Consider the following 288,358-nt stretch of genomic DNA (forward strand, 5'->3'; position numbering starts at 1 on the left):
CGGGGGCAAATCGTTCCAAAGGGCAGGTGCTGCCACAGAGAAGGCCCTCCCCCTGGGGGTTGCCAGCCGACATTGCCTGGCTGATGGCACCCTGAGGAGTCCCTCTCTGTGGGAGCGTACTGGTCAGTGGGAGGCTATCGGCGGCAGAAGGCGGTCTCGCAAATACCCAGGTCTGATGCCATGGAGCGCTTTAAAGGTGACCAACACCTTGAAGTGCACCCGGAAGACCACTGGAAGCCATTGCAGCTCACACAGGAGAGGCATCACATGGGAGCTCCCTCTTGCTCCCATAATCCCCCGCGCGGCCGCATTCTGTTAAATGTTATTAATTTAATGTTATTAATGTTATTAATGATTCACTTAACAACTGGCAAGAAACGTCATAAGATGGGACAAAATTCACTTCACAAATGTCTCACAACAGAAATGTTGGGATCAATAGTGGTCATAAGTCAAGGGCTACCTGTACTCCTCTTAAATTGAAGCTTATAGCATGTCGACACTCACATCAAATTATGGCAGAAGCATGCATTAATTACTATCCTTACTACTTGCCATAATTTAGTGAAGTAAAGTGGAGGAAAGGGAAAATTAAGGCCCATGAGTGACTACACAGTTTTACATAGCATAATTATGGAAACGTTTAGCTAAAACCATAATAACCACTCACAAAGCACGTTTTCTTTAATCAAATCCCTGGCCTGGTTTTTCATCTAACACTGGAAATATAATCGTTCCCAGATCTAAGCTTTTAAGAAATCAGTTCATCCCCAGTGTTTACATTCGAAATAGGAAGGCCTTTCTTTGCTGATCTCTGTAGGAAGGACAAAAGTATAATTAGCCTTAGACTGGAGGCAATGGCTATAGCTTTTCCCATCAAGTCCTATTTTGTCTACCACAAACAAAATTGTCCGTGAATTCCAAAGCTGTTGGCTGCGTCCTTATCTGTATTAATTGCTGAGAAGGGCAGACTTTTATTAACTAAAAATTAAAGCTTAAACTTGCCAATAGTGACTTCATCTTTTGAGATCACTCTGAATCACTGGCTTTGGTGCATGTTCAGTACAATTACCGTGCTTTGAGCAGTTCTTTTCCCTGGTTACTTGACAATGACTTGAACATTAAAGAATCCAGTTTCCCATTGGTATATTGTCATGTAGTCTTTGGCCTTAGAAGATTTCTCTTCCTTCCCCTCTCCCATTTAACATGCAAATATAATTTGCCTCCTATTTATGCTTTCATAGCTCATTTCATTTTCAGCCAAGATGTCTGAAATCAACAATTAAACTTTAATGGCCTACAAAAGATTCAGACACTACAAACCAGCGTGTATCAATTTGAGCTCCGTAGCTGTTTAATTAGGAAAGTCTGGGCTAAAATCTGATATAAAATCTACTGAATTGTCACAGAAAATAACTGAAGGACAGTTGGGCCATAAGTTTTAACCTTTTTTTTATCCTCCGTTATTTACTTATATTTTACTATATAAAACTCTATCTTTAGAAAGAAATAGAATACAAAATTGATATTTTTTCACAAGTTTCTTCTACAACAATTAAAAAAAATATCAGTAGCTCAAGCTGCATGCTTTTTATGCAGATTAGCTTTTGCACAGGGAAGGTGGGAATTAACATTTCTGCCCTTCCCCCCCCCAAACTGAAATCCTAGGAAAAAAAATGGAGAAAAAACTTAATTTGTGGCTACTGACAAGGAGATGAAATTATAACTGAGCAGATGAAATGCCTGCCAGCCAGCAGTACTACTCTATGACTCTTCTCTCCTAAAGTGCAGACCATCTGAGTATCAAGGGAATTCTTTACAACAGGAGTGTCAAACTCAAGGCCCGTGGGCAAGATCTGGTCTGCAGGGTACTTAGATCTTACTTGCAGGGCCACCCTGGAAATGGTGAAGGACCGGCTCATAGTGCCTCTGCCAGAAAAAATGGGGCTCCAGAGGGCTGCATGTGGCCTTCCTGAGCTCCATTTTTGCTGACAGGGTTATAGGAGGCCATCACGGCTAAAAATGGAGCTCAGGAGCCTGTTTTCACTGGCAGAATGCTCGGGCCACCACAGGCACCCCCGACACGAGTGACGTTCAGCAGGCCACATCCACCTACCTCATCCACACAATCCTGATGCGGCCCTCAATGAAATCAAATTTGACACCTCTGCTTTAGAGGCTGATACAGCATATTGTGAAGTCCGCTAGTCCACTTTTTAATTTTTCTATTTAGTTTACAAAATTTGTGTGTGGCTTCTAGATACAAACTTATCATTAATTGGCATTGCAAGTTTTTCTTCTTTAGCTATGATTAAGGGGCAGGATTAGGAAAGGCAAGCACGCCCAATGTTTTACTTCTCCATTGTTTCTCACTGGCAAGATAGTCAGATGTATGGTGGGCCAACTGTTGTGGCCCCGCCCTCTGAGCCTGTCCCATCGGAGGAAGAAAGCTCCGAGCATGAGGAAGAGGAGTCAGCCAGGCCTCCCTCTCCAGGCCCCTCCCCTCTGGCATTGTCTCAAGTGCCGGCCGAGGGAGAGGAGACAGCTGATTCGAGTCAAAGTGATAATGACACATCATTCCTGGACGCACGCCTCCGAAGGCGTGATAAACGTTTGCAGCAGCTTGGGAGGCGTGCTAGGGATTAGAACTGAGTCACTGGACCACACCCCAGAGACCACACCCCAGAGACTATATAATAGAGAGTGGTAGTCAAGGATCTTTTGTGACGAACAAAGCAAAACCTTGGACAGTCACTAAAGCCTCGTCCGGAACTGCTGGGAGGAATATTATTTCTGTTTGGACTTTCTTGAACGTTCGTATCTTATCTGTCTGTTTGTGAAAATAAAGTAACTTGGCAGACGGTGTGTCTATCGCTGCCAAGTCGGAGATAAGAACTGGGTGCGTTCCAAAGTGTTTCCTTAACCCTCGACTGGCTGTGTGTGTGTGTGTGGGGACGGGGACAGATCACCAACATGCAAGGCACCCAAGAAGTGGGAAGGAGAGCATAGGGTATCTTGGGGTGGGGAGGCCTGAGGAAAGTGGGCTTGTACCTGCACTAGGCCTCTCAGGATCTCCCCCTACCCTTGAACTTCACTTAATGACCTGGGCATTTGTTTAATAAATGCACTGAGGAGAACAGGGATGATTGGTCATTACTTGAGTCAGTTCCAATGCTAATGGGCAGGCTCTATTAACAGTCATAACTTGAGGGCTAACAATAATCACACTGCACTACAGGTTAATATTGCTTACACTTCAGTTCCTCCCCCTCCCCCCTTTTCAAGAGGTTTCTTCCTCTTGCCTTTAATTTTTGTAATACTAAAACAAAATTGTATATATATTTCAAATTTCATGTTGGTTCAATGTTTGAGCCTTTTAAGACCTGGTTTTGTTTTCCATGATGTTAGCTATTACCTCTGGTTTTGTGTCATCTATTAATTTCATAAGCATCTCTTCTGTGCCCACTCTGATGTCATGTATGAAATATTAAACTGCACAGGGTTTAACACAGAGTCTTCTAGCATTCTTCTCTTTCTTGTTTGATGCAGACATTAATACAATTTTACTGATCTAACTACCAATACTATTTGTTAGTATTGTAACTAAAATGTATCTAGTCCATTTTAACATGGATATAATCAAATACATTGTGAAAACATTTCACCAGAAACAAGAGATACCATGTCTGTGATACTCCCAAGATCTACCAAACTACATTTTATGAAGCCAGAAGTTGGGTTTAGTTTCCTGTCTCATTTGATTGCCATTGTAGTTGCTGAATTTGAGAGAGGAGTAAAAAGTGCCACCTTCTCAGCCTTTAGTGAGTATCTACAATATAATTAGTACACAAACAATCCCTAATGTGGAATATGCCAGAGTAGTATTAGGGAGGAGAAAGAAAAGCAGATGGCCTCCTTGCTCAGAATAAACAGTTATCTGTACAAAGCTTAATTCCATTATTTCTGTGTTCAGTACACAAAACAATGCATGCAGTAATACACGAAGAATCACTTTTATATTACTAAAAATCTCCAGGAAAAAAAAATCCATTAACTATAACCCATTCAGAGTAAAAGATAGGAAGAATGAAGATAGTAGTAAGGGTTAGACTGTTTTCAGAAAGAGAGAAAGGGGGAAAAAAAAACACCCAGCATTAATTTTCCAGACAGCTAACTGTCTAATAAGAAAGATCATGCAGAGTCTAATAAAAGATCCTGCTTGGCATGGTACCATTGCTTAAATTTATGTTATGGTTAACAAGCTTACTACCACACAAGGCAAATCAGCCTATCATCATTCACCGAATTCATAGTAGGGGTTCCAACTGATTAATGAGTGCCAAACAAATACAAGCATTAATTGGGCCAGAAAAAAAAGCAGGAAGTGCATTGAGAATGAAAGGAAGAGTGGGAACCCCTATGAGGTCTCTTTTCTCAGTCCCCTTGGTAAAGTAATTCTATTAATGAACCAAGGGTCAGAAGAAAGCATCACGTAAGATGTTGTGGCTGCATTCACACAGAATTGCAAATCCCAGCTTAGCAGAAATAAGAGAACTTGACTCGCTGGCAAAATCATTGATTATCATTAGCATAATGCTAATACAAAAAAAAAAATCAAACATAAGTGCTAAGCTAATCAGAAATGCAAAGTTTATCATGTTCCCGACTTATTTCCAAACAAGTCTGGAACTGTAAATCCAGTTGTAAACTGGATGTAAACAGATGTAAACGGATGGGTACAGATGTAAACTGTAAATGGCAACTTGGACTTGTGAAGGATTCAACAAACTAGGAGTCATTCTCCAATTTGTTGTGTTTTACAATATAATCCTGTTTAGCCATCCGTGCTATAAAAAGAAAGGAGAAGATGTTTAGAAGCACATTTCAAGGAAATAATGAACTCAGCAACTTTGGTTTATGAAGCCACTAATAGGGGGTAAAATATAAGATACACGTGTGTACAATTCAGCTTAAATATTTGTCTCTGGATTTTATTGAGAAAAATCGGGACTGCATTTTAATACTCTACTTAAATCCAAGGATAAGTCAATATTTTGGAACATGCTCATGTGCAAAAGAAGAGGAAGAAGAGAAAGTAACTCTTCTTTCCCTCTTTTATGAGGCGGTAATGAAAACTTGTTAACAATTCACCATTGTAGGCTACACCACTAACCAGTCTCTAATGAACACCATATCAATTGTAGTTTGCTAAAGAAGAGATATAAACCATAATAATTACTATAGAATTAAAATAAATGTGATAGGTGATAGGAATGGATTCTGTACAGGAATACGCCAAGACAATATGCATAAGCTTGTGGTCTCATGATATCTAAAACAGATTACCATCTGTGGGATATCAGCTTATTCAGCTATACATTCCACAAACAAAAGAAATTCCAGAGTGTGAAGGAGGACTGGTTATATTTGACAGAGGTAAGGTTTTGTAACAGGATTTTTTTTTTTTTTTTTACAATTCTTGATACTGCAGCTGGTCTCCAAGTTAATTCCATTCTATGCAACCTCTCCAGGCTCCCTCTCCCTATTGTGCACGGGATCTGCTCCAACTCCAAAACTTTTGCAACTTTATGTTGAGTCCCAAATTTCATTTATCCTATTCTCTCTCTATGCACACTTCCTCCTGCGGCTCCCTATGCACTGCAGAGAAGTAGATATGAAGATATTCCAGATGTTGTTGATCAACTTTTATAATTTCTCTGAATCCTCCACCAGAGGGAGCAAAGGAGCCTCCTAGCAAAGGAATAAAAAAAAATGCAAAGTTTTTCTTCTTTCTTACAGAGACCTTTGGGAGACAGAATAAGTAAATGAAAATGCTGGATTTTTCCGGATGGTACCAATGGTTTACTACCCACTTGCACAATTTCAGGCAGTTTATGTTTCTACAATAAAGGGAATCAATATCGCATATTTCCAATCTTTTTATTTTTGGATCCAATTCAAAAATCACAAAAATAATAATCATAAACCCATAAAGACACAGTGTCCAGATCACCTTCACAGAATCAGCACACAGTTACGGACTCGTAAAAGCTGGTTCTAATGCTGTATTTTCTTTACATTGCTGACAGGGCCAGACAAGTGGTGTGTTGTTGTTATTTTAAAAAAGTATGACCTGTTTCTATAGAGCTCTTAAAAAATTATGCTTCTTTTAATATCCACATACAGACAAGCCTTTGGGACATAAATACATATAGTTGCATGACAGTCCTGCCTATCAAAAATATCAATGCCTCTGTCAAACAGTCAGGTGGAATGCTTAGCAAAGACTCAGTTGTTGTCATAAATTAAATAGAAGCTTCTACCTGCACTACACCTAAAGGAGCATCTGACAACATGAATGTCAACACGTACACCGAGAGTCATTTCCATACTTGATGTGTACTGCTTGCAGAAACATTGATTTTAATCAGTCATACATTCTATAAAGATATGTAAACAATTCAGGTACGGCATATTACAAAAAGAAGAGGAGGAAAAGTAAAACACCACTACAGTCAATTAAGATCTGAAATGGCCCAATGCTGCTTCATTATTTCCTATTATCCCTGAGCATCTTAAAAATGACTCTCCCACATTAATTGGGGATGGGGGGGGTGGGGAGGGAGCGAGGGAGAGGGGGAGAAGAAGCATAATCTTTGCAAGTTGGCAAGAGGACATCCTAATCGTAACTAGACATGCTGTACGTTTGGCAAAATTGAACGTGGCTAGAAATGTCTCCATTGATGGCGGGAAATGTTATCCTCCTTCCCACAGACTCTAAATTGTATCAATCCTGCCATGGTGCCTTGTTCTTGCTGATGTCCCATCAACTACACAAAGTAAACACGGAGTCCCTGGACTGAAAGTGCCCTTTTGTCCCAAAATGGGTCCTGAAGTAAGTGCCAGGCACACATGCCCTGTAAAACTGCCCTTGAAGAACCTTTGGGCCATGGCCTCTGAGGGGACCAGCATGCTCTACTTCCTCTAATTGAACTTGCATCCGATGAATACTTTTGCATCTTCTTTTATTTCCCTCCCTCCCATTTTTAAAAGCCATTTTTCATAAAATCTCTTTCAAAATTAAAAAAAACAACAACACACACGCAAAGATTACTTTGTCGGAGGAAATCACTATCAAACCTACAGATTACAAAAAGATTGCATAGGAATATCAATGGGCATAGGTGCACCGAACAGCAAGAAAATGCTCTTCTTGTGTTCTTCTCCATAACAGAATATGGCAACAATGACGGTATTTTTCTTAAAAAAAAAAAAAGAGAGAGAGAATGATTTCAATTTATTTTCAAAGTTGTAGAAAATGGCAATGGCGGTCTATAAAAACAAAGTCTGTTCTTTAAAAGATGTATAATCTCAGGCATTGCACCAGTGACCCTGAGACCCTTCACAGTGCAGTGGAATTGTTTTTTTGTTTCTTTTTGAGGCAGAAATTACAATTCATCTTTCTTCTTCCCTATCTTCTCGTGATCTCGCTCTCGGAGTGTTCGCATGTAAACTGAAAATCCAGATTCCTAGAATGCCAGATAAAAACAAACAATTAGTTACATACTGAAACATACCGAAAGTGGCCATCGTTCTCCACCTCTGTTCTAGATGGAGGGGCTCAAATGAGAAAGGAAGTTATTTGTTATGAAAGGAATAGCCCAAGTTCTCTTCCCGTACTCACATACAGTATGTCACAGAAGTGAGTACTCCCCCTCACATTTTGTAAATATTTCAGTATATCTTTTCATGTGACAACACTGAAGAAATGACCCTTGGCTACAATGTAAAGTAGTGAATGTACAGCTTGTATAACAGTGTAAATGTGCTGTCCCCTCAAAATAACACAACACACAGCCATTAACGTCTAAACTGCTGGCAACAAAAGTGAGTACACCCCTAAGTGATAATGTCCAAATTATTATGTCATAATAATGTCATTATTATCATAATAATGTCCAAAGTATACTCACTACTTTACATTGTAGCCAAGTGTCATTTCTTCAGTGTTGTCACATGAAAAGATATACTTAAACATTTACAAAATATGAGGGGGTGTACTCATTTCTGCGACATACTATAACTCCCTCCATATTCTTTTATTTAAGATAACTGATAGTTTCCAACTCCCTATGTAAATTTTTTTCCTGTATTATTAGTTCAAACATTCCATATATAACATTTTATGTATTATAATACATGAAGACTTAATTATTAGAAAAAATAGGGAGAAACTACAAGTGCCTTTCTTTATATATAGGGATGTAAAGTTATTGGGACTGTGGTTTATGAACTTGATTTTAAAAAACCAACTTTTTACCCAAACAAGTCTCTCAATAAAGATCTAATTGTCTAGAAAGTCAAACTAGAAAGGATTATTATCAAGATAAGCTTCTGTCTCTAGTGTCAAACTGTCTTTATGAATGATCTTCTGTGTTATTAGCCTATTGATTAGCATGACACAAAACAAATGATTTCTAGAAAGAAACATGACATTTCCAAGATGTGTGATGCTGTGTTTAATTGAAAATCATCACAAACCTTTGGCAGTCAATAATATAAAAATGAATGAGTGAATGAATGAATAAATGTATGTATGTATGTATGTATGTATGTATGTATGTATGTATGTATGAATGAATGAATGAATTTTGCTTTTTCTATGGCAACTCAGCAGCAAGAATGATACTTACAATCAACAGGGTATTGGATCAGTATCCTTAGATCTTTTCCAACTAACAGTGAGGGTTAAAGCTAAGCCTTTGCAGATGTCTTTAAATATTTTTATTTAAATATTTCTGAGAGGTTTAGATTAGAGCTGACAACTTATCCAAAAGGCTTGGACACACAATGCAGTAGGAAGTGAGCTACTTTACTTTGTCTGCTGCATCTGTCAATCTTAACTGGGAATGTTACGCATCACTAGTTATAAAATCTGAGACTCTAGTAAACACCCTGAACAACTACTTTTTGATTAGAACTCTACCTGCTATTACAAATGTTATCCAAAATGTATTATCCAGCCCAGTGAAGCTGCTTATGATGCTTCCTTCGTCACTTTAACAAAACAGGCAACACTTTACCTATGTAACCACTGAAAATAACACTTCTACAAATTAAATGAGCTTTTAAATGCATGCTGCAGATCCTGTCAGTCAAATAATGTTGACTGGCAGGGACTAAAAGATGTGCCTCTGCTATAGCCCCTGCCTTGCGGCATATTCTCCCTTCAGAAATTAGAATAGCCTCAACCCTGGTGGCTTTTCAAAAGGCTTAAAAAACTTGGCTATGTCCTCGGGCCTGGAACTCAGAATGTGTTAAAGGTCCCATTTCTTGGTTTTACTGTTGGGTGGTTAACTATCTCGACTGCTCTATATATTTACTTTTTGAATGTTTTAATTGCTTTATTGTTTTAATTGTTTTATAGTTTTAGAATTGTAAGCTGCCTAGTCATTTGGCTGAGAAGGGCAGCTATAGATATTTGATGAATGAATGAATGAATGAATGAATGAATGAATGAATGAATGAATGAATGACTCTTTTAAGATGTTCAATCCTGTCTTTCTTCATAATAATTCATACTCTTTGCCTTTTTCCATACTCACTGCAGATAGCTAGAAATCAAGATCTAAAGAACTATACCTTACACAATGCACAAAAGATAGGGATGGTGCAATGTTTATGGTCTGAAACTGCCAATAACATCATCAATAACATCAACCATATTTTAAGCTCATGGGATTTCCCAAGTATTCTAAGATATAAATTAAATGATCCTTGGAGATGTCTAGAAGCAGAACACATATTTAGATGCTCCCCAGTTGGCTGTCAGATGCAATTCAAGATGCTAGTTATCTCTTGCAAAGCCCTTCATGACACAGAACTTGGTTCTCTGAGGGACTATCCATCTTCTGTAGCTTTTGCCACCCTATACAATGGGTCAGTTAATGTGTTTTGGGCTCCAGAGCTCAGACAACATTATTTGATGGGATCCAGGAACAAAATACTATTACAATACCTGCTCTCTAATACATCCCCTCAGAAATTTGCAATGTCCTTTACCTTATTTACAAGAGTCCTTAAATGTATTTATAACTTTAACTATAACAGTAACAGTATTGTAAAGCCTGAGGATTTCTTCAATAAAAATAAAAGTGTGATATAATGTTAAAAAGAGAATTCCAGAATTATGGTCAACAGACTAACATTGTTTAAAACAAGCTGCAAGGAAGAAGAGGTAAGTATGCATGTTACTTTAAGCAAAGGTACACAGGTGAGTCATTTAATAAGAGCTTGGCAATAATAGTTTTTTCTAGCACAAATATTTTAGTTGTTTATGAGAAAAGCCTGCATCGATCATTAAAGAAAAAAGAAGCAATGTAACAACTAATTAATTTTTCCCATGTACGTGGGAAAAATACGTTTTCCAAAAACGTTAAAGGAACATTAATTTGATAAATCATCATCTAAACATGACCTAAACAGAGCCCTGATGGGCCTAGTGACTAGAAGGTAGTATTGCAAGCAAACTCTGCCCACAGCCTGGAGCTCGATCCAGTTCAATGGAGTTGACTCAGCTTTCCATCTTTCCCAGGTCAGTAAAATAAGGACCCAGATTGTTGGGGGAAATGTGCAAATAATGCTTACATTGTAATCCACCCAGAGAATGTTGTAAATGCTATGGGGTAGTATATAAACTATTGCTATTTGTCATTTTCACAAGCCATTTAATTTTTGTAACTGAATTGATAAAATCAGTAATACTATGGCTTAAAAACAAATTAATGCGCCTTATAGTTAATGTGAGGATAGCTCATACTTAACACTAACCAAAATGAGAAACAAAAGAAAAGCATATTCCTCTTTACACCCAAAAGTATCAGGAAATATTTCTGAGCCTTGCTGCCTTATATAGAGGTAGATTTTCTATTCCAAAATGCAGGTAGTCCTTACAAGAGTTTGTTTAGTGACCATTCAAAGTTACAACGACACTAAAAATGACTTAAGACCATTTTTCACACTTATGACCGTTGCAGCATTCACGTGGTCATATGACCAAAATTTGGGTGCTTGGCAACAGGTTCATATTTATGATGGTTGCAGCGTCTTGGGATTATATGAACAACTTTTGTGACCTTCTAACAAGCAAAGTCAATGGGAAAGCCAGATTCACTTAACAACCATGTTACTAACTTAACAACTGCAATGATTCACTTAACAACTGTGTCTATAAAGGTCATAATATGCGAGTCCCTTGGACTGCAAGGCGATCAAACTGGCCAATCTTAGAGGACATCAACCCTTACTGCTCTTTAGAAGGCCAGATACTGAAGATGAAACTCAAATACTTTGGCCACCTAATGAGAAGGAAGGACTCACTGGAGAAGAGACTAATGCTGGGAAAGATTGAGGGCAAAAGAAGAAGGGGACGGCAGAGAACGAGATGGCTGGATGGAATCACTGAAGCAGTAGGCGTGAGTTTAAATGGACTCCAGAGGATGGTAGAGGACAGGAAGGCCTGGAGGAAAGTTGTCCATGGGGTCGCGATGGGTCGGACACGACTTCGCAACTAACAACAACAAAAATGGAACAAAACTCACTTAACAAATGTCTCACTTAACAATATAAATTTTTGGCTCAATTGTGTTCGTAAGTTGAGGACTACCTGGAATTTTTCTGTTGCAACATTAATCTTCCATCTAATAAATATTCCAATCAGATCTTCTCTAGATTGTTTCAATTCTTAATTGTTAAGATGGAGGTGTCTGACTTTTTGGCTGATAAAATCTCATTCTAAAAGCAAACTATAACACATGAAAAATTTATAACACATTATTATTCACTGAATATTAAATTGTAAAGGCCCTATTTCTGTAGAATTCCCACACGATGTAACTGCAATAATGTTAAAGGAAGTCCTTTAGGATATTCTGGAATGCCCTCTCATAATTTCAGTGTACCCAAAGGACAACTGAAAACCTAATTTAAAATGAGTTTTCAAACATCCTCCGGATGAGTTTATCTGCTACATTGGCTAGGATTGGATACAAAAATTTGAGACTAATTTTCACTAGTGCCAAATACACTCAGATATTTAATAAGCAAGACTCACAATAAAAGGTTCCAAAATGACTTCGTGCCAAATATACACAAGGAGACAAGATGATAACCAAATGTGGCCTTCTTTCTGGAAGCATTAAATTTCCATTGCTAAATGCTGTCCCACCCCATATATACTTATTTATTGTTTAAATAGCTGACTTTTGTTTTCCAGCATATACTTACCCCTCTGTCTCCACTATATTTTTCTATAAATTTTCCATAATTATAATAGTTAAAGGTTGGATATCCATCCACTCCTTCCTGCTTACACAAGTCATGGTTTTGTTCTTTGGCACAATCCACTGCAGCATAGGCAATCTGGAGAGAGAAATAATAATAATAATAAAAAAAGACTGGATCAGTTAAATAGAGCTCAGATGCTTTAAATCCTGAATGGCTATATATATAAAAAAGATATGAGCTGAAAAGCATTTCTAGTATCTAAATATCATTTAGCTTTAAAATGTTAAGGTCCAAGTTTGAATAGAGTTGATCAAATTTATAACATTCTTGGACATAAGAACCAGTTTGATCGGTTGGCTAGGCTCCAAGCCAGAAAGCGGGAAACAATGTGTTCTATTCCCGCCTTAACTATGGATACCAGCTGGGCAACTTTGGGCCAGTGACTCTCTCTTAGCCCAACTCACCTCACAGGGTTGTTGCTGTGGGGAAAATAAGAGGAAGGTGTTCACAGCCTTGAGTTATTTATAGAAATAATAAAGGCAGGGTACAATTAAATAAATTCCAAATTCCAGTACGTACTTTGGGCAAAATCTAACACCTTTTCCCTCTCTCAAATACACTGATTCCTTGAAATTTTAGTTAGACTAACTGTATAAACACATGGAAAGCCATACTAGTACATTTGATAAAATAATTAGGTAATTATAGCTTCTTACAGTCTGTCTAATCAAAGTCTCTGGGAACAGGTTCTGCAAATTCTAAGTGGGGAAATATGTGGCTATCAGTCTCCTGTATCTCTCTGTTTTCTGTTTTATTCCTTTATGTATCATTATTGACAAACCCAAGGGTGTTCACTCACCTTCGCCCACAGCCAGAGAAAGAGCCAGGTCTTCAAGGCTCTTCTAAATAACAGTAGGGTGGAGGCCACCCAGATCTCAGAGGGAACCCCACTCCAGAAACCCAGAGTGCACTAATCCCACCAGACAATATAGCTGTGCAGATATTACGAGGGATAGGCAGTCCCTCAAGTAACCTGGCCCTATGCCATGAAGGAATTTATAGATCATGATCATCACCTTGATTTACACCTGGAAGTAAATAGGAAATCAGTGTAGCCTGGGAAGCAGAGGTTTTAAAGGACATACCAAGGCATACCCATCACTGTCCATACTGCGGCTGCATTCTGAATCAGTGTAAGCATCTGGGGAGTCTTCTACAGCAGCCCCAGGTATAGCATGTTGTAGCAATCAAGCCATGAAGTAACTAGCGTGTATGACTGATTGACTGAAGAGCTTTCTAATGAATACATATTATTATAATAGTGGAAGGCAGTAGCTAACAAAATACCATCTCAGCCATTAATGTAACCACTTGGTCTTGAACTAGTCACAGTTGTGTACACCTACAGCTTAGCCTCTAAAACAGGGACATAAATAACCTATTCTCCAGAGTTACTGTGAATATATTTACATATATCTGTATGCATACATTTTACATATTTATTTGAAACTAAATGTGTAATTTATAAAGACATATGCTTCCTCCACAAATCTCACAAAAGAGTTCCTTATTCAAAATGGGCTTGCAAGGTCGTTGTGTTACAAATTTGCTTACAAGTTATTTTCTCCAAGATTCCCTTGAACTTTTATCCTAACCGTTCAGAATTTCCCAATATTATTGATGCATAGTATACCTACAAAAACATCCAAAGAAAGCTCCTGTTCAGTTTTAAACTTGCTTAAATACAGACAATACTTTTAATTTTAATGTGATGGCTGGCTCGACTACTGAATGGAAAAGTTAATACAATCTGGTTATAATAAGCTCGTTTTGCCTTGTCGGATATCACAGATTTATGACGGTTAAATGCATTTTGGTACACCGTTAATTTCCTGATAATATATGGTCACTGTTAAATATACACCTGTTACACAATTCTAACCAATTATCATTAGCTATGGGCATGCCATTTCTTACAGTTCTATTGATTTATTCAGAACTCCCTATAATTATTTCCTTGCTCCAACTGATGCTGCCTCCTACAACCTCTTTTGAGAAATACAGGCCTCTTCTTACTTCAGAGTCTCCTTACGTGGACAGTTAGAAAGTGCTGGCTGCTTACCTGGCAATACAAATTGATTTGTCAGGTTAAGCAAGTGGACTTGTTGCTTTAGCAAATCTAAGTCTTCCAACTGGCACAGGACAGTTAAATTATTCCATGTGTACTCTGCATGGATGTCCAGTGGCATTGAGCATTTTAACGATTAGATCCTGCATGCTTAACTAACACAACTCCTTCTCCATGATGAAACTGTGCAACCCTTGAATTGGCGAGCAACTGCAGAATTCATAAAATCCAATCGAGCAACACTTCAATGCTAGGTTCCTTCTTTAAACCCTCCGGAACAAATCTGTAATCTTCCTGACACATTGGGCTTCCTCCTAACGTCTTTTCATCTATCTCTGACTTCATATTTTGTATCTTCTTCTCTAGGAAAATATATTTCTTTCTCCCTATTTTCAAAACACACAATTTGACCACTTATATTTGGATTTCACTTGTGCCACTGGGTCTCTGACTTTCCAACAATAATTGAGTAATTTCACTTATGGACTCACGTATAATTCTCTAAGATATTTCCAGTATTGATCTTTTCTGTAATTATCTCCTTGGGTAGTTTTTCTCCAGCCTTACTTTCTCTGGAGGAGTATCAGCAACACAAGAGGCTATGGAGACTCTCAAAGTCCAGTTTTCTCTGATATTGTCTTGTTCAATCTAATCTAATCTAATCTAATCTAATCTAATCTAATCTAATCTAATCTAATCTAATCATCTATCCATCATCTATGTATGGCCTTGCAGTATGCTGTGCCATACAAAATGCAATCAACTAACTCAGTAGAAAAACTAGCATCTCAAAGTTATGATTTCTAGCCTAACCATCTATCAGGGTGGTTTCTGAAATATTTTTGGAAGGGGTCTCCTAGAGGAGCATTTTCCAATGAAGATGAAAATAAGAATGCCCTGATTTATTTCAGAATCAATCTGAGGGGAATCACAAAGTGGCTGCCATAAGTACATCAAAGGGCAATAAAATGCCACCATTCAAAGCCTTTTAAGAAGTAAACTTCATTGTAGATTTAATCCACTAACTCATAGTATGTCCCAAAATTTAAGAAGAGTTATTTATACAAAAAAGATAAACTGCTATCATTCCAACCAAGTTTGAGAAATATGTGGTCCTGAGCTCAAAAATAACTAGCAATTACCATCTTTCTTGACTGCCTCGCTCACTGGAAATGCTACAGGGAAGGCAGCTGCAAATTTAATTAACACAGTAGGAATAAGGTATTGGGGGAATAGCTTGAAGTAACTAAGCACAACAAAAAATACTAAATTACATATCATATGTCTTCAAACCTGATCATAACTTGACTACTCAAAAGAAAATATTTTACAGATGTTTACCTCAGTGATTCAAAAAATCACTAAGGTAAGCATTTGATCCTGAAATGTTATAATGATATGCAATAGTTCAAAAATGTGCCCTCAATTCCGCTTGCTGGCATGACAATATAAATAACAAAAGCATTCGAAGTATCAAAGAGATAATTCCTAAAACCTGAATTTGCTGCACAGGGCTTCTACAAAATTAGCACTGATGATATTACCTAGTTTGGGTAATGAAACATCTATAAGAAAACAAGCAAGCTCAGAGAGCACCAAGGACCCCTCATTCTCCAAAATTATTTAGATCAAAGAATCTAACAGTGGACGTGATCTTACATATTATTATTTAGTGCTACCTTATGCAAAAATTTATATATTTGTGCCAGTGGTGGATTGCTACCGGTTCGCCCCGGTTCTCCTGAACCAGTAACGGTGGCGGCGGGAGGCTCCATCCACCCACCTGGACACTTCTGCGCATGTGTAGAAGTGTCGTGTGCAAGAACGAACCAATAGCAAACTAAATTGAAACCCACTACTGATTTGTGTCCCGATTTGAAAACCTCCAGCAAGGGGTGGTCATAGTCTTATAGGCAAATTGTTCCACCACTTAACAGCTCTCAACATCTAGAACAGGGATCCCCAACCCCCAGGCCATGGCCCACTACCGGGCCGTGGCCAATTTGAAACTAGGCTGCCTGAGCTGGCACACATACATAGCGGGTTGGCACACATACATAGCTTGACTTGCATGAGTGGTGGGCTGACGCCTGTGCACACATTCGCACAGCTCAACTTGTGAAAGTTGAGCTGCATGTTCATGTTCATGCACATGCACATACAGGCCTGCCACTTGTGCAAGTTGAGCTGCATGTGCATGCATGTGCGCGCTGGTCTGATGCTTGTGTGGCCTGGTTTCCCTCTCCCCCTTAGCTAGGCTGCCAATCTGTGAAGGTTGGGGACTGCTGAGGTAGAAAACCCTCTTAATATTTAGCTTAGGTTGCTTATCTTTTAAATTTAACCCACTGGTTGTTGTCTTCAATTTGGTTCTAACACAGGCCATGTTCATTTCTCTTATATGTAAGAGATTTTGACATATTTGTAGCCGCTCTTAATATTCTTTTTTGCAAATTAAACATGTCCAGCTCTACTAACTGAAGCTCATAGGGATAGGTTTCCAGCACCATTATCTTAGTAACTCTTTCTGAATCTCCTTTATGTGAGTGGACTTAAAAGTGGTGTACTTAAGAGCTGGTCTTGTTAGAACAGAATATGAAATATGAAAATGGCTTCTATTAATATTGTTCTAGACTGCACTGGCTGTTTTAGTTGCTTCATCACATACCTTAGTCATACAAAGCTGTGGGTCACCAGTACGCCTAGATCCTTCTGATAGCATTACTAAATTAGCTTTTCATATTCCATTCTAGGAGAAAATTTTAAGGCTCCAAGGCATATTTTTGAAATAAACAAAACACAAACCCAGCTAAAAAGCAACCCCATATTTGGAATTCTCAGTTGCACCAAAGGAATCAAATAGTAACAGGAAAAATAACTGACCAAAAAAGATTAGCAATTAACACAGGGAATTCAAGGTTTTTGAATAGTGGCTAACCTAAAATAATAACTTCAGGCCCCTAGTTTAATCCAAAATCCTTTGCTGTACAGGAGGGATATGATCCCAATTCTCTCCACTTCTTGTTATGAATTCAAATACACACATGAATTAATCCAAACCCAATTAACGTTATCAATCACACTGACTACCATGTCCTATCACATTCCAATGAGTATCTGTAATTGTAATCAATCAAATAAAAGGATGATTTGCATAAGTCTATAAAAAGTGCTTGTAAACCTACAAGTCTTTAGGCTACTTTTACTTCCGTTACAGCTCCTGTCAATAAGCCAATTTATACTTCAATGTAATTGTGGGGAAATTATTCTTCCGTATGCATGTGATTTTTCTTTCCTAAGATGCAGGATTTTATACTTGACATCCTGTTAGTTTAGTCTCAACATTCAAACCTGTGTTGGTTGTTTGAAATTATAATTTTGTTCCCTAATTAGCCAATCTCTCTGGTTTGATGCCATCTGCAATTTCAATAAGCATCCCTTACCTTCCATCCTCTGGATCACTTATAACAATTCTGACTAACACAGAGACAAGGACAGAGCCCTTGAGGCTAGGGTTCACTTGATATTTGCCTCCAGTGTGATGCATTATGTATGAGGACTCTTTAAGTGTGTTTATTCCACCAGCTACAAATTCACTGGATGCAGCACACAGCCCTCGTTTATTCCTCTTGTCAGCAAGCCTTTGAGCGTGTTCCTGTGTCCAGTGTTTTCCTTAGATACTTAGATAATATCTATGCCCCAAAGTGTTTTTTTTTACACAGATGTAGCACATGTACCAATTGTGCTCTTTCCTGGAAAAGATGGATCTGTTTGCTAGATATGGCTTAGTCACATCCATAAACTGTCTCTGAAATGTGTGTGGTAATCTCTTTTTGGGCTTGCTAGAAAAATATATATATATATATTTTTTCATGTACAGAGATCCCCTATAGTTTTGAAACTTCAGCAACTTCCAGTTTATTTCTAAACACAACTACCGTTTACTGTTGACCTCTATATCCCTAAATGACTATGATTTCCTGTAACATCAAGGGCCCTACTCTCCTAAAGCTTCTGGAAGTTCCCATTTTAGAAGCAAAATTTACCATGTCTTTTATTGGACTGTAGTATCTCTTTGTTTACTTTCTTGAGTTTGTCTGTCATCTTCTATAAAATTACACTGCCGAAATTAATTTTAACTTCTGTCTCTAGTTTTCAAATGCAAATAGAATTTGAGACATTGCATCAACTTTTGAATATACATGTAGAATTAGTTGATTCAGTCTATCCTACTTATTAAAATGATTTATTTCACAGGATTTATCAGATGCAACAAGTAAGTAAACTTACTTTAAGTAAGTTAAAATTATCACCTATACTCCAAAGACTTCAAGAGAGATAATTAGCTGGAAATAAATGCAGATTTGTTCAACTTGAAGGCAGCCAAATTTCAGTGCTTCTTGCACCCAAACAGGCTTACATTGGTTTGTCTTTTGGTCATGTAATACCAATGATTCCTTCCAAAATGCGTATGATTTTGCTGTAGCTTAAAAATTCTGATGAGTAATAAATTCAGCAAACACATACACACAAATTAGATGATTCTTTTAATGTACAAGGCCAAAGACTACATTAAGGCTTTCAGTTTATTTTACCAACTTCAACAATTAAAATGCTATATTTCTTTTATTCAAATTTGGACCTTTCTCACACAGTTGTCATGCCTTTCATCCTGAGTAGCAGCCTGGCCCCTGACTACTATGAAAAGCCAAACAAATCTATGGAACCCACAACATCAGGGAGAGAGATGCTTGAAACAAGTTTAAGGAATTGACAAACTAGGACCTCCAAAATCTTTTATCTTTCAAACTTCTGCCTATCTAGAAATTAAACATGCCATAGGAGGGATCTTAATGACTCAATGACAACTCAGTACAGACTTGTGGTGAAATGTAGTTTGGATTCCCAGAGGAAGTGACTGCATTCCAGGGGGCAAAGAGGCAGTGGAGCTTAGAAAGTTTGGTCTGCAGAAAGAGAATTAAAATGGTTCCTCCCTAGCTATTCCCAAATATAGGTACTTGTAGTTATGCAAATAGTTGCTTTAGTCTGGCAAGATTCTGTCTGTAGGTAAAGACAATTAAAGGAAACTACTCTTAAGTAACTACACATGCTGTTCTTAGTTCTTCGGCTTGAGAAAACTGTTTAATAACTTGTCCCTGGATTCCAATATAAAAGCCCTTCAAATCATTTCTCTCTACTAGTGTAAGATGGTCACTTTCCAGTTACAGCTCTTAGTGTGCCTTGCTCCATTATTCCCCACAAATTTCCTACAGTTTTGTCCTTCCTTCCATTGCCCCTGAAAAGAATGGACTTACATTTTTGTAAAGTGTCTTTATACAGTTCATTTTACTACAGCCTAATACCTTTTATCTTTTGTTTGTCTTGAGGGAATTATAACTCTTCACAAGGTTATTTTCAGAGAATATATGAAGGAGAAAGGGGGTGGGAAAACTGTTATTGGGAAAGATTTTGAAGGCTTGGGGAATGTTAATTTTATCTCTTTCACATACTTTTTTCTGTATATACTTAAAATAAGTAAGCTTATCTAAGATTAATTCTTTTTTTCTCAATTACTGTTAGACTGATAAACACAAAGTATTTTCAGTTCTTAAACTTCCCCTGCTCTTCTAAATGTACATATAAACTACTATGTCAATTAACTATCTGAAATGGAAATAATGGAAAATGGGAAGACAGATTTTTTTTTTTGCAAAGAAGCCTGAGAAATAAAAACAAAATACAGCAAAAAACCTCAGCTAAGTAGAAAAAGTTTCTTAAATAGCAAATATTTGCTATTTCACAGGTTCTTTTTTCAACTATAAATAAAATTGACCCACAATCAATAAAGACTGGAAGTGCTGGGAACTTGAGAGAGTTAGTTGTGTTTCTGTATCTCCCTTTTATTTTTACAAGGAAAGCTTACAATAAAAAAATAAATTGTAAATTATAAATGACTTTAATTAGTACAGAAATTAATATTCCACTAATAAAAATATATTCTACGGTATTTTAGCTATCCATTTTTCAGAGGCTCTATATCTACATTTCATTATTTAAAATCCAGCTTCACTATATTTTCATATCTTTCTATTCTACATCTCTAATATATTTATGCTGACCTCTAATTTTCTTTTGTCTTCAACCTTTTATATTTGTGTGCTCACCCTCTATTGCTTGATAATCCTTTTCCACACAGAGAGATCTCTTTTTTATCTCACTTTCTGCTTTCTATCTCTGTTGTGTCAAAACCTTGACTTTTTCTCTGCCTGTTCTGCTTTTTGGGGGATTTCTGACTCTTTCCCTCTTCCAAATCTTGACTCCAGCTGAGGGAAATGAAAGAACTTTCCCTCATACAGATCTGGAGGAAGAAAAAAAATGTTTTTCTCTCCCATTTTCTCAGGTGCTGCCTCCCTTCCCATTGCATATTTCTCAGCAGGGCTACCTAGACTTTAGTTTTACTCATTACTTTGACCCCTGGGCTTTGGCTCCATTTATTCAGCCTCTTCTTCATGAGCTCTATGTCTGTAGAGCTCCTAGGGGGCCATTCTGTCTTCCTCTTCCCTGCTTCCTCCCAATGCTGTTTGATTGGTAACTGGGTTGTCCTGCAATGGAGAAGGGACAGAAAAGAGGAGAATGAAATCTGTCTTTCCACCAATTACCAGCTAGAAGAATTCAGGATGATAGAACAATAAAAGGAAAGCACCAGAGAGTCATCCTTGGAAAACCTAAATAAGCTTTTACTAAGTAATTTCATAGAACAAAAACCCTAGAAGTAAATAATTGCCTGATAATGTGACTAGAAGTAGTTAGATCAACACATTGACACATTTGTCCAATAATTTGTTTAAAAACAGGACATGTAATTATTGGCTGACGAGCTGAAAACTATAGGTATCTAGATTGCAAACATAAATTTACTCTTATATACATGCAGATAAGCCAACAATTTTAGGTGCTAAAATATACCTCCAAAATATGTTCGGTTTATTCGTGAATCGGCTTATCCCCAAGTATATATATGGTAATACTTTTTAAAAGTACCCTATATACTTGGAGATAAGAACATCCACAGATAAACAAACCTTGAATTTTTAACCAAAGTACCATGAAAATATGCCATCCACAAGTAAGTCAACTGTGAAAATTAAAACGTACAAAAATGTCAAAGGTCTGCTTATCTGCAGGTGGCATATTTTTAATGGTATTTGGGTGAAAAAGTTGAGGGTTAGCTTATCTGTGAGTATGTATATGTGTGTGTGTGTGTGTGTGTGTGTGAATTTTTGGATGGAAAAGTCCATTCTCATTTGCTTCTTTACTTCAGGGCTCATCTGTACCTGAAGTTGCCTGGCTAACACTTTTAAGGGACTTGTTTTTATCATATCACCTCCACTTCATCCCCAACAAGCTAGGGAGGCAGCCTAACATCATCTGGCATTTTATCTCTTTCCTGACACAAATCTTGCAGTAAGGACAAAGTACAATGCCTCAGTGATATTGCTGGCATGATCAAAGGGTAGAATTTGCCCATCTCCTATTGGCTGCTTAAGTCTGCTGTAGGCATGTCTCTTTTCAGCTGGTCACTGACCATTTCGGCTTGGGCTGCAAGTAAGATCAGATACCAAGCTTGTGCAATGGGATCTGATGTAGGAGGAGAGGCAAAGCCTGGAGTCAAGAAGAAATCAGTCTGGAGTCTTTACGTTCCCACCAGCATCCAGTTCCTCTTGAATTTTGTTAACTCTTATATAGCACCAATTTAGTGCTGACCATTAATTGACTAGATTCTTGACTAGAATCTAAGAATTGACTAAAGGCATGAAGAATAAAACTTAACACATGATCCTGATTCTTCTTGCTTGACATTTGCTTACAGAATGTAAAGCGTAATCCTTTGGTTAGACGTGACATGAGTTCTGTTTTTAAGATAAAGGTAAAGGTTCCCCTTGCACATATGTGCTAGTCGCTCCCAACTCTAGGGGTGGTGCTCATCTCTGCTTTAAAACCGAAGAGCCAGCGCTGTATGAAGACGTCTCCGTGGTCATGTGGCCGGCATGACTAAACGCCAAAGGTGCACGGAACGCTGTTACCTTCCCACCAAAGGTGGTCCCTATTTTTCTACTTGCATTTTTTACATGCTTTCGAACTGCTAGGTTGGTAGAAGCTGGGAGCTCACCTTGTTACGCGGCACTAGGGATTCGAACTGCTGAACTGCCGACCTTTCGATTGACAAGCTCAGCGTCTTAGCTACTGAGCCACCACGTCTCTATGTCTTTTTTCTGGAATGTCTTGGACCTGCTTTTAAACATAGACTTCAAAAAACCAATGCATTTATGGCCTCTCCCAACCAGAAAAAGAGGATTACTGGATAATTTAAACTAGGGTAGTGATATTTCCCAACAAATGTATAACAGGATTTTCACAAATTATCGTTATTATTTATTACTTGGAGCAGAGTACTACCACTTGGGCAAGTCCAAAATTTATGTATGGGCTATGTAAAATTTGCATACTTTGTGGGTTCCTTCAAGGTGCCGCCAGCTCCATCTTTAAATATGATTGTCATACTTCTGAAAGAGCAATGCTTGTTTATTTATGGGGAAATGCTAATCTTCTAGAATGGACTTGTATGACAGTGTGATCATTTTTTAATATGTGGATATCAATCTTAATATAATGAAATCTGTCTTCCAGAAGACTGATACTTGTGGATAAAAATGACAACCTGACTGACTGGTTGTCAGGGTTCAGGGGAAGCACAGGATAATGTGGGATGCCCCTGATGATGTACCTGCAAGCTTTCTGCTATGGCACTATGTATATTCCCACTCCATACTGATCTAGCAGCTGGGATTTTTTTTAATTGACAGCAAAATAAATTGCCCTACACAAGGCCAATAAACACCCTTTCGCTTGTGCGAAAAATAACTTGAAAAATAACTAAACTCTGCACCTTGAGCACATGTATTGAGCCTGCCAACCCACCTGTCGCTTGTTATGGAGCGTAACTGGTTTTCCTGTCAGAGGATGATTTAGGGGGTGAGAGGAAAGGAAGCTGGGGAATCTTCCAATGGCTCCCCTGAAATTGTCCCATATTAGATCTGTAAGGAAAGAACCATCTGCTGGCCTTCTTGTTGCAAAACAATAGAGCTTGGCTATGGGGACAGCGCAATTTATGTTGACACAAGGATGGAAAGAATGCATATTAATCATGAAGTCATGAAGTGCCCTGAGATAGACTGGTGAACAGCTATCCTGATTTATTTGAAAATGAAATACTGTATCCCAAAGAGCGAAGTCTCAGGAAAATTTGACAGCATACTTCAAACATCCAGATGCTTTTACATTAAAGGGTTTCTCCTCCTATATATAGCTATACATCAAATTGTAACTATGTACAAATTGCCTTATGCAAATTCTGGAAAGAAAATATAAAATTTAATTTAATTGGTACAAAATAATAAAGTTAAAAATATGTAATTTTTAAATTCAAAATCTACTGAGTTTCTGAAGCATTGATCTGCCAGTTTCTTCGAGCCTATCTGAAAATGGTAGTTAGCGAATTCCTCAACCCAGCAAACAACAGCTAGTGGTAGAGTAAGCTTCAGTGACTCCATGGCTCACTTCTGCCTTTTTTCTGTACTTGTTATTTACTTATATAAAGTACCTTATAATAAAGACAAACAATAGTGTCAGCTCTGGTATTAACCCACAACATTCCTTTGCAATTCTATATTTTATAAATGTTTATAGAAACCTGACATGCCAATTCCTTGCCAGCTTTTGAGATTAACCCTTATCTGATAGTTTATCAGAGTACAGGCAAGTAGTACAGAAATTGATTTTTCTGGAAAAGAATTTCAGAAATAATCCAAAACGAAACCCAGATAAATGTTGAAAAAGTTAGCTTTGCTGGATGTCAGGAATTAAAAATGGCCTAGTTTTTCACCAGTTGTTTGTACTTTAACTTGAGATCCTTTCCAGATATTCAGTTGCATGTTTGTATATTTCTTTTAGAAGCTAGAAATATTCAAAAAGCCTTTTAAACCTTAACTTCATGAGATATATTTTCTCAGATTTTTAAAAAATTTTCTATTGATATAGCAGTATTTTTATTTATTTATCAATTTGCCACTGATCTCACAGTTCAAGGTGACTCTGAGTGAGCATCAGTATACTAACTTATTTTTTAAAACATTCATTTTTTCCAGGAAACAGTTGGATGTTCTTTTTAGTAAAAAGTTATCTAATGATTTATTGAAAAGATACAGAATGGATTATTTTCAGTGTTTTTAATTATCACATTTGAACGAGGTTCAAATGTGATACGAGGTATGTAGTTCTCATCACTGCTCCCTCTCAGAAATGATATTGAGATGAGAGCAAAAGGTTGGTACAGAAAAGGAAGATTAAAGTATGGAAAGACAAAATTGTTTAGGGTGTAGTTTGTTTGGTTTTTTTTATTTGATTTATATGCCGCCCTTCTCTGGAGACTCAGAACGGCTTACAGTGCGTTAAGCAATAGCCTTCATACTTTTGTATATTTTTACAAAGTCAGCTTATTGCCCCCACAAACTGGGTCCTCAATTTACCTACCTTAGAAAGGATGGAAGGCTGAGTCAACCTTGAGCCTGGCGAGATTCGAACTTACTAATTGCAGACAGCTGGAGTTAAATTACAATGCATTAGTCTGCTGAGCTATCCAGGCTCAGTGTTTTTCACAGTGTTAGGATTTGGGTTGGTTAATAAAGAACTTTCAATTCAGACAACAGCAACTACAGGTAGTCCTTGACTTACAACAGTTCATTTAGTGATCGTTTGACATTACAATGCCATTGAAAAAAAGTGACATATGACTACTTTTCACATGACCATTGTAGCATCCCCAAGGTCACCTGATCCCTTAGCAACAAATTCATATTTATGATGGTTGCAGTTTCTTGGGGTCATGTGATCACCTTCTGACAAGCAAAGTCAATGGGAAAGCCAAATTCACTTAACAATTGTGTTAACTAACTTAAGAACTGTGGTTATTCGCTTAACCACTGTGGCAAGAAAGATCGTAAAACGGGGCAAAATTCTTTTAACAAATGTCTCACTTAACAACAGAAATTTTTGGTGGTTGTAAGTTGAGGACTATCCATATCTCCTCATGCATTGCATACTTTCAGAAAATACTAACCAAAGGTCCCAGATATGGACTAGGTTGTCACTGAACTCAACATGGCAGCAGTTCACACAGGTTAGACAATTTTATTGAAAAGAAATCCTGGAGGAGATATCCTTCTGTCTATTCTACCAGAAAAAGCATCTTTACCTACACAGAGTGATAAGCTAGTAATAGCACACTCATAGTAAAAAAGAAGTAAAAATAGCTAAAGGGATGTTCTGAAAACTTAGTTGTCATTGTGATATTAAAATGGATAAAAGGGAACAAAATCTGGGGTTCCTATCCAGGAACAAATGATTATCTAAAGACGAGTGAATTCTGTCATGACATGGATTGTGATGACAGATTGTGTGACTTAATAAAAAACACTACAAACGCTTTCAGAGAATGTAGTAAAACAGATAAAAACTGAGTAAGGTACATCAATTTAGATTTATTGTCCTACAACTTAGCTTTTTTTCCCCTTTAAATGATCAGCAATTGAAGATATAACTGCTATTGTTTATTTGTGTTCAAACAAACGAAGAGCAAAGTATTAAATCCATGTTTGGTTTTGTTTGATTAAAATACAAGAAAAAGTCACTTTAAATGCTTGTGCTCTTCCCCTTTCTTTGCCTTTCCAAGGACTGTTCTTTAAGCTCTTACGGTTGCGATAATAAAAGCCTTCTGCAGGAACAGTCAGCTCTTTTTTTTTTCTGTTAAAATATGTACTGCCACTCATCAGTTTATTGATTCAAGGAAATAAATCTCCACAGCAGCAAATATTGACTTTTGTTATGAAAATGGAAGTGAATAGCTTACTGAACATTGATTTTAGAGAAGAATGAAAAAGGGCAAGTCTTCAATTCCCCCAATGTTCTTTCCTAGACTGAAATGTTATCTCTTTTAAAAATAACACTACTTTTGGAAAGTAGTGAACTAAAGTTGACAAACCAGTTTATGCAGAAAAGGATACCGATGCCAAGTGACTTCAGTTCTGATTCTGCACATTAATATTACAGAATGCTGGTTCCCTGTAAAGGGACTGTGAAAGATGCTTAGTTTTTATTAACTATTATGCCAATTAAATGTTGTGCTCCCTGATCATTTCAATGAAGTTACACGGGGATTCCCAGGAGATCAGCCTACTTTTGGATTCTGCACATATGCTGGGAATAATGTCTGTGATGAAGAAAGAAGGTTGGGAGTGGATCCCCAGAATATATAGTCCCAGTAGGGTCACCCGTGGTGTGAAGTTCAGCTCAGCAGTCCAGCTAAAGCAAGCTGGCCTCTACATAGGGTGGCAACAATATATGAAGTTGCTGGAGGTAGATGATTACTTTAGTTACAATGGCAAAGATGTAATTACATTCTGTGTGGGAGAAAGAAATGGCAAATTGCTCCAAGAAAACCACAGCCATAGATGAGATGACGTGACTGACTATATGGTGCTAGAATAGGAGCTCCTCAGGCTGGATGGTAACTTGTTATTGAAGAACAGCTGAGGATCTTTTGGAGTATTAATGGTGTTTCTGATGTGATTAGATTAAAGCTTTCATGATATATAGTTGCTGATGCTGGTTAATAGGAAAAGAAAATCCTAAATCTTTTATTTACTCTTTCATTCATCAAATTTAGGTACAGCCCATTTCCTGCTCAGAGTCACCCTGGCCGGCGTGTAGTTAAATGCATACAAACCATATAAAAATGCAGTGCGTGTATTTACAATCTCATATTCGCAACAGTTTATGAGAGAATACATTTGTTAGATGTTCAGATGTCACAAGACTGGGTGTGATACTGATTATACTGCATGAATGTAAATAGGATATACTTTGGTTTCAACGTTTAAGAATATGTTTTTATTTATTTGGTGTTAGTTCTGTAATATTCTTATGTTTTTACTACTGTATGAAGATTAGATAACTTATTTCTTGATAACTCTAAATATTAATCACTAACATTACCTTTATACAGACTGAGTACACAATAGGCAAGTGAGCAAGAACTATTCAAAATATACAATTCTAAAGGAATGTCAGAGGTAAAATGGAATCGGCAATAGATACTCTGTCTTTTCAAAGTTTCATAATTGTTCTCATGACGGCCAACTTTAATGGAAACAGTTCAAACCAAATATTTGCATTGGCTGAAGGTACTGGAATTATGGTCCTAAAAATATGTACTGCAGTTTCTCAAAGCAAAGACATATTTCAAGGATTTTCAATACGTAGCTAGCAAAAGACATAGAGATATAACTCTGTATCTTAATTCTCCTATCTGGGTTATACAATCTGTTCCTCCATTGTGGTATTATATTGACTGACTTAAGAAGAGGGAAAATTGAGAATCACAATGTTGGAGACAAATACAAGCTTGTAGAAAGCTGTGTGGCACATGCAAATATTTTCCTTTGAAAATTAAAAGCTCGCTGGATTTTCCAAGTCCAATTTGTTATACATATCTGCTTATCTGTTGTCTACTGAACTGTGCAGCAGCAGCCAGACCAAAAGAAAAATTCATAGAAATTTGAGAAAGGAATTGTTTAAAAAGAGCTTTACGATAATGCTGAAGTGCATCCCTGAGCAGCAGTACAGTCAGTATAGAATATCCATAAAGGTCATTAGCAAATCCAAGAACACTTCAGCAGAATTGAATTGTATACGATTGAAGAAATAGTATAGAATTATCAATCTCCACCACCTTGAAAAGTCAAGCAAAGTAGATAAAAACATAGCTGTTTTTCCTGTATGCCTGGCCTTCAGGAACTACTCTAAACTCAATATCCTCAATTGGAACTTAGGTTCCAGCTCATTAAACTTTATGCTTCTACATTTTAGTTGGCTGGCACATTTCTTATTTCTACTATTAGCTGAAATAAGGGCTGCACCCATCAATCACCATCTTGAGGTCTAAAAGGACCTCTCTCAATCTTTGTCAGGGTTTGAATAAATCTATTAATCAATGGAAGCAATGAAAATTTTGAGTTCACCCATAATTTGGACAAAGTTATTTAATACTATACAAAGTTCTCAGTATCAGGGAAATTACCGTAGTTGAGAAAGACCCATGGGCTATCCACCAAGTTGTGGTATTCGTGCATGCTATGGAGGGGGGAGGAGTATGTGTGGGATTGCATGTGTGCCTGGGATGGGTTGCCAGATAGAATAAAACCATATTGAGTTTTGAAAAGCAATAAATTTGCTTAGTATTGATGGTATGGCAAAGGAGGAACTGATGCTGAATAATCAAGATCTTAAAACACTCACATATGTGCAAAAGAATGCAATATACTTCTCCTTGAAGTGCTTGCCATAGCAGGAGGAATGTATTGCTGTCTCCATGCCTTTCCTAATTCAACTTCTAGCTCTTGTTCAGAATCAGGGTTTGAAAAGCCCATTCAGACCGTTAAGATTAACTCCCTGCTCAGTGAAGGAATCCTAATTAAAGTATTCTCAATAGTAGGGTCTCTAGACTTGATCCAAAGATACACAGTGAAGGCAAATCCTCTATTTCTCTGGCTAATTGGTTCCACTATCAAACAGCTGTTACTCTTAGGATGTTTAAATCTGCCTTCCTTTAATTTAAATTCATTCTTCTGTGACCTGAACTCCAGAACAACACAGAATAGTGCAATGCTCATTTGAAGTAATCTTGGGAGGAAGGTTTGTGGCAAAATTATATCTTTCACTTTAGTGAAAACTTATAGCACCAGCTCCCCCCCAAAAATGGTTAATACAAATACATATATACGGTAAGTTTGTCATTATGCATATATATTTATATATCTATGCAAAGATATACTCACTTACTAAACCTAGACCAGGAATTCCAGGGTTCACTTCCCCCAAAGTAACTTCCCTCAACATTTTCTCATTCCTAGACCTCACCAGTTGAACCCTACAACTAGATCTGTCATTTTGCAATAATCTTTCTGAACTTTGATTAGTGCACCGTGGGACTATTGAAGATGATCATGCTATCTATATTATGTGTTAGAAGATCATTCTCAGAAAATAATTGAGCCTTTTCCACAATTTGAATCTAGCCAAGCAATATTCTCAGTTTAATGACAAGTCTCATCTTAAAACTGAAAAACAGTAGGTCTCTTTTAGTAATAGAACCAGAACAAGCTGCTCTCGGGAATTTCTTACATGTTTACATTTCTTTTCCTTAAATCCTAGACAAAGAGATTAAACTGTACTTCACCTCAAGTTGAGATTGCCTCAAGACAAAATGCCCCCTTCTCCACTAACCCCATTTAACTGGAAGAAATCAAGAAGAGGGGCAAAGTGGGAAATTATTCACATGTTTCTGAAAGCAGAGAAAGTAAACAATAGACCAAATAAGTCTATGGTTTTGGAGTTGCTACCAAAAAATCCAAAATGACTGTAGAGTTACCTTACGATCTTCTTTAAAGAGTTCTGCTGCTGTTGTGAAATGTGGAATTGAGTTCTTACAATGTGGACACCCTGTGGGATAAAGAAAGATAGTGATAAGCCACATGCGAAGTGTTTGGCAATAAAAAGCACCATCAGATATTCACAGCAAGTTTGAAAGCCAAGAAATAGCATAACTATCTTCCTATGAATGAGTCAGATGTTTTTATTTATTATTTTATTTATTAAATTTCACCACAAGGTGACTCTGTGCATAATTATCACACTATTTATATACCATGGTAATATCACTTGTCCCAGCAAACATATACAAACTCATATCATACAATTCTTAATATTCAGGCCTGTTTACCCAAAACAAGCCAAATAGTGATCCATTTTACAGATCCCAAAAACTGTGAGAAGATTTTAATTTGACTTCAGCAGCAGCCAACACCTACTTGTCCTATCTTGTATCAGCGCACAACAAAGCAGACTGGAACATGAACACTGTTTTATTTACTTCACATAGTTATTCTGAGATTAGTTCTGTCTATTTTAAGTAAGAAAGATGGGAAAATAGCACGAAGAGAAAGGAAGTAGTAGATAAAGGGAAGAACAACCAGGATGGAAGTCAGGCAAAAAGATAAACAACTGGACAGGGGAATCTTGCTCCTAAGCATATTTAACCTGAATGTTTTTAGTATTTTTATTGTATTTCATTGTAGTATATTTTTTCAATTGTAAGCCACCCAGAATCACTGAATGAGATGGGTGGCTCTAGAAAATGAATGAATGAATGGATGAATGAATGAAAAGAAGTATGAGAAGCTCTGTTTGATAAGTTCATCAGATAAGCATTCCTACCCTTTGCCCCCAAAATATAATCTTAAAGCTGATCTTCAATACACCCATTGTCTGCAGTAAGATCTTCTATTTTCATTTTATGAGATTTTCTTTCTTTTCAATAACTTCTGAATGCAAAGATAGTTATCTTCAATACCGTAACCATGCTTTTATAGTCAAATAAAATTCTGCCTGTGCCTTGATATACTGAGAACTAGAAAGCTGTACCTAAATTTTTGGACAGTAGGCAAAGAAGAGTTCTCTTAACAAAATGGATAGAATTCACATTTAGCTAGGGAATAATTAATTCCCTTTCGCACAGAAGATTTATGTGAGCAAAATATAGATGCAAAAAGAACAGGGCTGTTTTAGCAACTACCGTATTTTTCAGAGTATAAGACGCACCTTTTTACCCCCCAAAAGGGGGTGAAAATGTAGGTGCGTCTTATACACCGAATGTAGCCCCGCCCACCCACTGGCCCCCACCTTTGGCCTGTGCCTCGCAGCAGTTACCTGCTTGCAAGCAAACAGCAAGAAAAAACAGCTCCTTTCAGCTTCAACATAGGTTAATTAGCACAAGTTGATTAGATCAGCCTCCTGACTCTCAGCTGATTTGCTCTCAGCTGTTTTGCGCAGGGCTCTGCTGCTTGCTGCAAAGAGTGCTGGAGCAGATTTTTTTCCCTAGCTATGCTGAAAAACAAAACTGAAAGTAAAGCAGGCTGTTTGCTGCAACTTGGAAATATGAGGCAGAGAGAGATTTCTTTTTCTTTTTCCTCACCAAAAATGGTAGGTGCAAACAATGGGAAATTTAGGGCAACAGAGGAAGTTCATGATTTTAAAACACAAAAGAAAAAAGGCAAAAATAAAAATGGGAAGGGAGAAAAAGAAATGAAAGAGAAAGATGTTATACATATTTAGAATTGAAATATGAATAGTAGTAAGAAATAAATGGGAAATCATGATTGTAAAAATAAAATGAATAATAATTGGAATATTTTTCTATATGGGCAAAACTTTGGGTTATTGGGAGAGTTTAAGATGTGAAAATGAGTTAACATAAGGAGAAAGCTCTATTTAACTAGGGAATTGTAATAATTGAGATACTATTAATTATATATTGTGTTGAAAGCAGAAATGGTTAAGTTGTGGGTTGGAGGAATATATGGGGAAAATTATTTGGTTTATCATTATTGGTAAATATAATTAATTGATTTGTAAGAAATTGGATTGCATGGAAATAATTGGAATATTCATGTTCATATTGATTAATATACAAAAAAGATAGTTATATAACTAATTGATTTATATAAAAATGTTGAATTTGTATTAAACAATTGTAATATTACATAATTAACCAATGTGTGGATGGATATAAAAATAGATGACAATGGGAAGGGGTATTATATAGAATAGAAGGGAAAAATTGAATTTGATTAAGATTAGAGATGAGAATGAAGGGTAATATTGGTTTTTTTAAAAAAATAGATGAGGAATAAATATGGCAAAAAGGAAATTGTAAATTTAATTGAAATGACTAAACACTGTTTAAATTTGTTAACCAGCCAAATACTCTGTTCAAAGAAAATACATTGTATGTTTGTATGTGTGTTTGTCTAAAAAATAAAAAAAACTTTTAAAAAAAAACAACCAAAAAAGGCAGGTGCGTCTTATACTCCGGTGCGTCTTATACTCCGAAAAATACAGTATGTAAACTGATGTTGGAGAAATGGAGCTCAGCATCTTTTCACAGGTGAGTATCTTTTTACAATAAGCCAACTTGCAGCAAATTTAGTATTAAGGCACTAGAATGAAGTAAATCGTAGTGATTAGCTATCCTTGGTTCCATAAAACAAAAGTTTAAATTAGATTTGAGTTCAATTAACACTTCACATTTTTCATTCATACATGCATATTAGAGAACCATTGCAGTGTAGTGTAGTGGTTAAGTTCTAGGAGCCAGATTCTAGTTTCACCTTTGACCCCAGAAGTTTACCATTGTAGGTGATTTACCTCACAAGATTGTTATGGGAAAAATAGGCACAATGTATGCTGCCTGAAGCTCCCGCACAAAAGACAGAATATAAATTTCTCTCTCTTGCACATGCCTACATACACACCTATCATTCTTTTCCTTTTCAGGATATATTTGTTAACATATTCTTGGAAAATACATATTGCACAGTACTATTATTTGGAGGACATGTGAGCTTTCAAGTAGGAATCTGATTAATGACCTTAAGAAATCCCACAGGGCTCCAGAAACAGGCTTCCTGCCCTACCATCAGCAGCAAACAATCAGAGAATGAAACTTAGGAGATTGTTTGCAGCATAGTCTGAGTCTCTGAAATGTGGATAAAAGTACTTTTCAAGAACAGAGTTTTCCCTCCATTCACCCACTGCTTAACTGAATTTCATGATTCAGTCAACAACGTATTCTTGAAAGAAATTAGTGGAAAACTGGCTTTGCAGATCAGGTGTAACTGATCCATAAATAAATTTATAATGAAACCATTGGAGAGATGGAAGAAAATCAATTAGAAGGCAGGAGATTTTAGGAGTATCAGCAGATTAAAAAGCAAATGCACTGCAACACAGAACATAGTCTTTACATTTTTCTTTCCACTGTCTAATTTCCTAAATTATCATCTTCTCCCTTTTGTTATTTTATTTTACTTAACGAAACCAGGCTTTATTATTCTAATTGTTAAATATTTTTCTCATTTTTCTACTGCCAAGACCTTAATAAACCTTTTAAATAGTCCTTTCCAACATTCAGTCCAGAGCTTAAAAGCCTATCCCTCAGATTTCAGGTCTAAACTGAACTAAAGAGATACGAGGCTTTTTAAAATTATTCTTTTAGGCTACATTACAACTGGAGTCAATGAAGAATTGCTTTTTATTATTTCATTAACTGAACTGGTAGAATTTTAAAGTGGATCCAGAATAAAGTATTAGTGAAAAATCAAATTATTGTTAACTTTGCTTTGAATTTAGGTGCCTAAATCTAATAAATAAACCATCGACCATGGTATCATGCTGCAGCGGTTGAGGGGGTTAGGAATAGGGGGCACCGTTTTGCGGTGGTTCTCCTCCTTCCTCTCCGACCGCTCGCAGTTTGTGTTGGCAGGGGGACAGAGGTCGACCTCGAGGCATCTCGCATGGGGAGTGCCGCAAGGGTCGGTCCTCTCGCCTCTCCTGTTCAACATTTATGTGAAGCCGCTGGGTGAGATCATCCGTGGTTTCGGGGTGAAGTGTCATCTGTACGCTGACGATACTCAGCTGTACATCTCCACCCCAGACCACCCCAACGATGCCCTTGATGTGATGTCCCGCTGCCTGGAGGCCGTGCGGGCCTGGATGGGGAGGAACAGGCTCAGACTCAACCCCTCCAAGACCGAGTGGCTGTGGCTTCCGGCGCCCCGATATAGTCAGCAGGTGCCATCGCTGACTATTGGGGGTGAATCTTTGCCCCCCACAGAGAGGGCTCGCAATCTGGGTGTCCTCCTGGACGCACGGCTGTCTTTAGAAGAGCACATGACGGCCGTGGCCAGGGGGGCCTTTTATCAGGTTCGCCTGATTCGCCAGTTGCAGCCCTTTCTGGATCGGGATGCCTTGCGCACGGTCACTCACGCCCTTGTCACCTCCCGGTTGGACTATTGTAATGCTCTCTACATGGGGCTCCCCTTGAAGAGCACTCGGAGGCTCCAACTGGTCCAGAATGCGGCCGCGCGGGTGGTTATGGGTGCAACCCGTTGCGCCCACGTGACACCCCTCCTGCGCGAGCTGCACTGGCTCCCAGTGGTCTTCCGGGTGCGATTCAAGGTGTTGGTTACCACCTTTAAAGCGCTCCATGGCATAGGACCCGGGTACCTTCGAGACCGACTTCTGCCACCAATAGCCTCCCACCGACCAGTCCGCTCCCACAGAGAGGGTCTCCTCCAGGTGCCATCAGCCAAGTTATGTCGGCTGGCGACACCCAGGGGGAGGGCCTTCTCTGTGGGACCCCCAGCCCTGTGGAATGAACTGCCCCCCGAAATACGAAAGATTTCCGACCTCCGGGTGTTTCGCTGCGCTCTGAAGACCCTGTTGTTCCGCCAGGCAGGGCTATTAACATAACGTTTTAAATTGGGGTATTTTAAATTTCTGGGATTTTAATTGGAGCCTAATTATTTAATGATTTTAAATTTTAAATTGTTGTCGTGTTTTTTGTGTTTTTACATAGGCTGTACACCGCCCTGAGTCCTTTGGGAGAAGGGCGGTATAGAAATAAAATTATTTATTTATTTTATTTATTTAAATCCAATAAATAGATATGGATATACTATCTAGTACTTTACCTGATAATTCACATTATACTGTTCTTTTAAGACTTGTATTACAGTTCACTTTTCAAATTGTACTCTAGGCTTGCTAGCAATTGATATGTACCTTTCATTTATAGACTGTCTCTATCATCAGGAATTGAGAGAGGAGGGTTACACACCTTCCATAATCCACCCAAACTACTCAACTGATTAGCAAGGAACCAAATGAAGGAAAATGGATTGATGCAATTCTCCTTTTCCCCCATGGTTTTATGAGTGGAAAAAAAGCCATTGGATGAAAAAACAATTAGAAAGACTTCATGGAACATCCTAATAGTATCCTAATAGTACCTCTGAGCCACAGATAACCCAAATTGTATATTGCCTGGAATATATACCTACCAATTGGATAATTTATATAATGCTCAGGAAATGTACAAAATGCAAGCGACAGAAGCACCTCTTCCAAGATCTTTTAAAGAAAACATGTTTTTTTATTGTTCAAATGCTCAGCTGTTTCTGAATCTTTATGACCCAATAAACATCATTTCATCAAGACCGTCTGTTAGTAATAGCTTCTTTGAGTTCTTGTAAGCTGATGCTCATAGCACCAGTGACTGCTTCTAGTCAGCTGTTAGCAGCTTTAACATTGGTTGCCTTTGATCATTCCAATAATTGTAATCTTGCCTTCACATTATGGCCACAATATCTAAGCTTTAACTTCAGTAAGTATCATGCACAATTGTCTCATGTACAGGATATGTGAGGAACATTCCTGATGACAGGCTGCCATCTATATTATATTATTTCTGTAAACTTTACTTATCCTACAGATGTAAGAAACAAGGAAGATTTTTTGAAATGGAGCCTTATTTAACTACAGTAGGAACAGAGCCAGTGTGTACCTCTATCATGATTCTACCTTCAATTTTCAGAAGAAAGAAAAATTGGCTGGAATTGAAAAATTGCTTCTCTCTCTCTCTCTCTCTCTCTCTCTCTCTCTCTCTCTCTCTCTCTCTCACACACACACACACACACACACACACACACACACCTGCTGTTCTTTTGTGGTCTTTCGACTACACATTTTCTTTCTTCCTCTTCACTTAACTCATTGATTCAAGAGCAACAGTATTAACTCTTTAAAGCACATATTTAATCCAGAAATTTTCTTCAATTTTTCAGGTGAAAAATAAACATTTTATCATTCAAGATCTCCTAGCCACAGCTTTAAAAGCTAGTAAGCATTAATTGAACTTTGGATATCCTTCTAAACAGGAAGATGTGACTCCTGTGCTGAACTCCCAAGGAGCAAGAAGTTCTCAGAAAATAACTAAGAAGAATCACATCATTGGACTAGTTGAACTTCATCTATTACAATTACCAAATGCAACAAATGGGAAGAAACTCAATTTAATCATTTACTTTTTTAAAAGTTCAGGCAAGCTCAGAATCCATTACAGATCTGATTTCCATTCCTTCAACAGCAGCTTCCATTTTCACAAGCCTTCATCCAATATCAAATTTTAAACAATGCTTTTACTTTCCCACTCCAAAAATAAAAAAAGCCCTTCAAAGTAATATTCTTAAATGTCTTTATCAATTTGATATGTAGACCATTTCAATATTTTTAAGAGCGCAAAATCTGACAGTATAGTAGAAGAATGAATCTCCTGCTCAAAGAAAACTAACTTCAGAGTGTTTGGTGCTGTTTATGAGGCTGATTTCTGATCTTCTATGACTAAATCCTCATGCAAGCAAATTGTTTGTACAAAGTACTTAAACATGTACAAGCATTGAGCAAGGCAATACATATAATTCAGTTCTTACATAATCAGACACACCATTTTAATTCTATGGTTGCATGAAATTACAGTGACTTTACAACTATGTAAAATATAAACAGCAAACACATACACAGAGGGGACTATATATGCAACATTTCAGCACAAAGGGCTGTGATCAATAATAAATATAAGTGACTCTTATGTCTGGAGATAAAAACTGGTACAATGGGAGACTGGATATTATGAAGATTACTATAATAGTTTCAGTTCTCCATGTGAAATGCACTAGTACTATATTTTTATGGGTGATTTGCAAAGAAAAATTGAATTTCATATAGCTAGGAGATAATCCTCTTTGAACCAATGAGTCTTAAACTTGCAGGTTTAATCATAGTCTAAACAACAAATAAGTTTTTAAGAATTAAAATTTGAATGAGGGACTGTTTAGGATCTAGGCACAGCAAATATATTAATGTTAGAAGTACTAGAGTTAAAGGGAGACAAGTAAGCCTTTTAAATCCAAGATTAATTTTTGAACGGAAAACAGATGGGAAGGGGGAAAAAAGCCCCATCCATTCCCTATCTGATGTGACTTTGAGTCTGATTTTTTGCACTCTTTTCTTGAATCTTGATTAAAACTCATGGTTCTAGAGCTTTAATCTTTTAGGTACAGTTGTCCAAGATGTCACCTACATTTTTATAGGTTTTTTTTCATTGTTTAGCTCACAGGCCTTTTGGTTTTGTCTGAAAAGATATGATGTGTTTATTTTATTTTATTTTATTTATTTATATCCTGCCTTTATTGGAATATCATCTTGGAGGGTTGAGAGGGTAGCCTGTCACATAGCATCTAATTTCTGAGAATTTTTTGATAGAACATTCAGGATCTTACTGTATATTAAGACCATATTTACCAAAAACAAAACAGAACAAAACAAATCTAACCTTAGGAATTATAACACATGCGACATTTGGTGCAATGAATACATATTTTTCACGTTCCAATTTTTCCTTATTGGTGACAAACGACCAAAATATGAAGACTTGTAATTCTGTTTTCTCTATTTACCCACTCTTAATAAGTGTAAAACTAATTGTTGAACTATCCAACTTTGATAATGCCATACTGTCTTTCCCCTCCATGTTTGGTAAACATCGTATCTCCTTTTTTTTTCAACTTTTACATTTTAAAATCAATATGGTAGTCCTTGTGCATATTAAGCTATAGTAAATTTTATTTATCATGGGGTGGGGTAGGTTTACAATTATATAAAATAAATGTCTAAAGTTCTTAGAACTCCAATGGTTTTCAAAATTCATCATTCACCACTGCTTAATACGGGCTACCAACTTCATGTCATTTCTGAATTGGAATAAAAGGTTTGGGTTAATAAATAATAAATCCTCAAGTTTACAACTAAGAAATTTCTGCAGTTGTGCAACATATTTATTGTTGTAAGTCCTGACTAATTGAAATCCAGCGTTACCCAGTAATTTATAAGGTCAGTCTGATTATTTGAACAAGGAAGGTTGTACTTTATATTTTAAAAAATACTGCCAATATTTTAATCTGAAATATGCTTCCTGGAAAACAAACAAAACATGAGAAAACATAAAGCCCATCCCAAGTAATTATCAGACAATAAATCAATAAATGCCTTCAACAGTATGTGCATGTATGTGTGAGGCCTGTATGTGCATGAACAATAGATATATTTATTCAGAATACCTTAGGCTGTTCTGCTCTCCAAGCCACTCGCTCTCTATTATAAAAAACAGTAATTCACAAAGATGCAATTTTCTAAATCCCATCTAAGTCATGCACTTCCTTTCCACAAATCCCTTTCGTGCTGTCTGCTATGGAAGAAAAGCTATTAAATTGTTATCTACTGTGAAAGGAACAAACATGGTACGGCAACTGCCAAGATATTTTCCATCTTCTTACTTTGTTTAGAAACAAGACTCCGTTACAGGAGCTATCAAAACCTGAAGTATACTTGTTCTAAGTGCTCCTGGAGCTCAGAAAGGGCACAGTGGGAACTATATTAACAGCTCTGCCGCACACTTGCTATTTGAAAATGTTTTATTTTCATACTTTGTTAAATGGCAAAACCAAGATCCTATATCTAGATTATGCTCCATAGTGGCCACACTGAAGACAGTTACTGCTATGAAAAGGATATATTTGTGAACAGGACAAGTTTTACATAATTGAAGAGTGAAGACAACTAGGTCTAAGGACAGAGCCACCAAGTTTCAGAATCAATAATCTGAATAACCTTATGCCTGAAAGAAGAATAGTGTAAACATGGAATAGGTGCATTCCAGTCTCAATGCAGACAAAAACCTGGCCAAGAGTCCATTGACCTGAAAGAGTAAGACCTAAAAAGACTTAAAATGAGATCCCAAATCAGACAAATAAGACTACCTCTATATATTTGATTTTTCTTCTTCTCCGCAATAAAGAACTTCTCTAACAATATTCTTGAAAGTTCTTAAAAGTATCTACTGTTAATTAGCTTCTGAATGCAGAGAACTTCTGGAAACATAAAGATTTAGAGTTATGGCTGGCCTGAGGCCATATTTAAAGCAATATGTTAAAACTCAGTGGCATTAAACTTGGTGGCCTTATAATTAGGCAGAATATGCTAATGTAGAAGCATATTATTCAATGGAAAATGATATCCCTCCATGGCAAATTGTTAAAGCGACTGCCAAAGAGAGACATGTGACGACATACGAAAGGCAATCTTTTTAGCAATTAAAGCCAATTCAAAATTTTAGTAAAGATTTATAAAAGAAATCTTGTTATACAGAAGTTAGAACCTTTGGCCAATGTCCCTTTAGATTTTACCATCGCAGTTCAAAAGCACACTTTTCTATATACATTACCTGATTGCTACTTCTGAAGCTCATTCAGCTGATACATAACTTGGAGTAAGAATAATATTTAAGAAAAGTTATATTTAAGAAAAGTAGCTCCCATAGGATAAATAAATATGTTTGAACAAAAAGAATGAGAAATGAATAGGGACAAATGAGAAGAAAATCACTTCACAGATTCCTTGATGTCTCTTTCTCCCAACAGTAATTACAGTGCTCAATGGAAATGTGGGTTTTGCTCCAGAATCAGAAGAAATTAGCCAAAGGCAGACCATTGTATATTTAAGGATTATTAAAGTTTCAGGGATTGCATGAGATAATTAGATTTGGGCCCCATGAAAAAATCCATTCACATCAGCCAAGTGAATTATCTGAAGGTAAAGGCTCCTCTGGGAAATATAATTTGTTGTGAAGCCTTATTTATTTTAGCCTGCTTGATAATTAATGAGATCTTAGGTAGCCATCTTGCTTTCAAATTAAATTGAATCATACTCTGCTACCAAAATTTGACCATATATACTATTGGACTATTTAAATGCAAGGCAATATAAGTCACTTCTCTTTAGAACAAAAAAGCAAAAGCATTAGACTTATATTTTTCATTATTTATTGTAATACACTTGAATTAAAAAATCAGTATGTCCTCCATTTTCAATTCACTGATTCTTTGATTAATGGTGTAAAGAGTAAGAAAGATGACCTTGATGAAAAAATACATCTTCTGTTGCCAAGGAAACAAGGACTAAAACATTTTTTAAGTTCAGAACATTCAGATAATGCTTGGAAGCATTCTTACATAACCTTTCATGGATTGGCACAGTCCATCATATATTTTGCCATCTTTTCATGAAAGACTTTGACTAATAGGCTTTGCTGAACTCAAGGTACAGTATGCCTGAGGCATTCCTATGATATGGTAGTCAACCTGATCTTTTTAATCAAAAAGAATCAGATTTGTTTGGCATGACTTGTTTTTCATAAATTCATACTGGGTTTCAATATGCATGTAATTGTTTTTTCTAAGAGTTTGTGAACCAGCAGCCTACCGTATTTTCCGGCGTATAAGACGACTTTTTAACACATGAAAATCTTCTCAAAAGTCGGGGGTCGTCTTATACGCCGGGTGTCGTTCTTCTGTAACCAGGCAGACCAGCCCGAAAGGCTCTGACGAGCCTTAAATGGCTCTGGTGATCCAAGCTCTGACGATCTGCTAATCAGGCAGGATCGCCAGAGCCATGGAGAAGGGAAAAACTTTCCCCCCTCCAGCTTGCTTACCTTAGCTCAGTGGTTGGGGGTCAAACAACCCTTCACAGGGGTTTTGCAGGTGGTGCAATACAGAAAAACGAGTGCAGCCCTCGCCATCCGGAATGAATGGTGCTGTTGTGGTGGTGGGGGAGGGGGTGGCAGAAGCGGGAAGAAGCGGCTTTTGCGATGGCTGGAAGCTGTGGGAGTGAAGCACTACTTTCATTTGTACGGCAACAGCATTCCGCCTTGGTATATTTGTGCCAGCCAGTGGCGCAAGGCAGCCCTCCTCTCCTGCTGCCTGGGACTCAGAGTGGTAAATGGCGTCTGATCCAGAGAGCAGCTGGATTTTGCTCTCTAATCCGGATGCCAGATCGGCCCTCTGCAAACTCTCGTCTCTCGAGGAGCGCTCCCTGAAGCGGGGTTGGAAACTTTGGTTGGGCTGCTTGAGAGAGGAGAGCTTTCAGGGGGGCGATCTGGTGTCTGCAATGGAGAGCAAAATCCGGCTTTTTCTCTCCGCTGTAAGAGCGGCATCAGGATTCTGCCTTGGTATATTTGCGGCACAAGGCAGCCCTCCTCTCCTGATGCTTGGGACTCGGAGCGGTAAATGGTGACTGGTCCGGGGAGCAGCTGGATTTTGCTCTCCATTGCGGACGCCAGATCAGCCCCCTGCAAGATCTCATCTTTCGAGGAGCACTCCCTGAAGCGGGGCTGGAAACTTTGGTTGGGCTGCTTGAGAGAGGAGAGCTTGCAGGGGGGCGATCTGGTGTCCGCAATGGAGAGCAAAATCCAGCTGCTCCCCGGACCAGTCACCATTTACCGCTCTGAGTCTCAAGCATCAGGAAATGAGGGCTGCCTTGTGCCGCAAATATACCAAGGCGGAATCCTGATGCTGCTCTTATAGCGGAGAGAAAAAGCCGGATTTTGCTTTGATTGAGAACCACTGCCTTAGCTGCCTGCCTTGCTTCGCTTGCCTGAATCCATTCCATCAGCAAGCAACTCCCTGCCTGCAATCAAGCAGGCAGGGAGTTGTGGACTTCAATTCCCAGAATTCCTCAGCCAGCAAAACAAAGCTGGCTGAGGAATTCTGGGAGTTGAAGTCTACAAGTCTTAAAGTCGCCAACGTTGGAGACCCTGTTCTATTGGGTAAGTTTTTTTCCCCTTTGGGATGTTTAAAAAAAAATAGTTAATTGGGGTTTTTTTTAGTTGTTCTTTTTTAGACCTAGCCATTTAAAGTTTAGGAAGTTTTAAATTTAGCTTTCATATAAAAATAAAAATAAAATAAAATAAAATAATATTTGTGCAGCTTTCTGAGATTTAGTATGTTTCTGTAGTGTTTCACTCTAACTACACAAACACACAAAATCTCACAAAGCTGTATGTGGAATTTTGTGTGTGTAAAGTGTGAAAGTTGAGTTTTTAGGTTTTTTGTGGCTGTGTGAGGTTCCTGCTTGTTTCAGGGGCCATTTTGGGTCTAGCACAGCTGCTTTTACATTGTGGGTGAGCCAGTTGATGTTTTTTTAATTTTTATTTGGTGTGCGTTGGAAGAGGGGTACTCTTATATGGCGAATATAGCCCAAACCCTATATTTTAACAGGAAAATTCGGGGGTCATCTTATACGCCCAGTCATCTTATATGCCGGAAAATACGGTAATAATCCGTTTTGATTTTGTTTGGCATCAACATGAAATAAAGACCAATTTTCTTGGTAAAACAACCGATTAGACTTCATTAGAAGACTTAACATTGTTTAGCGTGGATTAAAACAAGACAGAGAACTAAGATTTCTTATTACTTATTATGAAGGAATGTCTCATCATATCCAACTAATTGCCTTATTTATCAGTACTATAGGTAATTCTCCCTGTCTCTTTATTTCTCCTTTTACAATTTGAAATCCTCTTTCTCCCCTCCCCCTGATTGTGTGTTTATAAAATACTTCTTTCTCAAAGTGATAATCAACAGAACCACAGTGTCAAGATTAAGAGACATAATCATTCCTCTATATTCTTCTTGGTTAGACCAATAAAAATATTCTGTACAGTTCTGTACACTGTATTTTAGGAAGAATATTGACAAATTGATCCATGCCTAGAGGACAGCAACAGAGATTAAAGGGTGCCTGAAGAAAAAAAAATGGATATGATTCGCCTAGAATATAGAAAACCATGGGAAAATTATTAGTTACTTCTATTAGCTAAAGGGCTATTAAATAGAAGATAGGGGAGACTTGTTTAATGTTACTCCAGATTGCATGATAAAAAAACAATGGATTTAAATTGTAGTGAAAGAGATGTCAAATGAACATCAGGATGAAATTCATAATTGTAATAGGTTTCAACAATGTAAATATTGCCTCTGGAATTGGAAAATTCATCTTCACTTCAAGTTTTGAAACAGTGGTTAGTAGTTCATCCCAAGGAGCTATTTTTAAATGTTCCTAGAAAGCAATGAGAGAGCACAAGATTCTAATATATCCACATCAGTGTATCTTATCCGATCTCCTACTCTCTCAAAATCAGACCAAAACAGACTCACCATCTCCCAACTCAGGAGCAAAATTTATCATGCAATCTAAGAATTTGGTCAGCAAATAGAATACAGCAATCAACTCCAGAAGAGCGGATATATTCTCAAGCTATTGGGGCAAGGTTAGAGAAGAAATTGAATCAGCTAAAATCCTGAATTCTATGAAGCAACATTTGGTTGCAAAGTCTCAGAAGAGAAGTTTGCAGGCACTACTTCTGCAATCTGAAAAATGAAAGGCAAAGAAAACTATTTATGAAATAGTTTTCTACAGGTTTTCTTGCCTTCCCAATAGTGATTTATGAAGATGTAGCAGATAACATAATATCTGCAAAGATGCTTTGCTTAACCAAATGCAATCTTTAAAAAGTACTGAGTTGAACTGAACTGTTCCAATCCACAAACAAACCTAATCACATAAGATGTTTCTATGTCTCTGGTGAACACAGTAAGAAAGTTTCAGCTAACAAGCTTCACTAATGTGGGACGTGGTTCAGAGCGGAGAAAGAAAATTATTTAAACCACAGTAGCATGGCAATGTTAGTGGTTTTTATTTATTAAAACAAAGCAAGCTAGTAATACATGGTAGGAATAAACACTCCAAGAGCTCCCATGATTGAACAAGTGATAAATAAAGATAACCATATTTTAACAGAAGGCGTATTATTGGTATACAAAGAGAGCAAATTTCCCAATGTACAATGATTTGCACTTCTGCTTTTCTTTATAATTATCTCACTGCAAGCTGAGATGTGATTCCCTACAGTGTTTGATTAAGAAAAAACTACTGTATACGAGTGCATTATATATATCAAAGATACAACACACATGTACCCACTCATCTAAAATAAAGCTGAAGAAACAGTGCCTTTTGAATGTAAGAAATTATTAAAGAAACTTGTTTAAATATTTTGTGGCTGTAATTAAAAGTATAGATGTTACTAAATGTGATTCAGAAGTCTAATCTTTTATCTCACATGCATTTAGTAACGTGCTCAGCTAATAATAATTCCTTTTTGGTAGTAATTGTAACCTATCCCTATATATAGGGCAAGACTATTAATATACATTTTTTCTTAAAACAGTCCAACTATAATTAAGGAGATGCAGAATATGCTTATTTCAGATATATGTATCAGAGTGAAAACCATAAACCTGAGTCTGTAGAGTACCCATTCTAACCTTTAGAAACTAATGAAATGATAGAAGTTAAATAAGTATTTACCTTTCACTAGAGTGAGGATTAAGCTATTCATTATTTCAAGGAGGTAGCATTATACACCACAAGAGTATGGAAATTAAGTGGGGTTCTCTATCAAAATCATTGTTACACCTATTCTAAAATACCCCAGAAGTCCTATTCTTGAAATATGAGTCCTTTCTTGTAGAGAACATACATTTAATCTTCAGTTTATATCAAAAATAAATACATTCATTAATTACTAGTCATATTCCTGCTGCTATCTATCAGCTTAGTCTGGGTGAGGTGTTCTGAGATGGTCTTGGAATTAAACAGCAGGCATTTAGACAGCCACTCTGGGGAGCCATTTCAGTCATCCGGTTGCTGCTTGTGGGAGGTAGTCTAAGCAGGATGAGGACTGTGGCTTATTGCTACTATTGTTTTTATTATTGCTGGTGCTGATAAGCAATCCCACGTTCCATTTGAGTTTAATTGTGTTTTGTTTTCTTTCTTTTTTTTTAGTTTCAGTATATCCATATTGTTTAATTCACTGCTTCTTGATCTCTGAGATCATCTTCAGGACATCCTGCAGAACCCACTGTTCTGTGGGGAGGGAGCTATCTATATTAGTTTGGTTAACTGGTTAGTACTCACATTGACAAAAGATTGAGTTCAAGTGCTAATTTTGTTGCTAATAATGCAGCATCCTTTCTCCAAAGCCATGACGCTGCTCCTTTCGCTGCTGACATTGTCAGAAAGTGAAAGAGTAACCCAAGATACTCTAACGTAAGAGATGTGCTCTGCCACCCAGCTGTGGTTCCGACCGAACAAAATAAATGAACTGCGCTTAGCTAATTCAAAAGCACTAGAAAGCCATTTCTCTTTCTGCTGATATTCAGTATACATGAATATTCAATATTTTATGGTACAACATCCACTTACATGGAGCATAAAACATTACGAGAGTGTGCTTCTTTTTCTTCAAAAATTCTCGGAAGTCTTCACCTGCAAGATGGACAACACTTGTTTGCTTTTCTTCCCAAGTTGGTTCAGGTGGAGGAGGTGCCTGAGGACTGAGGAGAAAAAAAAAGAACACATTACAACATTTTTTTGTAAGCAGGGGCATACGGTATATATTTGTTCCAAACGTGCATCCATAATATATTTTTATCATATATTCTATTTCAGGGTACACAATTAGTTCAGATATCAAGGCAAAATAGGAGTTATTACCAGGAAACAAGATTGTACATCTCATATTCCTCCAACATGGGCATAAGAGCCTGGAAGCTTGCTTTTCTTTTCTTTTCTTTCTTTTTTTTTTTGGAGACTGACCACAGTTAATCTAACAAATCAAACTCAACCATAAGTATGTCCTGGCCTTGGGCTAGGACTCTTGAGTCAGGGCAAGGGTGGGTTCTACTTACCTTTACTACCAGTTTGCAACGGGATCGCATGTGCATGCACAGATTGCTGATGATGACATCCGGGGCAGTGAGTGGGGCCTCCCGCCAGTTTTACTACTGCTTCTTGTGAACCGGTCTGAACCGGTCCGAACCACTGAGTCAGGGTCATTTCAAGTAACTCAAAAATAGGAGTAATTGCACTCTTTTGGGTACAAATACATCAAAATGAGAATTTGCTAAGCTAGCTCTCATTATGGAGAGCTCTGGTTTATCTTGATACCCTAACTGTAGTGGAACTACAATGTTAAACTGGCAGATAATTAATTTTATTAATTATTAAAATTAAAATTAATTCATTAATAATTAATTTAAAAGTGCCTCTTGCCCTGTATCAGTGGGGATGGAAAGATTCCTCTTGTTGCGATTGTGGCGCTGATGTGCAAACTATTAAATATATTGTGCAAGATTGCCTACACCGAGCATTCTTTGGTTCCCTAGAAGATCTGCATGAAGCAACACCAGAAGTGATTGTCGCCTGGAATTGGACATCCATTTATGAGGCTACTGCCATACCCCCATAGAAGTTTTAGTTATAATTACGGTACGTGGACTGTGTATATATATTTACTTCTCTTTTGTCATGGTATCCTCATACTCTAAATAAATAATAACAAGTGAAATTGCAGTGCCTAAAAAGCTATTTCAAAAGCAAAGATTAACTTAGTTAAGTTATGATAATATTATCACTTTGTGGAAGTGATAACCAGGAAGTTTACTGAAAAAAAGTATTTTATTATTCCAATATCTTCTTCTTTAGGCTTCTATCTTTGTTACAGTGGGAAGGACAATAAGTTTATATAAGCAGGTTGAGATACAAAGATAATTAGAATACTACCAGTATGTTAATAGTCCAAAATAATAAAGTTTCCATCCCATTCACAGCTCAGTCCTGGGAGCAATCCAGCAACAGTTCTGTTAGGATATGGTGTAAGCCTAACAAGTTGTCCAGGCAATATATGTGTTCTATCACTTTAAATGAGTTCTGTAACTTTAAGATGTAATGCTGAGTAATTGTACTGATGAATCATTGTAACTGACTGCTGACTGACTGCTGACTGCAATTATCCTAATTGTACTGTTGAGTCATTGCACTGCTGACTTCACTTATCTTAAGTGGATAATTACTAGTGTAAACTGTATATAAGGAGAGAGCCGAGCTATAGTCATTGTTGGTCAGAATTGGTTGACTTGTTGGTTGGAACTGTTACCATCATGTGTGAAAAAGTGGATGGATCTGCTACCATCGTGATTTGTTACCAGCATTGAATTGCTGTTTATTACCTACTGCTGTTTGTATGGTAAGAAGATATCTGTAACTTCGGACTGATTTGAATGGCTAAAGACTTGGATTGATATAAAGACTATGCAATTGTTTTTCACTACAAAATAAAAGCTTTGTTAAACCAGTTTGTATGTATTGTATTCATTGCTCTCAGTACCGTTTCTCTGTGCACTTGCTCTGCTGGTTGGTTAACACACCAATATCCTTAACAAGTTCTTTGAGTACCTGTTCTATGACAAACAGGCTTTTCATGGAAACCAAACCTAGCTGAACTAATACATTCAAGGTATTAGCATAGAGATTTTATGCTCTAAATTCTTGCATAAAGCTACTATGATGCCAAATTAATTAAACTGGCTTTCAAGGGGCACAACTAATAAAACAGCCAAATATTATATATATATATATATATGTATATATGTATGTATATGTATGTATATGTATGTATATGTGTGTGTGTGTGTGTGTGTGTATGTATATATGTATATATACACATACACACATATAATTATTTAATATACATATATCTATATATCTGTATCTATATCTATAGTATATCTATACTATACCTATCTATCTATCTATCTATCTATCTATCTATCTATCTATCTATCTATCTAGAGGGAATATATCTTAAGGCATGCATTCCAATTAAATAGCTAACATTTTAGCCCTGCAAAATAGTTTCTGAAACACAAAAAAGGATCTTTTTGTCAATCTGACAAAAATTAAACTTTTTGAGATGAAGAATAACTACTTCTAAAATGGCACTTGTATATTCTTATATATAAGTGACTCAGTTATATAACATACACAGTTTTAATTCATAAATTTACCATTTGTTTAAAAGGGTACAATTTGCTCCTGGTTGATTAGCAACTTTAATTATGAATAAATTCAACTAGGATGCTACTACAGTGCCAAATATGCACAAAAATGCTACTATAAATACCTTATTCTTGAATTGCATCTTTCTACATATATTGAGCCTCAGCTCAGAATATTTGTCTACAATTCCTCAAATTATGGGCTTGGGTTAAAGATGATATTTAAATGACACTTTAGCAAAGTGTTTTTTAACCTAATTCAAAGCAAAATAGTTGATAGCGCATTAATCCAATCTAGAGGTATATGGCTGTTATGATCAAAGACATTGGTGGGCAACTTTTTTGAAGTCATAAACATATCTTCGATTCTGAGAAAATATCATGAGCAATAATGTACAGGAGTTGCCTTAGAGCAGGGCTGTCAAACTCCTGGTCCACGGTCCAGATACGTCACACGATGCCCACGCCCACTTTAGGAAAGGGGAAAAAGTCCCAATACGTCACATGACGCCACTGTGACAATGTGAGTTTGACACTCCTGCCTTTGAGGTATGGCCATTCACAAAACAGGCATCTTGCTGATAACAACACTATAGACTTCTAGTATCATCTAGTAAGAGTACTATTCAGGGATATATTGTAGTTTTTATGTTTCCTGGACAATAGTTTCAGTTCCTCTTCTAGGCAAATCCCTCATCCCTGACAAAGTACATTTTTAATATGTGTCTTTTTGGGAACATATGCAGATGAAATTATTTGCTTCACACATGAATTTTCCAGGTGAATCTGGAGCATCATAAATACATGTTGGAGTTGAGTGGTCACTCCTTCCCTGCTTATTTGCACCATCCATATTTACATCCAAACCACCACCAGATCAATACTGTATTCTGAAGTGAGAAATGATTTCAAAATTCAGAGCAATACACTCTGTGATCTGTGCAAACTACAGAAATTAGAGTGGAAGAACAAGCAAGCCTATGCTATGTTCCCAGCCTTCCCAAGTAGGAACTAGGAACAACTTGATTATTTCTAAATATTTTATTGTTGAGATCACTTACTTTAAGAGCCATTCCATAATTTTACTCTTTGTGCGGAGATGAGGCAAGGTGTATTTCTCTTCTCCATCCTGAAAGAACTTGACGGTTGGAAATCCTGATATGTGAAATTTTTCTGCCACAGCTTTATTGACAGTTGCATCTACTGCTGCCAAAACACCTGGTTTCTGCAATATAAAGCAATGCCTGTAATGGTATATCCTAAGTTGTGAACAATGCACATAAATGGAGACTCTGAATTTACAGAGTAGCTTATCTACAATTTACAATAACTTTAGAAAGGCAATACAAATGCTTTGGAAACTTTCAACTCTGGAGAGTTTTACAAGTTTTGTTATGACAAACATGTTATTCATTCAAGGATAATCCTTTTGTAAAATGTCCACTCAATTAACCAAACATTTGTTTAATTACAGTATTTAATTTAATGCTGTAAAGGGAAGGGGGGAAAATAGCACCAAGAAATAAACATTAAGCCGGTGAATAGCTTCACAGCTAATAGTAGTGATCAAGCCTGAAGAACTTGTGTAATGATAGGCTCTTGTGCTTTGGTTAAAGTAATTTTACAAACACACTCTTATGTAAGTGCCATTTGAAGAGATCTTTCCTGATGGCCTTTTCTAAAATTGCAAAATTTATCACAAATCTTATGATGCACCAAAAACAATTGATCAAGTCAAGAGAAGCTTTATGAAATAATAAAATAATCCAGTTTAATCTTAATAAAAATGTAGCTAAAATACAATAAACAGAACTCAGTAAGAAACAATACATCAGTAAGAAACAATGCATCATGTAAAATGTGGAATAAATTCCATACATGCTTGGATAGACAAATGCACATAGGTGCTGTCTCAAATATTGAAATCCCAAAATTTATCCACTTGCTGTCTCAAATTCTTGAACCATTAGAGAAAGAGAGGTTTAAGATAACAAGGAAAAGGTATTAAGTGCCTAAGTGAAGATCTGTTCCTATTTATGGTATGACGAATCTGCATAATTGATCTTCTAGGTATACATAGATTCAAATGAAAACCTATGACAATTGCTTAAAGTGAGAAGGTTCTCATTAGCATATCTGTAAATGGCAAAAATCCAAGCCACTGTTTTCTTAATTTTTTACATTAAACATTAAATTTGTAATTAATAGAGAAAACAAAGCAGTTTGATGCATAATTTGAGCTTTATCGTATTATGCACAATACAAGGTTCAATGGCTGAATATAACATATTTTTTTCTGTTTGTGTTTAAACACACAATGTTCTTCCTAATAATTTGGCATAACTCATGCATTACCAATGAGATTATATTTTGAAACTATCTTTTTTGCAAACCCTTGGGAAGATGAAATAATTGCAACAAGAACATTTTTATTATTTCAGTTACTTACTATGGATCATTTGAAAATGGAAAAGAAAGGAAATGAGCTTACATCACTGTCTGCATGGAGCATCTCTGCGGCTTTCTCATATTCTGGCTTCATTTTCTTACAATGTCCACACCCTAACAAAGAAAAGTTTAGAAGGTTATTTTTAGCAAAAACTATTGACCTGCTACATTTCACCAAAATTTAAAGCAAGCTACTTGCTCATCTATGGGGTTAAAAAATTTCATCATATTTTAAGAAATATGTGTCAGGTCCTGTATAAATATACTATATCATGGATTTGTTTTATTTGTCCTTGATATTGAAACATTTAGAATAATATGATGCCACATAAACCTTTCTATTTAACTGGAAGGCTTGTGCTTTGCTTAAAAATGAAATTTACCATGTCCTCTGAGAATGGATATCTGACTAGCAGCACCATAATTCTCCAATTTGCAAGTATCTGAAAATTGTGTTTCAAATAAAGGCAGATAATAAAATACTATAATGTTACTTATTTCTATTATTGGTTGAAAATTAGTAATGGACTTTTGCATTCTGTGTATAAGGCATTCTCTCCATAATAGTTTGTATCATTTGAAGACAGGACAGTAGAAGTTAAAACAAAAAGAATACCATTCTTAGGACAAATCATGACTGTCATGAAATTTGTAACAGGAGTTCCTACTTGAAGCTATTAAACCATACATTAAACTAGGTTTGAGAGTTAGAACTCAAGGACATATGCTGGAGCAGGCATCCTAAGATACATTTTTACATTAGAGAGTTTATTCCTTTGAGATTCACTTGGATGCACATGAAATGGCTACCTTTCAGCACAGGGAACTGTACATCAACATTGTGATTCAGTGAAAAGTAGTTGTTTGTTTGTTCTATTTAATGCGCTTTGTTTTTTACACACTCTTTGTTAGCTCCCATTAACTTCTTTGTCCTATCAGGGTAAATTCACTACACAAGAATTTCCTCTCACTTCATAAATAAATAGTCCACAACATTTTTGGTCCTGATAAATTCTACAGAAAATTTTTTTTATACACATATATTCACCCATCAGATGTATTTCAAGAGCCTTGAAAAATATGTGAAAAGAGAGTAGAAAGGGAACTGTATTATTTATTTATTTATTTAATTTTAATTAAATTTGTATACCGCCCTACTCCCGAAGGACTCAGGGCGGTGAACAGCCATAAAATAAAACATATAGATACAAAATTTAAAATAGAGATAAAACAGATTAAATAAATTTGGCTGAACCATTTTAAAACCCCAATAATTTACCCCAATAATTTAAAACCAAATTTAAAATTCCCATTTAAAAGAGGAAAATTTAGGTCAGGCCAGCTTGATGAAATAGGAACGTCTTAAGTATTATCCTAAGTCATTCTTCTCAGTTCACTTCAGTAACATCAGAAGACAAGTTGGTCTGTCTTCCTGTTTTTCAATCAACTGCATAGGGAATGTCCCATGTTTTGCCTTATCACATCCTGCTTCTTTTAAAGATTGTTTGTTTGTTTAAAACATTTATATGACTACCCATCTTGAACCAAATTTTGGGTGGTTTACAACCCCAAAATAAAAGAAATATATGTCAACACTAAAATAAAACATTAAAAAAAAACAAAAAAGACTTGCACTGCAGATAAATTTTCCCATGTAGCCCACAATTCCATTTATCTCAGTATATACACAGATCTTCAGAACTGGAGACACATTCCCCTCCCTAAAATTACAACCCCAGAGGTGGAGAAAAAATAAACCTGCTCAGTCATAAAACTGAGAAGAACAAGGATTGTTGACAGAGGTAGAAGAAGACACCAAGAAATGAACAAAGGCTCTGAGAAGCAAGGCCACTTTAAGATAAATTCAGAAAAGTAACTCCCTAGCAAAACCAATATTCATGAAATCTTCTGTTCTTTCAAATATATCAAAGTCTTTGAAATACTGTCTTTATTACTTCATAGTATTGCTGACCTCACTACACATTTGATTTCCTATATCCAACCATATGTATATTTTAATTTATGGGACTCTGACTCCACCCCATTTTAGGTTTGCTGTGGTTGCTTTGCATAGCATAGGAAACAATATCTTTATTGTTTCTATATAATTGTGCGTAGGTCTCCGGTTTAGACAAATTAGGGGAAATTTGTGAGGGAGATTTCTCCTACAAGTGCACATTGAGTATTTTTTAAAGAAATAGTTTAATATAACATTTGGTTTGAAAAAGACCTTTGAAATGGGTAATTATTTTGTAGATTTGTAGTTGATGATTCTTGTCTGGAGACTAATAGTTGCCAGAAAACATTTGTTCTACGTTACTTTGTGAAATGAGGAAATGTCCCAGCAGTTGATTTGAGAATAGTCAGAATATTTGAGAATACTTTCTCAAATCAACTGCCTGGGGCATTTCCTCATACTTTCTCTAAGTGGCTGATCCAGCCTTATGGAACAGCTTACCTCCCAATGTCAAGTCGGCTTCCTCTCTCCTTTAATCTTCAAAAAAGCAGTAAATATACTGATTTATGAAAGGGAGTGCTACACTGGGGCTGCTAACTTTCTAGTTTATGCCTTTGTGAATGTTCTGTTTTATTGTAGAATTGTTCTTACTGATAGTTGATCTTGGAATTTATGTAACTATGAGATATCCAGAGCCCTTGATTGGGAAAACATACAAATTTCAGTAAATAAATAAATTGTGCTGAACCCATCGGCTCCTTGAAATATACTTCAGATGAGGGCAGTGAAGCACGTCAGAAGATGATTAGAAAACAGGTGGAGAAAAACTCCTCTTGAATCTGATTATATCTTAGTAATGATTTCTACAGAATATCAAGCTTATTCTATAGCAGTTACGGAAGCGAAGAAATATTTTTTATCCTCCACCACTTCAGCCCCGTAGCTCCTTCCAACAGTTTTCCAAAGTAATAGACTTTTAGTAAATAACTAAAAAAAGAAATTTAAAAGAGTCAAATGTAGAACAATGTAAAACTCTCCATATATCCTACCTTCTTTCTCCACACAATTGGACAATTTCATCTTTTCCCCAGAATAATTTTTAACTATTTCAGTTTAATAACATCTTCAAAAATATATTTTGATCAATCATTATATGGATGTATTGTCCTTATTGGTGTCTCTTCCTACTTGTTCTATCTATTTATTTGTTCATTTTATTCCCTTTATTCCCTGTTAGTTTTATTCTCCTTTTACCAGTTACCCAGATTGTTTACATAAGCTAAGGTTGGACATGAACCTGTGTCTCCCCAGTCACACTTCAACACCTTATCCACTATACCACTGCTGTCTTCAATACATAGAAAAGTGCAGCTACAGTATCTTTGGCAGCACACATTTTATAAAATACTCTGAAATTTAATTTAGCCACACAGCCAAAGGAAAAACACAACAAAAATAGTCTTTTCACATTGCAACTGATTTCCATGCTACCTGTAACAGGTCTGTACTTCTTTAGACTGCACTTGTACAACTTACTTCTGAGTTTGTTAGTGGGGGAGTAAACAAACATATTTCATTAAAGTTAGGGAAGTGTTATATCAGTATTTTCAGCTCCATTTTTCTCTTTCACCCCTTGTAACTGGAGTTATATCTGAGCATCTATCAAGATTTGAGAGAACTTGTTTCATAAAGCCAATCTTTCAAGGAAGTCATTTTTCAAATCTTTACTCTTTCCAGACACCTTGTGGATTAAAAAGAAAAATCTGTTTTTACTTGTAATTATTGTTAGGGCTTTTTGAAATGAGAATACATTCATGTGTGTCACCATCTTTCTTGGAACCATAAGCAGGCCATCAGACAACAGAATGAAACAAGCATCTGTTTCATAATTTTAGGGAACATGTAGCTAGCCATTACTCTAGTGTTTGTATGTCAGAGTAGACGAAAGAACAAAGCAAAGCAGAACAGATTGCACCATCAAGTACTCACCAGATTTATTTATTCGTTTATTTATTACATTTGCAGACTGCCTGCTTCTGTTTCATTTCTGGATGCTATACAATATGAAACAACAATAAAATAATGCAGAAGCCATATGAAACAAACAATTGGAAGTGGAGTACAATTACTGCCAAAACAAATATCCTTCATGGGGTCCACCAATAATACTACTCTAAGATATTAGGGGGAGCCAGGTTTTATTTATTTAGTTATCAAATTTAGACAAGTGATTCTGGGTGGTTTACAGATTTAAGGGCTCCTTTAAATAGGGCTAGTATGAGGGCCATATGTTTTCCTTTGAGATTTATAATTCTACTTACATCAATACATCTATTATTCTGTTTACAGCCTATGGAAATACACAAACACAAACATGATCTAGCTCCCCTATCACTTTGATGGGAGGGGAGTGTCTTGCTCCCTCGGAAAGGGTTCGTAATCTTGGCGTCCTCCTTGATTCATGGCTGTCTTTAGTGGACCATCTAACGACCGTGACAAGGGGGGCATTCGCACAGGTTCGCCTGGTGTACCAGTTACGACCCTTTCTAGAGAGGGATGCCCTCCATACGGTCACTCATGCTCTCATCATCTCTCGGTTGGATTACTGCAATGCTCTCTACATGGGGCTGCCCTTGGGGTGTACGCGGAGGCTCCAACTGGTCCAGAATACGGCCGCACGAGTAGTTACGGGTGTGTCCCGCTACTTTCACATAACACCGTTATTGCGCGAGCTGCACTGGTTGCCGGTGGTCCTCCGGATCCGCTTCAAGGTGCTGGTACTCACCTATAAAGCCCTTCGTGGCATGGGCCCGGGGTATCTGGAGGATCACCTCCTACTGGCCTCCCACCGCCCAGTGCGCTCACATAGGGCTGCCCTCCTCCAGGTCCCCTCAGCTAGACAGTGTCGGCTAGCGGTCCCCAGGATGAGGGCGTTCTCTGTGGTCGCGCCGACCCTCTGGAATTTGTTGCCCACCGAGCTCCAGACGGCCCCCAACCTCCGCACCTTCCACGCCGACCTAAAGACATGGCTTTTTCACCAACTTCCCTGATCTGTTGTGGATTTTAACTTGGGGATTGGGGATTTTAAATTGGTTTTAATATTATTTAATTCTTATTTATTGTCGGGTTGTTTTATTGTTGTGAGCCGCCCCGAGTCCTGCGGGAGAAGGGCGGCATATAAATTTGACAAAATAAATAAATAAAATAAATAAAATAAACACACACACACACACACACACACACACACACACTGTTCTGGATAGACATGATTAGATCATGAAATGTAAGAGCTTTTCTTTTCTTTTTCAACTGAGATGGTATAAACAAAAGTGGCCCTGGTGATAAAATGTAATAAATGAATATGAACTAGATTATTTTCATTAACTCTTTTCTTCCCATTGCAATAGTGGACAGGGGGAAAAACAACTTTGAAACAAAGCTGTTTCTATTTGGATACTTTGTGCATATTTCCTAGAATCTTTCATTCCTTTATTGCTGCATATTAATTTAATTCCCAGAGCAACACCAATGCAAACCAATCCACCTTTCTTTGCTAGTTTATTCCTATTAAGGGTTTTGTTCTCTCAAATATGCTAGGAGGATTTAACAGTTAACTATACAAGACAAATCTCAGAGCTGTTTACATCCCTGCCAATTGCTGCATTATGACTCCCTAAACAGTTTTAGATTCCTTGCTGCTAAACTCTTGGTTTTCAAAGAAAACTCTCCAAGAGCATGTTTAACCCAAATACTTCCCAATATGCTTGAATAACCAGAAAGGTTTACAGGTTGACTGTAATTTTTTTTTCTGTGAATGATATGCATTTTTCAGAAATGTCTTTTTGCACTGGTGAGAATTGACATAGATTGAAGACTGGACACTTATCACCACAAAAAAAGTCAGAATTTTTGGTTTGGTTAGATGGGGTGCCTTGACTTATGACCATCATGACTTTTGACAAAAACTTCTGGCTTCGTTATAATCATAAGTTGAAATCTATCTGTAGCAGCAAGGTATGGGAATGATCGAGGCTCAAAAGGGAACATGGAAATGGGACTTCCTCTCTGAGTTATGGTAGACTAAAGAGGTCTCTGCAAATGAGCAGAGATGACGACCACAGTGTAGAATGAAAGAGTGGGCAAGAAGACTGGTCCTTTGAAGCTCTCTGGAAAGAGAATGGGAGATTACACAGGGGTGCTCTGAATGGCAGTTCCTCATGAGGAGACTATAAAACAGCAATCTCCCAAGGGTTTGAGTACCAGAGGATATCTTTGTTTTCAGCAGCAGTGGAGCCATTAATAAGGACACCAAGCCAACTGAAATCAGTTTTCTTATCACATTTGAAAATTCTTAATTTAACCATTTTATGAGTATTAAGAGGCCTTCAAAATGGACAGCTTCATTTGACACCTGGTGGGCTTTACCTTCTTTAGATTTAAGAAATTTAAACAGAGACTTAAAATTTTAAAATAATATACAATTGGCAAAAAGCAAAAAAAAAAAAAAAAAAGGAGGGGGAAAGGGTGATTTAGGAGAGTTTTAAGCAGATTGGGAGAGCACAGAGATTGGAATATTGGGTGGTGGTTATTATTTTGCTGTAAAGTCTGAAAAACAAGGCTATCATTAAAAATATTCTTGTGAGAAATGACTGAAATGAACTAAACCCATATTAGGAACTTAGTCTTAATGAAGTTGGTAAATGGACACTAGAGGGAATTAAAGGACCAGGTAGAAAAGAGTTAAAGTAGCTAAACGGCTTACAATCTTACCTTAAATTTTTTTTGGGTAATTGGATTGAGATATTAATAGCAAAAATTTCAGAAAGAGTACAGATTTCAATGAATACATTTTAGAAGATAAGAATTTTTTTTTAAAAAAACCCTTTTTCCTAACATAGACAACAAAATTGAGATCACCAAAATGGGAATACAAAAGATAAACCAAAGAAAGGATCTGGAAATGCAACAGTTGCAACAAGAGAGCCTGGATGATGGCTCCTTATGGGATCTACAAAATAGACATATGAAAGCTTTGAAGATTCCTTTTGAATGCCAAAGACTGATGAACAATTAAATCCTGATTCCATTAGAATGATTTAAAGATCAAGTTTGTGAAGAACAAAAAGAAGGAATATATAGTTGGATTATTTAATCAGGGATAAGTTATTTGTTTGATATTTCTGGCAACTCCTAATATACTTTTTGCTGAAACAAGAATGAAAAGGGGTTAATTTCTTGTGTATAGATAAAATGGGGGGAGGATACATTAGTTTAGTTCATTTTAGCTTTTTACTGGGCTGAAACAGTTCAGCAAAATTGTATTTTTGAAAAAGCAACATGGAAACCAGGGCTAAACTGAGAAAAAGGAAAGGGGAAGAAATGTAAGTATAGACAGCTCTAGAAACTCATTTATAACTGACATATTTAGATGGGGAAATGCTGACAAGGTATGTGCTGCTGTTAAAACACAGCTCACTTCTGCTTAAATTGAGAAAAAAGAAATGTCAGTATTGTATAAATAAGGCATCAAAGAAAATGAATCAAAGAATCCTCTAGGGACTAAATTGGATTGAGATGGATAGCTATAGAAATTGAATAAATAAATTCAGCATTAAAGTTGTCTGCAAGTAACATTGTTATTAAAATCTGAAACAATAACAATTATTTGTATATAGGAATCCTGGATTAGATTAGTTTGGGCAAAAGACATGACCATCTGATTAAATAGGATCCCTCAAAATTCAATCATTAGTTCATGTCCCTCTACTGAGTAACATAGAACTTAGAAAAATACTTTGCCTATTCAAGCATTCTATAAATTTTCTAAATAAAATTAAATTCTGAAAAACAAGTCTGATCACAACAGCAAAATTTATGGGAATGCATACATTAGGTTGTATGATTTATTGTTCTCATATTGTTTTCAGTGTTGTTTGTCACCCAGAGTTGTTGTGGAGTTGTGCAGTGTTATAAATTTGAGAAGTAAATAAAATAAAATACTTCAGGGGAAAAACGTCATTTCAGCTAAATCATTGGTAGGAGGGAAGTCAGCAGGCTTAATCAGATTGTTCATATTTTCAGAACATGGTTAAATTGGGAACAGGAACAGCTATACAAACCAACAATGTACAACTTATGAGATTTGCAGCAAACCCTGTGACAAATCAGTCAGTTGCTGTACAAGTGCAGATCCTTATAAAGGTATTATTGTTGACCGATACTTATTTTATAGCCTGTAGTAAACACCAATATATTCTTATGACCCTATTTCACTGCACTTAGAAGACATTTAAGGTATAATAATCTAATACTAGGAAAGTAAATCAAAATATTCAATATTAATTTGTTATTGTATTACCATCCTATTCAATTTACCAAATTCCGTGGATTACAAGGCATTGATTTTCATTATTACTATTAAAATATTTTTATTGCTTTCCATTTCCAGAAAAATGGAATAATTTTACTATCTCTTTTGACTGGTGCTACAAGTCATTTAATCTGAAAGCACTCTGATCAACTTTTAAATTATAGTGTTGTTTCTATTCTATGATATCAATTTTTAACACCAATTTTAGCACATTATCCATATGAACAAGTAGAAATAGATGAGTCTGCTATTTTTAGGCATTGTTCCCAACTAGCTAGCATTTTCTTCCCAACTTTAATATTTTCAACTTGGTCTCAAGATTGCAAATTGAAATAAAATATTTCATTTCACACATCATCCTTTTCTATTTGAGTTTATTTACAAAAGTTTTATAAGGCTGAAGGTTTTGCTGATGGATTCATTTTTATGTCAAAAACACTTCCTAACTTTCTGGTCTTCTGGTATGCTCACTATATTCTATGAGTGGATCTGTTTAAAATATAATTTGCTCCGTAATAATGAATAGCTGGGGTAAAGGATCATTTTTTTTTCATACTTGCTTATGATCATCTATCATAGCAAGTATGCTTCTGTTGCATTTAACCTTCTATATTTCAGATAAAGTGCCTAGACATAATTATACAATATGCTCCACTGGGAAGAAAACAAAGTATTCTGAAACCATTAGAAACATTAAGAATTTGAATAAAGAAACCATCCACAAGTTAAGAAATGATGTGTTTTTCTTTCTATAAAGCTTTTTCAGAAGCACTTTGAAATTATTTCAAGATAATGTGTACTGTTCTAAGAACGTCATTTTGCATACTGCATGATGTTACAGAATCTACCCTAAGCAATTCTGGCACAAGTTTGGGTGAGGAAAGAACCATCAACATCATGTATAATAAGGGACTATACAATACAGGATTTTTTTTTACAGGGAAGTAACTGCAGCCATATTTCAAATTAATTGGTATTATGTACTAGGCAACAGAGAAAATTCATTTTTAAAAGGCATGAGCATATAGCTATTTTAATGACATAAAATAGTTTTATTGTGACATCAATCATTAGAAACCCCAGAGTACAGGCAAGTCTGTTCTAGATTTGCAATGTATATAAGTTAGTTCCACAAATGAGTCCCTAATTCCAGTTTCCAAAACCAAGATTATATTTGTGATTAATTATGCTTTGCTTTTTTTCTTCCTTTCTACAATAGTTGTCTAAGAGCATCAAAGACAATCTTCTCTAATCTGATACCCACTCAATCATCTTAGACAGCAAAGAGCCAAATGCTCCAATTGATTGAAATCCGGAATGTTTGGAAAACACTACATTGGATAAGGCTTCAAAATCTCTTATGATAAGTGAGATTAAAGACCTTGCTACATTAGTATATAATGTAAGTAAATAAGGCAAGACACTACGTTACTTTAACAAACTTTTCCCAGACCACGTCTAAAGGAAAAGAGAGCATTCAGCTGATCCAGATATTTAAGAAATGAATTTTACAATATTTCTTGAATGTCACTGCCATGCAAAAATAGGAGAAAGATGTTATGGAATGTGTAGAAGATAAGGGAAGATACCATCACTGGCAGGAGGGAACCACCTATCTAATTTTTCCCCAGAAATAAAACAAAACATTCTTTTTAAATATGTGTGACTAGCAGTTTATTCCCAATAATAATAATAAAACAATAAAATAAATAAATACATTAAAATAAATAAGTGGAACACAAAAAACCATGAATGGCACTTAGAAAATTTGCGCATTGACAAAATTTCACCTGTCAATTGCAAAAGACCACATTGCCTGGATTTGCACATATACTACACAAATACATTACAACATCCACTATTCCAGCAGTGTATGGAATTGCCCAGCTGCTAATTACTTTGAGGATATTTCCTCCACTAACCTTGGACACTTTGAAATCTTCGTCACTTTCATGATGTATTCACTTCTGTTTGATGTTGTCTTTATTGTTATCTCTTCACAACAATATGAAGTCACAGGTGCCAGTCCTTTAGCTGGTGCTGGCTTCATACGCATGCAGTTTCTTACCAAGAACTGAAGATATTGTAACTGCATCCTTCTTTCCATCCTTTTTGTATACATACATATCAATGGAAGATTAGATTCAGAAAAGAATTTTGTATGTGTATCTTCAAGCCAGTTTTTGACTTCTGGCAACTATCTAGAAAAATCCCTGCAGTTTTCTTGACAAGATTTCAGAAGTGGGTTGCCCTTACCTTCTTCCTAGTGTTGAGAAAGAGTGACTGGCCCAAGGTCATTCAGAAACGGGTGGAAATTTACTAGTGGAGCTTATTTTTTTCCTTACAGGAGCATTACTGCAAGTCCCTGACATTTTTTTCTTCTTTTTCCTCCCTTCCTCAGAAATATAAATCAGAGATTCCTCCGTGCTGTCCCTTCAGGACTCTGACCCAGCTCACTGTGGTGAAAGTTGCTTGGCCTCAAATTACACTGCTTACACTGCTTTCTACATTGGCCTTCTGATATCACTGTGCTTTTAGCTCTTTTTTTCCTTCCTTCCTTCCTTCCTTCCTTCCTTCCTTCCTTCCTTCCTTCCTTCCTTCCTTCCTTCCTTCCTTCCCTGCTGCTCATTTCTAGGGGCTGTATTCTTTTAATCTGATCCATCCTCTCAGTTGAGGCTTCCTTTTATTTCCCCGCCCCCCCCAAACTAGTTCTTAGCTTGTTGATGGCACAACTTTTACAGATTCAATTATTCCAACTTTGGAAGAATTGGAGAAGATCAGAAAGTATCAGGATTTCAAAATCAAAATTGAAAAATATGTCTTCCTGAAAGGAGTTACCTAGTATTTTCAGAGAAACTTATACATGGAAATGCCAGAGACTGAGCGTTGGAACTTGGCATTTTTGGTGATTCCATATCTCTGTCAACACCAAATGAGCACCAAAAATATACTGATCGAAAAATGTTTAATTCGCAGACAGGTTTGACAGACTCAAATCATAACCACAGCTCTATTATCCTAAATGTAGCTACAAGTATGTACACTAGAGACTCTCAGCAGTGAGATGCAAATTCTGAATTTACATAAAGTCTCTTCAAAAACTTTTAGCATAGGAAATGTGGCAGATTGCCCAAAGGAAAAATTAAGTATCCATAATATTTCACACAAAACTCTAAATCACATAGTCAGTTACGGTGTAGGGACAGATATAGAAATATAGAATATGTTACGACATTACCACTGCTCAGAATTAAATCTTTATAAGCCTATAATTAATAAAACCAGTAGCAGTGATGATGTCTTTCTGCAACCTTATAATAATCCAGACTTTGGAGTCTCTCTCTATCCAAATGTGTTTGATTACATGACCCTTATAAGTTATGGATTAAGAGAGATAATAAACTATTTTTATTGCCAACATCCATCTGATTAGGTAACCCATCAAATTTTACTACCTAATTCAGTTGTTCAGATTTTTTTTTTATTATAGCCATCTCTTTACTTGATAATCATAAATATGTAAAGATTTCCCCACCCCAACAGCAATTCTCATATAAATTTCTTAGGACACATTATTTATTTTTCAAGTTAATACTGCTAAATTTGAAGATTGTGCCTCCAACTACTGAAAAGTCTGGACAAAAAAACTAATTAGAAGAGGCATCTTCCAGGGTGACTCTTGTTATGATCTCTTGTTTCACCCTTGTTATGATCCCACTTTCAGTGATTTTGAAGAAAACACATCTTGACTATCAAATGGCTAAACATTGTAATAAAGTCTCACATTTGCTTTAGATGGATGATCTGAAGCTTTATGGAAAATGAGCAATTGAAATCGAATCACTGGCAAATATTGTCAGAAACCATCAGGATGTATTAGGATGAAGCTTGCAAAACTGGGCATTTTGCAGTTGGATAATAGGTATAGATTAGGAGTATCAAACTGGTGGCCTGCAAGCCGGATACATCACATGCAGGTCATGCTCATCCCAGCTTCGCAAAGGCAAAAAATGTCACGATACGTCACATGAAGTCACATGACACAATCGAGTTTGACATCCATGTTATAGACAAATTGGATGTATCCTTTACTAATCACATTTTTAAAGAGTGAGAACATTACTAAAGACAAAGTTCAACAGTGGAAACATCATAAAACTATGGGCCATACACAATAAACTGCTGGAATTATTAACTGGACACAGCTGAATTGGGCAGTTTGAACCGAAAAACAAGAAAACTGATATCTATTCATTATACATTATATCTCTGTAGTGAAATCGATAGATTATTATATATCTGCCCTACAGAAATGAAGCAGAAGTTTACTTCAAGTCAAACAAACTGTCGAAGAAGGAATGATTATGTAAAAGATAATAAAGAACAAGCATTGAAGTTGGAACTTATTGAATGTGTAGGAAACAAAACATGAATATTAAAATAATTGTAATAAAAACACTACAAGGAGCTGGCAAGGAAAAGCATTACACGATCAATTTCTATAAAAGATCAAAAGGAAAGTGGATAAAGATAAAACCTAGCAATGGCTTACGACTAGAACATTAAAAAAAGAAACTGAAGGTTTGATTTTTTTTGCTCATGAGGAAACTACTCAGAATTGACAAATGTTCAAATGGTTCAAAGTGCAAACTGTGCAAAGAAGCAATAGATCATATACTCAGTGTGTGAAAGAGACTGATTATAAGCAATTATATAAGACAATTGCCAAAATGATTCAGTGGAATAACTGTTAACCAGAGGTGGGTTTCAGCAGGTTCTGACCAGTTCTGGAGAACCGGTAGCAGAAATTTTGAGTAGTTTGGAGAACTGGTAGCAAAAATTCTGACTGGCCCTGCCTCCATCTATTCTCTGCCTCCCAAGTCCCAGCTGATCAGGATGAAATGGGGATTTTGAAGTAACCTTCCCCTGGATTGGGGAGGGAATGGAGATTTTACAATATCCTTCCCCGCCACACCCACCAAGACATGCCACGCCCACCAAGCCACACCTACAGAACTGTAAAAAAATTTGAACCCCACCACTGCTGTAAACATGATCATTTGCCAGTAATGAAAGTTGGTGGGAATTTATACTTGAAAAAGTGCTGAAAATGAGCAGTTTAAAATATTGTGGAATTTCTGAATAAAAACTGATAAAAGTCTTGGTTTATAACACAGATTTAGTTGTGGTTGAAAAGAAGAAAGTGTGGATTATTAATGTGGCAATATGATAGTAGAACAAAGAATTGGAGGAGATCAGAAAGTATCAGGATTTCAAAATCAAAACTGAAAAATTATAATCTAAAGTGGCAGTGGTGATCCAGTGGTTATCAGTACACTGGGTGCCATATCAACAAATCTTGGATGGCACAGAACAGATTATTTGATTTTTTTTCTTGCTTGATGTTTCTTTTAGTTAACTGCTTTTGTCATGCAACTTGTAGAAATGTTGGAATCCAGAAGCTTAGGTCACATCACATATCACTGGGATATGTACGATGAGGTTTCCAGTTTCTATTAATGAATACATCTACTATAAATATTTTTAAAATCTATATCTGAACACATTAAAACTGCAACAAATATTATTTCCTGCCCATTTACTAAGAATAACGTATCTCTGGTCACCAAGATTGTAGCTTTGTTTCCTCCGCATCCAAAAAAATTACTTACAATAATTAATTTGGTGCAAACCAATGTCTTCAATTTTCTTGCCTTTATTTTCTCTCTCAAGCTCCAGCTGAGGTAAGAAACTTCTGTTCAAAGAGGGTTTGCTTTAAAAAATAGTCAACTTACATTCTCATCATTATTTCTTAAAAAGACAAAAATGTCCATACCTCATACCCCACTCTAATCTACCTTGGGCACAAAGCAAAGCAAGTCAGCCCTAGGAAGGAGGCAACGCAAACCATTTCCTAAAAACTTGATAAGAAAACTTGCAGGAACAGTTCAAGTCAACAGAGATTCAAAGGAAGAAAAAAGAAGAAAAGTTACACATTCCAAAACACATTTTGTTATGGGAAGGCCTGGAAAAAAACCAGAAACATTGGGGAAAAACCCATTTGTTTTTTTCCAAATGGCTTTGGGGGAAAAAATGGGAAAAACCCTGTTTTTTCCCCAATTTTTCCAGTTTTTTTTTCAAACCTTCCCATCTAGCTCAGACAAGCCAACTTTGGGACAGGTTCATATTTGGAATTTTGAGAGCATGTAATTAGCACACTCACAGAATGATGGTATTGGACATCTGCCTATTCACAAAATGGCTATCATGAAAGGCATCATCAGTCATAGAGCATCCGTTAATGAGCTCTCCAGGATATTCTCTACCATCTCAATAAGACCTTTATGGACCCAAAGACATTCTTCCATGCAAGCATGATACTAAAGCCTGGTGTTTTGCAGCAGGTCTGCTTAATTTGCTTTCATTAAAAGAATAGTTAAACAGTCAGGTGGACTCCGGCGAAACCACTGGTTTTTTTTTGAGGACATGCTGGTGCCCACAGTGTTGTTTATCCCTAATGCATGTTTCATTTCAAGTTTGAAACATTCCACTGGAACAAAACTCAAAATAATTTGAATTTCTCAGCCAAGGGACATCATGGAAAATCAGGACCAGCTACTGCTCCCTTGTTTTTCAACCAGGTCCACAAGACTAGATAAGTTGGTAATTCTATGTCGAGGAAACTATCATCCAAATGGCAAGTAACTGGCTAAGGATGTTTATTATTTAAAATATAAAAACATATACAGGATTGTCACCTCACTCTCATCAATTGGAAAATCTGTTCAGACTAAAATACTTCTCAATAGGAAAAACCCAGACAGGAGTCTCTTTAATTACTTTAAATAAACACATCATGGGGGTAATTATACACCCACATGAATTTGAACTGCCCCATAGCAATATTTTTTTTAAAACAAGTGTATTAATTTCCCAGAACAACTGGCAGACTTAATACTACAAACATCCTGACAATTATTAAATAATGGCATGGACTTTCAAAAAGCATGAACTCTTTGCTACCATCTAGGGATTGTCCAGAGTTTCCAGCCTAGCCATAGTGCTCTAGGCATGGTAGGAATGGTGAATAGTCTTCTGACTAGCTATTGTACTTCTTTTCTCTCAATAGTCCTTGCCCACATCATAGTCTACATTAATATGTCAGTTGCTGCAAGCTGTTTATTTTGCTGCTTTTAACTTTAAAAATGATGAAAAAAGGAATCAACTTAAGAGTCACTAGACAACAACTCAACTATGTCATTTGGAACACTTGAAATACTCAGCTTAATGCCTCTTGAAAAAATTATTTTATTTATTCAATTTATATAGCTACTTATCTCCAACATTTGACATTGAGCAGCTAACAGAAAATAAAACAAGATAAAAACATCCCCCACAAAAAAACAATAAATGACAAATATAGGAGCCAAGATAAAATCAATTAACACCATCAATATAACCAGAATACGGGCTCAACCACACAAATTGGTTCCCAAGATCAGCTATAAGGTCAGCTGTTTTAAGGCCTTATAGAAAGGCTTGGAACAGACAGCTCCAACATCAGAAAGATTGTCCTGTAAGTGACCTGATCTCATTCCATGTTTGGTATCATATATGGAACAAAACTGTCTTCTTTCAGTTTTTTGAATACTCAAAACTGCCTTGTTGATATTGGAACACATTCCTATTTTCTGGACACCAGAATCCTTCCTACATCTAATGTGATAACTACATGTATCCAGGACTTAACATCCTCCTTTCAAAGAAAAGATTCTTTGTGAGTCACCTATCCTCTGTGTGCTACTTAGGGCAGGGGTCAGTGGTAGGTTGCCTCCGGTTCGGACCGGTTTGCAAGAACTGGTAGTAAAATTGGCGGGAGGCCCCGCCCGCCGCCCCAAATGTCATCATTGGTGATCTGTGCATGCGCAGAAGCCTCTGTGCAGGTGCAGAAGCAAGGCACGCACACGGTCCCTTTGCGAACTGGTAGTAAAGCTAAGTAGAACCCACTCCAGGCAGGGGTAGTGGGCCGCAACCTGTTTGGAACTAGGCCATACGAGTGCAGGCCGGCATGCAGCTTGACTTGTGTGAGTGGCAGGCTGGTGTGCACATGTGCACATTCTTTGGATGACTGGCTATGCTAATAATGGCAAGCATTATTTTGTTCTCAGAAATTTGATTGTTTCTCTGAACACCTTTGTCATCAGGAGAAAAAGTCCACCAATTCCCTTCATATTTATCTATCAATTTTATTTATTAAATTTATATGCTGCTCATCTAGAGATGCTAAGTGACATTGAATGTTTCATCTCCTTCCAGATATTGCATGTTATTTCTCTATCTTTGAATGGTTTTGCAGTTGTAGGTGTATATATTACAGAAATACATTTTCTACTGGGTTGGTATCATATATTTCAAATAAGACTATGCCCCATGGCTGAAAGCTTATTAGACTATCTATCCCTATCACTTACCAAACTAAAATACATGAAATTCCACTGTGACATGCTAAAACTCCATGATCTACCTCTAAAGAAGTCAAAACTTTAGTTCCACTTACTGTTCCAGTTATTGTCTAGTTCCAGTTCAAGAATTACATTAGCAATCTTAGCAAGGAAAAATTACAGTTCTATCCAATTTATGATGGAAACTTTTGTAATCTAGAATCCATACATTTGTATGCGCTCCATCCATGCACTTGATTTAGTGAACTGCAATCCATTAAATCTTATGCCATCATAAATGTTTTTATGGATGATTTTGTTTTAATGTAGATTTACAGGCTACTCTTTTGAAATTCCAGCAAGGCTTACTTAAAAGGATATAAGGAGGCTGAAAATAGGGATCTATGACAAATGATATTGCCCCAAATCAATGAACTAAATGAAATAATTAAATTCAATCAAATTTAGTTCTTCCATGGTCCCCAAAACCTCTTTGACTTGGCCTGTCCTTTCATGTTGGTATCATACTGTAGTAGCATTGTTGGGGGGGGCGGGATAAAAAAGTTCCATGCTGCTATTGTAAATAGAATATACCCCTTAATGTTACCCAAAGATTACCCCTCCTCAAGAAGCCTTCCCTGGACCCAGCAGAATTAAAAAACTTTCGTCCAGTCTCCAACCTACCCTTTGTGGGAAAGGTTGTAGAGAAAGTGGTGGCACTTCAGCTCCTGTGGTCACTGGATGAAATGGATTATCTGGACCCTTTTCAGTCCAGCTTCAGACATCGCTACAGCACAGAAACTGCCTTGGCCACGCTGATGGATGATTTCTGGCGAGCCTGAGACAGGGGTCATTCCTCTATCCTGGTGCTACTTGACCTCTCAGAGGCTTTCAATACCATTGACCATGGTATCCTTCTGGGGCGACTGAGAGAGCTGGGAGTGGGAGGCACCGTGTTACAGTGGTTCACTTCCTATCTCTCTGGTCGATCACAGTCAGTGCTGGTAAGAGGACAGAGGTCGTCCCCTAGGCCCCTCATCTGTGGGGTGCCTCAGGGCTCGGTCCTCTCTCCCCTCCTATTTAACATCTACATGAAACCACTGGGTGAAATCATCCGAAGATGATTTCGGGGTGGGATATCAGCAATATGCTGATGATACCCAGCTGTATATCTCCACCCCTTATCAGTTCAGTGAGGCAGTAGATGTGATATGCCAGAGTCTGGAGGCTGTGAGGATCTGGATGGGAGTCAACAGGCTCAGACTTAACCCAGACAAGACCGAATGTCTCTGGGTATTGCCCCCTAAAGACTATGTTGATTGTCCATCCTTGGTTCTGGGGGGAGAGAAAGTGACCCCCTCAGAATGGGCTCGCAATTTGGGTGTCCTTCTAGACTTGCAGCTGAGATTGGAACAACACCTGACAGCTGTAGCTAGGGGGACCTTTGCACAGGTTCGTCTGGTGCACCAATTGCGACCCTACTTGGATCTGGAGGCTCTCCTCACAGTCACTCATGCCCTTGTCACCTCAGGGTTGGACTATTACAACGTGCTCTACATGGGGCTACCCTTGAAAAGTGTTCGGAGACTACAGTTGGTCCAGAATGCAGCTGCGCGAGTTATAGTGGGTGCACCTACATTACACCAATTCTCCACGAACTGCACTGGCTCCCTATCCGTCTCCGGGCGCAATTCAAGGTGTTGGTTATTACCTTTAAAGCCCTACATGGCTCAGGACCAGGCTATCTTCGAGACCGCCTTCTACCACATAGCTCCCAGCGACCGGTAAGATCTCACAGAGTTGGTCTCCTCCGGGTCCCATCAACTAAACAATGTCGGCTGGTGGGCCCGCGGGGGAGGGCCTTCTCTGTGGCTGCCCTGGCTCTCTGGAAACAATTACCTCCTGAAGTCCAGACCACCCCCACCCTATTGGCCTTCCGGAAAGCGGTGAAGACCTGGCTCTTCCGGCAGGCCTGGGGCCGTTGATCTCGTTATAGTGATCTTGCGAAACCTGGCCACAAATTGGAGTGTATGTGTTTTAATGTTTTAATGTCTTCTTTTAACTTTTGTACGGGATATTGTTGCATTGTTTTATTCTCTGTTGTAAGCCGTCCAGAGTTGTAAGCCTTGGGAGTAGGGCAGCATAGAAATGCAACAAAATAAATAAATAAATAAATAAATAAATAAATAAATAAATAAATAAATATGAAACTTATAAGGACTGAAGCGTCCCACTGGGTTGCTTGAAAGATGGAGTGCATTTTTATCTAAACAGATCTAGCCCCCCACCCCAAATGATTTGCATAAACATAAATATACTGTGGGGAAAGCTAGTTGACAAGTGTTAATAGCTGCATATTTTCATCTATAGTTTATTCTCCTGGCATAAATTTCCATCTTTTTTTTCCCTTTCAGATACCATGATATATTTTAGGTGTTCCCTATCAAAGACTAACTGTCAGGCCCGGAAGCCATCTTTTGTATTGGATCTAACATACCCAGGTTGTACAGTATTATATAAGATTGGATGTGTGCAATGTTATATTTGAACAAGTTAATGCTATTTCAAGACCCACAAAAACAATTCAAATCACATGTGCTTTCCTGCATAGAAAAGTGATCGCAAGCACTTTTTAGAAAGCAGTTTATGTCATATACATATAAGAAAAGAGTGAACAAATTTTCTGGTTTTAAGGTTTTATGCTTCATTTTCACCAAACAAGGTTTGGATTACTGCAGTTTTATGCAGAGTAAGTTGGGTAGAATTAGGGTTGCTGGAAGAGCACAAAGTATCTTCCTTTTTAATAGGTTTTTTTTTTTTTTTTTTTTACAAAATGGAGCAGCTTGAGATCTATTTGAGCAGTTCCTATTATTGATTATATGAACCATAAACCAGCTTTGATTTCCAGCACACAGAGGACTCATAACATAGCTGTTAGTCACAGTACAACAAATTTTACTGGCCGATAAGCAGTGACTTTAGCGTGCTAGGAGAGAGCAGCACTTGGATAGCTCTGCTCTTTTACTATATGTCAGAAGAGAATTAACTACCAGGAGATAGCTATCTGCCAGAGTAGGGCACGCTTATCATGTAATCTCACCATCCTCATCAATCTGTTTCACTTCAATCAGCCCTATTGACCGCTCCGTAATAGAAAGCAATGGATCCAGAAGTACAATTCCCTTAGCCTCCACAGTTTAGGATAATAACGATAAATAAGAAGAGGACAGAAGTGCTAGTTTTAGTAAACTAACCACTTTTTAAAAAAAAAAAAAATTGCAAGCTTTGGAATTTATTATTAGCTTTTTGTCAGATTAATTAACTGAAAATGGGGGGGGGGGGGAGGAAAGAGAAAGGTCTGTGACTAGTGTTATTAGCCATTGCTACTCCAATTGTGTGCTTGGTGAATTGCAATGTTTCTCTCCCCTTATCCATTGCCTTAAGAATGAAGGACAGCTGAAGAATTTGCAATCATTTATATTTTTTGCGTACATAGAGTTTGCAATCATGTACTGCCACAATCGAAATCCCCCCGCCCCTCCCAAATGTCTACATGCACATACTCAGCTAAACATGTTGTCATTTCCGAAGCAAGATTCCAAGTTCTTCTGTCTCTGAAATGCTTTGGGGAGAAACAGAATGAGCTTCAGGGAAGATATACAGATGCACTTCCTCCCATTGCCCCAAATCAATAATCAGCAGGAAAAGGAAAATGGTTTGTCTTCTTTAAATTGTCTCTTCTGCTTCAAATCACTTTTTATCAGCGATACAAGATTCCATATTTAGGAACTCATGCAAATATATGGTTTCTCCCACAGGATTGTTAAAGAAAAAAAAATCATTTCTTTCCAGATACTGCTTCACTAAAGAGGTCTGTCTCATTTTTCACCAATTTTCAGCTTACTTTATCAAACTCCCACCAGTCTAATGCATCATTTTCTATCTTCAACTGCATCATCCAGTTCTCCTTTAATAATTTACTATCTATAAGAAATGCTTTACAATGTACAGGCTCACAGGTGATGTCAGGTTCCCTGGACCAAGACTCAGCAATAAATCTCCCACCCCCTCTTTACATGGCTTAAATCGGCTATTAGGTTGAAACTCAGCAGAAGTCTCTCAGATTCTTAATATGACACGGCCCGATAAGATTTCTATTGTAAGATAGCAGGAATATGAAACAACCAGCTGCCCATCTCTGACTATATGAGAGGGCAATTCACTATGAACCCTACAGCAATTTAACCTGTTGCTGCTTCTTCCTATCTTAGAAAATCCTTTTCCTTAGAAAATCCACATTATCCACTCAGATACACATATGCTGTCAATCATGTGCATTAAATAATTCAACTTTATTTTGGCTATAAAGAAAACCCCAGAGAAGGGGACCAGCCAAGACTGACTGCTCCATCCTAGTTTTTCAAGAGCATGCCTAAAAATATCTCTAGAGAACTAGGGGCTCTGCTGTATGGAGTGGGACTTGAGAGAACTGGGGAATCCATGATAATGAAGCAGAAACATCTTCAGAAACAGTCCTTCTGTGGAACCTGCCTTGGCTCTATTTTCATTCATATTATCAATGCTAAAGTACACCTAATTCAGGAGCATGAGCTCTACTGTTGGACAATGTGAAATAAGGAAGTCACGTGATCTGGGGTTTTTAGGAATGGCAGCATGTAGCAAAATTGTTTGTATTACCCTACTTTTATTACTGATGTAGCTGTTTCAAATTCAAATATGTCTGAAATGCATCCCATTTATTAATATTCAATAGCACTGTAGTTGGAAGACTTTCCCATATCAATCTTCTCTCCAAAAATAAACAATTGATTTGTAGGATGTTAACCACCCTATGGCATATTAGTAAATGAATCAGGGCTGCAAATCTCATGCACAAAAAATTACATTTTAAAAGAAATTAATTTCATATCTTAGTTGACATCACTTGTGGTCTTTGTTTTCTGTCTGTTGTTTTTGTACTAATGCATTTATAACCTTTAATTTGCATCAAGGTTGAAATAATAAATCAAATCCTTGGATTTAATGCATTACTTTGATGGAATAATTTTGTAACATTTGTAATGTGACTCCATTAGCCAATACAACATATCTGGAGGAGATTTTTTTTTTTTAATCATAAAGAAAATGGTTTATGATATTCAGCTTCTGTTAATTATCTTGTAATATATTTACTGTCACTTAATGTCATCTAAAGGGAATTCCAGTAGAAAGATGCTATTCATTACTATTCATTAACTTTCATCTTCCTTACCAGCAAAAGAGTTCTAAATGTGCTTTTTAGAAAGACTTCATAATCTTGAGTGGGACCTTAAACTATTCTACACCGATCTTGAATGTGTGTGAGTGCACATACTTGGTGGGGTGTGGGCAACAATATGTTGGCTTGCAAGGTGCAATGGTATGCCCGGATAAAAAATGTTGTTGCACTTGTGACGTACTGACTAAGATGTGCCAAAATTGACTTGGTACTGTCCTTAGTGTTGGCTGCATCTCGCAGGGGTATAACTAAAACTGGTGAACTAGTCTACACCTTATCTATATTATCAAAAATATTAATTAACCATATCTATAATGGGTGCATCATGGCATATCAAAGACTGTGACTTGAAATATATAAAAGGATAAAATGACAAAGAGCATGAATTAACAAATGACATAAAATAAATTATGTTGTGTGCTTGGGAAACTAAGAGAAAGGGGAAGGTGTGATAGACAATATAAATGAGGATCAATTGCAAGATAAATAAATGAAGGGAAAATAGGTGCGACAAGAGGAAGAGGAAAATTGAGAAAGTATTTTTTTAGATGGAGAGGAGATCCTGAAAAAGAGAAGGTGACAAATTTAAAGAAGAAACAGCAGAATTGAAAAAAAGAAGCAAGTATAATTTTCAAGGGCAGCACGTAGAGGGAGGTACATGAAAGGTAATGTAAATTAGTGTTAGCCATGCTCCTTTTCTTATTTCATGTCTTTAACTTTTTGGCTCAGTACGCAGCATAATGTTGCATACCCCTAAAATGTGATATATATTTGAAGCATCATAAAATGTATATACATTGCATGTGTGCATGTATGCATACTCATAAATTGAAGTGACAAGCTTGGAAGCAGGCAACCTGAATTGAATTCATCCAAAAAATAGTAAACAGCTTTGGCGAGGTGACAGTATGTGAAATCCCTAGTCATCAGCTACACAATGAGTTGTATATTAAATATCATCTCTAATATGAATACTCATAAGGATGATGCCAAGGCTTTTGAAATGTCCCATGAACAGTAAGACAATAAATATCTTTTTATTCCAAAAAAAGAGTATTATCAATATAGCTCAGAGGGAATGAAGTGATTAAACTGGGATTAGGAAACATATGGGCCTGCAGATACTGGACAACATCTCTAATTCTGTTCTACCAGAGCAGCAATCAACAAAAGAAAAACAAAGGAAAAATAATACTATATGAAACCTAACTTTAGACCCTCTGTGAACTGTAAGATGGTGAGAAAATTTTAAAGGACAAATTACACATAACATCAAATAATTATTCTTAGTCACAATTATCTCTTCAGATTGATAATATATGGCAATTTAGAATCTTCCCAAAACTAAAGATACTGTATAGCAGTTTTATCTGATTTGATATTCTCTAAGTGCACAAGATCAACTCCCATAAACATTACTGCAATTGTTATCCTGGTTTATGGCCATAATGAAAATTTGATTTTATTTGCTACAATTGAAGAAGGCTGCCTAGCCTTGTTTATTAGACTTATTATAATGTCATCTATTGATAAGCTCTATTGAGATATCTCAGTAGCTTATGACAAAATATATCAAAATTAAATCAGAGACATTAAGAACAATTAAAAACAGATAAATGTGTATTGAAATGGACATATTTTAGGTAGCATTGTACAAAAGAAAGTAAAAGACTGGGTCCCTAAACACAGAAAAGAAAAGAGCCATGGTGACTACAGGGAAAGTACAATTCAAAGTTAATGCAAGAGGAGCCAACACCTTTACACAAATTGATATAGATAATATCAATAATTTGTGAAGGAACCATACTGTGTTGAAACTAGCTAGTCCTTTGGGCTAAGCCAAATTGGCCTTTCAATGTACTAAGTACATTATAGTTCAGTGGGAAGAAACTACAATGCTTTTAGTACAAATAAAAATGGGGACTTCTTTAAAAACTTCCAGAGGCTATCTTAGCTTCCGAATTTTGCAGCATTTGGACTAAACAAATATCTTGATACAGAAGTTATCAAGAGTGGAGGTCACCAGTGCATGTACCAGAAAATTAATCATTTCTTTCCCCAGTAAGGGACCCAGTTGATACAAAATTTATTATTTATTTATATATCAAACTTTTTGACCACCCATCTCCCTCACAGAAGGGCTCTTGAGCGTTTCTAGCTGAGAAAGCAGAGAGAAATTGATCCAGAAGCATCTCCCCTCAATCAAATAACTGCTTCTTCTGAGACAGTGTGGCTCTATGCAGAGGTCTACCCTCTTTCTGGAATTGTAACTCATTACAGTAAGTAATTCATTCTTGTCTGGTTTCATTTTCAACTTATCAAGGGCAGGCAACATTTGGTAGGACACACCATTACTTGAAGATGATACAGAAAAACAGAAAAACAGATTTGCATGTCATCAACATAATGACAACACCCAGCTCCACATCTTCTGCTGCTCTCTTAAGACTTTCAAGAAAATATTGAAAACATCGGAAACAAAATAGAGCCCCAGAGGACAATATGGGTAGTGTCTATTTCAGAGAGCAACTATTTCCAAGTAACATTGCCAGACATCTACTAGGAAAGAAAAAGTGTCTTCTATTCCCAAAAGGATATCATGATCAATTGTTTCAAAAGTAGCAGAGAGGTTGAGCACAATCATCAGAGTAACTCCCCATGTCAGTCCCCAAAGATCATTCATCAGACTGAGCAAGTCAGACTCAACCTCATTACCTGCTCTGAAGCCTATTTGAAATACAGTAGCTCAAGATGATTTGCTGCATCCAGGACTACCTGTGCTTAAACCACCACTCTCTTATTCAACTATAATTGCCCATCTCCAAAAGATCCAGTGTAGGCTTCTTTGGAAGTGATCTAATAATGGTCTCCTGTCAACCCCACAGGGAAGCTATGACTACTTTTATTGAGATTGGTTTGTTTTGGACTTAAACCATGTTTTTCCCCCTCGTTGCTATGGTAATGGAGCTGGTCTATCTCTGTCAAGATCATCTTCCTGATTCTCTATACTTCTACTTCATATTGTAAGTTTCTCTGCTAAGGCTTCTTCTAGTAACTTTCAAGCTATGCATTCCAAGCCAAATAGAGCCAGGATCCATAAGACAAGTGATGGAATGTACTACTCTAAACAGCCTGCCATGTCATCCAGTGCCATAAATTGACATTGATCCAGTTATCAGACAATCCCATAATTGATTCTGCATCAATAGCAGTATCTGGTTAAGACTGAATACAAGAGATTTTATTCTCAAAATATCATTACAGGTTGTGCATCACAATAAACTCTTGAAGGTTCTGCAATTCAACTCCTGGGGGAGGAGAAGGAAGCATCATTACATTACAAAACAATTCAGCAGCCCATGGAAAAAAAAAAAACCCTTTCAGTTGTGGAATCCAGCTGTACCCAATAGGCTTTTTAGGCACGTTGGAATAAAAAAATAAAATGTCAGTGAATAGTAATGATTTAATTCTGCCTCTAAATCTGCATGAGCAACGCTCTGGGAAAGTCTGTTCAATATTTACTCTGTTTAACAAAATGATCTTGAGTTTTTAAACAGGGCCTAAGGGAATTTATACTTCTATTTCAAAAGGTTCAGTATTTGGGAGAAAATTTGTGGGGGATTGAGTAGAGACTCAATCAGGCAAAAAATACTTTATTAGCATTTTCATATCATAGAGATTTTCATATCTGTAAGGTAGTTCCTGGTTCTGCTGGATACTGCTGTATCATTTAAGAACATTCCAAATTATAAAGTGTACACATAATCCTTGGCTTACAACCATTAGTTTAGCACTGAAAAAAGTGATGCGTGACCAGTTTTTATACTTACGATTGTTGCGGCATCCCCATAGTCTTGTGATCAAAATTCGGGTGATGGGCAACTGCCATGTATTTATGACTCAGGGTCATGTGATCGCCATTTGTTACCTTTCCAGCTGGCTTCCAACAAGCAAAGTCAGTGAGGGAAGCCTGATTCACTTAACAATAGCATGATTCGCTTAACAACTGTAGCAAAAAAGGTTTTAAAATGAGGCACAACTCAACAACTGCCTTGCTTAGCAACAGAAATTTGAGGCTCAACTGTGGTAATAAGTCAAGGACTACCTGTATGTTCCAAACCAGTGGCCCCAACATTTTTGATACGACGGACCAGTTTCAGGGAAAACAATTTTTCCACAGACCAGCAGTGGTGGGAAGGGATGATAGTTTTGTGCACCCATGCATGCGCAGATGAAGTTTCACTCACTTATGCAGCCCAGTTCCCAACAGGCTACAGACCAGTACTGGTCCACAGACCAGGAGTCCTGTTCTAAACAGCTTCCAGTACCATTACCTGAAAGTAAAATCTAGATTCTCCACTATAACAGAAACCTAAGTTCTCTCCACAGCTTTGTCCATGTTAGTATAATTTCTACCCTCAACTTTTTACTTTTTCATAATAATATAAACTAGCCATTTCTATAACAACAAATCTATCTAATTGGTAAAACCCAAAATCAAAGTTTCATTTTTTTTCTACCTCAAGCACAAAGTCTAGAAGTGGTTTCCAAATACTTGGAAACCAGTTCTGGACCACATTCGTGTAAGTTCAAGAAAAAGAAAGAAAGGTCTGGAGAAGAAATAAGTAAAATAAATTTCAAGACAATTAATAATCCCATATTAAGGTCCTATATAATTTCTTGTCTGATACAATTATTTTTAATACATTCTCTATCTTTTCTATTTTTAATGCAAAAGGAAGTGTTTAACATAGTATCTGATCGTTCTATTATTTTTTTTCCAAAAGAGATTCCCCATAAAAGATAATATCACGGAGAAGAAGAGAATATGGAAAGAGTTTAGATTTCTTTCAAACAAATATGATTCAAATTGACAGTGATTCTTCGTTCAGATAACTTTTCCAGGAGGAGATGAAGATTAATCAAAGAATTACATAAGATATCATGAAACCATGGTACAGTCCAGATGAGACCCTCAGAATACAACCTTCTCTATAATTCTTCACTGAGTGTATATGTGTCGGGGGGTGGGGAATAGGTCTTGAATTCCTCAAAAACACATTATTTATAAGAGGGATGTGAAACAAAGATAAAATTCTCCTAACCCCATCTCTCTGTCATGCGGAGCCTGAATCTGGGGGGGGAAGATAAGCTGGAACAGGAGCAGACAGAGATCAAGGGGGCAGCTTCATTGGCTTTGGAGAAACCTGGGGAAGGGCAGAGCCAGTCAGGCCATGGCATTTCAGGATTAGAACATCTTGTAGACAGGGAGGAACAGGGGCAAGATGAACATAAGAGACAGAGCTCAGGCGATGAGCAAGGACCAGCCCCTCCTGTTCCTAGAGCATGAAGAGAAAAGGCAAAAACAATGCAGACTGAGTCAGCTACGAGGGAGGAGAGTGCCTCACCCCCCTTCGCAAGGCACACCTGGGGACTGAGATGTAAGGAGATGCCAGTGGGAGGGGCATTTGTTGGGAAAAATGTGTTGAACCTGTGGAGCCTCGTGAGCACTTGCCGATGTCTGGAGATTACTGTGCTCTGTCTTGTGGGGCTTGCCTCGTTTTCCTGCTTCGCTGAACTTCTGGCTCTGGTTATTGTTTTGCTAAGCTTGCTAACTGGACTTCTTGCCTTGGTTACTGCTTTGCAAACCTTGCTTACTGGACTACTCACAGCTAGAGGCTGTAGAAGGTGTGTGTGCGAGCTTTGCTCCAGGACTTGTAGTAAACATGGGGACATTTGGGGGCAAAGTTGGAGCAATAAAGGGGAGTTAGACCTGTTCTCTGGCTGTGTTGCTTTCGTGCCAAGCCCCGGGTCATCACACTCTAAGAACTCTATGTCTATTGATATCAGTAGTTTCTCAATTTTAGGGACTTGCGTTCAGTGGATTGTGCACATAACTGACAATATTTGACCTTGGACTTTATTTCCAAATATTTCCAATTCAGTTTGACCAATAGCTGCTTTGAAAGGCGCTCATTCTATGTATTTGTAAAGATTATGGTGTGAACTAAGAAACCATGTCAGATATTTATAAAACAAAAGAGACTCTGAAGACATATGCGTTGTTGTACAATATAAATGCTACCACTAAAACAATGGCATCTGAGGCAAAAAAGGATGAATGTACATGGAGTGAAACTCAGATCAGCAGCTAATACAATAATAAGATGCATGAATTTACATTTCAGAGTCAATTATGGACAGCTGCGGTGATTCCTAAACAGCATAGAATTATTAATAGACAGCATTTGGATATGTTTTGAGTATGCCTACAGAAGGGATTCATTCCCTTCTTGAAGATAGCATTAAGTTCTTAGGTGAGACAACAATTTCTACATAACAAGTGATTCCAAGTAAATGTTCTTTCTGAGCAATTATTTAATATTAATTTTAAATCTGTTTGTCACATCTGAATCACTACAAACCAATTACCTTTCCAAGATGTTCTAGACAACTTGTCTTCTCTGTCGTTCCATGTTTCAACATACAAGCTGTACTGTATAAATAAAGGTTGCTATATATAATGTGCCCATTTCATTCTACAGATGGTTTGAATCTGGGTATGAATTAAAACATACTCACATGGTGCATAGAACATCACTAATACAGAAGAATGTTCCTTGATAAACTTGTCAAAATCATCATCTGTTAGGTGAAAAACAGCATTTTCCTCTTCTGACCAAGGAGTCTCAGGAGCTTGTGGCTTAGGTGGCTGAGGACTATAAAAAACAGAGTTGCCCATATTCAGAAGGTACTACCAATACTAATAGCACTTAGACATATATATATATACACACACACACACATATATATATATATATATATATACATATATACACACACACACACACACATACATACATACATACACCTCTCCACAGTGTTTTACAGCATTCTCTGAGCAGTTCACAATGTCAGTATATTGCCCCCAAAAATTTTGAGTCCTCATTTTACTGACCTTGGAAGGATGCAAGGCTGAATCAAGCTTGAGCCAGTCAGGATTAAACTCCCAGCTGTGGGCAGAGTTAGCCTGCAATACTGGATTTTAAACCACTGCACTACCAGAGCTCTTATGTGGTAAAGAGCAGCTGTCTGGATCATAATTCAACTGATTATGTAAATGCTAACATGCAATGCAGCAATTTGATACAAGTAAGTCTCTGTTCAAGGAGGATAATCATTAAATACAAATTAAAAAAAAGGATGAGAGGGGTGGAGAGGCACCTGGCACCGAAATTTTGTAACAATGGTAATTATGGGCTACATACAAAAAGCTTTAAGATGGAACAAGAGACATGCCTTATTAATTTCCTCCTTAACTTCTATAAATAATCTGTTGTGATCTGACAATGAAGCATAATGTAAAAATACCATCCAATAAAAAGTTGCTAATGAATGCAAACCATAAAGTGTGTTAACACTATAAACTGCATCATTCTTTTAGAGACAACACTGCTGAAAATAGACATTTTTTTTTTTTTACAGAAGACAAATAACAACAGACACTTAGCAAGTTGGAAGGTGAGAGGTGGGGAAGTATACAGGCTTATATCCAGAAATGAAAAGAAAGAATTGAGCAAGCTCTGCAGGCAATCAATATATTAACAGTTTATACAGTACCACAATGCAAAACTGGTTGTCTAGTGGAATGAAGCATTTCTCATCTATGTCTTTATTTTACTTAGCAGCTTTTCATTTGTCACAGATGAAGTTTATAAAGAAAGTTAACTGTTCATAAAATTGTCTTTAAGAACAAGGTCAAATTCTGTATCAGAGTTTTCAAATATAGAACAAAGTGACTTAGAATATATTGTTAAGTCTTTCTAGTCAACTCCTTAAATCACGGGTGTCAAACTTGTGGCATCATGTTGCTGTCACGTGATGTTTCACAATGTTTTTCCCTTCATGGAGCTGGGCTGGATGTGGCCTGCGCGTGACGTATCTGGCCTGCGGGCCACCAGTGTGACACCCTGCCTTAAATCGATATCCATATTTGGGAAATTATTTAAGACAAGAATCTGTCCTTTTCCATCAGTTGTTTTGAAGACTATCTGATCTCATGCCAAGTATCCAGTTACTTTTCCAGATAAGAGAGGAATTATGACATTGAGAAGCAAGGAGCAAGACACACCAACAACTCTTTCACCTCTACAGCTTCTGGTGCAGTGTATCTCACCCCTCTATCTTCCCAGGACTTTCTATTCCTCTCTTAGCTCCTGCTGCCAATATTCCAGCACGGGATATCCCACCTGCTTGTCTATCCATCTTTCCAGCACTTTTCCCCAGCTCCCTCTGTGGCCACAGTCACAGCAAAGCATATCCCACCAACCTGCTGACCCCTGAACCTGTATAGGTGATTTTATGCTGCCTTCTACTCTTATTCTTTTACTCTTATTCTTATTAGTGGCCATAAAAGCTCCTTGCAAGTGCTTATGTGCTCAATCTGAAACAGGGCACTAAGTAACAGGAGTTATTTATTCTTGTTACTCTATTTAATGTGGTTCATTATTTCCATATATGGCAAACATACATCAAAATGTTCAATTATACTTTTCCAGCATTTTTGAATGACTGTTGCAAGACACCGGACCATTCATTCTAAAACATCTTTCTAAAAACATCTTTGAGTTATTACTTATTATTACTGCACATAAGTGCCAGGCTTACTTACAATAATTATGTAATTATTGTTAGGTCTCAACTAAAGCATGCTTTCTCAATATGACTCCCCCCCACCCCCCACTATTGATTTCTTTCGGAGAGAGGGGAAAAAGCTGCAGCATCATTTTTTCTTATGGGAAACTATTAAACATGCATCGAAAATTAATTGAGAACAAACAGCTGCCTTTAACTCTAGGTGGCTGAAATGTCAGCTAAAGCCCAGAGTGGCTTGTTAGCAGACATTATCATTGGAAACAGTCTGCAGCTGTTTTTGCTTTGCATTCAGTAACTGCATCCAGTAGCTGTCACAGCACTGATATAAAAGTATTGAATATTACCTGGATTAGGAAATTATAACGTGGGCAAACTGAAATGACGGGGAAAAAATAACTCTAGATGTTTCTTCAAATGGTTCACATGTGGTCGCCAAGAGATAAGGACCTCCTTGCTCAGGCAAAAGGAGGTGTTGAAGGTGATGAAGGCATGCATCATTATTCAGGAAAGGGAAAGAAAACCTCTCTGCATTCATTGGTCATGCTTCCTTAAAAGACCAAAGGAGCTTTAACACTAAGGACATTTCCCCCTCTTTGATCTGCACAGCAGGTGCTGAATGTACTTAATGTTTGACACTGTAAGGAGCTGCAGCCTAAATATGCTTTGATGCCTCTTCTGACACAAACACCCCACTCTCCGACACATAATCAGAAAGTAGTGAGAACAAACTAGGGACCTGGGAACACACAATTCCCAAAGAAGCATATTTGAAATAGCTTCAAGATCTGCCATTATTAGTGCTTCCTTTTAATTGCATGATGTGGAATTAAGAGAAACACAGCTGTGCTCCTTATTAGCTATGCCTAAGAAAGGTATAAGACATCAGACATAAAGGCAATTGTTTGATAGCTAACAAAGAACAGTACTCTCTGTACAGGGGAGCCCGCCAGCCAGATGTGTCACACGCAGGCCATGCCTACCCCAGCTCCATGAAGGGGGGAAATGTTGCAAAACATCATGTGATGGCAACGTGATGCCGCAAGTTTGATGCCCATGCTGGCAACCTGAAAACTTCACATGTACTCTAGAATAAAGATACTTGTCCTCATTTAGTGACCAAAATATGGGCCAGCAACTTGACTGTTAAGCAATGTGAAAGTGCAACTATGCTTAAGATTTTATTTCAACTTTCTTTTGCTTTACAGGACTGCGATGGCTGTAAGTGCAAGGATTGACTGTAAGATTACTTTTTCATCATTAGCATAACTGTGAATGGTCACTATATGAGGACTATTTGATTTACCTTGTCCAGAATAACCTGAGCATGTTTGTTGTAAAGCTACATATAGGTTCCATTTGTTGTAAAGCTACATATAGGTTCCATGCTAATGAAAATGAACAAATACTGACTAATGTTGACCTTAAGTTAGTTGAGTTGCATGTGATAAAGGTACAAGTAGTACTCGACTTACAACCATCCCCAAATTTCTTTGTTAAGTGAACTTTGCCCCACTTTATGACCTTTCTTGCCACAGTTATTACGTGAATAACTGCAGTTGTTAAATTAGTAACCCGTTTATTCCCCGTTGACTTTGCTTGTCAGTCATAAAAGGGGCAAATCAAATAGTCCTCATGTAGTGACACTGCAGCTGTCATAAATATGAGTCAGTTGCCAAGCGTCTGGATTTTGATCCCTTGGCCATGAGGATGCTTCAATGGTTACAAGTGTGAAAAACAGTCATAAGTCCCTTTTTCCCATTGCCACTTTAACTTTGAACAGATACTAAATGAATTGTTGTTAAGTCAAGGACTAACTGCACAACTAAAATAGGTAGGCTTAGCATACACATCTCCATCTTACTTGAAAAATGTAATGTGAAAGTCTGGATTCATGAGAGCCATGATTCATAGTCAAAGGTCTGCAGAGGGGAAAGGGGATGAAAAAAAAAGTCAATGTGGCAGCCATGTCCATGTGATCAAGTCCCGCCTTCTGTACAAAGGAATAGGACTTCAAGCATGTGGTCAATTTATTTACACCCTGCAGCCACTGTGGACATGGAGATGAATATGAGCCTATCTAATAACAAGTATGGCACATGAAAGGTTGTGTTTTGGAAGCCAAGATAGGAAAAAGAACAAAAAGCATGAATTAACAAGTGAAATGAAACTGAAGAAAAATATACAAGTCTTGTATAAACTAAGAAAAAGGAGGAACGGTGTAAACAAATCTGGACCAAAATCATCAGATCTTGTAGAATGGAATTGAGTTGATGGAATGTCTGCCCAGAAATGAAAGTGTACAGGTAGTTTTGGACAAATACAGGTATACATAAGTGACGGTTACAAGAGTGACGAGTGGTTCTGAATGGGACAAAACGTTTGTGGATAGAATTAACAGTAAAATTTGAGAAAAATGGATGTGAAACAAAAAGAAAAAAGTTAAAGGAATGGGAGTTCTGAAAGAAGTAGGGGTTAAAGTAGATTGACTGAACAAAAAAAAAAGAAAATATGAGCTATGTATAAAAAAAAGATAAAATTCACAACAGAATGCATGGAAAGAGGACTTAAGGAAGAAAGAAATAGAGCTGCTTGAAAGAGGGTAAAAAGAATTATATTGCATAGTACATTACATTTAATAGGAAATGGGAAATAGGATAGTTGGTGGATTGATATAAAGCAAGAGGCTGTAGATGAAGAAAAATGCATACAAGAATGCAATAAAAATGAATCTGAAAGATATTGTACAAAATAAAAAGATAGTTATAAAAATATAGCTAAAGAGAGCAATAGATCGTTAAAATTAAAGTGGCAGGGATGTAAAAAGCAGTTTTGATAGATTTTTTTTTTAATGTTTTGGAAGTGCGTGAGCAGCTCTCAACAGGGAGCCTTGCTGAACAGCAAAAGAAATTAACAGTAACAGTGATGAGATAATTTGGGCTGACACTAAGGTAAGGAAATGCTGGAGTATTTTATTGATCTAAATGTGAACGATAGCAGTATGAACAGTGGTATTGACATTAATGCTACTAAAATTAGTTTCCTAGAAAAAATGATGAAAAAGACACCATAAATGCATTTGAAATGTTGAAAGGCTCTTGGCATAAAGTGTGATTGCAAAATAGAAATAGCACATAGATTTATATATTGCTTCATAGTGCTTTACAGCCCTCTCTAAGCGGTTTACAGAGTCAGCATATTGCCCCCAACAATCTGGGTCCTCATTTTACTGACCTTGGAAGGATGGAAGGCTGAGTCAACTTTAAGCCTGGTGAGAACTGAACTGCCAAACTGCTGGCAGTCAGAAGAAGTAGCCTGCAGTACTGTATTCTAACCACTGTGCCACAGATGTGACTCATTCATGGAGTGGGTGTGTGACTTGGTTAACATGTATGTGAAAACTGCACATGTGTCTGACAACTGGAAGGATGTCATTATTGTTACTATTTTCAAAAAGAAAGGTAACAAGGTAGAATTGATTAAACATGAATAGGAAGCTGTGGTAGGACCAAATTACTGCTCTTTGGCAGATTACCAAGATATATATAAATGTGAGAAAGAATTTTTGTTTGTGTATGATAAACACAAATGAACAAACTTGAATTATGGAATACTTTGGGTTAATACGGAATTGAATGTTGATTGTGAATGTGATAAGAATGAGGCTTTTTAAATTTTGTGTGATTTATCTGTTGCATCAATTCTAGCATACATAAGAATTAATGGGATAACTGAAGATAAACAGGGAATAAAGGAAAGGTTCTTAATTTGTGGCCAGGTTAGATGGGTGTTTGTTAAGGAAATGAATGAATAGGTATTTTTGTATGCAGATGGTGTCATGTTGTTTGCTGAGAATCCAAATGATTTGCAGAGAGGTCAGTTGGAAGAGGCCATGAGGATTATATATCTGAAGTTTCCGAGAACAATTGTTACACAGAAAGCAAAAAAGCAGAAAAAGTTGATGAATTTCTATTTCTTGATAGTATGTATAACAAAGATGGGGAAAATGGATGAAAAAAATATTCAGGTGCGCAAATGAGAGAAAATGAACAAGGATCAAACTGCAAAACAAATGATGGAAAAGTGAAGTAAAAAAGAAAAAGACTGAAAGAGTCATGTTTAGATGGAATTGATGAGATTTTGAAAAAGAGAGAGAAGTGAGAAGTGTAAAGAATAAAGGGCAATGTATGGAGTGATGGACAGATATGGTAGAAGCAAGGGCAGAATGCAGGGACAGAAAGATATGAAGAAGTATAACAAATGGTGTTTATGTAAACTGATTTTATTGATGCTGCCTTTCCTTTTTCTTATTTCACACCTTCAGTGTCTTTGACTTTGTATTTCTTACTCCTTTTCTGTCTCTGCATAATGTTGTATAATCCAAAAGGGAATAGCTGATATGTATGATCCAATATGGGAAGAATAAAAAGCAATGCAAACTACCAATCCATCATGACATTATTGTCCAATTTGAATTGGACGTGTCCAAGCATGTTTCAGTCCAGCTGTGAATTAGCGGAGATACAGGACTTAAGATGAGACTTACTGTCTTTTCCAATTCAGCCCATACTGCCAAATGTCTAATTTTGGTGTGACATTTATCATCTTTTGACAGCTATTATTAGGGTAACTCAGATAACAGACGCTAAAAAAAATCCTTTATTCTCAAAGAAACTTTAAGCACTCACTTTAAAAAAAAAACCACTTTCCCGCAGTGGTAAATCATCACTGACTCATGTTCTCCTAACACAATATATCAATCTAAATCTTTAAAACAGAACACTGTCTCAATTTGCTTTCAGAACAAATAATGGTCAGAAGATGGTCAAATACATGAATACAGTATATTTGAATCATTTCTGGATTCCACATGGGTCAAATATCATACAGAAAAAAAAAAAAATTTTCTAGCAGTATCATAGCATAGAGATATCAGCACTATTAACTGGTAAATAATTGGTATATAACTTTCCATGAGACCCTTGCATATTTTTCTGTATCTCCACTTTGTAATGTTTCAACCTATGCTGTGCTTCCTCTAAGACACTTTGGGCAATGAATATATACTGCTCAAAAAAATAAAGGGAACACAAGCAGAAGACATCCGAGATCTGAATGAATGAAATAGCCTTATTAAATACTTTGTTCTTTACATACAGTAGTTTATACACTGCTCAAACAACTAAAGGGAACACAAAACTACTGTATGTAATGAAAAAAGTATTTAATAAGGCTATTTCATTCATTCAGATCTCGGATGTCTTCTGCTTGTGTTCCCTTTATTTTTTTGAGCAGTGTACTTAATATATATTCCTGATTGCATCATTTTGTTCCTTGTCAAATGCCTAAAATACATTATTGGCCCTGAAAAAAAGGAATATATTACAAGAATTCAAGACTGATCTAACAAATCTGAGGATAGAAATGTCACTGTTTCTCTGTGTTGATTATTGCATGTACATTGTTAAGTTTGTCCACTGCTGCCCCCACTAGCCAAAGAGAAAAGAAACATGCAGAGGTGGTCAGAAGTGTTGGACAATATATCCTAATTGAGATACAAAGGAGAGACTGACAAAAAAGTATTTTTTTTCACAAGTAAAGCTTAAGTGAAATCAATTCTCAGTAAAAGATAATGAAGAGCTGTAATTAACACATGCAAAATAGAAAGCATGACGAATGAAAGTAAGTGAGAGTTCAGGTTTACCTTTAACTCATTAACTCATAATTACATTGTTATATATTCTTTGGATTTTTCCCCTAATGCTCATCAAAAAATGTCATTCTCAAAGATGGAGTTGTCAACTAAAAACTCACTTTTGCAGCCATTCTCCAATGTCCTTTGCTGTAGCACCATAGTTTTCAAAATTAAACAGGAATTTCCCCTTTCTGTAAAAGCAGTGAAACAGAGGAGTTGGGATACAAGGATAAATATAGATATGCAATTGTATGCAATACTTATGTGCAGATAAAGTAGAGACTGACTCAAAGTAGCATATTGTTGGATATCCCCGGACATTGTATTCTTCTTTTATTTTTTCGAATTCAGATGAGTAGACATTCATCCCTGCAAGTACCTGCAATGACAGAATCAAAAGATCCTTACTCCAACCAGCTCTTCCAAAACTTGAAAACCCAACATTAATTGCAGGAAAATAATATTTGAAAAGAACCTGTAGTTGCTAGCAACTCCCACCTAAAAACTAAGGGAATCATCCCACTTACATATCTTCTGATTCATTCCTTTATGGGCTTATAGATGTTCAATAAAATTTTAGCTGTTTTTACATGCTGTGACTTGCTGCTGTATTTATGAAGAAAAATGAATTGTGGTCTCACGGAACATAATTGTAGAATCTGTGGTCCCCAAAAGTTACAATTCTCAGCATCCCCAAACAGAGTTTTTGTGATAAAGGCAGCTGGGAGTTGTAGTTGAGCAACATCTAGAGATTATCCCCTATTCCACCACTTAATATGGTAGCAAACATATGCAATGATGTGGGAAAACTGCCTAAACAATAAAGTATGCTACTGCATGCATAACTTGGAGATCAATTTAAAACAGACATCACACAATTAGTATTTCAGCTCTCCTCTTTTATTCTTGCCACAGTGTCAGTGCTAGCAATTAATCAATAATTCCTGGGCAAATTATTATTTTAAAAGTCTGTTAAATGTCATTCTGTTAATATATTCCTTTCTATCAATCATTGTCATGTAAGTAAATCTTAAGTTTACTGTGGTGTTAAAGACATAACAGAAGAAGTTTAATAAGTCCTACTGGTGATTCTGCAAATTATACAGTAAAAGCCTTCTTTGATAGCAATTTCCTTATGATGTAAGTACGTTGCTCACATCTGCCATGATATTCAGATTCTATAACTGCGTGAAAGGCTTCTGAGAACATATATGATTTCATAACGATTGATGGTTGGAGATGACCAGGGAGAATTGAAATCATATCATAAAGCTTTGTGATAAATTTGTACAACAAATCACAATCACTTAGCCTAAGTTATTTTACAAGGTTGCTACAAACACAGTCGGGGGAAAATTCCATGCATATCATCCTGGATTAAATTAGTAGCATGAATAATAAAATATATATTGTTATAATCTTGACCACATGTGGATTGTGAAGATCGCTTAATCTTCTGAATATTTCTCTAAATATATGAGATGACTATGACCATGGGGAAAAAAACTTTTGCAGAAAGTTACATTTGCAATTTCTCTCTTACAGAAATATTTTTTTTTCTCTATTAGGCTTCTAAAGAGGCCCTTGGTTGTTGTGTTCCCTATGGCAAGTAAAGCTTTTGGGCTAGGTAAATCGGTTACAAACAATTTAGAACAGGATAGTGTGTTCAGCCTATGTAATACATTTGCATATTAATTTGCAAAAGCTAGATAAACCAAAGGGAATGGAAACAATCTATTTTATTTTTAACTTCATAAATGAAGAGAAACAGCTCCTACCAAATCCCAGAAAAGCACATTACTTGCGCACAATTCTACTAATTTTGTAGATATGACAAATGTTCAGGAAATATAGATGAAATCTCAATGTAGACTGTATGAATATGTTACATTTCCAGATTAAGGATGCCTTAAAAACATTTCAAGCAAGTGAAAATAACTTAGCATTCATATTTGTTGAAAATTGTATTACTAGGATATCTTTGGAACTTCAATAACAGCCATACTAGTAGTAGCTGTTCAGGTACAAGGCATTTTTTAATTAAAAAAAAAAAAAAGGGAGTAGATTCAGAATTTTGTCTTCACTCCTTGGCACAAGCAAAACTAAAAAGAGGCTCTTAGATCCCGAATTTGTAACTTGAGATCCTCTGTGTGAAATAATATATCTTTCTACTCCTCCAAAGCCCCAAGCACTTTTAAATGAAACTATAATGAGGACAGGACTGCTTCTCTCTGATCCAAGTAGTCTTGCTGCTTTATCCCACAGTGGCTAGTTGCTGAAGATACAACTGAAAGATTAACTTCTGATTAATACCAGTGAAGGCTTAAATCCCTTTAGCAGCATGGAATTAATCTATCTTCCCTACTTGTCCCTCATCCAAGAACAGGATTTTCTTTTTCCACATAAAATGCTGCAGCAGAATTTAATGCCGGTTTCCCAAATGAAGGAACTGCTGAGGCCAAATGTGCTCAGAGCTGGTATGAAATGTTAAAGTAGATCATCCAAAGAAGAAGGTCAGCTGTTACCCAGGAACCTTGAAAAATGTTTAAGAGCATACATAAGTCTTTTCTTATCGACTATTCTGGATGCTCAACACCTACTTTAAACAATGTCAACTAGATTAATAGGAAAACTTCTGCATTCACCATTTCCATCTTGGTATTATAAGACCTGGAAAGTTGTTTTCATGGTCTTTCTTTCTTTCTTTCTTTCTTTCTTTCTTTCTTTCTTTCTTTCTTTCTTTCTTTCTTTCTTTCTTTCTTCCTTCCTTCCTTCCTTCCTTCCTTCCTTCCTTCCTTCCTTCCTTCCTTCCTTCCTTCCTTCTCTCCCTCCTCCCCCCTCTCTCCTTTCTCTTTTTTCATCCATCATGGCTGCAGAGCTATCTCTTGAGGACTTCATTTAATTTTTCAATTCAGAAACAGCAATGTATCAAGTTACTATGGGGGCAAAAGCAACCCCCCCAGCCCTTTAGACTAAATTCTATAGGCCTCAAAACCAGTTATAATCCCACAATTATTATTATTAGTCTAACCTACCAGAAGAGTAGGTTTGTTTATTTACAGACCTGTTGCTGTTGCTGTTTTAAAAGCAACACCTTGTCAACCTGTCTCTGTTTCTCTGAGGTATTCTTCCATACCTCAGAATGCAGTTTCCACCAGAAATAGCCTGGATTATGGTTTAAGGACAAGGAAAATCATGGTGTAGCAAATCACTGGGCAATTTTATGTTTGACGTAGCTAATTCCACTCTTAGGAATAGCCAAAAGAATGCTTCAGAAATCTCTGTTTTCTGAAGCAGTTCTGTTTTTATGAACTTTCCTCAGTGGGGAGTTTATACTTTTATGAGGAAGTGATAAATTTTCAACTGGACATTTATATGCCAATCACTAGAAAAAACTGTATTTTGCAAATCCTTGCCCTTTATAACATTACTACTGCCTCTAGTCTGCTGCTGAGCAGTCCAGTTATCCGTGTTTAATGAAATGTTACACATCAAAAAGGCTTCCTCGGAAAACTAATTTGAAGAAACCTGACTCAATTTCTTCCCAGGTGCTAATTATCTTTTGGTAAAGTGCTGTGGCAAGACAAAAATAGGAAAAAGGAGAAGCTGAACAAAGCAAAATTTATTACAGACTGTGACTTTGTGCAAATAAAAAGAAAAAAAAAACAGCAAAATATCCATGTTCTTATAGGTAAATGATAAATTTAAGATAGGACAACAATTATAGGCTTAAAACCTATAAAACCCATTGGCTTGATTTATAAAACTTATTATCTATAAAAGCAACAAAATATCCAGTTGGTATCAAGGCTGTAATTGTAAGCACATACCCTATGAAAGAATTCTGACTGAGAAGAATAAAAGCAGAGATATAATTATCAGTACTATACTCAGATATGCCAATATATTCATTATCTACACGTTTTCTAGTTGTCTCATCTTAAAGCAGAACGGAATCAGTTAATATATGAGAGGGCTGTTGAATCCTTGAATCTTTATATTTAAAACAAAAATTAAATATCCACAAATATATCTGAATTTGCTCCACTTGCCTGGTTTTACCTCATGCTTCAGTCTTTCAAAATTTGAATGTTACTACTTTCTTCAGAAAAGGCAAGTCTTTTTTTCTTTAGCAAACTATCTGATTCACTTTTCTTTTTCAGACAATTCTGCTTCAAGTACTCGTTTCAATTATGTAGCACAGGGTAGTTCCCAATTTATGACTATTTGTTTAGCAATGGTTCGGAAATTAAGGCAACCTCCAAAAGAGTTATCTTATGACTTAAATTTACACTTACAACTATTGCTAACCATCACAACACCCTCCATGGTCACGTGATTGCAATTCGGGCATTTGGCAACCAGCTAGCATTAACATGCCAGATGTGGCATCCTGTGGGTCACATGATCACAATTTGCAAAATGCTGAATTCACTTAATGACCTCTGTGACTTGACTTACAACCACTATAAAAATGAATGTAAGATCAGTCACATGATGACTCAACTTATGACCGCAAAAACTTAGAATTGCGACTCCGGCCATAATTGTAGTTGTACATTGAGAAGTATCTACAATACAACTGAAGCAATACTATTATTTTACAATAGATTAGGAACTATTGTGTTAGCCACACAAATACAGAATAATCTGAATACAATTTCACAGAGGAAGGTGATGATTTTTCTTCTCCTGATCTATACTTCCTGTTTTACTTGTTTTTTTTTAATTTGATTGGTTGGTTTATATACGGTCTTTCCTTGAGGAGCTCCAATTTACATACATAGCAATTTCTCCTCCTAATTAAACTCCTGAGTTCAGGGACAGTTTTTTCCCCTCATGCCATCACTCACTCTGCTGAACACCTAATCCTCACAGTATTGTTTTATGTCTAAGTATATTTACCTATGTTTTATGGCTGTAGTGTTATTATCCTTCTCATCTTCTCTACTACCCCCTCTTATTGGTATCATATTATGATTATTATTACTCTGTTGCTTTGCATATACATTGAGTGTTTCTGTACCGAAGACAAATTCCTTGTGTCTAATCACACTTGGCCAAAATAAAAGTATTGAGTATTTTTCCTCACAATAACAACATGGTGAAGTAGGTTAGTCTGAGAAGAAATGACTTGCTCAAAGTTATCCACTAAACTTCCACAGCTGAGGATGGACTTGAGAGAGGCTCGCCCTAGACTTTGTCTAACACCTTAACCACCACACTTTTCAGAAAAAGCTTCTGATGATTCTGCAAACAACTAAAAATTGTGATAGTCACAGCAGCTTCTTACAACCTGGGGCTCTGAAGGGGTTAGACTTCAACTCTACCATGGCTAAAAAATAATGGGATGCTGATGTCCAGTGCATCTGAAGAGTAACATATTACAGATTTAAACACTGCTTCTCAAAACAAGATCAGATTAAAGAAAACTATCCTGTACCAGAGACCTTTTAAATAGAGAGGGGTGGAGATGACTAGGGTATAACCGATCTTCTAAAGTTGAAGAGAACTTGAATTTTCTATTCCTTGAGGACTAGGGGACAAGGTTTGAAAGCAAAAAACAAGACTCTTTGGAGCCACAACAGTCAAAAAATGAGACCTCAAGTTAATGTTTTTTTTGGGGGGAAAGCCTATCCAATAGATAAATTGCTCCAGCAGCAGCAATTTGAGACTTGATCTCCAACTCTCTCACCAACAATGGGCTCACCAGCCTCAGATATGGATGCATCAGCAGCTCCTTTCTTGTGTAGTCCCCACACTTTCCCCCTTCTCTTTAGGTATCCAGCTCAAAAAATCAGCTCTTTCTCTACCTGGGCTTAAGTTGATTAAAGTCTAGTCAATGTTGAAGGGTGGGGGAGTTTGTATAGGCCTCCTAGGGATAATCCAGCAGTTTTCTTCTCTAGTTTTCTTTTTGCCAATCATTGAGCTTTTTGCCAATCATCTTTTTTCTCTATCTTCTTCCCCTTCTTTTTCAGAATAGTCTTGATACTCAGCAGGCACTGAGTCGGCAAATATTCTCACAAAGAAGCTGGGGTTTTCCCTTCACCACATATCCAGAACCTCTACAAATGCTGAAGTTTCGAAAGTGCAATGGAGTGATATACAGATATTAATAGGTTTAATTATAATTGAAGACAATGATCAATGGCTGCAATAATCAGTACTAACAATGCAGCTACCAAAGCAGACATCAAGAGGAATAAAAATTGGCTTTCCAAATATTATTGGGCTCCTATTGTACTTCCTAATAGACTATACTGGTTAGAGATGGTTGGAACTGAAGTTCAATAATACATGGAGGGCTCTGACCCGTGCAGTCAATTGATTTCTCCAATTATTAACACTATTTCACTACATTCAAGATCACATCCTTTGTTTCTGACATCAGACAGCCAGGACATCAGAAAGGACTTTAAAGATTTTTGGATTATCTCTTAGAAATGCCCTTTGGAAGACATCTCTGAAACTCCACCGATGGCTGACAAAGGGTTATTTTCTTCCTGTCAAGAGATGTTTAGGTGTGTTATGATTGGTCTTGCTATCTTTTGCTCCCAAAGGATTATTCCAGGTTCTGCTAGCATCTTCTATCGTTTGCTCCTTGTATTTTTCTAAACACTGTTTTTCAATATTTGTTTTAAAAACTGTTTTTCAAAATTATCTCTAGCCCCTCAGAAAAAGAAGCGGGATACTTAATGAGGCTACAGAATTACTTATAAATCTTCTTTAATTAACCTGAACCACTTCATATTGTGTGTCACATGAAGAGCAAATGTTGCCATGCTGAACATATTAAAAGCAACCAAAATCCATATTAATTCAATATCTTTAAGCTAATTAGAAAAGCCTCTGAAGTCTCCAGAATTATTCATCAGGGGAAATCCTTTTGTAAATGAAAATCCAAAACAGGACACTAGAAAGGATTTTGGATTGGTATTTTTAATTAAGAAAGCTAAAGGTAATTTCCAATGGTTTTTTTTTTTTAAATCAATGTGGGTGGCATTAGCTGGTCAATGAAACATCATAGAATGAAACTCCAGATGAAGGATATACATGGCATTCAGAAAGTACCATATTTTTCGGACTATAAGACGCACCTAGCTTTTGAGGAGGAAAACAAGAAAAAAAAATCTGCCTCTGCCTCCCAGCAAACAGCCTGGTCAGCTTCAGCACAGCCTGATTTAGCACGAGTAGCTGATTGGTGGTTGGATCTGCCTCCCGGGATACCACCTATCAGCTGTTCCAGGCTGCGGGAATCGCCACTGCCCTTTGTCACCGTTGCTGCTGTTGCCTATCGCCACCTCCACAAGCCTCATTTTTGGCCCCCGTATGTCCCATTTTCGGCCTCCGCACGCCCCATTTTCAGCCTGTTCCAGACAGGAGGGATAGGTAGCAGCAACGATCCCCACTGCCTGGAACAGGCTGAAAATGGGATGTGCGGAGGCTGAAAATGGGGTGTGCAGATAGGCGCCAGCGGCGATAGGCAGCGATGGCAGTAATGGGCAGTGGCGATCCCCACAGGCTGGAACAGCTGATAGGTGGTATTCCGGGAGGCAGATCCAACCGCCAATTAGCTGCTCATGCTAAATCAGACTTTGCTGAAGCTGACTAGGCTGTTTGCTGTTTGTTACAAAGAGGCAAATTGCTGGGAGGCAGAGGCCAAAGGGTGGGGGATGGCAGGTGGGCAGAGCTTTGGCAACATTTGCTGTATAAGACGCACAGACATTTACACCCACTTTTGTGGGGGAAGTGCTTCTTATACACCAAAAAATACAGTATTCAGAACCCCTTCACTTTTGTCAATTTTGTTATGCTGCAGCCTGATTCTACAGTTATTGAAATTAATTTTTTTCCTCATTAATCTACACTTGGCACCCCATAATGCCAAACTGTAAATTTTTAATAAATTTACAGACATTTCTAAAATTCTGTTTTCACTTTGTCATTATGGGGTACTGAGTGCAGATTAATAAGAAAAAAATTAATTTCAACAACTGTAGAATCAGGCTGCAGCAGATATAGCACTCTGACACAAGAAAAATAAATGTATGCAAATTCCCATGAAAGGTCATGGACAGACTCAACCAGAGTTACAGATGCAATCGTCTAACAACACAGGCAACTGAGATGGACTGGCCAAACCAAGACTTTCACTGAAACTATCAATCTGACACTAATTCCCCAAACAATGGTCTTGGAGCCAGTCACTCCCATTCAGCCTAAATTTTCCCAGTGTGAAGAACTGCCTACCTCCCAGAAGAAAGGGGGAATGTAAACGTGATCAAATACAACAGAAGGGAGAATTGGAAACACTTGATTTCATGGTACTGCATCACTTTCAATTCAAAGTAACCTTCCCTGGTATATAAAATAGCCAGATGGGAAATCTAATTTTGACTTTATGTTCAAGTATAATGAGGACCCATGGAATCCTGTTCTAAATTGATACTTTCAAGTAAATGTTCCCAGCGGATTAATATAAATAAGGTAATATTTCTGTTCGCTTTTTAATTTAAACATGTTTTATTTCAGTAACTATTACATATTAAAAACATACCAATAAAGAAGGTTTACTTTTATTAATGAAGTAATTAAAAACCCAAAAACGTCTTACAAGACTTTTCACTTACATACATGCCCTTCAGTTCACTGGATGCTTGTTGGAAAGCTGGCATCATTCTTTTGCAAACTCCACACCCTAAGACAAGATATAAGGGAAGAAATAATTACTCTTAAATTTATCTACAAAGTAAACTCCATGCAACATGCATGCATGTGATTGTAGAATGAAGGGCTCTTCATTAACTGTCATGGATCATAATTACAGTGACCATATGTCCTTTATTATAAAGGACATTCTTTCACAAAGACGTCCTTTAGATTTACTTTTCAAAAACTCACTTTTGTCTTTTATTCTGGACATTTACATTTTATTGTACAAATAGTACGACTTAATGCACAGCCTTTTACTTTGTGTTAAAATTATGGAAATTGAGTTGCTTTAAAAAAATGTCCATATATTATTTAATAATATATTTTTATTAAAATATGCATTTTTTAAAAGTTTATCTTAATTTTTGATTCCTCAATCTCTTTATTTTCCTTTGTAAACAAAGTTACAAACATTAAAAAATATTTTATTCTTATGAACCGTTTCAGATTTGCCCCTTTTTCAGGTTTATCCTTTATTTTTGTCCATGAAAATATGATCACCATAATCATACTCTACCATGGCAGCCTAGTGCACATTCATAGATATTTTGCAACTTTCCTGTTCAATGGGAGACCTAGAACCTAATTCTTTCTGCTCCTAGTCTTGCACCTTAACCAGTACACCACACTGGCTCTCATACTTCGTGTGTGCATATGTTTTAAAATGCATAAAATTATTCCTGACTTGCCAAAATTATTCCCGAGTTAAGCATTTCTCCTGACCTTTATATACCCAAGTGTTCAGCAATCAAAAACCTATTTCATAATATTACCTTTCTTAGTTTAATTCCAAATGTGAAGTGAAAAGATGGATTAGAAACTTGGGCATGAATCTATGTGTATCAACGCTATGCTATACATTGAATGAAATTGTTTTTAGAAAAATCAATTTAGAGTGCATGGGGGTATTAATGTAGCACCTATCTGCAACTTTTTGAAGTAGCTGTATCTTTTCTGCGGCTTGCATGACAGGCCTCTTCAGCTGCTGCAGTAACTTTAAAGAATTGCAAACCAAATGTTTAATTTGTATCCTGGACATTTTGAGGAAATGTTTTAGAAGGAAATCCAAGGTCTTGCACAGCCCCAACACACACATAGATGGTTAAATGAACATGTGATCTTTCAGAGAAATACAAGCACCAGCCATGTTCAGTATTTCTATCCAAAATAACATTTGCACAGCTGAAAATAACCAGTACAAGGAAAACATTTGTAAGGCGGCTAGTAATTGGTAGCCATATTTGAATACATTTATCCTTAATTGTAGCAATTTTCAAAGCTTTTAACTATTGCACTAGTTTTTCCGCCAGAACTATTCCCAAAATTTTAATTACTACTGTTTCAATTAGCTTCTTGGAATATTACAATAGTAAATTTAGCAGCTAGAAACAGGAGCCGATTCAATGTCACTGTTGCATCGATGTATAGAAATAATGATCAATAAACCAACAGCAGGACTACTTGAGAAAAACTGTTGGGTTCTCTTCCTATTTTCTTTAAGAAAATTAGACCTTTTGATTTGAGTAGTTGGGGTTGCCACCAAAAATAGGGCAATCTGAGTTCAATTCTGCTAACACTAACGCTAGAAAGCTGCAGATCTATATAGTATAATTTACTGGAATATAGTGCCACTGAATATATTCATGGTCAGTTTTAATTGTATTTAAAAATATGTTTATAGAAATCCCTTGTAGCATTCTATTTTTCCTTCCAGTTTGGAATTAGAAGATTAGAGGAGTTTTGCAGAGGTTCTTCAGCTACAGAAATGTCTTATGATTAGTTTACTAAGTGAATATTTGAAGTTGCAATAAAGTCAGTCCCAGAGGAGATGTAACCTTTAGAAAGCAAAAGTCAGACTTCCTCCCAGATATAATTTTAAATATAAGATAAGGTTAAAGTCATTTAGACAAGCAAACTAGACAAGGCTCTGGCATGGGATCTACCTTTTACTGATAAAGAGTTTCAAGATGTTTAGCCTGGAAACGGTCCAATACTGATATGGGTATTTTCATACTAACCCAGGTCAGAAAACGCTAGCTATGGGAGAGGATTCTCAATCTGCTATGATAGTTTTATATACTGGAGGAGGAACTACTGAAGCAGAAGAGTTAGACCAGAGAGGCTGTTTATTTCACCTGCACCCATTGGTACAAAAACACGGTGAACTTCATGTACCCTGTGATATACAATTGGTTCATAAAAGCAGAATTCCTAAACTAATAGCAAATATATACAGGACCTTAAAAAAAAAGAAACCATGTAGCTCAAAATCAATTAAGTAGTTGGAGTCATGGATGCATAGAATTTTATTTTCAGAACCATTATTTGTATTAGCGATATTTATGCTGTTTTTAATATACTATTGATCTGTTTGCTCCAGTCTATTCATCTTGTTAATGTTTGCTGTATAATTGCAATTTCCTTTCTCTGTATATATTTGTGGGTTTGCGCACACACATATCCTCTTGTTCCTATTTCAATCTGCTGACTCCATGCCTAAACAACTTAGGGTCTACTCATGAGTTCTCAAAGCTTATTTGATTAAAAAGGAATTTAGCTGCAGCATTTTTCATCATATTAAGCACAAAGTCCCAGTGTTACTTTGATTACTAAGGAGCAGCAACCTTCAAAGAAGACCCTCCATTAGTCTCTAAAAGCTTTTAATAGCAGAGTCTGAAGACAGATTTTTCATTAAAAGAAGGGGCAAAGCCAAGTCATCTGGCTGCACTTGTTAGAAACTGGCTAGTTATATATAGTTAAATAGCCTGAAGGACAAGACAATGCTTCTAAAATCTAGGAATATCAAATTAAGTGTTCTGTTTTTTTAATGTTAGGTGACTTAAATTCAACTTTTGAAGATGAAGATTGGCGATGAAGATCAAACTGGCCCATGTTAAATAAATAAAGCCAGTAGAATTTCGCCAGCATTTCATGTAAAACACTTCATTGAGTTGGATCCAATCCAGATTTCCTATTTTGTGAGTGAAAAAACATTGCGTATGAAGAAGTCAACTTAGTGAAATTGTTATACTACAAGCTGGAAGCTAATGCAGGCAAAAGGGAGAGATAATTCCCCCCCCCATTTCCCACACCTCCAGCACTTGGCATCTCTTCCAGTTTTGCTTCTTAGTACTATGATTCCAGTACTGTAAGGGGAGAAGGTAAAATCCACCTCCCCATCCTGCCCACAGAAGCATCTGTTTCATGGAGATCTATTTCACTTAGTCTTAGAACATAGAATAATAGGGTTCGAAGGAACCTTGGAGATCTTCTAGTCCAACCTCCTGCTCAAGCAGGGGACCCTATACCATTCTGGACAAAGCCTGTCTAATCTTTTCTTAAAAACCTCCAATGATGGAGCACCCACAACTTCTGGAAGTAAGTAGTTCCACTGATTGGTCTCACTGTCAGGAAATTTCCCTAGGCTGGATCTCTCTTAAACAACCTTCCACCAGTTACTTCTTGTCCTGCCCTCAGGTGTTTTAGAGAATAGGTTGACCCCTTCTTCTCTGTGACAGAAGTACTGGAAGACTGCCATCATATCACTCCTCGTCCTTCTTTTAGTTAGATTAGACATACCCAGTTTCTTAAATTGTTCATCTTATGACTTAGCCTCCAGAATTTTATCTTTGTTGCTCTTCTCTGAACTCTTTCTAAGATCTCAACATCTGTTTTATATATTGGTGACCAGAACTGGACGCAGTATTCCATTTAACAGTGGATCCAACAGTATTCTATTTAATACTATTACAGAATCAGAAACACCAGAATCTAAAAATACTTGGGAGGAGAGATTCTCCTTCCCCCCCAAAAATGTACTTTTTGAACGTACATTTGAATGTACCTTTTGAATGTATCCATAAAAACAACATAGAGTTATAAAATCATGCTGCGGAAACCTGCTTAGGGGAATGCCCAAACTGAATGACTCAGATATACTATGTAAGAAAGTAATTCATACTAGAAAATAAGTTTATTTGCTAGTGAGTAAAAAAGAGGAAGAAGGCTTTTCAATATCATAGCCTGAAGGAATTATTTATAAGACTAAAGCAAACATTATAACTTCAACCAACATAAAAACAGCGGTCAATTGCCATACATGCTGTGAACCAGGAAACAGCCAGGCTTTTCTGAGATAAATCTAAAATTTACAAAGAGCCTGCAGAAGTTTCAGAGAACAGTATTGAAGAGTAAATATGCATGAAAGACAAATATGCTAGGTCCTAGAAATAAACAGTATACCGAGAGGATTATTTTAAGAGCTTATCACCTTAAGGAAAAATTGTGGCTTTTTCCCTTTTTACATGGCATTGCAAAACAACACCATTCCACACATATACAACACAATTCCCCATATATCCAACAACATGAATTAATTTTAATTCTGCTAGTTCCTGGCTCTCTTGATAAATGGCTAGAATGCCACTGTATTCAGCTATGACAAGATAAAATCAACCCTTGCAGGTAAATAGCATCTTGAGGCGCAATGTAAATATATTATGTAGCATCTTCATAACAATGCAAAGTATTTTTTCTGAGGAACACCACATATATATTTAATACAGTTATGCATTCACTTTCAGATTTATTACAACCTGATTCCATACTTCTTTTTTTCCCTTTGCTACAAATTCATTTCTGGAACTTAACAAAGTTACCTGTTTAGTAACATGGGGTAATTCAAGACTTGCTAGCAGAATATAAATGATATGCACTGATAAAATGGAGAGATCTCATTGACAGTGTTTTATATTACTGAAATGTAAAGCAGCTTTTGCCAAGCTGGTATCTTCCAGATGTGTGTAGACTGCAACTCCTATCATTCTTAGTCCAGAAGCTGGACATAATGACTGTCCTTGTTAAGAAATTTGATGTAAAATTGATACGTTTCCTAAACATGCAACAGAACTATACAACAAGATCGGAGCCAGAAATCTGGTGTGTATTAAGTAGCACCAATGTAGTCAGGGAAAACACAACCATTATTTGTTGTGACTTTGCCAATTTCATGTATGGCTACAAAAGAAATTCAAATGAGATTATCATTTCAATACATCCTGAAACCCCAGACTTCCTGTCAATACCATATAACTTTTCAAAAAGGAGATGTAGAAAGAATTAACTTCTCTGATTATTTGCAATTCAAGAATGTGAGTTACTTTGATTAAAGAATATTATGAAACACACTCTCAGTTTTTCTAAAAATAATAATAGGCTGATAGAACCATGAAACATATGTTCAATCATTTTCCTAGGGAAGATGAAGCTGAGGCTTTAATCTTCAGGCCTATGTCAAATAAAAAAAATTGGAGATTACCATCTTTTTCGAAATATAAGACGCACCGGAGTATAAGACACACCTTAATTTTTGGGGAGGAAAACAAGAAAAAAAGAATTCTGCCTCTGCCTACCAGCATCAGGATCAACTGCGTCCTCACTTTCACTCGATTTTGAAAATGAGCAGCACAGATCTTTTTATCCGTTTAAAACAAACCCTATCACTCTACACACATTTAACTGGAATGAGTGGGGTGGGGGATGATTTTCATGGAAGAGAAAAGGAACTTGGCACTAAAGGCTCCGCTCCCGAGATGCCATCTTCCTACCTATAGCCATAGGCATTGAAAGCCTGGCTTTCTTCCTTCTTTGGCCTGGATTACGGTACCTTTCTATTTTATAGGGAGCACGGCTTTCTTTCCCAGTTACTCAGAGGCTTTGGTTTAAGGTGGTGCTGCTTTACACCGCCCTCCTCCTCTTCCTGCAAGTGAAAGGCTGGAAAAGAGGGCGTCGATTACTGAGATGTTCTTTTCTGGAAAACTTATCAGGGTGCTCCTGCAATCCGCAGGGACTACTCACTTTCCCTGAAGAGACCCCTCGCATGCTCTGGGGGGGGACGTTGGGGCACAGCCTGAGGAACGAACCTCTTCGGGATGGTCGGGGGGGGCGGAATCTGCCTGGCGGCTTTGGCGAACAAGACGGGCTCCACAGTTCATGGCTGGTCCCCCCTCTGGCCGCCCAGCGGGCAGCTCAGGGCAGACAATGGCTGCAATGACTTCACTCCCCAGCAATGTGAGGAGTCACTACCGCTGCCGCCGCCTAAGCCCTCTCCGCACCTGGGAGCTGAGCGGGATCCCCTAGAGTGAAACGTCCCTCCTTTCCAGCCACCGCTGGCCCAATTCCCCGATGCAATTTGCAGAGCTGTGTTTCAGGCGGCAGCCAGTTCCCCTGCAATGTGTATCGGGGAACCGGGAACCATTTTTGGATTCAGTAAGGAAAGCTTCTTTGGGTGGCAGATCCGTGATCCCCTTCCCGATTTCAAAAACGGGGCGAGGCAAAAAAAAGTGCATTGCGTTTCAGGTGGTGGATCTGGCCATGAGGAAAGAGAAGGTGAGTCTGCTGAGGAGGAGGAGGAGGGTGTGCGGCTCTGCAATGTACAACGGGGAAGAAAGCATTTTCAGGCGGCAGTGCTGCGATCCCCTCCCCAAATCCAAAAATGGTTCTCGGTTCCCCAGTGCACATTGCAGGAGAACTGGCCGCCACCTGAAACACAGCTCTGTGAATTGCATCAGGGAATCGGGCCAATGGGCAGGGGTGGCTGGAAAGGAGGGATGTTTTGCTTTAGGGGCTCCCGTTCGGCTCAGCTCCTAGGCATAGAGAGGGCTTAGGCAATGGCGGTGGAGGGTCCTCACATTGCTGGGGAGTGAAGTCATCGCAGCCATTGGGGAGTGAAGTCATCTCAGCCATTGTCTGCCCTGAGCTGCCCACTGGGCAGCCAGAGGTTTGTTCCTCAGGCTGTGCCCCAACCAGATCCCTGCCTCCTGGAACTGCCCAAAAATGTCCAAAGGGCGGGGGCCTGTGGGTTGGCAGGGCTACATTCGGACTATAAGACGCACCCAGATTTTCACCCTCTTTTGGGGGCTAAAAAGGTGCATCTTATACTCCGAAAGATACGGTAGTTTGGCTTCCATTTATTCATCTTGATTATAATTGGGAATGAAGATTCATAAGGGCTTTTTTCCCCTTCTGATAAAAGACCCCTTGTTACACCATGAGTACTACAACAAAGACAGGCAGGATGTTTGGTATCATTAGGATCAGAGTTAAGGAAATGAATTCTGTGATATATTTTTGACATGCCTGCAGTCCTAGATCCTAATCACAATGAAAAGCCTTTATTTCTCATGGAGGCTATCAGCTAACTGAAGAAAAAGATCTCCATCTGGCCAGCAATAGTAAAGTAGGTTATTCAACACACCATCAGGCACAAATGTACCTAGATTAAAAAGACAAATATGTCCACCAATTGAGTTTGCCTGCTGGTGACAGGATCCATGCAGCATTTTTGTCAGCCTTACAGCTGTAGCTCATCACTGGGGGGTTTTTTCTATATTTTTTCCAACTTCCTAATTTAACCCAAAACACTGAAATTTCCAGATGGTCTCTAATTCACATAGGCATCTTAGATTACATAATCTAATTCATGTAGGCGGCTGAGATAATCTTAGGTTGGCTGTTACCTGATAAATTGGCAGGAACAATTTTTGTGTATTTTTACTGGAGGAACAGGGGTGTGGCAGGCATTACTTCAAATTTGAGAAGGCAGAGATTAGGAAAAAAAATCTATTGAATAGCTACTGCTGTTGCAGGGAGCTCTCCAAGGTATCATAGTATTTATTTTTGATGTGTTCTCTTTTAAAATGATTGCTGGTTGGGACAGGATATTATTCTCTTGACATGACCAAGCCATTTTAAGAATGATGGCAGGACAACATAACTGCAGATCCTTAAATTACAGCAGGAGCAAATGGATATTCGAAGAAAGTTTACTATATCTAAGAATAGTCTAAACACATTGAAAACTTGAAATAAATGTGCAAGATCCACCTGAAATTGAGTGTTCATTTTTTTGGTATAATTTTAACAGAGAAAAAGAGTAAAAGAACATCATTTGAAATATTTTTATGCTACACTGCTATGTTTGTGGTGAATTCTGGAATAAAAACAGGAATGAAGAATATCAAATGCAGAGTAATGAGCAGATAGTGAAGGCGTGCTGTCAGTTCTCTATGAACAAATGGAATAATTTAACAGAGGTACACAAATATCAGTAAGGGGGCTGCCAAATTTTTTAAAATATTGTATTACTCACAAGGGGCATAGAACATCAGCAGAACAGGTTTATCTTCTTTCTTCAGAAGTCTTTTCAGTTCCTTAAAACCAAAAGAGAAAATAAAAAAGATGAGATTTAAGAGTTTTTACTCCACACATTTTAGCTAAGATTCCAACAACTATTGGAGTCATTTGATAGTATTGCCAAATAGTTTATGATCTGATTGTTACCATTAAATCGTCAATTAAAAATCTACAAACAAATGGTTGTTTTTTTTTTTTTAATATCAGCTAGGGCTCAAACATTTACTGAAGCTTTCCACACTTAAAATTTCTTACATTTAAAAGTACAACCAAAATATGCAACCAATTCCAAGATTAGAAACTTCATTGTAACCACTGCTAATGTTTGCTTTCAAAGTACTGTTAATAAGAGTGTCCTAAAACCATTCTTGAGGTCTCCATATAATCAGACTAGCTGGATAAATCAACTAAGCTTACTATTACCTCAATATGATCTCAATGTGCTAGTACTACCTGTAAAGATTTTTATATTGATGCTGAAAAGATGTGGATTTGAATTATGGATTACTATGCCAATTTAGCAGTCTAGAAATGTAAGGACGGAATGCATTGGCCATATCCAAGTAAGCATGTAAGACTTATGGACATAGTTTACAAAACTCAGTAAACCATTTCTATCTAAGGGTTATATTTCATTTGAAACTTATAGTTTAACTCCTTAAACTTAAGAGTTTAACTCTCTCTCAGCTATACACATCAATAGGATCTGATGTTGATTGCAATGCAGCTCTGCCTCTTATACACATTATGAGATATCTGAATTCATATACACAAGGTGTAGACCATGCCTCAAGACAGGGTGATGCTATATAATCTCACTCATATAGCTGTCTTGTTATATTCTAATATTTTATTGATGGATAAATCCAAAACATATCGAAGAGTTGACTTTGCACTTGTATTTAAGACACTTAGATGATTGATAAGTTTAGAATTAGCTCTTAAAAACACAACAATGAAATTTAAAACCATGATATATCAAATAACCAACTGTGATAAAGTTAAAAATAATTCAGTCTTTAAATTGGCTACCTAGGTAGCACCTCCACAATTGAGACTTAATTTAATTAAAGATCATAAAAAAGTCCTTAGGTCTTGTCAGTGGACCAATACTATATACTTCTTGGATTAGAAGCCTTGACAGGCCCATTAGTCACTGCATTTATTATCTGAATATTTGTCTTTTGCAAATTTTATTAATATTGTATTAATTGTGAGATTTATTGTTTATTGTAAAATTTATTTGCCATAGAAGTACTCTTTGCTTAACAACCATTTGTTTAGCAGCTATTCAAAGATACAACAACACTGAAAAAAGGGACTCACGACTGGTTCTCATACTTATGGCCATTGCTGCATCCCTGCGTCACATGATTGTGATTTGAGTGTTTGGCAACCCTCATGCATTTACGATGGTCACAGCATCCCATGATCATGTGATCACCCACTGCAAATTTCCCAGTCAGCTTCCCACAAGCAAAGTCAATGGGGAAGCCGGTGGGAAGTTGCAAACTGTGATTACATAGTGTCTTGCTTGACAACCACAGTAATTTGATTAACAACTACAACCAAGACTGCTGAAACTGCTGTTGTAAGTTGGTGTGGTCATAAATTTTGCTTAATGACTGCTTCACATAGTGATGGAATTGCCAGTTCCAATTAAGTGTAGGGTTAACTGAGGACTACCTGTAAATTGACAACTTCCTAGCATATTTTTAAGACTACATTTCTTCCCTCTGTGATTTTGTTTTGATTCTTTGTTTCCTCAGCTATACAGAGAAGACTTTATGGGACTATAATTTTATTGAAATACGTACCGTTTCTACTTTCTCTTGCTTTTCATCTTATTGTTCAACAAAAATCAGAACTGATAATTTAAATTGCTAATGTGCAATTCACACGTAGTGGGAAACCATCATGCCCTATATAAATAAATTAAAATAATTTGGAAGCTTCTACGCAGTGGATCCTTAACTACACAGAAAACTGTCATCAGAAAAAAAAATACTTCTGATTGTAAACTAATCTGTTTTTCCTGTGACATTATATTTTAGCAAATAATGTGTTCAGACATACAATAGGTAACTGTCTAATGTTGCCTCATTTTTTGCTACCATTGTTGAAATATTATACAGTTCAGAATTCAAACATATTCAAGAATCATGGTTTGTTCAATGCTGAAAGCAGAAAGTTCTAGTCCTACCCATGGACCCAAGAAGGAAGAGTATAGGATCCAAAGAAACTCTGCTAAGATAAAAGTGTTGATATTATACAGACCATAAATATATATTATTCAGGGGCTGCCATACAGCAGACTACAACAAACATTATTTTAAAATAAGATTAAGAATCTCTGGTTGATGATTGTATATTCAGGATGTTTCTCAAATTCTTTTTAACAATGCAATTGAATAGAAAAAATACCGTATTTTTTGGAGTATAAAACGCACCTTTTTCCCCCTTAAAAGGGGGTGAAAATTTAGGTGCGTCTTATATACCGAATGTAGCCCTGCCCACCCACTGGCCCCCATCCTTTGGCCTGTGCCTTGCAGCAGTTACCTCCTTGCAAGTAAACAGCAAGAAAAAACAGCTTCAGCATAGGCTAATTAGCACAAGTTGATTAGATTGCCCACCCAACTCTCAGCTGATTTGCTCTCAGCTGTTTTGCGCAGGGCTCTGCTGCTTGCTGCAAAGAGTGCAGGAGCAGTTTTTTTTTTCATTGTGCTAATCAAGCTAGGCTGAAAACGAAACTGAAAGTAAAGCAGGCTGTTTGCTGCAAGGAAAAATTAGGCAGAGGGAGATTTCTTTTTCTTCTTTTTCCTCACTAAAAAGATAGGTGCAAACATTGGGAAATTTAGGGCAAAAGAGGAGAGTTCAAGATTTTAAAACACAAAAGAAAAAAAGGAGAAAGAAAAAGGCAAAAATAAAAATGGGATGGGAGAAAAAGAAATGAAAGAGAAAGATGTTATACATATTTAGAATTGAAATATGAATAGTAGTAAGAAATAAATGGGAAATCATGATTGTAAAAATGAAATGAATAATAATTGGAATATTTCTCTTTGTATTTTTGAAATTTAGACAATGATAAGTTTTTCTTTTTTTTTTAGAAATATGAATAAGTATAAACTGTAACAATTGAAATACCTTTAATGGTATATGGTGGTGAAAGTAAAAAGGATTAAGTTGTAGCTTGGATAACAGCTAGAACATTTTTAAATTTAATTAGGGAAATTGTAATGATTGAAATATTTTTAATTATATATTGTGATGAAAGTAGAAATGATTAAGTTGTGATTTGGAGGATTATATGGGCAAAACTATTTGGGTTATTGGGAGAGTTTAAGATGTGAAAATGAGTAACATAAGGGGAAAGCTCTATTTAACTAGGGAATTGTAATAATTGAGATACTATTAATTGTATATTGTGTTGAAAGCAGAAATGGTTAAGTTGTGGTTTGGAGGAATATATGGGGGAAATTATTTGGTTTATTATTATTGGTAAATATAATTAATTGATTTGTAAGAAATTGGATTGCATGGAAATAATTGGAATATTCATGTTCATATTGATTAATATACAAAAAAGATAGTTATATAACTAATTGATTTATATTAAAATGTTGAATTTGTATTAAACAACTGTATTACATAATTACATAATTAACCAATGTGAGGATGGATATAAAAATAGATGACAATGGGAAGGGGTATAATATAGAATAGAAGGGAAAAATTGAATTTGATTAAGATTAGAGATGAGGATGAAGGGTAATATTGGTTTTTTAAAAAAATAGATGAGGAATAAATATGGCAAAAAGGAAATATAGAAATTATAAATTTAATTGAAATGATTAAACACTGTTTAAATTTGTGAACCAGCCAAATACTCTGTTCAAAGAAAATACATTGTATGTTTGTATGTGTGTTTGTCTAAAAAATAAAAAAAACTTTTTATAAAAAAAACAAAACAAAAAAGGTAGGTGCGTCTTATACTCCGGTGCGTCTTATACTCCGAAAAATATGGTAACTTGTTTCCTTTAACCAGAAACCAATCCAAGGTAATAGGAAGACATCATAAGGGGTTTTTTTAAAGCTACCACAATGAGAAAGGCAACATTTTAAATTGAAAATAAGCCCTAGAGAACCTGCAACTGAGAACAGAAAGGTGAACATTAAAAATTAATCTTCTGACAAATGTGAATGCCAAAGTAACTGTTGCTAGTACTGGAATGAAAGCTAAGAAACTGAAATGACTATGAATACTAGCAAGAGAGTAATCAATTAAAATTTAAAATTGATTAGAATGGAAAGAAAAATAGACACTAGGGAAGGATCAGCAAATACAGCAATGTTAGGTTTCATAATAGAGTATAGAACATAATAGAATATAGAACAAAATTAAGATTGCATGAGTTCATCTAAAAATATTCAGTGCCCTTGCCAAATTTGTCCATATTAAATACCAAAAACTGTTTCCTTTAAAGTCAAAGAACTTTCTAATGACCCTTAAGTAGATCACTAGTCCTTCAAACCTAGAGGTGAGGGATGCTTCTCTACTTCTATATATTGGCTGTGGTTAACACCAGAGTTTTGAAAAACAATACAATTTCAGCATTCTGAGAACCAAACACAGAATACGTATATTAGTGCTTAGTTATTTAAGAGCAATTGAGACACATAGTAAACTTTTGGGGACTATCTGGACAAATGGGTTACACTTTTAATTAATTTTGCTTCATGCATGACTTATTTCAAGCATCTACAGCAAGTCATTTATTTTACAATCTATATAAAAGTATTCAGAGTATCCCTGGGTTCCCAATCAGTTAACAGTTTGATTGATCATTTCTAGGAGAAAGAGATTTAGTGTCTGCACAACAGTGTAATACTTTGTATCAATACAGGAAACTGTCTTATGCTATCAGATGGTTAGTTGATTGAACAATGGTGTTGCCTTCGCTGAACATCAACAGCTCTCCAAGGTTTCGGAGGTATGGTAGCCTCACCCAACCCTATATAGAGATGCCCCACGTTGACTGTGAAACATTTTTCATGTAGTTTTGCACACTTTTATGCATTCTCCAAATCTTTCCTTTCATCTCAGTCAGAACCTACCAATCATTTGGTTAGGCTTTGTCCATGCAGTATCATTAGCTAGCAAGCTATTAAACTCCATAATCCCATGCTAAAGGCGTTAGTGCATTTTATACCAAGACAATTAGAAGCTGCAGTTTTCAAGGACCATTCAAGTCAAAGAAGCCAACATAAATTTAGTCACTCGTAGTGGCAGCTCAAGATGAAATATGCTTTGGGGTAAGATTCATGCATTATCTTAGCAGATTCTGAAATAAATCCATAGCTAGCATGAGATGGTGCCCAATCAGGGTCTCCTTTCCTATTCTACTGAACAAATAATTGTAATTTAGCTTGCAGTGCATTCAGTTTGCTAAACTAGCTCTCTAAATATGACAGAATAAAAATGTCCATTCCTGATATTTATTTATGTTTCTTTAAAATGTCCTCTAATGTTAATTACAATTCAAGGGAGCTTACCTTTTCACTGTCAATATGGGCAACATCTTTGGCTTCAGGATCTTCCTCCCACAATGGAGCTCCTTCAGGATCCTTTAGAAAGGCAACCAGTGACTAGAAAAAAAAGACAGCTCTTTAATCAGAACTAAATAGATCTGTCAAATGCTGTCTTGGTCTTTCAGACACTAGAAATAGAAATATTTGGCTTGCTTTTCCAGTGAAGATTTTTTTAAGAAACGCTGTCCCCTGATATGTTTCTTTTTAAAAACAGATTCAGAGTATTGGATCCAATCATGGCATTTTCAGTAAATTTTTTAGAAGAATAGATTAGAATTGGGAGAAGGCCATGCTGAATACTTGTCTGCCTGCCTGCCTGCCTGCCTGCCTGCCTGCCTGCCTATTACACCACCAAACTCATGTGACTCTGGACAGTTTACAATAAAAAGAAAGAAAAAGAAAGAAAAGCTACTAGTCACTATAGGTCATCATCTTGTGAGACTGTTTTGAGGGAAAGGACAAAGGAACGTAAACCTCTACAGTTCCATGGTGGAAAACTAAGATAAAAATTGAATGTTGTACAACAGAAATATCTGGTTACTGAAAGACTACAAATTGTCCAATGTATTAGAATAAAACTTGACTATTTCTTATAAACTGAGCATTAAGTAGGACTTCAGTCTCACTAACCTATATCTCAAGATCAATGTATACATTTTATTACAGACTTAGCATATACATCTTTCTCTATATACGATATAGTTGTGTGTCCATTTTTTAAATTAAATGTTCCATCATTTATTTATTAGATTTATGTTCCAACTTTCGTTTAGGAGCTCAATATGATGTACAGAGCACTCTCTCCTTTTTTTCTCCCCACAACACTATGTGATAGGGCTATTAACAAGAGTATCTCTAGGACATAAGAGAGTCACAAAAGCTTTTTTTAAAAACAAACATAGATGCCATGGCCAAGTATTCTCCGTATATCTATTCAGTGGACCCTAAAATCATGAAAACAGATGGGAATTAGCAATTGTAGAAAATGGTAGAATAGGAAGGCTATGTTTTGCTTCAAAATAAGATGTGGTTTGGCTCCTTTACCAATCTTGTTTGAATGTATGATATTTTTGGTCTGTACTTTTGGCTTGAATTTAGGGTGTGATGTTTGATTTATCTGTACTTTATAACCAGCATGCCTATTCTTTGGATAATGTGTGCAATCTATGTTGCTCATTTTAATTTTTTAGCAACGGATGAAAATAGTGGATAGTGGATGGAAAGTTTTATTTGTGTATTCTCACTGGTCTGCCTTGGTGGAAATGCATGTTTTGTAACTGATTGCACCATTTTGTAAGCCTGTCCACAATACACGTGCAAGGTTCCAAGTGTTACTCAGTCCCCCAAAACAGTGTGGGGTGGGAAGGCATGGTGCTGTTTCAATCCAATGTATACAAAGTATGACAAGTTACAATGGCTTCCTTTTGTCAAGGTTCCGAGTAATGAATCCAACCAATTCAGCAACTCTTGACTTTCAGCTTTCTCAAATTTTGACACAAATGAAAATACTCAATAAAACTGTTCTCTGAGAAAGCTGAAAGACTCAGAGTTGCTGAATTGGTTGGGTTAATTACTTGGAACTTTGACACCCTTCCTTCCTTCCCTTCCCTTTCTTTTCCTTTCGAACAAAAACTATATTCTGAGTATCATTCATGTGAATGCAGGGAGTCCCATCCAGTTATTTAGATGCACTGCACACACCCTTTGCCGTTCTCTGCTTATCCTCAGCTTTATCAGTATAAATTTTCCTTGGGGCAGTCCTGAGGGACAGGGAGGAACTAATCTTTCAAGTGTTAAAGAAACTGGCTGCATTATTTAGCTTCAGAAATGCCTGCATACGAAATCCATTTGCTAGATTTGGGATCTTTAACATAGAGGCCACAAACATTTCTCTTGGGATTCCAGCCTTCTTGATTATTTTAAATAAATCCCCCTTTAATGTAAAAAATAACTAGAAACCTAGCATGTTAGAAAATTCCCTGTATTCAATATAAACAGAATTGAAAAAGATTTCATTCCTGGAGTTACAGCAGAAGAGACAGCATGTTGCTGTTTTCTCAGTTTACTATTATTCCCTGATACTTAAACTTATTTTAAAAACAATGGGAGATCTAAAGCCAAGGTAGTTTCTACAATCCAAGGTTTATAAAGCAAGCTAAAAGCTGAGGAATTAAGAAAAAACCGCTGTACGATTCCTTTCTGATCCAACTAAGAGGTATGATTAGGATGGGACAACTATTTAAAACATTTAGATTTTGTGATTTCCTTCCTTTATTAGCAAGTCTGCACATGTTAATATCATAGCCTTATGGATATTTACTCTCACAATCACATCCACTTCAACAGTGTTTCCTCAAATATGAAAAGAAACTCAGACTACATATGTTTTTTTCCATAAGGTTCCACTGAACCTCATTAGCATGCATTCTGTTTCAGCCAAACTATTACATTCAGAAAATTTAAATTCTCTATCAGATTGCCAATGTAAAATGGGCTAGTTTCTATATGTGGAAAACAATAAAGACTCAACCCAGATTCATATAACTATGATTGTGGGCAAGTTCCTCCCAGCCCTGACCTTACTAATGGGAGTCAAAGCATTGAGTATCTATCTTCTGAGTTTAATGAGGCAAGGGTAACATCTCTTTCACCTTTCATCAAATTGGTTCTGCAGTCTAATAATCTAGGTTTATCACAACTTCTAGATCTTGTTTTGGGTAACTTAAGAAAAGGGGACACTGCTTAAGAAATCATTTTCAAAAATTTAGAAGAAAGCTTATGCATTCATTCAGAGGAAACTGCTGAATGTTTGAGAGGAATCTCCACTACTCTTAGGCATAATCTTAACATGTGTATAAAACACCACCCTGGGCTGCAGCAGAAGAAAGAAAACATGTTTGAAATACAAAAGAGCATATGTGGAGAGCTTTGTTTGTTCTTGCTGATTTGACACAAAATGAAGTGTTGAATCTATTAACAGTTTAAAAACAGCATACACAAATTAAAAGCAGGATGGCTGGAGAGGATTCTCTTCAGAGGGAGAGAGATTTCAAAGTAAAATAAAAGTTTGATCCTAGAGTAAATCATATAAAACAAATCACATTTTCTAAGCAATCTCTGCTGAGTTATTGAAATAACTGTTTTTGTCTCTCCGTTACTGATAAATATACAAATTGTGAGCCTGAAGGCAAGGAATTATTGCTTTAAAATTGGTAATAACAAACGTAACTGAAGATTCTAATGTGAGTTTTAGTGTCTTTTATCAATAACATGGACAATATTTTCTCTGGAGCCTAAATTTTAGTGTCTTCAAAATTTTATTTATGAATTAGAACCTGTTATCACTGAATAGCTTTCCTTAATGTCCAGATATATATGGATTGCAATGTTCAGAATTCCAGTAATCTCAAAGAACAGCAGGTTGCAGAGAGCTGACATAAAAGGTTGTAAAAAAAACAGAATGCATTGAAATCAGAAAAGGTGACTGCTGAGCTATTTTTGTTTTTATCCACATGTACAGAATAAAAAAGGGAGGAACTTTAGCATACTGCCCACCTGCATCATACAGGACAAGATTAAACCTTTTTTTTTTCAAAATCAAACAAATTTTCGGACTAGAATATTATGTAAATTGAATAAGCTTGACTTAATCTGCAGAATCTCTTTCTCTCCGTGAATAAAATCTGAAATTCAAAAGTTAACAATATAGATATTGGTTGCTTAGCATTAGCAGGACAAGACAGCTTTAAGGTTCAAAGAATTCTTCTACTCATACAGCAGTGGCAAGATTTCACCATGGGTGAAATATAAAAAGAAATGCCTCCTGGTAGGCATAACTGTCATATAATTTTGCAGATGTGCTCATCGACACAATTTAACAGTTGTTATGGAGTCTAGATAATTATTTCAGGAAGGTTCATTCTTATTTCTGTTGAACAATCATTAGAAACATTCTGGATGCTACTTATAGCAGAAGAAATGTTGGAAGCTTGTTTCAAGTGCCAGATAAGTAGTCCCTGTATTTTTTTTTCAGCTGTATATTTTCATGACCTTGATTTAGGCAAAACACTTCTGTAGCAGCTTCCATTAGTTCCAGTAAGGGACAAGTTTTGGATTGCTTTTATTTTTAAGGACCTGTGAACAAAACTTGTGGACTTTGTTTTGGACCTGGAGGATGGCTGTATTAGTTGAGGAGAATGCTATATCTAAGCACTACGTAGTCCCTACTTGGCTTTTGCCTAGGTAGTAAGTGTTTGCTAAAAAAATAGTTCTCTTCTCTTTCCGAAAAGAAGTTCTTTTTGATTACTGCTGGGTTGGGTATTTCTCCTCTAGAGTTGCATGGTTAAGCCTTAGCATACATTCTGTTTTAGAATATACGTAAGTAGTCCTTGCTTAATGAATGAACATTCAGCATTCAGCTTCCATTCAAAGTTATGGTTACATCAAATGAATGGTACTTAAGTCCAGTTCCCAAGATCACATGATCAAATTTCGAGTGCTTGGCAGCCCACCCGCACACTGCAGGGGTACTTCAATTCTTCACACTTACCTATCTCATCTCTGACCTTTTGGCTCCCCTGCCCAGGCCCTGCCACACACAACTGATTGTCACCATCTTCTGGCTCACTAGGCTTTCTTTTCAAGGCTGCTTGTGCTTTTCTCCAAATAGCACATGTAGTTCTTGCAATGCTTCAGAAAGCCTTCAAGAAAGCTTCTGAGGCTTCACAAAGCCCTGCAAGAAGGCTACTCCTACATTCTCCAAACTGCATGCATCATTTGTAATGGTATGTGGGAATGGTATGCCTCTTTGGAGATGGGGTGGAGATGCTGCCTAGGGAGCAGTCAGATATAAAGAGAGCTTAGCCCGCAGCTGTACAGTGGGCAGAACAAATGGTTCAAGAGGGACAATCCCTAAGTTCTTGGGTTGTAAAGGAGATGGAGGAGAATTGTATTTTCAGACTTGCAAGATTCTATTAATGTACCTTTACAGTAAAGTAGAATTGGCTTATTTGGTCAGGTTTTATGTCAGATCTATCTGGTAAAGCTGACATCGTTCTTGTGATGCTTTGGAAAGTCTTCAGAAAGCAGCAGGAAGAAGTTGGCTCTTCCTCCTGTCTCCCAAGGTCATTTCCACATACATTACAGCCTATCTGAATAGAAGCATAAGATCATTCAACAAGCAAGTCTACTGCCAGACAGGAAGTTTAGAACTGTTGCCTGGTCTAAATGAGCAGCATGAAAACGATTCTCTTCTCCCTATAGGAACCACTGGGATAGATCCATGTCGCTCATGCTGGCATAGGAAGCATGCTGTGGTCCCCAAAAGCCTGAGTAGTTTGGCTGGAAGGATCCAGGAGAAGGGCCTTCTCTCCCATTGCACCTGCTCTCTGGAATATCAGAGTGGGGTTGGCCCCAACCCTCCTGATCTTCCGTAAGAACCTAAAGACCTGGCTCTGCCAGTTGGCTTGGGGCTCCAATGGGGAAGCATCACAGTGGAGGGGGTTGATTGATTAACAACAGATCCCACCTCCCTCCCATCCTGGTCTTGCCTTCCCCATCTTTTAATTGGGCTGTTATATTTGGCTGTGCATAGTGTTTTATTAATGCTTTTATTTTTTATGATTGTAAGCCTTCCAGAGTAAGGTAAGATGGGCAGCCACTAAATTTTATAAATAAATACATAAATACATAAATAAAGTGCAGGAAAGAAAGTGGTGTGGCAAATAGGCTAATAGGAGGGCACTTCAAAATATGCATGTAAGAATATGTAACGTAAATGCCCCAAAATATAACTGAATATGGTGACCATATTGTGAATTCTTACCTGTTTTCATATACACAAAAAACTATGCTGAAAAACCATAACTTGTTATGTTTTTAGATCCATACATCATTTTTACTAAACATATTCAATGATACAATCAGAGTGCTAAAAATATTAATGCATAAAAATATTAATGCATTAATGCAGAGTGCTAAAAATATTAATGCTTTTTAACTATTTAAAAAATAGTTTAAAAGTTCAAAGAGTAACAGCTTTAGTTCTTGCTGGAGAGAATAAAATAGAACCCATAGAGATTTGAGCCATTCCATGACAATCTGTTTCATTGTTCTACACCTCTTACTCTTAGGAAACCTCTCCTGATGCCAATTAAAAACTACTTTATTGTAATTTTTTGTCCCATTTTCTGGAACAACTCTGAATAATTCTGCTCCATTTGCTAGTCCTTCAGATATTTGAAGGTAGCTATCATGCTCCCCATAGTCTTTACTTCTGCAGATTAAGAACATACTACATCTCTAAATATTCCTGACAAGTTTTTCCTTCCAGGCCCCTTTTAATCTTGTTCAGTTTCCCTCAGATGTGCTCCAGTTTATCAGTGTCCTTTTTAAAATGCAATACCCCAAATGGGATGCAGTATTCTAGGTATCGTCTGACAAGTACAGAATAGAGTAGAACAGTGGCTTTTCTTGATCCTGAGGCTATTCCTCTGTATATGCAGCCTAGGTAGCATTGACTTTTCTGCAACTGCATAAAACTGTCGCCTCATGTTCAGACTATGATCCACTGAGACAGGGGTCCCCAACCCTTGGTCCATGGCTAGTTGGGAACTGGTCCGCGCAATCGGTGGGCAAGCTCACAAAGCTCCTTTTGTGCAAGCAGCAGGCAAGCACACAAAACCATTCCCCTGCCCCCCGCCTCCCCGCTGCCGGTCCACAGAGCCAGAAAGGTTGAGGACCCCTGCACCAAAACACCCAGATTTTTTTCTGCATATGCTGCTGCTCACGGTGAAATAGGATTCCATTACTATAATTACCTACTGATATCTCTCTCCTTCCAGGAATTAATCAATTCCCCTTTCAAAGCTATCTGAAGTTTACGCGTATGAAGTAATTTATTCTGTCTGCTCTGAATCCAACAAATGTTTGCAAAAGCAAACACCCGCTCTGTTCTCTTTATGCACTTTGCAATTTTATAAGCTGCTTTAATGTTCCCCCTTGGTTAACCTTATTTTTTCAATATAAAGGAGAGTAAATACTTGAGTTGCCCATCACAAAGCTGCTTCTGTAGCCTCTGTATGCTCTTTTCTGCACTTTTTCTACCTTTTAAATGTTTGAAAGATTAAAACATAGGTAGAACATTTCATAAAAACATAGAAAACTGAAGGCAGAAGAAGACCTAATGGTTCGTCCATCAAGTCTGCCGTTTTGAGTTATTATTTTAAAAAAAAGTCAGATGATGGACATGTGTTTTATCCTAAGCATGTTTAAACTCCATTACTGACAAGTAACCAGTACCTCCCCTAGAAATTGATTCCAAACTTCCACTACTCTTTCTGTGAAGTAATACTTTCTAACATTACTTTTGAACTTCCCTCCTGCCAGTTTGGAGTTATGCCCCTGAGTTCTTAATTTTTGCTTTCTGGAACCTTATTCACACCCTTAATATATTTAATGGTTTCAATCATTAAATTGAATTCTGTCCTCCAGGTTGTATATACTCAGTTCCTCCAATCTCTCCTGATATGATTCGTCCCTCAGACCTTGTACCATTTGTATTGCCCATCTCTGGACTTGCTCAATCTTGTCAATATTTTTTTTTTAAAGTGAGGTCTCCAGAACTGGACACAGTATTCCAAATGACTTACATGAGCGAATAGAAGGGGAACTTAACAAATTTGCAGATGATACTAAGCTGGCAGGAATAGCTAACACCCTAGAAGACAGGCTCATGATCCAGATGGATCTTGACAGACTTGAACACTAGGCCCTATCTAACAACATGAAATTCAATGTAGAGAAAAGTAAAGTCCTACACTTAGGTAAGAAAAACCAAAAGTACATATATAGACTGGGTGAAACTAGGCTTAATAGCAGTGATTGTAAGAGGGATCTTGGAGTCTTTTAATGGACAACCAGCTAAATATGAGTCAGCAGTGTGCAGTGGCAGCAAAAAAGCCAATGCAATCCTGAATTGCATTAACAAAAGGATACAATCAAGACCAAGTGGGGTACTAATACCACTCTATAACGCCCTAGTACACCTAAAGTACCGCATCCAGTTTTGGTCACCACACTGTAAAAAAGATGTTGAGACTCTAGAAAAAGTGCAGAGGAGAGCAACCAGGATGATTAAGGGACTGGAGACTAAAACATATGAAGAATGGTTACAGGAACTGGGCTAGTCTAGTGAAGAGAAGGACCAGGGGAGACATGATAGCAGTGTTCCAATATTTGAGGGGCTGCCACAGAGAGGAGGGGGTCAAGCTGTTTTCCAAAGCACCTGAAGGCCAGACAAGAAATAATGGATGGAAACTGAACAAGGAGAAATTTAACCTAGGAATGAGGAGGAACTTTCTGACAGTGAGAACAATCAAACAATGGAACAGCTTGCCTTCGGAAATTGTGAGAGCTTCATTACTTGAGACTTTCAAGAAAAGATTGGACTGCCATTTGTCAGAAATGGTGTAGGGTCTCCTGCTTGAGCGGGGGGTTGGACTAAATGACCTGTAAAGTCCCTTCCAACTCTGCTAATCTGTAATCTGTAAAATGGCATTTAACTAAAGTCCTATATAGTGGTATTAGGACCTCCTTTTTCCTACTGGTTATCCCTTTAGTGATGCATCTCAGAATTTCCCCCCCAGAATTTCTAGGATAGCTACATTACAGAGGCTTAACTTATTCAAACATGGAACCTTTGATAATCTGATATTCCAGATTATAATTCTGATAATCTGGGCTCCCATGCTAAATAAAATGGATTCATATAAATTCATAGCATAAAGTTGCCCTGGGACATTTGGAGAACTTCTGGAGGTCATGGTAAAAATCTGGGTTTACATTTTTACAAGATAAATTCAACTGAGATGAGAAGTGGACCCAAGCAGCAGAATTCTTTAAAGATATCCTGGAGCTCAATATGGTTAATTCTCATTTAGCGATCAGAATTTGGACCAGCAACTCTGTCCTTAAGCAAAGCAGTCAATAAGTGAAAATGTAACTGTTTTTAGGATCTTACTTCAGCTTTCCTTTGCTGTACATACCTGCAAAGGTAATAAATGCAAGGAATGGTCACAAAGTTACTTTTTTTATCACTGTTGTAACTGAGAATGATCGCTAACCAAAGACTATCTGTACGTCTCTTGAAATAATTGCAGAGGCAGAGCCAACTGAAATTCATATGCCTCCTGAGTTTCCTTTGAATTATTTTATTTCTTAAAGCTACTACTGTGCTAGGTCCAAATTTAGAAGTCGCAACACTGGAGGCACTCAACCTTTTTCTGTAGAGAAAGAGGACAACCTGTGCTAAGTTACTATTCCATCTTGATCCTCACTATTTGCCTACTTGGAATTGGGAACCGTAAGCACAACTAAAAGCCAAAAGTCTCCAAATTTTGGCAATGGAGTCACCTCCTAGGCAAAAGCCTCAGCAAATGGGCCAACACACTTGCCTCTGACAATGGCTCTAACCCCAGAGATGGAGCTTCTTTAACCTGGTCTATTTTCTGGTGTCCTCTAGAGGCCATTTTTCTCTGAAGTTCTTGCTTTGTGTAAATCCTATTAAGGCCAGGCAGGAAAGAGAAGGAAAACAATGGTTAGGGAGGAAGGCTACTTCACCAATTCTCGACTGAAGGCTTCATCTCTGTGAGTTTAATCTATGTCTCTAGTGAGATCTTGAAAAAGGCCATTTCATCTCTCTTTTAATCTTGTTTCACAGCAGATGAAAAAAATAAAATAAAAAGATGAGTATTTTCCCAATCACTCTTCGTTTCATGCTATTAGATATAGTCTGGCATAAAAGGGAACTAACAGCAAAGCCAAGATCATCTCATTAAAAACAATCACAATAACTATCCTCTCTCTTTGTTAGCAGATTGCAACGAAGCTGCAATTTAGCATTAACTCAATCTAGTTAATCACACATAGATTCACAGGATGTTTGGCATGCATATGTACAGGAGACTTGAGACCTTTAGGTCACTCAAGCAGCTGTTTACAAAATGTACCACCTCTCTCCCATCCAAAAATAAAGCTGCATGTATTAACATCTGTTCTACATCCAAACACAGCCTTTCTTTTCCAAAAGGTTTGGAACAACTGTAAATTTACCTTCAGTGTAAAAGCTCTGTTATATTCAGTGTGAAATGCACCATCTCTGTAAAGAATAAAAACAGTAATTAATTTTAGCAACGCCATTAGAAAATCACGCAGCTCTTTATTCTGGCCAGACTAAATGAACTTTTTGTCATTTTGCAAGCCTGTGCAAAACAGAACAATGAAAAACAAGTTTTTGAAGCCAACAGGTCTCTAATGGGCAATCTCTTCCATAAGCCTTAATGAGACCATTTACCATAGACCAGGTTTAGGGAGTGGCAGATACCCAGGGGAACTTCCATTAACAGTGCACTGCTCTGTTTAGGCAGCTTAATCCCCACCGAACAAAAGCAGACATGTGCTCAAGTCCTCTGAAATCAATGAACTGATAAAATACTTTTAGCTTATTCAGGAAATATTGGTAGAGACCACCTTACTGAAATGAATCAGAGCATATAGGCAACTGAAAGTAACTCAAATGTGTTGGTATTAGAGTCTGAATTGTTTTTCAAACATAACTGTTTTTTAAAACACTAGTCAGTTCAAGATCATATTGACATGTTTTTCCCTATTTCTTTCACATCGGATTTGAAAAAAGATAATTTCCAGAAATCATTTTGACCCTCTATTACTGCTGCTCATACTGGAATAAAAAAGATTATGTTATTGATCTGTAACACATTTTTATTGAGGCAGTTCCCCAAAGGTGCAACAAAACTTTTGTTATCGCAACAAAAATCTCTATCATAATAAATATACATACACATGGAGCCAGCTGTTTATAATTCTACTTATCATCTCACTATAGAAAAGAGATGACAGCCAGAATGATGAGGCCCTGCCTACTTATGATGCCTGAATTTTTAGAGTGAAAGAATTGGTCTTGTGCTAGCTGATCAGCGCCAAATTTTGAATGAAGCCTGGCCATCTGCTTATTCTTGTTCTTGCTGAGCATTTTGTCCTGAACATGGAAGTGAGTCCATGAGCATGAGGTTGATGAGCAGATATATCAAAATTGCCAGGCTGCAACTTGCTCCACGGAATATGACAACCATTGGGTCCTACTTCTTGTAAAGGAAGACTGAATCAGACTCAAGAAGACTATCTCTTGGAGTTCCTGTTCAAGGAAGTGTAACTTATGAAAACCACAGTTGTCACTCTTCTGTGCTAAGGACCTCGGCTCAAAAGCAATGACATCTGGAGCTTGAAAAACAATGCAAAGCAAGCTAACGTTATCATTCTTCTGAAATATGAATGGGGAGGTACACAAACTATGAATGTATAGTTTAGCTTGGCAAGTTGACTGAAAGACATTGAAACAAAGTTTTCCCCATACCCACCTGCAGTGGGAAATTGCAGCCTGTATTTGATAGGACTCCAACTTTTAGCAAATGCACAGATTAATCAAGCTTCCATTCCAGCATCCGAGTTCCCCCATAGGCATACACAGTACACATACACAGGGGGTCGAACTCAACCTTGGGAACAATTCAGGCAGATCTGGGACTAACCAGGATGTTTAAAAATTATAAAGCATTCAATGTAGAAATCAGATTTGTATCTATTATATACAGCAATCTAGATTAAGCATTTTAAAATCATATTAATATGCACGAGGCAGTTAAATAAAGTTTTTGAACTCTTATGGAAATCAATAAGAGAAACTGATTCAACTTCAATGAGAATTTAACTAGGGACTACCAGTTTATTGCAAGCAATCTTGGACATCTTGCCAGCATGGGTTTTAACCCACACAATGGAATGCATTGGCATTCAAAATGTGGAGGAAGAAGAAACTAAAATACAAATATTCAATGAAATAACCACTGCATTAATGAGCAAGATTATTCATACATGGTACAGGCTACTAGCTGATTCTGGTTTAGACTTAAAGGGATTTTTGTAAGCCACCCAAAATCATTGAGAGTGAATTGGGTGGCCATACAAATTTCCTTAAATAAATAAATGAATAAATGTATATTACCCTGTGTAGGATTGTATTGTGCAATAATGTCATTCTCAAAGCCATATACCATCCTAGCAATTTCAACGTAATAGCCACTAACCCACTCATGTACATACTTGTAGTGTAGTAATTCTATCCCTTTCTCTTTCAAACCAGGATCAACCTTCATCTTCTTGCATAGTTTTCGGCTTTCTGAATCACTACAAGAAATAAATGAACATATTTTATTTTTTAATAAAGTGTTAGTATCATATTACAATCAACATTAACTGTAAGCATATTATTCTACTTTAGCAGCTTTATTTAAAGTGTCTAATTCTTTAGATCACATAAAAATCCACATTAAAGATCAAAGTTTCAGTTGTATATTGAGGTAGATAATAGAAACTGGGCTTTTGGGGCATTTGGATTATAATATTTCCTTCATAGAGAAGTTAAAGCCATTCTATTTCTATCTACTTTAACGGTAGCCATTGTGATTGTTTCAACATGGTTTAATGTTTTCTGATTCTAATTTTATGATGTAAAAGCTTTAAATTAATTTTTCATTGTTGTTTGCTTGTACATCAACTTGGCTTCCTGACAGGCAGGAATCTGAAATCACATTAGAGCCTGAAGAAAATACAGCATCTAGCAGAACCTACTTTATTTGAGATAAACAACCTTTAAAAAAAATAAGCAAGTTTATTCTTACAATATTTTTCTGAACCTGCTTTTTCCACTACGCCACTTCCCAATGGAAACAATAACAATTAACAATACAATGATGAAATACAAACATAAAATCATTAATGTCCCATGCTTCAGATAGATACTTCTGACTACAGGTAGTCCTCGACTTACAACAGTTTGTTTAGTGACGGTTCGAAGTTACAACGGCACAGAAAAAAGTGACTTATGACCATTTTTCACACTTATGACCACTGCGTCATCCCCATGGTCACGTGATCAAAATTCGGATGCTTGGCAATTGACCATTGCAGTGTCCTGGGGTCATATGATCCCCTTTTGCAAACTTCCAATAAGCAAAGTCAATGAAGAAGCCAGATTCACTTAACAACAGTTACTATCTTAACAACTGCAGTGACTCACTTAACAAATGTGCAAGAAAGTTGTAAAATGGGGCAAAACTTACTTAACAAATGTTTCATTTAATAACAGAAATGTTGGACTCAATTGTGGTTGTAAGTCAAGGACTACCTGTATAAGATTATGTATATGTATGTTGTATGTAAATGTACAGCATATGTAATCAGTTCAATAAGGAATAAATATTTTTCTTGCCTGTTTCTTTACCGCATCATTATTTAGTTTCATGTCTCAATATTACTACACTATCTCTTTCCTTCACCCCAGCTTTGCCTTTATTTTTATTTTCTCTCTGTAGCTTTGCTAGAAGGGAGAGAGGTACCTGTAATACGTGTATGGGTATTTAATGAAAGTGACGTGTATGAGACAGAACAGTTAGTATATGCAGTGAGAATTAATCAATTTTATAAATGGCGGACCTCCTTGTACTGAGACTTAATTCTAAATAGTGATTGTTTCAATTAATACATATGTTTGGGATGGAATTTCTGACAAATATACCTACAAACATGCGCACACACAAGCACACAAATATTTCTGACAATTACTCATGTTCGAAAGGGGAAATTCTAGAATTATTTTTAGCTGAAGTTGGCAAAATGAAGAAAGCTGGACGTTGCTCAGAATATTTATCTTTCTTTTTCTGTGATTTACTCCCAGATAAGCTTTCCAAGAAGTGTTACAGAATGAAAATACCACTATTGAGAAAGCCCTACCACAGACACATTTGGACAAATGCAAGTAAGAGCATATGCAAATACATAAGGATATATATGGAAATCAGATGCAACTAGACCTATTTTAACTAGATTTTCCAAATCTAAGACAGAGGATTTCTACATTTTTATACAGTAATTTTACTAAAGATTATAATTATAACAATCAAAACTAATACAAAGTGAAAAAAACAAAAAAGGGTGCAGAAATAAAAAGAAATAGAAAAGGAAAAATAAACAAAAATACATATGTGTGTATTGTGTGATTTCTCATCTTCATCACAAGTATAAACAATTTTAGTAACTTCTCACTTTATCTTAAAATACAAGAAATGATCTCTTCTTCCCATATCCTATTTCTTACCTATAAACAAATACATAATGCCTCATTGTTTCACTCCTGATGTCAGCAAAAGTCCATTAAGGGTTACCAGAAACAATAATATCTCTATTTTAACTCAGATCAAATAAACCCACTTTATATTCATTCCCTTTACTTCTAATAATCTTTAGTCCTTCCAAATAATGTCGTAGAACTGGATATATTTTTTACTTTCTTCCTTTTCACAAAATTTTTCAAACTTTAACAAGCCTCTTTTGTAAATCCAGTGTAGGAAAATTATTCAGCTCAATCTCTTGATCTGTTTATTTCCCTTTTAATTATTAAAACATCAATCATTTTTGTATGTCCAGTATTGCATCTTCTTCCATATCATTTTTGTAGGCATCCACTTTCAACTGAATCTTGATCTTGTCAGGTAGAAACTGCTCCTATTCTGTAACAACTTTTACACACTTTGTATGTATAGAGACAGACTTTTAAAATGGACCTCTGGGTCCATTGTTCAAAAATATTTATGATAAAATATTTTGTTTCATTCTGTAACTGTAAGTTGTGATTAAGTGTTCTTTTTCTTTAATTGAAATATTTAATTCCTTCTAGATTCCTCCAGTGTCCAATTTTTAAAATCTTATTTTTGTTTAATTCAAAACAAAATCATTTCCAAATGGGAAAGATTCTTTATAATTAATTCCAAAATCCTATTTCAAATTTATCTGGACCATTAGTTAATTTATAACTTCTAAAATCCAGGTTTTAATCACTCTTTAGTTGTTTATTTCTCCCCATTTTTTTAAAAAAATAAGTTCTTAAACTTAAGTTAAAACTTCTTTCGCTGAAGATTGAAGGAAACTCACCTGGTGCTTTATAGCTTGTTGATCCAAATGTTCCTAATGGCTTAAAAGCAATTTCTGAAAGTGATTAGAAAAGGAAATATGCGAATTGAATGTCCTTTCAAAGGCACTGATTGAAGTTTGAGCAAGATGATTATTTTCTTGTTTCTTAACCAGCTGGAGACCACTGCCTGGAACACTTGCGGGCAGTCTCAAGTCCTCTCCTTGTCAAGAGAGGAATTATTGAAGAGCTGGTCTACTTCTCGCCATTTCTTCAATCCACTTTTTCTAGTTCTATAGATATTTTAAACCAGTGGTGAAATCTAAAATTTGTTACTACCGGTTCTGTAGGCATGGCTTGGGGGGGGGTAATGTGACTAGGTGGGCGTGGCCAATTTTTTTTTACTTTTAAAACCATTTTTTACATGTAAAACCATGTAAAAAATGCTTTCAAAAGGCTCTGACGATCCCAGCTGAGTTGCCTGATCGTCAGAGGGTTTTTAAAAAACCCTCTGCCAATCAGGCAACTCAGCTGGGATCATCAGACTTGGCTCATCAGAGGCATTTAAAAGAAAAAAAGCCTCTGATGATCACGTGGCTCAGCTGGGCATGGGGGGCGGGGGCAGGGATTTTTGCTACCGGTTCTCTGAACTGCCCGCCGCCATCGCTACCTACTCGCCCGAGCCAGTCAGAACTGGGAGCATTTCACCCCTGTTTTAAACTAAAATGACCCTAAATTTCAATAACTCTGAAGCAAACCTATAAATAAACATTCACATTTGTCAGAAAGTAAATAGGAAAGTTCTGTCATAATCATTTCTACACATTTTATTTATCAAACACATGTGTTAAAGAGAATAGTCTCTTATTTTTTAATCTGGAATAGAGGTTCCAGTACATGCAATTTGCATGTTAAAAAGATTGCTTCCTCCCAAATACCTAAAAGGGTATAACAAAAATGTTCAAGATTGGGTCCAACCAAAGTTAGTTCTGAGTAAGAAATAGGCAACTATAATAGATTTTAACACTCAGTTTGACCCTTTGAAAACTAGCTGACAAATGAGTACTTAGCAGTTCAATTGCTGAGGGTTCAGTCAACCGCAATTTTAAACAAGAGAAATAAGAACTAATCAGCAAAAACTGATTTTAAAGGGGTTTCTATTTCAGTAAAATAGCGAAAATAAATACTATGTATGTTTGTATATGTGTGTGTGTATACACACACACACACACACACACACACACACACACACACTTTAAATGGGTGCATATGTGTGTGTGTGTATTATACACTCAAATATCTAAATAGCTCACACTACAAATATATTGAGTGCATTAACTATATAAAAATGGTTACAAAGGAAAATTGCTGTCAGAGGCCTACATCACAAATTTATTGTGAGGCTCCCTATACTTGTTATTTTTGAAAAGTTACATAATCCTGTTTGCATAAGAAAATCTGTCTTGAGAATAAAAATTAAAGCAGCATGATATCTAGCACTTAAATACAGAGAAGTGGGAAAAATAGGGAGAGGCAAGCAAAATATTAAAAGAAATTAAAGATCCCCTTGAGCTGAGCTCAACTCCTGGGGATTACGGTACTTGAACACATTTGTGTAGTTTTCAAAGCAACATATAGTAGGGGTCTTTTGAGCTTCCCTGCTTAACCTACAGCCCTACTATTCTTTGGTGGGACCAAGTACTATTTAAACCAGAGCTGGGCATTCTATGACCCACACGGATCACATCTGGCCCTTTGGCTGTCCGGCCTGTGGTGGCAGTGGCGGCAGCCGCAGCCCTGTTGGTTCAGTCTCTCATAACAGTTCCTGTTTCTCATGTGGCCCCTTGGGAAAATGAATTGCCCACTCCTGATCTAGGCCCAGTCCCACTAAGCTTCCCAGCCCAGCCCAGATTGGCTTCTTCTGTAGTGCATGTTAAAAATTTGTAAGCTTTTATTCAATAAAGATGTAGCAACTATCTTAGTGGGTTTTTTCCCCTTTCATACACAATAATACATGATTCTTAGCAGCAGAAATTGAAAGTTTATGTTCTTGAAGTGTCAATGTTCAGATGAGTATGATTAAAATAAATATTTTAAAGATAAAGTTTTCCTTTCACTTACCAATTAATGAGCTAACATAATGTGGAAAATATATGTGTTAATTTGATATACTGTATATGTATCTAAATAACTGAAATAAGATCATTAGAATAATGGGTTTTACCAGAAAATTTTGACTTATGGAATGTGTTTTCAAATAAACATTCAAGACACAAATGAAAAAAAATGGAGCTTTGGTATCACTTAGCCTAATAAAAAACATTAACGGATAAGATATGATCCCAAATGTATGGGATGTACTAAATTAATGCTAACAGTTGGAGCATCATTTTAAAGTGGATGCAAATAAGATACAATTCCAGAAATTAGAACATCTTTTTTAGAAGCTGAGATATGTCTTCATTGACTTGTTAGATAAAGATTATGCTTGTTATTCCAATAAGAAAAGGGAAATAAAAAAAATAGCACTACTACAAAATATAACTAAATTCTATTTTGATGTCATTTAATTAAGAGACGCTACCTTTATTTTTGACATTGAAAAACTGATCTTATGGATTCTTGTCCTACTATTTGCATTACTAATATACTTGAATTGCAACCCTTCAAAGAATCTGAAATAGATTAGCAACACAATCAATAGTTGTAGCTACAAGGAAGAAAAATATGTAATGAAAATGTGTTATTTTACATATAGATAAGATTAAAAATTATCCTCACCATACCTTAGACAGGTATGTTTTATGCCAAAAATGTTTATATATACTGAGTTTTTATAGATAAATACTACTTAAGGATAAATCCTGGTCACTATCAAATTCTTGTTAAGAATGGTGACCACATAAACCACTAAGAAAAATCTGAGCTATTTCAACCAGAGACAGATGTACAGGTAGTCCTCTACTTACAACCATTCATTTACTGACTTTTTGAAGTTCCAACTGCACTGAAAGAAGTGACTTATAACTAACACTGATGATGTTATCCAGTTTGGGTAATAAAACATCTGCAAGAAAACAACCAAGCTCAGAGAGCATCAAGACCCCTCATTTCAACCCTGAGCTAAAATATTCTCCTTTATTGGTGATTTATGACGATTTTTCACACATACAACTATTGCAGTATCCCCATGGTCAAATGATCAAAATTCGGATGCTTGGCAACTGGCTCATATTTATGATAATTGCAATGTCCTGGAGTCGTGTGATCACCTTTTCTGACCTTCTGATAACTGTTCTGTCCCCGTACCATGCACACACCCACACAGACAGCCCGGAGTTAATAAGCCACACGACAAAACTCTTTGATGATAAAGCTGGCAGCAACCCAGTGGCTAGCTGCCAATTCAGACTTTACTGATACAAAACAAAGATTAATCCAAATGCAGTCCGATAAAGCAGGCAAAGTCCAGTAAAACAGAGATCATGGAGTATTTCCAGTTTTTGCTCGTCACAAACTAAACCGGCCACCACACCCACATTTATACCCTGTGGGGTGTGGTCCAGTGACTCAGCTAATCTCTGGCACGCCTTCCCCTCTGCTGTGCACGCTTCTTCCTGCGCCTCTGTCGAGGGTCCAGCCAGCACTTATCTTCCTCGTCGCTGTCCACCTGTGGCTGCGGGGATGTGCTTGGCTCTGAGCCTATCTTTTGGCCTTCGGTGTCCTCCGGAGGCATTGCCAGAGAGGAGGGTCCTGGAGAGGGAGGCCTTGCCAACTCCTCCCCCTCACTCTCAGAGTCTGCATCTGTCAATAGCCCAGGCTCAGGCAACGGAGCCACAACAATAACCAGATTCTATGGGGAAGTCTGATTCACTTAACAACTGTGTTACTAACTTAACAACTGCATGATTCACTTAATAACGGTGACAAGAAAAGTCATAAAATGGGGGGGGAACCCACTTAACAACTGTCTCACTTAGCAATGGAAATTTTGGTTAAACTGTGGTTGAAAGTGGAGCACTACATGTAACTGGACTACATTGCCCAGACTGAAAACAATACAAGGAGACAAGAGAAAGAGGATTAATAGCAGGTTTAAGACTATTTCAGCAACTTGTCTCCAAACATTTTTGGACAGAGTCTGGTTTCAAGAGCCCCAGGGAACATGTAACTGCCCAGCAAAAAGAATAAAAGGGGAAAAAATATGTTGAAAGTGCTGAGCATGCATCCACACTTGAAAAATGTGAAATTGATTGGATCCCTTTTTTAAAAAAAATGCTGGGTGACTTTCCTAATCAGCTTTTGCTGCTGCTGGCATTCCTGTTAATTCTCTTGACATTTTCAAGCTGTCTCCTTGCAAATGTGAAGAATGAACAACAATAAATTAACACTATGCAACTGATAAGATAGGAGAGCTAGGGTAAGAAAAAAGCTCAGTATATACCCTGCAGATGGTAGTTACTCTGATTGGGAAAAATGTAACATGCAGCAATGCATAATAATCAGCTCTCTAGCATGCAAAGACATTAGTATTTTGCTAACGAGCAAAATGCTAAGACTCATTTCTTTACTTAAAGATAAATGCTTTTACCAATTAAACTTAAACTTTCCAACTTGCCAATGCTTTGCCTAACAGATCGTATGGTTGTCAGAAGAGCAAGCATACATTGGGAAATCTGCCCAAAGTCTGGATTCTGCAAAGTTGCACACAACATTGTTAATCCATATAGTTTTTAAGCATAAGGTCAGACTCACTTACAAAATCATAATGCACCATACAAAACAACCATATTGATTTCCTGGAAAATCTTAGGAATTTTACGGCAAAACAATGGAAGTTGCAAAACAATGGAAACCATTTACCGTATTTTTCGGACTATAAGACTCACCGGAGTATAAGATGCACCAAGATTTCGAAGAGGAAAACAAGAAAAAAAAAGTTCTTGCCCTCCCCGGCCCCCAGGAGCACTCTGCAGGCCTTCCAAACCCTCTGTGTGTCCTGTTTTTGGCCTCCCAAAGCTCCCATGCATTGCTTTTTTGCCCTCCCCAGCCCCCAGGAGCACTCTGCAGGCCTCCCAAACCCTCTACGCATGCAGTTTTTGTGAAAAATGGGCCTGTTTTTGGCAAAAATGGGACATGCGGGGTGGGGTTCGGGAGGCCAAAAATGGCTGTATTCAGTGAAAAAGACGCATTAATATTTCCACCCTTTTTTAGGGAGGGGGGAATGCATCTTATACTCTGAAAAGCACGGTATTTAGTCTGTAAGGTCACTTCTTGAAGAGGATCTGCAGCCACCACTAATATAATATCAGTAAGATATGGAATTTCCAGTATTCAGGGCCTACTCTCCACCTAACCAAGATTTGCAAATAATGTGCCTTGCTAATTGAAAGACACACAGGTAGTCTTTGACTTATGACTACAATTGAGTCCAAAATTTCCATTGCTAAGTGAGCCAGGAAGCCAAGGCTCTCGCTGCTTCTTGGAGGACAAGAAGGCTCTTGGAGGACAAAAGGATTAGAGTAAGCCTGTGATCATTTAAGTGTAACTTAAAGTGTGTAAGATGAGAACTATATTCTGTATGCTTTTTAAAACTTGGAGTTATATATAAAAACACTTATAAACAGCTTGGAACGTAACCTGTTCATAAGTAAGGGACTAACTACAGTATATGAAAACATTTCCTCCTTTGGCTACTTTTTATGAACAAAAGCATCCCTATCCAAAATTAGATTTTTGCTCTCAGGGCAGAATATAGGTCTTGTCTATTTTCACCCAATTATGACTATTGTTTTAAAAAAGTGAAAGGAGGAAAAAAATCATACATAATAGCACATACCATCTAAGTTCAAACAATGTGTGTTCCCAGGTCCACTAGGATACTATTTCATTAAAGCAAGAGGTAGAGAGTTGGAAGAGTCATTTTATCCTGCATCTCAAATAAAAATATAAAGAGTCTAACATTCTGAACATGCAGTGAAAAATCAAGACATTTTACAATATTACATACAAGCTAATTGGCCGAAAACCAAATTCTGTTTTAGTTATAGATAGAAATGGAAAAAATATGCCCATTTACTGGATCAGTTCCAAAATATATCCTTTTATATTTTGTATTCAAAAGAATCTTTTCAACCATAGAATTATTCCTTTGGCACTTGCACAAGTATTTATAACACCCCAGTAGTTCTTGTCCTACTGTTCATGGATGCTTGGATCGTACTATTTTCTGCAAACATTGTATTGAAAGTTGGTTGCCAAATGTAATATGTTATTACATTTGGCAACCAATATAAGCAATATATGAGAGTAAAGCATGTGTGAGAATAAATGTTAGTGAATGGTTAGATATTAAGATAGAATGTGTGAAGTTTGATATATTTACAGATATAAGATATACATCCTCAACTTATGATCAATCAGCGACCATTTTAAATTACAACAGTTCTGAACAAATGACAGTTACAATCAGTCCTTGGAGTTCTGTTTATCCCAGCACATGATCACAATCTGGACTTTTGGGACCCAATTTGTAATTATGTCCAGTTGCAATGTCCTGGGGTCACATGATTGCCATTTACAACTTCTGTGCCAATTTTCCAAGAAAATCAACAGAGAAGCCAGGGGAAGGGAAAGTGGCAGGTCACTGAGGGTACACAGGTAGGGCTAATTGGTCCCACCTGTGTACCCTTGTACACCTCTGTGTACCCTCCCTAAGCCTCCCCAAACTTGAACCCTTCACTCACTCACTCTTCCACCTGGAAGCAATCACCCCAAGCCAAGCTGCACACCCACGCATACCCTCTCTCATCCAGGAACAGCCCACTTACCTGCTTGCCAGCCTGCTTGCTAACCACCTGAGACATGCAAATTTCTGTTGGCTTTTCTACTGACTTTGGATGTGGAAGCCAGTGGGTACTAACAAGGAGGCCCTTGCCTAACAATTGTTATGATTCAGTTAATTATGGCAAATGGGACAGTAGAGATTGCCATTGCTTAAGCGATATGACCACACTTCATGACCCTTTCTATCATTGTTGGTCCCAATTTCTGCCATCATAACTTGAGGACTATCTGTATGAGAAATGTTCATGTGATGTTAGAGGTGTTTGAGAGACATGAATGTTCATGTACTTTTGTGTTCAGACAATGATGTGCTGTTGGTTTAGATTTTGAATGAACTGCAGCAGATGTACTGCAATAGATAAAGCTTTAAAAACCCAATATATCAAGGACTAGGAGAGCTGTATTTGATAGAGAGAAAAGAAGAAACTACGCACTATGGCATTTATCATCTAATTTCATAACTGTTCTGTCCCCAGGTCCACTGGGGGATTATTTTAGCTGGACAAAGACGTGAGGCTGAAATGAAAGGGAAGAAAGAAATATCATAAATAACAATAATTCTTTTGGTATTCTTTTGTTATTTTTACTGCAACGCTAGAAAAAGAAGCTATCTTACCAAGCTTCTCTTCCAGGGAATATTTGGTGAATGCCCCTCTTTATTTTGAATCATGATGAAATTCAAGCCGACATTCTGTTTTCTGCTCTGAGAATGCTTTTGGATTTCAGCCAGCTTCAGCCTCACAACAAGCTCCACTCTCTCGTACTATGAAGAGGATAAGGAAGACTATGAAAGCTCTTTGGCTATCAGAAAACATCCATTCAGGTGAGAGGAGGTAGCCCTTGACAGACTCTATAAAAACCTCTTTCCTTTCAAATAATGCTTTTCTGCTTAGTTTCACTAGAAAAATGCAGGTAGCTTTTAGAAAGGGTTAACAAAGACATCAAAGCAGTACAGGTCTGAAAATGAGGTCAAGTAACTGACTGAAATGATGTGGGTTCTACTTCTTTCTTCCTTTCTTTCTCAGGTAGACTTCAGCGTGTATAAAGAAAACTGGGACGTAATCTCCGTTCATTCTTAGGGCTATAAATAATAATAGTTTTAAAAGAATAAGACAGGGTAAATGAAAGCATAGACATATACCTTTGATGCCTGTCAGATTCTATGTCCTTTTTAAGGAAAAAAATATTATTTAACTTAAAAATAGCAGTTGACATGCTTTAAAAGCAAATCACCAGACTCAACTTCATCTTTATTTATACAAATGTCTTGGGATCCATGTACATCTTACAGAGGTTCTTCAAAAATAGCAATAGGGAGTGAAAGAAATCCTCAAGGGGTTTCTGGTCCCAAGAATTCAGTATAAGGAAGAAAAATTATACAAGTGCTCCAGCTAGGTAAACTAAAAGGATTTCATCACTGCTCTTAATGCCACACCAGTTAAGTGGGAAAGGACCCAGTTCTCAGAGCCTCCCCATCACTAATATTGCAAAAAATATCACAAGATTTTTTTAAAAAAAAATTTTTTCAAGCCAAGGCCACAGGTAGAAGGAAAATGCCAAAGACGCTTGATGTGAGAGAGTGTGGGAGACTGGAAAAATAATGGAAGGAAGAGAAGACATAATCACACAGTTTCTTGCAGACATTTCATTACCCAACTAGGTAACCTCATCAGAAGCAGACTCTGTTACAGCTCCTCTTATAAAAGGCAACTCAGCCCAGTAAGATGGAAGAAAATCCAAAAAGAATCATTCGGAGACTCGGAGACTACAAATGAATGGTAGTGGGGTGGCCATCATACTTCAAATCCAGGCCATAAGTCCCTTTTTTGATGTTGATTGCTAAGTGACTAATTATAAGTCGAGGACTACCTGTATATACATTAAAGTCATTAAACATCCCTTACTGAAGTTAGTACAGTTCTTGTTTCTTTGGTCGTGCCCAATTGAGTGGGGCCTAATACTCTCATTCTGTACTCTTGAGGCCATAACTATGACATTATGCACATTATCTGACAGAGCCCTTTCTTACCATTTGAAGCCATGAAGCAGCTACAATAAGATTCAACATACTGTAGCTACTCTGAGGACTTCTCAAGCTCTTCACATATCTGGAAGTGCTTTGCCTCTTATCCTGGAAGAAGGCACCTCTGAGCATGTCCAGAAAGCCTTAGGAAGTCCTTGAAGCAGCACCACACCAAGCCTTTCTTGCAGTTATTTTGCGGAGAATGAGGAGGAGGAGGAGGGGGGGGGGAGGAGGTGGTGGAGGAGGAGATGATCAACAGCAGTTAACTCAACATTCATTATTCCATATCCAGTAAACTGGCAATTTCACCAGGAATTTAAGTAGCAGTTTTTGTTGATTAAACCCATTTATTTGGCTCTGCAAAAGAGAGTACAAGCACACCATATAGCTCATTCAAGCACAACCCTTTCCTGCAGTTCAATACCTGTTTAATAAGCAAGCAGAGGCTGGTTCTTTGATGCTTGGAAGAACATTTAGAGACTATTGCCTTAAATAAGAGACCATTGTAATTTTTCTCATAAACTTAAAATAATCTGCCAGAACAAGTTCTTTGAAAAGACTGACATTATCTTCTATGTTCTTACAACCGCTCTAGTTGCAGGACATGTATTAAACAGAAGCTACAGAATTGTGCTAGCAACATTAAAAATATATCAGTTCCTGCTCTAGCTGCAGAGACGCCTTTGGTGTGCTTATGATTGCTTCCTAATTGTGCAATGGCAGCTGCCACTAATGGAAGTGGTAATAAATCATATTTATATTGAGCCTTATAGGCAAATTATTTCAGGACTGTTGCAATCCCCTGAGACAACCTTAATTTGAAGGAGGAGGGGTGAGAGAGGGAATGACACTCAGGAACTGCCAGGACAGCTTGCAAGCCTTTTCCTCGCCAAAGAGCAATGAGCATTCTCAATATAACAATGGTCTCTTGCTTCCATGTTGTCAAACTTCACCAAGCTTGGCAATAAAGTATTTAGAAACTCAAATTCACATTCAGAAGCAACAGTAACCATGCACCTTGATACTGCTAGGTCGGATGCTTTACTGTAGACAAAAAATAAGTCAGATATATTATCTGTCTTCTATAGAACACCAAAATACTCCATTTCTCTCTCCCTCTCCCCCCCCCCCTCTGTATGCATGCATACAGAAAGAAAACCCCAGACTTTAGATCTTTTCCTCCCAGTCTTTTGAGTCAATGGACCTCTCACTGTTCTTTTCTCAGCCTTGAAAGCTGGAGACATTGACCTGAAAATTGTGGATTCTCATCTCACCAGCTTCTGCTTTTAACACATCGATAAAATCTAGACCTGATTTTTAACCCAAGACCCAACCAGTAAATAGAAAGAGTCTATGAGGAATAGGAAGAAAAAGCTGTCTGAAACCTATGAGTCATCCCCATGCTGTCAAACTTTGGATTTCAATGTGGTGATATGAAACACATATAAAAATGATTTGAAGGAGAAATGTTGATATGGAGATGTGACTTTTTCTTTCTTTGCTTAATCTATAGTAAAGTCTAAATACACAAAAAAGAAATAACTACATTTGGTTTTGCAACATTCCTTATCTTTCCCAGTTTCATATATTTATGAAATTGTATTCTCTTGCATTCCTGTATTTCAGAAACAGGAACAAGAGGGGAGCAGGTGTGGTGAAATTTCTCACTGAACTCAAGTAACAGTTTGGTCTAGTGGTTAAGGCACCAGGCTTGAAACCAGGAGACTGAGTTCTAGTTCTGCCTTAAACACGAACACCAACTGGGTAACTTTGGATAGTTACTCTCTCTCAGCCCAACCCATCTCACAGGGTTGTTGTTGTGGGAGACATTGGAGGAGAAGGAAAGAGTACTAGATATGTTCGCCATCTTGAGTTATTTATAAAAATAATAAAGGTGGAATAAAAAAACCTAACTTGAAATACCTCAGTATATTGAACACTACTTATTTTAATAAGAGATATTTGTACTTTGTTTTAAGACAGATAAATGAATGGAGGCAGGGTAGGAAAAAACAATTGGAATACTTTTTTTAAAGTAAAATTAAACTCAAGCAGGCCCCTCAGATAAATCAGCTTCACTTATGAAAATAATAATAAATGCCTTCTCTGAAACACTTTATGCTCCTACCATTAGAGTGACACATCTTTCAGTGTAAACCACTGAATTATTTATTTTTTTTAAAAAAATCCTACTTTTCTCATCTATAAATTCAGCATTAAAACCATCATTATGAACTCTCGTAAATTCCAACACTGAACTCTGGCATAACTAAAAAGGTAATAAATTATGAAGTGACATGTCAAGCAAGTGTACTTCAGTGAGCATAGTAAGCAATTGAGAGTACATTGCAGAAACTCAAAAGGCTATGCATGGCAAGTAAAGAATGTTTACTGTACTCCAGGACTGAAACCATTTCAAATAGTCGGTTCTTTTTTGAGAGTTAAGGTTCTCCAATTTTCAAGGCTGAAAAACAGAACAGGAAGCTACAATGGAAGAGTAGACAGCTAATCCAGTATTACAGAGCTAATGTCAGGAAAGCAAAAGGTCAGAATAAGCCAAAGTTAATGAGGGATGCTATTAACAGGGCTTTACTGTCTGAACCCTTATACGTTTGACAGACCTTGAAGAGATGATGAAATACCACATGATTGAAAAACAGAAAAAGAGAAACAGAAGTTTCATTTAACAACAGACCTTTTAATCTGACAGTAATACTTTGGAATTTTCTAGAGCAGATCATAAAGATCATTCTCTAAGCATCTTGGGAAAAAATGAGGTAATTACTAGATATCAGAATGGATTTGTCAAGAACAGACCTTGCCACACTAATTATGTCTCATTTTTTAATAGATTGTGAAATGCAATAGCCATGATCTAACTTGATTTCAGCGAAGTCTTTGCACCTCATCACACACTGCTTAACAACCTAGCTAACTGTGGGCTGAACAGCATGATAATTAGATCCATAAGTGGCTGGAAAACTATTCTTAAAGTGCTCATCAATGGCTCCCCAACAAATTGGACAAAGGTGTCAAACGGGAGTAGGATCAGCCTTGGGATTTCTATTGTAATATTTTCATTGATGCTTTGAATGAAGAGGTGGTGGGATGTTTACCAAATTTGCAGATGACATAAAAGATTGGCCAACACGCTACAAGAAATAAAATTCAAAATGATTTTGACAGTTCCAATATAAGATAATATATGTAACTAAGGCTTGAACTATGGCGTATTTGGTGTTCTCTGAGTATGGTTGTTTGCTTGCAAATATTTTATTATCCAACTAGGTAACATCATTAGTGTGAGTGACTGTAAGATTTGCTGCCTATTTATATGCAGTAGATTTCCCTGCCAGTTTTGGTGGGGTGATCTTGATAAATTAAATAGACTGAAAGTCACAAAGCAGAATTTAACAGAGACAGGTATAAAATCCTTTAGAAAGAAAAGAACAACAAAAATGAAAAATATAAAATGGATGATATCTGACTAGGTACTCGTATTGGCTGGTAATCATACTGGTGAAAAAGATATTGGAATAGTATTGATTATGAACTGAATATAAGTCTACTGGAATCTTTAACTTAAAAATATAATAGGGTATGCCCGGAATACAGAATACAAAATTGGAAGGGACCTTGGAGGTCTTCTAGTCTAACCCATCTGACTTATGTGTCCTATGGCGGAGAGGGCTTATTTTCAGGGGGGCTTATTTTAGCGCAGGCACTCAAAAGCCCGATTGGGCTTATTATCTGGGGAGGTCTTATTTTAGAGGAAACAGGGTATTTTAGTTAATTTTAGACTAATTGTCAGGTGTAAGGAATCAATCATACATGAAATTCTAGTTCAGAAGATTTATTGTTCAAGACTACACACAAGAATCTAGTCAACTAACAATCTGTAGTAAATTGGTGCTAGATAAGAGAGAACGGAATTCAAAGAGGACTGGCCTTGGATTGCTTGTGGGAATGGAATGACTCCAGACTGAATACTCTCTTAACTCCACTTCCAGGCTCTGCCTCTTCTCCTCCTACAATAATGTAAGGAAATCTCAACTTTCCTACTGCAGATTTTAGCATATTAAGATTTAAGAAAACATACTTATGATGGAGAAATTATATCATCACTTTCAGTGTTTAAGGTAAAGGGATCGACAATCTGGATATTTAAAAAATAAAGAGGTACAACTTTACATCCATATAAAAACAAATTGCAGGGAGAAAAACTGAATCTTTAATAAAGCTCTAAATATTAACACACAAAATATTGTAAGACATTCTGTATACCTAGTACAATTTATGAAACAAAGCAAAAAGATATTTTCCCCTCTTCTTATTTTCTTCTGTATAATATCTCAGTAACTAGTTAAATATTGCAACTCGTAACTGTACATTTACAGAATCTATGGTTTCTGAATATTTTAGATTGCAACTCCCATAATCTCTAACTATTAGCAAGTTTGCTGGAAGCCTAAACATAATAGAAAAAGCCCCATGTGTATAACAACAGAGATAATAGAATTCAAATACATTTTAATAATAATTTTAATAAAAATTACATTGTATAGATAAAAAGCAGAATATAATAAAGAAAAAGTGCAAAAAGAAAAGAAAAATTTTAAAAAGAAAGAAGTAACTTACTCCTTCATTCCAGCAAACAACTTTAACAGTTTATCACTATCTCTTAAAATACAACCAATAATCTCTTCCTGCAGTATCTTACCTCATTCTCTATAAACGTATCTTTAAAACCTCATCATCCATCCTAATTAGCAAAAGTCCATTAGGGGTTACCAGAAATAACAACCTATCTATTATAAATGTGATTTAATAAAACCATGAATTCTTTCCTTTTATATTTATATATCATATCTATCATTACATAAGTCCTTCAAACCTCATCATTTAAATCTAGTCAATAAAAGTCAAATAAAGATTATATAACTGTTTTAACCTTAATCAAATAAATTAAAATACAGCAAATAAACTTTTTCCATTATAATTCTTAGGTATAAACAAAACCTTAATACATCATTATTCAATTCTTGTCAGAAAAATTCTTTAAAAATTTCTTTAAAGAATCTTTAAAACTTAGCTATTTTAACCTTGGTCAAATAAACCAACCTTATATTCCTTGCCCTTACTCCAAACAAATGGTCTTTAATCCCTTCAAATAGTGTCCCAACAGTTGGTTTCTTTTCATTTTCTCTTTATCTCCTCTCACAAAATTTCTGATAATATCTAATATAGAAATGTTATCCAAGACACTCCTCTGGTCTATTATTTTTATGTCCTTTTTAGTTATCAAAACATCAGTCAATTTAATCTGAAAATTCAATATTTTATCTTTTTCCATATCATTCTCCTAGTCTGTCATTTTTAAGTGCATATTTGAATCAACTTCAGTCTTGTCCAGCAAAACCTGTTTCTCTTCCGTAACATCACTTAGTCTATCAATTATAGAAGGGATCTTTACAACTAACTTCTGAGTCTGTAGTTCACAAATATCTCTCAATGCATTCATTATTAAAAGATTATAAGATTTTGTTCCATTCTATATTATCAGATTGAGTTTTAAGTATTCTTCCTCAATGAATTATCTTTTTAAAAAACCATTACTAAGTGAACATTTTCTTAACTAAGCAATGCTTTTGGGAAGAACTTTTTTTTCTGCAAACAGAACCTTAATTAAAAAAAAAATTGATTTCTTCATTGGTCCTAAACCATGTCTTCCAGAGTTTCAAATAAGTAGTACAAAGAGGAGCAAATACTTTTTCACTTTTTAAAATCAGTCCTATCCATAACTAGCACAAGTTACAACTTACCATTCAATTGTGTATGAATCTGAAAGTGGGTTAATTATAATTCACAGAGAGCAGCATCTGGCTGAAATTTTTAGGGCTTTGAAGCTCAGAATGGCTGGGCCTCATTAGTATTTATATGTAAGACATGCAGGAAATCCAAGGGTTGGAGTTAGACTGCCATAAAAAATAATAATAATGGAGATATCATCGTACGGCCTTCTCTGTCACTAGGTTCAAATGCTTTACCATCTCTGTCCTGGTTGGGGAAATCAAATCAGTTACATTTTATTGTGCTGTGTGTTTTACCTGGTTTGGTTAAGCAATTTAATGTTTTTTGCTATCTAATTGTGCTGGTGGAGCTAAAAAGAATGTACTATTTCTGTCAGCAAACTTATCCCTAGAAACTTCCAGGAGGACAGGTAAATGTTCTGTAGAAAATGCAAAGAAAAACAGACTTCAGAAGCCAGATGTGTTTCTATAGAGAGTAGCTTGGTAGTTCTTTTAAAAGACACTTGCCTTTTAATAAACTTTGTTAGTCAGAAAAGCTACTACCATTCTTTCTGATAGTTTACCACCATAGACTAATATGGCTCTTCTCCTGTAAGGAATTTTTTATAAAAAAAATAAGACAATATTTTATTAATTCAACTTAAACAAGTAGTACTAGATTAGCAACCATTCAAAGTTACGATGGACCTCCCCAAAGCTACTTACCGTATATGTCAAGCGGAAGAAGTCAGGAACCAGAGTTGTCCAAATGGCTACAAGTTTATTTTGTGCTACCTCTAAACAAGAATCTGAACTATTAACACTCTAGGCAAACTGGCAGTAAATAACAGTCAATAGGCTGGACTTAGATCTTTTGTGGGCACAAAGGGACTTGAGACTGATGATTCACTTGACCCCTCCCTCAGGCTCAGCCCGGTCATCTCCTACATCATGATCCATTTTCAAAGTTCCAAAAGCCACACCCACCTCTGTACTTGAATGATTGTATTTTGGGCACATGGCAACTGACTCTAATTGATGACTGTTAGCAGCGTCCTACAATTATGTCACTTCAATTTTTGGTGTTTTTTGCCTGTTTTTGGCATTTACCTGGTGAAAACAGGTTCACTTAAAGATCATGGTGTTCATTTAATGTTCACTGCAAAAACAGATCATAAAATTGGGTGTGGTCATGTGGTGACCTGCTTAATGGCTGCCATGATTTGCAACAGAACTCCAGGCTCAATTATGGTTTTAACTCGAGGACTACTTGTACAATGAACAAACAACTCAAGCTTCAGATTAATCAGAAAAAAAATGATTCATTTAGATAAAATGATCTTTACCATCTTCAATGGCTGGAAAGCAAACATGCATTGTAATAGCATGGTTTAGAAACCTTTCAGATGTTTGTAGAATATTTTTTCTTTACAACCTTCATTATGGAGGTCTCACTAAAACAAGTTTCCAAAAAACAAAAGCATTACAATAATGCCAAAACATAAGAAATAAAAAACTTTTGGGACTTCCGGGTTGGCTCCGCAGCGCCATTGACGGTCTTTTTAGACCGCCGCCCCCGTGATTCCGTTGAGCCGTTCTGACAGCGTTAATCAGCTGTCAAACGGCTTGACAATCTCCCCTTCGGGAAAAGAAGGGGAGGAGAGCAGGTGGGTGAGGGTAGAGCTCCCTGAAAACCCCTGGATTAATTCCAGGGGTTAGGAGGGTGAGAGCTCCCCGTTCAGCCCACTGAAGCTCCGGATCCGGGGGGACTCTGTTTTTTTTTACAGAGCTAGGCGTTGCGTCCAATTTCTGCTGTCAAACAGAAGATTAAATGATTTCAAAAAAGCAGGCGGAACAGAAGCAGGAGGACAAGCTTTTTGCAAGTATAACACTTAACTCCGGGGATACAATGTTTCTAATTGGTTTCTGAGCTGGAAGTTAAGATGGCGTTTCTTTGTTGCGATTTTAAAAGGGAAAGTTAGAAAAAGTTTTTGCTAATAGACTCGTGCTCAGAGACTGGCTTTAAGTTGCTGGAATAGATTTTGAAGAGCTGTTTGGGAAAAGATTGTTTATAAAGAAATTGCTGAATGCTGCTCAAAAGGATGGCTCTGACTTTATGATTTTATGGTTGTGGGAAGAAAGAAAATTTCTTTAAAATAAAATGGCTTCTAAGAAAGGAGATCTTGAAAGTGCTGGATGCTATTTGGAGGTGTCAGAAACGAAACAGTTGCCTGATTTACAGAGTTGTAAGGATTTTGATGCAGAACTTACAGAATTTATAAAAGAAGCCATGAATAATCATACTGCAGCTATAAGTAACCAAATAGCAATTCTTAAAGGGATAACAACAGAAATGACTGAGGAAACCAAAACAACTACGGAGCATGATGACAACTTAGGAGATATTGCAGCAGAGAGGGTGGAAGAATTTTCTCAAGAATTTTCGAGCTTACTCTCTGCTCTTTTCGGAAAAATTGATAGAATCTTTCAAAATTATGACTTGGTTTGGAAAAAAGTAGTAAATGATCAGACTTTCGAAGTTTCAGAAGATGAAGGAGACTTGTCAGTGGCATCTATACATTTAATAGAAAAGAAACAATTGAACTTTTCTTCACAAACTCTTGACAAACTTTGGTTTTACAGACGAAGGAATGAACTGATTTATATAAGCATGAAGAGGCGATTTGGGGGCTCTAAATCAGAGGAAACTTTCTTAAAAAGGGGACAATCTTTGCAGTTATATCAACCTCAAATTAAAATGAAAAACCTCCTCAAAATAGAAGTAGGAGGGATGCAGAAAGATTGGAAAAAATATAAAAAGAAAGCAAGAATGGAAGATTAACCTTTTCTTTTGGCTTTGTAGTTGTTCTACTCATGGTTAAAAATGATTATGTTGTAGGTATTATAACTACTGAGGGGGGAAAAAGTATAAAGTTAAATATTGATTTTTAAATATGATGTACTAATGGTTGATTAATCCTTTATGTTGTTGATTATCTTTCAAATTTTAAAAGTTGGAGGGAGGAATAATGAAGGGGGGAAATTTAGAAACTTAAAAAATGTAGAAATTTAATTAGTGAATATCTAAGGTTTATTTTTTGTTATGAGATTTCAAAATAAGAAATCAAGAATGGAAGATTAATTTTTTTTTTTTTTTTGGCTTTGCAGTTGTTCTACTCATGGTATAAATTGATTATGTTTTAGGTGTTATAACTACTGAGGGGGAAAAAGTATAAAGTTGAATATTGATTTTTAAATATGATGTATTAATGGTTGATTAATCTTTTTTGGTTTTCTAGTTAATGTACTAATGGTTAATTATAAAAATGTAGAAATTTAATTAGTGAATATCTAAGGTTTATTTTTTGTTATGAGATTTCAAAATATCTGAACTTTGAGAAAAGTAGGAGGGGGAAAAATGTTTTTAGGTTTGAATGTTTAAGATTTGTTAATGGTTTTAAAATTCTTAGAGTTATTGGATTACATGTTACTTTGTGTTTATATAAAGGGAGGTTGATGAAATTGTAAAAGGGGAGTTAAGGGGTCTTGGGAGTTATTAAATCTTGCAGTTAGCTAGTTTATTTTAGCGAATGTTTGGTGAAATCTATGCCCTGTTTTTGTTCTGGGAAGTCGGGGGTGGGGGGTGGTGAGGAGGGGTTGAAGATTGAGTTTACCAAATTGATTTTTTTTCTTTTTTTCTGATGATAGTTTGAATGATTGTTTATATTGTATACTTGTTTGATCAGAAAATAAAAACTTTTTTATTAAAAAAAAAAAGAAATAAAAAACTTTTCATAAATTGGAAAGAAGTCCAAATGAAGACAGGAACAGATTGATCTGAATGGATTTAACAGATTTTCTTGTTTGGTTTTATGGATTTTTACTAACTGTTTGCTAACGGGCTTGTATAAAAGAAAAGCTTTCAATAATTACAACACAACATCTGGGTCATTTTGGTCCTTTATTACATACATATACGTAGAGAGCGTAAAGTGCATAAAAATTTATGGAATTGCAATTATTACAGTAATTATATTGCCAGCCCTAATATTTAGCCTTTGGCTCATAATATTAATTTGATGCATAAGATCTTGTCAATTTTGAGCAAAATATACCCATCTTTCTCAAAATTGATGAACTACAAACAGTAGATATCTTGAATCTCATCAGAAGTTATTAAAATGCCAACATCTGTTCTGCTAATCATTCTACATCAGATCCCTGGACAAGAGTTCTCTAATTAAAATATGAGGAAACCGCAATAAAATGAAATCATATCTGTCACATCAGTTGTGGGTCTTTCTTTTTTAAATGAAACCAACTTTGTCTTAATTATGCAAAATTCTCCCTCTGGCATTGTGGAGAAGGGAAAAGAGGGAACTGGCCACGTTTAAACATGTGTTTCTTTGACATTTCTCTGTGGGTGAGGGAAGGTACTTTTACCTCAAATGAACTTAATAATGCCATGCTATTTCAGTATCATCAACTAAAATCCCCAAATCTCAAATTTGGGAAGGGATGAAAAGGCAGATCACCGTCCAGTAACACTGGTTACACTTTATGAGGCTTATATTTTATTGCTTTTTCTAGAAGCGCCAACAACCACTTGCTATGAAACAAAACAGAAATCAGAAAAAGAGAGATCAAGTTCGTTATCGAGCATAAAAGCCTGCTTGAAATCAAAAAGATGGCAAAAGCTAGAGGAAGCAACAGCCCCTTTTAATCTCTCCCTAGTGGAAGGGAGGAAGGGCACCACTGTTGGAAAAAAGCCCCACTTTGCTGCTCTGCAGTGACTTCACTTTCATGCATGAGAGCATATTGCTCAACCAACACTAAGTGCCCTTGGGCACTTGACATTAAAAGTCTTGCACGCATGGGGGTTTTGTAACCTGGACAGTCTGCCATCCATAACATTGAAAACATTTCTCTAGGCAGTACAAACAAGCTCATGAATGGTTAGTTTGGATTTTATTTTTATTTATTTTTTATTTATTTATTGTAAATGTCTTCACCTTCCTTAGGGATAGAAAGATAGTTTCCCAAATAGGCCATAACTTTAGCTGAAGGATCTCCAAACTTGGCAACTTTAAGATTTGTGGACTTAAACTCCTCAGCTGGCCATGCTGGCTGGAGAATTCTGGGAGTTGAAGTCTACAGGTCATAAAGTTGCCATGTTTCGAGACCCCTGCTCTAGCCTATTGGCACCATAGTTCTCTTTCAAAAAACTATAAAGGAGGCATTTGGCCCAACTTCCCATTTCTCAAAGTCGCTAATCAACTTTCAGTTTATTAAAATTTCAAAAAGAGAACACAAGCATTGTAATTTTTTTAAAGTTCAGAAGCCTTTTCTTTTGACAGCTGGCAATCAAAGGCATACTGTTACCAAGAGTAGTTTGCAATTGAGCAGCTGAGTGCTGGGCCATCCACTGGACTCCAAAGAAATGCCTCCAACCCCACCCCACCCCCAATTAAAATGAAATATCGCAAACTTATTTATTTTACCCAGAATGTTTAGCATTACTTTTCCCATTGGCAGTCAGGTTGAGTGATGATAATGAGTCAGAAAATATCTCCATCGGTATAGATTAGGGTTAGCAATCAGAAGGCAGTGATAACTTTATCTTCTATGAAGTGGTCTATGCCCCTTTAACCTGACCACAATTTCATCTTTTAGGAGCATATGCCATGATTCAGGTTAGATCCTATCTATATCTATATCTATATCTATATCTATATCTATATCTATATCTATATCTATATCTATATCTATATCTATATCTATATCTATATTACGGTAATTTATTTATTTGAATTTATAAGCTGCCTAACCCTAATGGACTTTGTAGAACAGTTCCTTTTGTCTGTTGCACAATTGTATTAGCTGGTTGAGTGTGGCTTATTTTATTTAAAATATCTGTCCATCCTAAAATCAATTCTGAATAGCTTACAACCAAAAAAACAGTATAAAACCACCAATGTTAAATTAAAAACAGAAAAACCTGGTGCCACAACCATACTTTTCTGATTCAACATCCTCATCTCACTCTACCCCAGTGTTGAGGGAACAGCCAGGTCCTGAGTAATGTCTGAAAGGACAGAAGGATGGGGGGGGGGCTGGTTGGATCTCGGGGGAGAGTGTTTCATAGGCAAGGAAGAGGTATGCATGTAAGGACTTGCAAGACGGCATGTTTAAGGGAAGAGACCTGGTGCATGCCTACCCATCGTTGAATTTACCAGTTTGAAAAAAAAAATTCATGCCCACTTTCTCCACATTATGCATAGTTTCAGAAGCTTCTACACACTTACTGACTTTTTCTTAAAATAAAACAATCCCACATATAGGAGAGTTATTCTAGCCCATAATTTTGATTGCTCTTCTCTTTAATTCTTCCAGCATTATAGTATTTTTGAGATATGTAATCCAAAAATGGCAATGGTATTTCCTGTGACTTTATAGAAGTGAAAAGGGGCGTTGGTCCTACCTGATACGCTCCTTCTCGTTGAGTGGAGACAGCAGCCAGTGTGGGTACCACTCATCCAATCAGATTGCAGGACTGAGCCAGCCAATAATTTCAAGTCCCGCCCCTGTTGCCGGGCAGGCCCAGCTTTGGCGAAGACTCGTAAGACTGACTCGGCGTGTGGGCACAGAAGGCAACAAAGCCACCAGGTAAGTAAGGAGAGGAGAAGACAGACAGAAGACACAGCCGGAAAAGGGGAGGGTCTGGCTGCTGTCTCCACTCAACGAGAAGGAGCGTATCAGGTAGGACCAACGCCCCTTCTCCATTGAGAGTGGAGACAGCAGCCAGTGTGGGACATACCCCAGTTCACTGTCCCGAGTTCAGGGTGGGAACCGGCTGGTCGACAACAACAGTCTCCCCGGCAACGACACGCTGAAGCACCCGTCGTCCGAACGCCGCCTCTGCCGATGCAAATTGGTCCAAGCGATAATGACGTATGAAGGGAACCGGCGAAGTCCATGTGGCAGCCCTGCAGATCTCGAACAAGGGTGCCTGGGTCGCCCATGCGGCGGTCGTAGCTGCGCTACGGGTGGAATGGGCGGTCAAACGAGCTGGTCGCGGAAGAGAGCGGAGGTCGTAGGCCGAAGCAATTGTGTGACGAATCCAACGACCGACAACCGACGAGGAGACCTTGCACCCCTGGGAAACGGGCAAAAAGGAGACAAACAGTGACTCCGTACGACAGAAAACGGATGTCCTCTTAATGTAGATCCGCAAAGCCCGTCGTACGTCGAGTGAGTGCCATCTGCGCTCCCGTGGATGACCAGGTCGCGGGCAGAAATTAGGCAGGATGAGTTCCTGCGAGCGGTGGAAAACCGAATTGATTTTTGGAACGAAAGTGGGGTCCAAACGGAGTACTACCCGGTCCGAATGAAAGACGCAGAGGTCAGAACGGATGGACAACGCTGCTATCTCCGATATACGACGAGCCGACGTTATCGCCACAAGAAAAGCGACTTTGCAGGAAAGAAGCCGGAGACTAGTAGTCCGCAGTGGCTCGTACGGAGGGCCCATAAGCGACTCCAACACTAAAGGGAGATCCCAGGTCGGGTATCTGTGTAATACAGGAGGACACAAATTCGTGGCCCCTCGAAGGAAACGCCGGATTAGAGGATGTTGCGACAATGATGGCAGGGATCCGCAGACCAGGACCGAAGACAACGCGGCCACATGCCTACGTAACGTATTGGACGAGAGGCCCTGAGTCAGGCCCCGCTGCAGAAAACATAAAATGTCCACAATGGATGGCTGAAGAGCGGAAACTCCAAACTCGGAACACCAGGAACAGAAGGCACGCCAGGTGGCAGAGTAAATCCGATCCGTAGAAGCGCGGCGCGAGGCTTGCAATGTCTGAATAACATCCGGCGGGATATGCACTGCTGTCAAAGTGCTCCGCTCAACCGCCAAACGGTCAGGTTGAGCCAGGCGGGGTCCGGGTGTAATAGAGCGCCCTGGGACAGAACGTCGTCCTCGAGGGGGATGGGCCACGATGGGGTCACCGAGAGGGACACAAGGTCCGCATACCAGGGTCTCCTGGGCCAATGAGGTGTTACAAGGACCACTTCCGCCCGCTCGTACAAGATCTTGCGAACCACCCTGGGCAGGAGTGAGGTCGGGGGAAAGGCGTAGAGAAGACCCTCTGGCCATGGAATTCGAAGAGCGTCGACGCCCGCTGCCCGAGGATCTGGGAACCGGGCGAAGAACTGCGGCAATTGAGCATTCGTGCTTGTTGCAAAGAGGTCGATGATCGGCGTGCCGAACCGACGAGACAGCTCCTGGAAGATCCGGGGATGGAGGCGCCACTCCGCGTTGTCCACTTGACGACGACTCAGCCAGTCCGCTTGGGAGTTGTCCACTCCGGAAATATGCTGTGCCCGGAGCGAGCAAAGGTGCCTCTCCGCCCAGAATCCCAGTCGCAGGGACAACAGAAGAAGCGACCTCGACCTGGTACCTCCCAGCTTGTTCAGGTGTGCTTTTGCAGCAACATTGTCCGTCAGGACGAGGACGTGGGAGTTGGAGATCAGATTTCGGAAGGCCCTGAGAGCCAGGAAGATCGCCTGTAGTTCTAGCCAGTTGATCGGGCGACGGGACTCTGCCGGGCTCCAAGTGCCCTGAGCCAACTGACCTTGACAATGGGCCCCCCAGCCGAGGAGACTGGCATCTGTAGTTACTACCACCCTCTGAGGTTCCAGGAAGAAGGACCCCGCAGCTAGGGCCGGGGAGCGCCACCACCGCAGGGATCGGCGAACAGCAGGAGGGACCGGAACCGGCCTGGATGACGTGCCTCTGCCCGCCTTCTGCAACGGCAAGAGAAACCATTGGAGTTCCCGTGCGTGCAGTTGCGCCCAAGGAACTATGGAGATGGCCGAGATCATCTTGCCTAACAGTTGGGAGAGGACAAGAGGGGAAACGGCCCTACAAGCTTCCACCTTGGAAATTAACTGACGAATACCCGCCTGTCTATCGGGGGACAGGAACACCTTACCCTGAACAGAGTCGATAAGGGCCCCCAAATGGACCAAACTGGTGGACGGGGAGAGGTGACTTTTATCTAAATTAACCGAGAAACCATGGGCCGCCAAAGTCTCTACAGTGAGGCGAACATCCGAAACTGCCTGAGAGACAGAAGGGGACAACAGGAGAATATCATCGAGGTAACATAAAAGCCTAACAGAACGGATACGAAGAGAGGCCGCTAGGGCGGCCAGTACCTTCGTAAAAGTACGGGGAGCAGAGGAGAGACCAAAGGGTAATGCCCTATATTGATAATGGACCCCACCGTAACAAAACCTTAAAAAACGCCTATGGGAAGGAAGGATAGGGATGTGCAAATAAGCCTCCGTAAGGTCTATGGAAGAGAGGAGGTCGCCCCTCCGAACACCGGCTAAAATAGTTTGCAATGATTGCATTTTAAATTTACGGTACACCACATACCTATTCAAACGTTTCAGGTCCAAAATAGGGCGCCACCCCCCCGAAGATTTGGGAACCAGGAAAACCCGGGAATAGAAACCCTGACGCTCCTGACCCGCAGGGACGGGTTGAATAGCCCTAATGGTCAGGAGATGCTGAACTGCTGCGTCCATAAGGGACTTTCTGTCCGAATTATGAGAAATCGGACAGCAGACAAAGGAGTCAGGAGGGGTGGAGACAAATTCGATAGCTAGACCAGAACGAAGAGTGGCTAGGACCCACTGATCAGAGGTGGACCGCTCCCAGGCAGCACCGAAGATGGCCAATCTGCCGCCAATGGGAGGATCAATAATACAATCAGCGCCGGCGACGGATGGAACGACCTCCTCCCCCTCGAAAGGGCCGTTTGGACCCAGACGATCTGCCCCGAAATGCCCTATCTTGTGAGCCCCGATGCCTGCCAATGTTTGTGAATGGCCGGGGCGAGGGAAGGGAAGAGTAGGAGGAGGGCCCCCCAAAATCATTACCTCGAAACTGGGGACGGGAGGGATAAGGGGAGAAGCGAGAATCCCCCCTGCGGAAAGCCGCCGCCAAAACCTTTCGTTTGTCCCTCGTCTCGGTCAAAAAGGGATCTAAGGCTGCCCCAAACAAAAGGGACCCCCCAAATGGGACCGAAGCGAGCTTCCACTTATGTCTGGCGTCCGCCTGCCAATGCCAGAGCCAGGTCAAACGGCGAGCCGTAACAGCCGAAGCTAACGATTTGGCAGCGAACCGTGCAGCACCGAGTGTCGAATCCGCTGAAAACTGAACCGCAGCCACAATCTTGTTAAGGTCATGTTTGATACGAGCATCCTCTGGTGATAACTTCTCTTGTAACTGGCGGAGCCACAACAACGTGGTGCGGTTAAAAAAAGATGCTGTTGAGGCTGCCTTGATGGCCCATGCGGCCCCTAGATGTGCCCGTTGGAGGACCTGATCAGTACAGCGTTCATCAGGGCGTAAGTTTTCAGCGGGATCGCCCGGAATGGCGGCAGAAGACAGGAGAGCAGCGATGGGAGCATCTATTGACGGGAGCTGCAGAAGGGTGTCCAGTTCAGCTGCGACGTGGAAATTCGTACGGTCAGACGAAGACGGGATAGGAGCAGACCCCGGCGAAGACCACTGCCGCTTCACGACATCCAGGAAAAGCGGAGGCGTGGGGATAGCCGTAATCGGTTTGGCCGGCTCGGCGAACATCGGGTCCAAAGCCCCAGGCGGCACTGAAACGGAAGATTGGGAAGTTGGGGAGGAAAGTTGGGCCGTATTGACGGCTTTAAACAGAAGAGACCTGAACAAGGCCTGCGGAAAGAGGGCAGTAGACGCCGGCTGATCAGGTGGAAGATTCTCGTCGTCCGACAACCCAGAGTCACTGTCGTCCACATCCGACAGGGAGGAGAGATGACCAGCTTGGGAGCACGAAGGAGAATGAAGCGCTCTAGAGGATTCGAGCCCCGAGGAACGAGGCTGCTCTGGCGAGACAGATCGAACAGAGCCAGCCACACTGGAGGTACGACGGCCCTCCGCCAAGGTCTTTTGTACCGCAGCCTCGATCATCTTTTGCAGTTGGTCAGTAGGGAGAGGACAAGTCACCACCTCCTGAGACAGAGCCGGATCCACGGGAACCGTAGAGGAGTCCTGAGGAGATGGTATATCAGGAACATCCTCGACAGTGGGCGGAACAGTAAGAAGGTCCACAGGAGCAGATCCCCACAAATTCGAAGTGGAGATAGTGACAGGACAGTCCCTGAGAGACAGCTGGTCAGGAGTAGCCGGCCGGGAACCCTGTAGCGGAGCAGAAGCCGTCGATGTCTGAAGTCCAGTGCTCGCTTTTGCACAAAGTTGAGTGAGGACTTTATCCCTGCGTTTTTCTACTTTGTCCAGCGCACTGCTATGCTTCCTACTCTTGTGATGCCCATGAGAAGATGGGGCAACATGTGACTGTGCAGGGTCTTGATGCGAGGTAGATGCATCCTCCGACTGCCTCTGAGTAGAAGAACTGTTTTTACGACCATATTTGGATTTGGCCAATGACTTCGGCATAATGGCAGATCACAAGGCAGAAGCAACAGTCACTAAACGAAGACAAGGTGGGGAGCGCGGCAACTCCACTAAATTCAAGTCCTGTGCCCAAATTCCAGAAGCAAAGGAAGGGGAGCGCAGGCACTCCACAAAATGGCCGCTGTAATTAGGGAGACAGCAAATAGTGGCTGGCAAGGGCAGCGGAAATACAAGCAGCTCCAACAGTCAAAGGGAGGGGGCGCGAAGCTCCACGAACACACTCACAGCCAGCCAAATTAAATATAGTCCAGAGAGATGCCCTTTGGGGTTGCCAACAGCAGGGAAGACCAGCAGTTCAGATGCAATCGCTGGGGTGGGGGGGGGGGCGCGAAGCTCCACACACACACGCTCTTGATGGGCAACTAACAGGAAGCAGTCCAGGCGCTGTAGCAGGGAGACGTGGTAACAAGGGAACCCTTCAGGCCCGGCTCAGCTGATCGTCGGCTGTTAGAGCTGCAGAGAAAGGGCGGGAGCCTAAAAAAACTCCACTAATTAGCTCAGCTGTTCGTCGGAGATAAGAAGCGGCGATTCCAGCGCTTTTAGCAATGACGGAGCTTAGACAGCAGAGGAGGCAACCGGAACAGCAAAGGCAGCAAATTCGGCTCCCAGGAGGCTTAGACAAGCAAGCCCAGCAATCCCAAAGTCCAAAGAAACAGCCAGAAAAAATTTTTAAATAAAAATTGTACACGGAGCGAGGGGCAACAAAATGGCCGCCGCCACAGAAACGGCGCGAAAAAACGGCCTAGAAGAAAAAAGCGAGGCCCTGGGGAAGGCGTTTGGCAAGGGAGGGCCAGATCCTGAAGGAAGGGGAATGCCAAGCCAGGTAGGGGCGCCCAGGAAGCCCCCCCAGGGGTCCCCAAGGGAACAATTCAAACGCCCTCACACCAGAGTCTTAACAGCCCTTAAAAGGAAAAAAACTCACAAAGTCCAAAGGCAACCAAGTCCATAGGGATAAGCAGAAGAAACGTCAGAACAGATAATTTGAAGAAAGCAGACAGAGCTAGAGACCCACACGCCAGTCCAACTGAAGGACTGAGCCAAAAGCTGGGCCTGCCCGGCAACAGGGGCGGGACTTGAAATTATTGGCTGGCTCAGTCCTGCAATCTGATTGGATGAGTGGTACCCACACTGGCTGCTGTCTCCACTCTCAATGGAGAATTGGAGAAGCAGGACATAAGAAGTATTGACACACTTGAAATTAGGAATTCTTAGTGCTCTCTAAGCCTGTTGTTTTCTTGCAGACATTTCATTACCCTAATCGTAACCCAAACTAGATAACATCATTAGTGGTAACCTAGCACTGATGATGTTACCTAGTTTTGGTAATGAAAACAACCAAGCTCAGAGAGCATTAAGGACCCCTCATTTCAACCCTGAGCTACAAATATTTTCCTTTATTGGTACATTTGAAATCTGGTGGAGAAAACTCCTGAGAATACCGTGATCTGCCAAGAAAACAAACCACTTAATCATTGAACAAAACCCAGACTTTTCACTTGAATCACAAATGATTAGGCTCAAATTATCCTATGTTGGGCAGATTATGCAAAGACCCAGCACTCGAGAGAACAGTATGATGCTGGAAAGAAAGAGAAGAAGAGGAAAACTAAAAGCAAAATGGATGGACTCAGTAATAGTGGTGATGAATGCAACATTGGAAGAAGTGAAGGAGTAAGATAGGAATGGATCATCATGGAGAAAATCTATGTGACCACTAAGAGTAGCACCAACTTGATGGCACATAATTAATCAAATATAGATAACTTTTAAAGAATTTTTTTAATACAGGTAGTCCTCTTTTAACAACAGTAATTGGGACTGGAAATTTCACCACTAAGTAACATGCACATAAAGTACAATGTGCAGTTACAGCACTTTCCATTGAGGATAGTCCTCGATTTACAACAGTTCGTTTAGTGACCAAAGTTACAACGTCACTGAAAAAAGTGACTTACTACCATTTTTCACACTTATGACCATTGCAGTATCCCCATAGTCACGTGATCAAGATTTGGATGCTTGGCAACTGGTTCATATTTATGATGGGTGGGGGCTCAGGGCCATGAGAACCCCTTTTGCGATTATCTGACAAGCAAAATCAATGGGGAAACCAGATTCACTTAACAACCAGGTTATTAATTTAATAACTGCAATGATTCACTAAACAAATTGGAAAGAAAAGTAAAATGGGGCAAAACTCACTTAACAAATTTCTCACTTAACGACATAAATTTTGGGCTCAATGTTAAGTTGAGGACTACCTGTATATAAATTAAATGCTATTGTTAAGGTTGATGTCATGTGGTTGCCATTTGTGACCTGATGACTTCCCCACTAACTTTGCTCACTGGAGTCACAATGTGAAGGTCACAAATGGCGATCACATGACCATGGGAACTTATGACATTGTAACTGTGGGCTGGTTGCCTGGATTGTAATCATATGACTGTGAGGTTGCTGCAATCATCGTAAATATGAGGTCCAGTTATAAATACAATTCAAGTGCCATTATAACTCTGAAAAGTGGCCATTAAGTGAGGACCATCTGAATTGTTTTACAAATAGAGTCATTCCCTACTCCAGAAAAAATTGGTATCTTTTTCAGGGTTATCCTATGATGTCATAGGTGCAAAAAGTAAATAAATAAAATTAGCCACAATCTCAGTTTCTTATCTCCCAAATCTCATGCAATCTGGACAAATCTATTCACACAAAGTCAAGCAAAAGACATTTCGGAAAGCGCTTATTGTGTAATTTCCAAGAGGAGATAACCTCATTCTCTTTGTGACAGAAGACATTGATTATTGGTTCAGCAGTCACATTTACAGAGCTTTCTCATTGTCTGTGCTCCAAGTCAAGCATAACATGACAAGACTTTAACTTTCCAACTGTTTGTTCAGGAGAAAGGCTTTAACAGAAATAACGTAGTATTTGCCATAAAATATTTTTGTTGAAAATCAAAAGAAGGACAAATTTTTGCTTATACTGTAACTATTGCTTCTTGAACGTGTGTGTCAGGGGTGAAATCCACTTACCTTCGCTACCGGTTTGCAAATGTGAGCGCACACGCCTGTTCCATACATGCACAGAGGGTCAAAAATGGGACGTGATGACGTCCAGGTGTGTGGAGCCTGCTGCCGCCAGCTCTTCCGGTTCGCCAGAGCCGGATAGAACCAGCTGCATTTCAGCACTGGTGTGTGTATTGCAGCAAATATATAACTGGAGTAAAGATGAAGGTAAAGGTTTCCCCTTTCTAGTCGTTTCCGACTCAAACAGGGGGTGGTACTCATCTCTGTTTCCTAGCTGAGAGAGCCAACATTATCTGAAGACATTTCCGTGGTCATGTGGCCAGCATGGCTATACGTCGAGGTGCATGGAACACTGTTTCCTTTCCACCAAAGTGGCATATTGTATAACTGGAATACAGTTCATCAAATCTTTTTGTCCCAGTTCTTTTGTTGCTAGAACTGAAAACATTCTGAAGGAAGCAATGAAGGAAAAGTGGATAAAATTCAGGTAGCAGGTCATGCATTAAAGAGTCTGCAGAATTGAAGTAGGTTCCTAGACACTTCAAGGCCATCCCACTGTAAGCTTTTGGAAATATTGAAAATATTTATCACTGCCATCATTTGAGATTTTCTTTTTAACTTCCCAATAGAGTTTATAAACTGCTTTCTTAGTTTTCTCCCAGCTAGGCCTAACTTCACTTTTTTTTTTAGATTAATCTGTCCGTTAAGTGTTGTCACCTAGTTGATCAGCCCTGCACTGACCACACTTAAATAATTTAAGAAAGGAACGGCAGAGGAATTGTCCTACTCTGGGAAAGGGCAGAATGAGAAATTTGTAAAAACAAAACCCGAAAAATGCACCATGTAAGCAAAATTAATGACTGCTTACTGTTGTTTAGTAACAATAAGCGGTAGGAATATAACAATAGATTAATGAAGAATGCTAAGATCAAGTGTGAGGGAACGGAATAATGAAATCTGATAAGTAGCAGGCACAATATTGCTTTCCTCTCAAGACAGAATATTAACTGTAAGAAACAAAATATGGCCAATTCCTTAAAAGGCAAAGCTGTTAACACTGCAGGAAGAGCAGGAAGCAGAAGCCCCAGCACAGCACGCCTGACAGCTTTGCCAACACCCACATTCCAGAAGAGGCTTTTTCTTCCTTTCAGAAATCTTTTTCAATACCATAATATGAAAAGACCAAAAAAAAAAAAAAAAAATGAGCTGCAGAGAACACAGCTGCCAAACAAACTGCTTCTTGTCAATATTTGTCAAACAAGTCAAGCTTTCACAAAAACACCCTTCCCCCAAACTTCTGTGTAATCTACCGTGGAGTTACAGGGTGAGCTTGCAATGGAAGAAATCTCTCTGAAGCAATTTTGTAAGAATGGTGTGTGTGGGGGGAGGGGGGGACAATCCAGAAGTTTCTATAGTCTGCAACAGGCTTAATAAAGTTGGACAAAATGAAGAAATCCAACTTGTGGGAAATTATGCATGCACACACACAAACATAATGAACAAATCTGAGCACGGAGCTTTCCATCCAACAGTATTCTGGGAAATTGTTTCCAATAGGAAATCATCAATTCTAGCGCAAACAGAGAGGGAGGGAGAGAGGGAGGGAGGGAGAGAGAGGGGTGGGGAGAGAGACCCTCATTTAATTTGGATGTTGTTTTCATTTACTAGGAAGTATCCTGCAAAGCAGCAATAGCAGAAACAAACTCAATCCATTTAATTTCTTCGGGACGAATAGTAGTAGTTTCTGACATCCAGCTACATCTTCTCTGAAGGTTTTATTGTCAAGTTACAAGTAGAAATATAAGACAGTGATTTTGCTGAAGGGCATGCAATGACATTTGATTAGCGGCACAAAACATCAAATGCTGCAATGAGCACGGATCACAGAGAACCTGCCAAATAGTTCCCATTTAATGTCATTTGGACAAAGGTTAATTTTTATTTAATCTATTTAATGTCTCTTAAAATAAATTATTTTCTATAGTGCATAGCACAATTTTAACTAATAAAACATTTAAAAAACCTAACGTATCAACTCAAAAGAATACAAATATCAAGATTAAAAGCATCACCAGGCATAAAAGTTAAAAGGCCTTAGCAGAACTAAAACAACTATTAAATTAAATAAGTAATTAAATAAGTATTTAAAGTATTTAAAATGCACAACATTGTCTGGGAGACCAGAATAGTTATTAGGTGGCACTGAATAATTAGAAACATGGGAGAACATTCCAGGGAGAGAAAGCTTTTCAGAGATTGGAAACCCCCTCCCTCCCCAAAAATCTTGATTGCTACACTACTAGATTCAGAAATTAGGGAAACAATTGATTCATGAAGAGTTTCCAAGGCGGAATTTAAGGGATTGAAAGACACATAGACAGACACAATCTTAATCCCCAGGTAAAAAAAAATAGGAGTTCTCGAGGATATTACTCTGCTGGTGTTTGCCAACTCTAGGGGGCAGCACTCATCTGTTTCAAAGCCATTTAGCCAGCACTGTCCAAAGACATTTCTGCGGTCATGTGGCCAGCATGATGTCACAGAGTGCTGTTACCTTCCTACCAAAGTGGTACCTATTTATCTACCTGCATTTGCATGCTTTTGAACTGCTAGGATGGCAGGAAGTAGGGCTCTTCTTTAATCTCCTGGATCCTCTTATGATTTTCATGCAACCAACAGTCACTCCCAAGTTACAATGAGTGACAAAGAAAGGACGTTGTCTCACCTGAACGTCCATTTTCGATGTGCTGCGACTCCAATCCATGGACAGGTAGCTTCTCCTTAGTTGCTGGGCAGAACTGAGTGCTGATCTCCTTCCTGTAAAGTGGCCACGCCCACGCTGTCCAATCAGCTCCAGTCTTTCCTCACGAAGGCGCCAGAACTCAAACTGGAAAAAACTCAAACTGGAATAACAACACAACTGTCACAAGTCCAAACTTAGCAGAAGCCCAAGGGTGGGTATGGATTGGAGTCGCAGCACATCGAAAATGGACGTTCAGGTGAGACAACGTCCTTTTTCCACTGTGCTGCTCCTCCAATCCATGGACGGGATGTACCCAAGTTCACTGCTCAGGGAGGGGGCTGTCTGCTCTCAGAGACCTGGGCTGTGGCCACCTGTTGTAAAACCCTGCGACCAAAGGAAGCTTCAGCTGAAGCATACGAATCAATTTTATAATGTCGAATAAACGACGAAGCGGAGGACCATGAAGCCGCACGGCAAATCTCCAGAACTGAAGCCTGTGTAGACCAAGCCGCCGTAGCGGCTGCACTCCTGGTAGAATGAGCAGAAATATGTGAAGGACGAGGCCGGCCTTGGATGTCGTAGGCCGTCGCTATGCAGTTTTTGATCCAGCGCGCAACTGTAGCTGTCGATACCTTCTTCCCCATTGATGAAGGATGAAAGGAAACGAACAATGCCTCAGTTTGTCTGAAAGATTCTGTACGCCTGATATAGCGACGAAGTGCGCGACGCACATCCAGAGTGTGCCATAGAGTCTCTGACGGATGGCGAGGGTTCGGACAAAAATCAGGTATTATCACCTCCTGGGTTCTGTGAAACAATGAATTAATCTTCGGTACAAACGTTGGGTCTAACCTCAGGACGACTCTGTCACTGTGAAAGATACAGAGCTCTTTGCGTATGGATAGAGCGGTGAGTTCTGACACCCGCCGGGCGGATGTAATCGCCAATAGAAAGGCGACTTTGATGGTAAGAAATTTTAGAGATGTAGATGCTAAAGGCTCAAACGGTGTTGAAGTTAGAGCTTTAAGAACCAATGGTAGATCCCATGACGGAAACCTATGTACCACTGGTGGTGAGATGTTGGTGGCACCGTGTAAAAAGGCCCGAATTCTGGGATTCGATGAGAGAGTATGGTGGCGCTCCCAGGTGATAACAGTGGATAAAGCTGCCACCTGGCGTCTCAATGTCGCTGGGGCGAGGCCTTTGGAGAGGCCGTCATGTAAAAAGTCCAAGATATCTGGGATATCCGGAGAAGTCGGATCCACGTGGTGCGATAGGCACCAAGAGGTAAAGGCACGCCACGAAGCCTCGTAAATTTGTGTCGTGGAGGGACGCCTGGCAGATTGAATCACAGAGATGACCCCAACAGACAGTCTGTCCTTCTGTAACTGGAGCCGCTCAAACGCCAGGCGGTTAATCGGAGCCATTGCGGGTCTGGGTGGACGACGACCCCTTGAGTTAGCAAGTCTGTCCGGGCCGGTAACGTCCAGGGTGGAACGATGGAGAGCTCCAGCAGATCTGCATACCATGGTCTCCGAGGCCATAGTGGGGCTATCAGCAACAGCTCTGCACCCTCCCGGATCAGTTTCCGAAGTAAGCGAGGGATTAAAGGAATCGGGGGGAAGGCATAAAGAAGTCCGGTGGGCCACGGGCAACGTAGCGCATCGCTGCCCTCTGATCTTGTGCTTGGATAGCGGGAGTAGAAGCGGGATAGCTGGGCGTTCTGAACAGTGGCAAACAAGTCCACCTGAGGTTGCCCGAATTTGTGTGTCAGCTGATCGAAGACGGCATGGTTCAGGCTCCACTCCGCAGGGTCGATGTGCTCCCTGCTGAGCCAGTCTGCCATCACATTGGACTGTCCCGAAATGTGGTCTGCCACCAGAGACGCTGTGTGGAGTTCCGCCCAGGCTAACAGTCTCTCGGACTCCATCATCAAGGCTTTGGAGCGGGTGCCCCCCTCCCGATTTATGTGTGCCTTGGTGGTGATGTTGTCCGTTCGGACCAGCACATGTTGGCCCTCGAGGATGTGATGGAAGTGGCGTAACGCGAGACGAACAGCTCTCAATTCCAGCCAATTGATGCTGTTCGCCCGCTCCGCCGGAGACCACTGACCTTGTACCACCGCGTCCTGTAGATGAGCCCCCCAACCGTGTAGACTTGCGTCGGATGTCAGGACCAGTCGGTTGGGTTCGAGAAACAGACACCCCTTCTGAATTGCGGAAGTCCTCCACCACCGAAGCGATAGATGAACCTGAGGAGGCAAGGCAATTGGATATCTGGAAGTGCCGCGGCCCTGCTTCTGGAAGGGAAGCAGCAGCCACTGTAGGGGACGGGCATGCCTGCGAGCCCACGGCACGATGGATATACAGGACACCATCTTCCCTAGCAGTTGAGATAGTAGCAGAAGTGGCACTTTCCTCTGACCTTGCACTTGGCTCACCATTGCCCTGAGGTCCTGAATGCGAGCCAGGGACAAGAATACCTGGCCCAGTTGCGAATCTATCACCGCTCCCAGATGATGTAAACGGGTTGTTGGGCAGAAGTGGCTCTTTTGACGGTTGATGGAAAAACCGTGGGCCTGGAAAATCTGTAAAACCAACTCCATGTCCCTCATAGCCTGAGCATGCGACGTCGACATGACGATAATATCGTCCAGATAACACATTAATCGGATTGTGTGCGCCCTGACAGCCGCTGCCACTACCTCCACCAGTTTGGTAAAAGTCCTGGGTGCCGATGACAACCCGAAGGGCATCGCACAATATTGATAGTGGTTGTTGTTGTAGGCGAACCTCAGGTAACGACGGTGGAGAGGATGCACTGGGACATGTAAGTAGGCTTCGCGCAGGTCCACAGATTGCAGAAGGTCGTTGGGTCTGACCGCCGCCAGAATCGACCGAAGGGAATGCATCTTGAACCTGCGATACCGAACGTATCGGTTGAGACTCTTCAGGTTCAAGATGGCCCTGTGACCGCCCGATGACTTGGGCACCAGAAACAAGGTAGCATAAAATCCGGTGCATTCCTGTCCCTGGGGCACTGGTTCTATCGCCTTGATCAAAAGAAGATGCGTTATTTCTGCATCCATGAGTTGTCTTTTCAGGGAACACAGAGGAACAGGACAGCTGCGAAATCTGTTGGGCGGTGTGGAGTGGAATTCGATGTGAAGGCCCTGTTGAATCGTATGACGGATCCAAGCGTCTGTTGTCGATAGGTCCCACTGGAGGTGGAAGTGCTGGAGTCGACCCCCAATAGGACCTGACTCGGGGGCGTCACTTGCCCCTGCGAGCTGGACGGTAACTGGAGCCTCGGAAGGGGCGTTTCGACTGGGACTGGCCCCGTGAGCGGTCCCGAAAGGGTTGTCTGTCCATGGTCCTGTCCGAAGACTGGGAATATGAACGAGGAAAGTAGGGTCCGCCTGACCCTGAGTAGGTCCGAAAGGGCGGCCGCTGAGAATAAGGTGTGTATCTCCTCTCAGATCGACGAAAGGAGGATGGGAGGACTTTGCACTTGTCCTTGTCCTCTATTAAAATCGGTTCCAGAGTGGCACCAAAGAGAGATGGAGCTGAATATGGAGCGGATGCTAACTTCCACTTGGCTCTGGCATCCGCCCTCCAATTACGGAGCCAAAACAAACGATGATTTGTTACAGACGCTGCCATAGATCTGGAAGCAAACTTGGCTGCCGTGAGAGATGCGTCGGCCGAATATTCAGTTGCGGCCACTAACTTATTAATGTCCTGATGTAGCCGTGTGTCATCAGGTGGTAATCTCTCCTGCAATTGTCTGAGCCAGATTAGAGCGGCGCGCTTGAAAAATGAAGTCGCTGTGGCCGCCTTTATTGCCCAAGCTGCCGCCTGGTGCGCTTTCCGAAACCCAAGTTCCATCTTTCGGTCCTCAGCTTTTAGGCCATCTGCCACGTCTGATGTCAGTAAAGAAGAAGTAGATAAACCAGCCACAGGAGGGTCAACAGAAGGTATGGCCAGTGCATTCTCCAGTTCTTTAGCTGAGGCGTAGAGACGTTTATCAATGCCACTTGGTGAAGACAAAGAGCCTGGTTGACCAAAGGCCGAATTGATGACATTTGAGAACAACGGGGGACAAGGAATGACGTCTTGTTCCGGTTTCGAGACCTGAAAAAGAGCATCGTGTGGTGCTTGAGAATTACTGTCCGATTGAACGTCCGAAACGCCAAACTTTGTGGTAAGTTTGGCTTTGTGTAGGAGTGATTTAAAAACAGACAGACGGAAAAGGCTAGTAAAAACAGGTCTGTCCGGTGGGAGGCCTTCGTCCTCCGAAAATTCTACGTCCTCAGGGCAAATCTCGCCGGATTCGAATTCATCCGACGATACTTCGTCAGTCTGGCGAGTGGCAGGTTGCGCTGGTCTAGGTTCAGCTCGAACTGGTACCGGTGGATCAATGGAAGGAGGAGCGGAACCCACCGCACCTTGCTGAATCCCCGCCGCCAGAATCTTAGCTAACGCATCTGACAAGGCAGCCTGAAAATTAACAGAATTATCCGGTAAATCAGGCCGAAGGCCAGCAGCAGTTGGTGTAAAAGTCGCTTCGGGTAAACGCCTCTGAGCAGAACATTCTGGAACAGATTGGCCCGACACATCTGGTAGTGACATAGAAACGCCTCTAGACTGGCGAAGATTAGAAGAGGCTTGCAAAACCTGTCCGCCCGAAGATGATCCCAATTGGAAGGCTCTGGACGGGCCTGCTCCATCATCCGCCACCGAGGACTGACCAGGAATTGATGACTGCTGACGGGCCTTCTCAAATTGTTTTTCTAAAACCTGGTGCCTACGTTGCTCTGCTTTATTAGACCTTGGTTGAGCATGATGCCGCCCCCCTTTGGTCTTGGTCTTTTTCGCCCGAGCTGGTTGTTGAATGCGCGGGGGAGAACAGTCCAGCTCAGAGTCCGAAGATAGTGGGATATCCGCCATCTTTGACTGGAAAGCAGAGAAGCGAAAAGTACACGTTGACAGGTGACTTATTGTTCAGCGGCTTTCAGATGGGGAATGTGCCCTTTAAGATAAAATTTAACAGGCTCAGAAGACGCTGAGCTCAAATGTCAGCCAAGGTGTTACACGGGGCACAGCCAATAGGATGATCCACCTTAAATCTGCCCCCTTAGAATGTGGGTCAAAGGCTCAGAAATCGCTGAGCTCAAGCCCTTCAACAATAGCCAGTCCGACAAAATAATCCTGGGGCCTTTGGTATGGTGCCACAAAATGGCCGCCTGCTTCTAAAATGGCGGCCGTCACTTCAAACACGGCTCTGGCGGGAAAGACAATAAGGGCAAATGCACTGCTAGCGCCTCACAGCCTCCTCCTCCTATATTGGCGGCCGTCAATTCAAACGCGGCTTCGGCGGGAGGTTAAAATGCCCACGGCGCTCCAGGCGCTTCCCAGCTGTTCTTACTTTCGCCGGCCAAAGAAACGGAGCCGTTAACGTCCCTGACGCTGCGGCGATGTCAGTCCTACCGTCTCGATGGCTCTGGTGATGGCGATCTACAGCTTCGCACGGATCCGCCCAGCCGGGTCGGATCCGGAAGGTTACTGGCTGAATCTAGCCGGTAGGGACTGCGGCTTGGATCCCCAAGCTCGCACGCGTCCACGCTGCCTCAGGCCGTCCGATCAGTTTCCAAGCGACGGCCAGCACCGATTATACACGGATCCGCCCGGCCGGGTCGGATCCGGAAGGCTGCTAGCCTATGCAGGCAGCAGAGACTGCGACTTGGAGCCCCAAGCTCGCGCGTGTCTCAGCAGCCCCGAAATTCACTTTAAAGAACCAAGTATTGAAACACAAAGGGAAGGAGACAAAAATAATAAACAAGGAAATATTAGAATTTATACTATAGAGCACTCAGAATTGCTAGTTCTCACAGCAACTGAGTGAGAAAGACTGGAGCTGATTGGACAGCGTGGGCGTGGCCACTTTACAGGAAGGAGATCAGCACTCAGTTCTGCCCAGCAACTAAGGAGAAGCTACCCGTCCATGGATTGGAGGAGCAGCACAGTGGAAAATTGTAAATTAAATCAATTTGAATTTGAATGAAAATTACATTTTCACTGTAACCCCCAGCATACCATTCCAAGGCTAAATGTGAGCTTTGACCTCCCAAAATTGCACTCCTGCTTTAAGAACATCCAAGCTATATAGCTGATTCTTCAGGGACAATTCAACTCTCTCTGGACATCTTGTCATGTGATATAAAGTACTGACCTCTCCTTTAACTGGATTGAACCTTAATTGAGCTGATCTAAGCATTTCACTGAAGTTGCCAAGCACTGGTCTTCCATCACCACAGTCTTACAAGATTTTAAGTAGAAATACGTTTTCACCTATTGATGATGGCCCAACTCCAAAATCTCAAAACTTCACAGTCAGCACTTACATGTAGGTATTTAATAACAAAAAGTAGTGAAGTTCCCCAGACAAGCATTCAAGTAGTAAATCCCAATCCCACACTTCATGTTCAGATTAGTTAAAGTGTCTCAGACATAGAACATGGATGATAATAATCTTTATTGCAACTTAAAGCTACACTGACTTTCTTCTCATAGATATCTGATTAGCCACTTGATCTGTTCCAAAGTGGCTCTTAAATTCTCCCATGTTAACAATCCACATGTAAATGTAATCTGGGGCAAGGGAGTGGGTTGGGTAGGGTTAGAGGTTATAACGGCAAGATGGTATATATGGCATTCTAATACAAGACTCTTTTGTACTGTGATGTCACCTTCATCATTTTTGGCAACCACAATACAGATTTTTTTGACATCTCTGCAGATGATGCTGAATACAATTGTCAAAGATTAGTGGGTAAGTCTGGGGAATTCACATAACAATATCAAAACTTTAGTTTAGACATAACTGTTTTCAGTAGATGGGAAAATGAAAGGCATTATATTACGTACCCGCAATCTATCCATGTTATAGTACCGCGGCCTTTCACAGCTTGGGCTACATCAGATAATAATCTGAGCGAACTGTCAGCAGCTACCGCTGGGAGAAAGAAAGGAATATATTTACTTTAAAAATCATAAGCATCTAAACACAACTTGGCAGAATTCTTCCATAAAACATTTTGTCTTTTAACTGGAATTTTTAGAGAGCACCAGAAACTAATAAATATTTTCAAATATAGTATGAACTTCACCCATAACCTTTTGCTGCAGCTGGGATCTGAAACAGCATTTGAACATGCTCAGCGAGACATTTTTCCTGCCTTTTTGAATAGAAGACTGTTTCATTTCACAAATTATTCCTGAAGTCATCTCAAAAGTACCTTGCCACTTGACAGAAAGTTTCTGTGGGTAAACTACAAACCAGAAGCATTTTTAGTGCACAGAATTAATTGCATGGTTCTTCCTATCTTTCCTGTATATTTTGACATATCCAAGTTGAATATATCTTTTTTATACTGAAGAACCATAAAGGTTTATTTATTGTCCATTCTTTTTCTCACTACTTATTCATTTTGTTGTTTTGTCTGTAAAGATGTAAAAATAGTTGCACTATATCATACCAAAATGTCCATGCCACCCAGCATTCTGTTCTACAATAGTTCAATGTGATATTTATGAAAACATCACCAGTTAGATATGCTCCATCATAGCTACTACTGGAACTTATTGTCTCTGATACTGGTGGCAATAGCCATAACAAATGTTAATCAATGATAGCTTTACTCTCCCAGATAAGGAGACTTCCCCTCTCAAAAATATGCCCTCCTGGTTTCATGTTTTACATCAGCTGATATTTTAGGGCAGGGGTGGGCAACTGTGGCCCTTTTACAACCAAGCTGTCTCAGGAATTCTGGGAGTTGAAGTCCACAGGTTGTAAAAGGGCCACAGTTGCCCATCCCTGTCTTAGGGGAAAGAGAGCTATTGTCACCTGTGAGTTCCTGAGGTCCCACTCCACAGATAAGCAAAAGTGAGACCCTCTTGCTGAAATTGGGCCTTTAGGAATAATTGGGATTGCTTTTGGGGTATTGCCCTCCTTGCTGTGTAGCCTCATCCCTACTTGAACTGTTGCGGAGTTGATGGTCCTTCGGGACTTTACCCTGCCCTCTCGTGGCATTGAGACTGGGAATATCTCAAAAATCCATTGCCTCCCTGGCAACATAGACTTGTCTCAAATAATTGAGGGCCCAACACATGCTGGAGATTGCACATTTGTTCTGGTTTTTGTCTCAGGGCAGTTGGAGTATGGTTTGGTATTGGAGGACATAAACATCCCTCTATTGCCATGGACAGATTACTCTTTGGCTGCCTTCCAGCTCACTCATGGTACCTGCCCTGACAAGGTGACAGGATTACCCATCCCATGTGACTGAAGGATCTTGCTGAGTTTTGGACAAAACTTTCATGTTTATCTGGGATTGCACTTCCTCATTCATAACTGATACACAACTTGGGGCTCCTCCTGGATTCACAGTTATTGCTCAAAGAATGGGTGGCAATTGTGGCTCTACAGGTTTTGCATAGGTCCATGTTGTATTGCAGTTGTACCTCTTTCTCAATTAGAAAGCTCTTCAGACAGACACTCATGCCCTGGTCACTTCATGATAAAACTATTGCAACAGACTATACATTAAGTTGCCCTTGAAGACCCTCTGGAACCTACAACTGATTCAAAATGCAGCAGTGCAGCCAGTAACACGCCTTTCTCATTATGCCCATGTATAGCTGCTGCTATGTAAGCTGCAATGGTTTGCTTCTGAGTACAATTCAAGGTGATGGCCATTATGTTTAAGACCTTCACAGCATAGAACCTGGTTATCTGGAGGACTACCTAACTCCAATTGTTTCTGCCTACCTAGTACATTCAGGCCAAATTTGTGTGCTCCAGGTCTCCTCAATTAAACATTGTCAAAAACTCCCTTTCCTGGAGTTCCAGAAAACCCTCAAGACCTAGCTCTTTTCCCAGGCCTGGGGTTAATCAGTTTGTGGGGCTTCATGTTGTATTTTTATTGTTATGGCTGTTTTTAGTCTGGGCTGTACGTAATTGTTTTAACAACGTATTTGGAATTTGTAAGCCACCCAGACATCATCATCAACCATTTCTATAATCCTTGTTACAGTAATCCAGTTATGACTACAAACTGTGGAAATACTTAAAATATGTGCTTTTTCACATATTTGTGAATATGGAAACATAACTCTGGGCTCATTGATTTCTTCTTTTATTTGTTTGGTTACTTACAGGTTTCAACCTTGACAAGTGATCTTTGGAAAATAAGGCTGAGTTGCTTTGTACTGCCCCAGTTCAAACAGAGTAGATTGAGCCAAAGCTAAGATTAGAAATCTCCATAATTTGTGGGGGCAAGATAGAATCTCTCTCCTCTGAACTGTCCTCGTGAGGAAAATGTGTCACCCAATACCTATTGTAGATGAGGGACCTGTATAACAGAAAACAGAATAGCAACAACACTAACTATGAAGCTACTTACTTAATGCTATACCTGGCTCTTCTCAGCTCCTCAGTTTACAACTCTTGAGCTGGACAGCTCTCATGCTATTCTAACCTTATGCCTGACCTGTTGGACAGCTCCCCAGACTTAGCAGTCCTGTAGAAATCTGAGTCCCATAGCATGGTGATGAGAAACAGAAACTAAGCCGTCAAAAACTTCAAATGTTAAATATTTCTATGGAAGAAAATTAGCCCTCCAAAAAGTTAAGTGTAATTACATGGTTTAAATTATCTTCTCCTACAATGTTTCCTAAAGTCGTATGCTATTGAATAATAACTACAGGCTAGCAAAGAAACACATGATATAGTTCACAGATACTAAAAATTCCTTATCTGAAATGAAAATTAAAATGTAGGGGGATGCAACAGAGTTTGCCTGACTCTGTCTACAATCCCTGCCAAGCCCACTTTATACACATATGACAACAGACCTGCTTAGCTCTAGAATCACAGCCCTATGAAGGGGGAAAATTCAGTGTATTTCCAAAGAACTGGGAGGAAACTTCAAGTGTTGTTACATAGACTAAAAGGTAAAGGTTCCCCTGCACATGTGTGCTAGTCGCTTCTGGCTCTAGGGGTGGTGCTCATCTCCGTTTCTAAGCCGAAGAGCCAAAGCTGTCTGAAGACATCACTGTGGTCATATGGCCGGCATGGCTAAAAGCCAAAGGCGCACGGAGCACTGTTACCTTCCCACCAAAGTGGTCCCTATTTTTCTACTTGCATTTTTTACGTGCTTTCAAACTGCTAGGTTGGCAGAAGCTGGGACAAGTAACAGGAACTCACACCGTTACATGGCGCTAGGGATTCGAACTGCTGAACTGCTGACCTTCTGATCAACAAGTTCATAGTCTCAGCCACTGAGACTACTCAGTGCAGGAAAACATGCAGGAAAAACTGAAGCTACATTTTCAAAGGGCACACTGGTTTGCCCACTGTTTTGGTAAAGAGCCAAAAAGAATGTAAATCACCACCTATTTGCTGCAGATTTTCCTCAGACAATGTATTTTCAAATTTCAGTGTTAGATAGCTTGGTTTTACACCACATAAAGAAAAAAGCAATGATCTCAGCTAAGGTAATTTCCCTTACACAAAGTGACAGGTTCACTGAAGTATACTTTGTGTAAAAGAATTTCCATTTTTTGTCCTCATTGGGAATAATATACTGTATTGGCTTTATAAGCATTCTTAACTAAAGTATCACTTATGACTCTTTTATCTTTTAAACTACCTGAATACATTAGTTTATTTTGAAGTCATTTTTATGACTTTCTAGTTCATAGCATCCAGGAATTTAAAATTTTATTCACAAATGAACGGATAAAAAATAAAGTTATCTACCCACACTACGGGGAAAACTGGAAGTTGTACATTATTCTGTTCCAACCAAAATATTAGAAAATAAACTTGATAGGACATAGTGAATTTAATGTCAGCATAAGCATTCCTACAACTGTATTATCACTTACTCTTTCTAAAAGAGTTTAATGCGATATATTTAAAAAGCAACCTCCAAAAAGTAGCATACATCAAAGATGCATAGAGCTTCTTCAGATACGTACAGAATAAAAGGAAAAGAAAAATTCTTATCCCTCTTCCTTGCAATTTGCAGCCTTTTTGGCTACTACCGAAGGACCATAAAAAAGAGATAGTATCCAGGATGACTTATGTAGATTTCTCAGAATATGTTTGAATGTGTTTTCTAGATATTGTAGATGACACTGGTTTTCTGTTGCCTTTTTCCTCTGCATTTATCTTGTAGCTGATTATTTCATAGCATCAATGTAATTGTTTATAGTTCCTTGTCGAAGCCTGGGTGTACCAGAAGCCATTTCTAAGCTTTTGTCTTTTCCTAATAAATATTTCAATAGTTTCTATTCATCAAATTTAGACACCTCCCATCTCACTATCTCAGCTTCTCTATTTGCACAAACAATTTTTTGTGTAATTTAGTACATTGTTTGACAAGCTTTTGCTTAAACATGCAAATGAAATAGAAAATGTATTTGTTTTACATGCAAAACAAGCAGGTTATAGCACTTCAGCTGAGCCATTCTGAACAGGTTACAGTTCAGCCAAACTGAATACCTGAACAACTTCATTGTTGTATGTTTTGGCTAAAATAAACTCCAAAGAGACTCTTGTGCAGCAAATAATGCAAGCTTGTCCCCTTTTTCCTCCTCCTCACTAACCACCCAACAACCTTACCAAAGCCTTCCTTCTTCCTGGCCACATCTGGATTAAAGCATTGCATTACCCAACCAGTCCATTTATCCCTTTCCCCAATCTTCCTAGCACCTTCCTTCCCTTAGCTGCTGACACTGCATTTCAAGCATGGCATCTCCATCAGCCAACTCACCAGCCCCACTGAACTTCCTAAAGTTATTTTCTCCTGCACTTTCTCTTAGCCATTGTTGCTGACAACAGCTTTCCTATTCCTCACTGGCTCCCACCTTGGAAGACGTGAGCCAGGAAAATGTGATATGGTCTATATCCCAACTAAATTCCCAGCATCTAGGAAGAGATCCATATCAGCTATTGCCCCCACACAATGGGATATCCTTTCCCAAAAGGTGAGGCAGGCCCCCACTCTCCTGGCCTTCTGAAATGTGGTTAAAGCCTTGCCTGGGAGGCACAAAGAATTATGCCACCGTGGGATTGTTTGATGCCATGAGAGCCCTCCCTCAGTCTTTATTAACCAATTTTACCAGGGTCAAATGGCCTTCTTGGAATTTTTTGGTTTTTTTGAAATTTGTATATTTTATAATTTTTAAAATTTTAACCCTAAATTAACTTCAATATTTTAGCTTTACTTTTATATATTATATTATATGCTGATATTGTACTGTACACCTCTGAGAATCCCTTTGAGAGAGATGGGTGGCCTGGAAATACAGAACATACATACATGCATAAGTACATCTCTATGTCCATACATACATACACACATCAGAACATGCATATTTAATCTGAGCAAGACCTCCTTAATTTGGAATGATATATTCATGGTACACTTATGCATATTTCTAATTTAACATTTTTTTAAAAAAAATAGTTCAAATCCAAACTTACTATATCTATTTGTTGGCCTATCTATCTACATATGTATGTACATCATCACAGAAATCCAACTTTGATTTGAGCTTGCAAGCTCAATGTAAATCATGTTTTATAGCTACTCATCACTTTCAGGTGAGGAAATAATAAGTTTCAGTTTCAGTTTATTTAGATTTATATACCGCCCTACTCCTGAAGGACTCAGGGCGGTGAACAGCCAAGATAAAACACATACAATATAAAATTTAAAAAACAATTTAAAAACGTATTAAATAAATTTGGCCCATACTAATTAAAATACCCCCGTTTTTAAAAACAAATTAAAATTAAACAATTAAAAAGAGTTAAGCCAGCCCAGCTTGTTGAAATAAAAAAGTCTTGAGGGCGCGGCGGAAAGTGCGTAAATCCGGGATCCTCCGTATCTCCAGGGGGAGTTCGTTCCAAAGGGCAGGTGCCCCCACAGAGAAGGCTCTCCCCCTGGGGGCCGCCAGTCGACACTGTTTGGCCAACGGCACCCTGAGAAGCCCCTCTCTGTGGGAGCGTACTGGCCGGTGTGAGGCTACCGGTGGCAGAAGGCGGTCTCGTAGGTATCCAGGTCCTGAGCCATGGAGCACCGTAAAGGCTGAACCTTGAAGCGCACCCAGAAGACCACCGGGAGCCAGTGCAGCTCGCACAGGAGAGGTGTTACATGGGAACGCCATGTCGCTCCCATAACCACCCGCGCGGCTGCATTCTGGACCAGCTGGAGCCTCTGGGTGCTCCTCAAGGGGAGCCCCATGTAGAGAGCATTGCAGTAGTCCAGGCGGGAAGAACGTTTTCCTATTCCAAAATTCAGCAACCTGCTATCTTGACTATGATTTGTCAGGTCAAATATCAGACCAACCATATCATAATTCATGACCATCAAATCTAGCACATACAATGGTTTTGGCAGTTACAATAATTATATTAGTGTAAGCCACAGTTCAAGTTCTGCAATTATAGTTTGGAAGGACATTTGAATCAAGCAATTGTCGTTTTCTATTTTTAATTAATAAAGACAAATTTGCAAAAAAAGGCCAAACTTGTCTTCACAAAAACAAGGAGAAACACTACTTTCAGTTACCAGGGATTCCACAAAATTCTGCTGTTGAATCAAATGCTGCTCACTAACTGATTTATTTTAATATCAGAAAAGTATGAAATTCAGAAAAGCTAAGTTGTCACAGGAAAATATCCTTAAATCAGTTACTCAGATATAATTGTCCCTTTCCTCCCTCCCTCCACCTCCTAGTTCAAAAGCAATTCCTTCAGAAATAGTGATTTGGACTTGGAAGCCTAAGTGCATAACACATTTGTTAAAAGCACACATAATTTGGCTAGTTTCTTATTCCTTAACTGAAAAAAAGAAGTGTGAAGGAGAAGGCATCCAGGCCATTAAATTTGGTCTAATTTTTGAGCTAACAGGTAGAAATGCATCTTCTTGCCAAGTATACATCATAACAACTATACATAAGTGTAATTAACCCGTGTTCTAAATGGGCCAGGTTCATGTAAACCATCTTGCCAAGAGCAGTTCACAATCTGTTATGGATGATTTTTAAAAAATGGAAGAAAAACTGCACTGCAGAAAAGGGGATGGAGGTGGAAGAAGAAAACAAACAGCAGCAGAAGCAATGCTGGTTTAAGCAAGTTCATAATAACAGAATGAGACAGCAGGTGGGTAGCTAGCAGTCAAGAGGTTAATAGGAATTGATGAAGCATCAGATAATGCAAAGTACATGACAATAAAAATGCATATATAGGCGTAAATAAACAACCTGACTGTGTAGGATTAAAACAAGTGTTACCGATTTGCCAAATAGGCACAGGGGCTAATTATTTTAAGGGACTTTGTGTCTTTTATGGTTTCTGACTGTCCTGTTAGAACTGAGAACTGGGTCTTCTTGGATTTGAAGATTAAGTAATTTCATCTACCAAGACACGGGAAACAGGCCTTGTCTGTTACCCCACCTGCTGCTTGAACAACATCCCCTCAAAAATTTGCACGACCCCCACCTTACCAGCTTTTAAAAGAGCCTTTAAATATGACTTTCTATCCCCTAGACCACTGGTTCTCAACCTTCCTAATGCCGCGACCCTTTAATACAGTTCCTCATGTTGTGGTGACCCCCAACCAGGGGTGGTTTCTAAATTTTTTTACTACCGGTTCTGTGGGCGTGGCTTATTTTGTGGGCGTGGCTTGGAGGTCATGTGACTGGGTGGACGTGGCTAGCTGGTCATGTGACCGGGTGGCCATGACTATGTGTATAGGGACTACTCAGAGGGCTGAAAAAAGTCATTTCTGACAGGTCCTCGCACTTTTGACAAGTCTTCGCACTTATGACTGGTCATCATTTATGCCCATTGTAGCATTCTTAACAACCGTTTCACAACTGCTTCTCTTCACCATGGTGACAAGATAGGGCAAAAACATAAAATGTGAGGACAGTCGTAAGTTCGAGGACTGGTCAAAAGTGCGAGGACCAGTCAGAAATAACTTTTTCATCCCTCTGAGTAGTCCATATGCATAAAAGGATACAGCAATAGAGAGGGATGAAGGAAGGGAAGGGAAATTAGAGTAGGAGGGAGGGTAAGAGAGGGAGGAAGAGAGGAGGAGAAGGAGAAAGGAAGAGGAAGTAGGGAGGAGAAGAAGAGGGGGAGGAAGAGAAAGTAAGAAGGAAAGAAAAGAGAGAGGTGGTAGGTTTGAGGAGAAAGATTGCTATACAATAAAAAAGATGAAAGGGAAGAAAGCCAACTCCAAGCAAATATAAAGATATTAAGATAAAGAATGAATTGTTAAACTTTAAAGAATAAAAGAGAACAAATATGAATAAATAACAATAATTAGAAACACACATACAAACATACAATGTATTTTCTTTGAACAGAGTATTTGGCCGGTCCACAAATTTAAACAGTGTTTAGTCATTTCAATTAAATTTACAATTTCTATATTTCCTTTTTGCCATATTTATTCCTCATCTATTTTTGTAAAAAACCAATATTACCCTTCATCCTCATCTCTAATCTTAATCAAATTCAATTTTTCCCTTCTATTCTATATTATACCCCTTCCCATTGTCATCTATTTTTATATCCATCCTCACATTGGTTAATTATGTAATATTAAAGTTGTTTAATATAAATTCAACATTTTAATATAAATCAATTAGTTATATAACTACCTTTTTTGTATATTAATCAATATGAACATGAATATTCCAATTATTTCCATGCAATCCAATTTCTTACAAATCAATTAATTATATTTACCAATAATAATAAACCAAATAATTTCCCCCATATATTCCTCCAAACCACAACTTAACCATTTCTACTCTCAACACAATATACAATTAATAGTATCTCAATTATTACAATTCCTAGTTAAATAGAGCTTTTTTTCTTTTGTGTTTTAAAATCTTGAACTCTTCTCTTTTGCCCTAAATTTCCCATTGTTTGCACCTACCTTTTTTGGTGAGGAAAAAGAAAAGAAATCTGCCTGCCTAATTTTCCAACGTTGTCGCAACAGCAAAGCCAACAGCCTGCTTTACTTTCAGTTTCGTTTTTCAGCATAGCTAGGGGAAAAAAAAATCTGCTCCAGCAAGCAGCAGAGCCCTGAGCAAAACAGCTGAGAGCAAATCAGCTGAGAGTCGGGAGCTGATCTAATCAAGGGCTAATTAGCCTATGCTGAAGCTCCGCGGGCCAATAAAATTACAAAAAAACACTGAACCATTTGTTAAATTGCTGGCTCGCCCGCCCCTCGCCCACCACTATTTATTGGCAATAAATAGTGGTGCAGAGGGGCGGGGCAAACCAGCAATTTAACAAACGGTTCGGCCGAACCCCCTAGAACTGGCAGAATCCCACCGCTGGCTATAAGGCGGCCCTTTGAAGCCCCACGGCAAGAATTTAAACAGTTTTTTTTCCTCTAGCCATCAGCTGGGACTCAGGAGGCAGCAATAGATTGGGAGTGGGCGGGGTAAGCGAACGGCCAGCGATCCAACAGAGCAGAGAGTGAGGGTGAGTGAAGGCGTGGGCGGGGGCGAGAGAGGGCTTTGGCGACCCCTGTGAAATGGCCGTTCGACCCCCAAAGGGGTCACGACCCCCAGGTTGAGAACTGCTGCCCTAGACCTTAGGTTAGAATGCTTGGGGTGGGTGTGAGTTTCTACTTCTGTTGGGGTTGTCAATATTTTTTGGGGTTGATTTTGATTTTATTGGTTTTTTATGCTAAACCATGCAGAATCACTGGAGTTAGATGACCTAGAAATTTGATTATAAATACATGATTAAAAACTAAGGAGAAAAGCAAGCAGATATCTTTTGTATGCACATAAGGCTGATACCATAAACCTAGTGGAAATGCAGGTTAAAATACAGCAAAATAAAAAATAAAAATAAAAGCAACTATCTCTTTCTGGAAAAACCAAGCAGAATGATAGGAAAAGTGCCTCAATATAAAATAGCTGCTAATACATTTAAAAAATACCTCTACAGTTATTGGTTGCATACTTTGTGCAGGTAGTTTTTTTAAAGAGAAGTGCTATAGATATAACAATAATAAAATAAGAAGTAATTTGACAACATTATGAGACAGATCAAGTAATCAGAGAAGAATTGATTGTTGATATAAACTCACTCTAAATTTTATCTGCAAGTTTCAGTTTCTAAAGCAGGTCCTATAGAAGTGTTGTACAAAATCTTGATTTTGAAACACTTTCCTGCTTTTCCTATTTTCTCATCTAGGCAATTGCTTAGCATGTTTGTTTAAATACTAATTACCTTTAAAATGTTTTTAAATTGAAGAACACTCACCAGATTTGGAATATAGCACCAACACATTATTTCGTGTTCTCAACAGCTTCTTGAAGTCCTTCTGATCACTAATTTTTTCTATCAGAGGCGATATCTTTGATGGTAACACACATGCTGGAAAGATAGCCTGCAGTGGCAAGATAAAAAGAAAAGTACAAGTAAATTTCAAAAGGAAGTTATTATTATTATGACACAAATTCTTTAACCTTAGCCTCAGAAAAGGGCACATGCATCTGCTTTGGATTCCTTTATAAATGAAGTCCTGAGGAAAATTGTATAGCGTAGCAAAAATCCAGTTCCTTCTGTTGGCTGAGTGCACAATAAACGAGAAATCCAGTTCAGCCAAATACAGTTGCAGTGTTCGCACAATATGCTATGCCCAAACAAATAAATGTTATTATGTCTTAATGTGAACCCAAGCACTAAGTTTTTGCCCTCTCATGCATACAGTAAAACTGAACTGCGAGTGCAAAAGAATGGAAAAATAAGAAGTGATAAACACTACAGAAACACATTAGAGCTACAAAAGACTCTTGAATTTCTATTCTCATGTCTCACTGCTGCAATTTCAATTCCTGATACTAGAGATACTAGATATCTACCAGTCTGCTTAAGAGACAAATAAACCAAGAACTACTAGTGTGCCATTCACTAGGGAATGGACTGATCAGAATTATTCTTCGCCATTTTCATGCCCACTGCTATTCTCAATGTATTCCAAATATTTGCAACACATAGCCCTCTGTAAGGTATCCATCATTTCTCTGCCATTACTCATTTTGACTAGGGCTGCTGGAAACAGGTTTATCAGCATCTGGAAGATCAACCATTGCCTATTCTTAGGTGCAAAGGTCTAAGATTCTTTTTACTCTCTCTCTCTCTCACACGGCTGTACTGTTAATGAAAGCATGAGTGTTAACTGGGCTGTTCAGCCTTTACATGTGTTAACAGCTGTTCTGTCACTACACTGAAACAAGTTTATGGTTGATCACAGAGCTCTCTCAGCTCAGCTGCCAAAGCAGCTACTAAAATACTTTTTCTCTGCTGTGAATGGTACGTTTTTAGAGATCTATAGCTGACTATGGAACCCCGCCCCCCGATGCACTAAGAGTCAAAGTTCTTTACCCTTACACCAAGACATATATGGGGGGGGGAGAGAGATTTTTTTAATAGCAACACACACACACACACACACACACACACACACACATTTATTGAATGCATGTGCCATCAACACCATACAGACAGTCATTCTCTCTCATGCTCACTGAGTAATTCTAGCAACAAGGATTGCTTGTTAAATTAAAGGTCCCCTCCCACCAGATTGAACATGCTTTCTTGGCTAAAAACATTGCCTACTTTTCTTTTACTTACTCAGTATAGTCTGGGCATCCTTTAGCTTAGTGTTTCTCAGTCTTGACAACATGCTGGCTGGGGAAGTCTCAGAGCTGAACTGCACTTATGTTAAAGTTGCCAAGGTTAAGAAACACTGAACTAGATTATAGATCTCAGCATCTAGAATTTTTAGGAATAGACATATTGGTTGGGCATTCCCTAAATGAAGTCCACACTTCTGGACAAGATGTCCTTACTGTGGAAGGCTGATTTGGAACAACGTGTTAAAGAAATGATTTTGCATTTCATATATGCTGTTTCTGTTTCCAGTATTAAATATTTGAATTATTACCAAAACATCCTCCACAGCTTTTTTCCTGACTTTCATAAAGATCAATAATAATCTCATGGATTACAACTGAACTACCGAACCCTAACCCTAACCTGCCAGAATGTGGATATCATGGCAAGATTATTCTTAACAGACAGCCCCTACAGCAAAATCAGGCCTAAAAACAACCCTAGCTATAAACTAATTTTTTTAGTGAGGTGATGATGATGATGATGATGATGATGATGATGATGATGATGATGATGATATCATCTATTCAATCATGTGTGACTCTCGAAGAATCTCTCCACACTTTCTGACCTTGCACTACTTTGGGTTTTCTATGCTTTTCAAATGGTGTCAGATTTGATGGTTTCTAGCCACCATGTTCTTTGATGGCCTGGTTTTCTTTTAACGCTAATTCTTCCAAACATAATTGCTTTCTCCAGTGAATTTCCCCACAAGACATGGCCAAAGTAAGTGATACGCAGTTTCATGATTTTGCCTTCTAGTGACATATCTTGTTTTTAGTGAGACTGTAGTGACATAAAACAAGTTCCACTTATTTATGTGATAAGATTCTGAGAGAGATCAGAGATGTTTGCGCTGAGTTTGTTTGTTAGACTTCAGATAGCTGCAAGCAGGCAGGAAGTATTCAAATGGTTCCTAATAAATACTGTATTCATTTATATTTGACAACTCATGAACAGCTGAGGTAACTCTTTTATTAACTGGAACCGACAACCTAACCAATTAACATATACATGCGAACGAACACCCGAGCCCTTCTTGACAGCTCTTATATACTCCCCTGTCAGCTAGGTCAACCAATCACAACACGTTCCCATATTTATTCGTTCCAACAGGGGGCCTAAACATTAGAGTATGCCCAGTACATAACACCCCTTTATCCCTAGAATGCACATGCGTAATCCCGCAGGTGCCCCGGCCAACGGCGGACTCGACTGGAGCGGCGTGGGACTACTGGTTCTGCTTGCTGACCCTGACCTTCGCTTATTTCCTGTGCCGTACCGCGACAGTTACTCCTCGAGTCAGGTAAGTTGTTATTTGGTTCAGAGACATAGCTAGGAGTTTGCCCGTTATTTGTCTCGGTGGCATAGCTAGGGGTCTGTCTCTCCGCAGATGGCCTTTCGTTTAACGAGGCTGTATCCTTCTGGCTGCTTGCCATTTGCTGGTCTTGTGGCAGCCGGTCCCCCGACAACTCTTGGAGCAAGGGCAGGTGAGCTTGGTTTAGGCGGCCATTGGCTTGCGTCGTAGGGGCCTCATCATCCTGATTAATGTCCGTCTCTACCTCGCGTGGCCCCGTCCCCCTGGCTCTAGGGTCGTGCCTAACCCGTATCTGGTCTAGATGCCGCCTCCACATCCGATTATCCCCCATGTCTATCTTATACGAACATGGGCCGGTAACCTCTGCTATAACCCCAGGAAGCCATAAGGGTTGGCCCGTATAGTTACGGGCATAAACCAAGTCCCCTTCCTCCAGCCTGCCAGTGGCCCGGCTGGAGAGTAACGGAGTACGGTGCGTGTATTCAGGATGTAATCTGTCCAGCACCGTACGCAAACGGCGGCCCATGAGAAGCTCCGCAGGGCTGCGATTGGTCAGGGGACACGGAGTGGAGTGCTGCGTAAGGAGATACTCAGATAATTTCGATTGCCAGTTGCTAGTTCCCATGCGCCCCAACGCCTCTTTCGTTGACCTCACTGCCCTTTCAGCCCGGCCATTACTGGCCGGATGGTAAGGAGAAATAAGGCAATGGCGAATCCCATACCCTGCAAGGAACACTTCAAACCCCGTGGAGGTCAATTGAGGGCCATTGTCGGACACGAGTTCGTCCGGCAATCCGTGAGTTGCGAATAGAGTGCGCAAAACACGGCAGAGTGCCTCTGTGGAGGTGGAGGCCATGGCCACCACCTCGACCCATTTGGAGAAAGCATCGACCAGGACCAAGAACATCTGACCGCGAATGGGCCCCGCAAAATCCACGTGCACACGGGACCAGGGTCCTCTCGGTTCTTCCCACTCCCTGGGCACCCCTCTAGGTGGCATTGGCCGGGACTCTTGACACACCCGGCACGTAGAAACCCACGTTGAAATGCAGTCATCCAATTTTGGCCACCAGAGATACGCGCGTGCAAGGGCCTTCATCCGGACAATCCCCGGATGGCCCATATGTAACGTTGACAGAACTGAGTCCCGCAGGGAGGCGGGGACTATTACCCTGTGTCCCCAGAGTAGACAGCCCTCTTGAGTAGAAAGCTCAGACTTCCTGAGAGTATACGGTCTCCATTCGGGGCCCAACTCACCACTAGGCCACCCCCTGAGAACCCATTTCAGAACCGTGGACAACTCTTTATCCCTAGCGGACGCCGAAGCAATGTCCGCTGCAGTGACAGGCAGGGGGGAGTCATCAATCAAGAGGACGGATGACACCGGGGCTGGGTCACAGAGGAGCAATTTAAGGGGGCAGCGACTCAGAGCGTCTGCATGTGCCAGATGTTTTCCAGGCACGTATGTAAGGGAATAGGAATAAGCAGATAGGAAAACAGACCAACGGGTAAGCCTAGGCGATAGGAACTGTGGAGATTGACGATCCCCGGCCAACAACCCTAACAGGGGTTTATGGTCCGTCAGAATGGAGAAATGTCGGCCATATAAGTAATCGTGAAACCTCTTAACCCCTGCGATAATGGCTAATGCCTCCTTGTCTAATTGCGAATAGTTCCTCTCCGCAGGGGCTAAGGTGCGGGAATAGAAGGCAATAGGAGCCTCACGGCCATCAGGGAAGGTATGACTTAACACTGCGCCCACCCCATAGGGAGAGGCGTCGCATGCAAGAACCAAGGGGAGGGTAGCAGAATATTGAACAAGAACAGCATTAGACACCAGTAAACGCTTAACAGCGGCAAAAGCAGTTTCAGCCCGGGTATCCCACACCCACTTAGCCCCACGGTCCAGCAACCGGTGTAGGGGCTCAGCCACAGAAGCCTTATGTGGCAGAAAAACGGCATAGAAGTTTAATAAGCCGAGGAAGGCTTGAAGTTCAGCTTTGGAAGTTGGAGGTGGAGCATCCAGGATGGCCTTAGTCTTCGCGGGGGTTGGGTGGATGCCGTGGCGGTCAATAAGGAATCCGAGGAATTCCACTTGTGACACAGCAACAAGACACTTGTCCTTCTTAACGGTGAGCCCCGCCTGCTTAAAAACTGTGAGGACGCGTCGGAGACGAGACAGTAGTTGAGGGACAGAGGCAGCTGAAACGATGATGTCATCAAAGTAAGGGGCGACCCCTGGGATTCCATAGAGTAAACGCTCCATAAGACTTTGAAAAATCCCAGGAGCAACCGAAACACCGAACTGTAGGCGGCGACAACGAAAAGCCCCACGATGTGTGATGATGGTCTGTGCGTCGGCGGTGAGATCATCCACAGGCAGTTGCTGGTATGCCTGGGATAGATCAAGCTTTGCGAAAACTGACCCCTGGCCCAGGGAATGCAGCAAATGCTGGACTACCGGGACAGGATAGGCATGATCCTGCAGGGCGTGATTAATCGTTGCCCGGTAGTCAGCGCAGATGCGGATGGAGCCGTTGGCTTTAATTGCGATGACAGTGGGGGTTTCCCAACGGGCGTAATCTACAGGTTCCAAAACGCCTTGATGAATAAGCTTGTCCAGTTCTTCGTCTACGCGCGGTCGTAATGCAAGAGGCACCCGGCGTGGCTTAAGGCGTTTTGGAGGAACCGCAGGATCAAGGCTGAATGATACGGGAGTGCCAGTGTATTTGCCCAACGAATCGGAAAAAACAGACGGGAATTCACGCGCCAAGAGGTCTAATTCAGATGATTGGATAGAGTGAATGCCCTGTATAGTAAGGCCCAGGGCGGCGAACCAATTCAGGCCGAGTAAGCTAGGTAATGGGCCATCAACGACTATTAAAGAGAGACGACCCTGAAATTCACGAAAAGTAACTCTGAAGGTACCGGTTCCCACAACCGGAATCAGGGTGCCCTGGTAGTCCTTCAGCAGCAGAGAACAAGGTTTGAGGTGTCGCTTGGCCAGCTTCGGCACTAGACGTTTGATTGTGCTCCACGATACGATGGTTGTGGAGGATCCCGTGTCCACTTCCATGTTGCACGGGCGCCCTTCTATCTGAACTGTCAGAGTAATCTTTGGATTTACCGCTCGCTGGCGTGACGTCACTCGATTGATGGCGGAAAATCCTTGTCGTTGGCGCGCATGCGCGGGTCTCGGGCCAGAACGGCGTGGCACGTTGTTTTCAGCAGGGGAACGCGAGTTGATCTGCGGCTGCGCCGAGCGACACACCCTGGCAATATGTCCTCGCCGCCCACAGAGCCTACAGACAGCGTCTCTCCAACGGCATGACGCACGAACGTGCTGTCCCCCGCAACTGTAACACCCGGGGAATCCATCAGTTTTGTTCCTCTCCCTCACTTGCCTAGCCTTAGTCCCTTTAACTTGGCAAACCTCGCCTTCCTCTTCTTCTGAGTCAGAATACCGTTCAGTCACAATTTCATTAGCTGAGTTCGCGCCAGTCTCAGAACTGGGAGCGGTCTGGCCACGGGGTAGTTCGGCAATGGATAGGGTAGCTAATTCCGCGGCACATGCCTCCCGTAAAGCCTCTTGAAATGTGAGGTCAGCATTGGCGATCAAACGCTGCTTCAAGTTCTTATCGCGCACGCCACTCACGAGGCGGTCTAACAAGTAGTCATCTAGGTTGTCAAATTGGCAGTGACGGGCAGCCCTTCGCAACGCCGCGACATATTGATTAATCGATTCACCTGGGGCTTGGTCACGGTGATAGAAATGTTGTCTGCGGGCGATTCGGGAGGGTGCAGGTGCATAGTGTCTTTTAAGTTTGGCCAGAAAATCCTCCCACGTACCGGCATGAATTGATTGAGGGGCCATAAGGGTCATAGCTGTGTCGAACATTTCAGGGCCACAAAAACTGAGGAAATATGCCCTCTTCCTCTCAGCCGAGAGATTAGTATAGTCATTGGCAATTAAAAAACATTCAAATCTGGCAATATAAGCATCCCATGTCTCTTTGCCTTGGTCAAATGGGGGAAACATCTGTTGTGCCGCCATGGCCTTATATCTGCTTCGTTTCACTGTTACCTCAGAGGTTACCTCAGGCTGCTGTCCTCGATTGCGTCTCTTCCGCTGGGTCCGCTATCCCACCTTCGTCGCCAGTAATAAATACTGTATTCATTTATATTTGACAACTCATGAACAGCTGAGGTAACTCTTTTATTAACTGGAACCGACAACCTAACCAATTAACATATACATGCGAACGAACACCCGAGCCCTTCTTGACAGCTCTTATATACTCCCCTGTCAGCTAGGTCAACCAATCACAACACGTTCCCATATTTATTCGTTCCAACAGGGGGCCTAAACATTAGAGTATGCCCAGTACATAACACCTCCTCTCCAGCAGTCATCCTGATTTTTAAAAAAAACAAAAAACAAAGCCTATTCCTGTGGAATTATTCAGAGAAAAGCCCTGTACTAGCAATCCAGGAGATGCTATTTCCTCTTTTATATTTGTGTTAACTACTGAATGTCACATCTCCTTTTACAATAGCTACAAAATGCAATCAAAAGTACAGTAGGGAGGTTGGACCACTCTATCTATAATGCAAGTACTGGGTGAGACTATACCTGTCTCTTTCTATCCCTTATCCTTCCATTTATCAAAATTATCTTTTGTCTGCTATTGTTACCAAACATCCTGAATCAGAGGCAAAGCAGGCATTATTGGCTGCTACCCCAAAAATATAGAGATCCTTTTTATAGGAGCCAAAGTGTCCGCTCTATTATTATTATATTCAGTGTGCTGTTCATCCCTTTTTATTTTGCAAAGACTTGTGTTTTCTGCTCAGTATGCCTTTTAAAGCAATTGCCTGATATATTGGTTATATGTTCTGTTCGTTATTATATAGGTTATATAGTTTGCATTATACCTTAATGCCATGTCATGATTAACATGCAGCCCCTATTTTTATAATACTCTCCCAACACATACATAAAGAGAAAATGCATATTCTGTACTATACAGAAAAATAAAAAAAATACTCCAATACTAAGCATATATTATTCAGTGAAGCCATATGCTTTGTTTTAGCCAATGGTTGATGTACACTAAAAAACATAAAAAGGTGTTTTTAGATTCTACATTGGTGTCAGTAAATGGCTTGGTACCTTGTCATATACATATTATAAAGTGCTTGTAAAATTAAACTATTACTTCCAATATATATTTGTAATTTAATTTCACTCAAGTGAAAACGAGAAAATCAATCCATGAATTGATGACTGGAATACAATGGATAATGTTTTCCTGCACAAATTCTGCCCAACATTCTTAATATTTATATAAAGGCACATATATTTAGCAACAAGAATATGAAACAATAATATAAAAAGAGAAAATCTGCAAAATTCTGAGAAAACACCTCAGTCCCACATGGAACCTCATAAGTATCCAACCCAAGAGATCCACTAAAGAACTGCTACTCAGGGTGCCCCATTTTTGAGAAATGAAAGAGGCTTGGCTTAAAAAATGTGGCTTTTCATCAATGGTGCCTATTTTTTGGAATAGCCTTCTTCTTGATGTTAGACTCCTGACCCCTTTGGTGATGGCCTTCTAGAAACCAGTAAAGGCTCAATTCTCTGAAGGGTGTTTAGGATGTGATTCTTCATCCTCATCATTTGTTCTTTAATCATCATCATCATCATCATCATCGGAAGTTTTTAAGAAGAAATTGGACCACCACTTATTATAACAATGTTCTGGATTATGGTACTTTGGAGGTTATGGCATTTTGAAAATTTTCAATAGCATACTAGCAATAATCATATCCAAAACATAATCAAGTAGAAGACCCACAAAGAGATTGTTAGAGAAGGACCAGGTGCCCAAACTGCAAATTACAATATTTATTGATTTCAACTGCAAGTTTGGGCAGCTAACAGAATCTAAAAACCAAACCATTATTAAAATAAGAAGAAAACTAAAGATAAAGACAAAAACATACTATGGCAACTAGGGAAACCAGTTAGGCTCAACTAACTTCTTGACCCTTGTTTATTCCTAGGCAAATACCTAGTTTTTAATGGCTTTTCAAAAGCAATAGCAATAGCACTTAGACTTATATACAGTTTCATAGAGCTTTACAGCCCTCTTTAAATGGTTTACAGAGTCAGCATATTGTCCCTAACAATCTGGGTCCTCATTTTACTGACCTCAGAAGGATGGAAGGCTGAGTCAACCTTGAGCCGGTGAGAATCAAACTGCTGAATTGCAGGAAGCCAGCAGAAGTATCCTGCAGTATTGCATTCTAACCACTACGCCACCATGGCCCACAAAGACCGACAAAAGCAAGGCTAACCTAATTTCAGATGGTGTTCCAGAAGGTGCTATAGAAAAGCTGTCCTCAACCTTTCTGGCACCAGAGTCTGATTTCAGAAGAAAAATTGTCTTTCACAGACGAAAGAGGGGGATGGTTTCTCACACAACCTAGGTCCCGCATACACACAGATTAAGCTTCGTTTGCTCTCCTGCTGCTTACACAGCCCAGTTCCTAACATGTTTGCGGCCTGGGGTTGAGTACCCCTACTATAGAAGATTATTCATAAATTACTTGTTACTAATAGGATTAATTAACAGATGAATTAAATAATTAATTAATGGGTTAATAAAATAAATAATAAATTAATGATTATTTGTTACTGCTAAGAAGATTGGGGGGGAGCTAGAAATAACTACAATAGTAGTACAATAAAGCCCAAAGAATTCTTAAGTAGTTACACTAGTTTTCATAAAAACACAAAAAGCAAGAATGTGATTTATATCTATACCTTGGATAAACAATGCCAAATGAAATTCCTACTAAGCACTAAGGACTGCAATAGAGAAACAAGGACCTGATAAATGTCTTAGTCTGACCAAAACCTAGTATTATTTCTTATTCCCATGATAAGCCTTTTTTCCTTGAGAAAATGAGATAGGTTGGCAAGAATGGGAAAGTGATGCCTGTGAAACTTTATGAATATTAAAAATCTATCTATTTTCAAGACAAATAATGTTCTGGCTAGAAGCTAGAGGGATATATAATTTATACACTGATTGTCTAGCAGGATAGGTGAGCATTATCTAATAGTAACATGAGACACACATTTTAGCTCCATAATATATTAGGTTTGACTTGTATCTCCTAGGACATTTTTATTTTCCTTATGAAAAACTATTATTTACTGAACGTTCATCCCAGAGATCTTGTATTAACAGTATGAAATGTATCAACTTACATCAGTTTGGAGCTATAAACTCCACTATAAGGTATGAAGACTATACCTTAATAAGATATTACAATAATATATTTTATTTCAGCCACCTACTCTATTATGTGTAAGATGGTCAATAATTATGTTTCATATTTGCATGATATAGGAAACAAATCATTATTGATTCGATCGTATGCATATATTTCATAAAGTTGAATCTGAGTTCACCTTAGTAACATGGTTTGACTTAACCAAAAATGGTAATGATTTATACATGCTAAACCCTAACCAAATTACATCATGGGTTAATGCATCTCATTTACCACCTGAGATCCGGACTAACCCCACCCTATTGGCCTTCCGGAAAGCGGTGAAGACCTGGCTTTTCCGGCAGGCCTGGGGCTGTTGATCTCGCTGTTCAATCTTGCGAGATCCGGCCATGGATGGTGTGCATGTGTTTTTAATGTTTTTAAAATGCTTTTATAATGTTTTTTTAAAAAAAAATTATGTCACTGTATTATTTCTGTTGTAAGCCGCCCAGGGTCCCTTGGGAGTTGGGCGGCATAGAAATATGATTAATTAAATTAAATTAAATTATGAAACTATGTAGCTGGGCACTTTTAAATTTTGCAGATGCAATTTTTTTCTCTGTCTGGATATCTGTGACCATCTTAGAAAGAATATATGAACCACAAGCCCTCCGTTATTTATGTCTTCTTGGACAAATGCCAATTCTTTGGTTACCTCAGTATCTCTTCAAAGACAAGAAATAACTGGACAGATTTTAAGTGCTTTGAACATTACCACGACATCCAAGCAATTAAACCTTATTCTCTTAGCTAGGATGAACAAATCAGCATACCATATGAAGTATATAAAGACTGGAGCTCAATTTATATAGACAAGTGATACTACATGATTTAAGATACAGTACAATGGTCATCCATATTAGTTCTCCTAATTTTTGCAACAGGCTATATTTTTTAAGAGCGATAGCCAGGCTGTGCTATTTTACCTTTAATACAAAAATATTTGAACTATGCCTCAATTACCAGATTATGTAACAAAATTCAGGTGGCTTTTTAAAAAAATTTTAAATAAGCACATCTCAAACTGCACATAGGATTTTTAAACTCATTTTTTTCATAAATTAATATTGGAAAATGCATCTTAAGGAAAATTTCCACCTTCCACACAGATACAATGATTTTTTGTCTTGTATCAAAAATCTACTTGGAAAGGAAGCTTAAAACTGGACCATTAGTTTGAATTTTATATGCTGTTGTATGTAGTATCACAAACACAGAAAGCAGTCATTTTGATCATGTGACCATGGAAAAGGCCATAAGTGTGAAAAACAGTCAACAGTGACTTATTTTTGTAACTTTGAATGGTCATTAAATGAATGGGTGTAAGTGAAGGCCAAGCTTTATTTCTTTTCAGTTACATTACAGTCAATCTCTCTTGATCAATATTGTATTGGAAAGCTAGTTAGATACTTTCAGTATGTAAATTCATATAAAAACTCTATAATAAAGGAGACATAAATACATTATTATGAGACTCAGATGTCTTTATGTATTTTTCACTTCCTTTAACATGCTGTGCCTCCAATGCATGTTTATTCAGTGTTCAAATATAGCTTATTCCCAAGTAAGAAAGGGTATGTTTCAAGCTCTAATTTGCTTTAAATGGGAAAATGAATAGAATAACATCTCAATATCACAGAAGTGCCAAGTGAATAAATTATAGTGTGAAAGGGTAATAAACTCATGGTAATAGATCAGTAACAGTCTTATGCATGACAAAGTTTGAGAAGTGCGTAACAGACCATAACTATCACATTGGAACCACAAAATGATCTGCACAAAAAGAAATTATGGAAGAGCTGCCTTTATTTTGTTAAAAACTAACAATGAATTCAAAATGTCAAAAATCAATTCTGTGAAGGTACAGTATGCCATTGGGACATGTTTAGGTTTACCAAATACTTGGGATTTTAAGATCAACTTATATTTGTATATATTTCCACATATAGCCATTATATGAATAGTATAAAAGGAATAATACTAACAACAGCAGCAGCAACAACATTCCTTTACCAAGGCACAAAACAAATAAAATTCATCAGTGTAAATAGTGCACAAATTAACAATCACACTTAACTATCCAGCCACTACAATCACACATATTAAACAATATCATCTGAGAATATCAAAATGTACATGCATTTGTAATTCATATAAAACAAATACTAACCTATAAACTATCCATATATACAAGAATAAAGTTGGGTAAAAATCCCCTGTACTAATCCATTAATCAAATATAAAAGCATTTTAATTTTCTTTAAAAAGCAATCAAACTTTCACAGGGAAATGGAAGAAGAGAATGGATTACAAAGCTGTAGATGGGACCAAGTCCCCCCAAAAATATGGGCCTTGCCAATAAAGAATATTTGTAGATCAGGGTTGAAATGAAGAGTCCTTGGTGCTTTTTGAGCTTGGTAGTTTTTTTGCAGACGTTTCATTATCCAAAGTAGGTAACATCATCAGTGTTAGGGTAGCATTGATGATGGGTAATGAACGTCTGCAAGAAAACAACCAAGCTCAGAGAGCACCAAGGACCCCTCACATGAGCCTTGGACCCATCACTCTGAAATAATTATCTTCTTTAAGTGTGTGTGTGTTTGGGGGGAGGGGGAGAGAAAGAGAAAGGGAGCGCAAACGTGACTGTCACTACAGGTAGTCCTCTACTTACAACCATTCATTTAGTGACCGACCAAAGTTACAACGTACTGGAAGAAGTGACTTATGACCGTTTTCACATTTACAGTAGTTACACCATCCTCATGATCACATAATCAAAATTCAGGACGTTTGGCAACTGGCTTGTATTTATGATGGCTTCGGTGTCCCTCCTGGAATCAAGCGATCACCTTTTGCAGCCTTCTGACCAGCAAAGGCAATGGGGAAGCCAGATTCACTTAACAACCATATTACTAACTTAACTTAGAGAGGGGCTTCTCAGGGTGCCGTCGGCCAAACAGTGTCGACTGGTGGGAGAGCCTTCTCTGTGGGGGCACCTACCATCTGGAACAAGCTTCCCCCGGAGATACGGAGGATCCCGGATCTGCACACGTTTCGTCGTGCTCTCAAAACATTTTTATTTCAGCAGGCTGGCCTGGCCTAACTCTCCCTTTTAAATTTTTAAATTGTTTAATCTGTTTTACAAATTGGGTGTTTTAAATTTGTTTTTGGACAAAATATTTAATAATTTTAATGGACTTTTAATGTTTGTATTATCTCAAGGTTCCATCCTTTCGAGGTAGGTAAAATGAGGACCCGGTTTGTGGGGGCAATAAGCTGACTTTGTATAAAAAAGAACACTGCTTAGGGGGGGGCAAAAAGCCCTACTAAGCAGGTATATACAAAAGTATGAAGGCTATTGCTTAAAAGCATTGTAAGCTGTCCTGAGTCTCCGGAGAAGGGTGGCATATAAATCAAACTAATAAATAAATAAATAAATAATAAATTATCTGTATTTTATCTTGGCTGTTCACCGCCCTGAGTCCCCCGGGAGTAGGGCGGTATAGAAATTTGATAAATAAATAAATAAATAAATAAATAAATAAATAAATAAATAAATAAACAAACAAACAAACAACTGCAGTGATTCACTTAACCAGTGTGGGAAGAAAGGTCGTAAAATGGGGCAAAATTCACTTAAGAAATGCTTCGCTTAGCAACAGAAATTTTGGGCTCAATTGTGGGCATCAGTCAAGGCCTAAGTGTAGAGTGGTCTAAATACAAGCAGCAGTAGTTACAATTTTGCTCTGGCTTTAATATTAAAAAAACAAAATAGAAAAAAAGAGGTCTAGTTTACAAACCAAGCCAATATTTCTTTTGAAAGGGATTTAGGGATGGTTTACCTGCCACATAGAAAGCCAGACTTGGCTACCCTTTCCCTTCACTTGTTTGCCAAATGGGCACAAAACCTACGTTGTTTGATTGATCAATTTAAGGCAGGTTAAGCCCAAAGTGATTTGATTCCAGCTAAATCAGTTAAGCTCAGCTTTTGAGTGGTGGATTCTAGACCTTGTGGTCTGCAGAAATCCAAATAAGCCAACTCAAACCACAAGGATTTATTGTCTATTTTAGATTTCAGAGGCTGCTTTCAGAGAAATATTTATATTCTTTCAGTTATTCTATGTACTAGTGAGTCTTCTCCAGAGCCCATTTCAATACTTTTTCCCTCAGTGGTTTCAGAGGGCAAGATAAATAATTTCTCACATGTAGCAGGTTAAAAAAATATCAAATCAGTAAATAAAGTCCCAGTCTCTCATAGTTTCTGTTTATGAGCATTGGGAGAGATCAAATCCTTTGAGACTGCCTTTCTATGATGTGAATTTATTTAAAGCTGTGTTCTAGGTTACTTTGACCTTTCTTTTAAAAATCTGTCCAATTACAGAGGTGAAATTTTCATAAATTACTTTTTAATAAAGTGATATTGTGAAACTTTATTAGAAACTTTTGTTATTTAGCAATAAGAGTGTGCATTATTGAGATTAGGTCTATTATATTGGAAACATTAAGTCCTGATAGTACTGATAATAAATGGTGTGGATATAAGTGATTTTTCCCCCCCTTTTCTCTGTTTCACCTCTATGACCATAATAAGGTTTTGAGGCTGTTTAGTTGAGCATAGGGCTAGGACTGCAATTATCTCTTTCAACATGGCTAACTGAGGTTATCATTACCTGCTACAACAGATTTGCAAAGCACTTTGAGGATAAAATTGTTCATATCTGTGAACTGCTCGTATTTAAACAGTGCTTTTGATCATGACTCTGTGTGTGTTTGTGTGTGTATTATTCAGTCTGGAGAGAAAAATCAGTCATGATCACTTTGATGTCCTGCAAGAAACTGTTTAAACTACTTAATTTATCAGCAGCTTTTGATACCATTGGTTACATAACATTCTTGGGATATCTCGGGGAACTTGAAGTTGGATGTTTTTTATTAAAGTGGTTCTGGTCTTACTTGTAAGGACAGTCTCAGAATATAGTATTGCATGGGTATGCTTCTGTATTCTGGCAATTAGATTATGGGACTCCATCAAGCACTACTGTTTCCTCAATGCTATTTCACATCAAGATAAAAACAGCTGAATCAGGTGGTTTGCATTAGGTGACACCATGTGCAGATAACACTCAAGCTTTACCTCTCCCTACCTTCTGAATTGAGGACAGTTGTGCACATTTTGAACTAGTGTCTGGATACAATGATGGAGTAGGTAAGACCAACAAATTGAGATTGAATCAAAATAAGACAGCAACATTTTGAATTGCTGGTTCCCAGGTATGGGAATTGAGCAGTTTATTTCAACTGGGGTTGGACTTTCTCAAAAAAAAAAACAAGAACAAAGTTAGTGGTGGGAAATTTAAATCATCATGTTACAAAGACCTAAAAAACTTGAGACTATGATATAGCCTTTTCCCTTGATAGACCTGGTTGATCCCTGAGATTATCAAGAAAGATCCTACTACTATACCAAGATCTACTGCATGCTATCTGGTAGACTTTTTCTATAGTAGAACCCATGCTCTGGTATGCTGGCCTTCCTGAAATTTGGGAAATGCCTATTCTAACACCTTTTAGACCCAGGCTGTAAATTCACCTCTTTTCTCAAACCTTCCTAGTGCAAATGGTAAAAGAATATTCCCCATTACTAACTTTTTAATGAATATATTGTTTTCAATATTGTTTTAATGCATTATTTATTATGTGTTTTACAGCTGTTTTTATTGTAAAATGCACAGGAAGGTGTGAAATAAATAAATAAATAATCAGCCTTGCACTCAAAATATTAAACCACCGCTAGAAGCCTTCCTCACCCTTGACCTCTAAACAATTGCTGGAATATGTGATTTGTAGCAACATTTAGCACTTTTTCTTGGGAAAGTAATTAATAGAAAAAAATGGGCTTTTCTAGAAAAGTGTTCTGTTGTTAACTGAAAAGTATATTTTGTGGGGTTTTTTCTTTAAAAAAAATCCTTCAAAAAATAGTAACAGAAAAAAATAAGAAAACTCTGGAAAGATAACTAATAACATTGCTCAATTTAACTGACTACCCACACCAAAGAAGTTTGTCAATATCTGGGATTTCGCTCAAAAGATATGCTCATTACTGTATATCTTTTGTAAATGACTTTGAAAAGATAATACTAACCTTTCTGTTTCTATTCGTTTGTTTAAACCTAATATCACATCTTGAGATGATAGAAAAATATACACACTCTTGCAAAAGAAAAATGTTTCTTCCCCAAATCTCTCCCCTCCATCACACATACTTACAACAGGAAATCTGTTTCACTAACAATTTCGAAAAGCTTACCATTTGACAGTGATAATCATTTTTTAAAAAAAACAATCCTTTTGCAGTCTAGAAAGTCTGTTAGAAAATCTTGAGAAAAACAGTTCTCAAGTGTAACTGTAATTGTTCATGCTTTAGAAAAGCTAAGTTATATCAAGACAGAAATTACCTAGCAGAGATACTACTTCTAATTGCTAACTACATTGTTCCTACCCATTACTGGAATCCATGACAGCTACTGATTTCTTCTCACCGTTAGATGTCCTGTCACATTACTGACAGAAGAGAAGTTCTGGATGAGAAGGAATTTTCTCGTCTCCGCATTTCAGTAACCCCTTTGTGAAACAGTCGGCTGGACGTTTTGTGTATAAAATTGCTCACATCCAGTGCAATTTGGCAATTATTGTTGAAAGAAAGAGGAAGCCAAGGTGTCATTGGTACTCTATTGCTATGTCTGCTTGGATCAATTTCAGTCCATTTCCTTCACAGCTGCCAGCAAGGGGGTTGAGGAAATATACATTTGCAGTTATATACTTTGGATGCTTGCCCATCATAGAGGCCTCTAACCTGAACAGGGAGGGAAATTTGGTCTTCTGATGTAGGGAATTTTAAGGATGCCCTTGAGAAGTGAGAAAAAAACAGCTGCCATCTCTACAGGAAACTGTAATCAGGCTCTTTTTGAGCCTGTTTACTCCTGATTATCACTGTGTTTCCAACAGCTTCTTCCTGACAGTTGATCCAGAATGATACAATTGGATGGACTAACAATTTTGTTACAGGAGTTTGGGGACCAGCACTACTTTAGCAGTTTCAATGGTTGTTTCTTATTCTAAGAATCAAGAGGGATATTTTGAAAAGAATCAAAGGGCTGCCTGCCTTCATAAACAGCCTTTTTGTCTCTCCTTTTTTCTAAGTTACAGACCACATTTCATGCAGAATTTTGAAATGTTGTAATTATTTTGGCTGCTAAGAGAACTCTATGTTAACAGTTATTTACTGGAATAAATAAACTTGTTGAATCTTCCAGAACAAACTAAGAAGCAGTATTTTTTAATGACTTGTTGATTCTAAGAACTGCAATGTTGGGTAGGTGGAACAGGTTATTTCATTCTTTAAAAGCAACAGTACAAAGAACTTAAGGGCCATGTTAATTTCTGTAACCACTGATGTGAGACTAGGGGGAAATCACCATGAAATCAGTTGTTATTAATTATATATAGCTGCATTCCAGCAAGATGACAAACCACAGTTGCTTTTAAATTCATACTGGTTACTTCAAACACCAAAGTTGCAACCTTCTATCAAGTATTCAGAATCATTTGAAGCTAGTTTACAGAAGTATATGTACTGTGATTTACAGTTACTTCCATATCTACAAACCACTGAAAAATTTAAATTATAGTGGCCCAACTTGAGACTGTTCTTCTATGAAGTTATTAGCAAACTTTAAAAGTACTGAATCTAGTAAACTAGGTGGGAACAAGCTAATTCCTGCTTTCCTGTTGGATACTTAGAAGCCAAAAATCATGATATGAATTCTTAACTATGAATTGCAGCTACCTATTTTGCCTCATACTTGTATAGAAACAGGTAGTTAAAAGAATTCCAAAATACTCCAAACGTATGTACAGTGCTTTTGCTCTGGGATCAAAACTCAATTATATTAGAGGCGAATATACAATAAAGTCACCCAGAATCAGCTTATAGGGGAGATGGGTGATTTAAAATTTAATGAATGAATGAATAAATAAAATTGTTTTAAATTATAAAGTATTTACTTTGTAAAGAGCCAAAGAAACATACAGTCAATGATTCATTTTTATTTGTTTATTTAAAACATTTGTATAGCTGCCCATGTTTCAACCAACTCTAGACAGCTCATGTATTATAACATATACCAATTTGGGGTAGTGGTTAAGGTATTGGCCTGGAACCTTCAGTTCTAGGTGTGCCTTAGACATGAAATCTGGCTGGGTGACTTTGGACCAGTCCCCCTCAGCCTAACTCATCTCAAAGGGTTGTTATTGTGGGGAAAACTGGAGGAGGAAAGAATATTAGGTATATTCACTACCCTGAGTTATATATAAAAAGGTGTAATAAAAATATAATACTAATCATGTATTCAGGTATTAACAGCTATTAAAATGTAAGTATGGAAGCTGATGTGGTGGGATAGTAATAAGGCTAAGTTATGTAAGCACTGAGCAGGTAGCTCCTAATTTCAAGGCTGGGAAGAGAATGACCAAATTTTAAAATGGCGGGAAGAAAAGGGCTAGAATTATAAACTTTGCAGCAGATACACAAACACATGCACACACAGGGATTGATTTCTGTACTGCAGCAATCAGAATTCTGTACATTTATGGGAAGCTATGTTGAGTGGCTTCCTGAATATAAGTAAACTATCTAGAGAGTTGAGATTCGCTGCCATAGCCAGCATGGAGGGGCACAAATATCAATCTGAATATTATACCAATGTACAAGAAATTATCTTTTTGTTTCCCTTGTCAACCTCTTATCTGCAGTAATTAATAATTATCAGTTTTTAAAAATACTTTCCATTTAACTTTTAGGACAAAATTTATTAATGCAATAGTCCCTTAAATTCTTCCATTAAATTTTCTTAACGATCCCCCCAAGCTATGAAATTATTGCTAGTGTAATCATTGAGAAACAACTGTAGTCAACTGCCTAAAGTCTAAATACATATGGTATCTGTGCAAAGATGCAAAATAATTGTATACATTTCTCAAACTCTGCAAGGCCAAAATGCTGGTTTGCAAGAAGCAAATTCAATATTGCTTCAGCAAGTACCGCCATTACTGATTATTGCTACCACAAACTAATTGATTAGTTACTAATACACCTTACTCTATTTAGGTTCCAAATTCAATCAGATTCTCATCAATTCACAAACTCAACATGGCCTGTACATTGTAAAGAAAGTTCCTTCTTTTACTCTTCTTGTTTTTTTTTTTAAATTTGATTTATATGCTGCCCTTCTCCAGAGACTCAGGGCGGCTTACAGTGCGTTAAGCAATAGCCTTCATACTTTTGTATATTTTATACAAAGTCAGCTTATTGCCCCCACAAACTGGGTCCTCAATTTACCTACCTTAGAAAGGATGGAAGGCTGAGTCAACCTTGAGCCTGGCAAGATTCGAACTTACTTTAATTGCAGACAGCTAGTGTTAAATTACAGTGTCTTGTCTGCAGAGCTATCTTCACCATCCTCTTAGTCCTCAGGGAGTAAATATATTATCTTCAAATAAATATACTATCTGCAAGTTCAAGTAACATGCATATTTTGATATCAAGTCTGAAAAAGTCTGCTTTTCTCCTAATGAGATGCTTCTCTCCTCAAATAAATGAAGATGTCACCTACAGTGAAGTACAACATGAAAGCCATGGTATGTCCTTTGGCTACTAAAGGCACTGAGGGCCAAATTGACTCCAATATGCTTGTAACTATGCTTTACAAACAACTGTGGCTGGATTCACACAATACACTAAGCCAAAACCATGTACCAAGTGATCCCAGCCTAGCCCATGTACCAAGTGATCCCAGCCTAGCATATTGGAAGTTATCTAAGAAACACAGAATCAAATTTCTGTACCTAGAGAAGAAACTGAATAGATTGATTTCTATTGAACTGAACTGAACTGAACTGAACAACTGTTACAGAACATGAAATTAATATTGCATACCCAAAAAGAAAGGCAGGATGCAGTGGCAAAAGAGCTATGTAATTACATTTACTGAATGCATTTCATATTTTTTTCTAAAGACTGGCATAGGTCTAATTGGCAACTATTATTTTGAAGGAGAGAATTTTTGTTTAGAAGAACTAAGGTTCTCTAAATAAATTATTGGCAGAGATGCAAAAGCAGATTGCTAAGTTCCCTTTGAATAAGGGTTAAAGCAATTTTAAAACTCCTTAAAAGCTGTTTTGCTTTTCCCTCCTTTCATGTCATACAAGCTTTCTGCACAAGCTGAACACAGCAAAAATCAGACTTAGCAAATGACAAGAGGCAGAAATTTCAATTATTGGGAAGTCATTGTGTTTTGAATTGCTGTGATCATGGACTCTCATCTGTGATAACAGATTAGGGACTGTAATGTTGACCTCAATTATTTGAGGACTAGTATGTGAATTTAAATAGTCCCTGAACCCTAACCTAAGTAAATAGTAAAAAAAAAAAAAAAAAAGATTACTAACACACTGAGCTGATCTTCAAAATAGTGCCAATATAGGTAAAATATGAGGTTAGTCCCTGCTACCAAGCATATACATGTATTTTGAACTTACGGTAATTGCAATTTCTACAAAGTAATCCAACATACTAACATTATAGCAATACAGCCTCACGTTCCAGTGAACATACCTAGCTCAGGAGTTCTCAGTGCACTCTGGGCTTGGTTATTTTTTTGTAAATAATTCATTACTAGTCTAGGCAACATCATCAGCATTGGGGAAAGTGGTATTTGATGTTTATATACAGTAGTTTACCTTGTCAGTCTCATGGAAATGTGGCTTCCTCCATGATGGCTCATTCATTAGGCTGTTTCTTTCCTGTTTAGTGTCGCTTCCTAGTTACCCAAGTATTAGCTGCTAAAAGAGATGTGTTCTGTGTTTTCTTCTGAAATTTTGGATTATATGGATTAAGACTCTACTCTCGAAAGGGTGCTGCCACATCTATCAGTAAGAAGTTAGTAGCTTACTAGATTGGGGGAACAGAACCAAGGAATGCTTCACCACAGTCTGTATTCACCTTATTTATTAATTATTTGAGTTTATTTGCCACCCATCTCACTATCAAGCAACTCTGGGCAGCTAATCAAGGCTCATTAAAGAATAGCTTACTATGACAAAAATCTAACGTGTTAACTTGTGTGAACTTCCCCCAATGGTTAAGTACTTATTAGTCCTCCAGAAAAAATGATAATGCTGTTACAGAATTTACACTGTGGAACCATCTCATGTGTTTTGCCTTGTACATATGTTCATTTTAATCTTCTGCAGGTACCCAAGAACTTGATTTTAAAAACAAAGATGCTGGGGAAAGGATTAATTTTTCTCCCCCACTACACAATGGATCTGATTCTGATCAGACCATGAGGGAAAAGGTTGTTGCTATTTTTTTTTTTTGCCAAAGAAAAGGTGGTCTAGAATATCAACCAGGGAAAAAAAAAAGAGGACTGAAAGGGTTGTTACAGTTTTAATGTCATTTGGATTGCGTTTTGTGTGAGTGCATGAGCACATTTAATGCTAAGGTTTGCTTAATGTATCATGCAAATGTGATAAGATATAATTAACTCAAATCCAGCTTTCATAATGCTGCCAAAAGATAAACAGGCTGTCCTCTATAACCTACTCATTATTGGCAAAATGGTTGTCACAAGTTTATTTGTTTTTCTTCCTCCTACACATTTTTCCTATTAATACTCATGTTTTTAAAATACAATCATTGGCCAGTAAAAACTATCCAAAACAAAGTTCTATACAAATTAAGAAATAACTACACAATCTTGATTCTATTTTTTAATATTACTGGACAACCCATAGTTTGCATGGAGGCCATGAACTTCTGGGCTCTACCAGAGTTGGTGAACCCTACATGAAAGTTGAAGCTACCCAATACCAGGAAGCAGGAAATTTCCACTACCAAGCCAGTGACCAGATCAAGGAGCCCAGACAGTGATCCCAGTGAACAGCAGGGCAGTCAATACATTAAAGGTAGTCCTTACTTGTTCTTATGCCCAGACCAGCACATAGAAAATCACACCGTACCATTTTAGATACAGTGATCCTGAACATAAACAAGGTATCATGAGAAGTCAATGTCACCCTGATACTGAAGTTGGTACAAGATCTGAAACATGAATGGGCAGATTTCTGAGAAAAGAATATCCTTTTCCTTCCACAGATAGGTTTCAGTAATAGATATTGAATCTGCCTGCTAGAGATTACAGATTACCAGATTACAGATAGAAATGCTTCCATTATAGACACCTGGCATTACCAGCAGCTGCATAGCCTGAAAAGCCTCCATGGTAGTACAGCCCATATCTTCCAGCAATATAGTAGGCCTTTTGAAGCTGGTGATCCTAATCACCCCTCAATCCTAAACCTCCTAAACTGCTCCTTAACCAAACAACAACAAAACACAATAACCTCCAAAACCTACATCCAATTTCACAACACCTCTTCATAACTACAGTTTCCTACCTCATACAAACTGGCCACTCTCTCCAAGTCATCTTTATATACCAACATGAATGAATGAATGACTCAATCAATGAAATGAATCTATTAAATAATGAAATGAAATGAAATACGGGAAAAACAAAGAAATAAATGTTGTGCATCTAACTGAGAAAAGGGGGAAAGGAAACAATAGTCTGTGAAGGAACATGGACTAATATTGTGTGGCATATATGCAAAAAAACCAAAGGTATAGTTTTAATTATGAACAAAGGGGCTAAAATGTAGGCCAGGAAGCATGAAATGCTACCATCTAGATTAATGAGGGTGCATTTGAAAGTAGAAATTCATAAGGGAAATATGAGTTGTACAAGCTAGAGCTGTCAAGGTTGAAACTAGCAATTCTCCATCCAAACAGAACTATTATATAAATACTGAAATGATTCAGATTCTTAAGTCTGGTAAAGAATGGCAAAAATTATACTGACTCAAAAAGTTGGAAGGAAAAGGTTTATACTGCAATGCAAATTTTCAACTAGACCTATATTCAGTACAGTACTTGATTTCTCTATTCTACAATATTCAGATCTTCTACACATAGTGTGATTTATTTGTTCTCTACACTAAGGCAGTGTTGTATATACACAGCTTCTGCTATTAATTAGTTTTGGAGTGTTGAGATTTCTTGCTGTGCCCAATGCAGTATTTGAAAGCACATTGTAATCCGGTGAATGATAGAAGAACCAGGGATGAATTCTGGAAAAAATGTGCAATATTCTGAATATGTTCCAAGGAAAAAAATAATTCTCTTAGGTGTGATGAATAGATAGATGGAAATACAAAAAAAGTGACTGGGCCATTCAGAGACTTAATAATGAATAAGAATCTGCTTATTCTGAGGGCAGTATGACCCATCCCATTCTTGTAGTCATCTGGCAAAACAGTGAATATATACTGTATCTATGGCAACGTTTAAAGAAAGAGACTTGGAAGGTGCCCACCTATTTAACCTGGTAGGATTGGTAGATGTCCTTAGGGAAAGGTGGTCCCACAGATAACAGGTTAGAGTGAAAGCAGAATGACTGCAGGAAGTATACATTCAAGTCCTATATGAAAAATTATCAGAAAATACATTACTCTCTTAGGAAACTGAATGGAAAGTGGACATAAGGAAAAATGAAGTGGAAATGACTTGTTACAGAGTAAAAGGAATTATGTTATAGAATGCTACATATATGTCTGGACCTTAATGGGATGTATGATAAAAATATGAATAGTAGAATGATGAAAGGAAAGAGGATGTGAATGAGAAAAAATGCAACAAGAATTAATGGAAAACTATGGACAGATTTACTTCTTAAGAATACTTGGGAAAATACATGGTAGAATTCAAATTGAAGGACAATGAGCAAAGTAAATGTATCAAAAGGCCAAAGCAGTTATATTTGATAGACAAAACTGAATGATTGCAAGTTATGATTTAAAAAATGATAAATAAGCACAATAAAAATTCAAGCAAGTAAATAAATGCCAGTCTCTTAATAAAAAGTTTATTAAAGCTGTGGAAATAAGAAATGCCAAAGTTGGTAGAAATGTAACAAACAATATTTGATCAGCTGCTCAGATTTTGATTTTAATAATGATTCAACAAATCTCAAGAGAAAGTATATTTTTGATTGACAAACATACCTCTTTCACCACTAATCATGTAAGAAGAAAAAGTAATATATGATGAAAGCAATGTTGATTAATATTCATGTTCTTTAGATACCATTCACAGTCTACACCAAAATCTAAGAGATGGTAAACAAGAGTACTGAGTTGTTTTAAATCAAATTCTTTTATTTTATCATACATTTACAAGTCTAGTCTTGGAACCCATATCTTTAGTTTTGTGATCCTAAAAAGAACAACCAAGCTTAGAGACCACATTTTTAACAATTATGCAGTTTTCTAATTACATTTGTTTTTCAATCACAGCTAAATTTTGCCCTTTCTTTAACCTTAGAATATCACATATTTTTTTCTGCTCTTTATAACTATTCTATGTAGTAGGTGAAGCAGAAAGATACCCTATTCACACAATCCCAGTGGAGTATCAATTCCAATCATCCCTAACCATCTAGGTCTGTGGACCACTGGTGGTCCATGAGAAAATTTTGGTGGTCCGCAGAAAAATTATCAGGGGTTCTCAAACTACAGCCCCTGGGCTGGATACATGCAATGAACGTTTGTGTTGCTGCAAAGAGTCTCCCCCTTCAGTGTCTTTTTGTGTGGGGCAGAGGGGGGCAGAAATTCCAACTTGCGGTCTGCTTCAGCCTCCTGGTATGGGGCTTTGGGCGAAGGCTGGAGGGAAGTGCCACTGGTGGTGAAGAGCTGGAGGGCCTCGTTCCAGTGGGACTGCATCATGGCCTGGAACTGGCTGACCATCTCAGCCCGTTGAGCCTTTAGGTGCCAGTACCTGGCCTTGCACTCCCTCAGGTCTTCCCTCTGCTTGGAAAGCCTGTGCTCATAGTCCTCAGTGAGGTGCTTCTGCTGAGCCTCCTTCTTGGTCAGATCCAATTTGAACTGAGCCAGCTGTTTTGCCAACTCTTTCTGGTGGTGGCTGCTTAGCTCCAACAACTGTTGGGGCCTTAATGAGCTTTGACGGGGAAGCAAGGAGTGGCTGGCAGGGGAGGGGCGAGTAGAGACTGGCCAGGTGCCCCTCAATGTGAATGACATTGAGCTGGCCACGCCCACCCGGTCACATGACCACCTAGCCACGCCCACCCAGTCATTAGGCAGATCATATTAGTAGTCCGCGGGATTTAAAATTATGAAGTTAGTGGTCCCTGAGATCTGAAAGGTTGGTGACCCCTGATCTAGCCTATGAACAAGATCCATTTGCATTCCAGTGCAACCACATCTGGAGAGACAGAGATATCCCAAGTTCTGGTTTAAGAAACTGCAAATGTGCATTGTGCTCCTCAGTTTGTTTCCTCCAACACTGTGTGTATGTTGAGCTGGGGAGAGGTCTGTTTATTTGTTTAACAAAGCTCTAATCAGCCTTTGCTGATATGGAACTCACAATGAGCAGTAGTTAGTATTGAACAGGAAAAAGGAAACCAAGAACAATGAAGGATTCTTTTACAAGTTCTTTGAATTATGATCTGAGAATTGTCTGACCTGAGCCTCTATCAATGACCCAAGGTCACTCAATAAGCTTTATGACTGAGTGTGAAATGAACTTGAAAGCCTTGTAAGTTTAATATTCTATCCATCCCTATTGTTTAATCCTTTAGCTAGCAGCAAGATATTTTTTCTTCATGGTTTCCTTTTCCAAATTAGATAATGATGGACATGAAGAACAGCTAAGTACTTACAATAAAATATGAACTTGGCTTAGAGCAAAAGACCAAGGAACAAAAGCGAAAAGCCCTTTTCTCCAACTTTCTCCATGCAAAGAATCAGAGTGCCATGAAATCTAATTTAGCTTCTACCTTCTAAAAACAATGTAAGAAATCCTCTGGATTTTCTTTAAACCAGGTATCTATTCCATGCTGATAACAGTCATCAAAGCTATGTAGATTTCTGGGTTTCCCATGTCTCTCTATTCAACAGTTATATGATATCAAAAGGGACATTACAAAGAAGTGCTTCCGATTTTAATCTAGTGAAGTGACATGTAGGGCTGAAAGAACTCTTTGCAGTACGTTCTACTGCAGAGCACTATGAAAAGTTAAAAATTCTTTCATGGAAGGATTCAACACCCAACTCTAAAAAAAAAAAAGCCCTTTCATTTAGAAGATTCACAGGCTCTTATCTAAAAAAACTCAAGGCTACTCATTGAATGATTAAAATACACAGTATAACATAACAACAAAATGCCAGGTTGAATTAAAACTACTATACAGAAAAGCAGCCAATCCACCAGATAATCCTGCTGAAGCAAAAATAGGCTGCTTGCTGGGCTAACAGCCAAAGATGTTCATGCATCTTACTGAGATGCATGTTCCACAACCTTGGCTGCTAGAGCCTATATTCTGCTTCAATAGTTTATTTTATAAAGGAAAAGTTCTATGTTTATAAAGATCAGAGAATCTGAAGCTGCTTTCAGATGATCATAACCATGGCTGCAACTATGCCAACATAATTGATTACAGAATGACCTTTTCTTGTCTGCACACTAATCCTATTTACTATGTGTTGTCTGTCATCACTAGAGGATGCTACAAATAGCTTATCAATTTCATCCTTTTACTAGGAAAGAATAAAATCCCTCATTCTGGCCTGTTATTACTGATTAGGAAAACATTTTATGAAATACATGACTTCTTAATTTCTAGAGGAGGTCAGTGATAATAGAATTGTCACTAATCAGCCACATCCTTAATAGAATTGTCACTAATCAGCCAGTTCGCATAGCTCCATTCTGTGGATCTGATTGAAATGAATTCCTCTGAAAATCATCAAGGATACCATAAGGCTTTTTATCCATTTACTTCTGTTACTGAAGCAGAATGAGTTCTTTAGCCTAAGATGAAAACATGGAAGCATCTAACAATTCATTTTTGGCACTTCATCATTATGGAAGTTTAAAGGAGAAGTGTAAATCCAGTCTATTTACAGTGTAAATAGACTGGATTTGGATAATTTTGGCTTCTTAGCAGGAATCAGGCTAGGAAGCGTTTTAATGCCCCAGAAGCAGCCAGGTATGTCTGGGAAAATGCAGACTGTGATAGAAAACTCATGGTCACTTATCTGGGAATAATACTATCGGTTTACTATCAGTATGGAAGTTTAAAGGAGAAGAGGCTATAAATCATTTTGGGTTTCAGCCCACAAAGTGATTTCAACTGAATGCAAATATATATATATACATATGTGTATACACACACACACACACACACACACACACACACACACACACATTATACATTTATCCATAAATGCATTAAACAACTAAGGGGCATCAAACATCTCTTCCACCTTGCATTCATTTTCTTGGAAGATTAATCTCCTTCTAACCATTTTTCATACATGACTTGTATTTATACTTCTGCAATCATTCTACTTTCACTCTTTATTTCTGTCCTTTTTTCTATGTTTAGTTTTCCCCAAGGTCCCCTTTTGATGCTCCCAAAGCTGTCTGTTCCCGTTCCCAAATTCTTGTATCTTTCACCAATTCTGCCAGTTTTTCATCATAAACAATCATTTTAATCATTTTTTAAAACTCTTATTTCTTCCTTTGCCATGTCTATATTTGAATAGATAAGCTTATAGAAACAGGCCCCTTTTAAAGTGGATATTCACTGAAGAGTTACCGTTCACATTCATTCTTGCATTTCTGAGCAATTACTTTTTCTGTACTCTCTCATATCCTTCTCACCCATCCATTCATGTTGTCTGGAAGAATTTTTTTTTTTTCATGTAGATTGCATTTATTCAGAATGTTGCATGTTTTCTTCCACAAACGCATCTCGATTCAGTGGAGCATAACATGCAACCTATGGACAACTCACTAATCAATTATCAAACCACAATTTGGTTTGCAATTTTACAGTTGAAAGCAATTTGTTCTCACATCCAAATGCATGAACTATAATTATTATTGTTCTGTCACAAGAGGAAACTGAGCTGTAAAAACCATAGCCAACTTATGAAACTAAATGTGCAGATGATGATAAACTAAAGAAATTATTTTAATGTTTAGAGCTAGTATTTTTTTCAACAGGAGGAAACACTTTATTGGTGTTAATAATGGAGGTGGTAATAATCTCTTACCACCATCCTTGCAAGAGATGGGAGAAGAGTGGGATAGATTTCAGATTTGTTTTTAAAAATTTAGAAAAATAAAATAGGGATGTTAGTTTTTTTTCCTCCTAATTAATCTAGTTCTTATTCATCTGAAAGATAACAAAAACCATAGCTTGACAATTGACTACCCAGTTTTGGTGTATGATCATAGAGGGACTCTGGAGGCCTAGGAGTTATCTAACTATATATTTAAAAGTAATTGTTTTTTTGACATGAAGTTTTACTTATCTACTATTATAGGATGAACTAAGTAGTTATACTCTTTGGTTCTTAATGCACAAAGGTAAGAATAAGTAACTATATGCTAGACTAAAAACACTACACAGTATTTTTATTTTTAACTTTAATTAACATCAATACTTAACCTGTACATCTTAACTAAAGCTAAAAGATTGATTTGTCCATTAATCACATACGTTTATATCTATAGATATACTATAGATATAGGTATATGAGATCAATAGAAAAATCAATAGAGCCATATTAATTCCCAAGAAGGCCTATTAAAAAATAGATCACAGAAATAGAATATCATGGTTATCTCTTGCAACTCACAGCCCAAGCCACTTAAATTATGAATAATTTAGTATTAATAAGCCCTAATCCATATGAGGACCCAGATTGTTGGGGGCAACATGCTGACTCTGTAAACCGCTTAGAGAGGGCTATAAAGCACTGTGAAGCGGTATATAAGCCTAAGTGCTATTGCTATATATGATTACATGATAGATGCCATCATTTGCCAGAACTGCCCTCTAGGATTAAAAGGGTAAAACTGTGTGCAAAAACCATCAATGTATGCAAGTTTGAGGTCAACACTCAAATTGAGAACAAAGTAATATCACAGCAATTCAACCTCCTAAGACACACCATAGTGACTATTTTAGAAAAATGGGAATTTAACAGCACTGATGAGTGAGAAATCAATTGAACTTGGCACACATCAGAAGGCTTCAGGCAATCTCGGAAGGTCTCCAAAACAATGTGTTTTTAACACATTACATGTTAATTGACCTGTAATTGTAATCCATCTCACATATAATCTATATCTTCATAACCAACTTATTTTCCTCTCATTTCCCCACCCCAACTTACCCCATTTTAAACCCTTCATCAATCTGGTCATTCTATAAACCTGATGAAGTGGGTTGCTTTTTAGTATTATGCTTTTTAATAAATTGTCTTAGTTGGAGAAGATGTTACTGGACTCCTGGTTTTTTTTCCACAATAGACTAATCATTATAATTTATTTATTTATTTATTTGTTTGATTTATATGCCGCCCTTCTCGGGAGACTCAGGGCGGCTTACAATGCTTTTAAGCAATAGCCTTCATACTTTTGTATATACCTGCTTAGTAGGGCTTTTGCCACCCTCCCCCCAAGCGGTGTTCTATTTTATACAAAGTCATCTTATTGCCCCCACAAACCGGGTCCTCATTTTACCTACCTCGGAAGGATGGAAGGCTGAGTCAACCTTGAGTCTGGTGAGAATTGAACTCGCAGTAATTTCAGGCAGCTGGCAGCTAAATACTACTTTAACAGTAGTTTAGTCCACTGTACCACCAGGCTAATGTTCTAACTATTTGGTATTTCTATTTTCAACCTTCTTTTCAACATCAAAAGCTTTACTTTTACATCTTAACTACAGAATCTTAGAATAATCTGATACAAAGTATGGATTTAGATATTAATACCATATTAGATTAGAAGCAGGAGTCATCATAGTCCACTTCTATTTGTCTCTATAAAATATCATTCTAAAGATCAGAATCTTCAGCTATAATTTAATATTTGAATACTTTTCCCAGTTATTTCTATTAAATGTTATAGGGTTTCCTGCCTGAGTAGGCGGTTGGACTAGAAGATCTCCAAGGTCCCTTCCAACTCTCTTATTCTGTTATTCTCACACCATACACTACAATACTCACAATTTTTTTTGCTTTCAGTGGGACTTATAATTCAGAAACTGACTGGCCCTCTCTCTTTATAGAAAGTGTCCTGACTGCTGATTCATCTTTAGCCAAACTGGTTTCCAACTAGTGCAAGTTGGCAAGGGTTGGTCAATCAGAAACCAGTTTGGCTAAAGTCCTTGTTTCTGAAGGGGTCAGCCATAGTTGCCAAAAAAACATCAGGAAAACTGTTGTCTAAACCACTGTCACTAAAACTTGGAAGTCCCAATACTGCTCAACTTACTGGCTGTGAAAGTCTACTTCAGTATAGAGAGGACATTCATTTAAATTAATTTTTCTAGTTGGTTATTTTCAAGATAAGAAATTATCAAGCTTATCAAAATAAGCAGTTATCAAGCTGCAAAGATAATGCTGAGGCTTGAAATCAGAACAAATGCTGGGTTTTAGAAAACAGACTTTAGTTATAATAATTCTGCCTCAAATCTTCTTGAACCCTTGTGTAGCCAGCTATTGATGTTGCATCCTGCACATTTTAAAATGATTATTGAAGAAAACCCTCACAACTATTTACTAATTAGCAAATGATTGTAACATGGTCAATTAGCAGCACTTACAAAGATCTTTTTTTTTCTTTTTCTTTTCACTATGAATGCTGATTTCAATTCAAGCATACTCCAATATTATTTCATTAACACATTTGTTCCAGATTGCCATTTGTGAAAAGAATGCATTTGTAAAAATTAATCAAAAAAAGCATGCAATGTACCTGCTAGAAGGAAGGCTAGAGAGATTCACTAAGTGTATCAACACATTAAATGAAAATCAGAGACGGGAACAAATTATTCTTAATAATACTTAGCACATGTATAGAATTTAATGTCTTCAGCTGTAACCCAACATTAACTAATTATCCTGAAGCACTTCCCTTCAAGGTTGATGAGAATTACCTATATTTAATATTGGGAATAACATGAATCCAGGATGTTAAATATGGCCTCTGATTTCAGGCAGATTTATAATATGAATTATCTTGTTGGCAGCTCAGCTACATATCTCTGCCAGGTTACTATCATCAACAACTGCCAACCTTTTATCTGGTTAACTAAAGGTATTTTTATACCAGCTCATTATGCTCAGTTTGGCCTTGGAAACAGCATGTTTTGTTGTGCTTTTTTTCAGGAACCTACCTTAGGTTTCTTAGTGTGATACTTAACACTGAACTAATACTGAAATTACTTTTGTTTTACAGAGTTTTGTCTCTACAAATAATTTTATTTCTGACTCTTCCAGTGCACAGGGCTGCTGCGTGTAAATCTGGCTGTCAGAACTCAGACCACAGTGTAAATAGACTGGATTTGGATAATTTTGGCTTCTTAGCAGGAATCAGGCTAGGAAGCGTTTTAATGCCCCAGAAGCAGCCAGATACGTCTGGGAAAATGCACACTGTGATAGAAAACTCATGGTCACTTATCTGGGAATATCGGTTTATATGGTTTACTTTTGAGTCGACATGTATAAGACTTTGCATGACAAGCAGATAGTCCTCCACTTACAATAGTTCGTTTAGTGACCGTTCAAAGTTACAACTGCACCGAAAAAATGGACTTATGACCATTTTTCACACTGAACAATCATTGCAGCATCCCCATAGTCATCTGATCAAAATTCAGCTGATTGGCACCTCATGTTTATGACGGCTGCACTGTCCCAAGGTCATATGATCACCTTTTGTGACCTTCTGACAAGCAAAGTCAATAGGGAAGCCAGATTCATTTAACAACTGCAATTACTTCACTTAATGATGGTGGCAAGGTCATAAAATGGCGGAAAACTCACTTAACAATTATCTTGTTTAGCAACAGAAATCTTGGGCTCAATTGTGGTTGTAAGACCACCTGTATTTTTTGTTTTATTTGTATCTCACCGTATTTTTATAAATAAAGTTATTTTATAAATAACTTAAGGTGGTGAACCAGGGATGAAATTCAGCAGGTTCTGACAGGTTCTGGAGAACCGGTAATGGAAATTTTGAGTAGTTCGGAGAACTGGCAAATACCACCTCTGGCTGGCCCCAGAGTCGGGTAGGAATGGAGATTTTGCAGTATCCTTCCCTCAGGAGTGGGGAGGAAATGGGGATTTTGCAGTATCCTTCCCCTGGAGTGGGTTGGGAATGGGGATTGCTTAATACATGGCTAATTCTAACCACTGTTTACAAACCACACTATAGTGTCACAAAACTAAACAAACTACCATAGAGCTCCATGATATGTGTATTCAATCGAAGTCCAGTGTCTTGGTTAAATTTTAAATGAACACAACTAAACTAGCTGATAATTTTTAATTTAATCAATCCAAGCTTGAGTTTTCTGAACCACTGTGCTTAATGTTCAGGTAATCGTGTCTCCTTTAACATTAATTCTGTTTTCTATATAAAGATGTTAATATTCAACTGAAGATTAAAAAAACACAGAGGGTAATAAAATTGACAGCATTAATTCTTAGAGCTTTAAGATTGGCGTAATAACCTTTCCTTTATTTTGCTGGCGAGTATTTCATGCATGATTTTCCAGTTTGCTGCATTGATTTCAACAGCAGGCAAGTCACTTTGAATGTCATCAATCTGCAGTATTATAAAGCTCATTCTGAACCTCTGGAAAATAATACAGCAAATTGGTTGAAAAATAATAGACTTTAAAAAAGAATACTTCTAATTAGGTGACAAACTGGTATAATTTGAGGTAATTCACTTTGTGTATTTATTCTTTAAACTTCATCTAATCTGTCATCCTTTGTCATTTTGAAACTTCACATTGTCACTGCTGCTTTTCAAATCACCACCACCACAGTAATAGTATAGATTAATGGACTAATGACATTTAAGTAATATTACTGCTAAAGCAACAGATATGTTCTTGCATAAAATAACAGGAACTGGTCATGACAGAAACTGCTACATAGCTTTAAAAATGGCGAAGAAATTAACTTTTATTTCTGAGATAAATTTCTGTATCCAAACCTTAAAGAAACAACTCTGAGCTGCCTGAATTTTCTTCAGCTCTGAGCTGAAAAAGCTTCTTAGATGAGACGTGAAATGTCTTCAAAGAAAAACCAGAAAGTCCAGTTGCCTCTTGATAAAAGCACCTTTGGAACTGTTTATTTTTTGTTAGGTAGTAAATATATCAGCATCAGCATTCCTTCCAACTAGATATATAAAATATTATCTCAAAGTACAAAACTATGTAAATACTGGCATTTTCGTGAGTAAAATGGACTTGAATTAGGGAAATTCAAGCTCAGGGTCACATTTTATCATGAACCTTCATTATCTGATTTTGACCAGTCAGTTTCCTCAGTTCAAAAAGATCTCACATAGCTGAGAGATCCAGCTATGTATACTTGAACTACTTAAAGAAACAGGAGACTATAAATGTAATATTATATACCATATTTTCTATCGATTTGTACTAAAATAATTTCCAACAATAATTCAAATATATTAAATATAAATGTATCAAATTAAGGAAAAAATAAGCAACCAATTTCAATACCAAACATTTCATTCACTACTATTACTTCTTATTAAAAATTATTTGCACAATTATTTCCAGAAGACTCAGGAAGTCACAATGTAATAGAATATGAGTCAAAGATTCAACATAATGTACTGTACAAGAAGGTTCTTTCTGCAAAGGGAGCCTTTCTTTTGAAATTAAACTCAAAAAATGCTGATAAGATGTCCAGTTGTGTTAGCATAAAAGGACTGCAGTATTTATGAACTGCTCAGTTGCTTGTAATTACTAATTTAAAACGTATGGTTTTCCAGTTCAACTACTACAGAAACTCTACTAAATTCAATTTGTGATTCCCTATCCAGAGTCCTTTTCCTAAGCAATGCTACAGTCTACTCATAATAAAAAAAACATTAAGATCTCGGAAGAATATCCAGTGTCACAGTCTGTCAACAATGTCCCATTTCAGAAAGATTGATCACTACCAGTCAGTGTTTGTGAGATCAGACTATAAGGCAGACAATTTAGATTTAGCCAATAATAGCCTAGTCTCTATTTTATTAATCCCCATTTCTTGCTCAGTGCATTAGGAATGCACTACAATAATTTCCTTTCAAGTTTGGTTTGAATTGCATCAAGTTTAACAAAAGTGATCCATTGGTTCAACTAGGATCATAGAAGAGAGCTGCATCAGTGCCTCAGCCTCAAATAATTGTAAAGCCGTTGAAATATATCCCATATGTTTCAAATAGAGAAAGTAGTAATTAATGAATCCCCTTAAGAATTTAATTAAACATGAATAATACAGACATTCTGGTTTCCTGCAAATTGAAACCCAAACACTAAATATTTGAAACATAACATCTTGAAGAGTCCTTGGTATTCTTTGAGTTTAGTTGTTTTCTTGCAGATGTTTCATTACTCAAGCTAAGTAACATCATCAATGCTGATCATGTTGTTACCTAGTTTGGGTAATGAAATATTGCAAGGAAACAACCAAGCTCAGAGGGCATTAAGGACCCCTCATTTCAACCCTGAGCTACAAATATTCTCCCTTATTGGTACATATCATCTTCTTAATATTATGATGCTCAATGCTAGGGGTAGGGTTTTTTTTGTTTTGTTTTTTTTTTTTGCAAAATTCATAATCTTGGTTTCTTCATCTGTAGCGAGAGATCTCTGGAGAAATGGAACACTGCTTTCCTTGGTCCCTTTTGCTACTTAAGATTATGATAAAACTATTCCATCTGCTGCATATATATTTGCTGACTAACTTTGGGAGATGATGCTTTTCTCTGGTTAAAATTCCCATACTGAGTTGATGTACCAATTGAACAATGGCATGTGAAAGTGTGTCCTTGTTTAATTCTCTTTCTAGCTTGAATTGCTTTTGTAATCTAGACAAAATGTCTATATACTCTATCTACCACTCATTTCTGTGAAAATCCTTCATATATTAATACAATATTGTATTAATGTAGTGGTCATGTTTGTGTCATATCAAAACCTCCTTCTAAAGAAGTTATTTCTCCAATACATGCAGATTCCATTAATTCAATCTGACTTACTTTATTAAGCACATTGAGAAAAATAAAGCATGTTAAATCAGAATTTTATTAGCACCAACACAATGCACTAATTCTGAAATGAAAGATTTTAAATTAGACTAGTATAATATTTGCCAAAAAAACCTTTGGTTTATCGAGCTACTAATAATTAGTATTGAGAAACTAATTACTTAATATAGTTAACAGTTACAGTGATTTCAGAGGGGCTGCACCACAGCTCACCAGATGTGAGACCCTGTTCATTAAGTTAGGCTCTAGAGATCAAATGGGATTGTTATACTAGTTTCCCTGCTGCTTAGCAACCTCCCTGGCAGTGGAGTTCCCCAGACTTACAGTGGCCACACTCCCAAATCTGGTGTTTCTGTCAGAACAGTAGATGTATGATCTGAAATTGGGGGAGCTCTTGGTGCCTTGTTATGGTCAGATCTTTCCACTGGATTCTCTAGTGCCACTATGCATTGCAGGGAGGCTAGATGCTTCCCCAGCAATTGATGGAACCTGATATGTTTAAGAGAGAGATGAGAGTTGTTCCCATTGGTCTACTGCAAAAACCATCTAAAGCCTCAGTCACTGCTTGGAATAAGGGAATTGCTGAGGTTGACTGGATCTTGCCTATGCAACCGCTCCTTTCTAGGGAGTCCCGTCACTTCCCTGGTACACAGAGGAGTGAGGGAGATGAAATGAGAGAAAAGATGTCTAGAGCCTCACTGACACTCAGTGAAGGACAAACTCAACCAAACATGGGGTAGAACTATTAAGGCCTACCTTGTATTGGTAGGGAAGGTGAATTTGTCAGAACTTCTCCACTATTATTGTATCCACAGATAGCCATCCCTCAACTGTGCTTGCTTGGGTGACACAAACCCTCTTGTGTAAAGGGGTTTCAAGGACCTCTTATAGGAGTGTATGGAGGCATTTGCTCAGCATCTCTCACACAAAGTTGCTTGGTTGCAACCTGGTAGCAACCAAGGATACCACCCAATCTGCAGTTGGATGGTAGCCTTGTTGCAGGCCCAGAAAAGATGCCTGGGGAGAAGACTTGTCTAGTTATCTGGAAATGGTCTGAACCTGTTGGATCTGAGGAAATGGACAAGGTCTTTAGGACTGTGAGCTCAGCCACCTGCCTCTTTAGATCCATGCCCCTCCTAGCTGGGGAGTGATTGTGCAAGCTGGTTCTAGCAGTTGTGAATTCTTCAAATAAGGGAGTTGTTCCTTTACCTCTGAAAGAAGCCTTGATTCACACCTCTGCTCCACAAGCTGCATTGGATATCAATGTTCTTGCAGGTCCAATTGAAGGTGCTGGTTTTAACTTTTAAAGTGTTTCATGGTGTGGGACCGAGGGGCCTCTTCTCCCCAATTACATCATCCTCTCTCATTAGATCTGATAGAGAAGGCATGCCACAGGCACCATCTGCTGAAGACTTACATTTGGTGGGTCCCAGGAGGTGGGCCTTACCTGCTGTGGCACCTGCATTATGAAACTTCCTTCCCACTCACCCCCATACACAAACTTAGATTAGCCCCATCCCTATTTATGTTCCAGAAATGCTTCAAGACCTGGTTATGTCATCAGACTTGGGAGTCCCAAGGAATCAGTAGCATTCTAAGATGTGTCTATTGAGGTTAATATATTCTGTCTACTCGCCTTGTAGTTTGTATATTTTAAGTTTTATTAATATATTAATCTTTAATAATGATTGTTTATATTTTTGTTTTACATGTTTTTTGTTTTATTTGATTGTTGTGACTTCTTGTAAAGTGGGCCACCATATAAATTTGATAAATAAATGCAATATTAAAATTGGAGTTAAAAACCATATTATTAATCAAAATATCTCTATACACGTGATCATTAAAGATCCTTATTATTATAAACTTGGATGCTCCTTTTTCATACCCTCCAAATGGGTTAGTTCATTCAAATATACTGAAATGTATTGCAATAGCTCTTACTAACTTCACTTTTTTTTTTCATTAAATGGAAAGTAAGGTTCCGATGGAAAAAAAATACAGGTAGTCCTCAACTTACAACCACAATTGAGTCCAAAATTTCTGCTGTTAAGTGAAACAGCTGTTAAGTGAGTTTTGCCCCATTTTATCACCTGTCTTGCCTCAGTTAAGTGAATCGCTGCAGTGATTAAGTTAGTAGCACGGTTATTAAATGAATCTGGCTCGCTCATTGACTTTGCTTATCAGAAGCTGCAAAAGGTGATCATATGACCCTGGGACACTGTAACCATCATAAATATGAGCCAGTTGCCAAACCTCCGAATTTTGATCATTATGACTATGGGGATGCTGCAATGGATGAAAATGTGAAAAATGTCCATAAGTCACTTTTTTTCCGTGCCACTGTAACTTTGAAAGGTCACTAAAGGAATGGTTGTAAATAGAGGACTACCTGTATTTGTAACTCAGGGTTAAACTGTGGAGTTGGTGGTGCTCTCTGAGCTTGGTTGTATCTTTTCAAACATTTCATTACCAAACTAGGTAACATTATCAGTGCTGAGTTAAGGTTAGAGTTAGCAATGATGATATTGCTTACTTTGGTAAAGAAACATCTACAAGAAAACAACCAAGCTCAGAGAGCAACAAGAACCCCACAGAAAATAAGATTCCCCATACAATTTATTCAATTTATTCAAATACAAGACATATTTATGTAGCAGAATCATATGACACAGGAAAATATAACCCAATACTCCAGATAGAAATAAGCTTCAAATTCATTTGAAAATTAATTAGGCTCAAAAGTCTTTCAATGATAATTAAAGTTTAAGTACAGAGTTTCTACCTTAATCCTCTCCCTATTATACTGGTTTTTTCAGTTTAAGCTTTTTGAGTATTACTTCCTTAACCTCAAGGCCTAATTTACTTTATCAGTTTTCAGAACACTAAGTTTCAGACATTTTCAAGTCTATTTTGCAGGCTACCGCTGATATAGTGAAGCCACTATATAACCTTTTTCTGACATATTTTTAATACCTTAAAATTAAATTGGTCATAAAATCTTTGAAATATATAATAGGGACAGGAACTGATTGCCTCCCATTACCTGTGAAAATTCATACCTAATAACTTCAATGGAGACACATCAGCACCCAATTGTGGTATGAATCCGATCTCATACAAAGAAAAATAGGAGAACTGTAGCTAGAAATACTTCTGGGGAAATAACTTTAAATGTACAGCCTGGAGGACAGAAGGGGAAGGAGGGACATGATCGAAACCTTTAAATATATTAAGGGTGTGAGGTCAGTGGTGGGTTTCAAAACCTTTTACTACTAGTTCTGTGGGCGTGGCTTGGTGGGCGTGGTGTGACATGGCTTGATGGGCATGGCGTGGTAGGCATGGCAGGGGAAGGATACTGTAAAATCTCCATTCCCTTCCCAATCCAGGGAAAGGTTGCTGCAAAATCCCCATTTCCTCCCGTTCAACGGAGACTTGGGAAGCAGAGAATAGATGGGGGTGGGGCCAGTTAGAATTTTTAGTACCAGTTCTCTGAACTACTCAAAATTTCCACTACCAGTTCTCCAGAACTGGTCAGAACCTGCTGAAACCCATCTCTGTGTGAGGTAAGGTTCTAGAAGGCAGTATTTTCAATACTAAGCAAAAATCAAGAACACGGGGACATAACCTAAAACTGACAGGACAGAAGTTCAGAAGTAATGTTAGAAAGAATTACTTCACAGAAAGAATAGCGGAAGCTTGGAACTAACTTCCAGCAGAGGTAGTGCGCCAATCATCAGTAACTGAGTTTAAACATACTTGGGATAAGCACATGCCCATCGTCCAACAAAAATTAAAAAATAAAGTTAAAAATAAAAATTAATTAATTAATTAAAAAGAAAAAAACCCCCAACAAACTCAATGAACCACTAGGTCTTTTTCTGTGTCAATTTTCCATGTTTCTAAATAATGAACTTCAGTTTCTTTCTTCTGATCATTTCAGTCCATTTTTTTCGGATCCTTGAAGTTCGTTCTCTTTTTATATTTTCAATAAGACATTTAAGAGTACCTATCAGGGTGGATTTGATTTAAATCGAGTTGATTTAAATCACAATTTAAATCATGATTTAAATCACTAGTAAAAAGGCTTGATTTAAATCAACTTGATTTAAACCATAATTTTTAAAGAGCAACTGTCATCTCTGCTACTCCTTTGACCCACTATTGACTCACTGATAGTCCCAGTGTTCCAGAATATACAGTCTCATGCTATATAACTAAGCTCCATTTCATGCTGAATAAACTAAATTATTTATGTATTTTAAATAGAAAACTATCTTACGATAGATTTTTACCCCAAAAGTTTTTTATTAAAATAAATTCGATAAAAATCAAAAAAATCCGATTTAAATAAAAAAAATCTGATTTTTTTTTATTTTTTTAAAAAAATCATTGATTTTTATCCACCCTGGTACCTATCTTCTATGCTACCTATGGAGTTCTCATACTTGGTTTATCTCTGGTGTAGTCACTACTGTATAAGACTTCCCCTCCTGCCCTCTCCTGGAGAAAAAGCAACTATATTGAAGCAATCTTGGAAGAGTACAATACACTATCCAGAGAGAGAAGTTAAAGATATAGAGAATACTTTATTTGACCAAGGGCGATTAGACACACAAAGAATTTGTCTCTGGTGCAGGAGCTCTCGGTGTACTTGCAAAACAACAGCAAATTAATAATCATAATAAAGATACCAATAAGAGAAGGGAGTAGAAAAGATGAAAAGGTTAATAATAATAAAGCCATACCACATGGGTAAATATACTTAGACATAAAGAAAGCATTTAATTTCCTTTATAGCTTTACTGCTAGATTAAGGTCTCTGCATGAAAAACAAAAGATGCTCTAGAGCTGGTTGGCTATAGATTGCTATATATGGGTTGTGTTTGGACAAGCAAGGGCTATTACAGGAAGAGATTGGTTTACAATTGAAAGAGTCTGCTCTCTCCAAGCCATTTTGACCACTCATATATATATATGTTAAGACTGTCTGACTTACACATATTTACGAATGGACTTCCTGTTGCTAAAAATGGCAATCGGCATTCTCCTTCCTTGACCCAACAAGGCACTGAAGCCGTGCAATGTTTTCATGAGTGTTACAACGTAGTGTGCCCATTTTTAATAGGCAACCTGTTTTCAGTGCTTCATGAAAATACTGTTTGTCTTCAGTGGTTCATAGGCTCAAGGAAAGAGAATGCCATCTGCCAATTTTAGTCAGATCACGTTGTTGTTTCTTAAGTGTTTTACATGCATAGAGTGGGAAAATAAATACTATAAGCTAAGACAAATATTTGACTAACTGATGCTAAATAGCCTGCTCCAATTTACATACAAATTTGACTTAAAGATAGGAACGGATTTCATTCTTACCCCAAGGACTGCCTGTACTGGAAAAAAATCTCTAAAAACGAATCATTCTGCCAGATATCTCTTCTAATGTCCTGCATAGGGGAGTGTGTATGTGTGTGCGTGTGCATGTACACGCACGCAAACATGGCATTGCTTAATCTATTTCCTATTTTCAAATTGCCAAGAACTGTGGACAAAAACCTGCTCTGCCACATGCGGGGCCCATGAAGTTTTGCCATCCTCACAAGGAAGTTATCAACCTTTGCATAAAGATTTCGAAGCAACATTTCTTCTCTCCCATCAGTACAACATTCTCCCCCCCCCCCCCCCCCCCGCAAAAAGCTGTAAGTCAAGTTCATCAACACATTATGTTTGTGAAAAAATAAAGGGAAGAATCAAAAAGATGCTTCATTGAAAGTCAATCAACCCAACCCTTGGCTTTTCTTGCTAGATTGGGTAAATAACAGAGTGCTTGACTGGCTGAAATCAGCTTCGTTTCTCATGATGAACATGAAACAACTTTGGAGTCTGATTCAAGCAATGGTGTGAATACACAGTAATAACAAAAATGTCTGAGAGTTAAGATTGTAGAAGGTTAGAAACCTTTTGGTTTTGTTAATTATTTTGCTTGAAGAAAAAATATAGGCAGTAAGTCACCATTTCATTACCTACTCCAATTATCTCACTTCAAACCAGGAACGCTATGATAATATGCTTTTAGTGCAACAATATATCTTCTCCAATCAGTCAAATGTAAGCTACAATGGATAGCTCCACTAACAGAACATCAAGATAAGCACGATGAAATAAAGAATGAACTTTTTAACATGCATATAAAAATAGCTTACACAATAGGCGTGAGTAAAGATATATAGGATTCCTCCAAAGATTATAGAATGCTTGCCTTTTTGCAAATTAGCCAGTTTTTTTAAAAAAAATTTTGCATGGATGCATGCATTTATAATACAAGACACAATGTACAGATTTTCAATGCAAATATGAAGTTAGAACATGTTTCTGCCCTGAGATCCTTGATCTATGATATTTAAACTATTTTGCTACAGTGAAATGGAATTATTTATGGTTAAAAATGGGACTTGCATCACTGTATTATTTCCACGAAAACAGAGTGAAACAGCTTTATAGTTCATTGCATAGTTGACTAAATAGTGTCAAGCTAATACAGCTAATTTTCAAATTTCAGAATATCAGGAAAAAAATCCTATGTATTGTTGGAAAAAAAGACCCTTTCAATTAATATAAATTTTGTATAAGAATAAAATGCAGAACAAATCCTTCAGATACCATATCCATATGATTTCAGAAAGTACAAATCTGCACAAAAGATTCTAAGGGCAGTTGATAATTATCTTTTAAAGACCTTAAAACAAGGTCTTCTTTGTCTTTCCAAAGAAGAGGATTCATTATAAATATAAATATTAACACTAGTATAGAATACAGGTTACTTGGACAGCAAAGGTAACCAACAAGCAAATACAACATGTCACTGGAAGGAAAAATCACAAAACTACATTTCACTTCTTTTGGCCGTGTCGTGTGGGGAATTCACTTGAGAAAGCAATTATGTTGACAAGTGTTAATGGTAAAAGGAAAACAGATCATTCATTTAGTGACTGTTTGAAGTTACAATGGCACTGAAAAAAGTCACTTATAATTAGTTTTCACACTTACAACTGTCATGGCATTCTCATGGTCACGTGATCAAAATCCTAGCACTTAGCATCTGGCATGTATTTATGAGAGTTTCACGGTCCTGGGGTCATGTGATCATCTTTCGTAACCTTCCCAACCAGCTTCTGACAAGCAAAGTCAATGGGGGAAGCCAGATTCGCTGGATGATCTTCCCCGCACCCTGAAAAGGAGCGTATCAGGTAGGACCAAAGCCTCTTCACTTAACAATTGCAGTGATTTGCTTAACAACTGTGGCAAAAAAGGTCATAAAATGAAGCAAAACTCACTTGATAGCTGCCTTGTTTAGCAACATAAATTTTGGGCTCAATTGTAAGTTTAGTATTATCCAGGGGTGAAATGCTCCCAGTTTGGACCGGATCGCCCGATCTGGTAGCGATGGAGGCGGGTGGTTCAAAGAACTGGTAGCAAAAATCCCTGCCCCCCCCCCCCATTGCCCAGCTGAGCCACGCAATCATCAGAGGTTTTTTTTAATTTTTAAAAGCATTTTTTCTACAACCTCTTTGGCCAAAAAAATGTTTTTAAAAGGAAAAAAAGCCTCTGTCAATCAGGCAAGTCAGCTGGGATCATCAGAGGCTTTAAAAAAAAAAGAAAGCCTCTGTCAAACAGGCAAGTCAACTGGGATCATCAGAGGCTTTAAAAGCATTTTTTTTACAACCTCTTCAGCCAAAGAGGTTGTAGAAAAAATGGTTTTAAAAGTAAAAAAAAAAAAGTTGGCCATGACTACTCAGTCATATTACCCCCCACCACCAAGCCACGCCCACAGAACCGGTAGTAACAAATTTTACATTTCACCACTGGTATTATCGTATAGTATTGTATAGTAATATGAGGTCTTCTTTCACATTACAACATAATTAAAGCTCTAGTACAAAATTTAAAAATTGTTAAGTTGTGTAAAAGCTGGTTATCATTTAAAATTCAGAAATATAGAACTATAAGGATATTAAGAGACATAAGAATTTTCTGTCCAGAAGAAAGTCAGGCAGAAAGGATGGAAAAATTAAAAAATATACCATAAACAGTGTGATGGGCTCTTGGATAGACATTTTCTGGCTAAGGAAACTTTCAAAAATAAAATAATCACATTCGGATGAGACAAAATAAAAAATAAAACTGTTTTTAGTGTTTTTATAGTTTAAAAATATTTTTAATATTTTAATTGTAATATATTTTTTGAATTTTAGGCTACCCATAAACATTGGCTGATATGGCAGTTATGAAAATTAGATGGATGGATGCAGTGGTGGAATTCAAATAATTCCACCACCGGTTCGCTGAAAATGTGAGTGAGCACATGCACACAGCTTCCGCACATGTGCAACTTCCGCCACACAGCGAGGCTCGACCAAGCAGCCTTTCGGGGCCTGCTCCCCTCCACCTCTGCTCTCCAGGGCAGCGGCTGCTTCTCTCTGCACTGCTGGGAGTGTCTTGTGCAATTTAGCAGCTGTGAAGCACCGCTTTCCTCTAAATCCCATCTAGAAAGCGCTGTGGCTGAGAGAAACAGCAATCAACATGGCTGCTGCTTCTCTGTGCTGCAGCACTTTCCAGATGGGACTTAGAGGAAAGTGGTGGTTCACAGCTGCTAAATTACATAAGATCCTCTCCCAGCAAGAGCAGCAGTGGAGAGAAGCAGCTGCTGACCCAGAGAGCACATGGAGAATCTCCGCGAGCGAGGGATGCTCAGCAAGGGACAGAAGAAGCGGCTGCAAAATCCCCACTGCAGCGCTTTCCGGATGGGACTTCTTACAGGTAAAAACTGTCCAGTCCATTCCCAAACCGCTTCGGCCCTCCTGCGCCCATTCCACACACACCCCGTGGCCCTTTGGCCTAGTGCAGCAGGCCACAGGCCAAATAAATTGCTTCATCCCAGGGGGCTGTAATTAGAGGCCAGAGGGGGGCAGCGGCATGCGGGCGGAGGCCCGGGGCAAGGCCGGAGCGGGGGAATGGTGCGTTCCCCGACCCGGCTGAGGTGAAAGGCGAGCGGGTGGAGCCTCTGGGCCAAGGCCGGAGCCTTGGAATGGTGTGTCTCTGGGCCCTGACCCAAGGTGAAGGGCGAGTGGGCAGCAGGCTTACTTTTGGTGAGCAGAGGGGCGAGATGCAGAGGCAAGGCATGGAGATTAGCTGGGCTGCATGGCGAAGGCAAGAGATATAGGGCAGGGTGGGGCAGGGCAGGGCAGCGTGATCGGGGAAAACAGCAACCGGACGGGTGGGGTGAGCAGTGAGCCAGCAAGCGGAGACTGGGCCAGCCAGAGGTGGTATTTGCTGGTTCTCCAAGCTACTCAAAATTTCCGCTACCGGTTCTCCTGAACCGGTCCAAACCACCTGAATACCACCTCTGGATGGATGGATGGATGGATGTACTGCAGATTGGGAAACTATTGTGGATTTATAAGAAGTTTCACCTGAATTATGAATTAAGAAAGATGTATGGGAAATGGAAGATAATAATAATTGAGGAAGCTTACCAGCAAATAGCTAACATCTTCAGAAATAATTAGTTCCATTAGAAAGGCTAAAGTACAAAAGGAATGAAAGCTCTACGCAAGCAACAAAAAAAGATCTTCCTGGTTGTCAATGATATGAGGATTGGACTACTATTAAGAAAAGATGGTAGCACAGCAACAAGTGATTGGGGAAGGTCAGAGCTCCTCAACACCAAATTAGCTTTGTCTTCTCCCCAAATGGAATGTGTATCACCCTTCCCAGGTTGATCAGACAGGTTACATTAACAAGTCTGCAAGTACAAATCTCCCATCTCCTTTACAGCCTGAGAAAAGGGTCTCTCCTTCTCTGCCCATTAGCAGCTATGGGTTATCCTTTCTCTTATCCAACTGTTCCGTTCCCTAGGCAGCATCTTTTCACCTGTTTCTCAAGGTCATTCTCATGTACTACTACAATTGTGTTCAAATGGAAATAAGCAGAACAACTGACACAAGCAGTGAACATTTGGAAAAGAATACCAACAGTTGCTAGGTTGGAGCCAGCATTGATCATTTCATTTCATTTCATTTTTTTCATTTTATTTGATTTATATACCGCCCTACTCCTGAAGGACTCAGGGCAGTGAACAGGCATAAGATAAAACACATAGAATACAAAAATTTAAGAGCAGAAGTAAAATCGAATTAAATCAATTTAGCCCAAAACAAATTTAAAAACCCAGTTAAGAACACATTAAAATTTACATTAAAAAGAGAATGGGAGAGGTTAGGCCAGACCAGCCTGGTGAAATAAAAAGATCTTGAGAGCACGGCGGAAGGTGCGTAGATCCGGGATTCTCCGTATCTCCGGGGGGAGCTCATTCCAGATAGTAGGTGCCCCCACAGAGAAGGCTCTCCCCCGAGGGCGGCCAGCCAACATTGTTTGGCCGACAGCACCCGGAGGAGTCCCTCTCTGTGAGAGCGTACTGGCCGGTGGGAGGCCGTTTGCGGCAGCAGGCGGTCCCGTAAATAACCAGGCCCTAAGCCATGGAGTGCTCTCTTTATTTATCTAGAGTAAATTATGACCTACCAACTTGGTATGTTTTCGAATGACCAGTTTAACTGACCACAGGAATGTGACAGACATGATGCATTTTCATTTCAACAAAGGATTTGACAAAGTACCCCATTAGATTATAGCTGGGAATATAACGAAGTGTGGGCTAGACTACACCACCATTAGACGGATGGAGAAGTTGTTAAACAATTATACCAAAGTTTGCACATCAACTACATACAACTTGAAAGCATAAACCGATGTTTTGTAGGCCTCTTTTCTTGTTCACTATTTATTAGATTTGTCAAGGCCACTCAATTTTTTTAAAAAAACCCACAAAAACCCTCTGGGAAGCTTATAGCATGTCTAATACAATGGTTTGAAAAATACAACTAAAACAACACAGCTCCCTGAACCAAAACAGCAGTCCTAACACTGAGAAAAAAAAGGCTTGACAGAAGCTCCACAGACACCCTAGTTCCAGGTCTGGGAACACAGCCATGTCTTAAGGGACTTCTGGAACCCTTGGGGAGTGGAATCCATGCATATCTCCAGGGGATGTTGTTGCTACAGAAGGCAGGGGCTGCAATAGAGAAGGCATGGTTCCTCAGTCCCACAAAACAACATCTAATTGAAGGGATTGAAGCATACGCTCTCTGTCTAAATGCACTGGATGGACAGAAACAATTGGCAATAGGCCCTGAAGATGTAAGAGTCCTGGTGGCGCAGCAGACTAAAGCACTGTTATTAACAGTGTTATTAAGAACAGCTGCCTGCAATTACTGCAAGTTCAAATCTCGCCAAGGCTCAAGGTTGACTCAGCCTTCCATCCTTTCTAAGGTAGGTAAAATGAGGACCCAGATTGTGGGGGCAATAAGCTGACTTTGTATAAATATACAAAAGTATGAAGGCTATTGCTTAACGCATTGTAAGCCGCCCTGAGTCTCCGGAGAAGGGCGGCATATAAATCAAATTAAAAAAAAAAAAGATCTAATATCTAGCACAGTGATGATGAACCTTTTCGACAACAAGTGCCCAAACTGGAATGTGCATGCATGTGTGTGCGCTGGAGTGCCGGAAACCTGAAGACCAGCTGGCCGGTGATTGCATGCCTGTTTTTTGAGCTGTTTTCAGGCCATTTTTGGCCCATTTTGGGGGCATTTTCAGGCCATTTTTCAGGCCTTATTTGGCCTGAAAAATGCACCAAAAAAACAGCCTGAAAACAGCCCCAAAAATGCCCTGGTTTTTGGGCATTTTTCAGGCCATTTTTTGGCACTCTGGCGCCCGTGAAGACCAGCTGGCCGGCACACCAGAAACCAGAAGAGCAGCTGGCGATGGTGTGCGTGCCCACAGAGAGAGGTTTGTGTGCCGTGCCATAGGTTCGCCATCACGGATCTAGCACCTTGAATTGCACCCCGAAGCAAACAGGTAAACAATGCAGCTTGTGTAGCAGCAAATGCTACAAGCAAATACTAAAACCAGTTTTGTCTAGTGTTTAAAGCACCAAGCTGGAAAGCAGGAAACTGTGAGGTATAGTTCTGCCTTAGCCATGAAAGCCACTGGGACTTTGGGCCAGTCACTCTCTCTCAGCCTAACCTACCCCACGGGAAGAGGGAGGAGGAACTTATGTTGGATATTTTGCCACTTTGAGTTGTTCGTGAAAATAATAAAATGGACATGAGCATAATGAGAAACATTCATTACTGCTTATGCTGCTGCATTTGAAGACCAGCATGGGGAAACAACATGTAAGCACATTGTAGTCCATTTATGAGGTGACTAGGGCACAAGTGACTGTCTTAAGAGCATTCTGGTCAAGGAAAAACTACAACTGGTGTACAAGATAAACTTGTGCAACGGCTACCTGGTCACACTCACAGCTACCACCTGCTCTGTATTTATTACTAATTTGGATGAGGGACTAGAAAAGTAGGATTATCAGATTTGTGGACCATAGAAAGGGAAGAACCATTGTAATTTTTTCAACTGAAATTAATCGAACTATGGCTTCGTACTGTACATGCAAACAAAACAACACAGAAGGAAAGAGGAGTCAGACTGTAATAGACAAGCTGAAAAATGGGATTCAAATAACATCACAGGGGAATTCTCAGAAAAGATGTTGATAATGAAACTGAAATTATATCTACACCTGCTCATCTTAGAAGAATTTTCCATCTGTGGTCTGAGAAATATTTGCATTCAAGCACCTAGCAAAAGTGTCTCTGACCTGAAAAAAAAACCTAGTTGCAGTACTCTTCCAGAGTAGCAGTAGTATATCAAAAGGAAACGCTTCACAACTTGGGTCGTCTTTCAATAAAGAATTTTGGTAAAATTCTTAGAAGTTGAATGAGGAATGTATTTTACCAAGAAATGAAACATTAGCGCAGGTATTGGTTGCCTTTAGCACTATTTAACCAACTCTACAAGTAAAGACTATTTTACAGGTTTTCATTTGGATTTCTGTCTTTTCAAGTCAACAGGTAAAGCTCATGTTTGAGACAAGGATCAATGAAGATCAACCAATTCTAGTTTTCCAAAGATAGCCAGTCAGTCCACTATTGTGAATCTCCCATCTCCCAGGAAAAATAAAACTTAAATGAACAGGGAGAAAGAAAGCAAGGCAGAAATATTTTGTTTGCTATATTCAGAATAGTGGATTCTCATTCCATCATTCTGTGTTGGAACTATACTTCTGACTTAATAGAAGACAGAAAATTAAAAGGTTACTTATTCTAATATTATTTGTCAAGGGTTTAAAGGCAGTTTAGCTCTATTCAGTAATTCACACAAGCATTCACTTTTCATTGTTCATGTTAAGATTTTTACAGAATCTACTAAGAGTTTTAAAAGCTTTTTCTTCTACCACAAAAAAGAGCTCCATTTTAAAAAGTTAGTATGATTAAACAGTTTGTGGTGTTCTCTGCATTTAAAGTATGCATACTTTTCCTAGATAACTCTCAATGTGAAGTGATAAAGCTTTTCTTCTCAATGTTCAGAACTTCAAAGCTAACTCAATTATCCCAAAACCTTCGGTGAAAAAGCTTGTATATGAAATGTAACAATGCAGAGTGATTTTACAGAAGGGTGAGGATAGACATAGCTCCAGAATTGCTTCTCATTTTAGTGCCTCTTGAAACTCACATTGTCAACTACATTTTATCCTATGGATCCAGAGTTTAACAATTGAATGGAGGGAAAACTAGAACAGATTATAGGACTGAATATAGCAGTGTAAAATAAATATTAAACAAGGAGAGTTTTTCTTCTAGTTGAAGGACAGTCTTCTACTTCACTGTAATAACAGAAAGCATTAATAGTAAACATTAAAAAAAAGTCTACAAAATGACAGAGGAAATGGAAAAAAAACACACATTCACGAAGCGTTCCTGTTTTGAGACTGAGGTAGGGAAAAAGTCCAGAGAATCAAGGGAAGTGGAAAACAAATACTGAGAAATGTGTTGCATTGCAGACAAGGTCACAAATCTAAGCACCCATGTAAATTTCAGCTGTCAATCTTCCATCCTCAACCTCTTTGAAGGAAATACTTGCAATTCTTATACACAGTACTAGCTATTTTTAACCAGAATTTGTAGAATGGTCCTTTACATAAAATGAAAACCCAAATCCACACCGTAACCCAACAGAGTGAGAATTCTGAATAAACATAATTAAGATCAAGCCAACAGCAATTCTATGGATCTGGGAGTTCATCCAAGTGGGATTTACTGCTGAGTAATCCCACATCAGAATAGGATGTAAGCAGCCGGATATTAGTGGGTTTTGTTGTTGTTGCTTGGAAGCAGGTCTGAAGCACTATCTCCAACAATTAACCCTTAGGCTATAGGCACATTTACCCGGGGGAAATCCCCCGCCCTGCCCTACACACACTAAAGAAATACTTTCCAGCGATTACACAATTGCATGCCTAGCCCTGACTATGAGGTGAGTAGACCTCTGCTTTCATCCTCAAGGGTCTTGTTTTGCAGAGGAGCAAAATACACGCAGGAGATTCTTCCCTAGATGCAATTGAGAGCCAACACCTGGAACTGCCACAGGCATCCCACCTCACAGAGAATAGGTGATGACTGCCACCGATTAAATAAATAATAACATAAATATAAATTAATAAACCCGCAAGAAAGAAAGAAAGAAAGTGCGTTAAGGAACGGTCCTCGGGAAGGAACCAGGCAAAGCCTCGGGAGCCGTTCAGCAGGAAGGGCAACCACCCCGCCAACTCTCTCCCGTGCGAGAGAGCCTCGCAAGCTCCAACCGCAGCGCCTCCCGTGAGCTACCCGCCCCCGCCCCTGCCTCCCGAGGCCAAAGAAGTTTAACTTCTGGCGCTGCCGGAGCTCCCGCTTAACTTGCGCCGGCTGCTTCTGGATGACACTCGGGCGACAGCCCTACACACACACCGCTCCCGACTGTCCCACAAGCAGCTCTCCCGGGGTCCCATGCCAAGCGCCCGCAGAAAAACTCGCCCGCTCCATCGCTCGAGGATCGCCCACCCAAAAGGAGAAGCCCTCCCCGCAGAAGCAGGATGCTCACCAAGAGAGAAAACAGCAGGAGCGGCAGCATTCTCCCTCCGCAGACCGGAGCCCCCCTGAAGCTGCGCCCCGGCTGAGCCATAACCCAGCTCGCTCCGGCTTCAAGCTCCGGCTCCCGCTCGCGCTGGAAGAACGAGCGGCTGCTGCCACGTCTGGTTAAGCATGCGCAATCCATGGGGGAGAGGAAAAAAAAAAAAACAGAAAAAAAAATCCTGCTATACCGTATTGGAGCCGAAGAGTGAGCGGTGAAGTGCATGCTGGGGGCTGTAGTCTCCGCCCGTGTGAGCGGCTCGGGTTGGGCGAGGAAACAGGTGGTAGAAAGAATCACAACGCCCGTACGTCGCCGAATGGGAGGCGCTCATTCATTGGGGGGAGGAGAGGGGGGGAAATGGGGAAAGAAGGATAGTGAGTTGGAGCAAAGATGCGTCCCTCCTAGTAGGTTGAGAACGGGGGGGGGGGAGAAAGAGGGGGGGGAATGTTTCAACCGGGAAAGCCCGGGTTCAAATCACATCTCAGATCGGAGTCCTTCTAATCGACTGCTTTTATTGGGGGGGGGTTCCCCTTCAGGGATGGTTTTGTTAATAATGGCTAGGGCTTTGACCCCTTTCTCCCTTTTATGATCTGTAGATAACATGTCTTGCCTTGGATTAGTCTCCTGTTAGGGGTGTCAATGGCCTTTCAAAGAGATGATTAAAAACAGCCAGGTTTCTATTCCAATCTTTAGCTTTAAAAAGAAAAGAAAAAAATCTACAGCACTTTTTGATAGCAGTCCATAATTTTGCATTTACACCATCATTTTCAGATGTACTGACTCGCATACCTATTCTGTTAGTAAATTAGAGTTCTAAATTGTTAATGGGTGCTTTTACACCATAGGAGTTCAGGACAGCATTTTCTCTTTTCAATTTCTCTCCCCAGCAATCACCCTGTGAGGTAAGTTGAGCTGAGAGAATGACTGGTCCAAATTAATGAATTAATTTTCCATGGGGGACAGTCGACTACAGTCTGTCGCCCAATGGCAATCTAACACACTCTTTTTCAAATAGATACAGAACTATAAGTCATTCTAACTATCATATGGCCTTTAAAAGAATATTACAAAGTCAGCCCCCATTGTTCTGTTTGAATTAAGACAGACATCTAAGAACTTAAAAACATGTTTATAGTCTCACATAATTCCGTGTATTCTATTAGATCGTTGAAGTTTTCCCTTCCCTATCTCCCATCATAGATCCCTAAAAGCATTGCAAGTATTTTAACCAGCAGCTTGTTAGACAAGACTGTCTGTTGTGGCAGGCAATTAGCTGAGCTCTTGAACCTGGCTACCTGGAATCCTTTTAATAGGTAAAACATACTTTATACCACAAAACAAGCTCTAGGCAACTCTCTCAATGAGAAACGTTCTAGTGCATTGTAGTTACTTTAAACCACATCTAGACTCTAGCAGTAAATATATTATTCTGGCTTTCAGGTATTTTAAAAGAAGATAGCATAAGGGCTGATTAGAAATGTTGCTCTCAATCAGTGTGTTCTATTTAAGGCACTGCTCCACTTTTCTCGTTCTAGCTATAAACAGCCAAAAATGATTAGTGCCGAAGAACTGCACAGAAAAATAGTTGACATCACCCTATAAAATAGAACTGCTGCACTATAGGCAAGATGGGTCAACATATGGGAAGGATTTGCTCTGTGTATTTCTTAAGAATCTCCCCATCTAAGCCACTTCTATAATCAACAATAATACATGGAATTCATTACTAAACATGTGTAGTATATACAGCAGAATCCTATTCACATCTACTCAATTAAATCTGTATCAGTGTGGCCTCAGAGAAAAGCATATAGGACAGTGATGGCTAACCTTTTCCGGACTGAGTGTACAAAGCGTGTGTGTGCATGTGACCGAATCCCCAAAATGCAGTGCATGTGCAGCCCCTATGCATGCACTCCACCCCTGCACATGCACACGTGGCCCCGCACATGCACACCCCCTGCATGTGCCCTGCCCCCCCGTGCATGCACAGACAGCCCCCCACATGTGCCCCACCCCCGTGCATGCTCAGCAGAGACCAGAAGACCAGCTGGCCGGTGGGAGGCACACACGCACGGCGGAGCTGAACTGGGGCAATGGCTTCAGTAGTGAAATGCACTTACCTTTGCTACCAGTTTGGAAATTTGAGCACACGCGCCTCTTCTGCACATGCGCAGAAGGTCAAAAACAGGATGTAATGACGTCCCTGTGGGTGGGTGGAGCCTCCTGCCGCCGGCCCTACCGGTTTGCGCAAGCTGGATAGATGCAGCTGGATTTCACCACTGGATAACTCACGTGCCCACAGAGAGGACACTGCGTGCCATAGGTTCGCCATCACGGATATAGGTTAACTAGCGAGTAGTTAAGGGGTTGGAGGAGGACTGAGTCCAAATTTATCTCTAGCCATAGAAACTCACTGAGAAACTTTGGCCAACTATTTCTCAGCCTACTCTACTTCATAATATTTTGTTGTGAGGGTAACAGGAAAGAAGGTCTCCATGGAAGCTACTTTGAGCTCATTAAGTTAGAGAAACCAGGAACCGGTGTCACTCCAACTAGAGGAAACCATTATGTAAACACTGAGCTGGCACATTCAAGGTTGAGAGAAGTTCTTCTCACAGTCCATCAACTAATAACTGCGGAAGGAAAATACTTATGGTTTAAAGCCTGGGGCTGACCTGCCTGAAGAGAGCTGGATTTTTTCCAGCCTTGATTGAATTGGGAACTGTCCAACATTTCAGATAAACAAATGAAGCTCAGCCCTTCCAGAATCAATCTGCATAACCTTCATTTTGATAATTATAGCTGAATGATTAATTAATTGCTACAATCTCCAAATCATATACATATAAAGAGCAAGTTGGACAGTAACCCCTGCTAGGAATGCTAATGGCAGGGAGGAAAGTAATAGATAATGCATCCAAACTGGTCACTGTAGAATCAGGAAACTTCTGCAAAATGTTCCTGGAAATCTATCTTGCTTTCAAGCCCATCATAAAGAAGTTTTAATCAATCATGAGTCACTTTGGGCACTTTCATAGGAGAGTGCCCGTCTTAATAAGACAGGGTCTTATAATATTTATCGGAGACTGTCTCTGTGAGCATCGGTGTACATGAGCTAAAACAGTCTGTGTATTATAGCACTTATGAACCATTACAATAATCCCAGTTGCTACAATCTCTGCCTGCCTTACTAGACTTGATAGGGCAAGCATCATCCAAGTCCTGCCAATAAAACAATACCATCTCATGGGGCCCAGCAAAAGTCCTTCCGTTTGACTAATTTAATATGTTACAAAGTAACTGAGATAACAGTGCTGGCTAGAAGTGAAGAGAAAAATCCTTATTTCATGCTTTTTTCTTCTTAGAGACTTGATATTGATATTGTTTGGAGAGAAGTCTTTTTCTTTAAAGGGGAAAAAGGAAAAAAAATCTGCTTGTGTGGCAGGATGGCATTAAAAGTCACAAAGCCAGACAACCAAACTGTGGGGGGGGAGGCTCCCCCATTCATAAATCACATGAACAAGTTTTGAGTTTGCAGATGCAGAGGAATGGCTTTAAAGATCTAACACAATTTGTACTGGAGGAGATGGCAAGACATGATGAGATTGTGAATCAGAACCTTGAAAAATTTAGACAGGAAATTTAAGAGTTGGTTCAACAAAAGTATGATAAATTCAAGCAACATATGATAAGTTTCTTAGACGCAATGATAAAGATGGATGAAAAGTTTAATTCAGAAATAGAGTCTAATATGAAGGAAGTTGATTACAAGATTCATAATTTGGATAATAAAATACAAAGAATTGAAAATTTAACAATGATTCAAGAAAATAGCTTAGAAGTAGAGCCAAAAATAAAGGAAGCTGACTACAAGACTCACAATGCAGATAATACAAAACAAAGGATTGAAAATGAAGTCATAATGATGCAATTCAGATTTATGGAATTTGCGGTCAGAATTAGGGGAATACAGGAAGATAAAAGAGAAGATTTGAGAAAGACGTCTGCTGAAGTTCTGGCTGGGATTTTAAAGGTTAGTCCTTCCATGCATTTCAAGAGTGGAGTTAAAAGACTTTTGCACAATATCATTTCTTATTTCTTTATCAGTAAAGTAGATCACCACATCTCTATCTAATACTGAGATATCAAGGAGAAAGATATCAGCTAAATACTGTTGAAAAAGCGGAAGAATTTTACTATAAGGTTTTTAAAATGGGTTCAACATCTCCATGTATAACACACGAGGGGAATAAAGAAAAGCAAAATCAACAAGAGATTGAAATTCAGGCTAAGCAGATGGTGGTGGAGGTAACGGAAAAACAACAAGCTACAGAGGCTTTTGTGGACGAGCCGCTTCTGGATTCTCCTTTAGAGGTTATAGTTGGATTACCGATAAATACAAGAGAGGTGGCTTTGGATTCTAATGTGATGACTAATCAAGCTACAGACCAGCATGGAAATCAAACAGTTGATATACAACTCATAGAAAGGAAACCAGGATGGAGATCTAAGCCACAAAAAGTTTAGAAAAGAAGAAGCAGGTCCTACAAAAATAAAAATTTTTAGACTAAACAACAGTGTAATGCCAGTTACTTAAGAGACGATTGAATATATGAAAATATAGTTGAGGCAAAGTATTGGTTTATATTATCCTGAGGAGAGTGACAGATCTCTGCAGTGCTGTACTCTTGGGATGTGAGATGGCCTTAAATTGAGTGGATTGGAACTTTCTATTTTGGACTCTTTGACAAATGGATTACGTTTATGCTGAGCTACAAGGCAAGAGAATTATGGGATTGGGGCATGCAGAAGATCTGGTTGTTACCCTAATACGGTGGTTGGAATGAATAATCTAGATGAAAGACATTACAAAAGACACTATATGGAATACAAATATAAAGTCACTCGGGTGGTTTTTTGCTATACGAAAATACTTACTATTGATGGGGGCAGATGGTAATTGATGGTACTGAACATACTGTTGGAACTAGAATTTGATGTTACTCTAACATGGGTGATGAAATTAACAATCCAGTTGAAAGACATCACAGAAGATATTATATGGATTACAAGCTTAAAGTCATTTGAGAATTTTATTTATATATGGAAATATTTTTTAGTGGTGTGGGCAGAAGAACAAAGATATCAAAAAAATTATGTATGGTAGACCTGTAGGAAAGTGGGTGGAAATAGGTTAGCTTACTGATTGTTTAGTTTAGGTAAAGGGATGTTATGTTATATTAATATACGTAAAAGATTTGAATTAAGAGATATATGCCCGGGGGAGGAAATGGGTAGATTATAAATTGAGTAAATGTCAAATTAGGATTTATTATATAGTTTTATAGCTGAAGGTTGCTTTGAAATGTATAGTATAGTATAGTATAGTATAGTATAGTATAGTATAGTATAGTATAGTATAGTATAGTATAGGAGAGATATAATAACAATGTTAGAAAGAAATGGTTAGTATGGGGGAGGAGGAAATGGATAGATTATGAGTTGAAATTGCTAAATTAGGATTTATTATATAATTTTACAGCTGAATGTTGCTTTGAAATGTATAGTATACGGGGGATATAATAATATTGTTAGAAGGGTGGAGATAGGTTAGCTTACTGATTGTTTAGTTTTGGAAAAGGGATGTTATGCTATATTAATATACATAAAAGATTTGAATTAAGAGATATAAGCATGGGGGAGAAGGAAATGGATAAATTATGAGCTGAAATTGCCAAATTAGGATTTGTTATATAATTTTACAGCTGAATGTTGCTTTGAAATGTATAGTATAAGGGGGATATAATAATATTGTTAGAAAGAAAGGGTCAGCATATGGGGGGTGGAGCAAAAAGGATGGTAAAGTATTATATAATCTGTTATTAATTTGGGTTTTATTCTGGAGAAGCCACAGGGGGAGGGGAGGGGGAGGGGGGGTTAGGGAGGAGGGGGGGGAAAGGGGGAAAAATCTGTATTTGAAAAACTTTTTCAATAAAAAAAGGGTATGTTTTAAGCCTCTTCCTCAAGTGTAAAAGAGGAAAGCAACCTCAAGTCCTTCTCAGAATCATTCCACAGTGTAAACTAAATCCTACCACAGCAGAATTATTGAAATATATGGATGACCCAATCTGTTAGATGTTAAGAACATCTAAGTCAGATGTCTTCAAACTTGGCAGCTTTAAGACTTGTGGACTATGCTGGCTGGAGAATTCTGGGAGTTGAAGTCCACAAGTCTTAAAGCTGCCAAGTTTGAAGACCTCTGATCCAAGCCGTCAAGTCCTGTCAACAGTGTGAGAGCCAAGAGTCCTATAGTTCATTTAGGTGTAAACTTGTAAATTAGTCCAAAGAGGAACTGGCAAACAGTGTGTGAAATAGCCCAGGAAACAGATACAATATAATCTGTGATACTTTAGAATTGCTGTTTGAATCTGAAGTATATCCAGTTTTATCTGCATAATCCTTGTTCAGATTTTAGACCATCCAATAGTAAAAAAAAATGGCACTCTATTAATTTACTACCATTTAAAATATTATACTGGGCATGGATTTGAAGAAAGTATACTGAAAATGCAAGTACAGAAATACTTCCCCAATTGCAGATGAGATTTTAACTAGACCAGCAAACAGAAATACCTTGTAGCTCCCTGCCATTGTTAAATAGGTTTCCATGCAAATCATAAAGGCTATTATCCCGGCCTATGAATGCTGATCTAGTTATGCTGGGATTTCAAAACCTTCAGTGAAGATCAGAACCCTTATGTGATTCCTTTGTGTCAAACTGCTTACATCTTCAGATATTTCTATAGAACAGCCGCTGCTCTCAAAGAATGGAAATGCAACCTCACTGTGAAAATTTTGCCAAAAAAGGTTGGCAGGAAAGCTTTAATCAGAGTAGAGAAGAAATGTGCCCTGAAAAAGCAGAAAGAGGGAGCAAAGGCATCTTTCAACACAGCATAGGCTTACTTTTATTTAAATTTAAAACCATATTTGCAATTTGGAGCAAAATCACACTGCATGTTGGATTTTTCCTACTATAGGGTTACAGCTTTTACACAATAATTATCATCCAGAGATTTTTAAAAAATGATTTAGAGAAGATACAGTAATTCATATCTTAATCCTTCGGTAAGATTAAGTAGAGTTCCAACAGCTCCCCCTAAACAATTCAGCAAATCAATGAAAAAAACAGTTTTGTTGAGTTACGAGATCAAGCCACACAGATGCGTTTTGGATAGCTAGCCCTCTGAGTTTTTTCTAATAACTTAAGCTGTTTTGCCTGCTTTATGGAGAGATTCATTATTGCTGAAATTCTCCTCCAAGTTGTATCACACTTCTATCTTGACTGAAAGCTTATGTGGCAAATTAGACAGAAACCTACCAAATAGTTGGGATTTGTTTGGAAATATGTTCATAAAGTAAGACTGTCCTTCAAATGGACATGTGAAGATTTTTGACTATTGTTCATTTTTTTCTTCTTCCTTTGTGACATTGATCTTAATTTGCAGACAAACCTGATTTTTTCCCCCTTCAACTGCCTATTTCATCTCAGTCCTAATTCAGCTACAGCCCATTTTCTCTTTGTCATGATAGAAAAAGGCTTACTAATCATTGCAGCCCTTTATGCATTTTTGTGGAAATCAATGGATTTAGTAAAGTTTTTGAACAGGATCAGGTTGTAGTTACACATAGGAAATGTATTCTTGCTCTCCACATTATCCATCTCTAGAATTTTTGTTTCTTTTCACACCTTTATTCTGATTCTACTTTCAAGACTTAGAATTCTATTGAGTTAAAATTCTCTTCACTTAATCTTGATCAGGCAGAGAAGTAAACCAACATGAATTTTGCTGTTTCCATTTCTAATTCTACAGGATTCTACAGTTATCCTGTACCCTGACTTACTACTGGATGTGGTGTCCTGATTTTATGTGTGCAAGGCACACTGAGTAAAATGATTGGCAGAAAGAGAAGACACGCTGTTCCTTCTAAACTGCACATTTTATTCCAGACTTTCTAATATTAGAATGGTTTGTAACCCTGGCTTGGCTAAATTGGATTCCCTTCCTCCACTTTTTTTTTGAGTGCAGTAGAAAATAGACAAACCTTAGTCAAATCTGCAAGCTTCTTGCCCCACCATTTTTTAGCCTGTTTTCTAATGCAGTGGAAAAAGTTTTTTTTTTGCTAGATGAATGATTTACTAATAGTCTGTAGAAGTGCAGAGGTGATGTGCCTAGAGGATTTGTGAAACTCCAAGATTCTGTATAGAGTTATAATACTGTAATAGGAAATATAAAAAGGAACATGTGATAAAGTGATGAAATGAAAAATAAAAAAAAAATAAGAAAAATAATAAGAAAAAATGCATATAAAAATACTGCCTAAAATAAGGATGGGAGAAATATAGTTGCAAAGAATTAAATAATCAAATGAGCAGAGGAAATGTAGAATGATTTTGATAGAATTAAAAAAAAAACATTTTGAAGGTGAGGACACATGGCTAGACAAATTGCCCCCAGCAAAGTTTGGGAATTAAGAATAAAGTTAGTGAAATTATTTGGGATAAAATCAAAGGAGGAAATGATGAAAGCAACACATTAGAGATCTGTATATGAATGATAGTGATGTGTTGAAAAATGGAATTTTAACAAAACAATTTGCTATAAAAATTAACTCCAAAAAGGTTGGATAAATGTCATAACATGCCACGAGAATGATGAAAAATGGAAGGTTGCAGGTATAGATGGTGTGATGGGAGGTGTGATGGGTGTCAGGGAGAAAAAATAATTGAGAAATAAACCGTGTGACTTGATTTCAGGTATTCAGGTGGGTATTTACAAGTAAGAATTTCTTCAGCAAGTCATTGAGAAATGAATGTGAGGAAGAGTGTTCATTGCACATTTATTGATATAAAGTGAATGATACCATGAATAGAATAAAATTATGAATCTTTTCCATGAATATGGAATTAAAAGTTGGTTGCTGAATGTAATTGGAGCAATATACAAGGAGAGTAATGCATGAGTGAGAATAAATAGAATGCTTAGCAAACTGTTCAGCCTTGAAAAAAGAGTAAGACAAGGATGACTGATGACTCTTTGGTTATTTAGTGCATTTATGGACAAGTGCATGTGTTGGTTGAAAGAAAATTTGCTGTGTGTAACAGCATGCTTCTAGATGGTTTGTTAGGGGGAAGTAAGAAAGTTAACTGTGTCCAGAGTAACATAAAATAAGTTGAATGCAACAGGTTAGGGGTAATTAAGAAGTTACATTGTAAAATAGGAAGAGAGAACCAGATGCAAATAGATGATGACTGAACTTGATTTGAATACAAAGTAAGCGACCAGCGAATAGTTTGGTCATGTAGGAAGAATGAGGATCAAATTGTAAAATAAATCTTTCAAGGAGTAAATGGCCAAGAGAGAGACGAAGACCAAGAAAAGAAAAATTGGATGGAGATAAGATTCCCAATCAGAGGAAGTGAGACAAAAAAGATATACCCCAAAAGGCTCTGTATGGATGTGATTGGGGAAAAAAGATGGTTTAAGCAGACTGACAGCATAGAGAGGTACAAAGCATGATGCTGCAGTAAGCTGAATTTAGCAATGTTTCCTTTTCTTATCCCATTCCAGTTTCTCTGGCTTGCTATTTCCTTATCTAAGCACTGCTTAATGTTGCTTATACCATAACAGAATACCAGAATGAGTATGTGCAGTATGTATTAAGGGAGACTGATAGACCCTATACTCGCTTTCTGAGCATGTCTGCAAATCCACTGAACACAACTCCCTCCTTCATCTTTAATTCTACTTTGGCTGAAGGTGATGGTAGCGGGGGGTGGGGGGGAGATTTTTATCTCCGTCTTTCCCCAAACCATTATTTCTTACATGCACTTCACAACCATGTGAGATTAGTCTTGGACAAGTTCTATGTTTGTAATTTCCCTAAAAGAAAAATTCTCATTCAGTTTCCCTCCACTACGTTCCGTTTAGGAAGCAATTGTTCTAAAAATGACATGAATTGCAGGGAGTTTTGATAAATTGTGGGAATAATGTATTGTGGGAGTTGGAGCGGGAGAGGGAAATAACATAGGTTCTCAATCAAGGAATTCTTTTTAAAGGGTGGCAGTTATAATAAACCACAACGATTCAAAAGGTCGTAAGATTTCGCATAGCCTGGGAGAAAGGAGCTTGGGAAAGGGCTGCCAAGGGTATAGGGAGGTCTAGGACAAGAAGAAGAGAGTGAGTTTCTCTGATCAGGACATTTGGCCAGGTAGCTGATATCCATTCTCTTTCTTTCATCCTCCGGCAAACTCTTTGGGAATTAAAAAAAAAGAGAGAGAAAATACATTTAAAAGTGGAAAAAAAGAGGAAGAAGAGGTAAGCCAAGCACGTCCTTCCAAAAAAGCATTCTTCTGACCCAAGTTACTTTCTTGATGCTTAAAACAAAGAGAAAATTATATTCACCTTCCTTCAATGGCTGTCAGGCTAAAAAGAAAGCCAGAATAGATATGCTTTCTTGCTTTTGAGGCAGGTGGGGAACAACAGTCTTGACTTATTTTGTTGGTGTTTATTACTTTAGTCCAGGGGTGGGTTTCAAAATTTTTAGCAAGGGTTTCTCTGCTCGGTTGCTGGGTGAGCGTGGCCATGGTGGGCATGGCCTAGTCGGCCTTCTGCACCACGGCGGTGGGAGTGTTTTTGCCCTCCCCAGGATCCGGAGGCTTTCCTTGAGCCTCCGGGAGACTGGAAATGGGTCCATTTCTGGCCTTCCCAAACTTCTGGTAGGCCCGTTTTTTGCCCTCCCTGAGCCTCAACATGCGCCCTGCACTTACCTGCATCCAAAACGGGCCACGTGGGGACTCCTGAGAGGGGCAGGGCAGGGCCAGCCAGGAGTGGGGTTTTTCCAAACTGCACATAATCTTAGCTAGAGGTTCTCCTGAACCCCTGCGAACCCCCAGCAGCCCACCCCTGCTTTACTCCTAAGCTGTAGCCAGCCAAAGTAGTAATCAGCCCAGGAGATATTTTTATTTCCATTCAGCTTTCAGGGAGACATTAGAGGCTGATAGAGGACAGCAAGGTGGGGATAAGATTGCAACAGTATTAAATATCTAATCAAGATTCCTATATTTATATCTGCCATTGCTCAGGTGACCACCTCAAACATAATGGAAGATGGTATAGGTCACAGAGTGTATCCATTTTAAAGTTGTTCTTAATAGGACAGGGATGTCAGACTTGCGTTGTCATGTCATCACATGATGTATCATGACTTTCCCACCCTTTGTTAAACTGGGTGTGGGTGTGGCCAGTCCGTGACACATGTGGCCCAAGGGCTGCGAGTTTGACAGCCCTCCAATAGGAGGAGAAACCCTACTTTAGCATCTGGACAATCTGGACAATGATTAGTTAAGCTTCTCTCATTGAAGGGCTACGGGTGATATAAAGCATGAAAGCAACATCAGGGCAGTGTCGGGGGGGGGAGTGGTCATGCCAGGGTATTTCTGTCTTGTGGTTAGGGACAAATGGAAAAAGACCCCAAGTATTTATGGTGCATTGCAGTTGCTAGGGTTGCAAATGAGATGAAGGTACTTGAAATCACAAAAAGGACGGACACTTTTCTTATATTCAGAAAGGCAGAGCTACTTTCCTGTGTAAGAGGGAAAAGGTCAGAAGGGCAATTTCCTTGTTGCTGCAGAACATATAAATGTAGTCTGGGATCACATTCATGGTTTATGGCTTCGGCAAACTTCCACGACTGGATTCACACCAAATTGCAGAGCCAGAACCAAATAAACCTTAATGTGATGTGCAAACTCAGTCATAATTTATTATCTTTCTCTCCCTCACAGCTTCATTTTATGCCAGGAGTATAGTTCAGGAGGAGAAGGCAGACAGATAGACTTATTGGGATATGGGTTATTATAGAAGAAGCTGTTCATAAATCTTGGGAGCTGAGGGCAATGTCAGCTCAAGAAATTTTGCTGCTGAAGTGGAATACAGAATGGGCATATCCCAACTAGATACTATAGCCAACATTTTGTGTGTTGTTGTGTATTTTAGGTAGGTGGTGTTGTCTTCAACATTTGGACTGCAGCAATGGACAAAAGTAGAAGATGAGAAAATCCTGTCCCGGAGCGTTGCCCAATTTCCACAACCTGAAAGGCCAATTCACTTTTGTGTGTGTAAGAATAACACTACCTAAACTTTTAAAACTTCAAGAGATTCTGTATTAGGATCAGACATTCCCGCTACTTTCTAAATGTGCTTTCTAGCATTAGTAGTTAGGCCTCTGAAAATGAACTCAGCAATAGATAGTACCAAAAGGTTAGGCTTCTCTCAGATAAGGTGAACTGGAAGAGAAAACAGATGGACAAGGATATAAGAACTGATTTATTTTATGAAAGCTACGAAGCCATTACAAAAAGAGTTCTAGCAACCCGATAAGCATCAAATCCCACTTCTATTTAAAGTGCAATCAGCGTCCACATTCTTGTACCTCTTTCTCCTGCCTTTTGTATCGAAAAGGGTAGAAGTGACATTTTTCTGGGGGGAGAAAGACAGTTTCCATATGCTTCTTGTTTTGGGAATGGCCAGATCTGATATCAGTCTGCTTGCTTCTAGACCAAACAAGGGAGTGAGTAGGCAAACATGAAGATAATGTTTGCATGTGCTTTTGCACACAGTAATGAGATGTGTTGGGTTTTTATTCAGCTTATAAAAATTGTAACACTGTGTCTACCCTAATATTAGTGAATGAATATGTATGTGAACTACGCTGTCTTTTGTCCTCTGTTTTTTACATGCATAGCTTGTTTTCAGAAAATGCATTTCACTTGTTCCAATAAGGAAATGACCACTCTAAGTCCAATGTTTCCCCTTAATTGGTATCAGCTTGCTAAAGCCCCAAGTAGGGGTCTTTCTATGCTATGCAATCTTTCTAATTAGCCAAGGAAGGAAGAGGCTTACATTACAATGATCTTTTGTGTAGGTGAAGGCTGACAAAAGTAAGGAGAAAGGAATTCATCATACAGAGAGAATGAATAAATGATTGCTAAACCGATGCTTAATTTACAAAAGTTGGTTTCTAAGGAGGTGCGTGACATTTATTTTGGAACTTGTGCGTGCATTTTTATTCAGGCCATAGGGCTACTCTTAGCCAAAGGCTGGAAGCCACGCACCAAATGATAAGTAGAATCGGAGTAATAAAAGGTATAGGGCTAGGAGAAGAATTCAAGATTGTTTAATTTAGATTAAGTCAGTCAAATACTATGAATATGATCAGTTATGCAGGTAGTCCTTGATTTACAAGCATTCATTCATATATCTCATAATTGTTCCTATAACCATTTGAAGTTACAACAGACTGAAAAAAAATTACTTATAACCAGTGGTGGGTTGCTCCCAGTTCTTTAGAACTGGTAGTAAAAGCGGTGGGAGGCTCCGCCCACCCACCCAGACGTCATAATTGATGATCTGCACATGTGCAGAAGTGCGCTCACATGCTCCCGTTGCGAACCGTTGTGAAGTAAAGGTAAGTAGAACCCACCCCTGCTTATAACTATTGTTCACACTTATGACCACTGCAGCATCCCCACAGTCAGGTGATCAAAATTCAGGCACTTGGCAACTGGCATATATTTATGATAGTTGTACTGTACCAGGGTCATGTCACCACCATTTGTAACCTTCCCAGCTGGCTTCTGACAAGTAAAGTCAATGGAGAAAGCTAGATTCACTTAGCAACTGTGTGATTTACTAAACAATTACAGTGATTCACTTAATAAATGTGGCAGAAGTCATAAAATGAGGCAAAACTCACTTAACAACTGCCTTGTTTAGCAATGGAAATTTTGGGTTCAATTGGGGTCATAAATCGAGGACTACCTGTATCCATATATAAATTGGATAGTTAGAATCCCATATACAGTTTATTTCTTTGTATGCAGTCACATTCAAAATTAAGATTGCACAGATCATGTACAAGCTTTTGGAGGCACTGGGACCTTTGATTTTTTAAGACAAGGAAAGGGAAAGGGTTTATCATTCTAGGGAGAAATATATCATATCATATGTGACATATCACATAAAGATACCAAAACATCTACCATCCCTGTCCACCTCAGGAAAGAGACTGAATCTTTTTATTTCAAATGAATATTTATGAAATTGGAAATTTCCTATGGCACTTAGATTGCTCTAGCTAGTTGAAGGTGGACTGTTTTGAATTTTACTGCAGTTGCACATAGCAGACTGGGAGAAATATTTTATGTGTGGGGTTGTCACCATTAGAGCTTCAGTGACATAGCTTGTAAAATCAGAGTAAGCATGAAACTAAAGTCTCATGTGTGAAGAAATGCATCTTCTTTGGCTGATAACAGAAAAAGCAAAATATAAATGAACTAATCACCAAATGGTTTCAACCCTGGATGGATGGATGGATGGATGGATGGATGGATGGATGGATGGATAGATAGATAGATAGATAGATAGATAGATAGATAGATAGATAGATTTAAAGGTAGAAAGATGATAAGTAGATTATATTAGATAATAGATACACACACACACACACACACACACACACACACACACACGAACAGACAGAAAGAGACTATGTGGGGAATGGGGAGTGTTTGTGTGAGACAGAATTGGTCTTTCATAGTAATCCTTGACTTATGACTGATCACTTAGTGATCGCTTGACATTACAACAGACCCTCCTCAAAGGTACTTACAACCTAGTTATGAATTTCTGATGTCAATCACATATCTGCATTTTGGCTGCTTGGCAACCAGCTTGCATTTATGGATGTTTGCAGTGCTGTGATCACATGATCATGATTTATGACATTTTTGCCAATCATGTGAGTGACCTATTTACGACTGTACTTGAGGGCTGAATTACTGTCCTAACTTGAACAGTACCTGTAATTTAATTCATATTAAACTCTGATGTACCTAATGGTTAACATGTATTGTGCAAGTATTCACACTGGATGTATGCCATATAGATATTACCATATTGTTGTTCTTGAGTTAAATAATAATTATTCCCATATAGTTCGTGTCTGCCTTGGTGTGCTTGGTATTTTGGAGTGTTGTCAAAAAGTTGGGATTCTCTTGCATTTATCCTTGATTTCTAGCTTAGTTTTAACTTGTTATATATCATCTTATACTTTATTTTTGTCTTTTTGTCAAAGGGCACCCTAAGGAGACATATAACATTAATAGAACTTATAGTTTTGTAGGAATTTACAAATCTTTATTTGAAACATATGCAGTTTGGTTAAAAATGAACCTCAAATAACCAGATGAACCTCAAATAACCTTTTTAAAGAATAATGCAAACATTTTACTTGTTGATTCTATCACATTGTACAATGTTGCATTGTTATAGAGCAGCGGTCCCCAATCTTTTTGGCTCCAAGGACTGGCAGCAGTGGAAGTGGTGGCAATGGCGGGAAGGGGAAGGTTTCACGTATGCAACCTAATCTTGTGCATGAACAAATGAAGCTTCCTGCGCTCTCCCATTGCTTGCGTGACTCGGTTCCCAATGAACTGCAGACCAGTACCAGTCAACGGCCTGGGGTTGGGGACCCCTGCTATAGTGTATTTAATGAAGTATAACGAAAGAAATCCTTTTAAAGTTTAATCTTTTAAACCTCTGGGGTAGCACAAGTCTTCTAATAGTGTCACAAGAAAGACTGCTTACGTATACAAAACCCTTACAAGATCATTCTATTATGTTCTCAATGAATGGGAAAGTGACTTTTTAATGGTTCCTTTGGAGTAGATATGAACTGGGTTGATGACTTATTTCCTTTATTCTTGTTGATATATCCCACATTGTTTGTTTTGTGGTGCAGCATAAAAGATGGATCACCTTGTGTCCTACTATCTGTTCTGCCCCAGCTACGGAACCCAAGAAATGTAGCATACACAAAACTCAGAACAACTCTGTTTACTACAAACACAGTCTTTTTCAAATGCAGGCTATTACTAAAAATGTCCTTAACAGCCTGCCAGAAATTCCAAAGGTTAGATAAAGGCTTACAAGAGTTGGCAATTAGCCCAGAAACCAGGTTTGCAAGGAAAATTCACTCTCAAATGCTCAACAAATGACCAGACGAACACACGTTGTTTCCTGCAACGTTTGCCAGCTGTGTGCAAACTTAAATAGGCTAAGGGAGTGGCCAATTAGCCCCAAGCCTTACTCTCGAGGAGACCTCCTCCTGAGTAACCACTCCTACCTTTTGGCAGCTCTGCGTGCTCGTGCATTGAGAAGAGGCTCCTCCACTTCATTCTCTTCACTTGAAGGAGCCTGTGGAGGATCTGAAGGCCCTGGCTGAATCTCTGCCTCTGGCACCACCTCTTCAGCCTCCTTGCTGTCCAACTCGAGCACCGGCTGCACAAGCTACTGGCGCGACACCACACCAGTCTTCTCATCGTCAGGATCAGTCACAATCCATGCAGGCCGCTGGTGGGCCACAACACTATCCACTTCTATTAAGTATATAAAAGGGTTAAAGCTGAAATAACTAAAGACCAATCCCTTGGAACCCTCCATGCTAATTACCCACAGAATTGTTTGGTGGCTCTGGAAAGTGTAGAGCTTTTGATAAAGATAAGGTATATACCTAATAAAAATTCTTGCCTGTTGTTCATATCTTTCTCTTGTCACTTTTGCCTGCTTTATGTCCCATTTTGCCAGTGACCTGTTGATGTTTCCTGGTGATTTATAAATAAGCATCAAGTTATACTTTCTGCTAGCTATAATGACGGATTGTATACTTTATCTAATCTGGAGGTGGGAATTTTCTGGAGTGTGCTGGGTGGAAACTAAATTGAAAATTACTCACAGTGATCTCCAACAGTAAAACAGTAAGAACTGAAGTGCCATGCCTATTTAAACAGTGGATTTTTGTCTCTGTGTTTGGGCCTTCAAGTCACTGTTGACTTCTGATGAGTGCCTGAGTCCCTGCAGTTTTCTTGGTAAGATTTCAGGAGGCCCTTGCCTTTTTCCTAGGGCTGAGAGAGAATGACTGGCCCACGGTCACCCAGTTGACATTGTGCCTAAGGCGGGACTAAAACAGTCTCCTAGTTTCTGGTCCAGTGCGTAATCACTAGACCAAACTAGCAAATGTTGTGTTAGCAACATTTCCAGAGGTGGTTTTCAGCAGGTTCTGACCGGTTCTGGAGAACTGGTAGCGGAATTTTTGAGTAGTTCGGAGAACCGGTAAAGCCCCGCCCCCATCTATTCTCTGCTTCCCGAGACCCAGCTGATCGGGAGGAAATGGGATTTTGCAGTAACCTTCCCCTAGAGTGGGGTGGGAATGGAGATTTTACAGTATCCTTCCCCTGCCATGCCCACCAAGCCATGCCCACCAAGCCAAGCCACACCATGCCACACCCACCAAGTCACGTCCACAGAACTGGTAGTAAAAAAAATTGAATCCCACCACTGAACATTTCATATTCTTTTCTGGCTTTTGCCAGCTAATCTTCATTTGGAACCGATAGCATGCTAAGCCAAAGTTAGCATGGATTTTAAAATTTTACACAGCATTATGTAAGATGTGCCATATTGAAAATATGGAATACAATGGTACGTTAGAACCAGTGGTGGGATTCAGCCAGTTCGCACCACTTCGGGAGAACCAGTTGTTAATTTGCTGAGCAGTTTGGCAAACTGGTTGTTGAAATAAATCATTAGGGCAGAGAATCGGTTGTTAAATTACTTGAATCCCACCACTGGTTAGAACTCATCCTTAACTGATTCTGGGAGGTGTGAGGAGTATAAAAAACACTGAGTACCAAAAACATTTTCCCATAAGGGAAATGATTGTATTGTGATTTGGCTGTTCTCTTTTGCTGTTCTATTCCAGCAACGTATTACATGATTGGTTATCCATAACTTTGTGATACATCTGCTTAATAGGACCAATATAATTACTGTTCTCATTTAGAAAAGATTTGCATTGCTGAAACCATATTGGTTCCTTGACTTGGCTGAGTATTGTTTTGTGTACCTTTCTACTACACTGCAATGACAGAGTGCAGTGAATAGAACAATGAATAGAACGTTTATGACAGTATTATGCAAGGATGTGTCTTCTTCTAGCCACTAAGCATAGGTCACACTGTATTCTCAGGAAATATAACTTCTAAAATTTCTTTTAAAGCTCAATTTTCTTTCAGGAACCAACCAATATATATATATATATTCCTGAGAGGAATGTTTGTATTTATCCTTTGTGCTTTACACTATGCCACACATATTTGGGAGTTATACGATTCCTTTCATGCGTTTCCCAGCTTGAAATGGCAGAAAATAATACAGCAGTTTTTAGCAATTGCAGTCAGATTGGGTTCCAGCAGTGTGTGACATTAAATTTGATTCTGTTCCTCACTCCCTGATCAGTAAAGCAAAGTGAGAGTTGAATAAACGCATATGGTATTAGCAGGACGCATACTTACTATAGGCTTCAAAACAAATCCAAACCAAATCAAACCCTGATATCTACTGTATAAAACCAATCTGATGGTAGCCACTGCACAAATTATAACAATATTTACCATCTTCAAAGCATTTCATCATGCCTAATTATTTTTTCCCTGTGTTATGGTCAGGCCCTTGTAATAATATTATGATTATTGTTGTTATTAATTATAATCCTACTTATTAATACAATCATGACCAATAATGCAAATGTAATAAAAATTACATTTATCTGTGGTTTCAACATCAGCCCTGGAACAATGCAAAATTACTTTCAGTTCATGAAGTTAACAGAGCGTTGCTGGTGGGCAACCTTCTGTGAAAGTTATTACTGTATTTCTTGCTGTCAGATTTTATTTCTAACGTTGGAAATCTTTTCTATGTTTTACATATAAAAAGGTGAGCAATTACATTTAATTACATTCTTTTTTTCATTTCCCTTATGGATGACTCCTGTTCAAAATTACAGCCCATAAAGCACATCATTAAATGGTCATCATAAAATGTTGTGCCACATACACAACACACACACCTGCAGTAGTGTGATCGCATTTTGGGTGCTTGGCAACTAGCTTGTCTTTATGACCAGTTGCAACGTTCTGTGGTCAGGTTGCTGTGATTTGTAATACAGGTAGCCCTCGACTTACAGCCATAATTGAGCCCCAAATTTTTGTTGTTAAGTGAAACGTTTGTTAAGTGAGTTTGCCCCATTTTATGACCTTTCTTGCCTCAGTTGTTAAGTGAATAGAATAGAATAGAATAGAATAGACTAGAATAGAATAGAATAGAATAACAGAGTTGGAAGGGACCTTGGAGGTCTTCTAGTTCAACCCCCTGCCCAGGCAGGAAACCCTACACCAGTTATGGCTAAACTTTTTGGCGTCATGTGCCAAAAGCAGCAGGAGCATGAGGGGGTCGCACGCACGCTGGCCCACACCCATAATTCAATGTGCCCCACCACCCCTGCGCATGTGCGCATGACCCCCCGCGCCGCCTGCTTTTGGCACGCGATGGCACGGTCGGCCCAGTAGGCCCATTTTTCACCCTCCCCAGGCTCCAGAGGCTTTCTTGGAGCCTGGGGAGGGTGAAAACGGCCTTCCCTACCCCCCTGGAGGCCCTCCAGAGGCCGGAAATGGCCCGTTTGCCGACTTCCGGTGGACTGGAAGGCCCAAAAATCAGCTGGCCGGTGCACAAATGCGCACTAGAGCTGAGCTAGGGGAACACTCATGTGCCCACCAATATGGCTCTGCGTGCCACCTGTGGCACGTGTGCCATAGGTTCGCCATCACGGCCCTACATCACTTCAGACAAATGGTTATCCAACATCTTCTTAAAAATTTCCAGTGTTGGAGCATTCACAACTTCTGCAGGAATCTCTGCAGGTGGTAAGTTAGTACACTGGTTAAGTGAATCTGGCTTCCCTATTGACTTTGCTTGTCAGAAGGTTGCAAAGGGTGATCACATGACCTTGGGACACAGCAACAGTCATAAATGTGAACCAGTTGCCAAGCATCTGAATTTTGGTCACATGATCATGGGGATGCTACAAAGTTTGTAACTTTGAAAAATGGTCATAAGTCACATTTTTCAGTGCCGTTGTAACTTTGAACCGTCACTAAATGAAGTGTTGTAAGTTGTGGACTACCTGTATTTTTTGCCCACTCAGTAGAATAAGTTTACATTTACAACTGTGGTGTTCATTTAACAACAGTGGATTTACATAACAAGTGTGGTGATTCACTTAACAACCACTGCAAAAAAAAATTGTAACATTGAGTCTGAACACATGGATGCCTCAACACTACAACAATAGTGACTTACAACTGGAAATTTGGTCCCAATTGCAAGTTGTAACTCAAGGACTATCTGCATATATTTTGGATTGCATCACATTTTTCTATAATCAGAGTATATACATTCACTGACTTTTCCATGTATATTATGTCATCTTTTACTCATATCATTAATTCTTTCACTGCCTTTATTTCTAAACACAATCATTATAGCCAGTTTTTTGTTACCCACAACGCAAATCAAAACTTTAAAATTCATCATCATATGATGAGGAGCCTACATTTAATTAATCATTAAATGATTAATCTATAAAATGCAGGTGTCCTTCTTCCATACTTAATTTCCATCTTGAAAGTGCTGCTGTAAAATAGGAGTAGGCTGTTTGTGATGCACATTAGATGCAAACATTTCCTTTGGCACCTGTCAGTTTTTGTGCCTCACCTGATTTAATTTTTTTAAGAGATGCTTTTAATGAACAAATATTACACAAAAAGTGGGCTGCAAAACAAATAATAGCCTTTGGCATCCTTCAAGAATGCCCTCCCCTTTTCCCCTCAGGCCTCCCTGAAAAATGAAAAAGGATGGTTTATTGTAGCCTAGTCCTTCGCTTGAAAGCATGCCAAACTTCTCCGACAAATAAGCTAAGTGGAGAAAAATAGCCAGGAAAAACTACAGGAAGTCGCAGGAAGCTATTTCACTACTTTCCTCTCTAAGAAATGCATGCTTCATGACTGGCCAACCCAGCACAGCATCCATTTTGCCAAACCTGCTATAGTTGTTATTTTGTGAAACGGACACACCAGATGATCCTTGTTTCAACAGGCTATCAGCTAATATATCTAACAGTAGAAAAATAGAGTGAATGGACCAGTTAAGAATCAGATCTGTGTACATTCCTAAGTTTATGTCACTGTAGATAAAAAAACAAGCAATTTGTTTTTAAAAAAAGCAAATCTCCAAAATGCATATCCCATGTATATTTTAGTACACTTTGAATAGATTCCAGACTAAAAAATAAAAACCAATTAGCTAAACTGCAATTGAGACTGACCCTTCCCACTGCACTTATGCCTACTTATGCCTTGGTGTAAAAGTCGATGATGTTCTTCCTTCTTTCTGGATACCTTAACATGATTTGCTACTCCAAAAAACCATAAAACCTATATTTCCAGCTGACGGGTTTTCCATCTGCCTTGCTATCCAGATGTCTCTTGCCTGTTTGTAAATGTTCTGTGTTCCAGATGTGCACCATCTCTTCAGTTTGTTCTACAAATTATTTTTGTCATTTGCTACAATTGAAACCAACCAAAGTGGGAGCTGGTCATTTTCGATTGTTTCTATTAGAAGTTGAAGCTTATTCTATCTGGAGATGTTTGAATACATAATCAAAAAGGGATTTTAAAGATTGTTGTTGTTTTTACTGTTACTACTACTACTATTATTATTATTAATCATTGCACAATCAGCCAGATGTTCAGACTGGGTTTGGCATTTTTCTGTACATATCAAATCCTTACCTATTATTATTTTATTCATTAAACATGAAACTCAGTCAACTGAACATTTAAAAATGTATCACAAATACCATTGGTTGATGCTAATGGTTGATACAGGTTGCTGCCAGCGTCCTAGGTATCAACCAAGTATCTTCTTAGAATATACAATGTTCCGAGTAGCGCAGTTTTTTGCAGTTTCGCTGGTGTTATTGCTGCAATTTCTTGATGTGTTTTGTAAAATTCTTGGACATGGTACCAAGTGCCCCGATGACAATGGGTATCACTGTTACATGTTTCATTCATAACAGTGTAGTTTCAATGGCCGGGTCACGGTATTGCGTGTCTTTTTTCCAGTTCTTTTTCTTCAACTCTGGGGTCTCCTGGTACAGCGATATCAATAAATTGTATCGTATAATTGTATTTATTATTATTATTATTATTATTATTATTATTATTATTATTATTATTATTATTATTATTATGCCTTTATTATTTTTAGAAATAACTCAAGGTGGTGAACATATCCATTTTCTTTCTCCTATTTTCCCCACAGCCAAAGTTCTTCCAGCATTAAATCCATGAATACTTAGTTGATCAAGAGATTCCCCCAGGCAATGGCTTAAAGTTACTTGATTTTTTTGCAAAGAAAATATGTTGAAAAAAAACTAGAACTTTGTTCTAATTGTAGGAATGCAACTGCACTTTAGATGGTTCATGGAACGTTTTCTGAGGTGACACAAGTAACTTATAATATGCATCTGACATTAATGCAAGGCCTCTCTGAGACAATTGAAAAAAGGAAGCAAAGTTAGCTAAGGGATAGAGACAGCCAAAATAGTATGATATGCACAAGTATCAGATCCTATGAAATATAAGCCAAGAATAACCTTGAAATAATAATAAAGTACAGACCAGCTGAAATCTTATAGAACAACAGAATGGAGTGCAGATGTATCCATGTAGATTGCTGGAACAAGTTCAATGGTTTTACGTGTGACTGAAATAAAACAAGACACTAGAAGAAAAAAGAATCAGATTGGAAGTTGTATTTCACAAAAATACACAGAATGAGAAAAAAAGCCCTAAATTGTATCCTGATGTTTGGGTGGATTTATTTATGTATTTATTTTATGGATTTATAGGATCACTCAACTTAAACAAAATGTCTCTGGGTAATATATAAAACGGGGGGAGAAGTAAAAACAATTAACCATACAACCTTAAAAAAGAACAACCCAAACATAAAATTGTGAGCAAATGGGACAATAAGACCAGCATTTCTCAAGCTTAGCCACTTTAAGACCGGTGGACTTCAGTTCCCAGAATTTCTCAGCCAGCCATGCCGGCTGGGGAATTCCGGGAGTTGTAGTTCACCGGTCTTAAAATGGCTAAGATTGAGAAACACTGAATTAGGCAACCAAAGAGGGAACTCTGCTCAACTGGAATCAGATGCCTGGAAAAAGCTAGATCTTAAAAGCTTTTCTAAAGACAAGCAAAATTCGGGCCTGTTAGATAGAGTGGGCTACATAAGGGATGTAAGGATTTATTGGGAGATAAAACATGATTGGCAGTCTTTACAAATGTAGGAAATGTGCAGGAAATGTAATTTCCAAAGTTGAGAAGGGCAATGAAAACATTTACAGTTCTGGATCATGCCCTGATCTTTATAGGGGATCAAATCCAGGAACCAGACAATGGCACAATCATAAAATAATGGTCAAGGATGAATTAATTTAGATGAATTGTTGGAAGAAATGTCCATCTGGGTTCAATTCCAAGTGGGGAGAAAGACACTGGAAACATGGAGGCTGCTTGGAAGGATGGTTTAATAGAGCAGAACCATTAAGCACATGGTCCTGGAACAGTTGAACACATGGAGTGGAGAGTGAGATATATTTATACCAGAGGTGGTATTCAGCCAGTTCTGACTGGTTCTGGAGAACCAGTAGAGGAATTTGTGAGTAGGTCGGAAAACCAGCAAATACCACCTCTGACTGGATCCCAACCCCATCCATTCGCTGCCTTCCGAGTCCCAGCTAATCAAGTCCCAGCTGATCGGCTGGGTCTTCTTTTGTTGCCCTGAACACGGAGCTAGAAAGCAGTTTAGTGGGGTGGGGAGGGAACGGAGATTTGACAGTATCCTTCCCCTGGAGTGGGGTGGGAATGGAGATTCTGCAGTATCCTTTCCCTGCCACGCCCACCAAGCCATGCCCACCAAGCCATGAACTGATAGTAATAAAGTTTGAATCCCACCATTTATTTATATCCTATCTTGGGCCTTGCAAGAAATGTATCCTATTGGTTGTCAGACTCCGGGGGCTATGCGGGGGTCCAGCTAACCTTGTAGGCTGTCTGTGTCCCAGGCTTTGTTGAATCTTGCTGGGTGATGATGTAATGAAGAGGGTTGTTGTGTTATGAAAGGGTAAGGTTGGGCAATTCATATTATGGCTTAATGACTTTGTCCTGGTTTGGTTCTTGAGTGAGGGCTAATCCTATCATCCTGGAGCTGAAGGCTTTTTGTCTTGTAGATAGGATGGTCCAGTCTTTCTGGGACTATTAACAAAAGTGGGGACTGTTTTCCAAGAGCATGTTTCTCCTTTCCTCATCCAGGGAGGTATAAGATTCTGCCTTTTAAAAATTTCCTAGAATATTTCATTCTTCTAGGAGAGGGGTGGGTGCTAACTTTCTATAGAATCATTTCAAAATAACAATGCCTAGTGCATTTTTGTAAAGTATTTTGAAAAGAGTTACATTTCTGCTGCTTGCAGTGAGGAATTCCCTACGAGAGAAGAATGCCCACAAGGAAATTGTATTACATATATTAGTGCATTGGCCATATGGCTGCCAGTGGTTTAGAAATGGAATAAATAAATACATTTTGAAAGCAGGTGTACTCTCCTTGCTACTTTACATTTAGCCCTGCCCATCTCAATGGCTCCACATACATGGATTTCAGCTCCTGATGCCAGCTCAGAAATTTTACATTTCAACTCCCTTGATCCCTGGGGAATTCCAGATTAACTATCCCAATCCCATTTTTTCAAATGATATAGATGGGCGTCTAAGGATATTTGTGGGAATTCTTTCAGCCCATTAATAAGAGCTCCATCCTGAGTCACATGACTGAAAAGTACAGGGAGGGAGGGAGGTTTAGAATGGAGCAATTACCAAAATTCTGATCTTAGTCTCTCCCATAGGGATGCATTAGTGCATTATTTTTCTTTGCAGCTCCCACCCAATTGATCCCATTTTTAATTCAAAATTTCTTTTTGCTGGCTTCTTTCACCATACCAAATTTGGTTCCATTCGGTTCCATTTTCAGTGAATTATCCTACCGATGGACAGACAGACAGAAGCCCAAGCCTCTTTATGTAATATTCTATTGAGTAGGGGGAAAAAATGGACTGCATCTTCTTTTATCTGGACAAATTTAAACAGCCCAAATTGATTGCCTCTCTATCTGCACAGGCAGGTGAATGTGATAGATTCCAGGAGTTTTTAATAGCTACTGTCCATCAGGGAGGATTCACACAGCTCTGTGGTTCCCAAGGGGCTGCATATAAAGGGGATGTGACAAGGGGGCCTGCTTTGAGGCTTGACATCAGTCTGATATGACAAGCTGGCAGATGGGTAGAACAAGAACAAAGACAGGACACTTCAGCAGGATCACCCCTGATTTCAAACAAAGTGAGAAACCACTCCAGGCAGCTGATTCTAGATATTAGGAAATGGCTGGATGTTTTAAAAACTGCATTTTTTACTCCCAAGGAGAAAGCGATTCTGGATTTGTTGTCAGGGGTACCAACCTCTGTTGGCCAGTCTTAAATATAATGCATACAGGGAAATATCATTTGTTGTTCCAGCTAACAAAATGTGTTGGGCAAACCCTAAGAAGATGTGAGATTCTTCACAAGAATACCAAACAAGGAATAAAAGTTGGCAGGGAGAGGGGTGAGAAGCTCAGGGAACTGTCTTGAGAGAGAAAAAGAAACAACAGATATAATCAAGGAAGAAGGAGTGAGAAATTAACATGGATCAACAGGATTGTGCAGGTGTGAAAACACTCTTATTTAGATTTGTGAACATGGTCACAGGATGTGACAGTACACTGTTATGCATGTTCATTGAGCCATTAATCACTCGGCTTGTTTACTCCCACATAAGTGTGTATGAAACAAAATCATGGAAAACTTCCTAACAGTGCATCAGTATTGACATTCTCTTTAATCAGTGATTCTTATTCATTTAATATACATCAAATATTGTTCAACTGACATACATCAAGTCAGTCAAACAATATAAGCAGCAAGTAGAAATATGTGGGTCTTTATCATCTATGCTATTTTCTTTGTAGGTAAGGAAGAATTCTTTCATTTTAAGGCCAAGAGACCCCTTTTGTATAGATCTCGCATCCTCACACAAAGATGCAAACAATCTCCATGAATGAAATGAAAATGTGTCATGGAGAGAAACCTGATCCAATTTCTCGTGTATATGCGTGCCAATTTTTAATCCAACAATCCAGTTATAGAATGAATAACAGTCAAGGAAGACAGATGGGGGAAAGGATGGATTTTTCCCCCACAAAACCAATGATAATCTCTCTAGGATTTGAGAGGCTGAAATGTTCAGAATTAAAGATATTACTAGCTGGCAACAACTGCAAGGCAGATTGAGTTAGGACAATGTTATGAAAGGACATCCCGGAACAAGACATGAAATGACTTGGGAAGTGATGCCCAAGGAGGATGTGGCATACAAATAATACTGAATAAAAAGTTAGCTCAGTGTTGCTGCTAATTAAGCATCACATTCTGCCATATTTCCTTGTATTTATACATAAAACATAGGAAGTTCACTAAATTCTATGGAGAGAGCAAGTTAACTTTTATAACAATTTTCAGAGAGGCATTTATTTTTGGGTAATAAACTCCAGTTATTCCATCCACTTTAAAGTTTCTTGTACCATTAGGTTCTGCAAACTGTAGCCCACTCATTAGATGTGTGAATTGACATCCCTGATTTTCATACATTTGGGTTAATAAATAGGGTCAATGTGATAAGAAATCTTCAAAGTATAGGTAGTGATATTTACTTTATTGACATCAAGAGAAATTCATCTCTATTTTCTATTACTATACTTGAACAGATTTTTAAAAATTATATTACCTGTCAATTGGGCCACCAACATAAAAATATTTGTATGTGTTTGTTTAATCAGAAAGCTAAAATATGCATACAAGCCCTTCAATGTACATTTCTCTTTGTCTAGATTCTTGAAAACATTGTGTCCTTTTAGCCAGAAGACTGCAAAGGAGCTGTCAACAGTGATCCATTCAACAAACTGACAACCCTGTATTCAACTGGGAGCCCTAATAAGGTACATTGGGAGGTGTTTGTGCTTATACACACCTTTCTCCTCACTTACGTCCCTGAGCAAGCAAATCATGAATGGCCTTTGCTAATAATGCAATTATCACTATTATGACTGTACTTTTTATGTTTCATTTCTTTTTAGCTTTCTCAGTTCTATTTAGGTCTGCCCCCATAAATGCTAGATTTTTTTAAAAGAAAAAAAAATTGAAATTCATAACAACATTTTAATACGCCTGCTAAGTGTGTTATGATCCACAAAAGCCTAGACAACAATGCATATCTTCAAATTAGCATTATAGTCATGTTATAAATTTGTCAGTCTTTAAGGTGCCCCAAAGACTCTTAACCTTTGTGGAAAACATTTGGTGATTATCGAGCAAAGGAAATAAAAACATGGCTTAATGCTGGAATCTGGAGCTGAGAAATCCCTAGGCTGAATACTGTCATGTAAAGGAATGATGGACGGATGCAAAGGTCAGGTGATTTTGAAGCTTTGGAGAAGAGCTGAACAAGTCTAACTGACGACAAGCAAAAGCAAATGTAACCTCAGTGACTTTGAATCAGTGCAGTTACACCCCTCAGGAAACACAGATGACAAGCAAAATTATTATTGCTTCCACAAATTAATGTGGGCTTCCCAACTCCTGTTCTGTTTCTTGCCCTTTTGTCCTCTGTTTATTTTTCTTTTTTAAGATACTAACTGGCAGGATCCAAAGAATAATGGAAGAAATAATGCCTCTGCACGCCTCTGCAATGGATGCTATTGGGTTATGTCTTGGGTGCAAATATTTCTGCTACTTGCTCCATAGCAAGTAGCATGTAGAAGTAGGCGGACTGAATTTGCTTGATATGTTGGACCTCAAACTACTCAACCACAGTTTTGCCCAGTATGTTATAGGAAAGCACCTCGTGTGTTCAATAAATGGCTGGATACGTGAGCTAGATTGGAGTTAGAGTGAAATTGGGATATTAATCTTTTTTAGTGTTTGAAGCAAATATGTTAATCTCTCAGCCACTTTGAGAAAAGATGGGAGCTAAATATTTGAATATTCAGTGAGTGGCACCCAATTTTATCTTATTTGCCCTGGCTGTTAAGGAAATCACTGCAGATTTTAAATGAATCGTGTGGTCATTAAATGAATCCAGCTACTCCTATTGACTTTGCTTGTTGGAAGCCGGCTGGGAACGTTGCAAATGGTAATTACATACATGACCCAGGAATATTGCAACCATAAATATATGCTGATGCTAGTGGTGAAATGTAAAATTTGTTACTACTGGTTCTGTGGGGGGACGATAATGTGACTGGGTGGGCATGGCCAACTTTTTTTTTTAAAAAAAATTTAAAGCATTTTTTTACAACTTATTCGGGCGAATAGGTTGTAAAAAAATGTGTTTAAAAGGTAAAAAAAGGCTCTGACGATCACAGCTATTGTGCGCGATCGTCAGAGCCCTTTTTTTATCTTTTAAAAGCAGGAAGTAACGACACCCGGGCAGGTGGGTGGAGCCTCGTGCTGCCATCACTATTGGTTCTCCAAACCACCTGCCACAATCCTACCGGATCGCCTGATCCCGTCCGAACCAGGAACATTTCACCCCTGGCTGATGCCCAAATTTTGTTCATGTGATTGTGGGGATGCTGCTACGATCGTAAGTGTGATAAGTCACCTTTTTCAGTGCCATTGTAATTTCAAAAGGTCATTAAATGAATAGTTGCAAGTAAAGGATTACCTGTACAAAGGAAGAGATACCTGACAGATTTTCAGAAGAAAGACAGTTTTAGAAACACATCAGAGCCAACATGACTTGCTTGCTTTGACAAAAGTGCTGCACAGCTAGGAAGGCTTATAAACCTCTTCAGGCTCAGGCAGCCAGTTCTCAAAAGGACCACTCTAGAACCTGGGAAAGCGTCAATGTCAAACATAGATTTCAAGTTGTAGAAGCATGAGGTCTCATGAGAAAATGCTTGCTTTTTTTTTGTCCCCCTTTAGAGCCTGAGAGAGAGATGCAGTGGCTCAGTAGCTAAGACGCTGAGCTTGTTGATCGAAAGGTCGGCAGTTCAGCAGTTCGAACTGTGCCGTGAAACGGGGTTTGCTCCCGTCACTTGTCCCAGCTTCTGCCAACCTAGCAGTTCGAAAGCACGTAAAAAATGCAAGTAGAAAAATAGGGACCACCTTTGGTGGGAAGGTAACAGCGTTCCGTGCGCTTTTGGCATTGAGTCATGCTGGCCACATGACCACAGAGACGTCTTCGGACAGCGCTGGCTCTTCGGCTTTGAAACGGAGATGAGTACTGCCCCCTAGAGTCAGAAATGACTAGCACATATGTGCAAGGGGAACTTTTACCTTTACCTTAGAGCCTAAGAATTTAGGGAAGGTCCCTCCTGAGCGTCTTGCTCTTCCCATTATGCAATTGTGGGCTATGTTCTTTCTTATCTATCTATTCCCTATACAGCATCTCTTCACCCAATCTCCCAATCAAGGTCAATCCTACCTGCAGAGGTTTTCATGCCCCAATATTCTTATGTCCTTCCCTTTTAGGTGAACAAGGGACCTATTTACTTGAGCTTGTGTAGGTCATAGAGCTTGTGTAGGCACCCTAGACAAAGATCTGCAAGTTCAGATTTCTCTGCGTGTGTGGAGAGTGTTTTGAAGCCTTGGCATATTCCTGAACTTCATTAATGTCAATCAATAAAGAAAAATGTACTGTATACATACAAATACCTCTACAGAGAAAGATTATTAATTTTGGGTGGTGGGAAGTACAGCCTCAGAGATGAATGCAGTTAGCTTACCTGAGATGTCAGCGAAGCTATTTTGCACACTTTAATTTTGTTTCAGTCGTCTCACCAAATATAGCTTGGGAATAAGAGTTAAATTTGCGGTGCATCATGTAATGTTATGTTGCACCTGTGGCAAGTTTTGCAGCACTAAATTATCACCTGTAGTTAAAAAGAAAAGTTGCACATATTTGACAGTGAAATCTTGCAGGAGGCCAAAAGTGTGACTAAAAGATTGTGATCCCACAATATATACTTACACAAGTTTACAAACGTAGCATCTCCAGGGATGGTTCAAAAAAGTCAAGAAAGTGTTTACAATCGCACTCTTGACTCTCTGCTGCTTGTTATGTATCAAACACAATGTGAATGAAAAGAGCAGGGCTTAAATCGCATGGCCACAACCCCCTGCTCCCTCCTCAACATCCCTGTTGATAAAAAAGACTGAACCATAAACTAACCAGTACCCTGAATGACAGCCAGACAACTATATTTTAATCTAGTTTGTGGTAAGAAACCAAGCTAAGAACTGCTATGGTAAAGGGACTAGAATTTCAGACATGGAACTGGTAGATATGCAGCTATAAAGCTCTTCAAGTATATGAGTTTAATCTACTTCACGGGGTTATGAAAGAAAAATTAATAATCCTTTATAGGTGTCACTCTGACTTCTCTCTGTGAAAGTCAGGATGGATCAATAAAGGGCTGATTTAAGCCTCAGAATCTCTTCATAGGTATTAGTAGGTGATGCGAAATTAAGGTTCAGGGAATAATTTCATTGCCTGTATTTATGGCTTTGCACCATTAATAAATACTTATCCATCTAAACCGCTACAACTTCGTATTACATTGTTACAGTACAGTCATTTTAATAGGATCCTGGGGCTGGAATTGGCTGAAGATATTTGCTACCTGAGGCAAAGCAATAAATGAGTTTTCCCCCTTGTTCCACACAAATCATGTTGTATCATACCTATGTAGCATTCAAAAAGAGCAACGCAAAAGTCTCACAAATGCTTCTTCCTTCCCATCAGTAAAAATATGACAATAGTAACTAACACTTTATTGCCATTTCATGACATACAGTACAGTCTTACTTAACGCAGAGATGGAGGTATTGGTTTAGGAACTGGGAAAATCCAGGATCAAGTCCAACCTCAGACCAAAACTCCCTAGTGACTTTGGGACAATCATTCTCAAAGTTGCTGTGAGAAGAAAAGGAAGAGGGACTCTCATGCACTATAAACCCTCTTGAATTCCTGGAGAAAGTCAGATGATCTCCATCTCTCCCCCCCCGTCCCTCCCTCCCTCCCTCTCTCACACACACACCATAGTCTTTTCTGTTGGAGATAAAGATCCCACTTTAACTAGTAGTACTAATGTTTCAGGGGTTTATCAAATGGTCCATAATTAGGGCCATCAACTTTTGGCAGCAAAAACTGAGATGACTACTAGAAATATGGAGAACTCTACTTCTTTGCTGCAATTGACGGGATGCTCAGTTTTTTGTCCCCTGGCTTGTTGAAGGAAGAGTGACATATGAATAAGGTCTCTGAGTTGGATAACTTTACCCTGATAGTTTTTCTTACGCTTATCGACCAGCTTTTTGCAACCCAGCTCTGCAATAATGACATGATCTTAATAATGCAAAGGTAGAAAATTGGGTTAAGTTCATGCAGAGACAGTCTGGCCTGAACCATAGGTAAATTATTGATCCAGTGTCAGAGAGTCAAAGAAATAAAGACACTGTCTGTGTCTTTATTATAATGGGGCAGTCATCTTGCATAGCATTCCTGTCACTTTTGAAGAGGTTGACTGGCACTCATTTCCTATTTCTTTTTTCTTTGCGTTATTAAAAAAAAATCACCATTCTATAGTGGTCTGATTGGGACTGGCACAACTGGGACTGTGATGGAAAATCATATAGTATGTAATCCTATAAATGTAAGAGTTGGAAGTAACCCTGGGTCATCTAGTCCACCCTTCTGCCAGTGCAAAGATTACTACTCCCATGTCCCTGACACTTGGTCATCTTGACTCTATTTAAAGAACTTTAGAATTTACCACCTGATATTTTATCATCTGCCCTTGCAGTCTTCTCTTCTCCAGGTTAAAAATTCAGTGCCTCCAACCATTCCTCCTACTTTTGGACTTTGATAATGTTGGCTGTTCTTTTCCAGACCCATTTTACTTTGTCAATATCCTTCCTAAAAAGTGGTGCCTAGAACTTAATACTGTACTAACAACATAGACTAGAAGAGAACACTGATTTCTCTTAAGCTTCTTTCTACCCTTTTTCTAGATCTATAACATCAAAATGTACCCAGGCAATGGAAAAAAGAGGATCAATGGGTTGTTTGTTTGGGTTTTTTTTTTTTTTTTTGGTAGCTGGATCAATCGTATTTTCCAGTGCCCTTCAAACCTTTTGTCCTTTACAAATGGAGGGCTTCAGAGAGAACTTCTGGAGCTTTTTATTCTTTTTGAAGATCATTTGTTATCTTCTTCTTGACATTAACAAGAGTTACTGCTCGGAGTTACCGTGTGGTCAGATAGGTGGCCAATAAATTGAATGAATGAATAAATGAGTAAATAAAATGATTTTCTATCTTGTTGGAGACAGGACATTATCTGAATTCACTCAGGTGACATAATTCAGCAAGCCATGGTTAAACAACCAGTGCATTATGCAAACCCAGTCCTGCTTTGAGTAAAGACTTGCCCATGAGCAGAATTACTGCCACAGATCTCCAATGGCCAGGACCTGAGCTTTGGGCAATGCCCAGAGAGTTTGAGCAGTAAAAGAATCAGTTCTAAGCAGTGGTGGGTTTCAAAATTTTTACTACTAGTTCTGTGGGTGTGGCTTGGTGGGCGTGACATGGTTTGGTGGGTGTGACTTGGTGGGCGTGGCAGGGGAAAGATACTGTAAAATCTCCATTCCGTCCTCAATCCAGGAGAAGATTACTGCAAAATCCCCACTTCCTCCTGATCAGCTGGGACTTGAGAGGCAGAGAATAGATGGGGGTGGGGCCAGTCAGAATTTTTACTACCGGTTCTCCGAACTACTCAAAATTTCCGCTACCGGTTTTCCAGAACTTGTCAGAACCTGCTGAAACCCACCTCTGGTTCTAAGCCTCTCCCTGCTTGAAGCAATATTGTATTGTATTATAGACTTCAGGAGTTATTTTGATGGCTGAATCCCTGGATTTTGAGCTGCATTTAAACTCTCCTTTTGAACTATATCTTTGGTGTTTTATCCTGTGTTTGAACTGAATGTATTCCTGCTTGAATTCGGCTCTGTGACGCATTTTGTGAAAGAATTTGGGCACGATCTAGACAGGAGGGAAATTTGGCTGCTCAAATGAGTTACTGTCTGTTAAAAAATATTTTGGTATGAAGATGCTAATCCTATGCAAATCTGGGGAAGACAGGCTCGGTTACAATAAACAGTGGCTACAATGTGCATTGATCTATTTTCATTTGCTGATAATCTCTTTCTCTCCTTCTAGTCTTCATTATTAAGTAAATGTATATAATCCTGACATCTCCTAGGCTCACTGGTTATTTATAAGCTCTCCGGGGATTCTGGATGCTGTAGGAATACTAGAAAAGGTTATCATCTACCCTTATTAGTTACAGAAGGTAAGTGTGGCGTTTTGTTTTTTAACCCTCAAACCCTGAATATTTATAAAGTAACCTTGGAATACTTAGGCATTTTAAGAACCTAATTCACTTATATATAAATGTGTTACAGGATTCAGTCTGGATCAGTCACCGGGACCAAAGGTTTAGTCTTCTGAGCTTTCGGATTCATGCTGGGACCCATTCTCAGGGAAAATAAGGTGGATTAAAATCAAATGACTATGTTTGAAACAGAATAAATTTAGTGTAGGCCGTTAAGCCAGTTAGTCTAGTGATTAAGGCACCAGGTTAGAAGCCAGGAGACTGGGAGTTCTAATCCTGCCTTAGCCATGAAAGCCAGCTGGGTAACTTTGGCCCAGTCTTTTCCTTTCAGCCCAACTCATCTCCCAGGGTTGTTGTCATGGGGAAAGTAGGAGGAAGAAATATTGTGTAATAAAAATAATGAGGGTGGGATATAAGTAAATAAAATAAGGTGAGTTTCTTTTCCAGGCAACAAGGCAAAAAATTAGGGCCCTTATCTCCGTTTCTAAGTCCCCAAGTTAGAGGAGCTGCAGCCTTCAGCCAATTATTTCCAACACATAAAAGAAAAGAAATAAAGCTGTCTCAAGAAGTTTCCTTCCAGAGATGGCTTGATACTCTCTCCCAGTTGTGTTTACTGAAGGCTCTACTCCTTTATAGAATAGAATAGAATAGAATAGAATAGAATAGAATAGAATAGAATAGAATAGAATAGAATAGAATAGAATAGAATAGAATTCTTTATTGGCCAAGTGTGATTGGACACACAAGGAATTTGTCTTATCCCTTCTAAACTACCATGTTTCCCCGAAAATATGACCTACCCCGAAAAAAGCCCCAGCCTGTTTTTATGTGTGCACCTAATATAAGCCCTACCCCCAAAATAAGCCCTATTGAAGGGGGTGGGCATGGCCAGCATAGGAGGTGATGAGCATGCGTGGGCCAAGGGTGTGTGGCAGCAGCCACAGCCCGAGCAGCACAGGTGAGTTGAGCACCTATGCAAGCAGCAGGCGGAAGCAGAAGCAGGGGGAGGAAGTTGATCTGGATGCGCCATGTGGCCACGAGAAAGCCGAGTGGCAGTAGGCCAGAGCTGCGGGCAACCATGGGAGGCTCATCTTCGCATCTCTTAGCTTGCTTGCAGCTCACGTGGCATGTTGGGATCACCTGCCTTCTGCTCAGCATGTTGGGATCACCTGCCTTCCGCTCCATGCCTTCTGTTTTGCGCAGCCCCAGACTGTGCTGACCAAGGGACTGGTGGGTTGCAGCTGCTGCAGGATATCGTCAGTCCCCACACACTTGCTGGCTCTTGTGTGCGCTCCAAGGGGCTAGGCGCACAGCCGGGCTGATCACCCTGAAATTGTGTTTCCCCAAAATAAGCCCTAGTGCTTATTTTGGAGCCAAAAAGAAACACAATAGTAAAACAGAAAACAGCTAGTGTTTACCAATTTTTTTCTGTCACATGGGTTAAAATGAGAGAGCCCATTTTGTAAAGAGAAAAACGAATCCATGTTTACACAGCTCCATTAATGAATCTGCTTCCCCCCCCCCAAAAGTGGTCAGAAAAGCAGAGAGTTTTCCCACCGCAGGCCACAGCAGCATACTGTATAAAGAGGTTGGATTACAAAGAATTGAATTGTAACCTGAAAAGTGGACAGCACAAGTTAAGCAGCTCAAGATAGAAAAATCTATTTGGGATATAGGGCCAGAAAACACTGATGGAGTTTGCCTTGGCTAGCTGGCTAGCTGGCCAGCCGGGGTTGAACTGAGGAAGATATTACATCATGTTTTGATTCTTGCCTTCCTCAGTGATAGGTCCTCGTTCTTGGGTAAAGCAGAAGGGTGGATCTGCTTTGAAGCTGTGCCTGCAAAAATAATGTTTTGATTAATGCTTAGGACAATAGTGAGGGAAGAGAACACGGTGGCTAGAGCTTGAGGCTGTTCTCGAATTAAAGCGTACTAAATCAAGTGTACTTACGTTCATGCTGGGCTCAGCCATGGTGTGATTGGGAAGCAGCTGGCTTTTTAGGGCTGAAAGGGAAGTGTGTCTTTGCATTCAGAAGAAGCCACAGCCAACTGTCTTCCTAAGGTAGGTATAGCTAGCAAGAAAATTAATGGTCGGTGCTTCCCCAAAGGAATATTAGCCTGGTTCAACAGTTGTATAGCATGCCAGAATCCAGACAGAGAGTGAACCAGAGTGATCTAGCATGGATGAGCCTGCCAACAGCGGAGGGAATTTTTATTGTCCAGTTTTGCTTTGTTTGGTTTTGTTTTCACAAGGTACATCAGAAATGAATGAGAGGACCCAGCTGGTTGGCCTCTAGTTCACACAGAAGAGGCAGATGCGGAAAAGAGTAAAGCTGCAATTGAGTTAAAGCACCTGTGGTGATGACAGTAGAAGCCAGCATTTGTGACAGATGGATTGCCTGAGCACAATATGCCACCCCTCTTGAACTTCCACCGGAGCAGATGTCTCAATTCGAATCTTGAGGGGGGATGGGTCTGTCCTGAAGACAAATTGCAAGTGTCTTGTATTGCAGTTTAATTGTATCTCAGAAACACCTTCCTATTTAATTGAGTTCAATGGTGCAATAATCTTGGTTTCATTGTTCGAAGTATTGCCTGCTCAAAATTCCTGTAATCCACTCAAAGGGTTCTATTGTTCAATTGATATTGCTAGATGATGTGCTAACACAGAATGCCATTTTCTTAAAAGGTAGCACTTTAGAACTATACCTTTTTAAAAAAAAGAAAAGAAAAGAAAAAGAAAGAAAAAAGAAGTGAGGGCATCAGAAAGCTGCTGGGTTCTCTTTTTTGTAGCGTGTCCAAAAGGCAGGATATAATTTTTTTTAAAAAAAAATCATGTGCTGTGATGTTGTGTTGAATAGAGGACATAATGGTGTGCAGAGAAGGTTTTGCATGTTATTAATCACTGAATGTTACAGCAGGAGACCTCTGTTCCAGCTTGAATTCCACACTTTGCTGCAATCATTTTTCTTTATCAGAGGCTGTGATCATTGAATACACCTTGTTAAGATTATGTGTAATATACAGCATTCTGCCCCAATTTCAGTTAATGTAAGAGGTTCTAGTGTCAGGTAGATGTTTTGGAGAGTTATTGTGAACTGAATAGTAATCAGACCCCCTGGGTTTTTTTTTTTAATTTGAACACATTATGAAAAAAAAACAAACCCTAACTCTGGAGAAAGCTTTGTTTGTTCATTTATTTATTTGGGAAATGTATAGAGCCACGCATCTCACACAGTGAAACCTAGTATTAAAAAATATTATGAAACCAATTAAAGTCAATTAAAACAATAAACATAGATAAAAAACTAATCATACTGGGAGACTATCACACATAATAAAAACCAACAGATGGGCTCACTACCCCCAGGCGATCCCCAGGCCTATTGAAAAAGAAAACACAATTTAAGGGCTTTCCAGAAAGCAATAAAGGTTGGGTTAACTTGATCTGGGGGAAGGATGACGTTCCAGAGGACAAGTGCCAGAGCAGAAAAGGCTCACATCCTGCGTCCCTTCAGAGGGAACTTTTTCGCAGATGGGACCCAGAGCAGGCCTCTCCTGCCAGAGCTGATGGGACAAGTAGATTTGATGGAAAGAAAAGAAATGGTCCCTCAGATAACATCGGGTCTAGGATTTTTCGGCTCCAACTTTAGCCGCACCTCCTTCTCCCCCAGGGTTTCTCCTCAGGCGATTCACTTCTGGCTTTTCTCCTCGGTTGACACGCCCCATCCATTTGCCCTGGCCAATGGGCCACAGCCCAGGGGTGCTATTCAGCAGGTTCTGACAGATTCTGGAGAACTGGTAGTGGAAATTTTGAGTAGTTCGGAGAACCGGCAAATACCATCTCTGGCTGGCCCCAGAGTGGGTTGGGAATGGAGATTTTGCAATATCCCTCCCCCAGGAGTGGGGAGGGAATGGGGATTTTGTAGTATTCTTCCCCTGGAGTGGGGTGGGAATGGAGATTTTGCAGTATCCTTCCCCTGCCACGCCCACCAAGCTGCGCCCATCAAGCCATACCACACCCACTGTTCGATTCATGGAACAAAGGCTAAAGAAGGGAGGCAAGGCAGGATAAACACTTCACAACATGTTTATTGGCTAACAATAACAGCTAACAGTGACTCACTCTGGTTAGCTAACTACCATGGAGAGCGAGCAGCTTTTGAGGCACTGACAGCTCTCTTTTATACTCAGCTGTCAGAAGCTGGGCCAATCAGGAGCTACCAATTTCCCGCCAGCCTGCCAGCACACGGACCAATCGGCTGCTCTATTGGCCGCTCGTGCTTGCCATCCGGACGTAACACCATCAAACCATGCCCACAGAACCAGTAGTAAAAAAAAAATGAATTTCATCACTGCCATGGCCCATCTGTCCCACATGCTTCAGTGTGGCTCATTTGCCGAAGCAGGGTTCATCCTGGGCTTTTCGCCACCTGGGACAGTTTGCCACCAACCAATCGGCTAGCTGTCAATGCCAGCAGCCAGAAGCCACAGTGCGATTGATCGCAGTGGTGGTGGGATTTGGGGGAGGGGCTGCAGCCAAATGGCTTTAGGAAAGCCAAACATTTGTTAGGAAAAGGAAGGGGAGGGGGTGGAAGCTTCTCTGTATCTGATTGTGTCTCCCTGATAACAAACGGGAAGGGAAGAGGGTGGGTGGGTAAACATGCCGGCTTCATCCCGGGTGGCAAAAAGCCCAGGACAAACCCTGCTTTGGCAAATGGGCTGCACTGAAGCGCATGGGACAGAGGGGCCGTGGCCCATTGGCCAGGGTGAATGAATCGGGGTGGGTCAGCCGAGGAGAAAAGCCAGAAGTGAATCGCCCGAGGAGAAACCCTGGCGGAGAAGGAGGCACAGCCAAGGGTAGGAGCTGAAAAGTTCCATTCCAGATAACATAGGCCCGAGATGGTGAACCTATGGCACCTGTGCCACAGGTGGCATATGGAGCCATATCTGTGGGCATGCGAGCGTTGCCGTAGGTTAGCTCCAGAATGCATCTGCGTGCCGGCCATCTGATTTTCAGCCCTTCCGGGCCCACCGGAAGTCGGGAAATAGGCCTTTTCCAGCCTCTGGAGGGCCTCTGGGGGGTGGGGAAGGCCATTTTCGCCCTCCCCAGGCTCCAAGAAAGACTCTGGAGCCTGGGTAGGGTGAAAAATGGGTCTACCAAAAAACGGGTCGCTTTTGGCATGTGGTGGCAAAAAGGTTAGCCATCACTGACATAGTCCCAAGCCATGTAGGCCTTTAAAGGTCAATTTATTTTTAAACATTTTAAAAAGGAAGCCTATAGGACTATGATTAAAGTTTCTTCTCTATATTATTCCATGATCCCTCCCCTTCCCCCAATGGTGATATATTGTCAGTTGCTGACAAAGTGTGTGTGTTGTTATATGCGTTTGTGTGTGTGTGAAAAAATGAAAGAAAGCTATGTGAGTGGTCTGAACATGGTTGCATGGTTTAAAGGTCAGTTTTCCATATAGCCTTTCCTTAATTGCCTTCACACACATCTTGAATGACAGAAGCTAAGTAGGGATGTTAAGAATTGTAAGCGCTGTTTTGTTCTGGTGTGCTCTCATCAGTCGTAACCTCTCAAATATTTACTGCAGGATGGGATCTGAATATCTGGATCTATTTTTACAATTATATGCTTTTTTTTTTACTTGGGAACTCTCTTGATGTAAGTCATGTAATTTATATGTAACTTATTATAAAAACCTTTAAAGGCCTGGGTCCAGAATATCTGAGGAATCATCTTGCCCCACTGGAATCAGCCCATCCTATTCATTATGGCAAAAAGGACCTATTGCAGACCCCATCAGCCAGGGAATTTCAGTGGGTGGGGTCTAGGAGAAAAGCCTTTTCTGCCACAGCTCCCACATTTTGTAACATCTTGCCCCAAGACATGAGATCCGGCCCCGACCTTCTGGCTTTTGGGAGGCACCTTAAAACCTGGCTCTGCCACTTGGCATGGAGCTCTGATGGAGAAGCTAATGAATAAGTGAATTAGCGTAAGAAGATTCTTTCTGCTGCTGAAGTACTATGAGTTGTTCTTGGCCAATACTATCTATCATTTGGGCTCTGGACAAGATGTACTGTTTTCTCCCAAGCCTTGGATGACCTCAGATTTTATTTTGATTCTTCATGCATATTCTTTATCCCAGTGATAGGATTCAAATTTACTACCGGTTCTGTGGGCATGGCTTGGTGGACGTGGCATGGCTTGGTGGACATGGCTTGGTGGGCATGGCAGGGGAAGGATACTTAAAATCTCCATTCCCTCCCCACTCCAGGGGAAGGTTACTGGAAAATCCCCATTTCCTCCTGATCAGCTGGGACTCGGGAGACAGAGAATAGATGGGGGCAGGGCCAGTCATAGGTGGCACTTACTGGTTCTCCAAACTACTCAAAATTTCCGCTACTGGTTCTCCAGAACTGGTCAGAACCTGCTGAAACCCACCTCTGCTTTATCCCCTTTATGCATATTCTTTATCCTATATAAAAGTTGTAATTCAGATTTGCTTTATTTTGATTGGTATTCTACATGGCTCTATGCCCCTGAAGGGTGGAGTAGACATTTGCTAAATATTATTTCATGAAGGGTGGAGTAGACATTTGCTAAATATCATTTCAATTTGTGTTTTTGTTTAATTTTTTTTCCTGTTACAATTCCTCTGTGAGTTGTGGGCCAATGCATGCCACTGTGATGATACATGACATGTTAGCTGCCAACAAAAGTATTCTGATCTATTGCTTTTTTATTCAGAACTTGAAGGAAAAAGATATTTACACTGAAAGTTCAGTTGCTTTCAGTTTTCTGGTGGCTACTCTGTTTAAAAGCCTGTTAGTCAGAAGTTTCATTTGCTGAGCAGTAGTTCCTGATAAAGTCTATGCTTGTGGTGAATAATATGCCTGTGGTGTATAAATCCTAACATTATTTTTGAGGCATGGAGGACACTCACTCACTGATTGCCTTGAAAAGGAAAATTTTGCGGCTCTTCAGTGAGCATTTTTGGAGGTTCATTAGAGAGGAACATATTGTGGCCCAAAAGATGCCTAATTGCAAGCATTGGGCTGCTGCAATCTCTCTGGAGAAAAAGAGAGATTGTCAGATTATCCACATGTATCCTATATAGCTGGGATGGGGATTTTTGCAAGCAGATGTCAAGAACAGAGAGCTGCAGGATTCCATTGTGCTTAGGGCTGTTAATGTTGCCTTCATGGACTCTTTTGGTTGGGCTCATCTTTTAATCACTTTGGATTTTATTTATTATTTAATTTTTTGGCTTTCTTTAATGATTGAAAACCTTTAGATTTGGAAGTTTTCTTGAAATCACAGAGTGAATTTCCTTCAAACCTATAAGGAAAACCCAAATATAGTTTAATTATGGTTTATATTTTTGGACCATAGAGCAAAAGGGTGATTATTATTGGAGTTAGAACGTGTTATATGATTAAGGGCTCAGATCAGGGGTGAAATGTAAAATTTGTTACTACCGGTTCTGTGGGCGTGGCTTAGTGGTGGTGGTGGTAATGTGACTGGGTGGGTGTGGCCAACTTTTTTTTTTTCAACTTTTCAAAGCATTTTTTCTAATGCTTTGAAAAGCCTCTGACGATCAGGCAACTCAGCTGGGATTGTCAGAGAGGTTTTAAAAAAAAATGCTTTGAAAAGCCTCTCTGACAATCAGGCAACTCAGCTGGGATCGTCAGAGACTTTCAAAGCATTTTTTTTACCACCTCTTCGGCCAAGAGGTTACAGAAAAAAATGCTTTGAAAAGCCTCTGACGATCCCAGTTGAACTGCATGATCATCAGAGGCTTTTTTTTTTTACTTTTAAAAGCATTTTTTCATTGGAAGAGGTTGTAGAAAAAATGCTTTTAAAAGTAAAAAAAAAAAAGCCTCTGATGATCGTGCGGCTCAACTGGGCATGGTGGTGGGGGGCGCACAGGGATTTTTGCTACCGGTTCTCCGAACCACCCGCCACCATCTCTACCGGATCGGGTGATCCGGTCCGAACCAGGAGCATTTCACCCCTGGCTCAGATGGACTTGATCTAAGGTTTTGTGTAGTAATTAATTGAAAAGATCCTTTCCCATAGGAAAACACAAGAAGACCTCCGAGTTCCCTTCTATATATTCTTACATATATTACAGAATAGAGTTAGAAGGGAACTTGGAGATCTTCTAATCCAACCCCCTGCTCAAGCAGGAGACCCTACACCATTTCAGACAAGTGGCTGTCCAGTCTCTTCAATGATGGAGCACCCACAACTTCTGAAGTCAAGCTGTTCCACTGGTTAATTGTCCTCACTGTTAGGACGTTTCTCCTTAGTTATAATATATAATAGGTATATATCTATATGTAAGTAAATATGTATGTATGTATAGATAGATATAGATGTAATTATATATTATATACGTTATACATTAATTATATATTCAACATACACATATATGTGTGTATGTGTATATGTGTGTGTATGTGTGTATGTGTACACACACAAACCCATCTATATATCTCTGTCTCTCTGTCTCTAACTATATCTATCTATCTATCTATCTATCTATCTATCTATCTATCTATCTATCCATCCATCCATACATACATACATACACACACACACACACACACACACACACACACACACACACACTTTTTAAATACATTTTTATTCGTAGCTGTGTAAGTTGTATTTGTACAATGCAATATTTAATAAAAACAAAAACCAGTGTTAATGCATAAACGATGCCCCTACATTTACTTTACTTGCCCTTTTGCCAGATCAACAATAATTCCCAGCTTCAGAATGAATGTCAAAAAACGAAATCTGAGTCATATGTCCCTGGAGAGCATGAGCTTCAAGTTGTTTGTCTCCTAAGAAAATTGTCTCGCTCTCATTTTCAAGCACCAGTTCTCTTCCTCTCTGGCAAAATTATAATTCATTATAACTGTTCTGTGGTCCAAAACAATTCTCAGCATACTAATGGCTGTTTTATTATGTTTTATTATGAAATAGAGCCCACAGGGCTTGTATCCTGAAATTATGTTACTAGCATTTCAATCTCAAGATCACAATCTGCCACAGACCTGTAAAGCTGAAAACAAAATAGAAAGAGTGACCCAACTGATAACTCCTGGCTTGTATTCGAGCAGAAAAGCAAACATGTAAGTCACAGGTGAAGAAAGTACGATGTGGCATTGAAAGCTGCTTCCATGATATACTAGTTGCCTCATAAGAAATTTCTGCATTTTCATATTGATTAGGTCTGCATATGATCCCATGAGAAACTTTGGTGCCATTTGCTAGAAGGGGAGTTGATATGAATCTGAACTGTGAGAAGAAGAATGTAACTCTTTGATTCCTGAGGAAAGATTAGACTTTTATTGTGGGCCTCGCAATCTTTGGGTCACAGTTGCCTCATTTTCTTTGAGGGGGGGAACTATTGTACCATAGTCTGCTGCATTAGGACCTGCAGAGACTTAAAGGTGTGTAGCTCAACTGTTTTGGCTAAACTGTTGTGTGTTAAATGGCTACAGCTTGTTTTTTCTTACAGGAAATTCTCACTTAGCAACTACAATTGGGAACAGAAGCTCTTGTCACTAAGCAACAAGTCATTAAGCGAGATAGCAAGTGACCACGATGGATATAAAATCTCACTTCCACCAAGGTCATTAAAAAAAATCATCCAAGGTTGTTAAAAGAGACATCACATGCCCATGACTTGAGATTTTACTGACTGTCAGTAAAATCCATGGATTCTGCTTGTCAGAGGCTACTTATGACGGTGGGAAGTTACGATGGTCATAAATGCCTGACGGTTGCAAAATACACAAATCTTGATCATGGAGATCTGGAGGGACATTGCAACAGTTGTAAGTGTGAGGGTTAGCCACAAATTTATTCTTTCAGCACTGTTGTAACTTCAAATGGTTGGTAAACAGGGTACCATTAAGTGAGGACTAGAGTACAGGTAGTTCTCAACTTACAACAGTGCATTTAGTGATGGTTGAAAGTTACAAAGGCACTGAAGAAAGTGACTTATGACCATTTTTCACATCTACGACCATTGCAGCTTCCCATGGTCACATGATCAAAATTCAGATGCTTGGCAAGTGGTTCATAGTTAAGGCAGTTGCAATGTCCTGGGGTCACGTGATCCTCTTTTGTGACCTTCTGACAAGCAAAGTCAATGGGGAATCCAGATTCACTTAGCAACCGTGTTACTAAGTTAACAAATGCAATTATTCACTTAACAACTGGGGCAAGAAAAGTCATAAAATGGGGCAAACTCACTTAACAACTTAGTGAGTTTGAAACAACTATGTTTCACTTAGCAACATAAATTTCGGGGTCAATTGTGGTCGTAACTCGAGGACTACCTGTATTCAAATACCATCCTAATAACCTACCATGTTTCCCTGAAAATAAGACCCTGTCATATTTTTGTGAACCCTGAAATAAGCCCTTGGCCTTATTGCCATCCGCTCAAAAGCCCAATTGGGCTTATTATCAGGGGATGTCTTATTTTGTTGGAACAGGGTATTTATCTAATCTTTTTTTCTGCTGAAGTCATGGGTTCCAGTTTGTTGTAGTACATGTTTTCTACTATGTGCTCTAATTGGATGTGAAGTTGACCGCCAATTTAATTTCATCAGAACTCTACTATTATCAAATTTCTGTTCTGCATGTAATTTTTCTATGAGCTTTATTCACTGCCTAGAGACATATTGGCAGGCAGTATTGCTTTGTTCGATAATCAGCAGAAGAGATCTAAATATACAGCGAGATAAAATGTTTATCAAATTACACATCTCTGAAGAAGGTTATTGTGTGTATGTATTTAGCGCCTGATTGATAGTCATAACCGAGCCATTTGGAGGGTACCTTTAATTTTCTTCATTTATAAAGCATTGTTTAAACTTAAACAATTATTAAATTTAGAAAGCTACTCCACTCCAGGTAGCTCTGGGCATTATATAACATTAATGTTATATAGTATAAAACAACGGAAGCCAAAACGACAAAAGAACCATGAGTATCTGGGGGGGAAATTCAGTGACATATAATATAAATTTCTGAAGTGGTTCACCATCTACCAAGACCAGATTGCAGAGACTTTTTAAAGATAGTCAAGGTAGGGGCCATGTAGACCTTTGGGGTGGTGTTATTCCAAAGGAGAGGCACTGCTAGAGAAGGTCTGCTTCCTGGGTCCCATGTTATGAAGATAACAGGTTATCTACCATGGTACACTCATGTTCATCAAGAGCAAGGGTCCTCAAACGTTTTAAACAGGGGGCCAATTCATGGTCCCTCAGACTGTTGGGCGGCTGGACCAGCTGGGTGGGCATGGCTAGGTGGTCATGTGACTGGGTGGGCATGGCTAGGTGGTCATGTGACTATGTGGGCGTGGCCAATTTAACAGTCCATTAAACAATGCACACAAATTACTTTAAAGTAATTTAATTAAGTCGACTTTTCTTTTTACTAAATCATTTTTTCAGTTGTTTAGGAGTCTAGTGGTCCACTTCAGGAAACTCAGTTTTGCAGCAATTCTTCTCAGTCCCAAGGGGCTTACAATCAACAAGTCTCTCTCTGTCTCTGTCTTTGTGTTTCTTCCCTCTCCCTCTTTCTCTCTCTCTGTCTCTCTCTCTCTCTCTCTCTCTCTTTCTCTCTGTCTATCTCTCAATCTTTCTGTCTATCTCTCTCTCTTTTTCTCTCTCCCTCTTTTTCTCTCTTTCTCTCTCTTTGTCTATCTTCTGGAGGCGGGGGAGGTGAAAAACAGGGCCATCTCTGCAGGCCAAAATTGTTGGCCCTGTCTTCCAGTTCCAGCCCATGGGGCTCGCGAAGGTAAATTCTGTGCTTGGTCGAAGGATGGGGGCCGGTGGGTAGGCAGGGAAATGTGGGTGAGGCAGTCTCGTGGTCCTGTGTGGGCCGGATTAATGGCTTCGGCAGGCCACATGCGGCCTGTGGGTCATAGTTTGAGGAGTTTAACCCTTAATCAAGAGCATCAGATGTGGAAACAAGTCCTAGGGTTACATATTATGGCTAAGCATCAATGGCCAGAAATGACTAGAGTAGAGTGTCAAACCTACTCTTGATCTTTAAATATATAATGCATGTTAATGACAGTAATTGAGACTGGAATTTCAGTCATTATGTAATGCAATCATAAAGCATGCCTGCATTATTTAGCAATGCCAATCCTGGCAGTGCCCACTGTCATTGTTAAAGGAGGTTGGGGGGATCATTAAGTTAGCACCGCCTCATCATTTCATGCCAGCTTCCAACAACCAAAATCAGAAGATGCTGGCAGGAAGTTGCAAGTCCCAGGTGGCTTGCAGTCAGGTCAACAGGTAGGCAAGTGGCTGCTGCTGGGTGGGGGAGGTATGAAAGAGCAGGCTGCTGGAACAAAATTGCAGGCACCTGGGCTGCTGCCTTTCCCTCCTGTTTTAACCTTTTCCCCAGCGTCAGCATGGCAGAGTTGCCAATAAAGCTGTAACCTTGACACAGATGTGGAGAGGAGAATGGAGGGAGGTGTGTTTTGAGCTCTGCAGGTAGAAAACAGCAAACAGTATAACAGCCAAGGCATTTTTCCTTCAGAAGGAGCCGATGGTTCAAAAGAGAGGAAAAGAAGTATAGTACCGTAGCTCAGCAAGAGAAAGGACAACTTAACAAAGGTGCAAGAACTCTACATGCTGGCCATTAACAGAAAAAGATGCATACTAGTAAGAATGTAGTATATAGATAATTGTAATAGAGTATTAGGTAACAGTAATAGTAATTGAACAGTAATAGTACAGACTATAGTATGTTGAATTGACTATGACTATGTTAAATATTGTTATAATAGTAATTGAAGAGTAATACTAAACTGTATTGTTATAGACATAGCAATAGAATAAAATATAGGAAGCAGTGTGGTGGAATAAAGTCTGGATTCCCAAAAGAGAGGGAGTGCATTCCAGGGGAGAAATGTCAGTGAAGTTTAGAACAGAGGTGTCAAACTCGCGGCGTCACATTGTCAGGTGACATATTTCAACTTTCCCCCCTTTGCTAAAATGGGGTGGGCACATTCAGCCTGTGGGCCGCGAGTTTGACACCCGTTGTTTAGAAGAAGAGACTCAAAAATGTTCCTTAAGAGCTCTCAAGAGTTTAATGGTCAAGGTAAGTCATGGGTGAGCAATTAATTTTCCCAAGTGGCCACATGAGAAATTGGGACTGTTGTAGAGAGCTGCAGTGCCATCCATATTGCTGCCATCCTCCCATTGTCCCAGATGCTGATGCTCTGATGCCGCACCACTAACCCACCCCTGCTGCAGATGCTACCGATACCTCAGGCCTGTGGGCCGAATGTGGCCCTCGGGTCATCAAATGCCCCGGAGTCAGTTCATTTCGAATAAAATTGGGTGAGGAACAATAAAGGAAACTTTACAAGAAACTCAGTGTGTCTTTCTTGGTTTTTGGAATCTGAAACCCTCAGTTATCACTTTTATATTTGTTCTTACAAAATAAAACATCTGCCCAACCCTTGTACAGAGATACTAAAAAGCTACCTGTCCAGGGACTGATGCTTTTGGGGTTTTTTCTTTAGTCTGGTTCAATCCAATTTAGTATAGTTTTAAAAAAGAACCCGTAGCAGGAGAATGGTGAGAGGGGAACAGGGCTTGGATTGGCTACTGCTGAGTGCAGGACACTTACCAGAGTGACTTACAACCTTTCCTCTGGCTTCCCCATTGACTGCTTGTGGCAAGACAGCAGGGAAGCTCGCAAATGGTGATCATGTGATTGTGGACTGTGCAACTGTCATAAGTGTGAGCCAGTTGTTAAGCACTAGGGTTGCAATATCATGACTATAGTGATAGGATGGCCAGAACGTTCTGCATTGGACATAAGTACTACTTTTTACTACCGTGTTTCCCCAAAAGTAAGACCCTGTCTTATATTTTTTTTGAACCCTGAAATAAGCGCTTGGCCTTATTGCCATGCGTTCAAAAGCCCAATTGGGCTTATTATCAGGGGATGTCTTATTTTGGGGGAAACAGGGTACTATTGTAACTTTGGTCACTGAATGAGTTGTCGTTAACCAAGGACTATCTGTACAGTACAGTGATGGTCAAAAGGTGTTCAGTACTTGGAATGAACTGTATTGTTCAGCCAAAGAAATAATATTTTGCTCATTCAATTTTTTTTTACCTGTGGCAATCAACAGTCTTTTAAGCACTTGCTTCTAAAAAAGTAGAATCATTCTACTTTTTAGAAGAGTGGCATTTAAACATAGAACTCTACATTTGAATAGATGTGTTGTTTTGTTAAACAAGGCATTTTCCCCTAAATTTAGAGGCAAGCATTAAGAGGCAATGCTTTCCTTTCCTCGTCATTCATCAAGTCCATGTAAAGGGACTTTTTAATGGTTCCCATCTAGTTTTTTTTCTTCAGTTTCTGTCTTTTTTTAAGCTTTTTTGTTTTTGTTTCCTTGTTTTTAAATGGTTTTAACAATTTGTGAACCACTGGAGTTACTAGTAGTGAGTGGCCTATAAATTTCATAAATTATTATTATCTGTGTAAATTGAGTGCTCTAAAATTGCACAACTGGTTATGAGAATGGGGAATTGCATTTGAGCACAATTAATAACCTAATAGCTATTGAGAGCGCTCTGAAGATATCTTATGTCTCAAAGAAATTAAGTCACCTTACATAGATTACATAGTTTTGCAATTCTCATATATACAGTACAGTGCAAACAACAAATCTAAGCTTCTGAAATCTTGTCTCCTATAAGCAAGAATACTAAAGTCATCTTAGAGTTCGCCTGAGGGATCAGAGCAGCCATGTATTTAGCAGGGCTATAAACACTCATAAAATTACTTAGAGTCTGGTGCCTCCTAACATTTGGCTGGTGATAAAAATTGTGATGACTTGCAGCAAGATTGCTTTGCACAGATCTGTATTACTGGTACATATTTCTATGTCTCTGTATATTCAAATTTCAAGTAGCAGGCCTCAGGTATAAAGACATGTTGCTTAGGATAGGGCTCTGTTTCCCACTAGCTGTTTTTATGTAAAATAAAAGATGATAGCAATACATTGATTGTGCCATTTTAATGCTTGTATTTTCAAAAGTAATTATCCTTCCTTCCTTCCTTCCTTCCTTCCTTCCTTCCTTCCTTCCTTCCTTCCTTCCTTCTTTCCTTCCTTCCTCCCTCCCTCTTTCTTTCTCTTTCTCTTTCTCTTTCTCTTTCTCTTCTTTCCTTTCTTCCTCTTTCTTTCTTTCTTTCTTTCTTTCTTTCTTTCTTTCTTTCTTTCTTTCTTTCTTTCTTTCTTTCTCTTTCTCTTTCTCTTTCTCTTTCTCTTTATCTCTCTCTCTCTCTCTCCCTCTCCCTCCCTCCCCAAAATGTTACTCAAATACATGGCCATGTTTGCTGGGTAATTCTGGGAGTTGAAGTCCATGGAAGTTGCCAAGGTCGAATTGGTAACCAGATGTAGTGAAAGAGCTGATTTAACTGCAGCCATCCAAGCAAGCTTAAATAGAAGGGTGTTATTGCATAGGTGTTCCTGCATTGGGGCTGTTCCATGCTGCAGAGCAACAGTGCATTCTTCCCTCTTTGTTAATGACCTCCTGCAGATTACGCTGCTGAATTTGGGTAGCAAATTGCCAGATACCACTGATCTGAAGAAAAATTGTTGTGGAAACACAAAAATGCACATTATATATCATAGCAATAGCACTTAGATTTATACACCACTTTACAGTGCTTTGCAACCCTCTCTAAGCGGTTTACAGAGCATACTGCCCCCAAGCAATCTGGGTCCTCATCTTACCCACCTCAGAAGGATTGGAAGGCTGAGTCAACCTTGAGCCTGATGAGATTTGAACTGTCAAATTGCAGTCAGCTGGCAGTCAGCAGAAGTAGCCTGTAGTACTGCATCCTAAACACTGCACCATCTCATTATATATCATAAATAAACTTAAGGTTCAAAGATGTAAAAAGAAGCTACCAAAGCCTTTATATAGAAATATCAAAGAAGAAGAAAACACCCTCACATAGAGATAACATGGTTGCATTTTCCATTATTGCTTCACACCCTGTCCCACAATCTGACAAGTACTCTTTGGACATGAAGAGGTGCCTACCCCTTCTTCAGTGGTATTTCTCTCTTATTATGAAATGTCTTGGTCTATAACAGACAAGGCTTAACTGCCCTGTTCAATGCACTATGGCGCAAGGAAAAGATTTAGCTGGTAATCCCTCCTTGTTTCCCATTGCACAGGATGAGCCAACCTGCATTTATTTGGAAATGGCACAGACTGAGTTGGATTTTTCTGCCTTGTAATGGTGACTAATTGGCCATCCCCCGGGCCTGGTCTATGTGCCAAGCCTTATAATGCTCATTAAAGATACTTCTTAGCATATGGGGGTTGTTCAGCTGATTCTTTGAGTTCTCTGTAAGGAATCAGTACAAACTTGAGAAGATTAATCCTATCAAAATTCTAAGATATCTAATGTTTCCTATTAATTTGCAGATAATAGCATAAAAAGCTCTCAGCTGAAGCCTCTTTTTTCTGGCAGAGAGGCTGCTGTTTTGACCATCAGTAAGACATCTCACAATTCTTTCTGTCTTACAGATTCATGGTTTGTGCTGGACCAGCAATCAGAATGTCCTATTCTTGTACAGCGGGGGGGGGGGGGGAATGTGCAAACGAGAACTGTCTTGTGCCACTGCCTTCAGTGATTACTTGATCTAGTCTTCTAATTGTACCATATGATAATACAATAAATATATTATATTCATTATAGTATAGTATAGTATAGTATAGTATAGTATAGTATGGTATGGTATGGCATGGCATGGCATGGCATGGCATGGCAATATAATAATATAACAAATATAACAAATATAATATAATAAATATAATGTAATGTAATGTAATGTAATATAATATAATATAATATAATATAATATAATATAATATAATATAATATAATATAATATAATATAATACAATAAAATACAATAAAATACAATATCATATCGTATAATTGTATTCATCCTTTAACACCTACTAAAGTCTATGGTTCCTAAAATTTGAATTGAAAGTGCTATTACTTAAAGGGGGCATGGAAATCTCAAATCTATGTGTTTAGGTTCTGATGATGAAATTAAGAATTTAAATTCAACTGTACCTGAAATCTTTTTTGCTCGCTCTCTCTCTCTCTCTCTCTCTCTCTCTCTCTCTCTCTCTCTCCCTCCCTCCCTCTCTCTCTCTCTCCAATTGCTGCTCTTTTGTAACTGTGTAAAAACAGTGTAAAACAAAAATAAACAACAAACATAAAATATCCAAATTACTTTTCCTGCTCTGGAAAATAGAAAAGGGACACACTAACTCCATCTAGTGGATGAAAAATTGAATCTCATATTTATTTATAAATGTGTTCTTTGCAGAAATAGGATTATTGGCCTGGACAAATGAATATATTTTTGGTACTTGGAAACAATGATATAACCCAAGACCTAAAACAAATTTTGGAATGCATAATGGAAAAGTCATGAAATAAAAAAGGAGAAATTAATGAAATAAAAAAAAATCAAACATTTATGGTCAAAAATCTGTTTTTGGGGAACAAAAGGTATATTTGTAACTGTGGAGTCATACTGCTTGTATGAATATGCTATTGCATTCATACAAGTGCCTAGGAAATGCATAGTGAGAAAACAGTTCTCATTCCTGCAAATGTGCTTTGTTTCTATTGACTTGTATGCCGTTTCAGGGCACATTCATTATTTAAAGTACAATATATACCTTTCAACAGCTAAGTACCACACTTTGTAATTTAACAGCCTGAGGTAGCTCGTATAAGTTCCTAAAGCACCACTAACTGATTATATGCCATCAGATCAATGTCAATTTAGTGACCACAGATAAATTCTTCTCCAGATGATCTCTCCCCATCCTGGCTCTTCAGATCTTCCAACAGTGCACCTCTCTTGACTATAATTGAGTCCAGTTACATTGTATTTGGTCATCATCTTTTCTTCCCTTCTATCTTTTCCTAGCATTTTAGATTCCTTGGATGATCTAGATGAGGGGTGTCAAACTCTCAGCTGCGGGCCGGATGTGTCATATGCAGTGGTGGGTTGTCCCCGGTTCAGACAGGTTCGCAAGAACCGGTAGTAAAACCGGCGGGAGGCCCCGCCCACTGACCCAGACATCCTCAGAAGTGGTCTGCGCGTGCGCGTGGGCACAATGCAAACCGGTAGTAAAGGTAAGTAGAACCCACCCCTGGTCACATGCCCACACCCGGTTTAGTGAAGGGGGAAAAAGTCCCGATACATCGCGTGACACGGCCGTGATGTGAGTCTGACACCCCTGATCTAGCTCTTCGAACGATGTGTGCCAAATGTGATAATCTGAGCCTGCTAAAAGGAAGACTTTTGAGTTGATTTGTTTGTTTCCTTGGCTATCCAAGATATTCTCAGAAGTCTTCTCCAACATCCGAGTTCAAAAACATGACCAGGGCCCATTGCACCTTTTAATTTGTGAAATTCTAAAATTTATTTGACACGCTTCATTTGCAGCAGATAATGAAATTGAAGTACTTGGAATAGCTCTTGGTTCCCCCACTTAAAAACTTTGAATAGGAAATGAGTAAAATATCAGGGATATTCAGTGTGGGTGTCCTTTTAAAGAGTGGCATGGCAGGCGATGTCATTTTTCCATTCGTAAGGAGTAAGCAGCATGGCTGCAGGCCTCATGTCAGCTATGAAGAGAAAGATGAGAAAAGCCATTAGTAAGTATTAACCATGCACAGCTGTGCTGCCAGGTGCTTCAGGACAAGATGCAGGGGTGGGTTCTAAATTTTTTTACTACCAGTTCTGTGGGCGTGGCTTATTTTGTGGGCGTGGCTTAGGGGGGTAATGTGACTGGGTGGGTGTGGCCAACTTTTTTTTTTTTTACTTTTAAAAGCATTATTTCTACAACCTTAAGAGGTTGCAGAAAAAAATGCTTTTAGGAGCTTCTGATGATCAGGCAAGTCATCTGGGATTGCCAGAGGCTTTTAAAGAGATTTTTTTTCCTACAACCTCTTCGGCTGGAGAGGTTGCAGGAAAACATGCTTTTAGAAGCTTCTGACGATCAGGCAAATCTACTGGGATCGCCAGAGGCTTTTAAAGGGATTTTTTTCCCTACAACCTCCTCGAGCTGAGCCGCTCGATCATCAGAGGCTTTTTTTTAACTTTTAAAAGCATTTTTTCAGCGGAAGAGGTTGTAGAAAAAATGCTTTTAAAAGTTTTTTTTAAAAAAGCCTCTGATGAGGTAGGCGGGGTAAGCAAGCGGCGACCAGGCTGGGGACCGGTTTGGAGGCATGGCCAGCCAATGTTATTACCGGTTCTCCGAATTACTAAATTTTTTTACTACTGGTTCTTGCGAACCAGTGCGAACCAGGAGCAACCCACCACTGGTGTTCTGAGACCTGAAGCCTCGAGACAAAGAAAGTAGTCATTTACAGATTTCTAGTCTATGATGAGATAGCCAGTTTGGTGTTGTGGGCTAGAGGGTAGAGAAATTGTGAATTCTAGGCCTGCCTTTTATAGGCCCAAAACCAGCTGGGTGACCTTGGGCCAGTGACTCTCTCTTAGCCCTATGAAGCAAGCAAGGGTAAATAATTTCTGAAATTTTGTCAAGAAAATTGCAGGAACTACAGGTAGTCCTCAACTTACAACCCCAGTTGAGCCTAAAATTTATGTGGTTAAGTGAGAAATTTGTTGAGTTTGCTCCATTTTGCGAGTTTTCTCGCCACATTTGTTAAGTGAATCACTGCACTTCTTAAATTAGTAACACAGTTAAGTGAATCTGGTTTCCCCATTGACTTTGTTTGTCAGAAAGACACAAAAAAGGATAACATGATTGCAGGACACCGAAACCAGGGGTGAAATGCTACCGGTTTGGCTACCAGTAGTGAAAATGCTAGTGGTTCTCTGGAACCGGTAGAAATAAAATGCTTTAAAAAGTAAAAAAAAAAAAAAAAAAAAAGTTCAGACGATTGCATGGCACAGCTGATCCTCAGAACTTTTTAAAAACTTTTTTTTACTACCAGTTCGGGCAATAGGTAATAAAAAAATGCTAAAAAGAAGTAAAAAAAAAGTTCCAACAATCAGCTGTGACAATCAGCTGTGCCGTGCGATCCTCGGAACTTTTTTTTTGTAACTTTTTAAAGCATGTTTTTACTACCTATAGCCTGAACTAGTATTTTTATGTAAAGTGTGATAGTTTGTTTTTGAGCTCTCTGTGAGGTTCCTGCTTGTTGCAGGGGCCATTTTGTGTGAAGTCCAGCTGCTTTTGCATTGTGTGTGAGTCACTTGTGTAGCTTTTGTGTTATTTTTGTGTAAAGTGTGATAGTTGGTTTTCCCGGTCACATGACCACCAAGCCACACCCACCCAGTCACATGCCCCCTCAAGCCACGCCCATCCAGTCACATGACCACCAAGCCATGCCCAACAGAACAGGTAGGGAAAATTTTTGAATTTCACCACTGACCGAAACCGTCATAAATGTGAATCAGTTCTCAAGCATCCGAATGTAAAGCATGTGACCATGGGGATGCTGCAACAGTCATAAATGCGAAAAATGGTCATAAGTCACTTTTTTCAGTGTCATTGCAACTTTGAACTGTCACTAAATGAACTGTTGTAAGTGGAGGACTAACTGTAGTCCAGGCACTCACCATGTGATGAAACAAAACTAGACTGTATAAATCGATGCTCCTACTGTCAAGTGAAAGACAACTTTCTGGGTAGTGTGTTTTATTTGTTTGTTTGTATCCTGCCTTTATTCATTTTACCAATAATACAAGGTAGTGAACATGTCCAGCACATCTTCCTGTTTCCCCCACAACACAATGAGGTGAGTTGGCCTGAGAGAGAGAGAGTCACTGTCTCAAAGTCACCCAGCAGCTTTCATGGCTAAGGCAGGACTTGAACTCACAGTTTCTTATCTCGTTTTGGGCTTTATCCCAGCATGTATAGTGGAAACCAGTACATATTTTTCATACGGTTTAACATATTGAGCTACAAACCAATGAATTTGACTTTATTGTCTATCAAGCTCCGACAAACAAAATGATTAAAACTAACCATGGTTTGACTAATCATGGTTTGCACCAGGAGTGGGTTCTACTTACCTTTACTACTGGTTCGCAGCGGGGCTGTGTGCTTTTCTGCGCATGCACAGAAGCGTTTTGATGACGTCGGGGTCGGTGGGCGGAGCCTCCCGCCAGTTTTACTACTGGTTCTATAGAACCAGTGCTAACTGGGGGCAACCCACCACTGGTTTCCACATTCTAGAGAAGTTGTCCCCAGGCCTTTTTTTGTTTTTGATATAATGTGTTGGATGAACTGCAGTATGTGTAAAATAGGTAAGCATTTTATTTTTATTGAGAACAAATGGAAACTGATGTTTTGCTTGCTGCCCCCAAATGGCCAAGAAGCCCATAAGCCATTACTGCCATATAAATAAAAAAGAGAAACAGTACTTACTTGTCTCTTGGGTTATAGCCCTTCAGTGTTTCTAGTTGGATTGAGATAAGTGAACACACAGAGAAAAAAAAAACTTGGGGAAAGCTCTTTGCCTCTTCTGAGGCCTTTTATTATCTCTGGAAAATTTGGCAAGAAATGAGCTATGAAATGTCGTCTAATATTTTCTTTTAACTACCTTCCATATCACCTGAATATTTTATATCCCAGAAGAATAAAAAAGAAAGAAAGAAAGAAAGAAAGAAAGAAGAAAGAGAAAGAAAGAAAGAAAGAAAGAAAGAAAAAAGAAAGAAAGAAAGAAAGAAAGGAAAGAAAGAAAGAAAGAAAGAAAGAAGGAAGGAAGGAAGGAAGGAAGGAAGGAAGGAAGGAAGGAAGGAAGGAAGGAAAATCTATTGTTTCCTCTGCTTTGAAATCTTAGAATCTGGCTTTTCATTTTGCAGTCTCCGTATTACGTAAAGAAAAATTAATTAAGAAACTTCCTTCTGATCTAAAAATCATAGATTGGCTTAACAGAGCATGCCAAAATATGATTTGTGGGGCTTTTGACGTAGTGTGATAAGTGAATCAGCCAATTTAGTTTATCAAGCAGGATTTCTGGCTTGGTATCTGGAACACCTTGCCATGGTTTATAGTCAGTGGATGGGTTTGTGTGCTTGAAATATTTTGGATCTGTTTTTGTGTATGGTACTTTTGTTCTTTTAGAGGGAGGGCAGAGTTCCTGGTCTTCCATTTATAAATCTTGTATAGATAGTCCTCAGTTAATGCCATTCATTCAATGACTGTTCAGAGTTACAGGTAGCCCTTGACTTACAACAGTTCATTTAGTAATTGTTCAAAGTGACAACAGCAATGAAAAAAAGTGACCTATAACCATTTTTCACACTTATGATCATTGTGGCATCGCCATGGTTGTGTGACCCAAATTCAGATGCCTGGCAACTGACCCATATTTATGGTGATAAATGTCCCAGAGTCGTGTGATCCCCTTTTGCGGCATTCTGACAAAGTAAGTCAATGCAGAAACCAGATTCACTTAACAATCAGGTTACTAACTTAACAACTTCAATGATTCACTTAACAACTCGGTCGTAAAATGGGGCAGAACTCACTTAACAAATGTCTCATTTAGCAACAGAAATTTTGGCTTAGACGTGGCCATAAGTCGAGAATGACCTGTATGATAGTTCTGAATGAGACTTCTGCTAGTCTTCAAAGTTGTTGTAGCATTGCCCAATTATGTGATTGTCATTTGCAGCTTTCTCTGCTGGCTTCCAACAAGCAAAGTCAATGAAGGAGCTGGTAGGAGGTTGCAAATAGCAATTGTATGATATCATGCTTATTAACTGTATGGGATTTGCTTAATAACAGCAACTGGAACTGCTATTGTAAATTGGTGTAAGTTGCCTCAGATAGAAAGTCCATTCAGAGAATGGTAAGGACAGCCGAGAAGATTATAGGAAGCTCGCTTCCTGTCATTCGGGATACTGGTTATAAGCGCTATGTGCTTGGAGCTCAAAGCATTGTTAGAGACCCCACACACCCACTTCATGGTATGTTTCTGTTTCTCCCCTCTGGGAGGAGGTTTTGAAGTATTTCTAGCAGGACTACCAGATTCTGTAACAGCTTTGCTCCCTATGCCATTTGTCGCAAGATTCATTTTTCTCACTATCTACATGTATACATCCGAACTAGACTGTGTTGTTTCTGTGTCATATAATATATGTGGGTACATGCATATTTATTTATTTATTTATTTATTTATTTATTTATTTATTTATTTATTTATTTATTTATTTATTATTTGTCTTGTCATGCTTATGTTTATATTAGAGGTGGAGACCCTTTGAGAGCTGTATGCAATGTAATTTCTTTTTTTTTTTATTGCAAAAGTTTTACAATTACATTTTCACCCCTTTTTTCACCCCCCCACCTCCCTCCCCAAACTTCCCATCCTCCCTAACCCTCCCTAACCCTCCCCCCCCAGACTTCCCTATTACATACTCATAACTAATAACACTAATATATAAACCTGAACCCATCCCTCCCCCTATATAATTTTTCCTCTTTGTCTCTTTACATAATATTTCTAATACATTATTTTCAAATAAAAGCTATTTGATACTTTCTAGTTTGGTATTTGTTCTGAACATATTCTATCCACCTTTTCCATTCCCATTCATAAGTCTCTTGTGAACAATCTTTTAAATACGCTGAAATCTTCGCCATCTCTGCAAAACTGGCCATCTTCAAAGTCCATTCCTCGATAGTAGGCAAAGCTTCATTCTTCCAATATTTACCTATCAACAATCTTGCTGCTGTTATCATATACAATATTAGTTTTATTTCACCCCGTGTAAAACCCTTAACTATACCCAATAAAAACAATTGTGGAGAAAATTGAATTTTTTTCTTCAAAACATTCTGCATGACCCACCAAATTTTTATCCAAAAAGCCTTAACTTTCCTACAGGTCCACCATACATGATAATACGTAGCATCCAAACATTCGCATCTCCAACATTTTGGCTGAACATTAGGGTACATACATGACAACTTTTTAGGATCCAAATGCCATCTATAAAACATTTTATAAAAATTTTCCCTCAAATTCTGCGACTGTGTAAACTTAACATTCTGAACCCAAATTTTTTCCCATGTTTCCAACATCACTGGTTCTTCAAAATTTTGTGCCCACTTAATCATACAATCTTTAACTAATTCAGTTTCTGAGTCCCTTTCTAACAAAACATTATAAAGCCTTTTAATATGCATTGGACCTTTCTCTCTTATATGTCTAACTAATTCTTCCTCATGCAGTATAATACCAGTTTTTTGGTCCTCTTTCCATCTCATTTGTAATTGATTATATTGTAACCAGGTTAAATTAATCCCTTCGTCCAACAGTGTCTGCAATGTCTTCAGCTGCCATCTGCCCGCATCTGTAAAAAGAACCTCTTTGTATAAAAACCCCCCGAGTGACATTATATTTGTATTCCACAAGGTATGACCAAGATCCAGCCATAGCGGTATTTTATAATCCCATTTGAGTCGGTGCTTCTTCCAAACTCTCATCAAAGAATCTCTGAGTATATGACTTTTAAATACTTTATCAACTTTGTCATCATAAAATAAGTAAGCATGCCATCCAAATTCAAGATCAAAACTTTCTGCATTCAATATTCCAGTCTTTTTGTTTCCAAACCAATCACTTGTTAAAGTTAAAGCTGCTGCATCATAATATAACTGTAGGTTTGGGAGTTTAAGGCCTCCTCTTTCCGGAACATCTTGCATAATTTTCAATTTCACTCTCGGCTTTTTCTCGTTCCAGACAAACTTATTCACACCAGACTGCCAGACTTTCAGTTGTTTATCACTTTTAAGCACCGGAATCATTTGAAACAAAAACAGAAATCTTGGCAAAATATTCATCTTAACTGCTGCTATTCTTCCAAGTAAAGACAGTTGCAGCTTTTTCCAAGTCTCCATGTCTTTCTGAACCTCTCGCCACAACACCTCATAATTATTTTGAAACAATTTCATATTTGATTCTGCAACCTGAACTCCAAGATATTTTACCTTAGGTACAATTTCAAAACCTGCCCTCCTTTCAAGCTCATGTTTACGATCTTGTGTCATATTCTTAACTATCATTTTAGTCTTTTTTGAGTTCAGTTTAAAACCTGAAACTCTACCATAGTCTTGTATAATGTCGTTCATCAGGATTGTTGATTCCATTGGTTGTGATAGGGTAACAACCAGATCATCTGCAAATGCCTTTATTCTATAATCCTCTTGCCTTATCACTATACCTTTCAAAATTTTTGAGTCCCGTATTGTATTTAGCAAGACTTCCAATGTTAAAATAAATAAAAGTGGGGACAACGGACATCCCTGTCTTGTTCCTTTTTCAATTTTAAACTCTGTCGTCAAACTTCCATTAATAATAATCTGTGCTTTTTGCTCTTGATAAATTGCTGAAATCGCCTGTATAAATTGGTCCCCAAAGCCCATCTTTTTTAAAGTCTTTAGTAGAAAGTTCCAATCCACTCTATCAAAGGCCTTCTCCGCATCCAAAAAAACCAGCACTGCAGAAATCTGTTTATTCTTATCAAGATATTCCAATAAGTCTATTACTTGCCTTACATTGTCCTTCATGTATCTGCCCTCAATAAATCCCGCTTGGTCCTCATGAATCACTTTTTGGATTACTGGCATCAACCTGTTGGCTAATACCTTCGCATAAATTTTATAATCTGTGTTCAAAAGAGATATTGGTCTGTAGTTCTCTGGTTTTTTAGGACCAACTTGTTCCTTTGGTATTAAAGATATATAAGCAGTTGTCCAAGATGGGGGTATTTTACCCCCTTGTTGAATATTGCAAAATAAATCTCTAAGTTGTCCCACCATTTCAGCTTGTAAAGTTTTGTAATACACTGCAGTCAAACCATCCGTGCCAGGAGCTTTGGCTGTTTTTAGCTGCTTAATTGCTGCTATTATCTCCTCCTCTGTTATAGGATAGTTCATTCTTTCTTTTTGTTGATCAGTAATTTTTGTAACTCTCTTATCCTTTAAATATTTTTCTGTAAGTCCATTCTGCACCTCTTCTTTGGCATATAATTTAGTATAATAATCCACAAAAGCTTCTTTAATTAATTTTTGTTGAAAAATTTCTTTCCCTCCAATGTCAATACTATCAATAGTCCGTATACTTTGTTTTTTCCTCAGTGTGTAAGCCAACCATCTGCCCGGTTTATTAGCATTGCAAAATGTATTATGCTTCGCGTATTGTAAACTTGTTGCAACTTGTTCCGCCATAAGCATTTGAAATTGGTCTTTCAAAAGTTTTATAGCACTTCGTATTCTTTCATCTGTTGGGTTTTTAATAAGTAACTGTTCTTTATTCTTTATTTCCATTTCCAACTCAAATCTTTTCTTTTGTCGGAACAGTCTATGTTTAGAATTCATGTAGATAAGTACCCCTCTCATATAAGCTTTACTAGCGTCCCAAACAATTTCAATTGGGGTACCTTTATTCAAATTTATTTCAAAAAATTCTTTCAAATGCTTTTTAAGTTCTATTGTATTTTTTTCATATCTAAACAAGTTCTCATTTAATCTCCAAGAACGTCTCTCAACCTTATCCATCTCAATTTCTATCCATACAGGGCTATGGTCAGTCAAAGTTCTTGGAAAAATCTTTGTTCTTTTTGTCTTAACAAGTAGATCATTTGACAACAGGATAAAATCAATCCTAGAAAAAGATCTATGTCTATCGGAAAAGAAAGTGTAATCCAATTCATTTGGATTATGTATTCTCCAAACATCTTTTAGTTCCATATCTTCTTTCATATCAAAAAAGGTCTGCGGTAGTCTAATTCTAGACTTTGCCAAGCTCTTTTTGTCTAATTTAGAATCAATTACTCCATTCCAATCTCCCATAAATAAAATAGATCTATAGTCCCATTGCAATATTTTAGTATGTAACATCTTGTAAAAATAATCCTGTTGTTGGTTGGGAGCATAAATTCCAATCAAAAGAATTTGACCATTTGCTGTGAGCAATTCAATTGCTACAAACCTACCATCTTGATCTACTTCTATAACTTTTGCTGTTAATTTTTTATTTACATAAATAACCACACCATTCTTTTTCTGCGAAGTTGAAGATATATAGTGTACTCCTAATTTTGAATTTATCAAATATTTCTGATCTTGAGTTGTAATATGCGTTTCTTGTAAACATATTATATCATTATTAAATTGTTTCAAATATGTAAATAGTTTCTTCCTTTTCTGTGCTGAATTCAACCCATTAACATTCCAAGATAGACACTTAAGGGTCATCAGCCTGTTTCTGGAGTGCAGAGCAAAATATTTGAAGTTCATCCAAGAGCTTCGATCTTGCTCCTCCCATAGCTCCACTCTCTTGTGGGGTACTCTTAGCTGCCTTCTTGTCTTGTCTTTCCTGTTGTTGTTGTTGCTTTTGTTTAAGTAGCTTGGATTGAGCTCTAGTTATACGTTGATCTTTAACTTCAGTCAACTGAATCAAATCCAAAATTGGAGAAGAATCCAGCAAGGGCTCACTCAGAAAACCTCCTTCTGCACCTTGCACATTTTCTAATTCCTGCTTAGACTGTTCTTCCAATTGCCTCTCTTCACTCTCCTTAATCTCCAAAACTGTAGATGTACGTGGAGATGGTGTTCTTTCCTTAAGAATAGTACTATAAAAATGTTGTGCCTTCTCCACGGTATTCAATCGATATCCTTCTCCCTTATATCTAAAAATTATCCCAGCTGGTGCATCCCACCGGAAGGGTACCTGTAAATCTTTCAATTCCTTAACAAGAAAACCAAATTCTTTTCTAGCTTTCAGCATTTTAGGAGGTAATTCTTTAAAAATTACAAGTCGTGAGCCCCCCACTTGTACAGAGGTGTGAAAAGATTTTTGGAGGATTTCATTTCTAATTTCTCTCTCAGTAAAGTATATGACCACATCTCTAGGCAGTTGTCTTTGTCTGGCCACCCAAGAGTTCACTCTGTAAATTTTATCTATTTTATGAAATACCAAATCAGGATTAACTTGTAAAATCTTAGCCAGGGCTTCAGAGCAAACTTGTCTCAAGTCCTGTCTCTCCTCCTCTCGAATTCCCCGAAGCCGTATGGCAAATTCCATCGCCCGAAATTGTATCATGACAATCTCATCTTCAATTCTCTGCATTTTATTGTCAGCTTCTTCAATTTTATAGTCATTATCTTTCATCCTAACATTAAATTCTAATTTGAGTTCTTCAACTTTAAAATCAACTTTCCCAATAAAATTTGCCAGGCCAGACGCCACTTCTGATATTTTTTTGGTCACCATATTTTGATTCTGTTTCACCATATCTTTAACTTCATTAATTTCCTGCAAAAATTCCTCATGTGATTTTTGAAGTTTATGATCTATTTCCTGTTGAGATTCTTGAAATTTTTCATCCAAAGTTTTAGAAATAAATTCTTTTAAATCTCCCACATCAAGTTCTTTTTTCTGAGTTTGTAGCTGTTGAACAGGGGGAAGTTGCGTTTGATGTTTGTGTGTGGGGGATCCCCCCCCTGATGCCTTCCCTTCCTGCTTCTTTGAAGCCATCGTGCCACGTAAGCTAGTTTTTCTAAAGAGGGAAGTTCTTTTTCCTTTCCCTCTTCCACAGAAGCTTCTAAAAAAGTCCCCCAGATTTAATCAAGTAAAACTGAAGTAAAGCAAAGTCAAATTTTAGCAAAAAAAATTTTTTCCTTTAGGTAGAACAACTTTGTAGCAACTTTTCAACTTTGTAGCAAAGCAGAGAGGCTTCGCAAATCACTTTCACTAGCTCGTTAACTCAAGTGCTGGACGCCATATTTTTTCAAATCACTTTCACTCGCTCACTTTCTCTTTGATTTAAAAAGTCAATAAAGCACTAATACTTGCAATTTTCAGGTTTCTGGATTCAAGTTGATATTTCCGCTATTTGTTAGAATTAGTTCCTCTCACTTTAAAAGTTTGCTGCTATCGGCTTGTTCTGCTGAAGGCAGAATCGTCCCACGCCGCCCGGAGTCTCCGCAGGTTGGAAGGGAGCCGCTCCTGTTTTCACCCCCAGAAGCGATTCCCTGGGGGGGTTACAGGGGCTCAACCTGTACCCTGCTGTCTCTGCTCCTGCAATCTTCAAGATTTCGGAGTTTTCGAGCCGCTCCTCGTTCGCGGGGCGGCTCTACAGGCGGCGGGGCTGGCGGTCTTTAGAAAATCACCGCCGTCGCCGAAGCTCGCAAACCGGAAGTCTTCTATGCAATGTAATTTCATTTTAATGTATGATGATTAGTATACATTCAAAGTGACAATAAAGTTATTCTAAGTCTGCGTCTAAGTTGGTATGATCACGTATCATTGTGCTTTACCATTGTATTGCTCAGTGACAGAGTTGCAGGTCCTGATTGTAGTTGTAAATTGAGGTCAACCTGAACTTTTATAGTTGACTATTAGGTTTTTCTTTTTTTTTTAAGTATGGATACTCTTTTTTTTAAAAAAAAAATTTATTAAGCAAAAACATAAGACAAAAATACTTACAAACATGTATACATAAAGTCAATACAAAAAAAAAGAGAAACAAACTAACTAACTAACAACTAACATTGTTTCAGCCTATCAGCTGACTTCTAGAAAACAGTTGCATCGGTGATTATTTTCTGTTTCACCTCTATTTCTCTTTTAGAGATCTATTTTATGTGCTTACTTATTTTTACTTTTTGAAATGACCTGCCCAGTAATTGAAGGAGTGCTGAATGTTTTGCGCAGGGACCAGGCAGGATTGTAACCAGAGCTTCTGTGTTCGGTCTGTGTAAAGACTAGGGACAGCATATTCTGGAAAAGGTGTTTTGGATTGACAAACAGTGGGGAGAAAAGGCCATGAATGGCAGCCGAGAGGGAAGGGGCCTAGTGGCCAACTGAAAAGTGGTAGGGGAATTAGAGTACTTGGTGCAGAGACGTAGGGCAAAGTCATTGGGTGGGTCCAAGAGAGGAAAGTGGTCAGTGGTGGGATTCAAATAATTTAACAACTGGTTCGCCCAGGGTCAGGTTGGCTATTGTGGGAGGCATGGCCCATCTTCATCCTCCAGTTCCGCCGCACATGCGGGATGAGCCTCCTGCAACAGCCAACCTGACCCTGGGTGAACTGGTTGTTAAATTAAACCTCCCCATCAAAATGGATCCTGGGGGCTGCATTGGAGAAATGGG

The 288,358-nt window shown here is 38.6% G+C and overlaps 1 protein-coding gene across 1 annotated transcript; it reads right to left on the bottom strand.

Annotated features, from left to right (window-relative positions):
• Positions 1-7,123: 7,123 nt before the first annotated feature.
• On the bottom strand, positions 7,124-224,614 carry PDIA5 (protein disulfide isomerase family A member 5). Its single transcript, XM_070957085.1, has 17 exons — positions 224,441-224,614; positions 173,985-174,111; positions 163,538-163,625; positions 121,792-121,875; positions 119,725-119,770; positions 109,579-109,671; positions 103,979-104,039; positions 95,748-95,815; positions 87,405-87,496; positions 87,237-87,308; positions 79,353-79,489; positions 50,768-50,838; positions 49,338-49,501; positions 45,644-45,774; positions 29,955-30,025; positions 12,286-12,420; positions 7,124-7,529 (listed from the first exon to the last, which is right to left on the bottom strand). Exons 1-17 carry the CDS (start codon positions 224,612-224,614, stop codon positions 7,449-7,451), a joined length of 1,695 nt encoding a protein of 564 aa, XP_070813186.1. The 3' UTR covers positions 7,124-7,448.
• Positions 224,615-288,358: the final 63,744 nt, after the last annotated feature.

This window comes from Pituophis catenifer, unplaced genomic scaffold (genome assembly GCF_029215685.1).
Source record: "Pituophis catenifer annectens isolate HBS135680 unplaced genomic scaffold, rPitCat1.0.hap2 SCAF_1, whole genome shotgun sequence".
NCBI lineage: Eukaryota > Metazoa > Chordata > Lepidosauria > Squamata > Colubridae > Pituophis > Pituophis catenifer.

What these genes read in the sequence shown, in the direction of transcription:
- PDIA5 (XM_070957085.1), bottom strand. Translation starts at nt 224,614, where the DNA reads ATGGATTGCGCATGCTTAACCAGACGTGGCAGCAGCCGCTCGTTCTTC. An exon ending in GGTGCTATATTCCAAATCTG is followed by an intron (nt 163,626 to 173,984) that starts GTGAGTGTTCTT and finishes TCTTTCTCCCAG; the next exon opens with CGGTAGCTGCTGACAGTTCG. An exon ending in GTGAACTGAAGGGCATGTAT is followed by an intron (nt 87,497 to 95,747) that starts GTAAGTGAAAAG and finishes CTGTCATTGCAG; the next exon opens with GTACTTGCAGGGATGAATGT.